Source organism: Anolis sagrei, chromosome 2 (assembly GCF_037176765.1).
Source record: "Anolis sagrei isolate rAnoSag1 chromosome 2, rAnoSag1.mat, whole genome shotgun sequence".
NCBI lineage: Eukaryota > Metazoa > Chordata > Lepidosauria > Squamata > Dactyloidae > Anolis > Anolis sagrei.
Genome location: NC_090022.1, coordinates 250,872,360 through 251,160,717, shown reverse-complemented (window position 1 = coordinate 251,160,717; position 288,358 = coordinate 250,872,360). Strand labels below are relative to the sequence as shown.

General features: G+C 39.1%; 2 protein-coding genes across 3 annotated transcripts; one reads left to right on the top strand and one right to left on the bottom strand.

Moving 5' to 3' along the window:
* The first annotated feature begins 22,018 nt into the window (after positions 1 to 22,018).
* On the top strand, positions 22,019 to 42,355 carry LOC137096214 (uncharacterized). The gene is made up of 2 exons (XM_067464857.1): positions 22,019 to 22,237; positions 41,779 to 42,355. Exons 1-2 carry the CDS (start codon positions 22,019 to 22,021, stop codon positions 42,277 to 42,279), a joined length of 720 nt encoding a protein of 239 aa, XP_067320958.1. The 3' UTR covers positions 42,280 to 42,355.
* Positions 42,356 to 80,325: 37,970 nt separating this feature from the next.
* ST8SIA4 (ST8 alpha-N-acetyl-neuraminide alpha-2,8-sialyltransferase 4) lies at positions 80,326 to 212,377 on the bottom strand. 2 transcript variants are annotated; one of them, XM_060761836.2, is made up of 6 exons: positions 211,920 to 212,377; positions 185,593 to 185,724; positions 166,741 to 166,998; positions 143,511 to 143,804; positions 142,012 to 142,040; positions 89,821 to 89,913 (listed from the first exon to the last, which is right to left on the bottom strand). In XM_060761836.2, the coding sequence occupies exons 1-6, from the start codon at positions 212,030 to 212,032 to the stop codon at positions 89,903 to 89,905; spliced, it is 837 nt and encodes a 278-aa protein (XP_060617819.1). In that variant the 5' UTR covers positions 212,033 to 212,377; the 3' UTR covers positions 89,821 to 89,902. The 2 variants fall into 2 exon arrangements, with proteins under 2 accessions (XP_060617817.1, XP_060617819.1); XM_060761834.2 differs by lacking the exon at positions 142,012 to 142,040 and having other exon boundaries at positions 80,326 to 89,913.
* Positions 212,378 to 288,358: the final 75,981 nt, after the last annotated feature.

The following is a 288,358-nucleotide window of genomic DNA, read 5'->3' as shown; positions in this document are numbered from 1 at the left end:
CACTGAAGGATTTTCCAGGAGCTCAAGGAATAGGCCTTGTCACTGTGCATTCAGTTTTTGGATCTTTCCACTAGCTAGTAAATGATCATGTGGAAGCAGGGGGGCTTCAGCAGCTAAAAAGTATGGTTTTAGATTGATGAGGATATGTTTTGAGGTTCTGCTTTATGCACCATCTCCTTGTTCCAGCCATAATTGGTTGCCAGGATTGGGAGCCATCTAAAGAGCAGTAACATTTAAACAAAGGTTTGCTCACTGCAGTGGTAGCTGAGTGAATTTAGTGTTCTCCCTATAATGGGAAATAATAATTCTGCATGACATGTTGCAAGGCAGAGTTCAGATATTTCCCCAAGACTTTCTTTGGGATTTTGTGGCAGTTGGGAGATATACAGTTTGAGAGAAGAAAAATATTATGGGGGAAAAATAAGTCTAAAATTGAAAAAAGAAAACCAGCTTAACGAGGACTGAGCCCACTTTGCAGCCATACATTATTGGAGACAGAAGTCGTAACAATTACACTGAAAGAAAGCATGGGCCGCTACGCTAAGCACTGCAACATGTGATGACAGGTATACTAATATTTAGTACACATACTGTTATCTCCCTTTCCATCCTCAGCCTAGAAGGTCCCAAACATTAAAGAAAAGTAAATATTGGCCAGTCATGGAATGCGAGTTGAGCATGTTTATGCAAAATACCTCTGTATGCATTTCTCTTGATTTATATAACTTATTTGGAATGTATGATTAGTTTTTGACTAATTCCCATACAAGCTCTATACTACATTGCAATTAACTGGGCTGTATCTAACAGATGACTGTAAAGAACAGGGTGAATGCTGGGAGTGCACACTCATTTTTCTCAATTAGTTTGAGTTGTTGCCCACTGTGGGACTATTGCCCTCACAGGTTATATATTTTTAATATTACTCTACTGTTTCTGTTGTAATATATTGCAATATTTATTAGTTTCTGGTTGTATTGTTACAATACTATCGAGCCAACATTTAATTGGTTTGGGGGGAGGGGGGCTATTCCTCAGTTCCATAACACTGAGTTGCTTTCCTAATTCAAGCGAAGTGTCTAAGGATATAGCCCAAAGCTATGTTTTTAATGGATGACTGCTGTTGGTCCTTGGGTCGTCTGGTGGCAGCTGTTTGGGAAGAAACGGTTTCTGATGGAAACGACAAAACAGGTGACCTATATTGCTGTAAAGACATGCAGGTGTATGAGATAAAAATGAAGGAGAAGTGGGACAGTGATGTAAGTTCCATAAGATGTGTAGCTACATAAATACTTATGCATAATAATTTCTGTTCAAACAATGCCATTCCCTTCAGGAAAATCAATGAAACAGAAAAATCAGTGCACACAGTCTTTTACTACCAGGGATTCCTTAAAAGATCAGAGTCATGAATAAGGAAGGGAAGTTCAAAGATGACAGGGAATCAACCATAACATTCATTACAGGGTGGCCTTTACATGTACTGTATGTATAGCAGACATATAATTGGAAACATAAAGGTGCTGGACTGGTTCTACCATTAATTTGTGTGTGTCAGGAGAGACTTGCGAAACTGCAAGTCACTTCTGGTGTGAGAGAATTGGCCATCTGCAAGGATGTTGCCCAGGGGATGCTCAAATGTTTGATGTTTTACCATCCTTGTGGGAGGCTTCTCTCTTGTTCCCACATGGGGAACTGTAGCTGACAGAGGGAGCTCAACCCACTCTCCCCGGCAAAGTGTTGTGCCGGCCACATTTGCCGGCACAATTCTTTAACCCACTGCACCACCAGGGGCTCCTACCATTAGATAAAGAGGATTTGAATATCATGAAAGTATCATAAACACACACACACACACACCTTGTTTTAATTGTATCAATTCTGCCAAGGATTGAGAGAGGTGCCTGTGAGTTTTCTGTTTTACTTGGTTGACTTTGAGTACAGTATTACCCTCATACTCATGGGGCCAATACTTGTGATTTCACCTAACAAACAAAATATATCCTCTCTAGGAATTTTCTAGGACCTCCAGTGATTCTATGGTATGCTTCCACCAGAGGTTATCAAGAGGTACCATTTTCTAGATCCTTCAAAATGACTCTATGATATCTTCTGCAAAAATCAATTTATTTCAATTGGGTTCACTCTTTTCCATGGTTTCTTGTTTCCATGATAAGTTCAGGAAAGCATCCCCTGGAGTCATACTGCTCTATGCACTTTAATTTGGAGAAAGATAATAGGAGATTTGAGACACTGACACCAACTAATTTGTTCAACTATACATCATCTCACAATAGAGGTGGTGTGCACTGCATACTGCCACATGTCATTCTAGATTCCACTTGCAATGTCTCTGCTCATCCATTGCTGAAGAATATGAGATAGAGGGCACAGGTACAGGGAGACCGCTCAGTGACAACTAGATAACCATGAAAAATGTACAGGACTACCTTTACAGCAAAATTTAGAGTTTGTACAAAGCCTTATTGGCAATATAAAAAAAATGTCCCAAGCACCACTTCAGAGATGTTTAATTCTGTCCATTGGAAATGCTCTTGCCCTGTAAATAAAAATAATGAGAAGGATATTTGGCTATTTACTGGAGATAAACTATTTATTGGTAAAGTTCAAAATCCTCTGACATATCTCTTTAGATCTACTCAACATTTAACAGACTTTTGCCATTTCATAGAATCATAGAATCGTAGAGTTGGAAGAGACCTCGTGGGCCATCCAGTCCAACCTCCTGTCAAGAAGCAGGAAAATTGCATTCAAAGCACCCCAACATATTGCCAACATATTGCCATGACTTTACCCCAACTTATCACCATGAATATTTCCTGGAAGTAGATTTACCCATTTCTTGAAGATTAATCTTTAGGATGACTGTACCCCTCTCAGGAGATTGCAATTTGACCAAGATATTATATTGAAAGTTCATTTATTCAGTCTTGACAAACATATTTCTTAGATATTTAAAAGGGTATAAATATCAATCATATAAAAAGTACTCTACAAAGCAATTATACTAAATTATATTTAAAAGTAATTTTAAAAGCTTGATCTTACTGGCTAAGGCTAAGAGGCAAGTCAGATGAGGAGCAGAGTTCTCTTGTTTTACTGGTCCTTTTTTCTGTACAGACATAGGGGTGGTGCAATCATTTTATGCAGGTAGGTAGCCTATAGAATTTCAAACTTATCTTGTACTTTAATTCCAAGCACTTATGTGAAGCATTGTCCTATGAATCCTATATCCCATACATTCAAGCCCAAGATATGGGGTTTATAAGCAATGAGTATAATTGTAAAGTGAAATGCTGGACCTGTCAGAGGAGGCAGGCTGGTAAGTACCTCTCCGAATGTATTCTCCCCTACAAACCATCAAGATTATTAAGATCATCTGGAGAGGCCCTGCTCTCAGTCCCACCGGCCTCGCAAGTGCGCCTGGTGGGGACGAGGGACAGGGCCTTCTTGGTGGTGGCCCCGCGACTCTGGAACTCTCTCCCTCTGGAGGCCAGAACTGCCCCATCCATCCTAACATTTAGGAAACGGGTGAAGACGTGGCTGTGGAGTCAGGCCTTCGATGAATGAGACACCATAGGACCCTGGATGGAAATTGATGTAGATCCATCTTAATAGGACGACTGACCACTGTAGTTTTATATATAGTGTTTTTAAAGTTGTTTTTGTAATTGTGATATATGATATTTTAATGAGTGTATATGTTTTTTATGGCTGGAAACCGGGCTGAGTCCTTCAATGAGGTTGAGAAACTCGGTATAGAAAACTGTGAAATAAATAATAATAAATAAATAAGTAGGATCTTGCAGATCTGACTTGCTGGGTTTGGGGCAGAGGACTGTTTGGGGTGGGAATATAGCTAGCAAGCTATGGAAATTGGGAAAATAATATCCAAGTTTGGGGTTGGAAAATTTCAACAGAGGAAGGTTATATACTGTATAGGTAGGTATAGAAGCTAACAGAATTATCAAAAAGTTTAACTTTTAAGAAACACAGAGAAACAAAATAGACCCCCCAACACACATCTTTATCTCTCTTCTGCAAGCACCTCAATGACACAGAGATGCTGAGGGAAGAGAGACCAGCTTTACAGAAAGCCACGTGATTGGCTTTCTTGTTCTGATGGGCTGTCAAGGAAAAAAGCAACATGCAGCTGCCCTTGTCAATCACATCAGCCTCCACCCCCTCCCACCCCAGAGAATTATGGACAGAGTATGTTTAAAAAACCTGAAACACCAAATCTTTACGAATCTCTCTGAAAGTGTTGGAGGTTTGTGTTTCGATTCATAATGCTTCAGAAGGATCCCTTTCTGATTAGTAAATTGGAGATTCATATCAACGAATCCTATGAATCTTCAAATCACTAAGCGGACGTCTGAAGCATTGTACACCTTATACGACACTTATTTGTTCAGATCATTTAAAGTTTTCATTGCTACAGTGATGTTGGCTTCTTATGAGAAATTTCCTCATTGTCAGCAAAGTTATGCTTTATGGAAGTTCATTTTACTGTATGCTTTGTATCTCTTCTCTCCAACTCTTCAACCTACATGAGTTGACAAATTCCTTATTTGAAGCACTACTGTAATATCTACTATTCCCCAATGCAATTACTTTTTTTAATTTATTATTTTTTCATCGGCTTACTGGGACCAAACTGCTTGGATGCACTGCTGCCAACTCCGACAGATACTTTTTTGCAGTATATTCTCAGACTATGTGGAAGTTTAGACATGTGTCAGGAGAGTACACCTGGAAACACTGTACACTTAAATACAAATGTTATTAATTGTTTAACTATCTTGGCTTGATATAAGACCAGCAAAACAAAAGAGATGTGTGAACTTGAAGCTGTTGTACCTGTTTACTATGGTTATTTATTCTTGTTTGATTCCTGTTCCAAAAAAATAAACAAATCACTCTTGTGAATTTCTAAGCTGTGTAATTCTAATCAAGCATTTTAACAAGCCTCGGGCATTTAATTCTGATGACATACTTTGCCTCTGTTCTCTTTGAAGGCTTCTTTTTCCACACTGGCTATTCAACAGAGGCTTTAAGTACTTGTTGAGATTCTCCTTTTAAGCAGCAATACATTTGGTATCTTGTCCTTTAGGCACTTTTATTAATTTGCATTTCTTAATTAAAATTAAAACATTTGTCCCACCAGACTAGTTTCATCGTTTCCCAGCAATATGATTTCATTTAAATGTATTGGGGTATATTTTCAACTGGTCTGTAAAAAACTAGTTCCATTGTCATTTCTTTTTCATATTTAAGGCTTCATTTCCTACTTCTTATTCACATTTCCAATTTAAAGATGTTATTCTATACTTCCATTGAAATGAAATAAAACAATCCCATGCTTTTTCAAATAAGGATAATTTAAATAACATACATGAGGATTTGGGTTTTCTGGCTTGTACATGAAGTATTCTTTCCCATCCTAAATGAAATAAGAGGATTAACATGACATTAAGCAATACTTTGAGATGGATAAATTTGTTAGTATTATCTTCTGCCTGTTTTTTTAAAATAAGAATTCTTTCTAATATATGTATTGAAAATATAAAATTTGGAGAGAGCAAAATGCAATTCTGAACCACATTAGTTGCTGCTGCTGTGTGCCTTCAAGTCACTTTTGTCTTATGGTGACATAAGGTGACCCCATCACAGGGTTTTCATGGCAAGATTTATTTAGAGGGGCTTTGCCATTACCTTCCTCTGAGGCTGAGAGTGTGACTCTCAAGGTCACGTAGTAGATTTCCATGGCTACATGGGCATTTGAACGCTTCCCTCCAAAAGCTCTAGTTCAGTAGACTGACCACCATACTATACTGGTTCTCCCCAAACCACAGGCACTAGTCAAATTAACTCTGTGGAGCTATTCTCAATATAGAAAGAAACATGTAAATGACCACCATATACTGGTTAAAGATTGTCACCTCCAACTCTATGATACTATGAAAGATAAGAGCATATCAGAAAAAAATGTTGCCTCTCTTGATTTAGTATCACAAACTTGGCTAATCATTCAGAGATCCAGAAATAAAATTTAAGAGCAGCCTATTCAATCTCTTTGGGAGAATCTGCAAATTTCCATTTCCCCAAAGTAATGTTTAACAACCCTTGTTTTTTCATGCTATTTATGATGAAAATTGTTATTTGATAACATCTTATTAAAAGGGAATCAGGTTAAATTTTGACTCATCCCTTACCTTCTCTATAAGTCCCTTGTGATACAAAAGGAAAAAGGAAAGGAAATGATGCAGAAATGTTTGGCTGGGATGAAAGCCCTCTTAAGACCTCTGTTAGGCCCAAAGTCTTCCCTGTTCCTATGATGGCTGTTTGCCTCTGTGTCAGTGGAATGGCAAGTCCATTTCAGGTTTCAATTTAGACTTTTAAGAAGCATCTAAAGTGCTGACTCCATCTTTCAAAAACTCAAAACTTCTTTTAAAGTAGTTCCTTGTTTTATCCATGTATTTTAACTATGTTGTACCTTTTCCTCAAGCCACAAGGAGGAGCAGGTAGCAAATAATAACAATAGTAGTAATAATAATGGTAATAATGACAATAATATACACTTCAGACCTATACCTGGAGTGGATTTATTACCAAAATCAGCTATCTGCCACCAGGAGGTGGTGTAGGTTTGCTGCCTGGCACATCATGCTACTTTGAAAGCCACAAAAAATATGGGCAGAGTTTGAAGACAGAAGCAGAGGTTTTATTCAACTGGCCAAATGGATGTCGGAACAGCGTAATCACCAAAAGAACTGATATAACTCATACAGAAAGGTGCATCACATTTTACACAGTTTAGCAGCTCTTCAAACCTCCCGCTCCCTCCCCTGGTGAGCTAGGAGATGTTCTTCCTAGAATCCACTTTTGCATTGGTTGAGACTGCCTCCTAAAGCAGGGTATTATTATTGTTATTGTTATTACAATAATAGCATGAAGAGCAGTAATGGAAAAAATGCAAATTAGCTTTAAAAACAGGCATTAACCAGAACTCTTTTATAACATAAAAGTCATGGAAGATTTCATCAATAAAGTGGAGAATATAAGAATTACTTAATAGGCTGATAACTGCATGGCAATTTGTTACATACCATTGCTCCCAAGTATGATTCTGAGTTGCTGATTCTTTCATAATTCAGCGAATTTTGCACAAAATTCACTCATGATTTTTTTATACAGAAAACAGCATTTGCTGCACAGAAAATTTACACCAAAATATTTTATGACAAAAATGCTATTTCCTGTGCAACAAATACTTTTTTCTGTGCAAAAAAAAACATGTGCAAATTTTGTGCAGAATAAATCCCCAATGAAAGCATTTTCTGTGCAGAAAACAACATTTGCTGCACATGAATTGAATTTTCTGCCTTGAAATATTATTTTACATGTGGAAAATACTTTTCATTGTTGAAATCAACCAAATTTTAATATTTTGCAGAATAAGTCCCAAACTGTGAAAGATCTCATTAATCCAGAATTTGTCTCATTGAAATTTCTTTATACTCAGAAACATTTTTGAACATTGCTTGAATATTTTTTAGTATTCTTTCATCCTTATTGCTGAAACATGTTTGAGTACTATGTGCCTAAATATCATCTGAATATAAAGTCATATACAACGGAAGCAATCACAATACAGTATTGTATTAATTTGCATTTCTGTGCTTTTTAAGAGCTTCTTACTATTGTTGCTGATGCGGGGATGGGTGAGGGTGGAACAACAACTTTTCCTGGAGGAATTTGTTCACAGTTAATGACCAAATAAGGGTGCCCCATGCTCAAAAGAATGTGAATTTAATTAAAATTCAATTTCTTTATTCCCCCTGATAGGCATTTGCTTATTGTAGTTATTTCACTAAAGAAACTTTTAATAAGACACGCTTAATGTCAGTGACCATTCTATCTTATTTGTTCCCTCTTGTCCTATCTTGCCAGGCATCTGTCAACTAGAAGCCTTGTTAGAAACACTGCACTAGCTCATGTAACAGCATAGCCTTTCAACAAATCTGTTGATAATATGTTCATGAAATTGCCTAAGAATATATCTAATATGTTGCTATGACTTTCAATTTAAACAAAGACTTTGTGTATTTTGAAGACTGTTCCAGCAGAAACAGGTTGACTCAAGTAGAGTCAGACAATTACAGACTCTACAATTATCCATGACATTTACTTATAGTCCAGAATAATTTTCATTCTTTTATGTGCCTAATCATCATCTTGTAGGTAGGTATATGAGACGCTAGTGAGTTGTTTATTGATGTTTATTGATGTTATTTGCTTAGTGTATTATTGTGTTAATTGTCTTTTAAATGGTTGTGTGCTGTTTGCATTGATTTTTTGCCGCTGCTTGTTGTTAACCGCTCTGAGTTGCCTAATGGCTGAGAAGAGCGGTATACAAATAAAGTAAATAAATAAATAAATAAATAAATAAACAAACAAACATCACAGGAAGAATCCTCTTTGTTGATTCCACTTCACTTTAACTTTGAATTTGCTAAAAAGATATCCTGCATTTCCTTAGAAGTATAGCAAAAACATATCATATATCAAACGTATCTACAACTAGGTAATGAAAACATTTTGCATGCATTTCCAAGTCCAGTAAGAATAGACTCATAACGTTTAGATGAAATTTACCAATAATTTCCATAAACAATAAATAATTTCTATTGCTGTGTTAGCTGTAAAAATATCAATGTAATCTATAATCTATTTTGGGGGTACTAGTTCTTTGCATTATATACATGGCCCTGTAAGAATCCTATACAGCAAAGTCCTATTTGTGTGTTCAGAAGTACTACAGATGCTGTCAGCATGAATTTAATCTTATACATTTGTTTAATATTTCAGTTATTTATTTCAGTTATTTTGTTTCATGGGCTTCACTCTATAGGTCGCACAATAAAAGGATTTAGTTCGAACTATAACACTTTCTAATTTGAGAATCATGTGTGACACAAATATTGACTCATCATATGCATACAAAAATTCTGACAGAAGCCTACACTTCAGGCAGTCCCCGAGTTACAAACGTCTGACTTACAAATGACACATAGTTGAAAGTAGGGGTGAGATAACAGAAAGTGAGAGAAATCTACTCCTAGGAAGGGGAATTCAATCCTGAAAGAGTTATCATGGGGAAGAAGTGTCTCATCTGAAGCTTTCCCACCAATCCTTATTTCCACAACAAGCCACAGAGACAGAATGTGAAGTGTAATCTTCTGAACAGGGATGCAAAACAAACACAACAGCGCTGTTAACACTTCCCTATGTTATCTAAGGCTAAATAATATATTGTTTTGGCTATTGTTACACTTTAAAAATGTACCTGTTCTGACAGGTTAAAAAAGGTTTAACTTAAGAATAGACCTATAGAACCTATCATAACTTGTTCATAACTTGGGGACTGCCTGTAATTGCATAGATTAAACTGTTTGTCTCTCAGGAACAAAGTTATTGTACAATATTAAAGGGAAAGATATAGCATGTCAAGAGGGAATTGGGCATTGAAAGCTAACTACTATACAAAGTAAGACAGAGGTGTGCAAAGGGACTATAAGGCAGTCAGTGTACTCAAGAGAATATAGCAATCATGATTTAGAAGAGCTGCTAATTAGTTAATGTATTGGAAATGTGAAGCACACAAGGAGCTAATTAAGTTGAATTGATGTGTATAATATTGGACTACACTGACCTTCATTTTGAATAGAACTGTCTCTTTGTTGTTTGAGCCCTCTGCAAAAAGTGACAAACACAATTCTATTAGGGTCTGATATGGATGAGAGTCAATTTTGTTGACTATACTTGAAATATTTTCTTTTCCACTTTTCCCCTAAGCCTTTTCTTTCAACTTGGCAAGCCTCATTTGCTACCAGTTTATCAGAAATTTTGCCATGGGATTCTGTATTTACATAGTAACCAATATGAATGCATAATATCAGCTTAAATTAGAATATTATAAATTCTCTCTCAATGCCAGTACATTTAGCCGAATTCCTGCTAGTCATAGGAATACCTAAGAGCTAGGATAGCACATGTGACTTATTAGTTCACCAAAATAGTACTAAATGCAAAGAAGAAACAGGACAATGCCTGCCAGTCTAGCCACATCTTTTCAATGTCCAGACATTCAAAGAACCATCAAAATGGAAAACTTGTGCATATACAACTGTATGTTTTAGTCTATTCTTCCCTTCAGGAACTGCAACCATCACCTGTGCTCACTTATACAGCATATTGAATGAACACATAAAAGCCAAGACCCTGCAATTAGAACTCTACTATGGTTTTGCTGTAACCATATTTTTCCAACAGCTTCCTCTCACTTGTCATTCTGCCAGATGCTAAGGGAACATAGTCAGATGCTTCTCTGATCCTATGCAGAAGATCCACTAAGATATTTTAAGGTCCTCTGGTGGTCCCAGCAAATTATGTCCTCAGTCAAATGCTTCTCTTATCTCCTCTGATCTCCCTCAGCTATGGAAAAGTGATCAGAGCAACATGGTGCATTTAGGAGGCTTTGTTACTTGTGCCAGGAAAGAGGTAATACCAATTTCCAAAATGAGCAAAAGTACATATGCAGTCATAAAGTAGCATTGCATTTGCACATGTAACTAACACAAAGCCAATTATATGTAATCAACAGAATGCAGTGTGCTAACCTCACAACTTCTTTCCCCCAATTTATAATTCTATCCCCCTTCTCAGATAAAAAGAATCTGAACAGAGGATTTTCCAAAGTAGATAGAATCGTGGGATTTGTAGTTTCATGATGTACTTAACATCTCTGCTTTTTTTTTTTTGGTCGTGTCAGGAGCGGCCTGAGAAACTGCAAGTCACTTCTGGTGTGAGAGAATTGGCCGTCTGCAAGGACATTGCCCAGGGGACGCCCGGATGATTTGATGTTTTATCATCCTTGTGGGAGGCTTCTCTCATGTCCTCGCATGAGGAGCTGGAGCTGATAGAGGGAGCTCATCCGCCTCTCCCCGGATTTGAACCTGCGACCTGTCGGTCTTCAGTCCTGCCGGCACAGGGGTTTAACCCACTGCACCACCGGGGGCTTCAACATCTCTGTTAAAATACTCCGACATTAAATTACCAATTCTAGGACTCTGTGGGGTGCATCTGCAATCAAAGTACTATAGATTTGACATCAAAATGCTATAAGTATGTATTATGAAAACCAGTTTTATAATGTTATTTCTTAGTTACCATTACATTTACTCTATGTCCTGCCTCTCTCCAATAAGCTCAAAGTCTCTCCTTCCCCACACTCTCACAAAGGATTGAAGCTTCCTATGTCAGGTCTGGAGTGTGATTTTTTTCATGAAACAATGGAGCTAGAAATGACAATCAGAGTCTTATAAAATTTAGGAAATGTCACACTATTTAAAATGATCGTTGTCGGTGACATAATACAGAGAGTCCCTGAGTTACAAATGTCCCACTTAAAAAAAGAAATTTACTCCTGGAGGATTTATCATGGGGAAGAGGTGTCTCCATTGAAGTTTTATCACCAACCTTTGTTTCTGCAATAAGTCATATTTTCCAAAATCTTGTTCATAACTTGGGGGCTGCCTGTACATGCTTATTATATATGTAAACAAATGCCTAGATATTTGCAAGCTGTGGGCCATTTAACTAATAATCCACTTTAGAATTATTAATTTACAAACTTTAATTGTTGCCTTTACTAATTTAAGATTAGCAATAGGATTTAAGATTATGAACCCTATTCTAGGGTTAACTAAATGTGGAAAAAGAAGCACAATTCTTCTCTTTTATCACTCTGATTATCTGGAAAGCAATACATCTGACGCATGGAGTTTCTTTTATGAGGGAAGACTCTCCACATATTTCAGAAACTGAATTTTTCAGGATTGCAGCTTACAAGGAGAGCATCTATGAGTAGAACAGGCTCTGTTCTTGAAACTAGCTGCTATCCATATGAGCAATCTAAGAGATAATGGAATGGCATAATTCTGTTGTGTAAGTTAATTGCCATCAAGTCAACTTTGATTTATGCTGGTCCTAAGATTGAGAGGACCAATGTACCACAGTAAGCTGAGTACTGGATTTTGATTCCAGGAGATGAAGGCTTGAATTCCCTCTCAAACTTCAACAATAACAACCAAAAACAAATGAACAGGTGTGTCACTACCAGAGTGCAGAGTGTGTGCCCCACAATAGGTGACATCATCAAAGGGGGTACACCAACTGTGAGGGTTGTGAAAGTGGTGGGCAAGTAAGGAATACGACAGCCAATAAAACCTGAACAACAATCTCTGTTCCCTTGTTTCACTGCTGGCTGGTGAGGGAGAGCTTTGTTTTTCTTTCACAGCTGGATTTATTTACAGCAATCCAACTCACTTCCACTCCTTCACTTCCACATGCTCAGATGGACCCCTCCTCAGTCTCTCTTCCTTTCCCATACATTTACAGAAAGTGTTTCACTACTTTATGTCCATTCTTTCAACAGTCCCCCCTTTCCTAAAAACGAAATAATTTAAATGAAACCTTCTTCTGCAACAGCTGTTTATGTATTTCTTACTGTATTTCAAAGATATGATTTAGGGTGTTCTTTGATCTGAGAAGGAAAACATGGTCTAAATTTGAAATGCTGATTGCTGAGAGACACAGTTGCTAAATGGACTTACCAGACAGCTTGAATTCCTGGATCTTTTCCTGCTTTCTTGGTAGTTGGTTTCACTTCTCTGCTGGTGGCCCTGTTGCAGTCCCCGGGCAGAATCAGGAGTAAAGGACCAGGCACACTATATGAGTGCACATGCCATGTGCACATTTTTCTTTCCTTCTGCCTTCTACTTTCCACAGCAATTTGTGTTTTCCAATAAGTCATGTCACCTCATGATATGTTCAAAGTACATTAGCCTCAGGTTAGTCATTTTTGCTTCTACTATGAGGTTTGGCTTGATTTGTTCTAGGACTCTTCATTTGTCTTTTTGACAATCCATGAGGTATAAGTAGTGGCTCTAAAGCAGTATCTCTCAGTAGCCAATGAGGTTAATACTATAACAGAAACGGAAAAAAGGGTGTTTTGGTTTTTAGATCTGTTCCTGGGGTTATTTGGGATGATGATTTAGAAAAGTGCATTGGATAGACCACCGCAACACATTTTTCTTACATATGGTTATCATGATTTCTTATGGACAAGTGGATGAAGACTGGATATATGGCATATGTCCTGTATCTCAAAAACTAGAGGTGATAGGGGGATACTGGTGCCATTTTTGGAATCTGAATGCATCTCCCTTTACGAAACTAAGATCTTCTGGGGAGACCCTGCTCTCGGTCCCACCACCATCACAGGTGTGTTTGGCGGGGACAAGGGACAGGGCCTTCTCAATGATGCCCCCTCCCCCGGTTATGGAACTCCCATCCTGGCAACATTAGATCAGCCCCCTTCCTCCTGTCCTTCCGAAGGATGGTGAAAACCTGGCTGTGGGACCAAGACTTTGGGGCAGTGCAATGAGGCAAAATGGTGTCCTGAGATGGTTTTAAAGCAACTTTTAATATGAATATAAGTGATTTTAATGTTTGTATACATTTATGGTTTTATGTCCTGGCATTGAATGTTTGCTGTATATATGTTGTGCTCCGCCCTGAGTCCCCTGCAGTGTGAGAAGAGTGGAATATAAATATTTTAAATAAATAAATAAATAAATAAATAAATAAATCAACAGGTCAGATATACCCAAAATCTGATCTGACATTTGAGGTACCAAAATGTGCGAAATGGCAATGCACTACTGTGCACAACGTATTGTAGGATTCTTCTATATGAAGAAACAACAGAGGGCTTTATATAAAGATCTGGTGTTTGGCCTTTAAAGGGTAGTGGATTCTGTTATAATTCAGTAGTTTAAATGACACAATCCTACAAGCTTCCTGAAGTAGGCCTGTGTTTCTAACTTTTTAAGAATTAAACATCTTACTTGTGATACTTGATACATTTAGCTACCCACGGTGCTGCATTCAATGTCATGGCACTCCTTTCTACCACCCTTCTAATACAAACTTCACTCGTTCTTGGTTCCCAGCCAACCAATTCATCAATGCCTTTTAAAAAGGAGATAACAAGGTGCTTTTAATAGTCCAAGAATTGTCTACTTAAAAAGATTTACAAGAGCTTCTAAAAGAGAATGGAGAGCAGGACATGAAATGAAATGAGCTGTTCTGTCAGGTTTCATCATGTACTGCCTTTAAACCTTCAGTCAAGCCACAGCATACTAGACGTGGTGCTAAAAGGCAGAGGAAGACATTCACCTTTTACATCCCAAGGCTGCCATCAGTAACAAGACCTTTCTAAGTTTCTATATATCTTCCTGTGCAAATAAGAGTTATAATTGTGTGTCAGATTCACTGTCTCAGATTATAAGTACTTTATATTCTTCAGGCTAGTGGTTTATAAAGTTCCTTAAAATCTTGCAGTTTGGTATCCACAAGCCTGGGGAAATGTCTTCTGAAGGCCACTTTCATTCTAACTTGCATCCAAAGAAGTTAAACACTTTTATTTAGATTGAATGATCTTCTTGCGTTACCTTCAGATTAAGAAATGAAGTCTTGGATTCTCCACATAATGACAGGATTCTTATATATGCCATTTCCAGTTAGGAAAACAGATGCTTAGTATTAAAAGTCTCATTTTGTATTCAAAGTTAAGACTTCTTTTCCTATCCTGTGATGGACAGATCTGTGCTTGATGGGGTTATAAGCAAGTTGACTGTTGATTATCTCTCTTTATGGATAGTTTAGTTTTGAAATTGAATTCAGCTAAGATTCAGTAATACTTAATGTTAGAAATTGGGAAATTAATTTGTTGATACTAATCCAAAAACCGAAAGTGTTGGGAAATGAAGAATTTCCTCTCATTCTCCCTTCAAGTTTCCAGTCCCAATTCAAGGTGCAGGTTATCATGTATAAACTCTAAATGGTTCGGGACCTACCCACTTTTGTGACCACATCTTCCCCCACGAACCTTCATGACCCCTAAGATCCTGAGAGGCTCTTCTCTCTCTTAAGCTGCTGTCTCAGATATGGCTGGTGGGAACTAGAAAAAGGGCCTTCCTGGTTGTCACCCCTTCACTTTGGAACTCCCACCCCAGGGAGATCAGGCTAGCTCCCTCTCTGTCCACCTTCTGCAAAGAGTTAAAGACGTGGATGTCCCATTCTGCTTTTGAGTAGATATGCCTTAGATAGCTGGCCCCAGCTAGGACCCTAATTCTGTCCTCTCACTTTACCATTGCTCCTATCTTTACTGTTGCCTTATGAACCATGCACTTTACCATTAGCCGTATCCTTTAAGTTATTGTTGCACCAGTCCGCACACCCATGACGATAAACTGGATTTTGTTAATGCTTTGTTGATTTTGATGCCTGTTTAATTCTGTTATAATGATGTTATTTCACTTGTTTTATATTGTTGTTATGTATTTTAATGTGTTACATTCTAACTGTCTTGATTGGGCTTGGCACTGCCCTGAGACCCTTCAGGGAGATGGCAGAGTATAAAAATATTATTATTATTATTATTATTATTATTATTATTATCATCATCATCATCATCATCATTAATTGCTGTTAGAGGAACAGAGGAATTTAGATAACCTTTGTGAGCTTTAAAAGCTATTTTAAGTTTATGTATCATATTTTAATTTGTTTTAACCTTAATCCACTTCTGGTTGCTTCTGAAGTGCTGAACCTGACTCATCACATAGAAGATGGCTTTGAAAGGCAGCAGATCACAGGAGCTGTCTTCATACACCTGTTAGTGGCTTATGATACTGTGAACCACTGCCTCCTCCTGAGAAAAATGTACAATATCACAAAGTACTACCTCATAGGAAACCTGCTACAAAACAGGAGCTTTTTTGTTGAGTTCCAGGGCCAGAGAAGCAGATGGCAGAAATAGAAGAACGGCCTGCCTCAGGGGAGCATGCTTTTTTTTTTATATGATCTTTATTCACGTTTTCCATATACATATGATTAAAAAGCAAAAAATATTAAAATAGCTTAGTCTAGATAGTCAGAAGGGGGAGAGAAAGAGTAAAAGGGAAAGGAGAGGAAGAGTAGCTAGGAAAGGTAAGCTTGGGGAGGTAGGAAGTGAAGACATGTGGGGATAGAAGAAAATGAAAGAAAGGGGTGCAGAGGTGCATTAAAAGAAAGGTAGAGACAGAATTTGGGGTTTCCCCCTTCCTTCGGACTGTCTTCCGGGTGTCTTCGGCATGGAGTGTTCCTTTTCTTTCTTCTTTCCTTACTTCCCCTTCTTCGTTTGGTTTTATTTCTCATTCGGGTCATGGAAATTGCGTTCCTCCCATCTTTAATTTCTGAATCAGTTCTGTTCACAGTATTCATCTATTCTTGTCCAATCGGTTTCTTTTTCTATCCTTCCTTTATATTTCTGCATCAAGTAACTTAGTTTGTCCATATTTTTTATTTCCATTAATTTCACCTCCCATTCCTCCATCTTTGGTATCTCTTCTTTTCTCCAGTGTCTGGCGTAGCATATTCTCGCCGCTGTTGTCGCTAAAAAAATTAATTTGTCCGCACTTTGATCTGTTTCTTCATCCGTTATTCCCAATAAGAATATTTGTGGGGAGAGTGGGATTTGAATCTTCAATATGTGTTGTAGTCTTTTCTGGATCTCTTTCCAATATAGTTTGGCTTTTTTGCATCGCCACCACATATGATAGTACGTGCCTGTTGTTTCGCCGCACTTCCAACATTTTGTGTTTAGATTCTTGTAAAATTTCCCCAGTTTCTGTGGTGTTAAATGCCACCTATAGAAAAGTTTAAGCCAATTTTCTTTTAGGTCATACGCTTTTGTATATTTTAATTTCTTTTTCCAAATAGTTTCCCATTCTGCCAGATTTATTGATCTCCCTATATCCCTAGCCCATTTTACCATACACTCTTTTATTCTTTCTTCTTCCGTGCTCCATTCTAATAGTTTTTTGTATATAAGTGATATTGTTCTTTTCCTAATTCTTATAATTTTATCCCAGATGTTTTCTTCTTGCATAAAGCCCAATTTTTTGTCCATCATGAAATATTCTTTTAGTTGTCTGTATTGCAGCCACGTTACATTTGGGTATAATTTCTTTATTTCCTCTAGAGGCTTTAGCTGTGTCTCCTGGTCCTTTTTTCTGTGATTACTCTGTAGCAAGGCCACTCTATCCAACCCAGTTCTCTTCGTTGACATGCTTCTAATGGTGAAACCCATAGTGGAGTTTTATTATACATTCTTTCTTTGTATTTTTCCCAGACTTTTATTATCGCCGTTCTAGTGAAATGATTTCCGAAACCCTTTTCTATTTTCCTTTTCCCATACCAAATGTATGCATGCCACCCTTTCCTAAGGTCGTGGCCTTCCAGATTAAGTTGTTTTTCATTCTCTAATCTGATCCAATCAAGTGCCCATGTTAGTGCGCACGCTTCTGCGTATATCCCTAGGTCCGGCATTGCCAAGCCTCCTCTATTTTTCTCGTCAGTTATATTTTTAAAACTAATTCTGTTTTTCTTATTTTGCCAAATAAATCTTCTTATATCTTTGTTCCACTGATCTATTCCTTTCTTATTCCTTATAATTGGTAAATTTTGGAATAAAAATAACATTTTTGGTAGTACATTCATTTTTATACATGCTATCCTGCCTAGTATTGATAATTTTAAATTTTTCCATTTTTCCAAATCTCGTTTAATTTCATTCCACTTTGCTGTATAATTATTTTGAAGCAATTGTGCATTTTTTGGCGATAGTACGATTCCCAAGTATTTTATTTTTGATGTTATTTTTATATTCCACTTTTTTCCAATTATTGCCAGATTCTTCTTCGGGATGTTCTTTGTTATGGCTTCTGTCTTGTCCATATTTAATTTGAAGCCCGCTACCTTCCCAAACTTCTCAATTGTTTCGAACCATTTCTCCAATCTTGTGGTTGGGTCCTCAACTACGCATATGACATCGTCGGCGAATGCCCTACATTTGTATGTTTGTCCTCTGATTGTGGCTCCTTTCAATTCTTTGTTTCCCCTAATATCATTCAGTAGAATTTCCATTGTTAAAATAAAAATCAATGGTGAGAGCGGGCAGCCCTGTCTGGTCCCTTTCTTTATTCCAATTTGTTTTGTCTCCTGGCCGTTTACTATGATTTTTGCCTGTTGGTTGTTGTATATTGCTTCAATTGAATTTAAAAAGTAGTAGCCAATGTCCATCTCTTTCAATAATAACTTGAAAAAATTCCAATTGATCTGATCGAATGCCTTTTCGGCATCTAAAGCCAAGAACATAACTTCCTTTTGGATATTTTTGTCATAATAGTCGATCAGATTTATTATTGTTCTCACATTTTCCCGTTGATGGCGATTTGGTAGAAATCCCGCTTGTTCTTCCTTTATCCAATTTGTTAAAAATTTCTTAAGTCTCTCTGCCAATATGCTAGTAAATATTTTGTAATCCAGGTTAAGTAAAGAGATTGGTCTATAATTTTTAAGTTGTTCAGGGTCTTTTTTCTCCTTGGGGATAATATAGATGCTAGCTTGTTTCCAGGTTTCTGGTATTTCCTTCCTCTCCCTTATTTCATTTAGAGTTTTTTTTCAAGAATGGTGTAATTTCATCCATCATTGTTTTATAATAGATCGCGCTTAGCTCATCTGGGCCTGGAGCCTTGTTTGTCTTCAGGTTTTTAATTGCAAATCTAATTTCTTCCTCTGAAATTTTCTTATTTAACGCCTCTCTTTCCTCTTCTGATATTTTATTAATTTTCTTTTCGCCTAGGTATTGGGAGATTTTTTCTTTCTTTATTTGATCGTCTTGGTATAATTTCTTGTAGTAGTTTGCAAATTGATCTCTTATTTCTTCCTCAGTTGTGTACGTCTTGCCATTTTCTTTAATTTTTACTATGTATTTTGACTCTCTCTTTTCAGTTATTCTTCTCGCCAACCACCTCCCCGGCTTATTTGCATTTTGGAAATGATCCGCTTTTATAAGTTTTAATTCCTTTGCTCTTTCCTCCAGTTCTATGTATTCTTTCTTTTTCTGTAACAGAGTCAATTTATTTACTATTTCCTTGTTTCTCGGGTTTCTTTTCAATTCGTCTTCTTTTTCATGTATTTCCTTCATAATTTCCTTTAATTTCCTTTTCTTTTCTTTGTTCCTTCTCGCCTTCTGTTGAATAAAGTGGCCCCGTATAACGGCTTTGCTCGCTTCCCATAGTATAAATGTGTCTATCTCTTGCGTGTCATTGTTTTTAAAGTATTCCTTTATAGTTGTTTTAGTCATTTCTATGTCTTCTTCCTTCCTTAGTAAATTGTCGTCTAATCTCCATCTCCATTTTTGTTCTTCTTCCTTCATCTCTATTTCAATAGGGCAATGGTCTGAGTCTGTCCTGGGTACTATTTTTATTTTCTTTATTTTCAATGTGAGTGAGGTTGACGCCCACACCATATCGATTCTCGACCAGCTGCTGTGCCTGGCCGAGAAGAAGGTGTAGTCCTTTTTATTTCCATTCTTTATTCTCCATACGTCCTCCATCTTTAAATCTTTCATCATATTTTTAAAGTATTTTGGTAGGGTACCTTCATTTTCTTTCGATTTACCTTTTTGCTTTGTGGTTTTATCTAAATTTTTGTCAATTACACCATTAAAATCACCCAGTATCATTATTTTGTCAAATACTTGATTAGTTATGTTAGTTTCTAATTGTTTCACAAATTTAGATTTTGCGTTATTCGGTGCGTATATATTACAGATTAAGATTTTAGTGTTTTTCCAATTTATAAGTACCCCTACCATTCTGCCATCCTGATCTCTAAAAGCTAATTCGGCTTCTATATTGTTTGAGATGTAGGTGGCTACCCCTCTTTTTTTTTCCAGAGCAGATGAGTAGAAAACTTTTCCCAGTCTCTTATCCTCGAGGTGTGCGACATGTTTACTGGCTATGTGGGTTTCTTGTAGAGCAATAATTTGAAACTTTCTCTTCTTTAAATTGTTAAAAATTTTATTTCTTTTATTGGGGCCATTCAAACCATTCACATTATTACAGAAAATTTTAATATTTGAATACATTATACAAAGTGTGTCTTTCTTCTTTCTCTTGTCCTTCCTCTTCTTGTCCTTCTCCTAGTCCCTTTACTCTCTCTTCCTGTGTCTCTTCTTCCTGTTGTTTCTCTAGATTTCTGATCCTTTCCTCGTTGATGTATTTTTCTATTTGTTGGTTCAAGTAATCTCTTCTTGCCTCGAGGTCTTTTTTATTGGGTGAGATGAGTCGTTGTCTTTTGCTTTGTTTCCTTTTTGGTTCTGTCATTTCCTCCTCCTCTTCTTCCTCTTCTTCCGTATCTTCCTTCTTTATTCCTTTATAGAATTGTCTCGCTCTCTCGACTGTTTTAATCCAATATCTTTGACCTTTATATGTCGTCATGAGGCCTTCATCTTTCTCCCAACGAAATCTTGCATTTTGTTTCTTCAGTTCTTCTGTCAAGAAGTGGTATTTTCTTCTGTTGTTGATTATTGTTGTCGGGAATTCTTTCAGGATTACTATTCTTTTCCCTTTGTAGTATATTGACTTTCCCGTGTTTGCTTTTAAAATCGCGTCCCTGGTTGTTCTTCTTGTCAGTTGGATTATGACATCTCTGTCTGTTTTATTTTTTCTTGCGTAATTCGTGTTGATTCTATAGATTCTGTCTAGTTGTTCATCCATATATTGTTTTGTACTTTGAAGTAGCTCTGCAAGGACCTCTGTGATTATTTCTCGTAGGTTTTCTTCTTTTTCTTCGTGTACATTCCTCATCCGTATTTGAAATTCCATCTCTTTCCGTTCTAGAGCTTCCTGTCTTGTTTGGATTTTTTGTTGTAGTAATTCCAGTGATCCTATCTTCTCCTCGGACGTCTCTTGTCTTTTTTCTTGTTCGGTTTTCTGTTTCTTCAGTTCGTTTATCTCTTCTTTCATCGTTTCCGAGTCCTTCTTCATCGCACCTAATTCTGCCTTTATTTCGTTTCTTAATTCGGCCATCTGTTCTTGTGCGACCTTTTGGTACGCGTCTTGTTTTTCGTTCATTGCTTTCAGTTCCTTTCCGATGGTTCTAATCTCTTTCAGTAACTCCTTCAGTCTTCCATCTTCTCCTATGGACAGTCTTCTTGGCGTGTTTACTGTGTTTATTGCCTCTTTGGTATTTTCTTTGTTTATTTCGTTATTGGATTCTTTGTTCGTTTCTTTATTCATCTCTTTACTTGTTTCTTTGAGCTCTTTCTTGGCTTTGCCTGCCATTATTTCTTCCTTTAATTTGGGTAGCCCTGTTTGAAACAAATTTAAATTTTTAAGGTCTGCCCACATTTGAGACCCTCCAGTCGGATGGTTACTATATCTCTTGTTTTTATGGTCGCTATTGTTTGTTCCTTTGTTTGTGGTTAGTCACTTTTTCCTATCTTGTTTTTAATATCTTGATTATTTCCCCTTTGTTTCGCTGCTTACTTTGTTTATTTGGTTCTTCGTTCTTTGTTGGTTCTACTTTTGTTTTGTCTTGTTTTTTAATAAATTTATATATATATTTTTTGTTAATTGTTTTCTATTTATTTTTTATTATTATTTTTATTTATTATTATTATTATTATTTATTATTATTATTATTCTTATTTTTTTTATGTTTATCTTCTTGTTTTTCCTTCTTATTTTCCCTTTACTTTACTTCCCCTTCTCTTATATGTATTTATTATTTGCCCTTATTTGTCTTTATTCCTTTTTATTATTATTATTATTTATTATTATTTATGTATATGTATATTCCTTGTTTATATTTGTAGTCCACTTTATCTCTGTCGCACTTACTCCTTTCTCTGTGAGTGAGACTCCTCCTTCGTTCCTTTCTGCCGCTCCTCGTTCTTCTCTATCCTTTCCTTGTCTTGCTCTGCTGTTGTTTTTGCGCCGTTCGCCTCTCTCTCTTTGTTTTGCTTAACACTTCCTGGATGGCTTCCGAACTCTCGTCTCTGGTCTCGTCTGTGTTCTCGCGTTCTTTTAAATCTCGCGTTTCTTCCGCTCTCGTCCAAGCTCTCGTCCAAGATCTCGCCTGTTTCTCTCGCGACGCTTCACCTCTTCTTTCCTCGTGGGGCCTGCGACTGCGCGGCTGCGCAGAAGCCCTCCTGGACAAAGACTCAACACAGCCTCCCCCGCCGGCTCTCCTCAAGGTCAGCTATTGGGGTTTTTAATTATTTAATTTGGTTGGTTTGTTTCTTGCGTTTTCCAGCCTTTTTGGTTTTGTTTCTTGCGTTTTCCCAAGGCTTATTTTTGCTATTAATTACCAAGAATAGAGAGGGAAGTTCCAAACTCGCAAATTCGCGGTTTCTAAAACACTCGTGTTGCTAGTTGCAGTCTTTCATAGTCTTTTCAATCCTTCATTTCTCAGCTTCTCTTTGTGGGGTATTATCCTCTTTCTGTTTGCATTTGTGGGGTTTTCCACAGCCCCGTCTCTTCTCTTTGACCTCCCGCTCTGGGGGCTTTTCTCCCTCCTCGCCCGTCACCTCTCTTTTTTACTTACTTAGATTCTTCTTTTCGGTCTCGTGCTTAAAAAACGCGTGGCTGGAGATGGGTCAAGATAAATCCCTAGACACCTCGCCGCGACTCGCCGTACCTTGGGGCCCTTGCCGGATCTATTTGGAGCCCCCTCTTGAGGAGAGGGTCCCCTTGTAGACCGTCGGCGGGTCCCCCCGGTTTCGCAGTTCCCCCTCTTCGATCCGAGGTCGGGAAGGGAGCTTGAGCTCTACCCAGTCGCCTGGTCGAGGCTGGCACACTAGCGGAGCTCTAAGGTGCCCAGCTCTCCGCCATGCTCGCGCACCGGAAGTCCCCCCTCAGGGGAGCATGCTTGTTCAACATTTACACAAATGACCAGCCACTGCCAGAAGGGACAGAGAGTTTAATCTATGCTGATGATTGTGCCATTACTGCTCAAGCAGGGAGCTTTGAGATGGTTGAACAGAAGCTCTCCGAAGCTCTAGGTGCCCTTACTGCCTATTACAGGGAAAACCAACTGATCCCCAACCCATCTAAAACACAGACATGTGCTTTTCATCACAAGAACAGACAAGCATCCCAAGCTCTGAGGATCACCTGGGAAGGAATCCCACTGAAGCATTGCAGCGCACCCAAATACCTGGGAGTCACTCTGGACCGTGCTCTGACCTACAAGAAGCACTGCCTGAACATCAAGCAAAAAGTGGATGCTAGAAGCAATATCATACAAAAGCTGACTGGCACAACCTGGGGATCACATCCAGATACAGTGAAGACATTTGCCCTTGCACTATGTTACTCTGCTGAGTATGCATGCCCAATGTGAAACACATCTCACCATGCTAAAACAGTGGATGTGGCTCTTAATGAGACATGCCACATTATCACAGGGTGTCTGCGCCCTACACCACTGGAGAAATTACACTGTTTAGCCGGTATTGCACCACCTGGCATCTTCTGGGAAGTGGCAGCCAACAGTGAAAGGACCAAGGCAGAGACATCTCCAGCTCATCCCTTGTTGGGGTATCAGCCAGCACATCAACGACTTAAATAAAGAAATAGTTTTCTAAGATCTACAGAGACACTCGCTGGAACACCTCAGCAAGCGAGAGTCCAAAAGTGGCGGGCTCAAACCCAGAACCTCAATCAATGGCTGATACCAAATGAGAGACTCCCCCCCTGGGCACACAGGAAACTGGGCAACTTGGAAGGCGCTGAACAGACTGCGCTCTGGCACCATGAGATGCAGAGCCAACCTCAAGAAATGGGGCTACAAAGTGGAATCCATGACATATGAGTGTGGAGAAAGCAAACCACAGACCACCTGCTGCAATGCAACCTGAGCCCCGCTACATGCACAATGGAGGACCTCCTTGCAGCAACACCAGAGGCACTCCAAGTGGCCAGATACGGGTCAAAGGACATTTAATCAACTACCAAGCTTGCAAACTCTGTTTTGTCTATTTGTTAAAAATTTGTTAAAAATGTAATACAATTGTCTGGTCGATACTGACACGATAAATAAGTAACCTTAATCCACACTGTATTATTTAATTTTTTAAAATTTTTGTAGAGCACTTTTTAAACAAGGACTAAAGTTTGGGATTGTTAACTGACTTGAGTCCCCATGGGGAGAAAGGCAGGGTATTAAATAAATAAATAAATAAATATAAAATATAAGCTACAAAACAACACGATCTGGTAAACACCTAGGGTCAAAGGTCTTGTAACCCCCCCCCCCCCCCACTCTATCAATTTCTTCTTTGCGTTTTCTCTCCTCCATTTTTCTCAGCTTCAAGATGGTGAGCTAAAGTTTTAAGCTCACTGAAACTTTTCCTTTTACCTCATCTTTTCATTAGTTACGGTACACCTTCATTGCAGAATGATTGTAGCTTGACCCTGCTTTAAATGCCATGGCTCTTATGAAGTCATGGGAGTTGTAATTTTACATGGTCTTTAGCCCTCTTTGTCTAATAATGCAAGTTCCTCACCAAACTACAACTCCCCTAAATCCCTAGCATTGAGTCATGGTTATTTTATTTATTGTATCAAGATTCAGCCAAGGGTACAATTAGGATGTATTCAAGGAAACACAAAGTTTTAAAACTTGGCATTCTATTAAATGTACTTTGACCAGTAGCTGGCCACTTGGAGTGCCTCTGGTGTTGCTATAAGAAGGTCCTCCATTGTGCATGTGGCAGGGCTCAGACTACATTGTAATAGGTGGTCTGTGGTTTGCTCTTCTCCAAACTTGCATGCCATGGATTCCACTTTGTAGCCCCATTTTTTGAGTCATGGTGGCTACTGTGGAATCAAGCTGCATTAATTCTATAGGTGCACACTTAAGGCCCTTCCACACTGCCATTTATCCCAGGATTTGATCCCAGATTATCTGCTTTAAACTGGAATATATGAGTCCCCACTGCCAGATAACCTGGGATAAACACATAATCTGGAATCAGATCCTGGGATATAGGGGCAGTGTGGAAGGGCTCTTAGTTAGGAATTGGACCTTATGAGTATGCCCATTTTAAAAGCAACTAGTAAAGATCTTTATTTTGTAACTGCTCATTATATACTTAAGTGAGTCCCAGCCAGGGAAATGCTGAAGACTGAGGCAACTTACTTCTCCTAAACTCTGCTGATAGAGGCTGTTCTCCTAAGATACATTTGCCCACAAAAGGTTAACATTCACCAATTTAATCCTTTTCCCCACATAAATATTTTAATCAATTTAATTATCTTTAATCAACTTGGGATTTCTAGAAAATACTTTAGGATTATAGAATAACATAGAGATGTTCACTGTTGACATGGGGGGGGGGATATACATTTTAATTGACATATATGATAATACTCTCCCCCCTACCTGATTCCCCCTCACCCCCAAATGTGCTACAAAGCCAACTGTTGTATGGAAATGATGGGAATTCCACATACCTGGAAATTGTTGGGTTTGGAAACGGAGTCCTAAAGTGTGGGATCTTGTATTACACTTTGATCAGCAAAGGCTTCTCACCATTACAGGTCTCTCTTTTTTCTACACCTCTCAACGTCACTAACATTGACATTATTTGCTTGTCCAACAAAACCCTTGTTTCTTAAAGGTTAATAAAGAGTGGTTTTAAAGGCTAATATGACATGATGTGTTCATGTACCACAAAAAGCTTAACTGCAGTTAACTTCAAATAAAAATGTGCAACACTATATGAATGTTCTTCAATAACTTTCTGCACATTTCAAAAATTTATAAAGAATTTCAAAAACAAATTACATCAAAACTTTAAAAATACAGAAACCTATTGAAGACCCCTAATATATTATACAAAGCTATACAGCAGAAACCAGAATAAAATCAATAGAAAAAGAGAACTGAAGAGAATCACAACTTTTCCAACCTCAGAAAGACATACAGGTCAGTATGTATGTGTAAGAGTAGGAACCGGCATTCTGTAAGACTGCTTGATCATTAAGCAAATAAACCATTCCTACCCCATCCAGAAAAGACTCAATTTTTCCTGCCTTTCCATTTCCAGTTCTTTTCAAATCCCAACATTTCTGGTATTCCTGCCCCCCAGGCAGGCTCGTAGCCAGGATTTTGTTTCCGGGGGGGGGGGGGCTGAGTATGAGTGAAAGAGAGTCTGCCCTAGAAAACCTTTTGTATCATTACCCCAATACCCCCATGCATATATTGAGCATGGTGATCATATCATGATATGAATAAACATAACAGTTTAAATAATATACCAGTAAGGCCTTCTCGCGAACAACCATCAGAATTTCGGGGGGGGGGGGGGGCTGAAGTCCCCCAAGCCCCCCCCCCCCCCGGCTACATGCCTGCCCCCAGGTATGTTTCTATCACCTCTCCAAAGACAGCCATAATACAACTGGTAGAGTAACCTGTGTAGCAATAGAGTCATATGATACGTTTCCTTCCATTTCTAATCCTGCTTCTCCTAAGGTTTTCTTGTTTCACCACTTTAGCAAATATGTACAGAAACAACTATCCATCCTAATGAATTCTAAAAACTTAAAAAATAATTGAGTAAATCAAATAAAATTAGTTTCAGCATTAACCAGGAAGTATTATAAATCAACCCAGAGTAATAACATAATATCAAATGAACTAACTAGCAAATTCTGGGCTCTGGAAGATTTATTTTTAGACTGTAATTCCTAGGATCCTACTGTCAAAATATAGAGTGGCTAGACTAGCCAGGGGATTCTAGCACTTGTCACCCCAAGCTAACCTTTCCAAGCTCTGTTAAGAATCCTTCAAATAGCAAACTGCCCTCTTTAAAGTAAGATATAGGGCTGCTCTAATTGATTCCTGCTAATATGTACAGCTAGAAACTCATAGAAGACATATTAAAATTATTATTGTAATTATTGTAAGACAGAAACAGAATCCATTTTTTAAAAAGCTGGCCATATCTACAAAATCCAGTGTTCTCCTCTAAAGCATACACCAAATTGATCTCTTAGTAAATTGTTGCCAAGGATGTTCCTCACTGCATTATTTATCTCTTTCTTTCTCTAAAGGAAGTAAACATTGCTCAGCTAATAATTCTGGATAACATTTCTTTCATTTTTCCTTTTTTTTTTTTTGTAGCAGTATCTAACATCTTGGCTGATGGCTCAAACAATTTCCTTGGCAGCTGTGCAGTTGTCCCACGGTGAGCCTGCTGCTAATGGGCTGCTTGAGTGAACTGGACTTCTTTGCCATCATTGTTCTGTGATGTGTGTATTCATTTTGATGATGTGCAATGTTCACATAAAATGTGAACCTTCACAAAATATTTTTTGTTTACCAAAGAGTCAGAAAAATATTAGAATGTTGTGACCAGCTGGCATCACAACATTTATAAAGCAACTGGTAAAAAAGATTTCTCTTTGTAGTTTCATTGTGAGCTTCCTATTCTGCTTGGCTCCAAGCAGCTTTCCAGTTCTTTTCTGAGTATAACACACAGAGAAAGAGAAAATTGTTCATTGAACTCTACTTTATTTTTGTTGCTTTTTAGCCACTGTAGGCATGTTGTATTTTTATTAACTCCAATACTGAATTCATGAGACACTAATGTGTGACTAATATAGTGATCAAAAGATAAAACTACCATGATCTCAAAGAATGAATAGCAGTATGTGTCAGCTGACAATTCTACTGGACTTACTCATGTGCAAATATCTGTTGTGAAAACATATAAAATCAGTATTGTCAGACTGAATCATCACCTTTTGAGAATGTAGATGATTCTCTCATAAGTCTACTAGGAACAGTGCATACCTTGTGGAATAACACTTAAGGCACTTCCAGACAGCACCAAAATCCAGTCCAAAGTGGGTTTTAAAAAACCAGATTTGGCCCGGATTCCCATCTTCACTTTCCCAAAAAAAACAGGCTTTCTTAGGGGCTGGTGGCTACATGCCATCCCAGTTAAAATCGGGATGGCATGCAGCAACCCAAGGCACCCCATTTACCCCCTCCCCCAAACAAAATAAAACTTACCTGGCTGCCATAACTTTCCTCCTTGTACCCTCCTGGCATGAGGAAATGATGCACCAGGAGACAGGGGTGGGGGTGGGGAGGAAAATCCCTGCTCAGCCCCACATCTCCTGGTGCAACATTTCCTTGTGCTGGGGGCATGAGGAATAAAGTTATGTTGGCCAGGTAAGTTTTACCATATTTTTGAGGTAATTTTGGGGCTTGGGGGTGGGTGCCATCCTGCACCTTTGGGCTCCAGGAGGCCAAAAGGTATGAGATGGAAATTTGGACTCACCTCCAGACTACCTAGTAGTGAGTCCCCTTTGCATCTCAGATGGGAAGCAAGAAGAAGTGGCTTCCCGCCAAGCCAAGCAGAGTCTGGGTTTGCTGAGGGGCATGGCTTTCCAGCTGGCCTTATTCAGAGCCTGAATGAGGTCTTCTGGGAAGCCACTGCTCCTCTATCAGGCGGAGGCTGGCAAATCCACTAGCCTCAGCCTGATGGAAGGGCACAGACACCTTTTGGCACACAATTCTAACATGCCATTGAATGTAACACACATCTCCATTCTGTCTAAGCAATTAAGCCAAAAAAGATGTGCATTACATTCAAGTAAATCTGGTAATATGGCCCAGAATCCTGCATCTAATGCCTTTGTAAGTTCTCCTATGGAAGCATTTGGACATTTTTGTTTGATATGGAATAGATGCATTCAGTTCAAAATCACAGAAGCAACATTGCTCATATGGTACAATTGTGCACAATGTACACAGATATTAATGTTAAGTAAAATAGAATGCAGTTGGAAAAGAAGAACAGCATATTGCTGATGGAGTTTCTCAACAAAATATAAGCCAAAGTCCTGTGTTTGCAAGACCTGAGTAGGGATGTTCATGATGGTAGTATCTCATTATTAGGTTTGCCATATTGAAGCCAATTTGATGGGTGGATGGGGGCGGGGGGAATCAAGAGACAGAACTTTTTGGACAGCTAAGTCTTTAAAAACATGCTCAAATCACTAACCTGAGCCCCTCCTCCAGTTTCACAGCATGCATATAACAGGCATGAATTCAACTGTAAGGTTTTCCACTAATCCTCCCAGCCACCAATGTGAGAACCTCTGCCTTTCCTGGTGTTATACTATCAAATGTGAGAACATTTTAGATGCACTTGGGGTTCCTGAGTAAGACTTCATTAATCTCATCTCCTCATCGGACACAACCACCCTGTATTCACTGGTGACACCATAGACACAGAATTCAGGCTGTCTAATACATAGCTTTCATGGATGCTCAAATGTATAATATAAAGAAAAAAGTTTTATTAAACAACTTGATACAGATTACTTATTCAATCATATGTCTCATTTTCTCCCACACACATCTCCCAGCTAACTGTGGTGCTGCGTTTAACTCACCTCTGTATCTGACCCTGACTAATTGTCCTATTGGAATATAAACAAGAGAGAAGACAGTCCAAGGTTGAGACTATAATTACCAGGAGAGCAAATAATACAGCAAATCCTCAATTTCTAGGTCCCCACAAATGGATAAATGGAGGGTCACAGGGATTTGATAATATCTGCCAGCAATCATTGCTGTAGGAATGATTAGAAGATGCAGCGTTTTGGAAACATGAGCTTTGATAGGTAAACAACAACCCTTTAATCTTCAAATTTATACAGTTTGAGAAATTAGAGTTGCTAATAGCTTTTCTGGACAGTTGTTCAGCATTTTCACAAATGTATTCCTGGAGCTTCATTTTTGAATGAAGCAACTTTTGATATCTTGAATTACAAAATTTGCAGTTTGATAGCTGTTCAAACAATGTCTTGGAGAAATTCCTAACTGAGGAATCTTTTTAGATTCTCCAATAGTTAAATAAAATAAATTAAAAGGAATGGGAGATCTAATAGAAGGAAAATTGACCTCTGCCTGAACCAGAAACAGCAGGAGTGCCAGGTGGAAGTATTAACAACTTCTTGAAAAATATATTCTGAAGAGTCTTTAGCCAACTGAGAATCATTTCATCCCTAGACAGTGGCACCATGCAGACTCCGGGCAATGATTTTGCCCTGGTATATTTTCAGGGCTAGAACAACTAGGTGACCCCTGCAGTACTGTAAAATCTATGGGTTGTTCCAATAGATGTCAAAGCCACTGCTGAGATAGCTTTTACATAGTGCTTCCAGAAGAGGTTTTCTAAAAATGAAATGTGTGAGGGGCATTCATTAAAGATTTAAAGATCCACTTCCCATGGACCGAGAGCAATGAAACTTGGTACAGTTATTAGTCCTTTTCTACATAGGTGCCACCTAGGGGCATACACTTCTCCCACCCTTTTAAGCAACTGTAAATACTTCGCTTGTAGAAGTAGACAAGTTTCTCCAAAAGCCACATTGTGATTTCAGAAAACAGAGTCTCATCATCTGAAAAGTGCGTACCCTTCAAAAATAACTTTATTGTTGGAAGTCCAATGGTGTGAGGTTGGGTGAATAAGGGGGATGCAGTAGAAGTTCAAAGCCACAGGAACATGCTTCTATTTGGGCAATATGTCCGTTGTGAGCTGGAGCATTGTCTTGCAGAAGGAGGACAACTTTGGTGAGCATGCCACATCTCTTGGTTTTGATGGCCTCCCACAATTTCTGTAGCAGTGATGGATCATGGTACCCTTTGCTAGGAAATCCATCAATACTACTCCGTGCTGGTCCCAAAATACTGTGAGCATGACCTTGCCTGCTGGGAGTTGGGCACGTGCCTTCTTTGGAGCCAGAGAGTCATGATGCTTCCATTGCATCGACTGCACTTTAGTCTCAGGATCATAGCGATGGACCCAGCTTTCATCCTGTTGATCAGTTTGTTGAAAAAGTCCTCCTGATTTCTATGACACATCATCAATAGAGCCTGAGAGTATTCAACTCATTCTTGCTTCTGAAAAGGTGTGAGTGAGTGGATACCTTATATATGTGAAGATGGTCTTGGATTATTTTTTCCATGAACCCCATACTAATCTTGACCTTTTGGGCTAGGTGATGAATGGTTATGCTGTGATTTTCCAAAATGGTAACCTCTACTTGCTGGATGATGTGTTCATCAATAGCAGAATGAGGTCACCCTGAAATTGGAGCTGTTTCCACTGAAGTCCGGCCACATGTGAATTGACGATGCCAGTTCTTGACTACATCACTTGATGGGGAATCATCACCATAAACCTCTTTCATCTCATCAGATGTCTCCCTTGCTGTGCGGTCTTTCAGGTAAAGGAACTTGATGACTGCTCTGTATTCTACTGGGCCCATTATCAAACCTCACACTACTTCAGCACCTGTAAAATCAAGACCATTATCAGTTCTGAGTTGTAAATTGGCATGTAACCTATACAGACTTATATTATTACACATGTGTAGTTTCAGCATTCTGTGATAAATAGAAGTGGGTCGGGGAAGTCTTTAAGGAATGACCCTCTTACTTAAATTCCTAGCATTGCTCAATATTATGACCATTGGTATCTTTTTTCAAAACGCCATCACCTTTGTTTAGTATAGTTAACATTCAGCTTTTCTTTAGAACAAAATACGCTGAGCTTATATTAAAAATGTAAGCAAAATCATCATCAGGTAACAATGGGCAAATTTTATTCTCTGTTTTAAATTCTAATTTTTGTAAGTTTATTTTTTTTAAAAAAGAAAACCCCTATGTGGTACCTTTTAGGATAATGATTATGTTTAATAGTGAGCTGCAACAAGCGACCAATGAAACCAAGAGATGGTTTCTAGAGACAAAAGAACAAAACAGGGAGATATGGCACCTTGCTAAAAGGGATGTTTTCCTTCTAAAATGCTACCATTAGCAATAAATGTTTTATTCAGGAGTAATCACACATCCTTCTTGCTGTGATGCAAAGATGTCATGGGATCAAAATATAAGTGTTTATGGTTTCTCTTGGCCAATCTAAAAGAGATGCTAAGCACCTGTAACTCTCATTAAACCCAATCTGAACTAAAAGCCTTCACCAGGTGTTCATTTTGTCCTCTCTGTATGTGCATGTGTTTTCAGCCTTCAGAGAAGCCTATTAGGATCTTCCAGTGCAGCAGCCCCCCCTCCCCTTACCCAGCCCATTTCATCCTTTGATTATTATTCTAATTGCTGGCATTTAAGTACTTCAACCCCCGTTGCATTCTTACTTCGAAAATCTTGTACTCATTTGGTGTTGCCAACCCCCTTGCTTGCAATTTAGCCACTTATCCATTGAAATAAATGACAGAGAATGAGGGCTCTCTGGGTCTGTCTGATGAGCTTTAATGATGAGGTAAGTGTACTTATGCAGAGAGAATGTGAAAAAAACAAAATCAGAGATGTGATGGACATAAGAAGGAAAGAGATGCTGCACAGTAGTTGTAGCTCCTTAAAACTGAAGTGTATTGAGATAAAATAAAGCCGTGGTAAGATGTATCTGTTCCTAATGATTAAAATGTCCCTGGACTGAGGCCTAAATCAATGTATAAATGGTAAATTAAAACTTCCATTGATTCCATGAGTCTGCTCTGGTTGGGTTTAGCAACTGGATTTAGGCTTGAATGTGTGCAGTGATGCCCAAGTGCATCATTTGAAAACATTGAAGGAAGGGATAGCTCACTGGAGCCTGTAGCCTTGGAACATCATTTGTGGTCTATGCTCCTATTTTTTGGAATTGGGCCATAGAGATGACATGGAAAACCAAAGTCCCCTTCTTCAAAACTCATACCTGATAAAATTCCTTTTTCTACACAGGTGTTATAGATACATGAGTTCTCTTTCTTATGTCACTTGGCAACTTTAACTGGGAAAGTATGACCCCTATGTGCCTAAAATGTAAGTAAAATTGAATAGAAGACATTGAATATGAACACAAATTACACAATAATTCTTAATGTTGTTACCAATCATTAGGCTTTCTGGGGAAATAAAAAAATGAACATTTATTTCGCCATACACCATGATAAGAGAAAGGAATTTTGCATACATCGAGAGGCCAGGATTTAGTTCCTAATGAAAATATAATGACTCAAAAGTTTAAAGCTGCTTGAATATCATGCTAACCACCTTGGAAACGTTACTGCTTAATTTGATCTAACAGACTGGCTGTGTTGGACAGCAGAGCAGAGGGCTAGTCTAATCTGTACAGCCAACCAATGGCAGCACTTAGTTGATGGGGGCTGATCTGAAATGTTAAAGTAGTGGAATGGCTATATAATTAATAGTTTTGGAGTTTGGTTTGGTATAGGAGGAGATCGAAATGGTGTTTGAGAAAAGGAGGGATAAGCTAAGTAGATGGGAGTTCATTAAGGACTGTAGTTTGATGCAAACATGCAGGTGCTGATGGAGATGAGGAGGTGGCATTTGGGTCATTGAACTGGATATACACTATTCAGTTCTTTCTTGGGCATTTGTGCTTACCTTTGAGGTCTATTTGATAGGAGCTTGTTTTAGCTGGTAGCTTCCATGACATTGGAGGGGTAGATCTGATGTATGTTTTAGTTAGAACTTTAAAGTCTTCTAGTCTTTCCCTGTTCTCTTCCGTATAGGTAAAGGTTTTCCCCTGAAATTAAGTCCAGTTGTGTCCGAATATGGGGGTTGGTGCTCATCTCCATTTCTAAGCTGAAGAGTTGGCATTGTCTGTAGACAACTCCAAGGCCATGTGGCCGGCATGACTGAACTGAGTGCCTATTGGTCTACTCAAACTGCTAGGCTGGCAGAAGCTGGGCTATCAGTGGAGCTCATGCTGCTCCCTGGATTTGAACCTATGACTTTTCAGTCAGCAAGTTCAGCAGCTCAGAAGTTTAATCCACTGGGCCACTGGGGGCTTCTTCTCTACAGTATAACTGTACTTGAACTTTGAACTTTGAGATGCTCTTAGGGGCTTTTGTACAGTGTGTCAAAAGTAGGGGGGGGGGGGCTCTGTCCACATGGAAAGTTTGCATACTTTCTGCCTTCTCTTTTTTCCTTGTGTCTGTATTATTTGTGTGTGCACACATATCTAGGAACTACATACATTTGCAGTTTGACATTGTATATTTCCTCTGGCAAAGCTATCATGCCTCCAAATTTCAAACTTTTGTTATAAATAAATAAATGCAGACACACCTCAGTTAATTAAGAACATTCATAACAATAGCAAAAGCAGCAGCAGCAGCAACAACAACAGATCAGTCATAACATAGGACAAAGAAATGTTGGCATAGGATGAGGGTTCAGAAAGAGCAAGTTAAAAAAAAGGAAACAAATGCAATTGAGTAAGCAGAAGAAGACGACATTGTGAAAACGAGTTTGTTTTTCAGAGGCTTTGTTATCTGAGGTATACCTGTAAAGCGAATTTGGTTTCTCAGTGAACTTGTGAAAAATTCTAATTCACCAATTTGGGATCTGGTGATCTGGAAAACTGGGGGGGGGGGGGGGGGGGCAAGGATTTTTGACCTGTATAAGAGCCAAAATAAACATATTCCAAGGGAATAATCAAGAATGTCGTGTGTCCATATCATATCAGATATTACTTACTTAGGCGATACCTCGTTGTCTGAGTATGATGGTCTTCCAAGATCTCTGTGTGAGTTTTTTTTAATGTGTAGAGGTTGGTGCATAGCCAATCAACATGCAGTCTTCACAGAGTGAGGATCCTAGCCAGTGGCATGGTTAATACAATGACAATGGCTTCTCAATCTATTGCAGCCTTTGTCTGCCTACACAGCCATTGAGGTCTTTAGATTGTGTTCAGTCTGGAACCTCCCTTGCCCCCCCCCCCCCCCCAAGTGCATGACTCTGGTGTTTGTGCCACTGGGAAACACAAACCCTCTCACCACAACAAAATGACAATCCATTGAGGGGGGACGGCAGATATAAGGTCAATATGATTTTTCAGTCGTGTAGACAAGTCCCATTACACCCTTTGAGCCTCCAGACCATTAAAAATGCTTTGAGATTTCATTTGTACTCGACAGTTTCATGATAGTGCAGAACTGCTTTCTGCACATCCCATACTTCTCAAATCTTACCAAACATAGCCAAAATAAGAACTAGAAGTGACATAACCCCAATTCTAGTTCTGGGGTGAAAAAAACAGTGATGCCGGTCACCAGAAGTATGCAGAGGTGAAAAATGGCTCCTGCAGTAGCATAGCTGCCCATGCCTGTTCTAATAACAATTTAGACCCCTTATTTCCATCATCATGCTGTGTTTCCCACTCTTCGCTCTCCTGACATGCCTATTACAATTAACCTAAAAATGTCCTTGGCAGCAATAAACAGGCATGACTCTTTCATTTGAGACACCACTAAAGGAAAACATGATTATTTCTCTGACAATAGCAACAATCAGCAGCATTATTGGAGGCTGTATTTTGTTTCACTACTTCGCCACACTGTCACAGAATCATAGCATTATAAAGTTGGAAGTCACCACAATGTCCATCCAGTCCAACCCCCTGCCATACAGGAACATACAATCAAAGCACCCCCAACAAATGGCCAGCCAGCCTCTGCTTAAAACCCTCCAGAGAAGGAGAGTCCACCACACAGTGAGGCAGTAGCATATCCCAATGCTCCACAGTTCTTACTGTCAGGATGTTTTTTTTTTAATGTTTAGGTGGAATTTCATTCCCTGTGGTTTGAATCTGTTCTGCTGATCTGCTGTTCTGTGTATTACAGTCCATCTGCACACTGTAGAATGAATGCAGTTTGACACCACCTTCACTGTCACGGCTCAATGCTGTGGAGCCCAGGGAGTTGTGTTTTATAAGGGTTTTTTTTCCTTCTTTGATGAAGAGTGCTGGTACTTCATTAAACCACAAATCCCATAATCCCACAGCATTGAACTACATTGCTTTCTTTTTAAAAAAATATTATTATTATTGTATAATACATAGAAACATACTATCTTTGAAAATAACATTCAAAATGCATTGAACTATGGCAGTTAAAGTGGTGACAAATTGCATTTATTCCACAGTGTAGATGCATCCTTAATGTTTGGAGCAGCAGAAAAGAAACCCGCTCCTTCCTCAACATGGCATTCTTTCAAAAATTTAAACATGACTATTGTGCCCCCTTACTTAGTCTTCTCATCTCCAAACTCAGTATTCCCAATCTTTGATGCCACTCCCCAAAGAGCTTGGCATTAAGACCTTTTACCATTTTGGTCACTCTTCTTTGGATATATTTATACAATCAGCCCTTTGTATCCATGGATTTAACCACCAATGACTTGAAAATATTTTAAAACTCCAGAAAAAAATTGCCCTTTTATATAAGAGACATAGTTTTACTATGCCATTATATTTAATGATACTTGAACATTGACAGGTTTTGATTTCTGCCAGGGGGTGGCAGTTGAACCAAACCCCAGTGGATACCAAGTCCTCTGGTAAGGAGCCCCCGGTGGCACAGTGGATTAAACCCTTGTGCTGGCAGAACTGAAGTCCAACAGGTTGGAGCTTTGAATCCGGGGAGTGTGCAGATGAACTCCCTCTGTCAGCTCCAGCTCCTAATGTGGGAACGTGAGAGAAGCCTCCCACAGGATGAGAAAACATCAAACTTCCAGGAATCTCCTGGGCATCATCCTTGCATATGGCCAATTTTCTCACACCAGAAGTAACTTGCAGTTTCTCATGTTGCTCCTGACACACACAAACCAAGTCTTCAATATACTTCTCTCTCTTTTTTTTGCAAAGGAAAATATCATAGCTTCGCATCTAGTTTTACCCAAAGACACATCACTATTAGAGTGGAATATTGTATTTTGAAAATGACACTTTAACAGTCCTACATTAATAAAAGTGTATGAAAGCATGAAATGCATTTTAAACCCCCTGTGTCTAAATATTCTGATAAGGGGGGCAGTCTGAATTTGCCCGCTTTTCAGAGAGAGGATTACATTTTTCTTTGGCATAACTAGCCAGCAGCTACATTGATTTTATCTCACAGACTCTGGAATCTTATCTGTATGCTGAAGATTTATAAGGAATGAAGAAACACAGCACTCATTTATGATCAGGTTTTGGCGTGAATGGAATCCACATGATCTCCAGTAGGAGCATTAATTGAACAAAAGCCTGGCAGCATCTGAAGACAACCTGGATGACTGATTGAATCAAAGGAAAATGGTGGCACTGTGAAATATTGATTAGGTCTATAAAATAATATTGCTTTTTGTTGAAAAGCCAGAGAGGCCATACTGAAGGCAACATGAAACCTAAAAACTACTGTTTCTTTCACATTCCGCAAAGTTAAGATTCTAAAGATAAAGTACACCCATGGAAGACATTGAAACACCATTTTTCAAAGAAACGGCTCTATAATTTACTTTCATTTATAACATTCCCTTTATTCCACTCCCACATCTTATTCCAAATATACCTTCTTCCCTCCCCCTGCCTTTATGCCATGCGTCTTTGAGACATGGCCAAAAATAAGAATAGTACTTTTAAAAATTGTTTTCTTTATTAATATTGGAGGAACATGTGCAACATCTGTCAGCATAATTGCCAGTTTAAAAACCTTAATTCAAAGAGACTTGGAAGATATTGTCAATTATATGGCAAAGAGAAGAAGCAGTCTTTAAACAGGAATAAGGATGGCTAAGTATTTGAGTTGCATGGAAACAGTCACACAATATAATCCCTGGCATCTCCAAACAAGGCTGGAAAGTATTTACCTGGATTACTCACTATGTTAGCTGACAGATTTTGGAAATTTTAATTCAGTGAGATAAATAGTCTCACTATGATTCTTTCTAGCTCTACTGCCCTAATTTTCCATCAGATAACTCCATACAGTTTTCTCATCATCCCATCGTTTTAGCTTCAGAAATCTTAGCAGCAGTGCTTTAGCCCTCTACTGTTTTCCCACCTGTTTATTCTGACTCATGAATTTCAACCACTATCTCAGATAGCCCACTACTGTTTTCTAACCTGTGCTTTCTAGTTAAGGCAAGCCAATCTTTCTTTATGCCTAGGACCCCGCTCCTTCAGAAATGTTAACTTGAAAGCCAGCATCTTGGCTGGGATAACAACCAAAAACATTATCTCTAGTTTGAAGGTGTCCAGAATGGTGTCCTGAAGAGATTTACCTGCCACAGACAGACAGGCATGCCAACCATCTCTTTTATAATTGCAGAGAGGCTTATTTATTTGATGGTTTTCAGTGATCATTTTGTGAATTGCCCAGAGAGCTTTGACCATTGGGCAGCATAGATATGCAGTTAATAAACTAATAAGTGAGGCATAAGTAGCTGAATTCCCTCTGGCAGAATCTGGATGTGCATCCAGATGCACTTTGCATCAAAAGCAGTGTTGACAGATAGTTTCATTGAATTCATATACTCTTCACAAATCCTCAACAGTACATGGGACTGTTGGGGAAAATGAATAGTTGCTATATGGGAAATGGATGTCTGTAGTACATCATCTTTAGGTGGAATGTAAGGTTCTGCCAAATGGAAGTATGCTCACATTCTCTCTCTCCCTATAGAGACCTCAACTGTTTTCTTTGAACCTTTCTCTTATGACTATTTTGTGGGCAGGAAAGTGTAGCTTATAGCCTCACAGTATCCTACAGTTGGATGAATGATACTGACATCATCCTTCAGATGTTTCGGGGGTGATATCATCTTCATCATCACGAGTTCAGCTGTAGGAATAAAGCTGGATACTGCAAGGTGAGTCTTTTTCTTCCTTCGGACACTGTGTGTAGGAGGTGAAGGATACAGTTGAGTTCACTGTTCAGTGAATGGTTGCACAAGACAAGCCATGAGTATCTCCCTCTGGTAGGCTCATAAAAACATGCAAGTGAAAGCTGGACTTACATTTTTGTATATCACCAACAGGTTACTAGGCCTCTAATACCCAGACCCCGCGAGCGAGCTGCTGCACCGCAAGGACTACTGGCACGGGGCCCGGGGGCCATCTGAGCCGGACCCTAGCCATCTTGCCCTCTTCCATCTTCCACCACCTGGACCTTCCCTAGCCGGGCAAGCAAGGCGTAGAGCTCTTGTGCTGTCCTTCTGTATTGACCGACATTGTGCAGACCCTCTTGTGTTGTTCTTTCTCTGTGTTGACCGATATTGTGATAGACCAATTGATTGATATTGTGATAGACCAATTGTGCCGACCATTGCCGTGTTGACCATCTCCGGAAGACTGAAGATCCATCCGCTTTTCTACATCAACCGTCCAGAGATTACACCTTGAATCATAATAACCTTATCTGATTGTTACTACTGTTACCCTCTTAATAGTGTGTCTACGGATTGCTAACATAGTACGTTCCTTGGTTACTTTTGCTGTTAATTTGGGCATAAGAACGCAATATAGCACTTTAAGGCGCCTGCCTAGTTGCTGCTAAACCACACTAGCACTTACGCCCTCTCCCCTATCCCTCCATGCCGCACTTTAGTTAGTGTTAAGAGCCAGTTCCGGGTATTTGCTGCACCTTAGATCTTTGCACTTTATGAATTTACCCCAATGGCACACAATTGTGTCATTAACTGAGTTGTGTTGTTGACTGTGTTGCACTTTAAGACTCTTGCACTTTATGAATTATCTAACTGTTGTAGCTGGATCACTCATCTCCATCTGACTCTATTATCATCCATGTGGTTCCACATCCCCCTATTGTTACTGTCCCTGTTATTATTGACCAGTGGAAGGGACAAGGGAGGAAGTGGGCTGGAGCCTGTGAACAACAATGAGATGGGGAGGGGGGAGAAAGGGAATCAAGGGAGCTGGCAAGCCCCAACAAACCAATCAACCAGAGAAACTGAAACTAAGACATTGGACTTAGACTGCGGCATGGAGGAGGGGAGGTGTTCCACTAGCCGAGGGGCCCCCATAGAGGTCGTGGTGGGGAGGGGGAGATGCAGAAAAAGGAGACCTCGAATTCGGCCTAATTCGGACCACTTATCTACATTAACAATCCCCAATCGGTCTCCTAAGGTAAATTGGTGTAACCAGGTGAGCGGGCCCTCTGGATTGAAGGTGGTGCTGTTGAACGCCAGATCTGTCAACGGAAAAACGACCTGGATCCAGGACCTAATCCTGGATGAGCGGGCAGATCTGGCGTGCATCACGGAGACCTGGTTGGATGAAGCTGGGGGTGTAAATCTCACCCAGCTTTGTCCTCCAGGCTTCTCCGTACAGCACCAACCGAGATCCGGAGGATGGGGAGGCGGGGTCGCAGTGGTCTATAGAGATTCCATCCATCTGACCAGGAGCCCCATCCCGCAGACCACAAATTTTGAATGCGTCCACCTGAGGGTGGGTGACCGGGACAGAATAGGGATTCTGTTAGTGTACCGTCCACCTCGCTGCACTACAGTCTCCCTACCTGAGCTAGCGTGTGGCGTTCGGACCCAAGCGAGCCAAATCGAGCACGGTTTGTGTCCTTTCTTAGGGCATATGCCGCGGCAATAAAGGCTGCAAAGAAAACTTTCTTTGCGGCCACTATTGCGTCTGCAAAAAACCGTCCGGCGGAGCTGTTTCGGATTGTCAGAGGTCTTTTAACTCCCGCCACCTCAGGCGGGAGCCCTGACAATTCGGTCACGCGCTGTGAAGCATTTGCTCGGTTCTTTGCAGACAAAGTCACTTTGATCCGTTCTGGGCTGGACACCATGTTAAATGCAGTCTCTGAGGATGTGTCACGAGCACCTGCTTGTCCTATTTTGATGGATTCTTTTCAGTTTGTGAAGCCCGAGGATGTGGACAAGATACTTGGAGGAATGAGGCCTACCATGTCCATCCTAGACCCCTGCCCATCCTGGCTTCTGAAGGAGGCCAGAGGGGGATTGGCTGAGTGGGTAACGGTGGTGGTTAATGCCTCCCTTCGGGAAGGCAAGATTCCAGCGAGCCTAAAACAGGCTATTATAAAACCGCTGTTGAAGAAACCATCACTGGACCCCACTAAATTTGACAACCTTCAGCCTGTTTCCAATCTTCCCTTCTTGGGCAAAGTCATGGAAAGCGTGGTGGCCTCACAACTCCAGGTATTCTTGAGAGACATGGTTTCAGACCAGGACATGGTACCGAGATGGTCTTGGTCGCCTTAGTGGATGATCTGCGCCGGGAGCTAGACAGGGGGAGTGTGTCCCTGTTGGTGCTCCTGGACCTCTCAGCGGCCTTCGATACCGTCGACCACGGTATCCTTCTAGGGCGCCTTGCGGAAATGGGTCTTGGGGGCACTGCTTTGCAGTGGCTCCGGTCATTTCTGGAGGGTCGTACCCAGAAGGTGTTATTGGGGGACTCCTGTTCAACACCACAGCCTTTGACCTGTGGGGTTCCTCAGGGCTCTATATTGTCCCCCATGCTGTTTAACATCTACATGAAGCCGCTGGATGAGATCATCCGGAGTTTCGGGGTGCGGTGTCATCTGTACGCAGATGATGTCCAACTCTGTCACTCCTTCCCACCTGCTACTAAGGAGGCTGTCGAGGTCCTGAACCGGTGCCTGGCCGCTGTAATGGTCTGGATGAGGGCGAACAATCTGAAATTAAATCCAGACAAGACAGAGGTACTCCTGGTCAGTCGCAAGGCCGAGCAGGGTATAGGGTTACAGCCTGTGCTGGATGGGGTCGCACTCCCCCTTGAAGGCGCAGGTTCGCAGCTTGGGTGTGATCCTGGATTCATCGTTGAGCCTGGATCCCCAGGTTTCAGCGGTGACCAGGGGAGCATTTGCACAGCTTAGGCTCGTGCGCCAGCTGCGCCCGTACCTTGGGAAGTCTGACTTGGCTACGGTGGTACACGCTCTGGTCACATCCCGCCTTGACTACTGCAACGCTCTCTACGTGGGGCTGCCCTTGAAGACGGCCCGGAAGCTTCAGCTAGTCCAGCGTGCGGCAGCCATGTTACTAACAGGAGCAGGACGCAGGGAGCATACATCGCCCTTGTTGTTCCAGCTCCACTGGCTGCCGATCTGCTACCGGGCCCAATTTAAGGTGCTGGTGTTATCCTATAAAGCCCTAAACAGTTCCGGCCCAAAATACCTTTCGGACCGCATCTCGGCCTATGATCCCACGAGGACCTTGAGATCGTCTGGGGAGGCCCTTCTCTCGATCCCGCCTGCTTCACAGGCACGTCTGGCGGGGACGAGAGAAAGGGCCTTCTCGGTGGTGGCCCCCCGGCTGTGGAACACCCTCCCTGTTGACATCAGACAGGCACCCTCCCTTATGTCCTTCCGTAAAAGCCTGAAGACATGGCTATTCGAGAAGGCATTTAACTGAACGCTACAGTAACTGGAAACGACAACTGGAACGGAATATGGACTACGAGCTTGGTTATGATTCTATGATAAGACGGAGCGGATTATTTTAGTATAATTAGATGATTGTATATTAGTGATATGTTGGTTTTTGTTGTTGTAGCTTATTGTAAAATGTGGTTTTATATGTTGTACACCGCCGCGAGTCGCTCTAGGGCTGAGAGCGGCGGTTAACAAATGCATCAAATAAATAAATAAATGTGTTTCCTCTTCCTGCTGCTAGCTGCCTCCTTGTTTTTACACCCTTTGGGTGTCCATATTATTCAATAGGCTGTAAGACATGATTGACAAGCATGTTTCTTTTTAAAACAACACAAAATACAGCCTTATGAACAAAGAAAAAGTATTTCCAGAATAACATAGACAAAATTGACCAGGAGTGAGAGATCTATCTTCAGAAGATGAGAAAATCAATTCATTAGCTCACCCGATATTACCAAGACATGAATGTATTACTGTAGCAGAATTGTAGAAATGTATTGGTATAGCAAACAGTACCAAATGGCTCAAGTGACTGATCTAAAACACATTTTAAAAGGATGAAACCATCTCTTTCTGCCTCTTTAGCCACTTCATCACATTATTTTAAAACTGTTTATATATCACTATTGATTGTTATTTTATTATGTAATTTATATAATTTATATTTTATTGATTGTTTTATTAATGTTGTGTTATTGATGTTGTTTGATATATTTTAGGCTTGGCCTCATGTAAGCTCCACCGAGTCCCATGGGGAGATGGTAGCGGGGTACAAATAAAGTAGTTATTATTATTATTATTATTTACAAAATTCCACTGAATGCTACACTTAAAATGTGGTAAGCCACTGTGTTCATCACATTAGCTTGGGTTTAAGTGCAGGGTAGAGCATTCTTTGCATATTTTAAGCATGATTGGGGGGGGGGGGAGCAGCATCCTTTTCAACACTTCAGGAGGTGGTGTGGGGGGTGGATTTTTGGTAATGAACCGGATGTTTGGACAATTCTGTAATGTGATGGCATTCGTTGCTCTCAGATTTAAAATGAAATATTTCCCCAATTTGTGGGAGGTGTTAGGGAAAGTTCTGCCATTACCTTTTGCTCATGGAGTTTATAACTTTAAATTCCATTATTATTATTATTATTATTATTATTATTATTATTATTATTATTATTATGCCATGTCTCCATGCTGTGCAGTCCTGGGAGTCATAGTTCTGTAATATCCATAACCTTCTCTCAATGCATTTACAGTATGGAATGAATGCCCTTGCACCCCACTTTAAATACCATAGTTACATGCGATGGAGTCCTCCTGGGAGTTATAGTTTCCTAAGGTCCATACCCTTCTCTGGGTGCATCTACACTGTGGAACGAATGCAGTTGGACCTTACTTTGAATGCCATGTCTCCATGAGATGGTCTCAGGAATTGCAGTTTCCCAAGGTCTATGAACCTGCTCTGGGTGCATCTTCACCAGTGGTGCTCAACCTGTGGGTCACCAGATGTTTTGGCCTTCAACTCCCAGAAATCCTAACAGCTGGTAAACTAGCTGGGATTTCTGGGAGTTGTAGGCCAAAACACCAGGGGACCCACAGGTTGAGAACCACTGACCTACACTGTGAAATGAATGCAGCTGGACCTTACTTCAAATATTATAGCTCCATACTATGCAGTCCCGAGAGTTATAGTTTTCCAAGATCCACACCCTTCTCTGTGGGGCAGCCGAGGGGGGGGGGAAGGGAGAGGGCATTGCCGCTTTCACTCTCCCCCTTCCTGCTTCCTTGCTTCCATTTCAAAGATAGGAGGTTTTCCCCCACAAAGAGCATGGGGGAGGGATGGTGGGCAGTGCCTAACAATTACAGCGTGGTGGTAAATGAACTGAAAGAATGCTGAATAACACTGTTACATTTAACAGTGTGATGAAGGTAGGGAAATCATCTGTTTCATTTCAAAACTGAATAAGACTGAGCTCTACTCTGCCAAACACTTGCCTGCTTCAGTGTGATCTCTGCCTCTCTCTCTCTCTGCCTCTCTGTCTCTCTGTGTGTATCTCTCTCTCGCCTTTTCCCTCCAACCCTTCTTTTCCCAAACAGATACATAGATTTTATCCAAAGTGCTTAGCAAATAAGGTTCTTAATCCACCGCTGTCTACCTAGTATTGTGATTTTTGTATCTGCAAACAGAAAATTGCTAGGAAGCAGAACACAGCAGCGATATAAGGAATATTTTGCCTTGCTGGCTATTTTAGAATCTAACGTTAGCAAAGAAAATGAATGCAGGAAAGCAGATAGGATTTAATCCCCCATATTAAATATTTCAACTATTTGCTGTTGGTTACTTTCTTTTTCAGAAAGAAGTGGGTAATTTTAATTTGGAGATAATATAAAACTATTATAGGAGTTTATTAAACACAAACACAAAAGAATTAGTGGAGCTTTCTAAGTGGTAATTAGAAATAGCTGATGTGTGTCTAATGCCTTTCTTCAGAATCTTTTGAGCAGCAAATCACAATAATGTATGTTTAACTTTTTGGCCAAAAGTAGAGAAATGCATATTGTAATAGTTTGCTACTGGTAGCAACTTTATAATCATAGATATCACAGTATCTTTTTTAAAGGAAAAAAAGCTGCAGTGATATCTGTTTTATTATCCCAGTCAATGTATTCAGAAATACACAAGGCGCAATTCACAACAATCTTAGCTGGAACATATATATTCAGGATGTGCAAAATAAAACAGAATTGCTTAAGTGTGAAAGATTGGTTTTTTGTTTTATGTTTTGTCTGTGTGTTATATACTGATAATACTGCTATATTCCATATCAAATTCATGCTTTGAAGCCTTTATGGATCAACAGTCTGATGAATAAGGTATAAGGCTGAGATAAAATTTATCCCTCAAGTAAGTTCTCATTTACATCTCAGGACCTTCACAGGGATAGCAATGAACAAAATTAAAAATTAATTTTACTGGTGATAAAACTACAGATTGCGCATATAATTGATGACTAATAAGTTGCATGGAACTCATTCATGAAAGAGATATAATTAAAATGATAGATGTACTAAATGAAGTATCACAATAGTATAGTTCCAAAATATCTAATAATATAAGAAATACATTATTCAAAAAAAATAATAGAACCAAAACCAGGATAAGTCAACAAATTTCTCTTTGAACAACTGGCCAAGGCTGTGCTGTAACAGTACTAAAGAATTTGCAAAGCCCCTAGCCTGTAGTTTCAAAACCACATATTCATTTTGTGGAAATAAATTACCTAAGGGACATAGTAAACATGATGTTAAATATGTTTTTTCATTTAATGTGTACTTAAAAGAGAAGTGTGCTGTTTCCCTGGGGCAAAAATCTGTAATGTAACAGAGAGACTGACAAGACTAATCACACCCACTGACTATTACCTCTTTCTTTTGGTTTACATAGGAACCAATGATAGTGCAAGCACAAAAGATTACAAAGTTTTGGGTAGACAACTGAAGGAACTTGATACAGATGTTGTCATTTGTCATCCCAAAGCCAGGACCCCGGAAGGGGCAGAAGAATGGAAGTGAACAACTATCTTCACAAATGGTGTTGCAGGGAATGATTTGATTTATAGTAAGTGATTACATGAAGATGGACAGCTCACAAGTGATGTAACACATCACAGTGTCTCACAAACCTACTCAGTAGGGCTTTAAACTGCATTATGAGGTGGAGGAAGACAGTGTTTTTGAGGGCAGGAATTCATCAACTGTTGGGTTTAATAGTCCAAATGTTACAGATAGTCTTGGGAAAATAGTACAAAAATCCTACAAGGGTTCTTGTAGTATTCATTTACAAGGGTGTGTGTGTGTAAATAAATAGAATGAGAATACCTGAATACTCTAAAATTTAAAATCTAAATGAACTGTAGTCCCCAGGACCAGATGTACTACATCCAAGGATATTAAGAGAACTGGTAGAAGTAATTACAGAACCACTAGCAAAAATCTTTAAAAATTCTTGCAGAACAGAAGAAGTCTCAGCAGGCTGGAGGAGGGCAATAGTTGTTTTCAACTTCAAAAAGACAAAAAAAGAGGATCCAAACAATTACTGTGTAGTCCCTCTGACATCAATGCCAGGAAAGATTACAGAGCACATCATTAAAGATACAGTCTGTAAGCACTTAGAAAGAAAGTCAACATGGGTTACTCAAGGCATACCAGATTAATCTTTTTTTCAAAAAAAGAGTTGAAAGCTTGGTAGATGAAAGGAATGTTTTGGATGTAGCCTATCTTAGTTTCAATACAGCCTTAGATAAGATCCACCATCATATTCTTGCTACGAAGAAGTAGGCTAGATAATGCTACTGCTGGGTAAATTTGTAATTAGTTGACCAAGTGAACCCAAAGGGTCCTCACCAATGGCTCTTCCTCATCCCGGAGAAAAGTGGCTATATGTGGATGACGTTCAACTTTATCACTCCTCTTCACCAACTGCAAGGAAGCTGTTGAGAATGTAAAACAGTGTCTATTCGCTCTCATGGACTGGATGAGGGCTAACAAGTTGAAGCTTAATCTAGACAAAACGGTAATACTCCTGGTCTCCTGTATGATGGACCCAGAAATAGTGACACCACTATTATTATTATTATTATTATTATTATTATTATTATTATTATTTTGTCGTGTCAGGAGTGACTTGAGAAACTGCAAATCTGGTGTGAGAGAACTGGCCGTGTGCAAGGACGTTGCCCAGGGAACGCCTGGATGTTTTGATGTTTTATCATCCTTGTTGGAGGCTTCTCTCATGTCCCCACATGAGGAGCCGAGCTGACAGAGGGAGCTCATCCACGCTCTCCCTGGATTCGAACCTGCAACCTGCTGGTCTTCAGTCCTGCCGGCACAGAGGTTTAACCCACTGCACCACCGGGGGCTCTCTGCCATATTATTAATCTCACTGTTGAGATTAATTTCACAATTCAGCAGCAGATCGCTCGCACAACTTCAGCGCTTTCCAGTAGCTTCTTCCTCCACAGTATTTTCACTCAACTGCTCCCACAAACTGCAGTCACTCTGGAACTCTTTTACAGACATTTGAGCACATGCCCGGCCATTGTCAGTTTTACTATTGTTTTCCCCTCCAATCTAGATGATACTACAAACTTACCACAGCTCATGGTTATATCTTGTCTTAGCAGACAGGTTCTTTTAATCAATTACATAGAGCCTTCAACGAACAGCATCACAGCACAAGGAGAGAAATATATACTGTACATGACTTCCTTATATACAATTCTATACAATTACACATAGCAATCTCTGATTGGTTCCCAACTCATTAACTTAACTCAGACCCAGGATTACATCATTCACAATCACCTGGACTAGGCCAGAACACATTCCCCAAATGATTCCCTATATACAGTTAATGCATGACTCAGCATTTCCAATAGAAGCCTATAAGCAGTGCATGACTCAGCTATATTTATTTATTTATTTATTTATTTCTTGCATTTGTTAGCCGCCGCTCTCAGCCCTACAATACATTGTAAAACCTGACATACACAAATATAGTTCATCTCATTTCCTATTTCAATCAATGTCATTCTGTACTAGGCTGCATGCCCAAATGAATGTCCCCCTTCAGTGACTTAGCATGTCAGAACAACAACACTCCTATGCCATATTTTCCTGATTTAGTTGACATGTGGAGCCAGAATACAGTACAGAAAAGCATAGACAAAGATAATTGTGATCTAGTTGCTAGCAATGCACTATTATATCATTCTGCCTCAAGGATTGGGTTGCTGACTTTGTACATGCAAAGCATGTTCTGCCACCAATCTACAGCTTCTCTCCTGGAAAAGTGCAGTTTCTCTCATTTATTAGGTCATAGAACAGTATTACAGACCAATAATGCCTGCTCACAGGAGTGGAAGAGAAATTAACAAAGTATTGTGCCCATACTACTTTTGCTTTTTCCCCTTCTTGCAGTACTTTTGATAGTTATCCTTTTATGTGATACCTACATGCAGGTTCCAAGAGAGAAGCAATTTTTCAGTGATTCTGTAGGAACCAGAATATGAAGATAATTGGTAATGCCTTTGTGTTTGAATCCACTTTTACAGATCTTGTAATAAAGTCAGAAGATGGTGAGCAGGTGGCTTTGTAGTTGATGAAGATGCTATCTAGCAATGATAAATGGGCAAGATGAAACCTCCAAAGCTCAGAAGAGTGACAATACTTGCAACTTTCTAGCAACTCCTGGCAGTATTTAGTGTCCATTCAGTAGAATTTATTTCTAAAAATGTTTGAATCAGAAAGTAAATCCAACAAAAAACATCTTGAAATATCTTTTGAATGTTCTCAAATAAGCACTTAAACTTATCTGCAACATATATTAAAATATATTGTAACTCTTCTAAGATCATCTTGGTTGTAATAATAAAAAATAATATCTTGGCCTTGACCTTGTAATGATTAGATGCTATGATCTACACAACCTCCTGAAAATCTATCTGAAACATTTTTAAAACATTTTTCACTCCTTTTGTTTTTACTTTTAAATATTTTCTATTCACAAAGGCCAAATTTTCACTACATTTTCTATATTACTCAGGCTTTTTATTCTGCCAGCCATGATATCATTTTCCTCATCTTCTTGTTAGTGCTATCAAATGGCTTAGTCATTTCTTATATCACAACCCTCAAATTGCTTTTTAAATGTAGCGTAATGCCAAATTGTAATCTCTTTGTGTGTTTCTGTTCAGAAGTTATTATTTACTGCAACACCCTTATGATTGGTTTATATGAGAGGGGATGAGACATCACCAACTACACTGATTTCCTACAATGCTCTTTCAGCTGCTTTGGTGCCTCTTGACTTCCTCATTTGGATCCTATTCACAAGAATGTGATTAATAATGTTCCTTCCCCTAAATAAAATTCAGCTTCTATCTGCATTCTTCATAAAATATTTAACAGAAATTCATCCTGGGAACAGTAAACATCAGCTCTCTAATATCAAGATCAATTACTTGGATTTTTTTCCTTCCATATGTTTCTGTTTTATTGTTGTTGCAATTTTAACTTCCTCCCCATTTGCCTTGCATCAAATATGACTTTAATACCTAGCATGAAAACAATGTAGAATATATGATAAAATGAGTGTACCCCACAGGAAATCAACATTCATTTCTTAGTTCCTTGGAAGATCTCTAAATGATACTCAGCTTCTACTCTGAAGGTAGCTGACTGTACGTGTGGGGGAAGGAGAAATGCAGTTTGGGTTAAAGTTAGAAAACCTGGCATATTCATCAGAAATCACTGGGCATCTTATAGACAGTTGGCATTGGATTCAAGATGAGTCCAGGTTTTTAATTTGTGTAGAAAAAACCATTATTAATTTGAATAAAATATTGCATACACCAATGCATTCTTTTGTTATGTGGGAAAAATATTGGGCATACACGTACATTCATTTCACAGCAATAATAAGACCAAGTTATGCATATTTGTTTAAAGCTGTATCAGGGGTTAATTTTTATAATGCAGATTAAGCGTGCAATTTTAGATGTTTATTTCCAGAAGTCAGACACATTAAGTGTGGTGGAATGTGCTACCAGATATATTACGTAGGACTGAATGCTTGAAAAATTACTGTTTGTATTACATTTCACAGAATCATCCAGCCAACATGACCAGAGCCATGGTCAGCGCCATGCAGCATTAATAATGTCCTAGTGAGAAGAGGTGTTTCAAAGTGGAGCAGACTATATCAGAAGGTGGCAGAACCTAATTCATTGGTTTTTAAACAGAGGCTGGATGGCCTTCTGTAAGAGATGCTTTGAATGCGATTTTCCCTGCTTCTTGGCAGGGGGTTGGACTGGATGGCCCACGAGGTCTCTTCCAACTCTATGATTCTAAGTTTTTAAAGAGAGATTAGATGGCCTGCTGTCCATGGTAGATTCTCCACGAGGTAGGGGCTGGACCAGATTACCCTTGAAATTCCCTAAAACACTATGAATTTAGTAATTATATCAACAACAACAACTTTCCTGAGTTCTTAAGAATCAATAGATTCAGATGTGAGAAAAGAATAAATTGTGCTCATTGTACATATCAGTGGGAAATTACATTTTCTCTAAGCCAGGGGTCCTAAAACGTTTTAAACAGAGGGCCAGGTCACAGTCCCTCAAACTGTTGGAGGGCTGGATTATAATTTGAAAAAAAAAACATGAATGAATTCCTATGCACACTGCACATATCTTATTTGTTGTGAAAAAACACTTTAAAACAATACAAAAATTAAAATGAAGAACAATTTTAACAAATATACACTTATTAGTATTTCAATGGGAAGTGTGGGCCTGCTTTTGGCTGACGAGATAGGATTGTTGTTGTTGTTGTGTACTTTCAAGTCATTTCAGACTACGGTTGACCCTGAGCAAGGGCTGGGTAAATGACCTTAGAGGGCCATATCTGGCCCTCAGGCCTTAGTTTGAGGATCCCTGCTCTAAGCATTTCCTAGATCCTCTAACATAATTCTATTTTATGCTTCTGCCAGAAGTTGATCATATAATCTCAATGGAAGACCTAGAAATGCTAGAAAGATAGTCTTTGTAGGCATTTTCTAGGTCCTCCAGCATAATTATATGGCATGCTTCAATTATATGGTATGTTTGGACCGCCAGAAGATCCAACCAGTCCATACTTCAGGAAATAAAGCCTGACTGCTCATTGGAGGGAAGGATAGTAGAGGCAAAGATGAAGTACTTTGGCCACATCATGAGAAGAAAGGAAAGTTTAGAGAAAACAATTATGCTGGGGAAAATGGAAGGAAAAAGGAAGAGGGGCCGACCAAGGGCAAGATGGATGGATGGCATCCTTGAAGTGTCTGGATTGACCTTGAAGGAGCTGGGGGTGGTGACGGCTGTCAGGGAGCTCTGGTGTGGTTGGTCCATGAGGTCACAAAGCGTTGGAAACGACTGGACGAATGAACAACAACAACAATGCTTCATTTCTATAGGATTCATTATTAATTGCAGTTTGACCGTAACACAGTAGGTCCAGGAGCTACTAATATGAGACCATACAGTATACTTTTGAACATCAGATGCTGGGCTTATATGAACATAGAAAGGTCATTCTCACAAGTCCTATTCATAAGTATCCTGGAAGCATTTGACCAGCTACAACTGCAAACAAAACACCAGGCGAGACTGTCAGACTAAGCAAGGTGCTGCTTATGTGCTTATAATTTTATGTCTATTTAACAGACTACAGTATTTCCTACTGCAGTATGAGATTTATACTGCTTAAGATGATTTAGTATTCTGATAATGGGATTTTAAAAATAGTACAAGCATGCAGATACTGCAAAAATATTGGATAACAGCAGAAGGGTGAGAAAAAGGTAGAAACATATTGATATGAACAGCGGGGTTGAGAAAAACAGCAGATTTCAACAGAAACCTGTTACAGCATTCTAAATGTTAGACAAGTAAAGGCACTATTGAATGGAGCTGGATGGTAGGTGTGCAAGTCCCATTTCCAACCACTTAAATTTCTATCACACATAGTGGGTGACTTTCTGAAGACAGGGGACTTTTCCATCATTGGAGGCTTCTCTGTGATGTATAATTCTGATATGGGACACAGTGAAAGCTTACTTTTGCATATGAAGGGCAAAAAAAAAAAAAAAAGGTGGGTCTATGATACACATAGACCAGTTAATACGTTACATGCAAATACGTAATGTCTGAATAGGACTTATGTTTTATGCATTTTTTAGAATATTTTTTGTCAATGTGAAGATCAAATTAGATCTGAGCTAAGATTTAAAAGAAACACGCACAAAAAATTGAAAAGGAGGAAATCACCAAAGAGGAACTCAAACAAATAACCAACATATGTAGGGAAAAGGTTCATAAGATGCAAAATGAGCTCAGGTTTGCCAGAGAGATTAAAAACAGTAAGAAGGCGTTCAGTAGGGAAAAAAATGGTAGAGACTCTGCGTGGAGAATGTTGTGAAATACTAACAGGGGATAGGGAAAAGACAGAGTTGCTCAACACCTCCTTTGCCTCAGTCTTTTCCCAAAAGGAGATTGGTGTTCAACCTGAGCAATATTTAGCAGATGAGATAATAGGGGAAATGCAACCCAAAATAGGTAAAGAAATAGTTCAGGAATACCTGGCTACTCTAAATGAATTAAAGTCTCCAAGGCCAGATGAACTACAGTGTGTAATGCACAGATATCTATGGCAGCAACCAACAAAATAACAATGTATGTGTGTGACTTGCAAACTCTGTCTCAGAGTAAGTTACTTCATGCTGCATTACTATGTCAACAAGACTTCAAAATTCATAGTACTACTATGAATTTTAAAGTCTTCTCAACATAAGAATACAGCATGAAGTAACTTACTCTGAGACAGGGTTTGTGGGTCACACACATACATTGTTGTTTTGTTGATTGCTGCCAGATGAACTACAACCACGGGTATTGAAGGAACTAGCAGAAGTCATTTCAGAACCACTGGCAATAATCTTTGAGAATTCTTGGAAAACAGGAGAAGTCCCAGCAGACTGGAGAAGGGCAAATGTTGTCCCTATCTTCAAGAAAGGAATAAAGATGACCAAAACAATTACCATCCAGTCTATCTGATATCAATACCAAGAAAAATTCTGGAACAAATCATTAAGGAGGCAGTCTGCAATCACTTAGAAAGGAATGCTGTGATTACTAAAAGTGAACATGAATTTCACAAAAACAAGTCATGCGAGACTAATATTATTTTTTTTTCAATAAGAGTTACAAGCTTGGTAAATGAAGGGAATGCTGTGGATGTAGCATATCTTGATTTCAGTAAGGCATTTGGCAAGGTCCTCCATGACCTTCGAGCAAACAGTCAAATGTGGGCTAAGCAATGTTACTTTTAAGTGGATCTGTAAATGATTAAGTGACCAAACCAAAAGGGTGCTTCCCAATGGTTCCACTTCAGTCTGGAAAGAAGTGGAGTGCCACTGGATTTATTTCACAATTAACACATTTCCCCTACCACAACATAATATTCCTCAGCAATCAGCAATCAGACTTACAAATTAAGTCAGTGTTTATTTTCCAATGACCAATCTCAAAACAAAGCATGCTAAATGAAAAATATGGGTGAAAAAATATGTGTTATGTCAAGCAGATAGCTTTCATCACTTGAGGCTACAGCTTGTCTAAAAATCTGCTAAGTGTATTTTAACTTACTAGAGCTTATTTTTCATGGTTACACCCATGTTGTCATCTCTATCCACATACATGGCCATATATTGGAAGAATATAAAACCTGCTTTGCCAAACACAAGACCTCTCTCCATTCTTTGTGATGCTAGCTCACTCACACTATGGCATTCAGTGAAAATAAGTAATGAACTTCAGGGCCAAGTAGATTTTTTTTTTTAAAAAAACCCTATTATCTTGATTGACCACGTGTTAAAATGTGAATGTTTTATTTGTCATTTTACATGGCCCACACTGATCCAGCAAGAAAGTTATGGAAGATTAGAATGTGTAGTGCTTTTAGTTATAACAGGAGATCAATATGTGAAGACAGATAATCAGCAGCAATAGTCAAAGACCTTCTGTGCGTCTTGTCTCAGTCATAAATCAAAATGTATTAAGACTTTAGTCAATTAATCAGAAGATAATGGGAAATAGAAGGGTGGAATGAGATAAGATTCCCCCAATGTAACCATAGTATCTATCAAAGGCAGAATCATCTATGCCAAAATATTTCTGATTTCTATGTTTGGCAATAAAAGCTGGACAGTAAAGAAAATTTTAAAACAGCTGACACGAATAGCTGCACTTGAAATGTGGTGCTGGAAATGTGGTTCTATAGATTCCAGGAACCACTAAAAAGGACAAATGAATGGGTTCTCATTCAAATCAGGTCTGAACTCTCATTAGAAGCCAAGATGACCAAAAGGAGGCTGTTGAAGTTTGGACATATTATGAGATGATAAGGCCCAATGAAAAAAAATGATAATGCTAGATAAAGTGGAATGGAGTATTAAAAAAGAAAGAAAAGGATCACACTACAGATGGATTGATTCTTTCAGTAAAGAAAGTCAAGAAAGTCAAACTCTGAGTTGTTAATAAGATGACGCCAATCCATATGAGGAGAGGCTTAGGGAGCAAGGTATGTTTAGCTTGGAAATGAGAAGGCAAAGAGGGGACATGATAGTCATATTTAAATATTTGAAAAAATATCATATTGAGGAGGGGACAAACTTGCTTTCTGCTGCTGTAGAGTCTAGGGGCCCATTCAGAGAGGCCCTATATTCCAGGATCTGATCCCAGGTTTTCTGCTTTAACTTGCATTATATGAGTCTGCACTGCCAGATAATATGGGATAAACAGAAAACCTGGGATTACATCCTGGGATATAGGGCCAGTCTGGAAAGCCCTTAGGACATAGAGCAATGGATTCAAATGGCAGGAAAAGAGATTCCACCTAAACATTAGGAGGAACATCCTGATTGTAAGAGCTGTTTGACAGTGGAATATGCTACCTCAGAGTGTGGTGGAGTCTCCTTTTCTGGACGTTTTTAAGCAGAGGCTAGATGGGAGTGCTTTGATTGTGTGTTATATTGGACTAAATAGACAGCCCTTGTGTTCTCTTTCAACTCTGTGATTCTATGGATTGTTGCTTTGGGTTGCTGTTAAGAATTGAACACTATGTTGTATAGTCTACTGCTGTTATACACTCAGATATATTATGAAATAATTCTTTAGTTCCTTATCCTAAGGGGAAAAAAGATGAAGTATTTAGTGAAATAAGATCGATTTCTGATTGTAATGATTCAAACGATAGACAGATTGCCCATTATTTTGTTTCACAAATAAACATTAGCATTCTGCTTAGTGGGATTCAAACAAAAATAAAGTCAGATAGTGGGAAGCAACCGAGCTCTCATTTTCTGCTGGTGTATAAAACAAAAGCTGCTGTTCAAATCCCCCTGGCCAACCCTCCAGATAAAATCGTTTAATTGATTCTAAATATTTCACATTTGGAGTTTCTATAAAACAAACACCCTTCTACTCATCATCCACTTTTTCCCTTGGTTTGAAGCAATCAAGCCTTGCTGTAGACTAGTTAATATGTTATTCTAAGCCATCTGCTCATCACTTCCAGAATGAATTTGTCCCCCAGAAGCCTGCAAAAGCTAAAGCAAAAATAATTTAGTAAAGCTTAGCTGACAAGGGACATTAAAAAGGTGTAGTCAAGGGAACCGTGCTTTTTCAAAACTGAATTTAAACTTGCAAATCCAATCTGATGGAACAGTTTGAAACACTTCACTCTCAAACTAATGTTTTTCTCACATTCAGCATTTTAAGCCAATCTAAGAAGAGGGCAGCTGTCCAGAAGAGTCAATTCAATAACTCAGTTGTAGAGAAGGATTTATTTAGGTTTATTCCCTGCTTTGCTCTACTTTTTCTCTGGCCATCTTGAAGAATCCCTTTTTAAATGAAAAAAAATTGTAAAAGATACATGTTTGTTTAAAAATATATCATTGCCTTTTGAACTAATCAAGTATATGTGTAGTAGACAATGTCACAAAATATATTGACTCTCCTTACTTATTCCTCACTCATTCATGTATTTTGCATTCAAGATGTATCTTTAAAAATTCCCTTATTATTAACCATCCTGGCTATTATTATCTTAAGAAGTAGCTATCTTGAAGGTAGGTTTTCCTGAAGATTTCTGCTTGGTAGATATTATAAGAGAAGTTTTTCCTCTATGTTGCTTTCACTACAATGTATTTTCTTTGGCGTTGCAATCATTTCCCACTCTCATTGCCTTTAGAAAGGACATGTAGGTGTGAAGTCACATCTTTTTGATATAACTTAAGTGTTTGGATATTGTGCTTGGTAGCCACCTTCTTTATTTTTTAAGAAAGTACAAAAGCAGAACAAACTTAAAAAAAATTAATTATAAGCTGAGGGAGGAACTTAAGAAGGAAAAATGATCTTTCAGGAAAAGACTATGACTACTGGATTGTAAATGCATGAGGAACCCCTGTTCCTTAGCAAATAAATGTTATCTGTGATTCAGGAATAAAAGTTGTCTATTGTTCTGGAATAATAGAAAAGGTAATATTAGATGGTTTTATATACCTAGTGCCAGGCATGTAGCCGGGAGGGAGGGGTGTCTTTGGGGGCTTAACCCCCCCCCCCCCGAAAGTCTCATGGTGGTCTGTGAAAAGGCCTTACTGGTACATTATTTAATCTGTTATGTTTATTCATATCATGATCTGATCACCATGCTCAATATATTTCATATATATGGGGGTATTGGGGTAACGATACAAAAGCTTTGCTAGGGTAGACCCTCTTTCACTCAGACTCAGCCCCCCCCCCCCCCCGAATCAAACTCAGCCCCCCCTCCCCCCCCCCCCCCGAATCAAAATCCTTGCTACGGGCCTGCCTGGTGCAGCAGTCAACAGACAACATCGGAAAGGCCAGTGTGCAGGGAACATCATGGTAACATAATATCCATTGAAATTAAATTTGTTGTTAACTGTCATCAAGTTGATTTGGACTTTCTTCTTCTTTTATCTTTATGATTGAAGCATAAACATGGATTATGGTAAAGGGTTTTCACTGGAGTCTTGATATTTTTCAGTCAATTTCCATCATATCGTTTTACTGCTTCTACTAAATCTCTCATTATTTCTTCTTAGATTTTCATTTCCTGATTTAAACATCATGTAATGATTTGACTCTAAATGTCCCATTCCCGTCCCCTTTAGTTCACTCACCCAAACATTACAAAGTTTAAATATTCAGTTTCTTGTTTTGCAGTGTTTAGCTTCCTTTGATTCTTTTGAGGAGGAGGACTAGTACATCTTTATACATACCCTCGCCTAGATACTGGACACCCATCTCAGCTTGTTATGGAGCCCCCGGTGGCGCAGTAGGTTAAAGCCCTGTGCCGGCAGGATTGAAGACTGACAGGTTGCAGGTTCGAGGGATGAGCTCCCTCTATCAGCTCCAACTCTTCATTCGGGGACATGAGAGAAGCCTCCCACAAGGATGATAAAACATCAGATCATCCGGGCGTCCCCTGGGCAACGTCCTTGCAGATGGCCAATTCTCTCACAACAGGAGCGACTCCTGACACGACAAAAAAATTAAATAAATCTCAGCTTGTTGAAAGTTGTAAACTACCTCATGCTTTTAATGCCTCTTAGTTTACTTTGTAATCTGTGGGATTTTATCCTGGTAAACGTGTGTGATATGTTATATTGAGATTGGTTTTTTTTACTGTTTTTATCTGACTTGTTTGTCTGTTTGGCACTAAACATTTGCCATTTTGTTAACTGAGTCCCCTCAGAAAGATAGGGTGGGTTATTGTGCTGCAAAACTCTGTAAGTCTGAATCCAGAAGTCCCAGAGTCGTTTGACATGTTCATTTTCTGTAACCTTTTCAGGCTTGTGATCCCATCAGTTTTTTGTTGCAGGCAGATGGTATTTGTGGCACAAGTTCAAATGGATCACCCGGGTAACAGTATTATGCCTCTGCTTATTGTCTGCTAATAATAATAATAATAATAATAATAATAATAATAATAATAATAATTCAAAAATATATCACACAATCCTAAACCTTTGGGTAGTGTTCAACTTGTGATTCTGTGATACGAAATCCAGCATATATATCTCATTTGCTGTGACATACTGTGTTTTCGTATTAGTAAAATAATAATAATAATAATAATAATAATAATAATAATAATATATTATTGCTACTACTGTTATTACTATTATCATTATTTCTTCCCATATTCTACCTTCCTAAATGTATTGTTCAGCTTTTGATGCTCATTTCACCTTTGAGCATACCAACAGCTGAATATTCAATTGTGCCATTAGACACAGTGCTACTCATAATTGTCTTCTGATGTACTCTAGGAGTGTTGAGTGCCAATATTTTCAAGATAAAAGACACACAAAACATGTTTACTATGCCCCCTTACAAGTGTCAGGTATGGTTCCACTTCTGTTTCTCTGAGAGATCCTCTATTAGTGTCAATGCCATTTTTCATCCTTGGTTTTTAGAATCCAAAAACAGCCTTGTAGAAAGTGTGAAGTATGCACTAGACCATGATCTTGGTACAGAATTACCTAAAAATGAATAGGAAAATGTGGTCCTTCCTTCTATTTAAATCTGTCTCCACTTCTATAGAAGGATGGATGTCTGACTGGCTGATGGCAACTCCCAGAATCCTTCACCATTGGTTAATTTGGTTTAGGGTTCCTGTGGGTTGCTGATGGGAATTGCAGCCCAGCAACTCTTAGAGAACAATTTCCATACCTGTCCTAAATCATACACTATACATTCCTTACTTTGCCTACCAGGGTTGGTTGTTATGCACTCCAACTTCAATTTGAGCAGCAATTGAAGAAATCTATCCTACACAGTGGCTTTGTCCTGACCCAAATTCCCAGTTAGGTTTATTCCTTGTGTTCTGTCCAGATACTTTCAACTATTTAGTCCTATCTAAAGATTTACTTACTATGCTGAAAAGGAAAGCAAGGTTATTAGGAGGAGGTGTAAAAACTTGGTGGAACATCAACAGTTATATAAATACCAGGAATGACATATTACTTGGAACTTCTATTGATGAAAGATGAAAGAACTGTTGATGAAAGATAAGGAAGAAAGTGCAAAAGCAAGGCTACAGATTAATATTAATAAAAATAATGGCTACATTTGATTTACATAACTTTAATGTGGATAATGAAGACATCAAAATATTTAAATATGTTATATACCTTGAATCAGCTAAAAATCAAAATGGAAATAGGTATTCAAACAAGCAGAAGAAAGCTAAGACTTGGACGCGCAATTATGAAGGACCTAGAGAAGATCCTCAAACATAGAATCATCCAAACCAAAGTTCTTTGGATTTCTGTATATAGTTATGAAATCTAGATAGTAGATGGAAAAAAGCTGACAGGAAGAAAACAAACTCCTATAAAAAGTGGTGCTGGAAGGGATTTCTATAGATACCACATGTTTCTGAAAATATTAATGAATGTGTCTTAGAAGAAATTAGGTCTGAACTCTCACTAAAGGCCAAGTTGAGTAAACTGAGGCTGTCATAGTTTGTATATATAAAGAGATGACATGATTCATGAATGAAAAAGAATACTTAGTAAAGTGGGAAATAGGAAATAGTAAAAGAGGAAGAGAATTCAACAGATTGATTGATTAAGTCAGGGAAGCTGTATAAATATGTGAGAGGAAGCCACAGGGAGGAGGGAGCAAGCTTGTTTTCTGCTTCCTTGGAGACTAGGACGCGGAACAATGGCTTCAAACTACAAGAGAGGAGATTCCATCTGAACATTAGGAAGAACTTCCTGACTGTGAGAGCCGTTCAACAGTGGAACTCTCTGCCCCGGAGTGTGGTGGAGGCTCCTTCTTTGGAAGCTTTTAAGCAGAGGCTGGATGGCCATCTGTCAGGGGTGATTTGAATGCAATATTCCTGCTCCTTGGCAGGGGGTTGGACTGGATGGCCCATGAGGTCTCTTCCAACTCTTTGATTCTATGATTCTATGATTCTATGATTCTATGATTCTATAAGCTGATCTTGTAATACTGAACAGATCAGTTACATAATAGGGTCTTGATGATCTCTCCTTCACATGGTTGCCATAAAGTGAAATCAAACTGACAGCTATTAATAACGACAAATGCTAAAAAAAATCCAGTGCCTACAAAACATTATTTATCTGGCAGTATGAAAAACAAAAGATGCCACTGATTAGCATTGCCTCTCCACCAGAACTGTAAAAACTTCAGCTTCATCAAGACGTATTCATATCAAAAACCATGTAATATTGGGCTGAGTTTCCTGTAGCCAACAGATACAAATATGCAATCAGGCAAAATTACAAATTTTAATCAGACATATTAGTTTTTCAGTTTTCAAACCATCCCATCTGTACTCCATGATTTGTACTTAAGAGACAGTGTAGAAATCATTTTTAGAATTACACAGAGATGGAATGAAGAGCTGAATATCAGAACCTGGAGCTGATGTCCACATACATATGTGTGTGTGTATAGACAGCCCCCAAGTTACAAACAAGATAGGCTATATAGGTTTGTTCTTAAGTTGAATTTTTATGTAACTCAGAACAGGCAATTTTTTAAACTTCAGCCTCTCTCTCTCTCCCCCCCCCCCCCCCTTCCCAATAAGCTTTGGATAGAATGTTGTTGTTGTTCATTCGTTTAGTCGTCTCCAACTCTTCGTGACCTCATGGACCAGCCCACGCCAGAGCTCCCTGTCGGCCGTCACCACCCCCAGCTCCTTCAAGGTCAGTCCAGTCATTTCAAGGATGCCATCCATCCATCTTGCCCTTGGTCGGCCCCTCTTCCTTTTGCCTTCCACTTTCCCCAGCATAATTGTCTTCTCTAGGCTTTCCTGTCTCCTCATGATGTGGCCAAAGTACTTCAACTTTGTCTCTAGTATCCTTCCCTCCAGTGAGCAGCCGGGCTTTATTTCCTGGATAGAACAGGGATGGGTTAATACCCCTGTGGTGTTTATTTTGCTGTTTGTGCCCCTATTAAGAAGATTTTACCTTGCTTTCTATCCCTGTCATAATTGGATTTTGAAAAATTGGACTTGTTTTGAAAAGTCAAATTTGAATATCCAATTGATGTGAATATCCAATTGATGTCAACTAGAGTATCCCCATTAACAAAATGGAAATATAGTAAGTGGTGGAGATGAGGGACAGGACTTTCTCATCAGTGGTCTCCTGCTTGTGGAAGGTTCCACCCAGAGACATCAGAATGGCCACCTCCCTCCTGTCTTTTAGAAGGAAAATCAAGACCTGGCTGTGGGACCAAGCATTTTATCAGTGAGCAGCAATTCAAAGAAGATTTTAACACTTCTGGCAATGATTTGACCCAGACAGGATTTTAGATTCCTATTTTTAATAGGCCTGTATTAATCAATTGTTTTAACTACTCTTTTAATATTTTAAATATATTTTTATTGAACTGTTGATTGTTTTATGATGATGAGACTGTATGGTGCTTTTGTGAGGCCGCCCTGAGCCCCCTCTTGGGGGTGAGAAGGGTGGGGTATAAATATAGGAAATAAATATGTAAATAAATAAATAATTCACACTTCTCAGAAGTTCAATTGGATGAATAGGTCTCCTCTAGAGTGAAATAACTGATAACCCAACACCTGTGTAAGTTCCACTGAATCACTGTGACTCCACTGTGACTGGATTTAGGTCATGCTATCCAAGGGCATTCAAAAGCAGCCAGGTTTGTTCCATCAGAAAGATTTCCCTGCAGCTGTGTGTCCTTTATAAATCAGGGCTCAGAAGAAAGGTAATGAACAACTAGTATCCTCATAAAAGCAAATGTACCCTTTAAAGGTACCTTTTAAAGTTTGGTTTGATAGAGCAATCGTGGCCAATGATTTTCTACAAGCATAAAATTAAATTAATTAATGTCATCGTTATAGCCTTTATCGTTAAATAGCATCACCTGTATGCCTAGCAAAACAAGTACCGTTGATGGATTATTTGGTCATCACTGAAACAAAGACAATGCCACTTTTGGTGTCTTTTGGAACAATGTATGTTTTAAATTTATGGTACAGTCTGGGTAATACAATAGAAGCAATTTGGGCTTTCATTATATAAAAGCAAGATTTTAAGAACTGTCATTTTAGATTCGGTCTCCACTCCCACCATTCTTTATTATTAAAAAACAGTTCAGCCTCCATTTATTCTTCTGCAAGCAAAATCCATTATTTCCAACAATAGAATGCTTTACACCCAATTACTTGATATGCACAGTTTACCTTAAATTTGAGAAGAACAAAAGCAATTTTGAGTAAATTATATTTCTTAGTCCCTTTTTTGTAATGCTATTTCAAACGCTTTCATTTTGACAAGGGAATGAGCTTGTGCTAAGTCTAAGCATATTTTCATCGAACTGTTTGCAATAATTATAAAGCCATCTATCAAATGACAATATTTTATAGTTAAATAATAAATATATGAACAAATCAGGATTTCGGAGATCAAACAAGGCTTAATCAATGCCGTTAGAACAAGAAATGCCTGAACCTAGAAAACAACTAAGGCTTTCTGGTATTTTTATATATCTCATTTCAGAGAAATGTCCAGCCACTGTAAATCTAAAAATAACACTCAGCCAAGGGCTGTATCTCAGCAGAACAGCTCATGCTTTGTAGGCAGAAGAGAAAAAAAAGCCTCAGTGTTAGTTTGAACCAGAGTAGATCCAATGATTCAACTGAAGTTACACAAATGTTGATTTCCAACTTCCAATTGATTCGATCACCTACCCTCAAGAAGATCAGGTAGCAGGTGATGAGATAGATATCTCTTGATACCCTGAAGAATTGTTGTGGATGTTATCGAGTAAGATAAACAGATGTGGACAATATTAAGGTATATGGACAGTTTGAGCATCTGTGCTAACTTGTAAACAGATTCAGCCAATTTTTAGCTTTTGAAGTATAGAGGTTTTGGGGAAATCAGGACAGCAGAAGGCAAAACTGGTTTGCAATGGTTTATGACACTTCGGAGGAGTTAAAAATATATATGGGATATTCCTGGGGGTCTAGGAGATGCCATGTCTTACATTCTGGTAATAATGTCTCAATAATGCTGAGGTCATTTCAGGATGTGTGTATGTGTGTGTGTGTGTGTGGGGGGGGGGGGGATATTTATTTTGTTGTATAAATTGTAATACTTAATCCTAAAACATTACATAACTTTCAGGAATATATCATGAAGATGTGTATTGATATTTAAATGTCTGGATATTTTTGAAATGGCACCAGTCCTGTAACAGTGGACTGTATCTCACGGGCAGGAGGAAAGGGGGAGGGGGCTAAGGAAATCAGGGGAAAGCATCCTTAAGAATGGGAACTTGACTTATTCCAGCAAGATCAGTTTTCGGGTATGGCCAGCCATCCCAAGACGTTTTCCCATTTTCTTCCAGTTTTCCTCCACTTCCCATTGCTTTCTTCAATCAGGAGTCATGGAACACCCAACTCCTGATAATGGACTCCTCCAACTTTGCATGTTGGTCAGATGGATTTCCACGCACAGCCACCAGAAGTGGTTGTGCAACATGAGATGCACTCTATTTTGCCAATGTATGAAGACAGTAAGTAAATGGAAAAATTGGAGTGGGATAAGGTCATTTGTCAGTGAGGAGTGAAAATATTACATTTTCGAAATAAAAAAGTTGTAGATGGACATTCTTTACATTCAACATTGTATAATTATTTAGAAACAACTCATTTGAACTTCCATTTCATAGAAGAAGAAAAGATGGAAGCAACAGGAGGACAACCTATCAATACTTCAGATTAAAGTTGTTTATAAATGTTTTGTACCATACATGGCACTGTTCCAGCAAGTACCAATTACATCAGTTTAAGCTTTCCATTTGATTTGGCTCATAAGTAGTGGGCCCCAATCTAGATTGGGACTAGAACAAGGGTGGCTGTCAAGGGGACCTTCTATTCTACACGTCAGCCCACTTTTCTTGTTATTTGTTCTTTAAACCACATATTAAAATGAACCACAAGGTAATCAAGTGAATGTCTCCATGTTTCGCTTGGCACTTGAAAAACATGTTCTTAGAATGTTGTTTCTGAATGTTGTTCTGTGAGATCTATATTGGAACATAATAATGTTGCTGAAGGTAAACAAATAAAGGGCTTTCTATATTAAGTCACAACAAAAAGACAGAACAGATTGTGTTAAAACCTATGTAAGTTGACTCATGTTAACATTACCTGCAGGAATCCCTGAAACAAACAAAATAAATGGAGACTAAATTATTTACAGAAAGCAGCAGATCAAAAGCTTACATACAGGAGCTGTCATTCATCTAGTCAGTGTGTGTTACCAGTATAAGACATCCTTTTGTGTTGACAGACTTTCCAAAAAGGCACAAAGGAGTGTCTACAAAGGAAGTCCCCGCAATATGTTGATACTCTTGCTCATTAAATCCTTGTAATTTTTTTCTTGAACAATACCAGAAAGAAAAGATCTAACTGAGCCCTTGTGGGACCAAGCGCCAAATCTTGTTTTATGCATTACACCAGTTTACTATACTGGTGCAGCCCAAAGTGGCATGTCATGAGTGTAGTGGCAGCCTTTGTTAGCCTGTGCCATCCAACCCTTTTAAAAACCTAAAATTGTTCTTGTTGTGCTCTAACATGATTCATAACACAAGTTTCATTGTCTCTTTACTTGGTAAGAGTGGTCTGGATGTCACTTTTTGTGACCCTTGCAGCCATTACCAGTTCTTCAAAAGAGAAAATCCCCCCCCCCCCCAAAAAAACCCCCCAAGATCTGCATTTTTTAAAAGTCAGTACAATTTTCATGTCATGAGAGGGAGGTGGGTGGCCTCTGGCCACATACTGTTGCTATCCCTTAAAATAACTATGTGTTTTTCCATCACTAAATGAGATAGTGGGTTCCTAACTTTCTTTTTTTTTTAAAAAAATTGAAAACCAAACACATTTTGAATAATAATTGAAAGATTTGTGTAAGGGGGGGAAGTAGTCCAATAGGAGAAAAGTGTAGAGAGGAAAAAGAAGATAAGGAAAAAAAAATAAGAATATAAAATAAGGAATAAAGTGTTGTTGAAACTTTCATCTACTTTGTGGAGATCTATTCACTGTCCATTTCAAGAAGAAAGAGAAATATAAGTTCTTCATTTCCTGCATCCACTTTTTTTCATATGTCATGTGAAAACAGCTGTTCTATTGGTCTTTTCTATAATTATATCATTATCTTTAACCTCACTTGCTTTAAATATTCTTTGATAGTTCCATTCTGTTTGGGTCTTTAATTTTCCTTGATGTTGTGTCATCAATTGAGTTAATTTGTCCATATTCATAATTTCAGTTATTTTAACCAGTCATTTAACTAGTTAGGTTCCTAACTTTTGTTGCCAATGGAAATGATATCTTAGTTCTTAGTTCATTGCTGGCTTTCACTGAAGTTCAGGGTACAAATGTATTAGATAAATATCAAAGTACATGTCATGAATGGCAAACATTTCCTGTTAAATGCTAGGAAAATCCTCACAGCAATTGCAAAACTGCCATTTGAGACAGTAGCATTCACTCATGGCCATAGTTCCAATACAACGTAATGGCTGGACCGGTATGATATAGTGTATGTGATGTCTTGAACATTTTATAAGATTTTCATCGAAATTATATCCATTTTCATTGTTATCAGCATAATCTCTATTTATATGTACCTTGTCTCTGCCTCCCAAATCTGGAGTCAATGTACTTAGGATAAAAACGACAGAATACTATTTATAGGCCACTCATTGTAAAACTATCATTCTAGCAAGGTAGGTATGTTCTTTTCCTGGATATTTGACATTTGTGTATCATCTGTTTCCTTTCTGAAATACTGTTGGCATGACCCAAATGCAAGAGCTTCTCTGTTTATTCTATAGAGGAAACACTTTTCATACATGTTGAAAATGTATGTTATTTGTAGGAATTAACCCTGTAAGCCTCTAGCCAAACATCAGTGCTGAGAACTTATCATTATTTCATTTCTAATTTGACCCAGAAAGCCTTCATAGCCATTTCAACACAAAATACTTTCAAATACCATTAAACACATGTGCAATCTTGTCAAAACTGAGGTTAACACAAATAAAGTTACTTGCTTAGGAACTGATTTTTGCATTGGAAAGCTGCAATGTATTTCCCCCAAGTGCATTCCTGACAGTAAGCAGGTCATTGAATAAAAATCTGACATCTTCAGAATTCTGTAGTCTTGCCACACACTGCGTTGGGAATTGCCTCTGACAGAATGGCAACCCATGAGCTTGCGATCCAACCACTTGTCGAAGCTCTGCAATTCTGGCATATCATTACAGCAACAGCCTCGAAAAAGAGCCCATTTTTGATATCAAATGACATTTTGGGATCACCCCTTCCTTTGCTAAGATTGTAATCAGCAGACTTATTGTTGCTTCAGCTGGAGTACACATATGTCTCCCCAAGATGCTGTGCCTTTCACGCAATCCCCTATGATCCAACCTGCAGCCGACAGTGCAATTATATACTGAAAGCAAGAAATGCAATCATATGTTTGAGCCACTGATTAAAAAGTGGGTATTGTTTTGCCAGAAAGGCATCAGCTGCAGAGCTTCAGAGTGGATATGGTCGCTTGCCTTTGAAAGGGTCTGATTCAGTTAAATGCAGAAATCTTTCTGGAATACTAACTAAGGAAATGAAGCAGAACGGATTTATAGCTCATGTTGCCTTACAGCCAGCAACACAGATATGTACAAACTGGGGGACAGTAAAATTGAATGAAATGGAATTAAAGGACTTTGATTTTAAGAACACATAGAAACTGATGTCCTATTAATGTGTTTTGATTTTACATGCAACATTCCTTGAGGATATAGTTGAACTTCTGCAGGTAGAGGAATCATACAGTAGTAATTTCACTCCCGCCCCTTCCTGGTTTTGGCTTTTGGCTTGTTGGTGAGCTTATTCTGTGCCTGCATTTTTCTCACAGCAGTGCTTGCTCAAGACCTTTCATTGCAAATGTCTCTCTCTGCTTAGTCAGCCTAGGGCTAGTCCCAATTTTCAGGGGGGAAAATATGATTTCTACCTTCCCTTTTGTAACATTTTCATTTGTGGTGTTGTTTAAAACACATGGATTCACCTGACTGAATGGCAGAATAGTTTCAGGTTGTGTTGCCAGGTTTTCAAAATTGCAATAGAGGACAGTTGACTTTCATGATTTCATGAATTTCATGGTTTGACCATCAAAAAGTAACTATTAACAAGTTTGAGTTCTATCTGAATATCAATTAATCTGATCATGTATTTATTTTTAAAAATACTATTCACAGTCATGCAAACATTTCTGACTCTATGAAGGAGCCATAACTCCAGATACAGAATTTTGGGGAGAAAGGGGCATCTCTTTCAGTCTATATCACAAAAAAGAGAAAGAAAAGAAGCTTTCTCACCCTCAAATATAATAGGGGACACATACCAATTCTATAAGGGACAGGTTTTCTTGAATGAAAATACAGAACATTCCTTATAATAATGAATACCTAGCAACTCCACACACAGAATGATTGTACCTTGCAAACAGATTGTACCTTGCAAACATATTGTGGGAATGGTTAATAAATACAAGGAGATTGCGAATATTGAGCCATCAATCCTTAACCTATGTTCTGGAAAAAAGCTCCATTGGATTTAGAGATTTTTCCATAAATCCAATCAAGATGCTGCTGGATGTGTTTGCCTGTTGTAAGCATGCTATGAATACTTAAACATGAAGGCAATTTTCAAGATTTTCTGCTTACATTTATTCCGCAAGTTTGAAAAATTCTGTTGAATACCACCAAAATCATGACTGCAGTTCTGTTTAATGTCATTCCAGGTCTTTTGATGATTATGATAAAACTTATGTAAGCATACAATGTATGTGAGTGTATGTGTTTGTGTAGGATTCCTCATGGAGCCCAAGTTGAAGTAAGAAACAACCTTAATATTGGGTTGCTGTAGATTTTTTGGGGCTATATGGCCATTTCTATAAACATTCTCTCCTGACATTTTGCCTGCATCTATGGCAAGCATCCTCAGAGGTTGTGAGGTCTGTTGGAACTAGGAAAATTGGGTTTATATATCTGTAGAATGCCCAGGGTGGGAGAAAGAACTCATGTCTGATGGAGCTAGGTGTGAATGTTTCAATTGGCCACTTTGATTGGCAGTTTTTTTGATGTGGCTTGTTAGTGCCTGGGGGAATATTTTGTTGAGAGGTGATTAGGTGTCCCTGATTACTTCCTCTCTGTTGTTTTGCTGCTGTAATTTTAGAGTTTTTTTAAATACTGGTAGCCAGATTTTGTTCATTTTCATTGTTTCCTCCTTTCTGTTGAAATTGTCCACATGCTTATGGATTGCAATGGCTTCTCTGTGTAGTCTGACATGGTGGTTGTTAGAGTGGTCCAGCATTTCTGTGTTCTCAAATGATATGCTGTGTCCAGGTTGGTTCATCAGGTGGTCTGCTTTGACTGACTTCTCTGGTTGAAGTAGTCTGCAGTGCCTTTCATGCTCCTTGATTCGTGTTTGGGCAATACTGCATTTGGTGGTCCCTATGTAGACTTGTCCACAGCTGCATGGTATACGGTAGACTCCTGCAGAAGTGAGAGGATCCCTCTTGTCCTTTGCTGAACGTAGCATTTGTTGGATTTTCTTGGTGGGTCTGTAGATAGTTTGTATGTTGTGTTTCCCCATCAGCTTCCCTATGCGGTCAGTGGTTCCCTTGATGTATGGCAAGAACACTTTTCCTCTGGGTGGATCTTTGTATTGACTCTCGTGGCTTGTTCTCGGTCTTGCAGCTCTTCTGATGTCTGAGGTGGAGTATCCATTGTCCTGAAAAGTCCAGTTTAGGTGGTTCAATTCATCTTCGAGGAGGTGGGGTTCAATTCAAAACAGTGGCTATTGTGTTAGCTAATTAGTTGTAGGTTAATTAAAAATTGTCTAATATCTTGGATTCTATGAGATCATTTTGCATTTTCTTTATGCCAATTAGCAAAGATGCTTTATGCATCTGCTATCATTACTTCTGAGGAATCTGTACAAGGACCAAGTAGCAACAGTCAGGACTGACCACGGAACAACAGACTGGTTCAAGATTGGGAAAGGCGTACGGCAAGGCTGCATCCTCTCACCCAACCTTTTTAACTTGTATGCAGAACACATCATGCGATGTGCGAGGCTGGATGAATGCAAAGCTGGGGTGAAAATTGCTGGAAGAAACATTAACAACCTCAGATATGCAGATGACACCACTCTGATGGCCGAAAGCGAGGAGGAGCTGAGGAGCCTTCTAATCAAGGTGAAAGAAGAAAGCGCAAAAGCCGGGTTGCAGCTAAACGTCAAAAAAACCAAGATTATGGCAACAAGAATGATTGACAACTGGAAAATAGAGGGAGAAACCGTGGAGGCCGTGACAGACTTTGTATTTCTAGGTGCAAAGATTACTGCAGATGCAGACTGTAGCCAGGAAATCAGAAGACGCTTACTTCTTGGGAGGAGAGCAATGTCCAGTCTCGATAAAATAGTGAAGAGTAGAGACATCAGACTGGCAACAAAGATCCGCCTAGTCAAAGCCATGGTATTCCCTGTAGTCACCTACGGATGTGAGAGCTGGACCTTAGGGAAGGCTGAGCGAAGGAAGATCGATGCTTTTGAGCTGTGGTGTTGGAGGAAAGTGCTGAGAGTGCCTTGGACTGCGAGAAGATCCAACCAGTCCATCCTCCAGGAAATAAAGCCCGACTGCTCACTGGAGGGAAAGATACTAGAGACAAAGTTGAAGTACTTTGGCCACATCATGAGGAGACAGGAAAGCCTAGAGAAGACAATTATGCTGGGGAAAGTGGAAGGCAAAAGGAAGAGGGGCCGACCAAGGGCAAGATGGATGGATGGCATCCTTGAAGTGACTGGACTGACCTTGAGGGAGCTGGGGGTGGTAACGGCCAACAGGGAGCTCTGGCGTAGGCTGGTCCATGAGGTCACGAAGAGTCGGAGACGACTGAACGAATGAACAACAACAACATCATTACTTCTTTAGAATACCAGGCAGCTGAAATATTTTAAACAGTAAGGAGTTATAAAAGAAAAAAGCTTATATACATTTTTTAATAGAATTCCACTATCAAATGACCAGTTTGCTTTATATTTTACCAGTAAAATTGTTCTTTTTCATCCCAGTTTGGATGACATAGTTGGTAGAATCAGTAATGGATATAGTCAGGAAACCATCTGGTCATACTGTTCTTGATCATTTTTCTGTTTGTATAAATCTAATGACGAAGTCCCAATTGATCTGAATGGGTCCAAATTGCTTCAAACTGGGCCAATAACTCTAGAGCCAAATCAGAATAACTCAGCCTGGTTTGGACTTTGTGTGAATTTGTCTCAGTTAGCCAATTCAGTTCAAATTTTAAAATTGTTTGAAGTGATTAGTTATGTGGTCTTTCATGCTTATACCAAAAGTGTCCTGCTCAGAGCAGTGTCTTTTGTATTAAGTTTTTCTAGGACAATGTAACAGGATGTGACACTGTTTTCACTCTTCCAAGCAAACTACCTCAGGGATTTTTTTTCAAACAGATGACTAAAATTACCTGCTGTGGAATATATATCCAAGTTCTTATCAAGAAGAAAGAAGAATACACAGGGCTGGCAAACTCCTGAAGAGAGATAACAATAAGCATGAGAAAAAATGTTGCTTTGACTCCAGACATTTCTAGCTGAGAGATAATATCTGAAAGGTTGAAGCCTTTCAGGGATTCAAAGATTCTTTGCTACTTCTGGCTAACTATGTGGCTTATGAATTCTAACATGAAAGAGTTGAAAGCATGTGTGTATGCATGTGAGCACACACACGCACAACTTTAATATTCGATAGTTTGACATCCATATTTTTGCCACATAACAAAGTTACAGCCACAGTTGTATTCAGACACTGTTGAAAAAAAATATTACTTTAAAAAATTCTTCTCCATAGAATCAGATTCTCCTCCTTTGCTATCTCTCCAATTGCTCTCCATTCCTTTTCCTGATTTTTGGGTTTTTTTTTTCTATACCAGCCCCCATTAGAGTCTTTCTGCATTTAGTCTCCTGCCTTATCCAGTTTCACCCTCTCTCTTTTTCTGTGATCTTGTTTCTTCTTCTATGACCTCTAGGTTCATGAATTTCAGACCTAGATTTCCATTTCTGTTGCATCTCTTCATTATCATTTTTCTATTTCACCAACATTTTCTCATGGATATGCTGCCAATGTCACAAAAATAACTACAGATTGGGGCATATAATCTTTCCATATGGACCTTTATCTTAACATACATGTCTTCACTTGCTACTGGTATCTTTTAACTTTTAACCCTGCCTTCACACAGACACAAAAGTCCTGGCTTCATATCACACTCTCAGATTCAGTCTAACAAAACTCTTTCTTCTCATCTGGTCAAAAGTGCCTTCTCTCCCAGCCAGGGAGCAAGATAAAATGTTCCTAGGTGCCAGAGGATAAATAATTTTTACACTGATGACCTTTCTATAGGTTTCCAAGAAATATTTGAAAGGCAAATCATGAAACTAGACCAATAGGTTAAATGGAGAGAGGCAAATAATGTTAGTTCATGAATATTTGGGGCTTTTGAGCAAGATGCACCATTATGTGAGTGTCTGCCTCCTCCTTGCCACTGTCACTATTTCTCATTAGCATGGTCTATCTTGTACTATCTGTAGTATTCTCAGTACTATTGCTCAGTAGTAATACTATCTATAGTATTGCTCACAAGAGAGAAAGTTAGAAGCAACTGCAAAAAGTACCTTCACTTGCAGAGAATATAATCTAGTATCTGTGGTGGAACAAGGCACAATGATATTTATTTGAATGATGGGTTTATATTCATTGATTCCTTTCAGTCTTATTGGCTACCTTGTATTATCTCTTGGGTTTTGTGTTTTTCCCATTATTTCCTTTAGGTGTAGGTCATAGCTGAAACAAATAAAGTGAACTAAAATTAAGATGACAGTTTTGTGAATGCAGCCCCTGACTAGAATGCTATATCATACAAATGGAGCATATCAACATACTGGTACACATCTGCCAGCATCCCACCCTGAGTACTGCCACAGTCATCATCATCATCATCATTGACTTGTGTTTTAAAGAGATGAAAAGGTTCTGTGAAGAGAAGTTCTGTGTCTACATCTATTGACTTTACCGGATCTTCTTGTCCCCTTCTGGTCAACAGATATACATAAAGTCTATGTATGTATGTATGTATGTATGTATGTATATTGGTTTGTTTGTTTGTATGTTTGATCCATAAGGGCTCCAACATAGTTTGATGGATCAGGATCAAACTTGGTACCCTCTCCCCCATCATGCTCCAACTTAAAATACTGATAGGGTTTTGGAGGGACCAATAAGTAATTATGAGAGATGTAGTCAAGCCACATCCAGAGAGCGGCGTAATTCCCACCAATAACTGAAGGCACAGCTCTCCTTCTAACTCATCAGATGACTCAGGATACTTGCCAGCCTACCTCTCCCAACATCTATTCCATACCCCTTTACTAGGCAGGCTGGGGTTGATGGGAATTACAGCTTAACAACACGGCCGAGCCATGAGTTGCAACCCAGCCAGATCTCAGAGTGATGGCAGTAGAATCATAGAATCATAGAATCAAAGAGTTGGAAGAGACCTCATGGGCCATCCAGTCCAACCCCCTGCCAAGAAGCAGGAATATTGCATTCAAATCACCCCTGACAAATGGCCATCCAGCCTCTGCTTAAAAGCTTCCAAAGAAGGAGCCTCCACCACACTCCGGGACAGAGAGTTCCACTGCTGAACGGCTCTCACAGTCAGGAAGTTCTTCCTAATGTTCAGATGGAATTTCCTCTCTTGTAGTTTGAAGCCATTGTTCCGCATCCTAGTCTCCAAGGAAGCAGAAAACAAGCTTGCTCCCTCCTCCCTGTGGCTTCCTCTCACATATTTATACATGGCTATCATATCTCCTCTCAGCCTTCTTCAGGCTAAACGTGCCCAGTTCCCTAAGCCGCTCCTCATAGGGCTTGTTCTCCAGACCCTTGATCATTTTAGTCGCCCTCCTCTGGACACATTCCAGCTTGTCAATATCTCTCTTGAATTGTGGTGCCCAGAATTGGACACAATATTCCAGGTGTGGTCTAACCAAAGCAGAATAGAGGGGTAGCATTACTTCCTTAGATCTAGACACTATGCTCCTATTGATGCAGGCCAAAATCCCATTGGCTTTTTTTGCCGCCACATCACATTGTTGGCTCATGTTTAACTTGTTGTCCACAAGGACTCCAAGATCTTTTTCACTCGTACTGCTCTCGAGCCAGGCGTCACCCATTCTGTATCTTTGCATTTCATTTTTTCTGCCAAAGTGGAGTATCTTGCATTTGTCACTGTTGAACTTCATTTTGTTAGTTTTGGCCCATCTCTCTAGTCTGTCAAGATCGTTTTGAATTCTGCTCCTGTCCTCTGGACTATTGGCTATCCCTCCCAATTTGGTGTCGTCTGCAAACTTGATGATCATGCCTTCTAGCCCTTCATCTAAGTCATTAATAAAGATGTTGAACAGGACCGGGCCCAGGACGGAACCCTGCGGCACTCCACTTGTCACTTCTTTCCAAGATGAAGAGGAAGCATTAGTGAGCACTCTCTGTGTTCGTCCACTTAACCAATTACAGATCCACCTCACCGTAGTTTTGCCTAGCCCACATTGGACTAGTTTTCTTGCCAGAGGGTCATGGGGGACCTTGTCGAAGGCCTTACTGAAATCCAGGTACGCCACATCCACGGCATTCCCCGCATCTACCCAGCTTGTAGCTCTATCAAAGAAAGAGATCAGATTAGTCTGGCGTGACTTGTTTTTGATAAATCCATGTTGACTATTAGCGATGACTGCATTTGTTTCTAAGTGTTTGCAGACCGCTTCCTTAACAATCTTTTCCAGAATCTTGCCCGGTATCGACGTGAGGCTGACCGGACGGTAGTTGTTTGGGTCATCCTTTTTTCCCTTCTTGAAGATTGGGACCACATTGGCACTCCTCCAATCTGCTGGAACTTCTCCCGTTCTCCAAGAACTCTCAAAGATGGTTGCCAATGGTTCTGAAATGACTTCCGCTAGTTCCTTCAATACTCTGGGGTGTAGTTGATCTGGCCCTGGGGACTTGAACTCATTAAGAGCGGCCAGGTATTCCTGGATGACTTCTTTCCCAATTAACCACTTTGAGTCGCCTGAGGGCTGAGAAAAGCGGTATATAAATGAAGTAAATAAATTAAAGCCAGGTTAGATCTGAAGCTGAAGGGAGTTGCATTCTGACCAGATCTTGGGCTGATAGGTTTTGCACCCCACCAGCTGTACAATTTTATAAAATGTATCATTATAAAATAATGCATTTTCTATTCATAAAACTGACAAATGACATAAAAAATGCCTAACCTGGGCAATATGCTATTCCTGTGATATAATTAATGTATGAAAACAAGATTACATGCAATGCGATGAAAGCAAAGTGCCCAGACATTGACTGGTTTATATTTCTTCCTAAGGAGAATGTATATATTTGTGTATCTATGACTGTATATAATAAACACTCTATTACCAAAGGGCCTGCTAATTTTCTAATATAAATACCCTGAGATTCCATGACTTAGGAATCCTTTAATGAATGGGTTAATGTTAAATCTGCCTGTCTGGATTTCACTACCATCATATGTTGGACTCTAGATGGCCAGAAGGTGATTCTGTGACCCCAGGCAGAATCCAAAGTAGCTGAAAAATGGCAAAAGAGCCTCTATCCAAAAAGAGACAAGGTGTGGAAACAAACTTGTTTCAATACCAGCTCTGAGCAGTTGCTAAGAGACACTGGCATGAACATATAGGTCCCAAAAGAGACTACAATGGGATACTTTAATGATGAAAAAGATTTTCCATTAGCAATGCATTAGCAACAAATTTTGAACATCCCCTCTCTCCTTGGAAAATACGATTAAAAGAATAGATGTTAAAATAATTGTAATTTTATACCTGAATTGAGACAAACAGGTTCCATATTAGATACTTTTATCTCATTCTTTGAAAATGATAGATATCTTTGTAATTTCTCTTTCCAAACTGGCCAGCTAAAAAGATATAATTTCTTTGAAAAGCATAATGCACTGGGATTTTTTTTCTAAAAAAACAACCACTTATTGAGTCATGTATTTTAGAGGAAAGGGCTACATTAATCTCTAATTTAGTTAAATTAAGAGGTAGCTAAGGCAGGCTTTTTAATGGTTTGCATACATTTGTCAGCCTAATGGATAGTTAAATATTTTCCTCTATTGCGGTATAAATCTTTGGCACAAACAAAGATTTTGAAAGGTATGAAAAGGGAACTGGAACTAAGAGAACTGTTTATTTATTCTTGTCAAACATTAGGGAATATTAAAGAAATTATAATACTTTAGGATGTTTCACTGACACTTGCTCGATATAAGATGCGCCCCCCTCCTCTAAATAAGGAGTCAAGATGTTGTTGAACTGCATCTCCCAGAATTCCTCACTCATGAATCTAATGGCAGTTGACCAGCAACTCCTTCATAGACAACATGGATATTGTGCTTTTGGACAAGAGATACACACAATCATGGATGGGCAATGATGAAGAATATGGTGTGGTGTGGAGTGTGACCACATCCATTCTGTTGTTTTTCCCCCCTCATTCTAAGTAGTGCCAGTCAGAAATGGACTTTTAGCAAGAAATATAGAATAGTGAAAACTCAGTCTTACTGTTCTCTGAGTCATGATGGAGGACCTAGTAATTCCTAGAAAAAATGTTCTCTCTGGTTAAAAAAATAGTGCTTTTTTACATGGAAATTTCCCACTTTCATGAGAGCTCTGGGCCCCAAACTCCAGCAAATGTGGAGGGCTAACTGTATTTGTGTCAAATTGTGGCATTTGTTTGATGGACACTCTCACACAGCTGCACAGCTACACTCATAGCTACCGTATATATAAATTATGCTTATGGCATGTTAGCCATTTTACCGCATGGCTTTCTAGAAAATAAAACTAAACAACCTCAATTTTACAAAGAAAGGTCATGTCAACAACCAGGGCCAGATTCCTGTTTGACTTTTTATCCAGTGTAATTTTGCATGCACTTAACTAAGTATTGAATTGCAGAGATGTACAATGGGATACCAGTAAGAGTATCCATTGCACTTCAGGGATCCTGATGGGCCTGATGAACATATGGGGTCTCTACTGCATTGGTCCCAATTTGTTTTGGTCCCATTGATGCTACTGTTTGCTCTGCTGAATAGTTATGTAACAGTAACTCTCTACCGGATATGGATGTTACACATATTTTCAATTCCATTAAGTTCACTTATGAGCATTCAAAGTCCCAACATAAAGATATAAATACATGCCTCAACTAGAAAGGAAGCACAGAAAGCCAGAGAACACAAATTCTCTGAAATCACTGTTGGGTAATTTTTTGTCTTTTGGCCTCACCCTCAATATGACTACATTCTGTTAGGTGTGCTTCTTACTTTTACATAGTCCTAATCAGCATTCCAATAGGGAAGGGATGTCCATGCACATATGGCTGTAAGCTAGCTTTCATGACTTTGGATTGATGTGTGGAGGTTGAGGGGCCATTTTAGTAGTGACATAATGGTTGGCTCCAGTTTTCCATGATGTAAATTAAACTATCACAATTCCATTGAGTACATAGATGTTGACTTCCTTTCATTTCATGATTCAATTGACACATTCTAGTGGAACTAGCAACTGAATTTAAGCCCACAGGTTCATCTGTGATGGAAATGACTGAAAGGAGTTAATAGAAACTACAAAGACAGCAGCTCCTGCTGAATATTTTAATGTCATCTCTCTTACATCTTAAAACTCTAGTTAATTACCATCTAACATATGACCAGTCCAAGTAAATTTTCTTTTGATTTCTCCTATCTCTTGATTGTTTCTTGAAAACATTTTGTATAGTTGCTCCTCAGCATTTAGATCCAAAACTGTCTCATGTTTCTGAGTGCCATTTCCTTTTGTAGCTGAATTTCAAAGACATGAAGAGTGACATGAACTAAAATTCCCTGCAGGGAGGCAAACCTGCATTGTTATGGCTTATAATGTTCACACATTATAGTGTAGCCATGCAATAGCACAATGGCACTAAAGCTGTTCTATGTGAAAACATTTTAAAGCAGGATAAAAATATATAGAAAAGACCTACAGTGGGCCATCTATGGTTTCTACATCCACAGATTAAATCAACCGTGACTTGAACATATTTTTTTGGGGGGGGACCCCAAAAGCAACCCTTGATTACTTTCTGTCATTTCACAAGGCCCTTTCCAGCACTTGCTTCAGTTATTCACCATTTTATATATGTGATGACATTTTATTATGCCATTGTGTATGATGAAACCTGAGCAACATGGATTTTTTTTATTCATAAGGGATCTTCGAACCAAACCTCAGAGGATACTGAAGGTCCATTGTATTTTTTTCTTCTATGAATATCAAGAAAATGTTACATTTTGTATTTTAATAAATGAGATATACTTCACAAAAATCATTTGGATCCAGGTGCAGCCATACTAGGAATATACCTTTCTATTCAGATGACTTAAGACTGGTTCTGTTTAATTAAATCCCACAGAGTTTAATAGGTCTAAACATGTGTGTGTGGGGAAGGGGTTGAATGTACTGCCAGTCTTCAATAGATGGGCCTTTTTTTTTCTCAAAAGAGGAAGGGTGATGCTGGATCTCAGTGAGAAGCTATCGCAATTCTACAAGACAGAGGGAGCTCTTGACAGAGGATAGGAATTAAACTTTAGTAGAAGAAATAGCAACAGGATGATAATCCTCTCAAACTGTTCTCCAATTAGACTTGATAGCTTGGACAATAGCCTCCCTCCCCTCCAATGAAATCTATTGGTTAATGTTGGTTCAGAGAATCATAAAACAACTTGAGTTGGACCAGGATGAACATTCCAATGTGGATGGATGAGACTGTAGGGATATTATGGCCCACCTTTTTCCACAAAGTTTCTCTGCAACATCGGGAAAGACCTGGGTGGGTTTTTAATTATTGTGATTTCATGTGCACTATCTCAGTTTTCAGAATTTAGGGGTGTTTGGAGTGGCTCAGGACTGGGCCATGACTATCATGGGCATGTCCCAAGTGGTATCAGATCCCACTTGTACTTATGAGCCAACCCTAGAACTCCTTTTCTGTTCTGTATGTGTTCATAGCAATGTGGGAATGGAAAAAAATGTCTGTACTTCAATTGTTGCCAATACATTAATATCTAGTGGAGTTTAGACTGGTTCTCAGAACCTCCGAGAGTGCAATAGTTCACCCCATGAAATTTATGGATCTGGAAGGCTTCCTGATGGCTCCTGTGGAAAATCCTGTTGCCTTGGCAGGCAATTTTGGTGAAGCTCTGGTCATGCTCTAGAATGGGAAAATGGACGCATTCATGCCTGAGTATGCTGTCACACAAGAAATCAGCCAGACTCCTGGTTTTCTAGGGAACTAGTAGTAGTGAACCAGTAAGACAGCAACTAGAGTGGTGTTGGCAGAAAACTTAGAATGGAGCTGATTGAATGCAGTTAAGAATCTTAAGGCCTAATCTGTGGCAATGTGTGTAACAGAAAATAATTTATTTTCTGTCACCAATGCATCATCAAAGACTAGGGCAACAGAACTATTTCAAGTGGTCACAAGTCTTTTACATGCTGGTATGTGAAATGATAATCCACATCACTCAACAGCCTGCAGTGAACAATGTGACCACTACTTTGCAGATAAAATAATTCAGAATCACTCTGACTTGGATACTGTAATTATTAATAGAATTCTGGTGGATGCAACTTTGGCAACTACTTGTCCAGTGATAATGGATACTTTTCAATTTGTATAGCCTGGGATTGTGGGGAAGATTATTCCTCATTGTTATTTGACCTTGTTGTTCTTGGCTTAAGAAAGCCAGTTGGGAGCTGGCTAAATGGATAGGAGTAATCAATAACTTCCTAAAATAAGCCAGAGTTCCATTATGCCCAAAGGAGACAGTTATAAGTCATAGAAAAAATCCTCTCTGGATACCACTGTATTGGATAATTGTTGGCCAGCCTACAGCATTCCATTATTTTCAGGCAGAATGTAGTGGTCACCCAGCTCTGGAGGTTTCTGAACACCCCCAGGTTTCTGAACAAACCACTCCCAAATGTTTGCTCAAATAGAACATAGTTCACTTGTCAGCACAGTAAGGAACAAGGCCCCCTAGTCTCCTAATGAAGGCTGTTTTAAATTGTAACAAATACCAAGAGGCCTTCTGCTGCATTCCACCACTAAGTACTAAGACTGAAAGAAGGTACTAAGACAGTACTAAGATTGAAAGAAGTGTTTACTGCAAGGATCTCAACATTTGGAAATGCTCATTTGGGAAAAGATCACAGATACCCAGAATCCAAACGGTATAGTCATGCAGAAAACACCAACCCTACAACACAGTGTTGTCCAATTAGAGTTGCACTAGAAGCAACATTGTGTCACTTTCAGTCACTATTTTGGCCAATCTTCTGTTGATATTTTAAAACGTTTTGTGTTTTGAGTGAGTTTGATGAGACTCCAGGATTGGGAACTGTAATGTCACATTTCTACCTGGTTTGGGTAATTCTGAGGTGTTTTCAGGGGAAAAAAAAATAAAATTAGTCTATATTGGTGGCATTTTTTAAAAAAAAAATAATAATGCATGGGTTCAGACAGTTGTAGGGTTGTTGGTAGGCTGCCTTTTCCTCACTCCTGATTTAGATTAAATATAACTAAGTTGACGTGCATTCCTAAATCTGTGTTATCTTCAAAATAAGAATGAAATTCTGTGACTTGTTTTCTGTCACATATTGGGTGGGTCACTGCTAAAGTGGAAAGATGTTGCAGAATTCATTAAAATATAACATCCTTTATGAATATTTGAAAACAACACTCTGTATTTAATTAAACTGAAGCACATACTTTGAATTTGCAGGGTCTTTTGCAATTGCTGGACAAATATATTAATTTTATTGCATAGGACATCTTAAAAGGTCTACAGTTCTTTATGAAGACTTTAATGGATAGAGCATTATTTAGTAAAAAATGTAGGTTTTCCATGCTTCTTGGACAAATATTTTCATGTTCTATATTGTACCATAAAATTTTATGGAAGTAGTAAGACATTTTGTTAAGATTCCTCCATTATTATATGTTATTTTTTAAAAAGTTTTATTCCTTTGCTTTAAAGAAATCAGCTTATTGCTCACTGCTGAAACAAATGAATAGCATCCAAAATTTGAATAAACAAAGACAGTATTGGAAAAAGTTTAATTTATTTTACAGCTTGTACAAATAACAAAGAATTTAACATCAAGTTCTGTACACAAAATAATCTTAAACAGCATCAGACAAGATGATCCAGACAGAATACATCTCTACAGTGCACACAAATGGGACCTGGTTATGCTCAATACCAGTAGTAGTCTTCAGGAAGGCTGTTTGCTACAAACTTGCTTCCTCCTATATATACAGTTAAAATAATTGTGCTTTTTGCCTATCTAGGATAACAGTGCCATATTGTAAAGGAAAAGGAGAGAAGAATGCAGAAATGCCCATTCTCATAGTATCATCTAGAGATATGTGTGCACCACCTCAGACTAACAGGAGAAAAAGATTGTTCTTGGTATTCTGTTAGTAACATATGCCTTTGCAAAAGCCTTTTTGGATGGGACACAGAGTGCTATTCACTTATCCCTTGCATTGTCTCCAAAATACTCCTATTGCCCATCAGCTATCAAGCCCCAGGAGGAGTTCCTACTGCTGTCAGTTATTGGTGGGGAGGGGAGAGGGAGATAATTCAAACGATGGAGAAACAATGTTCTCATTTACTTAGGGAAGTAAATAATGGACCAGCTGCCCCATCATGTTCTCAATCATCACCCTCTCCACCAGCAAGCTTAAGCAGCAGAAGCACTTTCTTGGGTTTGACAGCTGTTGGGCAGTGGAGGTACACAAAATTGTGCATGGAAAGCTATGCAGAGATGTGATCCGGATAAGAAACCTTTAAATTTCAGGATACATAACTGTCTTTGCCTGTCTCCAACCCATCCTGTCCCATCCCCAAACAATTCTACTTTCAATGGGCTTTAGGGACCATTGTTGATTTCTGTAACCCCACTTGTTTCCTCAAACTCATCTCATTTACAAAGGGACGCATGAAAGATTAAGAACACAATAGGTGATACTTAAGCACCTACTGAATAAAAAAATCTGCTCTATATATGCTACTCCCAGTCTGCATGAATATTGCCTTTAAGTACTGCCATGTATGGTGAAGTCACTGGACATTGTAATAAATGTCTAAGGCCCCACAAGGGCAGACTAACTGGAATCCTTAATTTAGTGGATTTTCAACAGGATATTGGAGATGTGTGTACCTCTTAGTTTTCAATTTGAAAATAAGCTAGACAATATTTTCAGAAATAGCTCCATTGGATCCAGATTTAGCTTTGGGCATTTCAAAATCAATGGTACAAGTTGGTCATGATTAAATCAAACTCCATAGATTTTAGTTGTAAACTCATCACTCAGTTTGGATTCAACCTCTTATCCCTATGTTTTGTTGGTTTCATGTGTGTATGTGTGTGTGTCTGCATGGGGGATAACGTTGTGGAAAATAAACTCTCTAAAGACACCCCAAACTAGAGTAGATATCACAGGAATAAGGGGGGGGGGGGGAGGGAGAAGTATTCCTAAGGAGAAAAACAAATATATTATACATTTATTTTCATTAATCATAGAAACTCTGTGAAGTTTCTACAAAAATAAAATCATTAATTATAAAACACTGGTTTATTATTTACAAACAGGTATAAGAAAGATTATCCCTTCTTACTTTGCATTATACTGCACAAAAAGACTTTCCAAATTGTTGGGAAAAATGGGTTGAGACTGGAAATTTGTTGGAGATAGTGCTGGGCAATCATGATTTGGAAAGCTATGTATGGTATCATCCAGGCAACAATTGTAAGTTATGGCATGGAACTATAATATGGAACAGAATGGTGGACACACACATGTGATTCTTTAGTGACAGCTGAGTAGATAGAAAACATTATTACAACTTTCATAAGAATATATGCATATATGATTACATATCCAAATCCCATTGATTTTACTCTTGCCATAGTTTCTACAGACAACTGACAGACTTCTCTTGGGGCTTTACATCTTTGTAAGTGGATGTATATCTGGAGGAAATAGAATTCTGCAACTGAATAATGTCCCTATCCAGTAGAAGACAGCTATTATGGTACTAAGTAGCAAAGCTGGCTAAGCGTCTAATGCACATCAATTTCCAATGTATATTACTGCACAATAAGCATAGATCCCAATGATTATTGGGTGCTCTTGTCAGTGACTCCTGCAATTCAGCATTGGGGTTTCTTAGAACATTTGATGTGTAGGAAGGTCTATGTAAAGTTATGCTAGGTATAATATAGGATTCTGTCATATTCTATTTTTAAGTCTCCAAATGGTTGATTTCAAATCATACCTTTCTTTTCCTTGCATATAAAGAATACACTAAAAGCTCAAGTTGTTGGGCCAGAACTGTAGTGGAGTCATGACTTATAGGATTGGAAGAATGGGATTTTTTTATGAGGAGGGATGATTATCCAATCTGATGCTCCTACAGTCTTTTGGGCATCTTTTCCCCCTCCAAGTTCAGTTGGGAAAAAAAATGAATATTCTAAGCAGTAGTATATTGTTTTGAGATGATCATGCTTTTGTTTACATGGATTGGTCTTGGTTGAAACTCCCTGCAAGACAACTGCTAACAGTGAAGATAAAAAAAATAGGTTTGTTGACATAGATCAACCCAACTGCCTAAATGAACCAAACATCTGCCTGTAGGTTTGTATTCTGCTTTGAGGTGGGCTAGGGAGATTGTTAGGACGAAACTAATTTAATATAAAGTCACTGCAAAAGGTTGAATTTGAGTGATGTTTTTAAATTAGAGTCCTGTTGATGAAATACAAGAGTTCTGCCATTCGTGGGAAATTCAGAATTTGAATATATGTCACTGATAATCTACAAGATCAAGAGATTTGACAAACAAGAGAAGACACGGATGCTCCAATTTTGGGCTCCACTTATTATACACAAAAGAGAAAACAACTCAGTAAGATGGCAGTTTCTATAAAAAGACAGTTCTGACATCTTGATTCTAGATACTGTCATCTTAGATTTTCAGTAAGTTAAACACAAGACTGAAAGACAGGCTTGGTCGGCCATTGTAATATTACATTATAAATAGCTAATCCTATCCTCTAAATCTTTTTCAATGGACTTTTAAGTCTGATTCCAATATTCCTAACCAGTTTCTTTTTTTTACAGCACAAGTCTATATACATTTGTTCACTGCTGAGTTTCTTTGTGTTCAACAGGGTTTGCTCCCAGTTAAATCTGTTTTTGAATTGCAGCCAGTTTAAATTATATCAGGAGTGGGGAGATGTATCTTTGCAGCAGCAATATATTATTTGGAGGTATTTGTGCTATTATGCAAAGTGTTTGGGTAGCTTGGTCTTGAATAAGTCATTAAGACTTGTTAGCTAACTTTACAAAGGATCACCACAACTGCCAATATGTCACTTGGGTATGCTGCTAGTGCTTATAACAGATGATTGATACTGTCTATCAATATCTGGAGGAATATTGTTATTAAAGTAAAACCTTCTGGGAGGAACACCTCAGCCTCCCAGAGGAAAATGCCACTAACGTCAGAGTGATTGCTCTTGAACTTCAAAGAGGGATTTGAACATGAAACAGCTTCAGTTTGATTTCCTGTGGCTTTAATAAGAATTCCCCCCCCCCCCCCAATCTCACATGTGTTAATTAGCTGTTCAAGGTAGGGATGTCAGTTAACTACTGTTTGGTTAATAATGACTCTGTATTTCCTACCCTTTGGTTTCCCCTGAGTCACTGTTTATAATTCTCCTCCTTTATCTACCTTGTATAATACTTCATCCATCTGATGATCTGATGATGTGAAGTGAGTCCATGAAATTTTATGCCAGTCAATCACAGACTTAAGCAAATATCTCTCTTGATTCTTTTAGGTGCCAGAGGAATGTTTTCGATGTGGAACATCAGATGAGATGCTTCCATCAGTTTTGAAATCTGACTTTTCCTATTGTACACATATAGAAAAATCGAAATTTCCCTGAGATGGAAAAATGAAATATACCGAATCCTATTAATCTTGTCTAGAGTTGGATCTACTGACTCAATTAAATTTATATAGGTATCCACTTACTATTGAAGACCTAAGTCGATGGGCTTATTGTACTTGGAATTAGGTATCAGAATTCAATCCACATTTAAAACCAGTATTTTAGCCCTTTCTTGGATCAGGCACAAGGCAATAACATCAATAAGGGAGGGGGAACACGTACCATCAGAATTCAGTACAAGATCATGTAAGATAATAACAAAGGCACTGCTCTGAGGATGTAAATCTTTGACTATTTCACCCTTGCATGCAAGGATAAATAATTACAGTAGTTTTCTCCTTGCTGTATGAGAAAATGAATCTTCCTCCAAAAATTCTTCACAAGAACTGAGTGATTCCGGCCATGAAAGCCTTCGACAATTCTTCTTATATTTGAATGTCCCCAAAAGTTGTTGCCATTGTTGTCATCGTTATTATTGTATACAGAAATACATGTTGGGGTATTGTGCAACCTCTTTACATTTTTTTTTTCAGAAAACCCATTTTTGTACCCAAAATAAGGTATGCATGGGAGCGGAGGGGGCATTCCCCATTTATTTCTCCTCACAGTAATTTCTCTGCAACATTAAGTAAAATTCTTGCTGGTTTGCTGTTCTTCTTAATGGGGTTTCCTGACTTTTAGAAAAAAATGTTTTTTAAACCTGGGAAGAAATGAGTTCAACTGTTCTTGCCACCCTACACTCATCTCATCTACTGCTAAGGTGGCTGAATGTAAATCTAGATTTCTATGGAGTGTCTGCCCATTTTGGCTCTGAAACTACTATAGCCAGAATCTACATATGAAAACCACATTAATTACAATATTGCACTGTGACTCCTGCCTCTCCTCCATCTCCACTTACCAAGAGGCAGCCACTGTGATTCAAGGGGGCACTGACACTCAGGAAGCAGCTAATGGATATTCCCATCCCTTCTTATGAACACTTGCAAATATGACAGGTACAAGCAGGACCCCTGTAACGATCCTTTCTCATGCCAAAGGACACTCATGTGAGTGGGTGGGAGGGAACATGGGTCAACAGCTGTGATAGCAACTGAGGAACAGATACTCATCAATTGCAAGAACTGGAGCCCAGGAAATAGGGCAGCACAACCTTAAGTTAGGGGCTGTGCAGGCTACATTTGTAACGGCCATAGAAAATTCTGGTCCATGTCTCAAGCAAACATATATGTCTCTATAATATTAGTTAAAATCAGTATCAGGATATCTTCAAACATTACTCTTTTCAATCCTTTTTTTAAAAAAGTCACAACCACTCCTCCTGTTCCAGTATGTTTAATGACCTTGTTGTGTTGAAATACAAAGGGTAACCCTTGATCATAAAAACAAACTGAAGGCTTTTCTGGGGTGTCTTCTCAGTGAGAGCATTAGCCTGGGGCCTCATCCCATGTGCAACACTTTAAAAATGCAAGTTTATACCAGACTGTGTCATTGAAAGATGATAAATAGCAATATATTGAAATATAGTCAGTACCAAATGTTCTGGTTTCAAACAGTACTTAAGACTACAACCCTAAACATACTTGCTAGTTCTTAGAAGCCTAAGCTAATGAGTGGTATTTCTTTACAAGAGCACATCTGGCATGATGATATGGTAACCGAGGGATTTATTATTTTCTATTGGCTTGCTATCCTCAGCAAAGTTCAGTGCCCTCACAAGGTGTACTGATTTAGATCAGGACAGTAAAATAACAAAATATACGGCAAAAAGAAGCCACATAAGGAACCATTAAAAGGGGCAAAAACTAGATATCTATGCATGTGCTATCTTGGTGCTTTCAAGACTGCTGCCGGAAACAGGATACTAGAGTAGATAGTTCTTGTGGGGAAGAGGTATTCATATCTATATCTAACATGCAGCTGGACTGAACAAACCAGTAGTCTTCACTTGGTAGGTGCTGCACCAAACCGATGGAGCAGTACCATGGACATATTTTGGAAATGGACACAAAGTGAAAGATATGCAGCAAAGATATAGTATAGCTGTTGTGTTTCAAAAAGAAATCAGAAGTCAAAGTCTCACTGCAAGTTGAATTTAATGTAAATGACACTGGGACCCCTTCTATGCTGCCATATAAATTCCAGATTATCAGCTTTTAACTGGATTATATGGCAGTGTAGACTCATATAATCCAGTTCAAAGCAGATAATGTGGATTATATGGCAGTGTAGAAGGGGCCTGGGTTGAAGGATACTTAAAGGAACTATCCTGTTTGGATGGCCAACTTGACTAAGCATTGTTTCCTTACTAAAAATAGTAACATTCTAAGATGGAAATATAAAACAAGCTTAAGAGTTGCTCCAGTAAGCATCATAACTAAAAACCAGAAACAGTTTTATAGGAATTCAAGATTGTTCTGCATGAGAGAAAATAATTCCGTTTACCTACTCTACCTAATATAGTCCACTCATAAAATGTATGAAAAACCCATTGTTTTTTTTGCTTTTCATCAGTTTTTCTTTTTCTTACTTAGAAAACAGAAAAAATTGCAATTCTGAGCAAAGAAATCATACTTTAATTCCTCCCCTCTCTTGCAATTCTGAAGTTTCTTAATTGTGCTTTCAAAAGTTCCAGATAAGCTTGAAGTTTCCAGCCATTCTGTTTACAACCGTCCTTAAATGAACTGGATTTTTTCATAATCCTCAATGTGTAGCCTTCCCAAAGCAACACTTCAGCTATAGAACTTGCTCACATATTAATAATAGAAAATGGAGTGTTCAGCAACAGAATTGAGCAATGGTATTGTCATCTATCAGAACATCAAAAAAAGGGGGGGGGGCGGGGGGCGGGGAGGACACACATTGTCCAGCACTATGTAGAGTGTATTTCTTAAAGAAATTCTGGAAGTCAGGGGAAAATCAATTGTGGCCACTAAATTAATTTTCAGTGTTTATCTCTTCTGTCTGATTAATTATCTTATCTAGACTGAAGATTATGGCCACTTTCCAATTTTGAAAAGGGAAACATCTGTTTTGCCCTGTTTGAAATATTCAAGGTGAACATTAAAAAACAAAGTCAAGGGATTTTCCATTCAAACAAAATCAAGACATCAAGTCCTAGAAAACAAAATAGTCTGAAACAGTTCCTTCAGCAGCATAGCAATAAAGTACTAAATGTACATGTTTACATTATTAAAAGAAAAATAAACACACATCAAATACAAAATCAGCATAATCTTTGGTACCAAATGTAAGGGCACCTGCTTATTCATGGTTTCATCTTCATTTGCCATGTGAATTAACAACCATATCTAAAAAAAGATTTTCCCGGAGAATTTAAACTGTAGTGAAAGGGCAAATGATATGGTCCAACTTCAACGGCTAGTAGTCTCAACTAAAGACACTCAATGAATCAAAGAGTGTCAATGAATCACATGAGCGATTGATGCAATAAATCTGTTCTAGCTGGAACTAGCAATTCAGTTTAGATGTATGTTATTAACTCCTGTTGCAATTAACTTTCATCCAAACTACAAATTACCCCCATCATTTATTAAAACATGCTCTAATTGTTTATTTTTATTTTGAAGAAAATGCAGTTGCAAGAATGATATTTCCAACCTGGTTTGGAGGACTACATCAATATCTTGGGGAAAATTTATTTCCTCGCTTATGGACACAATGTACAACTACTTAAGTAGCCAGATTTAGAATTGGTTCACAATCTCTCCTGGAGTCCCATGCCTAGTTTTCTTTAAACCAAAGAAAGGGGGCACTGTTACATACGTTTAAAAAAAATGTCTGGGATCCTATAACAGGCAACGTATGTCCAGCACACAACCATGATACATTTCCTGATGCAATCGCCAACTCATCTGTTCTCTACTGTATTACCTTGATGAAATATATTATCCTGCATTTCTTTTGTTCTGGTCTATTGCTCAGAAAGATGAAGGGCCATCTGGAACTAAAAGAGCAATGCAATATATAGCAATGCAATAGCCACTTGAAGCTTTGTCGGAGTTTCAGCTCAAAGGATGTGAGGATACTTTTTGCTTACTGATGCATGCTTTCCCCTTCTTTTGTCATTGAAAAATGTCATGATATTTATACTCTCAATGGTTAAGTGTGTCCTTTAAACCTAAACTGAACAGGAGCTGAGTAGGTCAGGCCATCTGGATTAATCCCCCTAATACACACGTAGAGCAACTTCTGTATTGGTGGAGAGCATTGACACAGAAATGGTCATGGGTGGGAGGTTGGGCTTAAGCAGAGAAGAGACAGGTTTTGCAAGATAGGGGGGGGGGTACCCTCCAGACATGTTGGATTATAACATCCATCTCCTCAGCTTGTAGGGTTATGGTTCAGTGAGGATGATGGAAATTGCAGCCCAGCTCTGCTACAAGGTGTTAGGTAGGGCAAGGCATATGGGAAGTTCTAAGCCCTGATCTGCTTGGGTTATATTGTTCAAAAACTAATGTCCCCACACAGCATCTGTTAGATTATGCTTTCCCACCACAACATTTAGGTGTAAAGTGAATATCCGCACATCATCTTTGCCAGCACTACATTTTTCTGGCAATGGCTATTGCATCTCCAAGGGCTGCAGAAGCAAACCTGGCGACTGGCCCCATTTAGTGCAGCAGCTGCAAGTCATGGCATAGAGGCAGTTTTAGCTGTAAAGCATATGCCAAGCATAAGCTGAACAATAGCATACAACAAAGAATTTAAAATGCACTGGGGTTTCTCTTCAAAAAATAACATCTTCTAAGACCACTTCTTGAAGATTGCTTAAAAGGTTCATATTGTTCTTTTTTTCAAAATCCCTTAAAAGGTTTCCAGTACTCAAACAACATAAAATGAATGACAATTTCAAAATCAGGAGGGAGAGAGAGGGAAAGAGATTATAATACAAAGTCAGGCATTCTCCTGACTGAAGGTATTTTGCTTGATCTTTGCAATGTTTTTCACTGCTCTGCCAATCACACCTTGGTTTTTTCATGGCCAGAGGCATGCATTTTCATAAGGGCAGATCCCACCAGTTAGGTGTTTCTTTTTATGTTGTCCGATGCTTGCTGTGGCAAATGAGCAGCTCATTTTAACAGGTGATGAATGCATCATTGGATCTTGTAAACACTACTGATTTTATACATTCAAGTTTTGTTTTCAGTGAAAGTGGCACTTACTCGAACCATTGCACTCAAAGATTTAGCACTTCAACAGGTGAAACGTTAGCTGGTAATGGGAGCTCTTCTGATGTATTTCCTTTTTCACCAATGGCTTGCTACAATGCACTGGGATATATCCAGTTTGAATACCCCTGTTTTTCCATGTAATCAAAATCACAAAGCCCATTTCCTTTACTTCTCTTTGTTCTTGACTTGTAAATTATTGCTGTGCACATTTTCCCGTGGTCAATTTAAGAGCTCCCCTGTTATGTAACATGTTCAAAGTTTTAAACTCTAATGGCATCCTATGAGGGCTGGCATTAGAAAAGTATCGATACTTTAAGTCATCGTAATAATGATATTTGACCGTTTTTCCATTTATATCCCTTGGGAAGGGCCAAAATCCATAGAGGTGAATTTCATCGCAGAATCGTGTAGCAAGCGTGTACATGAGGAGTCCTGTGCTGGGTCGTTTGATGAAAACTTTGTTGGTTAGCCAATAACTGCAAGACAAGAGATAAAACAAACAAACAAATAGATTAGCATTTCATAATCTGGGAATATATCCTGAAATGTCAGTTTTTCCTGAATGGGATCAACTAAGAATATGCCACTTTAGATTGGCTACCTTATGGTTACTTGAAAAAGCATGTGCATTATCTCAATACATTGCATGCAATGGAGACAAAAAGGCAACACAATGGCAAAAAATAGTTGATTTCTTCAGGTGTTCTTGTTTGAAAAACAAAACTGAAATTTACACAGTCCAGGAATGATGTTTATAACTGTTCAAGTAACAACACCACACAATTTCTACATTATTGGTCATTGCAGAGAAGACTAAAGGCCTTGGAAAATTATTATTGGCCCTCCACATTTGCAGATTTGATTACGCTGGCCAACACACATTTTGGATCATCAAATGTTAGCCCTGTTTTGGGGTATACTTGCCTTGCTGATTCTGTAAATAGCATCAGTTTTCCCCTATTGGCTCTAGTTTTTGAGATGCAGAAAATATGCCATCTAAAAGTCACCATCTGTTTACCCATAGAAAAATCATGGTAACCATATCTAACAAACTAGAGCTGATGCGGTCTATACAATGCCATTTTATGAATCACTATCCTAAATAACCTCAAAAACAGGCCTAAAAGCTAAGACACCAAGATTTTTTTTTGTTGGGCTTTTTTATCAACTGATTTGATTTAAATGTTCTTTCTAAAAATCTCTAGGTCTTCCAGTGACAGTCTATGGTTGGATCCAATGGAAGCTGACCCAGAGTCATGCTGGAAGACCTAGAGATTCCCCGAAAAATGTTCACACAGGTAAAAAGGGATTTAAAAAATGAGTTTTTTTCACTTTCACGGGGAATGTGGAGAACGGACTGGACAACTCTCATCATTCCACAGCACTGAGCCATGGCAGTTAAAGTGGTGTCAAATGGCATTAATTCTATAGCGTAGCTACACCAAAGCAATTTCAATCTGCCTCACTTGCATTTTATTTGAAAAGGCATCAGGATGGCAGAAGTGGGAGCCAGTCGTTCCATACCTCTTCCAAGGGCCACGGACAGAAGTACTGCTTGAATAAACACCCAGTCCTATGAGTGTTTTATCTTTTTATTAGCTACTATGCATGTGGTTCCCAACCCAGGTTCAGCCAAGCTAAATAGCAAGAATGAATTTGGTTTTGGTGCTTCCTTAAAAGCAGTCAACCAAACCCTGAACTCAAACAGGTTTGAAGCCTTGGGTGGAAAGTAATGTTCTTCATTGCAGAAACTTTCCCCCTTCAAACTGCAATTTCTCTTGACTGGAAAAAGGTATGTCTTTCCAAATTTATTTACTAATTGTATTGATATCACACCTTTCCCTTTAAAAGCTCATAGTCACCTTGTACCCATGCAATTTCCAGCCCAGGGTGCAGAAACATATTAGTGGAGCATGAAGACCTTATCAAATAGGAGTATCGATTTTACTAATATCATGCCACATGCCTTCACTGCTTTTCAGCAAAACCACCCTGAATATAGCAACATCATAAATCTCTATTGCTGGGTTTAGCTTTGGATGTCACTAACAACATTAGCCAGGATTTCCCCTTCTTTTTGCCTTTCAAAATTTACATTAGTTGTGAGTAGACCTTCTAAGAAGCCACTATAGAAGCAAGAGCAACAGAAGCAGTGGAGTGTTCAAACGAGTATGCAAAACATTTGCTAATTTTAGATATATTTTCTCCTGCCTTAGGGAGGAAGAAAGAGAATTCTAACTGGCAGTAATTCCTTCAGGAGATAATTAAGGACCACTTTCTGGGTGTACACTGAATAATCCTAAACTGAATGTATTCTGCAAACACACTGAGCTGAAAGACTTGTCTCAAAGAACTTTGATTCCCTGCTTTTTTCCTCGAGCTTTCTGCTGTTTCCTAATTTCAGTCAGAAACTGTGTTGGTGTTGCTGCTAAAAACCACAGTATATAAAACACATTACATATCTCAGTTCCAAAGTTTATACTGCCTTGAATCAGCTGGTAATTATTCTAGGCCTTATTAGTTTGATTTGAAATAGATTAATCTAATTGCAGGAATACCAAGAATTAATAATTCACAGATGCATATGTTGTTGTTGTTCATTCGTTCAGTCGTCTCCGACTCTTCGTGACCTCATGGACCAGCCCACGCCAGAGCTTCCTGTCGGCCGTCACCACCCCCAGCTCCTTCAAGGTCATTCCAGTCACTTCAAGGATGCCATCCATCCACTTGCCCTTGGTCGGCCCCTCTTCCTTTTACCTTACAGATGCATATATTTGATACATTTCTGATTGCTGTTGAAACACCGCAGGTACTAAAAGGATAAATCACTGGAATTCACAGATCAAACAGTTTGGAGGGAATGCCTGCTGATCATCATATATATCTGTGCTTCAAGCATGATTATGTTCCTTCTTAGGCTGACATGAACAAAACAGTGATTGTTGAAACAAGAACTGTGTGATGCACAGTAGCATCAAGCCATTATTAATTGCTAATGGGACAGCACTTGTATTTGACCCCAAGCAGTAAATGAAGCTCCTATTTTAAGGTTATGATGCAAAGAGACCAGCCACGTGTGAATCTGGACTGTGCCTCAAATTCCCAAGGTAAGGTGGTATGGGAAAAGGTCACAGTCACCAACAAGAATACAGACTATTTGTTTTCATCTTGATATAAAATTTGCTGCATGAAATGTCTCAGGATGAATGGGAAGTTTTTTCATGGATCCAAGAAACGAACAAGCAAGCATACAAACAAACAACCTTGTGCCATTTGTTTGTTTTTCAGGGAAAGGAAAGGGAAAAAAATCTGCTATTTTCATTATTGTGTCCATGTGTTTATTGATGTGGAATTGGACATACATCTGTAGGCTCTGCCAAAACAATATGAAAGCCACTGTTAATAATGGCTACTCCTGCCACCCCTAAAACAATGTTGGAGTGAAGGGACTTATTAACCAGAAGTGGGGTGAGATTTTTCTTTCTATGGGGTATCTCCTAGAATTGAAGGTTAATCCATGTAGTAAGCAGGGCTGGCCAAACATATAGTTAGTAGTTTTGGCTAGATAAGTCACAGCAGACAGACAATGAAAGCTGGCTACGGTGGGATTTTTTTCCCTTGGATTTCTGCCTAGAATTAACATCTGTTGTTATTTTACTTTGGACAGTATTTCCTGGATGTGTTGCAGATTCAGATTAACTGTGCTTCCATACGTTCAGAGTGCCAGATTTTTGGTAGGTCCTTGGGAAATTACAGTCGTATCTATGAGCTCTCCTGGTGATAATTGGCCCATATGGAAAGCCAAGAACAAAGACCTTTGTCTGTAAGTGTGTATAGAATGTTTCACTCTTTTTAACAGTATTGAGTTAAAAATACTTAAAGAAAAGGAATTTCTGGAATGAAGGCTGTTGTTTCCATGAATAATCTCTCCATACATTTAAGACTTTATGCTCAGAAGTTAAACTAAAAATAATTAAGAGCTTGGATATGTGACTTTTTGGAATTATAATTCCTAGAAACTCTGAATGAGAAGGGGATGTGGCCATATTGGTTGGGGGATTCTGGGAGTTGTGGCCCAACACCACTCCACCCATCCTACAGAAGTGTATGACTTCAGTGGGACCATGAAGCTTGAGGTTTAAGGATTAACAGATGCTACTAAATTCCTTCCCACAATAGGAAACCATCAGCTGCCAGTGGTAAAAAAGTAACCTTCCCAAGTTCTTCATCTTATTGAAGATGTTCTTCATCTTATTGCCTCACACACACACATGCACAGAGAAAGAAGGGGGGGAGAGAGAGATGAACAAGAAAAAATGGTATGAGAGATTGTTTAGAGGTCTCTCAACAGCTCCTTGTGGGACAGAAGGTGCCTCAGTTCACTGTTTGCCAAGGTTGATCACAAAGTGGTCAAAGTGATATATGAGCAAAAGAGCAAACACAGATGAACACTTATAAGGCCCATCAAGCCAAAGGTCAACAGCATGGTGGATAGAAGTTTGAATACAAAGAATTGTGAATGGAATAAAAACAACTTCCACTGTTAGTAGGCAACACAGTGTGCATAGGAGACATACTAATGACGTTTGCAGCGTTATTTTGCTTCTGCTAGCACAAGTGTTTGGATGTAAGTCTTCAAATTTCATTATCACAGACATGAATGAATAATTTTACAATTTTTCCCCTCACTGAGAGAAAGTACGGTACAGTTATCAAATGGTACAGTTATCAAAGACAACCTACAGGTTAGGACATACTGTGGTGAAAAATGAATGTTTTGGAAGCAGAAAATTCATCTCTGCATAGGAAACAGCATTTTCTGTGTACTTTCCCATTTCTACAAAAGGGCATGTGTGCCTTAACACATTTCAGCATTTTGCTTCTCATCTCCAGGACAATAATATATCTCAAAATAAAAACAGTCTTTCTGTAGCAGATACCTGGATTCTGATATTGTACTATGGTCAACACTATCTCATAATGCAGGGAGGGAGGAAGATGGGCGATGTGTGCTCCTCCAGAAGAAGTTGGGAGTGCAACCTCTCTCACTTTAGATATGCTGACTATTACCACAATCCTGCATGGCTCAGCATAGTATTTTAGATCTACATGAAGAACTCCAGTATACTGAGCTATTTATAATACCTTGGATATTACATCATCTGCTGAAGTTTACCAGGATTCTCCTGAGATCTTAATAGCTGCTATAATCATTTTGTGACAGGCTATTGGAACATAGCCAGGCATTTCTTGTGATCCCCACCCCACTCTTCACCAGACAATGGAAGGGCCATGGGGAGGTTCCACTGTACATTGAGGGTGGAGCTAACTTGAACTTGTTTATGCCACTAAAGGGATGCCAGCCTTTGACAGGTGGGAACAATTGTCCCACAACATCTGGAAGGTCATAGTCTCCATCTTTGCTTTTATGTATAATAGAAATGGTGAGTCAAAGAGGTGACACTGTTGCGTCAGCACTAGCATTCCAAGCATAACCTGGAGCAGAAGCTGCAGTTGGCAGAGTTTAGTAATACTTCTTGAGTACATAAGGCGTACTCAGTGCTAACAATGCAAATCTGACTAGTAGTAAAACCTAGGTTTAAAAACTGAAAGTACAGACTGAGAGAACTACATAGAGGAAATTGGTGTTTCCATGCCCTGCAAATTTGTCTTCTTCAAGAACCGCAATAAAAATGGATACTTGCTCACAATGTCGATTGGCTGGTTCATGCTACCATCTCTCTGCTTGGTTGTGTTCTTACATTCATAACAATATGAACAATTCCATTTATCTAAGCTGGCCTTTGATGAAGAAAGGAAAACATAAATCAAGCATTTCTAATATATGCAAAAATTGTGATAATGTGATGAGGGAACATTGTTAACTACAGAAGAATCCATACTGAACCTCATTCTCTATAACTAAGGAAATATTTAAAATATCTAGTTGAGTTTTATAGCTTTCCAGCATGTTGATGAGAACCCAAGTACATTCAAGTAACAAAATGACTTGAGGCATTTAACCTGCAGTTTAGAGGCTGGATTTGTAATTAATCAGCCAATAAAACACCTCAGCCCAGTAAATCCTTGGCTTTCAGTTTCTGCTTTAAATTATTTAAAAACCGATCCACAGGTTTATTTGGCATCTATGATTTGCTTCTAGATTATATGGCTGAATTAATTAGTAAACATTACTGGTACTTTGCTAAGAAATCAATCAATACTGATTGCTGGAAGATTGCCTAAGCAAAAAAGTAATTATTTGATTAATAGACTGTATGCAGAAGATACTATTAAGACAGGATTTCCTGGAAAATACAGTTAGTGGATGGAATCTTTGTTTCCCAAATATAGATGGGAAAAATATTTGCAAAGGAGGTTGATCATGCCATAGGTAGAATCATTCAGTCAAGGAAGTCAAGACCTTCAGTTTGCAAGACCAGAGCGTAATTCATAGGGTTGCCATAAGTCAAAGTTGACTCCAAGGCAACCAAGTATTTGCAAAATTTCTCATTCTCTACCAGATAGGGTGACACTGACAGTTCTCACAAGGGCTCTTGCCTCCTAAGACAATGTTCCTTTTATTTTTCATAAAGCAGTTTCTACAATTTGTGCTCAAGATCCCTGCAAAATAATTCTCTCTTCTCTTTGTGAAGGAAATCACATACATATACAGAGAAAGCAAGTACAGATGGATTGATTTAGTGAGTAAAAAGATGAAAACAGACATCACGTCCTTAAAGAGTTTTTAAAAGTACATGAAACAAATCAGCAGCAATTATAGTTTGGACAAAAGCCATTCACAGTTTTTATCAGCTTCCTGCAAAACTCTCACGGATTAGAACATTTTGTGAGGTTTTAAAAAACAAAAAGTTTACACTACTCTTCCTGCAATAATCAAACAATGGAAATGACAAATGTATAGAGGAGATGTTCTAAATTAGTACATAATTAAAGTAAACCAGTGAGATGACACATGATAATATCTCCTTTTGTAAAAGAAAATCATTGTCATCGGAGTTTGTTGGGGCTGTGTAGGTGCTCAACGAGTTTCTGGATGTTGAAATGGGTTAGATAAGGGATAATTCATATCCCCCTTATGAACGGCCCATGTTTTGAGGTATGCTGGTGAAGCCCTTTTTTTGTGACCCACAAGAAAATTTATAGTGTTCCCTTGCTACTTCTGAATTTGCTTCTCATGTACTTGCTGTTTCATGGGTTTTTGCTTCCTGGCAACAATGGAGTGTGGAAGGGGATTTCACCCTCCTCCTCAGGAGAGAGGCAGCCAATCATTAAAAAAAGAGAGAGAGAGGAGATACAAAGCTGTATGTAATTCACGACCTTATAGCCCCTTCCTTATAGTTAGCAAAAAAAAAAGTGCATGGTGCCTTTAAATCTTTCCTCACCTCACCCTTGGAATGCAATATATAAATATAGCATCCCAACTTCGCGGATTTTCACTTTTCACGAGTGGTCCTGGAACGTAACACTTGCAATAAGTGAGGGAACACAGTACATCTGCTGGGAACATGGTGAGGATTTTTTCTTCGGCTGCCCTCTAGCTCTGGAGCGCCTTTCCCAGAGAGGTTAAACTGGCATTTTTTTCTACATTCTTTCTGAAAATGGATGAATATTTTTCTGTTTCAGAAGACTTTGAGGTTGGACTGTTCAGGTTTTTCTACTTGTTATTTTTTACTGTGCTACAGTGCTTATTTTTTTTGCTTGTGAGTTACATGATACATGGGTGTAGACATACAGTGAACCCTTGATATCTACTGTTTTTTGTTCCAGGACACCTGCCTGATGCCAAAATCAATGGCTGCTCAAGTCCTAATATATACAGTGTCACAGTAAAATAACATGCCTTAAATAAAATGGCAAAATCAAGACCTGCTTTTTGGATTTAAAAAAATATTTTCAAGCTATGAATGGCTGACTATGTGAATGGACAGTCTGTGGACACAGTTAGCCAACTGTACTACTGTGACAAAAGATGTTTTTCATTGTGGTAAGTTACATGGGTCCATCTTGCCAGCAAAATGTTACAAGTCCTTTCCTCAGTTTTAGCAGTGGATGAAATTATTGGAGACTATGTTGACTGGGCTGAAGCAATCACCAGATTTGTAAACACCTACCTACTGGTATCCAAGATAAGATTTCTTCTTGTTTATTTCTTTAGTTTATATTTTGCCTGTCCATCAAAATGATACTTAAGGCATCTAGCAAAACTAAACTGCAGAATGAATACAATTCTAATAAATAATAAACAAATAAATTGAAGACACAATTAAAAATAAAACAAAAACACAGCCAGCAAGAAATCAATTAAATTATCTCAAAGAGCTGTTCAGCCTGCAATCTTAAACTATCTAAATAAAAATGTTTTTCTCTGCCAATAGAAGAAGCAACAAAAATCAGTCAAACAGGCACCCATGGTGGGAGGGTGCAAAGTCTAGGGACTGTCACTGAAAAGGCCTTAAATGAGAACACAATACAGCTGTACCTTGATGAACAAAGTAATTGTTAACAGGCAATACTTCTAGTACACATTTTTGGCAAAAACAACATAGGCAGGAGGACACGGTTATTTCATAGCAAAAAAGAGCAATTCAACATATTTCAGGAGATTTTTTAAAAATCTAAAATGAATAACATGTACATCTTTCTCCATCCCTCCTCACCATCTTCCCAAAAAGCTAAACAGGTATTCTATGATGCCCCTAATTAGCTGACTGAGAAGATGCTTCACTTTGCCTAATGATGTGTGGGTCAGCCCTGGTTTCCTTAAAGATGGGGGAATCTCAGGGCAAGGTATACATTCACATCCTAGCATCATGTCCCAAATGCACTTTACTAGAGATTTAAGATTGTCTGCACACCGCACCTATCTCCAAAAACCTATCCATTTCACCTGTCATGTCCAGCATTTTTAAAAATTTTATCCATTACGTTTGGCCCGGCCTCAGTTTTAAATGCGTCGTGGTGTTATTGTCTAATTTTATTGCTATTGTTTTAATGTTATTGTTTTGCTTTATGAGTTTATTTATTTTGTATTTGTTATACTGTTGTTTTATTGATATGTTGGCCTTGGCCTCTTGTAAGCCGCACTGAGTCCTTTGGGAAATGTTAGCGGGGTATAAATAAAGTTAATAATAATAATAATAATCCTGTCATAGTCTTCCTAAAGATGAAGCAGAAAGTGAGAGCAACAGGAAATCTAATGCCCAATGACCATTTTCATCATGGAAATAATGGGGGACATAACTATTGAAAAAGAAAACCAGCAAGAAAATCCTCTACAGAAAGCTAGTAGAGAGGAAGAAATGGCTCTGTGTATTAGCAGCCATCAGAATTTAATGTCCCTCAATCAACAAGTATTCATCAATCATCAGAGGATACACTTGTCATTTTGTCACTATTTGTTTATCTATTTAATGGTCCTCAAGGAGTGCATTATATAATGTAATTGACATCTGTCACTGTAAACGACTCATTTTGTTGAAAAACTCATTTTTCCTGGGGTGAAAAATGCACTCACTCTGGTATTTTGTTTGGCAATTCAATTGCCTTAAGTGTGTTTAGATTGTGTTATTTCTCCTTCTTTTTCTTTCTTTTTTTTGGCATATTTAATATCTTTTAAAATGCTCTGTTTGGATAAAGTTTTATTTCAGAATATGTTATCCACAATGTAATGCTAAGAAGTAAGTCTTTTGGCTAAATCTCAGCTGAAGAAAGCAGCAGCAAAATGAAGACCACGGAAGCCTGCAAGAGTCTGCTCTGCCTGATTGCAGAAACAGCCCAGCATGTTAGATAGAGCTTTTACGCCTAGCATTTCTGCTTTGCCTACCTTCTGGGCTCTAGTATAAGAACTTCTGCCAATGAGACATGGATCTTCACAATCTCTGTCATGACATTTGCCTCTGGACATTCCCTGGAGACTAGGACGCGGAACAATGGCTTCAAACTACAAGAGAGGAGATTCCATCTGAACATGAGGAAGAACTTCCTGACTGTGGGAGCCGTTCAGCAGTGGAACTCTCTGCCCCGGAGTGTGGTGGAGGCTCCTTATTTGGAAGCTTTTAAACAGAGGCTGGATGGCCATCTGTCAGGGGTGATTTGAATGCAATATTCCTGCTTCTTGGCAGGGGGTTGGACTGGATGGCCCATGAGGTCTCTTCCAACTCTTTGATTCTATGATTCTATGACATTCCATCTCCCAGCTGATCACAGACAGGAAGAAAAAGGCCCATAAAGCACCCTCTACCTGTGAAGAAAACTTCCTGCTGTAGAAAAAACAGAGGCTGGGAGGAGAGGGATCAGTGTCAGTGGGTTGTTACCCCAAGGAAGGGATATACAGAGAAGACTGAGATAGGAAAATGGGGGATAGGCATATCACCCAGCGGGCAGAGTTAACAACAGGGTGTTGGTCACCCCAAACCTGTCCCCCATTCCAAATAATCAGGATAGCATTGATAGCAATTCTCCCTGTGCTGAAAATGCTGCTGCTTAATTCCATATCAGTAAATGCTAAAACAGCTGCGATTCAGGACGTAATCCTGGATAAGCATGCCGACCTGAATGAAACCAGCATTGTCTGTGCAGCAGCAGCACACAAGGCTGGGGGGGGGGGGGTTGCAGTATTTGGTGTACTGCTCAACCCACTGCTCAACAGTCTCCCTTCCTCAGCTAGCCAGGGTGGTTGGGGTTGATGTTGCAGTCTCCATAGCTCATTGTATTGAGGGACTTCAACATCTATGCTGAGGCCTCTTTGTTGGGAATGGCACAGGACTTCATGTTGACCATGACAACCATGGGTCTGGATCCACATTGGTATCTGGCCCCATACATGTTGCTAGACAAGCTCTAAGACCAGTGGTTCTCAACCTGTGGGTCCCCAGATGTTTTGGCCTTCAACTCCCAGAAATCCAAACAGCTCGTAAACTGGCTGGGATTTCTGGGGGTTGTAGAACAAAACACCTGGGGACCCACAGGTTGAGAACCACTGCTCTAGACCTTGTATTTTGTATGGAGGTGGGGGGATGATGATGATCTAGGAATGGAGGTTCTGTTGCCACGATTTGGTCAGGTTTAGACTGGCTAGGACTCAGAATCTTTTCAGGGGTGAGGGACCCATTAAATGGTCTACCCCAGGAGGCTTATGGATCCAGATGGATTCTTGATGACTCTTGGGAAATTTTCCACTACACGAGCAGGTAATCCTGTTGAAGCCCTGGTTGATCTCTGGAATGGGATGTTAGACATGGTTGCCCTGAAGCATGAAGTGGAGCTAAACCATCTCCTTGGTTTACTAAGGAACTCACAGTAATGAGACATGTAATGTGTTTTGATATTTTGTAGCACATATTGCTTTTGATATTTTGCTTTAACTTATATTGTAAGCTACTTTCAGTCTTATATTGGAAGAAAGGCAGGCTACAACTCAAATAAAATAAGTACATGCCATGGCAGTAAGGTTTTTCTTTGCAACTCATGTGCAAACTAAGGTAGCAAAGAACATTGTCTGCATTCCTAATACTCATTGATCCTCATTCTAATTGATGTAAGCTACTTCAGCTCCACAAGATACCAGCAAGGATTTTTAAGCCTCACAGGATTCTCAACTGCATTTGAAAACATGGGTTTGAATCCTGTCAGCAGTTCTAAATGCAGTAAACCCATTGACACAATTGTTGAATGGCAAGTCAACACTTAGAGATATCCCATTTGGGTCTTTTCCATATCAACAGAGTTCAGACCAAAAACCTTAGCATTTTCCTTATGTCTGCATGGGCATATCTCAGTTAGTAAATATGAGATGTTCATGGGCATTACTTCTTTTTTAAAAAACTTTAGTACCAGCAGAAGAAATAGCATGGAACAAACAGGAATGGGTTCATACACCATTAAAAAAGGAGATTAGTTAAATATGTTTCAGCAAACCTTTTATTTAAAAGTAACAATATGCTCAAGTGAAACAAAACAACTAGGTCAGACAAGCCTTGCATAGGTAAACAGAAACAAATAGGGATTTCCATTTTGTGGCCTAATGTGTACATCTATGATGCTTTAATTTTCTTGGGAGTAATTGATGAAGCAGGATTGTCTGATTTCCCATTTTCTCATTTCCATATTTATTATGGGATTCTGGAGTCAGCTGCTGATTTCTTTGCCTCTTCTAGGCAAGCACATACAGCTAGATAAGATTGGTTAATTAGGCAAATTCAGCTTAAACTTTAGTGCATTTTAAAAGTGAAAATGTGCTGCAAACTTGATACTACAATTCTGGTTTGTTTCTTTCACCATCTTCCCATTGTCAATATGGCTAAAAAATGTCAAGATAGACAGAAAAGAAGAAAAGGATTGGTGAGGCTTAAAAAATATTAAAATAAGTTTCCTCTTAGAGGCTTTGTTAAGTGAGGTATGTCTGTCCTTTGCAGAAAGTATCTTTGCTAAAAACCAACATAGACCTCTTTTGGAAAATACACACTCACACAAATACAAACTAAACAACTGGCTCACTGCTGAGAAACGTGTAAACAATCCATCCCATTTCTCAGTCCATGAAACACATTGGCGGAGATTGTTGTTTTCACAGTTTTATGTTTCTCTTTCACATCCCTGTAAAGGTCAGGATCAGATTTCTCACCTCCTCTGACTGTAACAAAACAATGATCAAGAGTCCCAATTAATGAACCTCCCTTAACTGCTCTTTATCTGGCCTGCTCTGACTTTAAACCAAGTATAGTCTTGCATATAAATGCCAGCTCAACAGAAGCAGAAAGGAAAGAAAGCAGACAGGCAGGTTCTCTTTTGAAATTTATGGGAAAAAATGCTCAGTATAGGATGAGGTGAATGAAAAATGTGGGATCTACCATGAATATATCTTCCACTTGGATAGGAGGGAAAGGCAAAGCCTCAATTTATCAAGTTATAATCCTATGCGTTAAATCCCACTGAACCCAGTGGAATTTATTTTCCAGTAAATATGCAAAGGGTTGGGCTGGAGGAAAGGCAAGGTTAAATATGCTGCCTGGACTGTTTATCACATCTACTTTTATTCTTGGGAGTTGATTTATTGTGAACATAAAGATTGTACCTATCAGGTTCTTAACACCACATTTAAACTGAATGTGTATGAATTTTGATGTTATGTCTGGGAAGATGGAAAGACAGTATGATGAACAACTTGATATATGTTCTTAAAAGGAAGACGACAAGGAAAAAACAGCCCCTTCCTACTTTAAAAATGGTGTATTTCTGCTTTATTTCAAAAGCAGAAACACACCATGTGTGCCAATCACATAGGTGGAGCTTATTTTGAAGATCCAAAAGAATACCTATCTGGGTAGCCAACAAAATAAGTCAGTATATTTTTGACGGTTTAATTTCTAACTGATGGACACAGATGACCTTTATATATGCTGTCAGGTGATTTGGTACAAAAAGTTAAGCACACTGTTTCAATCTTGACAATGGTCAAGGCAAAGTTAATCTCAAAATTAAAATCCTAAAATGGCACTTCATTATCCAATATAGTAAACTATCCCTCCAAATGTCATGGAATCCCATCATCTTCAGCTAGTAAATCCAATGCCAAGCTGATTGGGGATGATGAGAATCATGGAATGAAACATAACAATCAGGTAAAAAACAAAAATAAGCAAGATGTTTCCCTTTCCTCTCCCTTGATATGAAATCCTTTTTTTCCTTTTGGTCTTAAAAAAAGAGAAGACAATTATGCTGGGGAAAGTGGAAGGTAAAAGGAAGAGGGGCCGACCAAGGGCAAGATGGACTGACCTTGAAGGAGCTGGGGGTGGTGACAGCCGACAGGGAGCTCTGGCGTGGGCTGGTCCATGAGGTCATGAAGAGTCGGAGACGACTGAACAAATGAACAACAACAACCTAAAAAAAAGTTGGGGAAAATGGATTGTAGATTCTTTTTCTTTTAGAATGATGAAAAGTTTATTTTGCCAAGTGTTCACATACTTAATACCCATTTTTTTTTCCTAATAACTAATATGGTAGACTGCAAGTAGTATCGGAGCATCATAATTCATGGTCTTGGTTTCTTTTTCTCCTTTCTTTTTTATGGGAATAAGTATGTTACATCGACTTAATAGTATGGAGAACTGGTGTCAGTTTTTCTTTTTACTAATGTTGATGGTTTCTTCTCTTTTTATTGTTTGTTTTGTTCTGCCTGTTCTTATTAATTCGGATGTTCTTTACAGTTTGGGATCCTAAATCTCTATTTTAATTTCTTTTTTTTTAAAAAAAAAGAAAGTTCACTTTTAAATTGTGTTTGAGAAAGGTGACGTGTAAATTAAAGGCATAATGTGAGAAAAATTCCCACCACTTGGAAAGCTGAATTTTATTTTCCAAGTTTTAGGAAACTTTTTTTATCTAGTAAATGTAGGATAAAAATAGTCTTTATATCCCTAACCAAATGATTGACAGAAGACTTTAAACAACCCAACTTGATACATACATCTTGTACTAAAATGTGGATCAGACTGCTGTCATTTCGGGGGTGGAGGGTGAATAAATTTCCTGTAAGACAAAACAACCTGTTATATGCAGAAAATGACATTTCTGCACAGAAAACATTTCTATCACAGAATATCAGTTTCTGAATGAAGATATGTTTCTAGTCCTTGAAAGCAAATCAAATAGGGAAATCAAGGAAAATATTTATATGGATCCTCTCCTTTACCCTCCTCTTTTTCATCTATTATGAGTCCAAATTACGAGTTAGTGGGATTTCATATGTAAACTACAAAATGACTGATGGGAATTTGAATTCTATCAGAAGGGTGACGGCAAAGTAAAGTAGATATTGCTTTCTGCCATTATTGACTAGATTTGTTCTGACTAATCTAGAGCAATACTTTGCAATAACACAAGGTCTCTTCTGATACATTAAGATTAGACATGGCATATGATATAAGGAAAGAGTTATGTACATCATGTGCATGTCAGGTCTAACAGAAATCTAGTGTATCAGAGATGAATAAAGTAGGGACATTTCTAAGTCAGTGTGGGAAATAGGCAGGCATGTCCAGTTTTCCTGATGGACTTTCGCTCTACAGACTTAGTTTAAATTCACCACCTCCTGAAATCAGTGGGAACATTTTTACTATGTCAGATCAGGCTTTTTTAGCTGAGAATGTCAGTCACAAAATGATAGATTTTAAGTGACATTTAGTAAGACAATTTCAAGCAATTTACTCCATAGCATGGTAAGATAACATCCTTTCTTTACTTTCTTTTGATTGTGGAGATAAGTGAGACCATATAGTCTGTCAAGAAACATGCAACCCTCAGATGTTGTGGAATTGCAAGTGCTGTCATTCTTTGTCAGTTGCTAGGGTTATTGAAAATTGGCAACAGGATCATTTTTTCATATGTGATGGTCTTGCAAGATTGAGTTGAGATCCATAAAACGATTGAAAAAGTACTAAAGCTAAAATACCCATGCACCCAGAGGCATTCCTACTAGGAATAACAGACGGATCACTTCTGAAGTCACATCACAAACTCTTCAACCTGATGACAACTGCTGCGAGAATCGTTTATGCATGAGCTTGGAAATTGGAGGGAACACCAAAAGTGGAGGAATGGATTGTGAAAGTGGTGGAGGTGGCTGAAATGGACATTCTGATGGGATACCTTCAGCCAAAAGACCCTTAGAAGGTTGGGAAAGACTGGGAACACTTCAAAAGTTTTCTAGAAGGAAAGGAAAGACTATTTCAACTTGCAGATTTCATGTTTAAAATTGAAAGTTTGACCATTACGAAATCTATATTTCCAACATATTGAAGAAGGACACTGGAACTATTTTATGTGACTTTATTTTCCATACGATATGTATTATGGCAGAATTTTTGAGGTAAGAATGTTAAGCTTGTGTTCTGAAAAGGTGTTATGCATAGTTGTCAAAAAACTATTTTGAATGTTGATTTAATACTAATCAACACCGTTCTCTAAAAAGCTGACAAAAGTAATTGATTGATTTGTAGAAGGATGAAACCTGGGGACTGGTGATTTCAATGGCATAATGAATTCAAAGTTAAATAGAGTGAAAATACACATCTATGAAAATGCAGATATTGTCTAAGAAATTGACCAATGTTTTTATAAAGATGTGTTGAAAAAGCTATCACCATAATGAAAGAGACAGCAATTCCCCCTCATGCCTTCATAGCCTTTCTTTATATGAATGTATTTATTTTTACTCTTCCAGAAGTATCATATAAAATGGAAGAACATAGACATATAGGTTTATCTCTTTGTGTAGAACATTTCCTTTCATTTAGATTTGGAACACTTTTGGAACACTACTTGGGGAAAATGATAAATAAGTGTTAGATAAGCAATTACTTAAATGAGTATCCTGTTTCTGAAATTATGCAGGAGACATTGAACATTATTTCAAAGTAATTGCACAACTTACTCAACTTAGGCAAATATTGAGATTATCTCTATACACTGCTACCTGTGAGTATGTAGAGTCCCTCTCTATGATTCCTTCTCAGCTGCAGAGAAAACCCTGAATTCATCTGTCATAAGCAATAAAAGCAGGTGTTCTATTTTATTTTTTTTAAAAAACTGCAAGTCCCTCTAGGTCAGTATCCCACTTCTTGTTCATTCATTTAATTTTCTTCCTTCATATCTGAGTATGTGACCACACATGAGAGAACACCCAACGATGGCTATACTATGAAGCTTAAGGATGTGGTTGGATTATTGTTTGTTATTGTTATTACCTATAAAGGCCTAAACAGCTTGGGACCCGCCTACCTTCGTGACCGCATCTCCTTCCACAAACCTGCCCGATCTCTTCCATCTTCGGGGGAGGCCCTCCTTTCACCCCTTCCCTTATCACAGGCCCATGTTGTGGTAACTAGGGAGCCTTCTCTTCTGTGGCCCCTCCAACTTTGGAACTCATTGCCTGGTGTGATTAGGCAATCCCTCATCTTAGCAGCCTTCAAGAAGAATCTCAAAACTTGGCTTTTCCACTGTGCCTTTGGAGAGTGATCAGATAAGTCCTTTTGTTGCTCCTCCCAAAATGTTTGTCCCCATATTGTAATTCCCCCTGCCTGTTTGAAGACCTGTCTCCACTACTCCATCTCCCATGAGCTTTTCCCATACAAATATTTTCCCTTCATCTCTATCTCATCCTGAATTTTATAATTTTATCTCGCACATGTGTCCCACGCTTTGGGATTGACTCTGCATTGCATTATTTTGCATTGTTTTATTGCATTCTGTTGATTTTATTTATTTAATTGTGATATTTGTTTTGATTTTATTTTGTTGTAATGTACTGTTGGGCTTGGCCTCATGTAAGCTGCCCCGAGTCCCCTCTGGGGAGATGGTGGCAGGGTATAAATAAAGATGATGATGGTGATTAATAATAATAATAATAATAATAATAATAATAATAGATTATCTTATTGTCAGCTTTTTAATTTCATGTCATTTTTACTGGCTGAAAGGATGATGGATAATTTTTGGATATTTTGATCCATGTCACAAAATAATTTGACTGACAAAATGCCTTGGGCAGTCATCTGTACTAACTAATATAGATGCTCTAATTGTAGTGAAACATAGTCCTATACCATGGAAATTAATACAATATTTCTTATAATTTTCCATCTTTCACCTAGTATTAGTCTCTTCTGAATTTACACAACTATATCGAATAGGTGATGATATGTCCAAGTGGAAACTGTAACTTACTGTAGTTTTGTTTTGCTTTATAAAGGGAAGGACAATATTGATATAAAATGTCTTTTAATTCAAATATTAATATATTTTCTATTAAACATTTTTCATTCAATAAAGTTTGAAAGGGTAAAAAAGAAACATCTGGAGAAAAACATGATTTCCACAACTGGCCTTGAAAGAAGCAAGAGAAACCTTCCTTATCTATTGGTGAGATGGAAAGGATTAATAACCGCCAAACCACTCTAAGCATATGTGATCTTATCTTATGTCAAATGCTAAGCAAGTTAGAGTCTGGCTAGTATTAGGATGCACGACCATGAGAAATACCAGGGCTCTCTAGGCATGGTTAAGCAAGTAATTTCAAAGTTAGTGTTGCTACCAGACATGTTGACAGTACTATGTAAAGTGAATTACAGATCTGACTCAGTAGAAGGCATGTTCTACATCTACATGTTACAATATATGGCCTTCTTTTTATTGATTAAAATATTCTGCAAATGTAATGCCAATTAGGCTTAAATCTCTTTAGTTCAATTACTGTTTTGAGAAGTTTTACCACAGAATGTGGACCAACATTTCATTGTAGATCCTGCTTGTGCAGAAACATGAAAACCATGTAAAATAAGTGACTGCTCTTTAACAATTGGGTGCTGTAAGACATCATAGTTATTGAAATATATGCTTGTGGCTTTAAATCTGGTTGTAACCAGATAACCAAACAATGTATTACACCACACTGTGGTTCAGATTTGGATGTATAGAAATGTACAGCTGAGCCACAAAAGCTCAGACAGCACCCTAAATCAATGCACATTTGTCTCCCTATGCAATTCCTGATGTAAAGAGTTACAAATTACCAGATTGTAACATTTCATCCTAAATGTCAGCTGCAAATACTGCAGCTGCAGCTAAGCACGGAATAATTCTGAAGGCCCCAGAGTATGCTGGCTAAAGCCTTAAGATTGAACTGAAGCTGAAACCAAATAGATATACCTATATACTGGCAAGAGCTTGAAGTCTGACATGAGGCCAAAGCTTAGCTCCTAACATGAGGCATGCAATAAAATGTTGGCCTCAAGTACTATAGAAGGGGAATGGTGGAATGTGATGACACAATTAATAAGTGGGATTGCCTATGCCTTCCTCTGAGGCTGAGAGAGTGTGGCTCCCTCCAGACAGCAATTCATTAAGCATTGTTTTAATTTAAAGGAAGGAGTTGTCTGCAACCTTCCTCTGTGGCCCAGCAGTCATGACTTGAGGCTGAGAGAGTGTGACTCACTCAGGCAACAATTTATTAAGAGTTTATTCTAAAAGGAGGGAAGAGGACAAACCTCCTCTCCTACAGAATTTGCCTTCCTCGAGGAAACCCGTGAGGCCTAGAAGCCACCAGCTGTGGAGGGGAACTCTGCTTAGTTCAGCCTCCTCTGCTAGGAAATCCCTGCCTATAAATGCCAAGGGCAGAAATGCCCAAATTGTAGGGTGAATCCCTGGGGCAAAGGCATAGCAATGGGAACCTTGTTTTTAATATGAAATATTTCAGGGGTGCTTTGAACCCCTAACCCTACCTGGCTATGGGTTTGCGAGGTACTGATCTCTTTCCTCAAATATCTATCTCCTTTAGATATATTTATTTATTTATTTATTTCACGCATTTTCTACCCCGCCCTTCTCAGCCCCCGAGGGGGGACTCAGGACAGCTTACAAAGGCACAATTCGATGCCAGCATAAACATAACAATAGATAAAACATGTAAACAGCAATTATAACAATTAAGACAGTCAGTTTATACATCAAAATCAATAAAAATAATAAAAACAATCTAATGCTCAGCATTCACCATCTCAGAGTCCGTAAATTCATTCCACATTGTCAAGTCCTATTGATTCTGGTTGTCAATGTCCTTATCTAACCGCCAGATTGCCCGAAAGCCTGGTCCCACAACCATGTTTTTAATTTCCTTCTGAAAGAGAGGAGGGATGTCGATGATCTAATTTCCCTGGGGAGTGAATTCCACAGATGAGGGGCCACCACTGAGAAGGCCCTGCTCCTCATCCCCACCAATCTAACTTGTGATAGAGGTGGGGTCGAGAGCAGGGCCTCCTCAGAAGATCTCAAACTCCGAGGTGGGACGTAGAGGGAGATGCGTTCGGACAGGTACGCTGGGCCGGAGCTGTATAGGGTTTTGTAGGTCAAGACCAGCACTTTGAATTGTGCTTGGAACTGGATCGGCAGCCAGTGGAGCTGACATAACAGAGGGGTGGTATGCTCCCTGTATGATGCTCCGGTGACTAATCTGGCTGCCGCCCGCTGGACTAATTGAAGTTTCCGAACAGTCTTCAAAGGCAACCCCACGAAGAGTGCATTGCAGTAATCTATTCGGGATATAACAAGAGCGTGGACCGCTGTGGCCAGATCCGACTTCCCAAGGTACGGACGTGACTGGTGCACAAGTTTTAATTGTGCAAAAGCTCTCCTGGCCACTGCTGAGACCTGGGGTTCCAAGCTCAGCTATGAATCCAGGATATACATAAATACATGCCACCACTACCGCCATCCTCATCTAAAACCCATTCAATGGCTAGAAAATATAAGGCAGTGACAGGGAACATGCTGACTCCCATGTGTTTTGAATTATAAACTCCATTATAGCCTCAAGCAGTAAGGTCAATAGCCATGGAATACAAGAGCTGTATCCTAAACACTGGAGCCCCTGGTGGCGCAGTGGGTTAATCTTGCTCCAATACAGGGTTTACTCCACCTGGGTGTACTGCATAGGGAAGTATTTCACATAGTCTGAATTCCTGCACAAAGGCTTTTAATATGCAAAAGTCCTAACGGTTCCAGCCTAGCTTACCTGTTCAAACATATCTCCCTCTATGATCCATCTTGGAGATTAAGATAATCTGTGGAGGCCCTGTTCCCGGTTCCACCTCCCCCACAAGTACAATTGGTGGGGAAGAGAGATAGGGCTTTCTCAGTGGTGACTCCTTGGCTATGGAACCCCCTCCCCAATGAAATTCGATCAGCACTGTCTGAAGCTTTGTTGACAGAAATATACCTGGACGGCAAGACCTTCACAACAGGAATAGGTATTCCCATTTCAGTTATCATGTATTTTATTTTGCAGAAGATAGGGTTGCCAGAGATACCCTTTTCCATTCTCACTTACAAAAACTAAGCATGTCGAATGTTTTTTCCTACTTATTGAGATTACGTAACATTTCCACATGAATATTCATATCTCACATTTTGTTCTTCAGGGACATGTATACTTGCTTTCCAGGAATGGGTCTCATTCTGCATTTATGCTGCTCATACAGTCCAGACCTTTGGTTCAGGACCTTTCAGCTGAATGATACATTATTACTATAGTTCTTTCAACATCTATTGAGCTACTAAGGATTCCCTACTCTCTCTGTGTGCCTTTAAGTCACCTGTTGGCTAATATGATTGCATGGATTTCCATAGGGTTTTCTTTGGCAAGGAATATTTAGAGGTAGTGGTTTTGCCAGTTCCTTCCTTTGAAATATAGCTTACAGAACCTGGTATTTGTATGCCTCCTGCCATCCAAGTTCTAACCAGAGATTGATCTTACATAGTTTCCATGAAAATATGGGATCTGATGCCTTTAGTATTGTATATAAATAGATAAATAAATTCCTAAAGTCAACATGTGGGTGTTTGTTGGAGGATTCTCAAGCAGAGATCACAAAATAAGACAAACAGCTGTTTTATCTAAGGTGAAAAATGCACTATAATAAAGGCAGATAAGAGTCAAAACATTCAATCTCCTTTTAATGACAAGTTCCTCTCAGTGAATCAATACTACCCTCTCCTCCTTCCCACTTTGACCTCAGTCAGAGCTAAGTGTTTCTTGCTAAATATTTCAGGCACAGCTAGATTCCTGTTTGTAAAGCAGATATTGAATGAAAAGACCATTAGTTTGGCCTTTACACTTAATGTCTTTGTTCTCATTCAGAACAAGAAACCTCTATTCCTGCAGCTTTAAAGTGAACCAGAATATGATGTTTAAAACAATCGTTTTCATGGATATTTAGAAGTAAACCTCACTGTTTTCAACAAGGCTTGCTGTCTAATAAACAGATTGCTTGCTGGAAAATACATCTCCTCAAAATGAATGTTGTTGATTTTTTTTGAGCAGGGCTTTGGATTATGGTACAAGCAAGACATATTGCAGATAATTCGAATGTGCAATTGGATGTCAGTATTTTTATTACCAGTATTTCTAAAATAAATATGTGAACCATCATGTAAGCATTTCATTCTGTTCAGAAAAATAACCTATTACCAAATCCACATAGGAAAGTATTCAGACAGTCTTAGATGACTATAAAGTATTTCAATTTTGTTTCAGATGTTCCTTTTAAAAAACATGCATCTAGAATGCCTTCCATTTTATGTATGGATGCATCATTTCAAAACGTTTAGATCAAAGAGGACAACTGACATTCTCCACATATTATTGGGCTGCAATTCCTACCAGCCTTAACCAGTGTAGCTGGATTTTCATTCCTTAGCACTTTATAGGCCATGCTCCATTCACAAAGAGCATTGACCCTTCGTTACCTTGCATGAATTGAATGCCCTAAAAGAACACAACTGACACTTCTCTGTAGGAAAATACCAACACAGGCAGATAAGCTACCAGGAGAGGCAGGCAAGCTTGTCTTCTTTTATTGATCTTCTCCACAAGAAGGCCCCTGAAAAACTTCAAAGGATCCTGAGAATTTTCCCTGAACACAGCATGAAAGCCATTGGGGTACATTATATAACCTGTAAACAAGTCCAGAATGTTCAAACTGCAGCATCAAAGTAGTTATTACAGAAGAAGACAAAGCAGATAAAATAATCTGCCCTCTGTCCAGTGTGTTATATGTAAGAGCGGAAACACTATTGCTTATAAGAAATTCTGGTGAGGTGGTTCATAAATGGCAATGAGCAAATGACAGTTTGGAAAAGCACTAGGTCACCAAATTATAACCTTCATATGCTATAATGAAGTATAGTTGACTTTCCGTGTCCATGGATTCTCTATTCACAGATTCAAACATCCAAAGCTTGAAAATATTCCACAAAACAAAAATAATAAAAATAAACTGCAATGTTTCCATTTTATATAAGAGACATAATTTAATGTGGGTATAATGGGACCTAAGTATCCATGAATTTTGGTATCCGTGGGGGTTCCTGGAACCAAATCCCAGCAACTACCAAGGGTGCACTGTACTATTGTTATTCTTATTATGCTCAGTATATCCTGAATCCACATATGCAATGACCTAAATATTGGTATGCACCTGGGAAGAAAAGAACAAATGGAAATAGATGCAGGCGTGTTCCTGTTTACTACTGCAAAATTAGCCATCAGTATGTTTTGTACAATTGATAATGCTATTATGTTTATGATATGAATAAACAATGACCTAAACAGTGAGATGCAACTGAGAACAAAAACAAACAAACTGGGGGATATGATGCAGGTGTGTGTTCTTGATCACTACTGCAAAATTATCCACCAGAAGGCTTCATATATCTTTTCAACAGTGCACTAATACAGTTTTGTTTCATCAAAACTGTATTATGTAGCAAATTGAGAGATTACTGGTAAACAATTTCTTAAAATTAAACCATCTAGAGAAATATTATAATGAACCATCCTTGGTGGACAATCCCACTAAGGTGAATGATTCTTCTACTGTTGGAGGCATAGACCTATTTCTACTTATGTCAGTAAAACTACTGAAGCTTGTTATAAACATCTGACTGAATTGGCAGCAATAAACAGACCTTAAAGACATAATGAATCACTCAAACGTGTAACCCTGAAACAAAAAGAGTGTTTTTTTTTTCAGAAGAGAGGCATAGAAATTGGCATACATATGACCTCTACAAAAAGCCTAAGTGAAATATTTCATATTCTCCAGTTATTTAGTTATGTGGAGCTATATTTGAAAACATACTTTCAAGAAACTGTCATCAAATGTGAAAATATGTGCCACTCTTTAGCTATGGATTCAATATCTATGGTTTCACTTATCTACACTCAAAAACAATATTGCCCCCAGGAAGTGTTTGTGGGTCTCTCTGGGTACTCCATTGTGATTCCATGGTAGATTTCTGCCCAAGTATAATCAAAATGTAGTGACCACTATTATAAATGGTTTAGGTTATCCAAAGTTATCCAAAGGAAGGTATCTTGGAACACATTTCCTGTAGACAGGAAGTTGTACTGTTAATAGAAATGGGGGATGTGCTCTCAAAATAGTCCTTGGGCATCCCAAATGACTAGAAATGTAACGGATGTATTGCCAAACAGAAGGTACATACCTTTTGACTCTAAACCCCTTATCCGATACTTGCAAACAATGCATCAAAAAAGGCAGTGAAACTGGCTGCATGAAACTATAAAAGTTCAAAGTTATAAGTAATTGTCAAGTACTCTTTCAGGATGATAACTGAAATAGGTCCCCATATGTTCTGGATTTTGCCAACTACACTTGTCCAACTCTTTGAAACATAGCTCAAAATGCCCCAGAAGCATTGTAGTTTCTTTATTTCAACTGGGAAGATTCTGCATACCTTTTTAGAGCTATTCCTGATTCTTAGTATCAAAGACAATGCCATAGACCTCATGACCTCACCCGACTAAATGTCCACAGTTCTTCTTGATTTTTCTCTGATATTGACTAGACTATCTAAGCCACTGATGAAAATGCTCCATCTGATTGCCAACAATTGCTTTTCCCAGCTGTATGTTTCTCAGAGACCAAGATATTTTATACTGGAGATATTTAAACATGACAGCTTGGACCAGGTACGTGACATAAGATAATCAGGATCAGCAAATTAATGAAACTGATCAGGGTTATATTATAAGTTCAGGGTTATATTGTAACCAAGAATTGATTGACAAATCATGAATTCAACAACCCACAACCAATTGGAAGAATGCCATGCCCGACACAAAACAAACAAACAAATCCTGACACAATTTCTTTGTAAACTGACATATCAAGGTCTACTGAAGTTCCATTAAAATGGAGTACACTCACTCCAAACCTCTTGACTCAGCTATAGCCCTAGGTTGATGGTGAAATTTGTGCAACAAAGCCTTGCCTCATATGAAAAGGCCCTCTCTGGGTATGCAATATTAAGATGGCCACCTAGCTCCTGCAATTCTTGTAGACTAACTTTCTTTAGTTCCAACAATTTGCTATATGTGAGATAGGACAACTGTAGAATTAATGTGGATTGAAACCACTTTAAGGGCCATGGCTCAACACTATGGAATCCTGGTAGTTATAACTTTAACAAGGTCTTTAGCTTTCTCTGCCAAAAAGTGCTGGTATCTTACCAATGTCAAACTGTATTAACTCTACTGTGTTGATGCACCCTAAATAATATCAATTTGTATATCTAAGCAAGCAAGGTAGGTTAACAGTGCACTGAACCTCCCAGATCCAGAATATCACCACCACCACCCACTCTCCATATGAGTTCTTTATCAAAGTAGAAACCACCATCCAGTGAAAACTCCAGTAATTCAAAGTGTTTGGTGTAAACTGGAAGAAAGCGACCGAATCTGTGGAGATTCTTATCAGTTCTGGTTTCAAAAGATTTTCATTTTTTTCCATTTCTAGACAGTGCAAATCTAAAGCATTATATCTGATGCAACACTTTGTATGTCTAAAACCCAATTTTAAGTGTGCTTTTCCCCTTGCCCACTGATGCTACTATTTTCAAATATGAAGAAGAAAGGCAGAAGAGCATATCTTGAAACAAGCTTTGGGCTAAATGACACCCACCCACAGTTATAACTTTATTTCATATCATTTTTTTTACAAATCACCTTTAAGTATATTCATAACACAATTATTGTCAATAATGAATAAGGGGTATACATGAAAAAGCCTAGGTTTCTTCTGACCATGTTGGATTCATTCAGAAATTTATTTCAAAATGTGCAAACAAGTTGGTTAGTGTTCAATTCAGTTCAATGTGAGTTGCGGAGGAGGAAGAATGTATTACTTTATATGTATATTGCAATAATTGGGAAAGGAACAGAATATCTTAAAATAATACAATGTTATAAAAAGGAATGATTTGGACCAAATACAGAACTTCTCTTAGCATGCACACATTCTTTGTTCCTCACTTTGTTCTATTCATTATATAAACATTCCTATAAAATGGCAGCCAAATCAAATCAGCTCACTTCATTCATTCAAAAACATTTTAAGGTGCTCCATTTTCCCCAATCTTAAATCATTCACATTTTCCAATGATATCCATGTTTCAAGATGCTGGCTAAGTCAAGTGGTATGAAATGAGTCAACTCAGCTTTCTCTTTTAAAATAATGTCACTTGTTTCATTACAAAACACTTGATGGCTACTAATTAATTCCAAGTGCTCACCTTCCAAATTTTCCTGAAATCTGATTACTCCATTGAAATGATATGAGCAATATGAAGTTCTAAAAAGTACACAAACTAACTAAATGGAAGAATCAACTAGCAAATTATTTCTCCGAGTACAACTACTGAAGAATATGGCAAATAGGATTAAATGCTCATTAAAAGTAAAAAAAAAAGAGTGCAAGAGCATGTAATCCTTAAAATGCTGTAACTTTTTATAATAGATGTTCACCTGCAATTATTGTTCCATTGTTACAGAGATTTTGGTTTGGTTTTCTCTAAAATACAATGCTACAATATAATTATCATTTGCCATGCATTTTAGAAAGAAGCAAGTTTTGGAGGATTAGCTAAGGTGGAGCTTCTCAACACTTTCTGAAAATAGTTCACATTTTAATACAAAGTTAACCTGTGACTTCCCAAACTAATATGGGAACCAAAAAATACATACACTCTAGAAACTTACAAAATTCCACACCAACGTTTTTGTAAGTATTTTTCCTATTGTGCAGATTTTTGTAAGCCAGAACTAGCAAACTGTAACAGCACTACAGAATTCTGCTTTGGTAAATTCATGGAGTGGTTGAATCTGAAACAGACAGATCTCGCTGGAACTTTTATAAGAAGCTTGGGAAATCCATCATGTTGATTGGGGATTTTTAAAAAAAAGTTTACCAAGAACTGACCTTTTAGGATCACAATGAAGATGTATCTTTTTTTACTCCCCTTTTCAAAAATATTCACCCAGGGTTGTTGTAGGTCTTTCAGGCTGTATGACCATGTTCTAGAAGTATTCTCCCCTGATGTCTCCCCTGCATCTGTGGCAAGCATCCTCACAACCTCTGCAGGCAAAACGTCAGGAGAGAATACTTCTAGGACATGGCCATAAAACCTGAAAGACCTACAGCAACCCAGTGATTCCAGCCATGAAAGCCTTCGACAATACAATAATCTTGGAAATATGAGAAAAGAGCAAAAAGGTAACACTCTGTATGCTCTTAAAACCTCTGAATCTGGATGTCACACTGTCTATATGTTTTGGAATGCGACTTAGGGTGAATATGATTGGATCTTGTTAATGTGGCTGGATCTTGTGCCCTCTTACTGTAACTAAATGCTCACAGTCCAAAATGAGAAAGACAAACATTCACTTCCCACTGTGTTGTGGTCAAAAGCTTATGTCATTTTAACTACGTGTATAGGAGTTTGTATTCCATGGGCACTAACTCCAATGATTTTTTTGCAATAAGGTCATCTTATATTAGCATATACATGCGTGCCTTCAATATCTATCCCATATAACTATAAATGACAATAATTTCACAGCACAGTTGTCTTCCTCCTCCACCTTGAACATAAACCCCCAATTATGTTTAATCTTTCTTAGATCCTTGGTTTATTCTGGTTTTTAATTTGAACCTTATATTATCCCCCTCCAAATAGATGTAACATCTTGGATCATTCCTTTAAAGTCCAGATTAAAACCTGGAGTGGATCCACCACGACACTGACAACAGAGCCAGAAGTCAACACTATATGGGCCTGAAAATAGTGCCCCAATTCCTTTATTTTGTTTCTTGTCTTTGCAACAGATTCTAATCCATACAAGTCAATTTCTTTTATGCCATTTCTGCTTTGTTTATTTCTTCATTTGTTTGCTTTGAGGTGGGAGTGAGTGGTTTGTTATTTAGAAGCACTCCTGAGAGATTTGAATAGGAACATGTTGAAAATCTAAGAACATGTTGGATCATCCTTTGTTTGGACTTATTGACATATTCAGATACATGATATTGCAGGAGTACCTTTATAACAGCTATATTTCTCAATATGGCATATTCATTAACAGATTTAATACCTTATGGTTATGTCTTATTTCATGAGCATCAAAAAAGCAGATCTTTGCAAATTTATTTATAAACTCTGCATTTGTAAAATATAGTCTCTGCTTCAGAAAAAACACCAGAAAGTCAAATGTCAGCTTTTTTACCTTGCAAGATGCTGAGTTTAATTTAATTCCATATGCTGCTTGCCTTCATTTTGAAGAAATGATTTTGGAATGTGTATTGTCTTGAATACATGTTATTGTCTTGATACTATTTGCATACTGACTTGGTGAGTTTTTATGCCACCCCTTCTTCCATAACTGTATTCATTCTGTTTATTTCTAAAAGTGTTTCTTTTAAAAAAACAAAACACACACACACACACCATACTGTTATATCATTATAGCAACACATTAGTCCCACTTTTGCCTCAGTATTTTCACATGACATCATTGCTCTCCAGGGATTGTTGTATTGCTGAGGGGTTGAATGTCTTTTTCACACTTGAAATAAAACTGAAATAACCATTTTCCAGCAACAGTCCAGTAACCCATTTGGATGTGGATATCTCATACTGCTTTCATCTGTGACCAATGCATTTGTGGGTGCGGTGTGGGTTTAAACAGGTTACCCCTCCCATATGGATTACCACGGAAATCTCTCACAGAAAAGCACCATACTACCTCATCTGCTCAGGTGGGAAATACTACATTTCTAATATGTTTAAATGCCTCCTAACCCCCTCTTCTGATTTTTTGGGCTGTTATATTATTATAATATTATAGTACATCCTACAATGTCAGCACTATTACTGCTATATAAAAAAGCAGATGAGTTAATGGGCTGACTGCAGGGAGTATATAACTCTCTTGTTCCAAAAGCTCCATTGGCTACCAGCTGGTTTCAATCTAAACAGTCCTATATGGCATGGGCCCATGTTGTGGGAAAGCCCATATTTCTCTTTATGAGCCCAATAGAGCTCTATCTGTCAGGGCAGATTGAAACTGGGTGTCAAAGGAGTTTGGAGTGGAGAAGGAGTTTGAAGTGGAGAAGAGATTAGTGAGAGAGGCCTAAAGGGGTCAGTTAGCTAGCAGAGTTAGCTAGTGAGAAGATTACAGCTATTTGGGAAGGATAGTTGGGGAATGGAGAGACATATCCCAAAGGAAAAGGACTGCCTGTGTGGAGTTTGGAGTTACTTTCAGAGAAGAAATCCTGTCAGTAATCTCTGGAAGGGGGAAGGACTTTTATTTGTAACTAAGTTTTTGATCTGCTTTTAAGACAATATTTCAAACCAACTAAGCTTAATGCCTATTTTGTTCTCTTAAATAAACATCATTGTCTTATTGTTCACAACAACTACCTCACGTGTGCCTCTGTGTAAGAAGTTCTAAAAGCAATTTACTGAAGAAGGTTTAATGGCGCCAGCATATATTTTAAAGAAATAATCTCTTCAGTGTTACCTCAGTGCACAGGCCTGAGTGTGAATCCAGCACATTCTTGCCTAAAAGATACCTTAAGTAAGCCAAGGGCTTAACATTGCGTTTAAGTTTTGTGGGTGCCAGAGATCTTTCAAAAGGTTTTTCTGCCAGAAAAAGGTTCCAGCTTTATTACAGCTTTTGATTTTGGTTTTACATTACCTAAGGCCACATTCCATTATAACTGGTGTTCAGTGTTTTGGGGATTTATACCCCCCATTAAGCCTCAATCTATTATATCTTGTCTAAGGAAATCCTATGAAATTCACAGGGTCACCATAAATCAACAGGTGTCTTGAAGGCACATACATACAACCACACAACTATACACACACAGCACTCCACAATGAAGCACCACACAGAGTCCATATCAATATTATCTAAAGCTGAGCTCTTTCCCCTTTCCCAGAATCATATAGAATATGTGATTTCAGGTGGGCCTTTGGATCTTCAGACATGATTCAGTGTACTAAACTATACCAGAAATGTCTCTGTGCCTAGAATTTTGCTGTACTTCATTATCTGCTTATCCTCTCAAGCCTCCATTCTGAACTTTTCTCACTTTGCTAAATGTATTTTGATGGCTCCTCTGGGGATAGTAGGGGTTACTGGTAAGTTACTGAAGAGACTCTGATGGTAGCAGACTTCGCTCCTGCTATAAACTCAAGAGTAAGTCAGAAAATGGTTTGTACTAAAATTATTTTAGGGTTCCAGAAGCTGTGTGTGAAAGAGAGGATACCTACATTAATTTATTGTAACTTTATGTATACCAACTCACTATTCTTCTTTGAGGCTGAGTCCTGTGCCTTCTGGATAGTATGAGAGCCAAGCCCACTTATCTTTCCTTTGCAGTTCCTATAAAAATAATGAGATGAAGGTTCTGAAATCCGTATGCCAATGTGCTGTTTCTTATAACAATGGACCCTTTCTCTCAGTACCAAAATGCACTGTGGTGTTGCCAGGAATGTGTTAAAACAACAGCAGCAAGAATCTACATAAAACTTAAGTTTTATAAAGAACTCTATTAACATGTGAAAACAAAAGCAAAGTAGCTTGGGTTTTATGGAGGCTTTTTGAAGGACTTCAGAACGAGTTGCCTTCAATATATTTGGGAAAGGGGTTCTTTTTAAAAGCATTATCAGCTCCCTTAAGAACATCTGCAGAATACTGATATTTTAATCACCTCCTCCCACATGACTTGTTATCTGTGCCAAAACAGTGTGTATATTTTCTATATTTTTCTAATAGACCCTGTGGCAAAACCAAATAAAATGGCCAAAAAATTTTCACTTACACTAGACAGGAAAGGAGATTGAGGATTTTAGACTACAATTCAAGAACCTAATTCTGAAAAGGTCTTAGGGAAATTCTATGCATACATACATGAGAGGAAAAAGCAAGAGAATGAAAGGGAAATTATCTTTTTTGCAAAACATGTTGGTGAATTTAATGCAAAGTCACAAAATAATTCTGATTTCAAGTCATTATTTTATTCTGATTTCAAGTCATTATTTTGATTATTTCTCCACAACTAAGATGTCAATGCAATATAAAATGTTTATAAATGGAAGTTTAAGATTATTTTTTCTTGAGCAAAACTACTTGCCAAAGAAACAAGAATCCAACCTTTCTTTCATTATGATGTGCTGGATTGTAAGGCAGTTTTTATTTAAACTCTTATCAGTGGTAATCCAGCTTGATTTGCAGTCATAGTGCTGGTTAAAATCCCCTCAGAAATGCCTGAGGCTTGAATCACCAAGTAGATTCAGGATCACCATCTGACAACCCCGCACACAAATGAAACTGAACCTGCAATAGTTCATCAGCATTTGCTCACACAAACACCCACTCCTGTTTCATTCCTTCAATCAACTTTCAAGTCAAATATATATATGCACACACACACACTCCAAAATGTGGCCGATCATTACTTCTGGGTGGTTCCAAAATTGATGTGTCTGCTTTCAGGATTAGGGACTGCTGAGTTGTGCATCCTACATGTTTTGGGACCCCCGGTTAAGTGTAACTACTGAACATGACAAAATAGCTTTGACATGGAATACTGCATACAGTATTTCACGTCAAAACTGCTTTGCGGCCTAAGCTTGTGTTTCTGTGTCTTGATAGAACATCACCCCCTTTGAGCAATGTTCAACCCTCTCCACAGCCGACAAGACTTGGGAGGAGCTACTGCTCTGCTTACCTGTGTGGAGAGGAGGGAGGTGATTCTGATGATGCTGTACCAATGAGAAGGTCCCACGCTTCCATTTCCTCCCCTCCCTAGCCAACACTAACCACTGTAAAGATCTGAAAGACTTGTCTCAACTTTCCCAGACCTTTAAAATTGGAAGTCAAAGGATATTATTAGCCTCTTTCTGGGTCTTATTCTCCCACTCCTGCAACTATATAAATTTATTTATTTTATTTATCGTGTCAGGAGCAACTAGACATTTGTATTACATTTTTAACAAAACAAACAAACAAACAAACAGACAGACAGACAGACAGACAAAACACAAAGTTTACAAGCTTGGTAGTTGATTAAATGTCCTTTGACCAGTATCTGGCCACCCTGGTGTTGCCGCAAGGAGGTCCTCCATTGTGCATGTAGCAGGGCTCAGGTTGCATTGCAGCAGGTGGTCTGTAGTTTGCTCTTCTCCGCACTCGCATGTCGTGGATTCCACTTTGTAGCCCCATTTCTTAAGATTGGCTCTGCATCTCATGGTGCCAGAGCGCAGTCTGTTCAGCCCCTTCCAAGTCGCCCAGTTTTCTGTGTGCCTAGGGGAGAGTCTCTCATTTGGTATCAGCCATTGATTGAGGTTCTGGGTTTGAGCCTGCCACTTTTGGACTCTCGCTTGCTGGGGTATTTCAGCGAGTGTCTCTGTAGATCTTAGAAAACGATTTCTTGATTTAAGTCATTGACGTGCTGGCTGGTACCCAAACAAGGGATGAGCTGGAGATGTCACTGCCATGGTCCTTTCACTTGCTACTTCCTGGTGGATGTCAGGTGGTGCAATACTAATATGCTTTATCCCCGACGCCTTAATGCAGAGATTTCCAAACATTTCATGCTGGTGACACATTTTTAGACATGCATAATTTTGTGACACAGTAATTCAGTTTTACTAACAAACCGGAGGTTAAACTTAACCTTTATATATGGACACATATATAAATTGTATTAATAAATATATGGAGACACAATGTATCTCAGGAATACCTTTTATTTATATACCATATTATTTACTGCTTATTTCACATAGACTCTGAGGTTTTATGTTACATTTGCATCCCTATACTAATGTGTCATGACAGACAATTTGGAAAGCTCTGCCTTAATATAACTCAGTATTGCATATGAAGGAGTGTGATTAAAATCATAAAAGCTCACACTGAAATAAAAACCAGCTAGTCTTAAAGGTGCCAACATTTTTTTCCTCTCTACCTCCCTGCCTCCTTTTTATGGGTAGAGCATTATGCTTCACTTGCTTGATGTATGATCTCAGTCAAAGTCTTTGTAAAAGAAGCCAAAAGACTGAATGCACAGTACATTACATAACATTCTCCCTGTATGGTATCAGTCTGTGCTCTAATGTAAGTGCATTGAAACTCTGTGTAGCACCACATGCAGATTATGTCACTGCAGGCATAAAAAAAACCATGCAAGTGTCCTCTGGACACGAGATGGGCTTGTGGAGGGCTCTAATTACTCCTCTTTCAAAGCAGCACTTGATACTAATCTAGGTTTGATAGCCAAGGTGATTCAGATTAGAAACAGAACTGATGTGAGGAAATGTATCTTTTGAGGCAGTGAAAAGTTGTTGAGCGGAAAACAACACCACAGGTGTGGTGTAGCCTAAAGCTTTGTTGTTGCTGATAGAACATATAATTGTGAAATTAAACTGAAACAAAATGTACACTTTGGCTCTATTGTCACAACCCATACATATTGCTACAATGGCAGATCTGAGGTCAGAACCCGTAAATGGCACAGAATTATGATCCTGAAGCAAATAAAAACACATCAGGGGCCTCTAGGCTTGTTTGTGCTTCTAGCCTAAATCACATTGCCAGATGTGAAAGGCTAAAGCTCTTTTATGATTCAGGGTGTCAATGCTGTAATTCAGATGGCTTAAAGTGGAGTTAGAGGTGTGAAAGTAACAGTACAAGCAGGAGAGCAGTCTCTCTGGAAGCATAAACTGTGTGAATTACAAGTACATTGGGTATCATTACACAAATAGTGCCAGGACCTATTTCAAAGGAGAAATTCCTCGCCAAACACTAGGCACCAATAAGTACCTTGTGTACATGCAACATGCACATAGAGACCAGAAACAGTTCTTCTTTGAACTAAAGTTCCTAGAATGGCCATGCCGGTTAGGAGATCTGGAGAACTGTAACGTAAAATGGCCACTGGTCATGCTAGTAGGGGAGATTTTGATAGCCACATTCCATGCTATGAACCTAAAAACCCTAAAGCACCAGATTCATGGGGCTGCAGTTTCAGAAGAAAACTCACACGACATCCCATATTTGGTTGTGATTACCAGCTACCATAATTCCATTGAAACAGTGGGAATTGGTAAATCAAAACATGTGCAAGATCCACTGATTAAAAGGTTCTAGCTCTACTTGGAATCAGCAATTGCATTGAGTAATTACAAGAATAATTGCTCCCAAGCCAACACTCTCTCAATATATAGTAAACTTGCATGTTAGGGAAGCTCATAGTCTTTCTCTGACATGGTAATTTCTCTGACATGGTAATTTTATATAGACAAAATAGCTTTGTCATAGGAGAAATCTTATCATGTGAGCTGTTGCTTGTCATAAAGTAAGAAAGCCCCCTTTTCTGTATATATAAGTTGGCTCAATTTAATACTATAAATCACTGTCTATTAGCATTGCAAGGATTCCTAACAGGGTGATCTTCCTTTTTATTATGTACAGCTGAAGCACCTTCTGCAGAGTCCACTATAGACACTGCACTATAGATGCATGTAAATATCTAAAACAACCACTAAGAGAAGTTCAGAAAACTTTTTCTGTTACTAATTTTTCAGGACCCCAACACTGAACCATGGGGGCCCTTGATGTAGTCTACTTACTTTCAAAAAGTTCTTCCTAAGTTTTGGTGAAATATGTTTGTGGACAGAAACTGACTTGAAAGCACTCAGTAACAAGATGCAAAAATCTCTCTCTCTCCCTCTCCTCCCCCCCCCCCCCCCCCGCCACCACCTTGTCCTATTGAGTTTTCTGGAACAGCACTTGCATTTTCTTCCCATCCATATTTTGCATCAATTTGAAAAACCTATGTTTTATTCCTGCTGTGAAATTTACTCATTTTCCTAATGCATGATTTACAGCCAGCCCTCTATATCCATGGATTCAAAAAGCAAACCTCGATTTTGCTATTTTCTAAATAAGGGGTGTAATTTTGTTATGGCATTGTATATAATGGGACTTGAGCACCTGCCAATTTTAGTATCCAGGGGGGGGGGGCAGGAGGTCCTGGAGTGAAACCCCAGTGAATAACAAGAGCCTGCTTTATATAGTTTGCCTAATTTATGTTACTTTTTACATTGATAAAATCATATTTCTATAGTTTTTTTTCAATTGTGCATTTTTGAGACATAAAAAACTACCTTCTTTGTTTTGAAAGTTAGTTCTTAGAAAGTTCTTGTAAAGTTCTCATAAATGTGTAAATGACCCAGATGAGGTACAAATTTTCTCAGAAAAAAAATCTTTTTCAGATCATTTGTGAAATCTTTTAACAAAAGAGTTCTAATCATTGTGGGGTTTTCTTCGGTGCCAGACAAATACTTTCTAGTCACTTGGGAAACTGGGGGAGTTGCAGGGTGTAATGGGTTAAACCTTTGTATCCGCTGAACTGCTGACCTGAAGGTTGGTGGTTAGAATCCACAAGATGGCATGAGCTTCTGTCTGTCAGATCCAGCTTCCCATGTGTGGACATGAGAGAAGTCTCCCACAGGATGGTAAAACATCTGGGTATCCACTAGGCAACGTCCTTGTAGATGGCCAATTCTCTCACAATATAAGTGACTTGCGGTTTTTCAAGTCACTTCTGACATGGAAAAGAACTTGAGAAATTTGCAAATGAATATAGTACTTTTAGTCTCTGTGCTCTTTCCCCCTTTAATTTTGAGATTTTATTGTCTGACACAACATTTTTACCCTCATTGCTGATTTTATCTTGTTCCATTTCATTATATTATTATACCTCATATTTTTCATATGCCTTCATTATTGGAAAGTCTAAAATCTTTAAATGACTACATAAACACATATATATCAACCTGACCACCTTTCCTTTAATCAATGTAATGCAAAGTATCCTTTAAAGGACCTATCATATCACATGTCCATTATAAATGCTTTAGGTTTTAAACTGACTCAATTAATCAAATATAAAAGCTATTGATTTTACCATTCCATATCCCATTGGTGCCTGGGCACATTTGCCAACCAGTAGAACCACAGTGCATTAAAATAAAAGGTAACCTTTTAAACAAACAAAGGAAGTATAAATTGCTATAAAGGCAAAGCACTCTAGCATGAGAATCAATAGCACACTGAGTCACTAAAGTAGAATATGCATAGACTTATATAATGTTAGAATCATAAGTATGGGAAAGGCAATGTAGGTATGGGGGTTATGATTAAATCTGTTATTTTGCCTCAATTATCATATCACAGTGCTTTCAACTGCTTGTACGGGAACTCACCCTTAGCTGCTGGGTCAGGACAAACTGTTCACATGGCACATAATGTCCTGTTCAGCTCTCGGTATGCATGCAGAAATATCTGTCAACGTTTAAGGAACCTACCTCTACCTTTTTCATATTTACACAACTATAGCACTATGATTTCTTTTTTAAATGCTATGGCTGTGTCCTATTGAATCTGGAGGTTTAAAGTTGTATGAGACACAAGAAATATCTGGCTGAAATTTATAAATACTTCCCTCTAAACTGCAAATCCCAGGATTCCAAAGAATGAAATCATGGCAGTTAAAGTGCAATGAGAGTGAATGGCATCTAGATGCCATTACATAAGGTATAGTTATTTAGCTATACCATTATACTTTTAGCACATCATGCTTTCCCATTGTTATTTTCAATTATTCCAAACCTTAAACTCTATAAGACAGCATAGTAATTTGAAGTGTACCTTGTGGACCACACAAAATCAACACTGCTCAATATTTACACAGCCCAGATATAATTACCCACTGTCCCATCTCAGTAATTTCTGCTCCATGTGATGAAAAATGGAAGGAAGACCATGATGGGAAGGGAGAGCAAGATGGAAGCTCACTGTGAAGATCCTCTTGCTCTTATGCTCTGACATGTTGGAAGGCTTTGATATTTTAATAGCCAATGAAATGAGTAACAGTTTTGAAATTATCAAGCAGGGCAGTAATTATATTTTTGCTTAACAGATGTCAATTGTCATTTACAGAAGGAAAAAACTATACTTCTATATTGTCCATTGTCCAAATGAATTTAATAAGCACAACACTAGTATTTAACCCAAAATTATTGAGGAAGATTTGTTTTAAAATTCTGTATAATGAAATTGGTAAAGTAACATTTTCAACTGGTACATGCATGTTAAAGAATCTTCTCTCTTGATCACAGTAATGCAGTCATATATGAAATCATCTCTGGAGTTTCATAAACATCACAGAGATTCTAGGTTACTTCCAAGGCTGCTCAATATGGGATGCTGTCAACTCTACTGCCATATTTGTTCAATTGTAAGACACCAATTTTACAATGCACCCTCATTTAGTACAAATACCAACAACAAAAATGTATAAAATACACCTGCAATTCTAAGACACATTTCATTTTTAGAGATGTTTATATAGAGAAAAAACTGCACCTTAGAAGTGAATAAAAAGGGTAGGTCATTGTCCATTTCCAGGTACAATGTGTTGCTGATGAGCAGCAGAGAACTAGCTGTGGCTTGCCAATGGTTATTGGGACTGCAATGCCAATTATGTTTGCTGCATGACGAGTGGTGAGGGGCAATAAACACTGTAGTCCCACATCTAGAGAACCGCACATTGTCTATCGTGATAACAAAAAAATTGTCTTCTCATATGTATTTCTCCCAAGTTTAGATTTCAACACTCTTATCTTTTTGTTCTGCCAAATTAGGTAAGGTGATGGTTGCAGGAGAGGCATTCACAGATAAACACTTGTATTTGCCCTTCATAAGGAGGTTTGTCAGGCAGTCATGATTTTATATTTTTGGGGGAACAGGAGACTAAACTTATTTTCTACCAGGAGTTTTTAAATTATTGCAGAGATACAGTCCAGAAGACATATAATTATGATTCACCTGTCCAATCCTTCCAAATCCCCTTTCCCCCCTGCTATTACCACTCTGGAATTGTCATTTCCTGCCTGAGAGAGAGGGAGAACAATAGGGAAGCATCCAACTATTTTTCTATAACTAGACTGAGATAGGCATTCCCCATGACACAACATGTTCCGATGAATGATGACAATGCTGTGCATTCAACAAGGGAAAACAGCTGGATGTTTCTCTATCACGTCTGTTGCTTTCAATCACCCAGGAAGTGGGTGTGTTGGAGGGAGATGCAGTGGGGGCTGGAGGGGGGGGGGTTAGGTTGTTGCCCAGTTTGCCCAGAATATCATTCTTAACATCAGCCAAAAATGAGTTACAATGGCATAAGATAAATGTATGCCACTGTAGTTCATAAACAGGATGCAAGCCATTTTTTAAAAGTTTTCAAACTTTGTATTGTATCAGCTACTCTTAAATGTTTTGGTCACAGGGCGGCATAACAAACAGAATCTATCAATCAAGGCTAGATCAAGGTTGGAGACTTCTTTTCAGTTTGGTGGGAACAAATTATATTAGGAACTGCACTCCAGCAAGAAGCTATAATAGGGACTGAAAGAATGCCCCAACCAGTGGCAAGTGTAAATCTCACCAGTGTGTCCCAGGAGACACACCTGTGGACATGCACAACCTTCCCAAACAACAGCTTCAGTTCCATTCAAAGCCTTCCTAGTAATCAAACTAGAGTTTCTATTCCATGCACAGCCTTGCTATCTGCAAACCACAGATCTTGTCTTCCTTGTTTGAAAACCAAGTTCAAAAAATGTTCTTCAGCCAGACAGAACATCTCTATAGTTCTGATTAGGGTCATGGGGTGGTGCTTCCCTTCCTTTCCCTGCTTTAGGTTAATGGATAGTCTGTCTTGAAGAGGTTAAAATGGTGAAGGAGTCCTTCTCTAGTGGAAACATCAGCTCTACAGATATACCTATGGGAAGATTTTCTATTGTTCTACCACCCTGAGACTTTGTACTCAGAAGGGGTGGGGTTCTAAAATTCAATCCAAAGCCCCCATGTTGGGGTCTATATTGATGCAACTCTTGGGATTAACTAGAAATTTTTTACAACCCTTTAATTTAGCAGAATGATAGTAGGGTAATGGTATATAACCATTGAGAGAAAAAATGGTAGACAACCACATGTATCACTTTATGTTATATTTATTTTTGTTTCAACAAGTATCTGGATGTAATGGTAGACTTCCAAATGAAGACAGTATAGCAGTGGTTCTCAACCTGTGAGTCCCCAGGGGTTTTGGCCTTCAACTCCCAGAAATCCTAGATGTCAGGATTTCTGGGAGTTGAAAGCCAAAACACCTGGGGACCCACAGGTTGAGAACCACTGCAGTATAGAATTGCTTCATTTCTACATTTAAGGCCAGTATGCTACTTATTACCTAACATCCAAGATCATCAAAGAAAGTGATCTTTAAAACTAGATAACTGGTGGTAGTCTCTATTCATTTTCAATATAGTTGTAATAGAAGAGAAATAATAACAGTAGTATCATGGTACATCCCACTATCCACTACATCCTACAGGTTTTTATTTGATTGGAAAGATGTGACTTTTATCTCACTGATAATGTCTTTAGCATTTTGAAAACAAACTTTAAGGTCATTTATTTTTAAAATATCTCTAAAAGTAAATTGTGAACTTCACCGCAGGATGCCAAGTACTCTAGTTCTATTTCATCAAGATTCACGGTCTGATCCCCAACAAAATCAATGTCAAAGCACTTCATAAAAGGAAAAGACAGTGGAAATATTGAAGTATATTTATTTAGTGATCTTGTATTCCACTGTGGCACTTTAAGGAAAGTATTTTGTGATACAGCTATATATTGTTATTTTACAAAACAAAGAAGAAATCTCCCTGTGAACCTAACCATAAAAAACCACAATTTACTGACTTCCCTCAATTAAACTAGTCACAGCTTTGGATAAGAAGTTTGGAGAGATGATGTTATTGTCTTGACAAATAAGAGCCGGAAATATATTGTCTTGGACAAGAAGAAAAACAGGATGGCATTTGTGAGATGTTTGTACTTAAGGAAGCAGGAAGACTTCAAGGCATCTTTCTAAGCTTAAAACTTTGAAAACAAGCCCTCCATTTGAAATATCCTGTATAAAGGAGCATTACTGTTTTTCCATTAGTGACCAGAATGGGGGAGGAACCCAAAAATTCTTGTTTAGCAAAATAAGAGTAATTGTTGAGCAGATCTGGCTAATCCAGCAGGTATTGAAAGAATATTGTAAAATATTCAAACAATGGTTTAAAAGTTTATCAAGTGTTGAGAAACTTAGTTGAGAATAATCCTTGACTATGGACCCCCCCCCCCATTGTTGTTCCATTGGAAGCTGTCATGTTGTCAGTTCAGCGTTGTAGGACACTGCTGCCCCAGTAGAGCCATGGAGTCCAACCAGAAGTGAGGCTATAGTATCTGATCAGTGGCATGGGGCTCTGTGTCTCAATTGGGGCAGAGGTGTCCTACAATGCTGAAAACTAATTGTGTGATGAAGTGACGTTTTACACTTCATGACTTATTCTGTGCAAAACTTACATGTGGTTGTTTTTCACAAAAATAGCTCAAGTACCATGCAGAAAATAGATTTTTCAATATAAAATATACCACTTAATAGCATTTTCTTTGCAGAAAAATATTTGTAGTTAGATTTTTTTTTTCCTACCAGAAAATGTAATTGAGGACTAATCTGAATATGATTCATTTCATGGAAAACAACATTTTCTGCAGAGCATCCAGCATTCTGTGTAGGAAACTACTTTTCTATGAAGAAAATGCTGTTTCTTGCATGGAAAATGGTATTACCCATGTGAAGTAACTACATACAATTTTTGTACAGAAGTTTCCAGGGCCATGGATCCGGGGAGTGGCAAAAAGAGCAGAACAGGGATAGTCAATGGGGCTTCTTATTAGGCAGCATGACAAGTGGTCCTGATTAAGAATAGCTAGTTACAATAGTCTTGAAAGAGTCAACTCTAGATGTGCCAGTTACTGATACCAATTTCTGCTTTCTGGCAGGCATTCTTGTTTCATGACTTCTAAGCTGACTGCCAATCTTGCTGCTGCGTGTTTTCCCAAACTCAGACTAGACATGACTACACTTTTGCTAAATGGACTCCTACAGACAAGGAGGCTTTCCAAGCCCTGTTGATATCTTGCCCTTTCCTCATCTCTTTTTGAACTCTGAGCTAATTGCTTCCTCCCTTGCTCAATCTGCAAATGTGTTCTAGCTGAGCCAGGATAATCAGTAACTCTAATTTACAGGTGCATAACTGCAATGCTGGATACCAGACATTACTTGTAACTATTCTGGATTCAAGAGCATCACCCCATCACTGATCAAATATGGAAGGTTTCAACAGGTAAATGTTTTCATTGTTCTTAAAAGTAACTTTCCACACTCTACCACATGGCACACATACTTACTCTGTTTAGCATTAGTATCTCTGATAATTGGAAGAGAACAAAAGAGATACAAAGGAAGCAATATATATTATATCATATGGGCTCTCTGTAGATGTATGCATATCACTTTACATTAACTTCACAAAGGAATGTAACTCTGTGTGAACTTTCCTTGACATCTGTAGCACTCTCTCCATATTTCACTTCACTTCTTCACTTCGCTTTATTTCTTAATTAGTCGCTCTCCACCAAGGTGCTCCGAGCGACTTACAATTTAAAATAGCATTTACACAATATAAAAACATTCAACATAAAAACATACAACAGTGACTATTTGGCAAATTAGATCTGATCACTTGGCTTGACATAGAAGGTATTGGGCTCACAACAACAAATACACCCCTTTATGAAAAACTGTAACATTTTACTATATGGAAATATGCTGCTCCCATGACGTTTCACTAGAAAACATAATTTTAAAAAGTATTATTATTATTATTATTATTATTATTAACTTTATTTGTACCCCGCTAGCATCTCCCGTAGGACTCGATGCGGCTCACACAGGCCGAAGCCTCAAACACAATGCAACAGAACATAATACAACAACAATACCAGAAGCAAATCAAACAGTTAAGCAAAATAAACAACAATAATAACAATACATCAGGACACTTTAAAACTGGGCCGGCCAGAGCAGTGGGTACAGGATTAAAAGTGCTGAAGTGGCAGGAGGAATGTAGGATTATAAAATAAGTGCGGTGTGCAGCGATCTTAATTCTACTAAAGTGTTTCTAGGACTTGGTGATGGGGATTCCTAATCTGAGAAGGCACATCGGAACAGCCAAGTTTTTAAATTCTTTCTGAAGACTGCCAATGTAGGGGCCTGTCTAAGATCTTTTGGGAGGGTGTTCCAAAGTCGGGGGGCCGCCACAGAAAAGGCCCTGTCTCGTGTCCCCACCAAGCGCGCTTGCGACGCGGGTGGGATCACGAGCAGGGCCTCTCCAGATGACTGAAGTGAGCGTGTGGGTTCGTAGATAGAGATGTGGTCAAGTAGGATGGAAAGAGGTTTTACATCTTTAAATAAATTGCTATTTAATATTCCCAAAACTTTAACTGTCATCAAATTCAATATTTGTATCAAAGGTACATTTGTATCCTGGAAATTGGAATTATGTTACAATTAACCTACATGGCACTGAAATCTGGCTATAAAAAAGTAATTATCTTAATCTCACCTTTCAGTTATTGTTCCAAGTGCTCAGCATTAATCTTAAATTCTGCAGTGCACTACCACCTCAATTTTTTTGTCTGTAAAGGACCCAGAACTGTGCAACAACATTCAGTAATCACTATTAGAAACAAAATTCACAGATATGACAGTCAATTGCCCAAAGAAGAGTTCTAATAGAAAGGAGGAGGAAAGAGTTCCATCCCACAAAAGCTGTAAAATACAGCAACCTATTACAAAGCTATAGTTATCATGAACATGAATTTCTCCACAGAATAGCTTATTGAATAAAAAGTATTGATCCTTCCGACACAGAGAGGTTCATAAGTTAAAGCTAAATAAAGCGGTCACTTAAGATATAGTATTGCTATAAAATGCAGCCAGTGTATTGTATCCATTTTCTAAATAACATGGCCATATAAAAGATAAAGGTGCCAGTGGGTCTTTGACCATGGTTTTTCACTTGTATATTTAACAAAGGAGAACAACTGTGTATGGAATACCTTTTTTAAAACTACTAGTTTGCCATTTATTAATAACACTACCAATTATGCAAATATCAAGTAGTTTGAAATAAACTACTTTGGAACTATCTGCATAACAATATGGGAGGCTGGTAAAGGTTGAACAGATCAGTTGCACAGATTCCTGCAAACCTAGTAAGTTTACTGAAACGATAAAAAGATAATAATCTATTTTATTTTCTGAGTGAACGACAAATGGAGGTAGGGGCAAATGAAACCTGCTTATCTCCTGCAACCTTACCAGTCCTTTAAGGGGAAGGTATGAGTGACCATATAATTCTAATTGGCCAGAATAAATTTACCATTTATTCTCTTATTCCCTATACTCTCCCTTGTTTCCAAGTTATATTGGGAAGACTGATGATTTCAAAAGCCAAAGTGTTTTTGTTCTTCTCCCAACCACTGTGTTTAGATATCCATCTCCAGACAGTCAACTGCCATCAAACTGCTCTTTTAACTGATTGTGCATTTTTAATCAATGTTCATGTTTTTAACACTTTTGCATTTATTTGTTGCTCTACTTTAATCTGTTGTTCCTTGTCTCAATCCACCAGAAAGAGGTGGGTAAGTAATAAACATTATATTGTTGTTGTTGTCATCTTTACCACACTTCTACATTGCTTCCTTCACTCATTTCCTCCCCTCCATGTTTATTCAGAACATTGGAGGAGATGAATAATGGAAAAGTGTCCCTCCTATACTGGAGGTGCATCTACAATGTAGAATTAATGCAATTTGAAATCACTTTAAATATCATGTCCAATCCTCTGAAATCACGAGTTATAGCTCTCCGAAGTCTTTAAACTTCTCTGCCAAAGAGTATTAGTGCTCCACCAAATTACAACTCACATGATTTCATGGCATTGGGCTATACCAGTTAAAGTTGGATAAAACTGCATTAAATCTACAGTGCAGATGCACTCCTGAATGCTTGAACTAGGCTTGTGAAAATACTGAAATCTACAGAAATGATGGATATATTTTAATCATACATGGCCACTTGCTACCTATCATGTCAAGCCTCATTATACCAGTTTAAACAATGGTTTTTTTTATTAAGAACTGGGAGCAAGTTAATTTGTTTAGATAAACAAAAAAGGACATTAAAAAAAGAAACAATTTGGCTACAAATCCCTAAAGTAATCCACTGAAATTCAATCTACAGTCTCTAGATTTACCCTTCAATAAACTGAAAAAGTTGGTGCAACAATATTTAAAGGCTTATTCCTAAGATTTCCAATTTAATTGCAAGGATATTGTATACCAAATATTCTGAGATGAGACAAATCTGGATAAAAGATTTGGGCATAGATATAGCTGAAATCACCTGGAATACTATGTTGACATGCTTACCAATCCTACCATGTCAAGAAGTATGCCCTAAAGTGTTTCAGTGTTAGGACCTGATCGTTTTTCACCAATTAAGCAGAAAGTATTGGAGAATTTTTGACAATGAATAATTATATGCAGATATAGTGGTTGAGCCCATAGTTTTTGCCTCTGATTATTCATAGACATAATGCTACCAATTAGGGTATAACAGCTTCTCCAGCTTTGAGTTTATTTCCTCTATTTCTATCTACTGACAAATATTTATAAAACAACAATAATATATTTATATTCTCTCGCCTTTGTACAAGAGAATATAAATTGTGTAAACCTGTGGATAAGTCAAGGGTTGCTTCATGGAGAGGGAAAAGCAGCAGTGCCACCTCAGGGAGCTGTCTTCTCTCTCCAGTTACTGTTACTGCCACTTCTCCATCTAGGCATTCAAAAAGACCAGGCATGGTGCTGTGGTGGAGACGGTTTTGAGGTTAGGGTTAAGGTACAATACAACTGTTCCCAGAGGGTGGGGGCAAAGAAGGAGGGAGAACAGAAAAGGTTTTTGCCTAAGTTTGTGCCTTTCTCCACTCTAGTTAGATAAGGGGATGGTTCCTTTTTTATATGAGCTAAGGGACAGTTCTCATATAGACCTGTGGATAAGATGACCCATCTTTTTTGAATACTTTTCCAAATTAAATTTCTAGACTTACCCATGAGTATATGCAGTATATACATATCCGCTTCCATCCTAAGAAAATAAACACTGAATATTGTTTCATCATGAGGAGACAGCAAAGCCTAGAGAAGACAATGATGCTGGGGAAAGTGGAAGGCAAAAGGAAGAGGGGCCGACCAAGGGCAAGATGGATGGATGGCATCCTTGAAGTGACTGGACTGTCCTTGAAGGAGCTGGGGGTGGTGACGGCTGACAGGGAGCTCTGGCGTGGGCTGGTCCATGAGGTCACGAAGAGTCGGAGACGACTATACGAATGAACAACAATTGTTTCAGTTCATCTTTAAGTTCTTGTAAATTGGTTTAAGATTATGTTAGTATCCAACAAGAAGGAAGCACATCAAGTAAATGCTTGTTGCAACCACATTCTATCTGGAAATGTGTCCTCGATGTGAAAGACTGTGTGGATCCAGAATAGGGCTTCACAGTCGCTTACGGACCTACTACCAAGACTCTACCTTTGGAAGACAAATAATCTTAGCCACAAGTGATTGTGAATGCCAAGCAGCATTCGTTTTACTAATAACATGCTTTAGACATCAAATTGCCACACTCAGTGCTTTGTTTTGGGGAAACGGGAGGCTAGCAGGGATGAGCAAACTTAGGGTGCATGGAGGGCTAAAGCAGTCTGACTTCACTCTAAGTGACATGGCTCAATGCTATGGAATCACTACTATTGAGTAGTAGTTTTACAAAGTCTTTAACCCTTTTTGCCAGCGTGCTGATGCCTCACCAAACTACTCCCAAGATTCCATAGCATTGAGTCATGGCACTAAAAGTAGTATGAAATTGCATTCATTATTCAGTGTAGATGCACCATTAGATTGGGAGTTGATTTCAGGCCTGAGGTGCTGGGGATTGAGGTAGTGGTGAGGAGGGGAAAGAATGTTAGGCCTGTCTCACAGATGGAAACAATTTTGGAGGGAAGTAGTTCATATTTCCAGTAATCTATTTTTCTCAAATAATTATTTAATCCATATTACCAAGTCAGTATGTACAAAATCCTTTAACTATTTTAGGAGAAAGAAGTAGTAATTGAAATACTGTTAAAAGTGCAATATATTCCACAGGAAAATCTTTGCCAGTTTGCTCAGTGTATGTATTTGTCTATGTATGTGTGTATGTATTAAAAGGAGGGAGTATTTTGACTCTATATGGCTGATATGCTCAACTATATATTCTCCAAAAAGTAGAATAATGGAACCATATACCCAGTTAGAAGTTTTACTATCACTATGATATAAGCAAGAAACAATTCAATTGTGCATCTGCATGCAGTTTTGAAACTCAGGGCTCTTATAATAAAATATTACATAAAGGCTGGCTGAAAAATCATTTCATTCTGTTCTCTAGAGCAATTGAATTCTTCATAAGGTAAAGCAGAGTGTTTTGGAAAGACACAAAGGGACCCTTAGCTATCAAAGATAAATATTCTCTTTCCTCCAAAACAGTTTAATAGACTCACTTAGGCTGTTAACTATAAAATTGTGCTGTTTATTTGTTCCCTATTCAGATTATATCCATTTGAGTCCAGGTTGCTACTTGAAAAGACGTTGCTAATGATGTGCTTCTGTTGAAGCTTTTTTTAAAAAAAAGTTTATTGTAATCCTTTTTCTAAAAAACGAGAGTGGGTGCATTTCTGTGCATTAAAAACATTGTAAGAGCCTCTGTGTGACTGAGTAGTGCATCATTAAAGTCTGTTGTTTAAAAGAATCCTCTGAAAATGGGTATCATATGCAAATGTTCCTATTTTAAATAGAAAACAAGATAATGTGGGGTTTCAGAATGGGTCATAGTGAAACTGTTTGCAAATGTTTAAGTAAAGGGAATTTCCAATATTTTATAGATACAGTGTTTTAATGCAGGTGGATACATCTTGAATTTGAGTGCTAAATAATTATTATATACTTGTAGCAACAAAGAAGAGGAAGATTACATTACATATTAATGATTCTCTCAAAAAAATCACAGACCTGCACTTATTAGATCTGAGGGAGACTGTGGGCTACTGGGATTAAAGATGACCCTTGAGGTTATTATAATATCATGAGGTTATTATAAGTTCATACAAACTAGACAGCAAATGACAACAAAATAGTAATCATAGTATTGTCAAAAATTACCCTATAGTCTCATGTATATGTCTAGAAACTTTAGACAAAAAAAAATCAGCCAAAAAACAACAGCTAGGTCAGCTTTTCCGTGAGTCAATGTGAGTACTGTATCTGAACACACACAAAAAGGAAGTAGATTGATGAAAGGCAAGAGCTTAGTCTCTCCTGAAAGGACCTTTAAAAAATCACCTTCTGCTTTCTCTGCTGTGCCATCATTTCTGGCCTTTTTGAATGCCTGGGCAGGGAAATGCACCTGGCCATCTGAGGTAGCATTTGTGCATTCCCCTGTCCACAGAATGTCTCTTGGCTTAGTCACAAGTCAAAGCAAAATCTTCATTTTTGCTGCCCTTGACTTATACACATGATCAACTTACACATGAGTATACTATGGTACTTGCTTGCTATTTTGCTGAGAATTAAAGAACCTTCTATGGAATCAAGTCTTTGTCCTTTGTAAGCTTTAGGAGCCATTCTGCCTCTTAGCCCTCATCTACATCACATACCAATCCACTCCAGTATGATATATGAAATGTTGGATCTTGTTTGTAAAGATAAAGTGACCAATCAGCACTGGGCGGCTATTTCATGGAAATTAGATAGAAGACATACTCAGCAGGTATTGCTGCCACCATCATTTCTATCACATCTTATCCAGAGCAGGAATTCCCAAGTGTTCTCTCTCCGATCCTCTTCTGCAAAGCTTGAGAGCGCCTTGCCTAATAAAGGCTAGTGACGGCAACTTTCATTTCCATCTGTGTAACCAGAATATAGGTACAACAGATAGGTGCTGTTGTTGATCTTATGTTCCTTCAAGTTGTCTCTGACATACAGCTATCTAAGGATTTTCTCTGGAAATTGTATTCTTGTGCTGAAGAAGTATGACTTCCCAAAGGTCATTTGGGGGGGAGGGGGGTGTTTCACTGTTGAAAAAGCATTTGAACCCTGGTCTCCCAGAGCTTTAGTAAAAAAAAAAAACCTCAAAACCAGTACACTGTGCAGCTTTGCATCTTAGGAGGTATGCTTCCCCAAAGCCTGAGCTTCAGCTATTCAATAACTGATGACTTTCACAGTCTGCTTTTGATCTGGCAGGGAAAGGTGGCAGCAGGATCCTAGAATAGCCCATTCATTCTTCACTCTAGACTAGTCTATCCTATTACCTAAAGCAGCTATGCTAGGGTTTTGTCTTAGAGATTGTTCCTGTAGTTTGAGGACAGATCACTTACACTAAAGTAATGTACAAATTAGGAGTAGTGGCAGGTGGCCTAAGAACATATATGCGTAAGATACCATTTGTGTCTTCAAGTTCCTCAGAAATCACTCTCATCTCCTTTCCATTGACAACACAAACTAACTTTTCTTAGCAGAAAATGCAGTCACTGGTAAATGGTGCATCTAACAGATAACATCATTAGTGCCCTTTTCACAGCTACCTAACTTTTTTTGTTTGAAATATAGTGTCTCAGTGGGTGCATTACATTTTCTAACCATTTCCCCTTTGTGTAGCTTGCAGCAATCTCTCTCATCCTATTTAGATACTTCTAAAACTGAAGCACCCCCAAATTTGCCACAACGTACTTATTAGACAGTAACGCATGGGCTCCCATTTTCAAGATCTTGCTGTGCTCAATAGCAGCTAAAGCTGGAAACAGCATCACTTTCTTTGTCAGAAAAAGACTATTCCTTCAGCATGTTGCGATGAAGTGCCCTGATTATCTTCCATTCACACTGGGTTTGATTCATAATAGAAGATAACACAACATTGGGCTTGTTCAGGCATTATGTCCCAAGGGAAACTCTCAGGTCAGAAAGAAACATACACAAGCACACTGCTCATTCTGTGACCAAAAGTGTAAGAAAGTAATCTTGGTTGAAAATTATTTTCATGAACATGGATTATCTATCCCTCGGATGCAACCATTTGTATTATGTTACAGAGGAGAGTCCTCAATTGGACAGCCTTAGTCCACTTTAAAGAATTATAACTATTTGAAAGATAAAGGATTAGGTGCCCATCAACACCTAGTTCCTGGACAATAGACCAATAATGGGACACCTGGACACAGTCTTGCCAACTATGGGGAGATGAATCATATTTCTACTAAAATGATACTCATCACTTCAAAACTTCCATCCATTCTAGGAAAGCGCCTCCAGTAGCCATGCAAAGCTTACACCTTTGCATGGGAAGTTTCCACTTCTGTTTAGATCTAAGTCAATGAAAACAATTCCAGAACTTGTAAAGCCTGCTTCATCCACTTTTGAAGTATTTTCCTCAACCTTACTAATGAAACTTCTAAGTATCTCTAATTAGGTGAGATTTGAGGAGGGCTGTTGATGACTGAGTGACCTGGAGGTTTCTCCTTCATAGGGTGACCATAAGTCAAAGCCAGCTGGGCAGCAGTTAAAAACAAGAAGACAGTGGCACTCAGGATGTCTTTGATTGTGTCACCCTAGTTCCTGAACGATGTCTCAAGAACCCCTTTCTTTCCTTCTGCTAATTTGTTTTCAGCATCAAATTGATATCTTTGCTTGTGATTTTAAATCCTGATTTTAATCAGAAACATTGTCTGCTCTCTTGCTTGGTGTAGTGAAACTTGGTTTTAGTGTAGCTTTAAAGATTTCTGGTAAGCTGATCTGAAAGTATTAAATTCTGAAGCCACAAAGAAAACAGTTGCACGGCTTAAACTCTAGTACAATTTTACTCCATCTCTGCAATTATATTAGGCAAGGGAAAACCCTTAAACTGTTCTGTTTCTACTTTCCACATAATTGCCAATGGTCCTTGGCGAAAAAGGTACCAACTTTTAACCTCTGTATTAGTTGTGGCCTCCTTTAAGGGAGCAACTTCCAAGCTAGGCAAGACAACTGAATCTACTCAGAGATGCCATATGCCATCGATAAATGTGCAGGTGTTATAGGGCAGAATAACCCATATGGTGTGACATCCATTTTCTATGCAGAAATAAGATGGCGAATGAGGAATGAAAGAACCAGGAAAACATTAAGAAGAAACTGCTGTGGAAAATTCCAAACCCTTTAAAATTGGATACCTGAATAACCTCTAACTCTTTATATTACTATGTGAGGATAGCATGACATGGCATGGCCATTTAATTCAAGGAGAAAATAATTGGAAGGAGTTTTGGAATGGCTAGCCTGATTCACTGTTTTGTAACATAGTGTTCACTTTGATATGAATGTTAATGCAAATGTAGCTGGCATCTGTTCTGACACAGAGATTGAGCTGAATATTTTGAAAGAGAAAATAAAAGTTCCATGATAATCAGAAGAGGCCAATATAATGGAAAATATGAGAAGTAAAGTTTGGTTTGTGTGCCTGGAAGCTAGTGTTGAAATCATATATACAGATTGGGTCAATTTTGGATGAGGTTGCTCATTTGATTTCCAACTGTAGATGGAAAACATTTCAAAACAGCTGATGGTGTGGAACATTTTGGTCTTAAATCAATTCCCAGTTTCAGCTAGACTCACTGAAACAACTACTGGATGCAACATCAATGCTAGTTTAAATCACTTTAAATCAGGGGTCCTCAAACTTTTAAAACAGATGGCTGATTCATGGTCTCTTAGACTGTTTCAGGGGCTGGACTATAGTTTGAAAAAGACATGAATGAATTCTTCTGCATACTGCACATATCTTATTTGTAGTACAAAAGAAACACAAAAGAACAATACAATATTTAAAATGAAGAACAATTTTAACCAACATCAACTTACCAGTATTTCAATTGGAAGTGTGGCCCTGCTTCTGGCTGATAGTCATTTAATTAGGATTGTTGTTGTGTGCCTTCAAGTCATTTCAGACTTAAGGCGATCCTAACTGTAAAGGTTAGAGCAAGGCCTGGGTAAATGACCCATAGGTCTTAGTTTGGGGATCCCTGTTGTAAATCAAAGAATCCCTATTTGTGATTTTATTATTAATATTATGGATCTCAAACTGATTCTGACTTCTGGGACATTATCTAAAATGTACTTTTCAAGATTTATACAAAGGAGGTTTCCAATTGCCTCTAAGGCTGACTTGCACAGGATTACCTGGTTGGTTTCCATAGCCAAACAAGAATTTTAACCCTTATCATTTTAAGTCCTAACCCAATACTCAGAATTATTACACTATGCCAGTTCCCTACTTGAGACTAAGCAGTTGGATTCAGCACACATGTATACAATGAGATCTTTAATGATCCCTTTTTGTTTCCTGCCACTTCATTTTAACTCTTATTTGAACTGTCATCCTGTATTTGAAGTGACATGATTGCATTCCCTAGGACCTCAACCTTGATGGAAAGACTTGCTTTATGAAAGCAAATGAAGAGACCTGTCATGGACATACAAATAGTGCCTAATCCAAATCCCCCTCTAGCATTCATCCTAGGGGCATCATATTAAATCACAACAGGAATAATCCAGGGAAGTAGGACTCAAATGTGCTCCTTAGGGATATGCTACAGACTGTGCCTTTTATTAAAATGCAGTATTTTTTTGTGCTCTGAACCAAAAGCAACCAGAAGTTAATTTCTAAGTTACTGAAGGTGGGAGAGGCACACCCAACCCCATGCTTTAGAGTTAAATGGCTTTTCCTCAATATTTCTAGAAACAGCTTAGATTATTTTAACCCTCACTACCTGGTTTACTCACTACCTCTGAGGATGCTTGCCATAGATGCAGGTGAAACGTCAGGAGAGAATGCCTCTAGAACATGGCCATATACCCCGAAAAAATCTACAATCCAGCTTATATTATTCTTTTTTTCAGGCAGAATAACCCAATAACTACCAACATGGCATTTGGACAAAATCAAGCATTTCTGTGCACAAAAGTCTCACAAATTTGACCAAAATTTATTCCAACGGAAAATTAAAATGCATTAGAGCTCTTGTATAGTAAAAAAAAACCCCTTTCAACAACTTTTGCTCCAGTGCACAAGAGTGAAATATATGAAATAGGAGAACTGTACTGATCTTAACTCAATTAGCGTAATAATGGTGTCATAAAGCTGATCTATTTAAGATCCACACAATTTAAACTTTTCATGTATGAATAAATATTAGAATATAAATAGTTTAATTTGAAGAAGGAACAAATAGAAAGCTAAATCCAAATATTAGTCCTACCTAGAGTAAACCAATGCAATAAAATAAGCTTATTAGTCACAATTAATGTAAATCCCTTTTATTTCAATGGATTTACCCGAAGTAGGACTAAAACTGTAGTCCATAGTCTACTGTAGTCCATTGTCTATGCAATAAATACATAAATATGGGAAGAGTAAAAGGCATATTTTAGTTCATTCATAAACATCCAATTTAATGAAAAACAAATCTTTAGGTTGTGTACTTACCATTAAGTACATTATAACAGAATATATTTCTAAAAATGCAAAAGAAAACAATGCGATGTTCAACGATATATTGAAAAGGATAATTTCTACTAGGGTGTCTGAATACATCAAAACAATCAAATGTGTTAACTAGAGTGATCCTTGGTGCAAAAACGAAGGGCAAGAGGAGACAGACATTATTTGACACCTCAAAAAGTGGCTAGAGCAACACAATTATAACACATTTCTGCACCAGCATCTATATTTTCTAAGCATTTAGAAGGCTAAAAAAGGTATAAGACCACCAGGAGAAAATCACACATAGAAGGTAATTATGTTCATCTTGTTAAACCAAAATGATCACATTTGCTGGGGAAAACACAAGCATCAAAGTGCTTCTTTCATCAGAAAAGGGAAGAATTTAAACTTCATTATCTAGACCAGTGTTTTCCAACCTGGGGGTCAGGTTCCCTTAGGGGATCATGACGGGGTTGCCAAAGACCAAAAGAAAACACAGTATTTTCTGTTGGTCACGGGGGGTTCTATCTGGGAAATTTTGTCCAATTCTATCATTGTTGGGGTTCAGAATGCTCTTTGATTGTAGGTGAACTATAAATCCCAGCAACTACAACTCCCAAATGTCAAGTCTATTTTCCCCAAACATTTGGGCATATGGAGTATTCATGCCAAGTTTGGTCCAGATCTATCATTGTTTGAGTCCACAATGCTCTCTGGTTGTAGGTGAACTACCACTCCAAAACTCAAGGTCAATGCCCACCAAATCCTTCCTGTATTTTCTGTTGGCCATGAGAGTTCTGTGTGCCAAGTTTGGTTCAATTCCATGGTTGGTAGAATTCAGAGTGCTCTTTGTAGGTTAACTATAAATCCCAGCAACTACAACTTCAAAATGATAAAATCAACCCCCCCCCCCCCCCAACCCTACCAGTATTCAAATTTGGGCGTAGTGGGTATTTGCCAAATTTGGTCCAGTGAATGAAAATACATCCAGCATATCAGATGTTTACTTTACGATTCATAACTGTAGCAAAATTACGGTTATGAAGAAGCAACGAAAATAATGTTATGGTTGGGGTCACCACAATATGAGGAACTGTATTAAGGGGTCACCGCACTTGGAAGGTTGAGAACCACTGATGTAGACAGAACTAAAAGTTACAGTTCAGAACTGAGCAAAGTACATTTCAAATTAGTACTATGTAGTTCTCACCTAATTTAAAAGATTTCAAATAATTTCTCATAAAAAATTGATTCCTTTTTGTTCATAAAGAGAGAGGAGAAAGGGTCAAAAATTAAATCATTCCCAGTGTTTTGCCCCTGAGTGGTCTAAAAGAGTGGGAAACATTTTCTACCAAACAAATGTGACTTTATCAAAAGTAGAATCCATTATGACTAGAATGGAATTATCATAAACCTTTTAGAGCTATTCTTTCTGTCAAGTGGAAATTTTAGTTATGAGTTCTATTGTGCCAAGGACAGACCAGTCTTTTCCAGACACTTACCCTCTGACAGCATGAATAAGTCTCAGTGATGGATAGGCAGTTCGCACTTTCAATTTATTCTTAAGGATTAATGCATTAACCCACTCCACATGCTTCTCTCCGCCTTTGACCATGAAAGCAGGGATCCAAAGGACACTGTCATTCAGCATGGATAGTCTATGCACAAATTTTTCTCTGTCACTCTCATTCCGAAAGCCTCCAAATGCTCTTTGTACAACTGATGGGTTCATGGTAATAAAATCTGATTTAGTTCCCACATCGGCAGCAAACTCCACCACGGGAGCTAGATTGCACCTGAAGAGGAAGAGATTAATGGAAAAAATAAAAATAAATATGAAACATTAACTCAGATAAAAAGGTGTGCATGAAATAAAGGCTGGAAATGAACTAGCAAGGCTGTTTCGAAGCAGATGAGCAAAAATAGCCCTGCCATCCTATTTGGTTTTAGTTTGGCATCATGTTGGATACAAATATTCGGAGCAATCTAAAATATATCGGGTGGAATCCAAAAGCATCTTGTGCCCATTCCACACAGCTGAATAAAATCTCACATTATCTGCTTTGTACTGGGATATATGGCAGTGTGGACTCAGATAACCCAGTTCAAAGCAGATATTGTGGGATTTTCTGCCTTGATATTCTGGGTTATATGGCTGTGTGGAATAAAATCTCACATTATCTGCTTTGTATCTGCCTTAAATCCCACTAAAATAAACAAGCACATCCTACTTAAGTGTGCACTCTAAAATTGGCTTACTCATTCATTGAATGGACTGCTGACATAAAGCAAATTGCTTAGCCACTCCAGTGAAAGAAACTGATTTCCATAGAATGTTTTATTATCAGGAGGTTCCCTGTTATGAAACAATGCTCTGGCGTTCAGTTGAACACACACATGCATACATCTTGGCTGTTATTATGAAGATAGACATGTAAATATGATTCCATCAGTAAAGTAACCATTCTGTGATTAACATTTCAAACCCTAATGCAACACTGATAAACTTTCTCATATTTTATCATGGCCAAATTGTCCCACGTTCCATGGTGCCTAGATTACTGCTGCATACCTACCAGTTCATATATTGTTTTCAAGGACAAGAAATTGCCATGTGGGCCTGAAGTAGATAAAAACGAACCCCAGAGCATAACTTCTCCTGTTAGAGAACATGCTGCAGTTCTAAGCTATACTTCTCTGCAACAGAGAACTTTTGTCGGAATGAATGTTTGTTAGAGGAGAGAAGCAGTGATGAGCAGCAGTGGCAAAAAGGATAGCTGATGCCAGTAGATTGAGTTACCCCACAGTATATATTACTTCCTTCATATATTAATTTAATATGTTTACAGAAGCAGTTCATTCATTTGTTTCTTAATACCTAGATGATAGGTCATTTGCATTCATACAAATCAATAGAATATGTAAAAGCAACAATATAAAACAGTATAGAAGAGGAACAATATAAAACATGATATAACAGAGGGTGAGTAGTACCCCAACTGTTTCTGATATACATTTCTAAGAAAATATGTTGAGGCATTTTCTAGGTCCTCCAAGTGATTCCATTGTGTGTTTCTGCTAGATAATGACCACAGAATCACTTTGGAGGGGCTAGTGATGGTTAGAAAGGTGTTCTATCATTGGAGTATACGTCCCCCCTCATGGGAAAGCTTGATTCCACAACTCCCGCTAAAATGAGCCCTCCTCCGTAAATTACCTGCTTCCCTCTTTTATCTCACCCAAGTTTTTAATTAGTTTTAATCAGTTTGTCCTTTTAATCACTACATGTAGCCCGCCCATTATTATTATTATGTCTGTGCATATTTTTTTTATTTTTTATTGTTATATATTCATATGTTTTATGTAACTACGATTTTATTGTTTATTGTTCGCATTTTCAGTTTGTGTTTTTGGTTTTATAAATTGTAATTGTCATTTGGGCTTGGCCTCATGTAAGCCACTTCGAGTCCCCATTGGGGAGATGGTGGTGGGGTAATAAATAAAGTTTATTATTATTATCAAAACCTGGCTATTTGAGCAGGCATTTGAAAAGGCAGTGTAATTAGACATAGGATTATGGAACAATTGGACTATGAGATTGGATTATGTTTTTATCTAGGAGACGAAATGATTGTTTTTACTACTGTCATGGTTTTAATTGATGTGTTAATGCTTTTTAATGTTTTAATGTTTTTATGGTGTTGTTGGCATTGAATTGTTGCCTTGTGAACCACCTCGAGTCGCCTACGGGCTGAGAGGGGGTATACAAATGTAGCAAATAAATAAATAAATGATTGAGGATGGCGTGATTTTAATAGTGAATGCAATGTTTTATATGTTTTAATGTGCATTTAATTTTAATTTTTCAACTTAAGTTTATTTCAATTGTTTGTTGTCCAAAGGCATTGAATAGTTGCCATATGTAAAGCTGCCTTGAGTTCCCTTCGGGGTAGAGAAAGGCGAGATTCAGAGTAAATAAATAATAATAAATGCAGACTGAGTGCAAGTTTATGCCAATACTCTGACATCTGATAGCAGCCACAGCATGAATAAACTGCATAAAGACTGCACTATTATTGCGCACTGGCATTTATTTATTTATTTATTTACAGTATTTATATTCTGCCCTTCTCACCCCCTTGTTTGTTAATGTGCCGTCACACCCAGACACTATAAAGTTAAAACTAAGATGTGCTTCTCTCTTTATCTGGGTGAACCGCGGGTGCCTTTCTTAGAAGCTCAAGATTCTAGCAACTGAGGCCAGTCCAGATTTGAACATCAACAGAACATTTATTTTTCAAAGTCCTTGACAGACTTGGCACAGCTTGATGGGAGTCACAAAAACAGTCAATTTGGGAAACCATATAGAAGTTCTTTCTTTTCTTTTTCCTTCAGTTACCGAGTTAACTTTTCTCCAACGGTAGAAAAATCCTGGGATCTTTTAACCCTGAGCTGTGATCTTTCAGAAAGAGCAGGTCTCCCCTATCTAAGCTCAAGATTAGTTTTGGAGATGAAGTAATGGAGCCTCTCTCAATGGCAGAGAAATCCTGAGATATTCCCTGTCCCAGCACTGAGCTACTGTCCTTTAGAAAGAGCAGGTCTTTCTCTATCTCAGCTCAGCACCAGTTTCAAAGGCGAGAGGGTAACTGTACTCACAATGGTTTGTCCAAGCTGCCTATCTTGGCCACCAGCACATCTGAGGCCTTTTCTATACTAAAGAAAACAGGAGAGCTTTTCCAAAATGGAGATCTCATCCCCAGGAAAAAGGGCGGTCTCTAGACCAAAAGGATAACTTTTTAAACCAATAGCTGCAAAAGGCTTGCAGGCTGGCTTCTAGCCTCTGTTAATGTTTAACTTTCAGGGTGCTGCTGAGACTGTAGCAACCCTGGGGGAAAATGCAAAGGGATGCTATTTTATGCAACTAAGGGATAATGCAAACCAAACTCCTGGAAGACGGAACAGTTAAAGTCCCTTGTATCTAAAAGTACCCCATGTGTCTTTCACAGAATGGGAAAATTTACTTATTATGAACACTTTGTATGCTATAAACTGGACTAACAACATAGTGACTAAATACACAATTGTTTCCTACACTCCAGAGTATAGCTGTCCATTCATTAGTAATCCTTTTGATAACTGCCTGGTAAATGGCATGTCCTCAGTTTGGTGCTTCAAGAAACCACTGAGTGTGCAGTAAGTTCTCAAGCAGCAACAGCAGTTTTAGTAAAAGGGTGCAATTATTCTTCTGGAATAGTTTCCAGAGTCCTCCCAGAAAGCATGGTCATGATACAAGAAGATAATTTTACTAAGTCTGACTCCTGAGGCACCTATGTTTATGACTTGTTTGCTACCTTGTGAATAAGTGAGTGGAGGAATTTTTCTCTGTGTTGGTCCTCCATTCAACAATCCATCAATCAAATCTACTCTGTTTATGACTAAGATGATGCCGGATGATACTAAATAATACCAAAGTTGTTAATCTTCCCAGCTTATCTCATGCAGTCTCACTCCGAATAGTAATTAAACAGAGGATACAGGTTTGTTTTCAGGTAACAATTTTCATCAACTCAAAATTATTGTCAGCTAAGGCATTGTTTTTAAAACCTTAACAATACACAAAATAATGTAACAACTGCTTCTTAGATTTTTTTTTGTTTTAAAAAACATTCCATATGTTCCTTTAAAATTTTCAGCCATCTGCAACAGTCTATTTTCCTTAATGAACTGAGTCATATCAGCACTTATCCAAAACTATCATTACTTTCCAAATTTGTGTATTGACTCCAGGAACCAGGCATGTGCCTAGAAATACACACAATAACAATATTAGAGACTCATCATATCCCATGAAAAACTGTGGACAACTGATCCCGTCCACAAAAAACTTAAAATATATTTATGGAAGGACCTAAGATATAATCAGTGGGTGACCAGGAAACAATGTCAGATGAATGTTTGCAATTTAAGCCATTGTATTTTGGAATGGAACTTGTAAAGCATCCTGGAAACCTGGGTTCAAATCTTCTCAGCCACCAATACCAACTGGTTGACTTTGGCAAGTTTTCCACTCCTAAGACAATAGCAATGGCAAACCTCATCTGAATAAATCTTACTAATAATATGATTTCTATATATTGGAAATTGGAAGGCAAATAACAACAAATTTCAAAACAGAAACTAAATGAATGCAGATTTTAACATCCAAATTCCTGAAAGTAATACTCAAGTATTACTATCTGGGTCTCTCAGACTGCAGGCAAGAACATATGATGGAATATTCCTCCATGAAATAAAAAAAAATAATCGAAGGGTTAAGTGTGAACCATTCCCCTTGACATTTAAGGTACATACAGCCCTATGCTCCAAATGTGTTGGTTAGAGATATAACTGTCTCTTTGGATAGGCTCTCTGTCAATGGCTTGTGGAACATTAGACAATGTTATATATTATTCTCCCTACAATAGACAGTATCTTTTACATTGGTGCAACTCTTACAGGATGTGCTTATAGAAGGAATACAATATCTATCTACAGTATATATTTATTTATCCATTCATCTATCTATTTATCAATCTATAGGCAGAGGAGATGTAAGCCAAGACCTACGTTTTCTCAGTTGTTACAAGTTCTCAATGGAGAACACACAAAATGAAGTAAAATCCACTGTCTTCTGCCATAATTCAACTGCTAAGAAGCAGAGGAATTTGACAAATGTAAAATGTTTTAATCCTCAAGGCAGTTCGTAATTGTGATGGATATGCTGACTACTTTCATTTCCTCTATTGCATCTCCGTAATAGTATTATTGCCTTCCTTGTGTTGGATACCAAAGATCTGCAACAGGGAGAGTCCAAAACTGACTTAGGTACTCTCCAGTACTTAGAACCACAAGAGTTCTGAATCACTGGATGACAACACACTCCTGCTATGATGTACAGCATAGAAGGAATGTGGTCCAGGAAGGGGACATGATAGATAATTAGCCAGTGTATCACAGCTATTTTATAACTAATTCTGATTGCCTGGAATGGAACATTGAAATAGAGTTTTGAAGAATTCCCAAAATGAGACTTCACTTTGCTCGTATACTCAGGCCATCATCAGAAATGCCTTGTATTGTTGGGATATGTAGCCTAATTCTGGCCCCAAATCATCATTTTTCTGTACACTTTTCATAGGAACATTGACTGAAGTTGGTCCAGAGAAGAAATGGTCCAGACTTGGAGGTGTCTTTCTACTCTCTGCCTGACCTATAGTAGTGGTGGAATAGAATCTGCATGCTCTAGCAGGGTCAAAGCCAACTCAGCCTGGCTGGACTGTCACTTTACCTTCCTTGTCATTGTCTCTGCCAGCCAGCCTAGAGTTCTGGCAGTATTCCTGGTTGTCATGGCTTCCCCATGCTGTCATTAGTCCACATGAAGAGAGATCATAGGGATTAGCACTGAGGGAAAGAGAAGGTGACAGGGGTCTGTATAAACAGTGAACTGATCCACATTGGACCTGTACATGATAGCAACACTCTACTGAAAGTGCAGGGCCGCTCCAGTGTATATCATACTGTATATCTTTTTTTTTTACAACAAAATACTAATTTGTCATCTTCTAAAGATGATAGAGAACAAATGAGTCTACTAAATCTATCAACTTTTTGTATGGTTTCAAGATTTATATGTTGGATGAGGAAAAACAGATAATTACAAGAGACATAGTGAGGTTTCAGATTTGTAAAATTACAGAACGCATGTAGATGCCATATTTTTAGTAAGCTTAATACATATCAAATATTGCCACTACTTGATTGTAGGTGAGATTAATGGAATATGAAAGTCAGGACAATAAAGACATCTGGGCTAGATAACCTGTACAGTCCAAACTTATGTTATTTCTCATTGTGCAATCACAGTACAACCGACACCATCTATATATATAAATTTGTTAGGGGCATCCAAAGAGGAAACAAAACTCAAAAACCCCCCAACGAAACTGTGCCAAAATTGCCATGCCCATAACACAACCCACAAGGTACAAACATATCTACTCAAAATGAAAAACAACACAACAACACACTCACAAAACGGCAAAACAACAAAACTAAAAAAAAACCAACGAAACTTAACCAAAATTGCCATGCCCATAACACAACCCACAAGGTACAAACATATCTACTCAAAATGAAAAACAACACAACAACACACTCACAAAACGGCAAAACAACAAAACTAAAAAAACCCAACGAAACTTAACCAAAATTGCCATGCCCATAACACAACCCACAAGGTACAAACATATCTACTCAAAATGAAAAACAACACAACAACACACTCACAAAACGGCAAAACAACAAAACTAAAAAAAACCAACGAAACTTAACCAAAATTGCCATGCCCATAACACAACCCACAAGGTACAAACATATCTACTCAAAATGAAAAACAACACAACAACACACTCACAAAACGGCAAATCAACAAAACTCACAAACCCCCCAACGAAACTTAACCAAAATTCCCATGCCCATAACACAACCCATAAGGTACAAACATATCTACTCAAAATGAAAAACAACACAACAACACACTCACAAAACAGCAAAACAACTGAGCATGCGCATTGGTGCCCAGCCGCAAGTTCCCTGGCGCGTGCACACAGTTCCCTCTGCGGAAGCCATGCCCACTCCAAGCCCCGCCGCGCCGCTTCCCGCACACACACCCCCCCCCGCCGCACGCACACACACAACCCCACGCTCCATCACTCCCCCCGCCGCACACACACATGCGCAACCCCACTCCCCCCCGCTGCCGCACACACACACGCAACCCCACGCTCCATCACTCCCCCCGCTGCCGCACACACACACACAACCTCACGCTCCATCACTCGCCTGCCCCAATCTTACCTCCTTTTACTTCACGCCACCTCCAAACCCCACCGCACCCCTTCCCGCCCTGTCAAAATCCAGGAAAGACAGGAAGGAAGGAAAGAAGGAAGAAAGAGAAAGGGAGATAAAGAAAAGGGGGAAGGAAAGTTAGAGAAAGAAGGAAGAAGAAAAGGAAAGGAAAGATGGAAGGAAAGAAAAGAGAGACAGCAGAAGAGAAAGAAAAAGGGGGAAGGAAGGAAAGAGGTAGAGAAGGAAGAAATGAGAGACAGAGGGAGGGAAAGAAAAAGGGGGAAGGAAGGAAGGAGAGAAGGAAAGAAAAAAGGGAATGAAAGAAGGAAAGAGGGAGTGAAGGAAGGGGGAAGATGTAGAGAAAGAGGGAGGGAAGGAAAGAAAGAAAGAGAGAAGGAAGAAAAGAGACCAGAAGAGAAAGAAAAAGGGGGAAGGAAGGAAGGAGAGAAGGAAAGAAAAAAGGGAAGGAAGGAAGGAAAGAGGGAGTGAAGGAAGGGGGAAGATGTAGAGAAAGAGGGAGGGAAGGAAAGAAGGAAAGAGAGAAGGAAGGAAAGAGGCCAGAAGAGAAAGAAAAAGGGGGAAGGAAGGAGATAGAGAAGGAAGAGGAGAAGGAAAGATGGGAGGGAAGGAAGGAAGGAGGGAAAGAAGGAGAGAAAGAGGGAAGGTTGGTCACAGCAATGCGTGGCGGGTAAAGGTTGTTATTTCTATGATTATTATGATGCTATTATTCCTATGAGACCCTTTTAGGGGGAATGGGAGAGGTGTCAGGTCCCAGAGGCAATGCATTGCATTATTGTTATTGTTATGATGGTGGTGAAATAAAAGGAAATAAAAAGCGAAAGAAGGAAGCAAACAGGGAGGGAAGAAAGGCAAAGGAAGAAAGGGGGAGAGAATGAAGGAAAGAGAGAAGGATGAAACCAAGTAGTCAAAGAAGGAAAGAAAGAAAGAGGTAGAGAAGGAAGAAAGGAGAGAAAGGGGGAAGGAATAGGTAGGGACCTCTCTTTCATAATAGTCCAGATATCTACCTCAACTTTGATAAGTTTTCTATAGGCCACAGCAATGCGTGGCAGGGCACAGCTAGTGCTTTCTATCTGTCCTCTACACTCCAGGAAGGTATTACATTATCCTTCAAATATTGTTGGAATATAACTCTAGCACCTCAAGCTTTATAGTTAAAGTTGAAGAACTCTTGGAGTTGCTGCCCAACAATATCTGGAGGGCTGCATGTTTCCCACTCCATAAGAAACAGAGAAAAAAGACTGGTGGAGGATTCTCTGAAAGCATAACTTTAAGGTAAAGGTAAAGGTTTTCTCCTGACATTAAGTCCAGTCGTGTCCAACTCTGGGGGTTAGTGCTCATCTCCATTTCTAAGCCTAAGAGCCGGCGTTGTCCCTAGACACCTTCAAGGTCATGGGGCCGGCATGACTGCATGGAACATCGTTACCTTCCTGCCAAAGTGGTACGTATTGATCTACTCACATTTACATGTCTTCGAACTGCTTGGTTGGCAGAAGCCAGGAATAACAGTGGGAGCTCACTCCATTCCCTAGATTTGAACTTGTGACCTTTTGGTTAGCAAGTTCAGCAGATCACCAGTTTAACCCACTGCACCACCGGGGGCTCCAAAAGCATACCTTTAATGATATAATATGGATAATATATGACTAAAAATTGCTGACTATTGTTCATCAGCCTTAAACAGAAAACCATCTTCTTTAGCTTTCACCTACTGATTGATTACATGTAGGCAAAGAAGGACTGGAAGTGTTCCAAAGAAGAAGTAAAACATTTTTGTAATCTACAAAAAAATGTGCATGTGATGTGCAAAAAAAAAAAAAAAAACCCACTTCCTTTTTCACGTCAAAAAATGAAGAACTAGGTTGGAAAGACACAACAAATTTTACAGAAGTGATAACTTTAGAGCAGAGATGTCCAAACCATTGTTTTACGGAAGTTTTGATTTTCACCAAATGGAGAATTTACGGTGGCTCTCATCAAGAGAGCTCTGTGGGTTTTACAATCCTGTTGACATCTACTTCATTCCACTTTTGCTGACAGATTTAAGAATAAAAGGGTTAAGCCTCAAATGTAAATTGAACATTGTCAAGCATCTATCAGCAGGTGAAAATGCAGCAAATTGCATGACCTAAGTTTGAAACAGACAGTTTAAAATGTGGTCACAGAACACAAATTGCTCTGAAAAAGAAAGTAAAAAAAATAGATCTAAATGTTCTATTTCGCCAGTTCTGCCTGTGATGCATGAATTTGCTGCTTGTAATTCTGTTTATCTAATAGGCATGTGCATTTCAGCTGAACCTCAAGCTGTTTCTGCTATCTGAATCTTGGGGGGGGGGGGTATCCATTTTTGTAGATCTCCTGAAAACAGGTGGGTGTCCGAAATAACGTTTTTGGTCCATAGCCAGAAAATGTGGCTAGATCGGGCCCATTGGCAGCAATTGAGGGGCTTCATGGGCTCTCCTTCTTGTCATGTTTAGGGCTACCAGGATGAAAATGTCCACACTTGGAGGACACATCTGCCACTGTTGGCTCATCAAGTTTCATAACATTTGGGTCATTCCCTGATTTTTAGGAATTTATTTTCTTTCTAGAAATCTCCTTAAAAATATTCTCAAGAACCTCGCTGCCTTGCCCTGTAACTTCTCCAGGAGCAGCAGCAGGTCACCATTCCTTCCTGCCAAATGACAAAGATGTACTTCCACATCACACAACCCACTATTACACTTTCTTTACTAATAAAAAACAACAGCAACTTCTTCCAAGGCCTTTGAATTTCTTGTTCTCAAAGCATACTGGAAGAGGCTAGCAACCTACCATCCACAAGCAAGCTTACAACATCTTGCCTTATTAGAAAAACAGTCCTATATGATCCACTGGGGGGGGGGGGCATTTAAGAAGGCAGGCAGAATGCAATGGATAAGACTGTTGTTAGAGGAAGGCTGGTGGAACTTGGGTTGGTGGTGTTTTGCTGGTACAATTGTTATGAATACTGGTACAAATAATAATAACAACAATAATCTTTTATGTGCTGATCGAGATTGGAGTTAGAGAGAGATGATGGGTTCTGTTGGCTTCTTGGCAAAACTTCCACAGAAGCCCAATTCTATTATTATTATTATTATTATTATTATTATTATTATTATTATTATTATTATTATTAGGTAGCAACAGCCAAAGAACCAAAGTATTATTATTAAATGAAATTAACACAAAGGTAGAGAGCATAAAGATAAATATAAACAGAGAGAACTTGTGATGTGATTGCAAAGATAATAAATTATTAGATGGTAAGCTTAGATAAGTAAGCAGCTTGGTAGTTTTTCTGAGCATAAGGCTTTGCTGTTTGCTTGAATTCCTATCATTATTAATAACAATAATCTTTTAATAGTACTACATTTGGAAAGAGAGGAGGGAGGAGATATAACAGAAGCTAAAGGCTTTAGCAGAGGCTAAAAGGTGACTCAAAGCTCAGAGTCAGCCCAAAAGAAAAGCACACCTACCCACAAGTCCCCAAACACCACACAGCCACTCATCCACATTTTCCAACTCCCAGTCCCGCTAATTAAAGAATCAAGAAAATAAAGGAAAATAAAGGAAAATCAAAAAGATTAAATGCTAGAGAGAGCATGGCAAAAGCTAAAGCTGAAAGCGAGCAGCAAGGCAATCAGACTGAAGCACCTCTCTCTCGAGCAGTGGCTATCAACATGTGGGTCCCCCAGATGTTTTGGCCTTCAACTCCCAGAAATCCTAACAGCTGGTAAACTGGCTGGGATTTCTGGGAGTTATAGGCCAAAACACCTCGGGACTCACAGGTTGAGAACCACTGCTCTAGAACCAGGACCTAACTGAGCAATGGAGGCCTATTAAATAGACACAGCTTGTGTAAGACATGCCATGGGTTTCTTCTGTTCTGATTGGCCCAACAGATAGGGCTCATACAAGGGAACTATGTGCGAACACGGCAGCCTCTTTGTGTGCCATGCGCTCCCAAATAGAGCAAAAGGAACCGTGACTGGCAGCCACATGGTCTGTTTCGGTCGGAAAAACATGGTGGCAGAGCCCTTGCTGTTACAGGCATCTGAACAAGCTGAAGGCAAATGGCCAAAATGAATGTGTGCAAAAGTCTATTATTATCTAATAATCTCATTTCCAAACAAGACTGTGAAATTAAGAAAAAATGTCTTTCCTTCCCACTGACAACCAACCAGTCAGCTTGTGTGGCTTCTGGGAGCACTGGAGCAGGTTTTTATGTTCAAATAAAAATCAGTGATCAGTGACAAAAATCAATATAAAATGTAGCTAAATCAATGTACGTTAATTTTAGAGGTTTTTATTTTTGTATAATTAAAATTATATTTGAAAAGCCATACTTCTCCAAGCAGATTATATGTAAGCTAGGAACACAATGCTGCTCATTCTGCATAGAAACAAATGTGAGTTACCATAGAAGAGCGATTTTACTCTTTCTAACATTCTTATTTATGCCCCCTAGAGACCAGGTTTCTTTGCTAATACAGCAGCAGTGGCATGCTAAAATTAATTGGCCTAATGGAAAAAAAGGAAAAGGGAGAAATTAAGAAAGAACTCACATTCTCAGTTCCTAGTTGCATGAATGCTGTTTAAACATAGCTCTCAGACTGCTTCCTTTGAAGAAAGTCCACATCGAGCCAGGAGTTGGTAAGGTCATGAAAAAATAAGCAAAAGGAATATATATGTAAATTTCAGGGGGAAAGAGAAAGCAGGGTAGCTATTTTCACCCAAGTGTAAAAAGCTCACCATCAAGCTCTCTAGGCTCCTGGGAATGAAAGCCTCACCTATCATGGCCTCCAGGCAAGATTTTGAAAACCGCCTGGAGCAGTAAAAATTGTTCATGCTATGTGAAGAGCAAATTGAACCAGGTCAAAGTTAAGTTTACGGTGGCTGTCATTCATCTCAAAGAGTCTGTACTGTCAGGGCAAAACTTTGGAAGAGATGGCCAGGGATTCCCTGAGGCATGAGCAGGACGGGACCCAAATGTAGCAAAGCAGGCTTGCCACACAGAGAAATAAGTGAGGAAATATACATGACCATCCAAAGACTGGGGATAGGGAAGGATAATTCTAGTACAACCAGACAATAAGTTGTTTAACTGCACTACTCTTTTCAGATAGTCTAATGCTGCTTTCTGAATCTTGGGTATATATAATGGGTACTCTAGTCTGTCATGTCTGTACGGCACTAGATTGGGGTAAACTAGTCTTTTGTAGGAAATGTCAGTCCCACAAGATCCCATTCCATATATAGTGCCAACAATTTGATCATACATTTGATTCTTTTCATTGTAAATGCCTTTTTCACTTTTTGTAAAGAGCCTTTAGAGACCTCAATGACCTTTTCCATGACAGATTCAAAAGGTTAGTTTTCCATTTTAATAGCAAGGAGTCAAAATAACACTGCACAAAATAATAGCATTCATACTTACAGATATTTAACAATAACATTGTACTAAATTCTAAAGGAGAACTTGGAATAATTATTTTATTTTTGATACTAAAGGTCTCCTGGAGGGGTTTCTGACTACTATTGATGTACATACAGCCAAGTTCTTCAAATTCACATGTAAGCTAATTTTCTGATACACCGTGGAAAGTTTAACCCTACAAATAATGTTAGTGTTCTGATGTCTATTTTTTGTGAGTGGTTCCACTGAATCAATGGGATTCACTATTCAACAATTAGTTTTTGGTTGTGTTTTGGCTGTAAATTGAGGCCAGCGTGTTCATGAGATCTCTCGCAAATTATGATAGAAGCCTGGAAAGTAAATTATGTGTTTACATAAAAATTAGACACACGAATAATAAAGAAATTTGACAGAGGCATTTGTGTTTGACTAGCAATCTGCATTGCTATAGAACACTAGGAAAACTAAAAGACCAAATACAAACTTCAAGATTTTTATATGATGTTGTCATGGCAGTTATAGTGAAATCATAGTGTTACACCTCTGTAGTGTGGAAATGTCCCTGACTCCAAGGTCTGCCTTTCAAACTTAAAAGAGCTGAAGAGTTAGAAAGGAGAAGGAAGAATGATGTTAATGAGGATAGCTAGAAGTAGTGGTTGAAGGAGAAAAAGGGTGAGAGAAAGGAATATGTGAAAGCAGAAGGAAAGCTAGTGTAGCCAAGCAAATAAGAGAGGAAGAAAGACAAAAAGGATGAATGAGAGAAAGGGGGAATTAGGGAAGGAAGAAGCTGGTAAGTACAACAGGGTTATGAAAGGAGAAAGTTAACAAAAGCAGGGAGTAAGAATATGTTTATCTTGGAGTTGTAAGATAGAGAGAAAGAAATCAAAAAAGAGAAGACAGAAAAGGGAGAAGATGAACATAAGTAGAGATTGCAGGACAATGAAGAGGAGGAGGACAAAGTTCAGAAAGAGGGAAGATTGAATTCAAGAAATCAAAGAGTGACTAAGCAGATCTGAAGAAAACATTCATTTCTACCATGCTTCTGTCCTAACAACAGTGCCATTTACATTCACTCTAGAAACTGTGCTACAGCTTCAGGTGATAGGGTAGAACGGAAAAGCACTAGGAGAGCTAACAAGACAAAGTTACAAAAAGACAAGAATTGGCATCATATTTTAGGACTCCTGAGGCAATGAAGACGCAAGTGACTCAGTATTTCCATTTGCTGACTCCTCCTTTCTACTGAGTTCTAGTTCTAGCCATGATTTCACAGAGCCTGAAAAAAAAAAGAGAGAGAGACGGGAAGAAGGTAGACCCCTGAACAATTTTCAGGAGCTGGAATAGCACACATTAAGAAATATTTTCCAGGATGTTCTCTTGTCCTGAGATGTCTTTCCTCAGGGATTAACTATTTGCTTAAAACTATATTAACTTTATTTATTTATTTATTTATTTATTTATTTATACCCCCACTTTCTCCCTGAAGGGATCCAAGGCACCTGATGGTAAGATCCATATACATATATTTTATCATACATATATTTTATCATACATTTGGAGACCATGATCTATAAGGAGGGTCTTAAAGAACTGGGTATGATTAGCCAACAGAAGAGAAGGTTGAGAGAAGACATGATAAGCCATGTATAAATATATAAAAGGGTTTCATAAAGAAGAGGGAAAAGGTTTGTTTTCTGCTGCCCTTGAAACTAGGACTAGGAGCAAAGGATTCAAATTACAGAAAAATAAATTCCACCTGAACATTAGGAAGAACTTCCTGACCATATAAGCTGTTCAGCAGTGGAACTCCCTGCCTCAGAATGTGGTGGAAATGCCTTCCTTGGAAACTTTTAAACAGGGTGGATGGCTATCTGTCAGGAATACTTTGATTGTTCTTTTCCTAAATAGCAGGAGGTTGGACTAGACGACCCATGTGGTCTCTTACAACTCTGTTATTCTATGATTCTACCATGTGATTCCTAGCTAACACAATAATGCAAATGTCAGCAAAGACAAAAGCACTGCCCCCCAATTATATAAATGGGTGATGTAAATAAGGAAAAAAACATGGGGCACACTAAACACTCAAGAATGAACTTCGTTAAAATTTCTATACATATTCATGGAAGACATACTACAAGAGCTGCTAGTTTGCCAATTCAAATCTGCCAATTCACTTCTAGTCTGATTTAAGGCTACTCATGCAGACATGTAAAGCCCTAAATGGCTTGAAGAAGTGCCTCTCTTAACATCTAGGAAGAGCCGTACTCTGCACCCCCCAAATGGAAGCACTGTGAAGTAGGACATGGGAGATGGCCCTCTCTACCTGATTGTGCAATGTACTCCCCTTGGATGTTTGACTGCTGCTCAAGATTTCTTTTCAGTGTCAAGACAAAACATGGTCTTCTATTTAACCTTTTGGAGATTAATTTAATTCACATGTGCATATGCATGGGCTTCAATTGTAGTTTTTGAAGTGGTTCTAACTGTGTTTTTTTATTCAGTTGTATTCAGTTGTGTTTAATATACTTTTTATATTGTTCAAATAACTTATGCTTTTAACTTGGATATATTTTAAATTGTTTGTATTGTATACTGCCCTGAAATCCTGTGATAAAAGAGAGGGTACAAGTGTGTTGCTGTAGTTTGAGACTCGGTCTACAACGTTTTGACTGTATTTAAGGTTTCTAACTACTTTGTTTCCCACAATAAAAAGTGGAGTACAAATAAATGTAATCACAACAACTCTGGGGAGCAGGTTTGAACCCCTGTTCAGCCTTGGAAACCCACTAAGTGATCTTGGCAAGTCACATTCTCTCAGCCTTGGAGGAAGGCAAAGGCAAATATCATCTGAACCAATCTTGCCAAGGATATCCCATTATAGTTTTTGCCTTAAGGCCAGCATAAGTTGGAAATGACTTAAAGGCACACAACAACAAAGAAGTGTTTTAATAAATATTACAAGCAGAAACATTCAGTACACCAAAACTTGCAAAAATTTCTTCTGGTGTCATCTATGCCATACTTTGTATTTTTAAGCATTCATTCCTTTCTCCTTTATAAAAATTTCAAATGTAATTGTTCAGTTTTACTCATTTTCACATACTCCAGAATCCATTCTACCTAGCCAGAACAGCAATAGAAAGTAAAAAGCTTATTTGGGGCTTAGCTGAGCAAGATGGCTTTAATCAAATGAATAAAACTTCAATTGCTATCACTCATTTCATGTCCAGTTCCTGAAACTCTCTAGCTTTTGACGAGGAATGCAAAATTCCTAGCTTTTCTCTTGTATTTAATCAAGAGGGCTGGGTAAGCTTCTGACACATCTGATCTACATACAAAATATTTGAGAATAACTATCCTGTCATTTCTTGACATTATGTCCACTGGAAAGCATATCGAGGATTGACTTAAGTGAGACCATGTCAATGTTAAAAGAAGAGACATTCATTCATTTTCTTCTTATTTATTATGGAAAGCTCCTTTCAAAAAAGTCTCTAGGAACGAGAAAGCCTGAGGATATTTTGTGCTATATTTATCTTGTCTAGACTAAAACAAACAACCTCCCTCCCAAACTTAAAATCCAGTTTATTTCATAGCATTTAATAAATACTTAAACAGGTAATTTCAAATACCTGACATGGTAAATGTATGGATATTTCATAATATACATTATCTTTCCTCTGGTGATTCACTACTGTATTGAGTGGAATTTGACTACTAACATTTGACACTTGTCAATTTTAGCAAATTTAATGAAGACACTGAGAAAAGACACTAAGTGACAGCATTTACAAAGCTGATTACCCCATGACCTTCTTGCAAACAAACTAGTCAAAGGGTTGCTTTGAATCAAATGTAAGCTAGGCAATACTACTATTAGGTGGATCTGTAATTGGTTAAGCGACCAAAACCAAAGGGTGCTCACCAATGGTTCCAATTCATCCTGGAAATAAGTGATTAGTGGAGTGTGGTGGGGTTTGCTCCTGGCCCCAGTACCGTTCAACATCTTCATTAATGGTTTGGATGAAGGATTAGAAGGGATATTTGGAGATGACACCAATTTAGGACGGATAGCTAATACTCCAGAGGACAAGATCACAATTCATAATGACCGTAATGAGCTGGGCCAAAATTAAGAAAATGAATTTCATCAAGGAGAAATGTAAGATGCTACACTTAAGCAGAAAAAATGAAATTCAAAGATACAAAATGGGCAATGCCTGGCTCAGCAAAAGTCCATGTGAGAAAGCTCTCGGAGACTTTGTGGACAAGAAGTTGAACATGAGCCCACAGTGTGATGCAGTAGCTTAAAAGGCCAATGGGATTTTGGGCTGCATCAAAAGGAGTATAGTGTCTAGATTGGGGAAAGTCATGATGCCTCTCTATTCTGCTTTGATTAAACCTCAACTGAAATACTGTCTCCAATTCTGGACACTACAGTCTAAAAGAGAAACTGACAAGCTGGAAGGTGTCCAGAGGATGGCAACTAAAATGATCAAGGTCTGGAGACCATGACCTATGAGGAGGGTTTTAAACAACTAGGTATGTTTAGACTGCAGAAGAAAAAAATGAGTGTGGTGGAAGCTTCTTCCTTGGAGGCTTTTAAACAGAGACTGGATGTCCATCTGTCAGGGTGCTTTGATTATGCTATTCCTGCATGGCAGGTGATTGGACTAGATGGCCTATGTGATCTCTGCCTACTCTACTATTCTATGATTCTATCAAATACCATGTTTTGGAATGACTCTTGTATGCAACTCCTCATCATAATGAACAATCAGAATAGATGGAATCCTAGAATCTAGTGGGTTCAGGGATAAAACAGGAATATCTCCTGGAACATTCCATGGCAAAACAGAGTAACGTGAGAGTAAAGCCTAAGTTATGAGAACAGATAGTAGAGAAGCAGATGGTGGAGCTAATAAAAGACCAGCCTTCAAAAGGCTTATGCTGAAATAAACCTAGGAATCTCTTATGCTTATGATACATTCTAAAAGGAGTCAAATGGATTAATAGTGCATGTGTCATGGTAATTCTATCTTTTAATTAAAAGTACTTTATATAGATAATTTTAAACTTTTTTTGGTTCTCTTCCTGTAAAGTCAGCCATCCATGGATTCAATCACTTGCAACAATTTTTTAAAAATTGCAAAAGCAAATCTTGATTTGCTGTTATATAACATATACCAATTTACTATGTAATGGGACAAGCATCCATGGATTTTAGTATCCAATGGGGAATACTGGAACCAAATCCAAGCAGATACCAAGGGCTCACTCTAAATGTTTTAAAGCCCTTAAAAACTTGGGACTAATATTTCAGAAACATGACCTCTTTTCATATGAATCTGCCCAGAATTTGAGAACAGCAGAGGCCCTGCTATGTAACTCACAAACCCTGTAAATAAACTAGATCGGCTTTTCTTTGGAGCAGTACCTCAGTTGTGGAAGGGTCCTGCCAGACAGGCCCAACATGCGGAACTTGTCTTGCTTTTATCTGGAGCCCGAAGGAGTGGGAGGGCAACCTCTTCTCTCCCCAGTCCTCAATTCCTCCCTCAAAACTTACCGGAGAGGCTTGCAGGAAGCACAGGCCCCTCTGCACAGTCCTGTTGCTTGAAAATGATATGTCAAGAGGTGGGGGGGGGGGAGAGGCGGGAATTTCCCCTCCCACCTCCTGACACGTCATTTGCAAGCATCAGAAGGACTCTGCTGGCAGGCCCTCTCGGGTACATTTCTTTTGCGGGGAATGGAGATTGGACACCATCCCAGGTCCACCTTTGGTTAACCTGGTATTATTTATTTATTATTATTTGCACTTGTTAACCGCCACTCTCAGCCCGAGGGCGACTCGTGGCGGTGTACAGAACATAGAAAAGACAACAATTTACAATAGATAAAGACCACAACACAACATCTTACTAATACAACAACTAATTAAACTAAAAATCCGCTTCGTCTAGTTTGGGGTCATAGTCAATCTCGTAGTCATAGTCCATTCCGGTGGTCATTCCAAAAACATAGCACTTAGTTGAAGGCCTTTTCGAAGAGCCAGGTTTTCAGGCCCCTGCGGAAGGCCATGAGGGAAGGCGCCTGTCTGATTTCAGCAGGGAGGGAGTTCCATAGCCGGGGGGCCACCACCGAGAAGGCCCGCTCTCTCGTCCCCGCCAGGCGTGCCTGTGAGGCAGGCGGGACCGAGAGAAGGGCCTCCCCAGATGATCTCAAGGTCCTCGTGGGCTCGTAGGCCGAGATGCGGTTCGCAAGGTATTTTGGGCCAGAACCGTTTAGGGCTTTGTAGGATAACACCAGCACCTTAAATTGGGCCCGGTAGCAAATCGGCAGCCAGTGGAGCTGGGACAGCAAGGGCGTTGTGTGCTCCCTGCGTCCCGCTCCGGTTAACAACATGGCTGCCGCGCGCTGGACTAGCTGGAGCTTCCGGGCCGTCTTCAAGGGCAGCCCCACGTAGAGAGCGTTGCAGTAGTCGAGGCGGGATGTGACCAAAGCGTGTACCACCGTGGCCAAGTCAGACTTCCCAAGATACGGGCGCAGCTGGCGCACCAGCCGAAGCTGTGCAAATGCTCCCCTGGTCACCGCTGAAACCTGGGGATCCAGGCTCAACGACGAGTCCAGGGTCACACCCAAGCTGCGAACCTGCGCCTTCAAGGGGAGTGCGACCCCGTCCAGCACAGGCTGTAACCCTATACCCTGCTCGGCCTTGCGACTGAGTGGTGGCCAGTATGGCAGCTGGCCACCCCCCCCCCCCAGGGAAAGCTCAGGATTGTGGGAGTGAGTGGGGATTTAAAATCAGGAGGGAGCAGATTATTTTAACCCTCCTGAGTTTTAGGTAAGTGTAGAAAAAGCCAAACTCCCTCCCAAAGTAAGTCAGGATGGCTCCCAGTTAAACCACCATCAGGTGACAGCCAAAACTTCATGATTCCATAGAGCCTTTGGTGTGTGTTTAATGGGTTTAACCGGCGTTTAAAGAAATTTTATTAAATTAATTTCATCATGTAGCAACTTGGGAGACCTGATGAACTGAAATGTACTTAACCAAAATGTCTAAATAACAGAATTTTAACTCTGTTGTTCCAAAGGAGAGACAGAGAAGGCAAAACTATTTTTTATCATATTGCATAATGAATGAATCATGCATTTAGAGAGGAAGGGATTTTCATTCTTCTGATTTGAAAACTCTGTAACTTTCTTCAGATAAAGAAAGAAATGCAATTGAGGAAACAAATGTCAAACATTAGCCTTGAATGCTAATATTAACAGCATTCATGAGAAGGGAGGCAATCGAGCCAAACCTTTTATAGTACTGTGAGGCTGAGCCAAGATAGTTTCCAAAGCATTTCAAAAAAATGCTTGCTTAACTCATAAACAATTCTTTGCACTTTGGCCAAAAGTGTTATTATTGCTTCCAGTCTGGCTTTGGGGTGATAAAGCAACATGGGGGTACCACCATCAAAGCAATCTGTTCCCTCACCCACACAAAGTTACATGTGACTGACAGAATATAAACAAACATGTCACTGAAAGCAGCATGGTATAGATGATGATATCCAAATACACATCGGAATATGCTTTTCAATCATCCCAAGATGTTCATAGGGTTTTAAAAGGTAAGGAATACTCAGAGATGATGTTGCCAGTTTATTTCCCTGAAATACAGCCTACAGCATCTGTTATTCATGGCAGCCTCACATCCAAAGCTGACCCTGTCCACCTTCCAAGACCAGATGTCAAAATGTAAAACGTTAGACCTGTTAAAATATATTTTGTAGTTTGGGACCAGTCTTCCAACTGGCAGAGATTCTGACTGCTATGTTATTGGTTTCCCTCCCAATTTGGTGTCATCTGCAAAGCCCAAGTCATCTCTTCCAATCATCTATAAAGAGGTTGGACACTATTGGGTTCAGGACTGAAACTTATGACATAATAACAGATCACTGGTGACTATCATTTGGATTTGGTCTGCCAATCTGCTACAAATTCAGCTAACAACCAGAGTAAGTCTAGCCACATTTTCTACAAAATCTCATGGGGAAATTTCAATGAAAGTCTTACAGATATCAAAATAAAATACCTCTGATCTATCAACTTTCTATCTCACTCTCACTCACCTCCACCACCTCAAAAACGTACAGTAAGTTTGGCATTACTTGTTTTGAGAAGTAAATTCTAGCTTCTAGTAACCATATCATTCTTTTCTGGGTAGTCATAGACCAACTGTTTAAATATTTGCTTGGGACCTGTTCTAGATAACATTAAATTGCCAATTAGTTGTTGATTGGTTGTGCTTACATATGTTTGTGCATGCCACACTGCATTACAGATAGCTCAGGTTCTGCTTCTATGGATTACAACATCCATGGCTTGAAAATATTATTTTTTTAAAAAAATCCAAAAGCAAACTTTGATTTTTCCATTTCACATAAGAGGCACAATTTATTCTGCCATTGTATATAATTGTGTATGGAATATCAGCATCCACTGATGCTTGGTATCTACTGGGGGTACTGGAACCAAATTCTAACAGATACAAAGGACCCTTTTTCAACCTTTTTACCCCGGATGAACCTGAAAAATACTCAGGTTTCAGAGAAAATTGTAAAATTGATCTATCCCTCTATCTATCTCTCTATCTAAAAAGGTGTAGATTTTTCCAATCATAATCAGAACCCCTAGTGATCTATTATGAAACCAGGGGGTTGCACAGAACATATTCAGGAAACCTTGCTGCAGAATAATCATGGGTGCTACGTCACCACTAGAAATCACAAGAGTGCAGATGTATTTTCAAATGTAAAAAAAAAGTGTTGAAGCAGCAGCAATAGTTGTGAGCTGGTTCTGTAAATACTGCCTTCTAGGTAAGTGTGAGTATGACTGAAGCTATATAGCAAAATCTCTGAAAGCCTTATTTGGGCAAGTTCGCACTTCATATAGCACTCCACATAGCTTTAATTGAAATAGGTGCATCCAATGGAATCCTGGATTTTATAGCTAGGTGCAAGACCTAGAGCCCTTGGCTAATGAGCTCTAGAACCTCACCAGCCTGTGAGCTCCAGAATCCTATACAATGGAGCCATAGAAGTTATTGTAATAAAAAAAATATTTTAACTATGTAAGGGCTCCTAGACCTAAACATTATATCCTGCCTTTCCTCCAACAAGCTAAAGGCAGTTTAAATGGCTGCCCTCATCCCCATATTAACTCCACGATAACCCTGTGAAGTAAGTCTGAGTGACAAAGAGTGAGTGATCCAAGCTTACGCAGTGAATTTCACAGATCAATGATAACTAGAATATGGGATTCTCGGCACTACAGGCACAGGTGCTCTAAGACTGAATTTACACTGCCTTATATCTCAGGATCTGATCCCTGATTATCTGACAATATGTACCAATATAATCCAGTTCAAAGCAGATAATCTAGGATCAGAACCTGGGAGGCAGTGTAGATCCAGCCCAAATTAGATTTAGAGTTGTGCTGGGTCAAATGGCCGTTCCTATGAACATTTGAAAGTCCTTGATTTTGTCCCCCTGACTTCAGTGGGAAAATCAAGAAGACCTTATTGAAATAAATAAGAATGCTGAGGAGCTTTGGCAGGATCACATTCATTCCATTCTTTAATGTGCATAGACTTGAAGAAGGACTACTTACAAAAGCATGGCCATGCTCTACTACAGTCAAGTGCAAGACTGTTTATTTGCAATGGTTCTGGATGACACCCAATGTTCTGTATTTTCAACTAAAACTTGCTTTGCATTCAGACAATGGCAGCCTATTGAAAAGTGCCTGCAAACTTCTTTTAATTTCCTTCTGATCTTTGACAATGAATAATGGTTTGTGTTTTGGACAAGCAAACTAATTATTAAAACTAAAATATGAGAATACATTTGCACATGCAGTAAGACTACATTTTCAGTGCAGCATGCAAGGTTTTAGATATGTGACTTCCAATTCCTGTAATGGGCGCTATCTAGTTAATTCCCAATTCATTTCATGTAAACTTTACCCCATACAGTGCATATATAATAAGTAAAAGTGGTAATTTTCCGCTATGACTACAGGCGAGGAGAAAATGAAAACATTCTCATTTTGTGGAGGCGACTCACTACTGGAAGAGCGATTTTGCCGGCATAAAGCACAAATGTGGATCCTACAAACTAATATTACAAATCTCTCAGCATATTCCAGCAATGCAATTTCACATTCTCCATATGTAGATAGCGCTGTTCCTTCCAGACTGAAATATACTTAACTTGGGGGATCCTATAGTGAACGATATCACTTAGCAATTCCAAGCCATCATTCTGAGTGAAAGCATTTGTGTTCATTATTACTGAAGTAAAAGACAACCTGCCAAGTAGAAGATGGATTCTCACCTTATAACAAACTCATGGCTGTCAATCTCTTTTCCACATCCACTATCCAAGAGAATGCCAGAATTGCCTACAACGGCACATGTCTTAAAGCGACGGTTCTTCATTGGTGAAACTTCAGGAAGGAGGCTGTGTAGATCCTGGGAAATGTTTAGGGTACGGCGTCTGTCTAGCACATAATGGATTACATCTCCTGGCTTGAAGCTGCTTTTGACCACAGAGATGTCTCTTTCTGCATCCAAGAATCGAAGAATGTTTTTCCTGTATATCAAACAAGAAGAAACGCTTAGCAAACCTCTCTAAGGACATAACAAGAAACTTGCTGATTCATGCCGGAAGCTATCTAGTCCAACATTTATTCCCACAGTGGCCAACCAGATGGCTATGGGAAACAAGAGAGGATGAGCAGCACCTACTTGCAAATATTTTTTTCCACTCCTATCAATCAGCATCTGGAATTCAGAAGTATCTGGCCTTTTAAAAGACCTTCTGTAATAGCCAGTTAGTAGGCAAATGGCTATATACAGTAATAAAAAGGACGTTGTCTTATTACTGAAGGACAGAAAGATAAGCTTATATAGAGAGGAGTTCCAAAGCATGAGAGCACTCACCAAGAAGCCCTTCTCATACATCCTCACCAAAATTACTGCATGGGTGACAGACAGAACTGAGAATAGGTCTTGGCTTGAATGTCTCAAAACTTAGGCAGGTTCATATGGGAAATTATGAGACTAGGTAGATGGATCCAAGACATATAGAACTCCATATATAATGTATGGGAACCAGTGTGGTGTAGTAAAATGTATACTTTTCAAACTGATGCTATGCTATTTTAACATATTGTGTATTTTGAATTGGCATGGGTGCTTTTAACTCTGTTGCGGCTCTATTTGTCTCACTCAATACATAGGGAGAGGAGTGTAAAAAAAGGAGAAAGGGGAGCTGGCTGTTGGACTAGGACTCTAGGAGATCAGAGTTTGAATCTCCATTTGACCATGGAAACTCACTGGGCAAGTCATATTCTCTGAGTCTCAGCATAAAGCAAAGGCAAACCCTCAGTTATTGCCAAGAAAAACCCATGTTCCTCTTAAAATTGCTGTAAGTCAGAAGGAACTTGAATGCACAATATAACAACAATAGTATGTAATAACTCTTCTTAAACCAGGAAGTAATTACCATATGTGAAAGAGAAAAAATATTTTGTTATTCAGATAAATTATATTTATATTATACAATGCTTTAATATGGAGTATTCATGCATCTCTGATCAGACAGAAAGTGGTGTCTTAAATGTTCTTGATGTACAAAAGTGCTTTTTATTTTACCAGTGAGATGTGTATTTTTAAAACTGTTGTTGGGTTACATAAAATTATGACATTAAATTTATAAATGTAAAGTTTGAAAGCTATAGCTTAATTTTAACATTTTGAAGTTCAGTTGCTATTGATCTATTTTTATGGATTGTATCCAAAATTCAATGCAGTAATCAATACCTTTAGAAGAATCAGTTTCAGATATATATCTTTGGAGTAATAAATGTCATCCATGCTTCCAAAAGACTGTGTGAGATACAACAAATATTCATAGAATCATAGACTCCTAGAAGTGTAAGGGACCTCGTGGGTCATCAAGTTCAACCCCACCGCTCAGTGCAGGACCTCCAGCTAAAGTATTCCCAGCAGGTCTCTGTCCAGCTTATTTCTGTGAACTACTATTCTGTAACAAAATCTACTATCCTGTAATTTCAAACCATTATACCTGGTCATATACTCCTTTCTCTGATAGCCCTTGAAGTATCTAAATCGTGCAGTCATGTCACCGCCTAGTATTCTCTTCACTGTCCTCCTATAGTTCACTCTCCACACCTCTTATCATCCCGGTTGTCCTTCTCACAAAGTAATATTATCTTGACTATACCCTTGTTAAAATGAGGGACCCAGAACTAAACATAGGACTCCAGATAAGGCCCGACCATTGTGGAATATAGTGGGATTATTACTACTCTCAACTTGGAAAGCATGATTTCAGTAATGCAAATTAAAATAGCATGTGTTTTTTTTTTTTTTTGCTGCAGCACCACACTGCTGGCTCATATTCAACATATGATCAGTAACAATCCCAAAGTTGTTTTTGGATGTAGTACTGCTGAGCCATGTATACCCCCTCGTATACCTGGACATTTGATTTTGCTGACCTAAATGCACAATTTTGTGTTTGTCTACTAAATTTCATTTGTATTAATTTCTGCCCCATTTTCTACTTTATCTAGATTCTTTTGAATTCTATCCCTAGATTTCAATATTTTAGCCACGCCATCCAGTTTTGTATCAACTGCAATTTGATAAGTATCCCCTCTGCTCCATCAGATAAGTCATTTATAAAATGTTTGAAGGAGAATGGCATTAGGATAGAATGCTAAGGCATTCCACACAAGACCCCCATAGTGTGCCATTGACCCCTTGAATTAAAATTTACAGAAAGACAGAATGAAGAGTAAATAGTAGAGGTGTGCAAATATTCATTTTAAAACCATAGATCATATGTAATACATAATTTTTGCATATACAAAGAGATACTAAGATACTCAGGGGAAGGGGGGCGCCTATACAAAAGCTTAAGTATTAAAACTTAATACTTAAGTATTAAGATCATCCGGAGTTTCGGGGTACGGTGTCATCTGTACACGGATGATGTCCAACTCTGTCACTCCTTTCCACCTGCTACTAAGGAAGCTGTCCAGGTCCTGAACCGGTGCTTGGCCACTGTGACGGTCTGGATGAGGGCAAACAAATTGAAATTGAATCCAGACAAGACAGAGGTACTCCTGGTCAGTCGCAAGGCCGAACAGGGCATAGGGTTACAGCCTGTGTTGGATGGGGCCGCACTCCCCTGAAGACGCAGGTTCGCAGCTTGGGTGTGACCCTGGACTCATCGCTGAGCCTGGAACCCCAGGTTTCGGCGGTGACCAGGGGAGCATTTGCACAGCTAAAGCTTGTGCGCCAGCTGCGCCCGTACCTTGGGAAGTCTGACTTGGCCACGGTAGTCCACGCTCTGGTTACATCCCGTTTAGACTACTGCAACGCTCTCTACGTGGGGTTGCCTTTGAAGACAGCTCGGAAGCTCCAACTAGTCCAACGCTCGGCAGCCATGATTTTAACAGGAGCGGAGCGCAGGGAGCATACAACCCCCCTGTTGCACCAACTCCACTGGCTACCGATCTGCTACTGGGCTGAATTCAAAGTGCTGGCGTTGGCCTTTAAAGCCCTAAACGGTTCCGGCCCAAGCTACCTATCTGACCGCATCTCTGCCTATGAACCCACCAGGACTTTGAGATCTTCCGGGGAGACCCTGCTCTTGATCCCGCCTGCTTCTCAAGCTCGGCTGGCGGGGACGAGAGAGAGGGCCTTCTCGGTGGTGGCTCCTCGGCTGTGGAACGCCCTTCCTGCGGACATTAGACTGGCACCATCTCTAATGGTATTCCGCAAAAAGGTGAAGACCTGGATGTTTGTGCAGGCGTTTGAGTAATTTAGTGCAATCTGGTAATGGAACATAGGAATGGAACAATGGACGACGAACCTGGACTACGCTTGGATGATGAGAAGATTGGGTACGGTTGTTTTTTGTAATAATTGTGCATTGTCATTGCTATCGGTAATTTATGGATAATGTGTTAAGTCAATTGTTATATGTTGTATGGAACCACTGCTGTTTCTACTGTTTTTACTGTTTGTGAACCGCTGTGAGTCGCCTTCGGGCTTGAGATACAGCGGTATATAAGCAAAGTAAATAAATAAATAAATAAATAAATAAATCTCACCCAATGCATTTTCATTTGAATTCTGTAATGCTAAGAATCATTTTCCATTTTCAATGCAAGTGAGGCAAAGCTAAAAAGGCTGCCATCCCTCTTTAAATTAAGGAGATAGGCTGCCTCTCACCAGGAGGAGAGAAAAGCAGATGAGTCAGCTGGAAAAGAGACTGAGAGAGCACAGAATTCTGGGAAATGTAGTTTGGGAAGGCAAGGAGCCCTATGGCAGAGAATTTGGAAGGCACTGCCCTAAACAACATTCCCAGAATTCTGCTAAGCATCAGAAAGCCAAAATGAAGACAGGAAAGAGCTGTTTTCCCTCAGTAGCAACAAGCAGCCAGCCATGCAGTTTACAATTCTGCAAAGAGCACTGACTGATACTTCAATACTGGTAAGTAAATCTGTCTTGGGCTGGAAAGAAATCCCTAGATTGAAGTTCTATCGGTTAACATTAAATGAGATAGCTGTTGCAGATTTTTTTTTTTTTTTAGAAAATAGTTTTTGTCAAAACTTAAAAAAAAAAAACTTCCCCCGAATCAGTAGATATATGAATATTTCTGAAATTTGGTGGGAATGATCCCCTGTTATCTTGTGTCACTGTATAGAAAACTTATGGAGATAGCTCTTGTACTGTTGTTGTTTTTTTTAAAAAAATGTTGATTATATAAAATTTTCCAAAATATCTGTGGATGAACCCCTGACAGATGGTCATCTAGCTTATGTTTAACAGTGCAAAATCCTCAGGCAGTTATTTTTTGAGAAAAAGTGAAGAAAATAATGCTGCTTTGCTTTGGGGCTTACTATTTTGCATGCAATTGTTTTCTATGCAAATAGCAATGTCTTCTATGTTGCAAATGATATTGTGAATTTTGTCCAGACCAAATTCCTATGAGAACAATTGGGGGGAGGGGGGGATCTACCTATGCAAAAACATTCCCATTTTGTGTAAAAAGTTGTGATACAGAAACAATGTTGCCATTATTGGATCTAGTCTCTACAAAAGTATTTCACACCTTTTAAAGACATCAAGATTGGCAGCTATAAACTCCATCCTGTGACAAGCTATTTATTTGTTTGCAGTATTTATATCTCACTCTTCTCAACCCCAAAAGTGACTCAGAGTGGTTTTACAAAGGCAACAATTTGATGCCATATACACAACATATATAAAATAAATATATACATTAAAGCATGAATGTAAAATCATATGAAGATTAAAACACATTAAAACGATGCAATCCGAAATTATAGGCAAAAAACAATTCTGACATTGCACATTTTCCATAATCCATTATTGCACTGCACTATTGTGGCAATTCAATAGTTTAGCTATCTACTGTGTGAATAAGTTCTTTTTGTCTGTCCTGAACCTTGTGCTCCTTCTCTTATCATTCTTTTCAAGTGATTTCTGTTCTCACTACCCAGCATGTAGGGGTTCAACCCCCCCCCCCCCCAATTTTTCAGGTTAAAAAAAACTAGTTTACTCATGAATTTTAACTGGTTAACCAAATCCCCATGCTAAGTCTATGAGACGCAAAAATTAAGAGTCCCTCCAGAACTGCAAGCACTATCTCAAGCAAATATTGACAATTTATTCACACTGTCATTACTTGCAGCAATAGCCGATGTAGCGAAGCAACCAAGTTGGGGGGGGGGGTTGAGTGCTCTCATTAAAGAGGCCAGATTTGGTGGAGGTGGTTGACAAGGACGGAGCTGCAGGCGATTCAAGGCTGTTCTGCCCCCTACTGTGCTCTTTGCTTTAGCATGAGCAAGGAGGCAGGTTTCAACCCCCCCCCCGAAAATTTCAAGCCCCCCCCCAAAAAAATTTCAATCCCCCCCCCCCATTTTTTTCTGGCTACGGCCCTGTCACCACCCTAAATAATTTAGTATCATAAGCCTAACTATTAATCCAAACTTCAGTCTGTTTATGAACAAGTTAAAAGGCACAAGGCCTAATGCAGGCATCTGGAGGATTCCAGTGTTCACACCCTCTTTTGCAAGAACTAATAATTTGTTCCCATTTTCTGTTTCCTATTTTTAAAATAGTTTTTGATCCACAAAGAACTTCCTTTCTTAATCCATGATTGCAAAATTTCCTCTGAAGTCTTTGTTGTGGAACTTTTTCAAAAGCCCATTGAAGGTCTAAGTAAGCAATGCCCACAAGATGGAGCCTACCTAAATGCTTATTGATCCTAAGCTGAATATTAGAAGCCTGGTGGATACATCTCAATCTAATGATTTATTTGTTTGCAAATTGTCAATGAGGTCTTGAACATCCTCTCTTGTAGCTACTATTTACTACACCTGCAGTAAATAAATGAATAAATAGGCCTGTGTGATCAATGAAAAAAATGTTTCAATACTCATTACAAAATTAGGGGGTGGGGAAAATCATTTCTAAAGTGTTTTTGAAATTAGATGGGGTTTGTATCATAACTATAATGAGTTAACTACTTTTTCTTTACTTTTCATTGAGTAATTGTGCCAATGGGGAAATTCCAGGGACTGCTTTCTCTCTCACTGGCATGAAACTTGTTAGGATTATAGAACACATTTACCACTGTTAGCCCACAAAGTTTCAGAATGTTTCATTCATCCACACCCCAATATTTGCCATTTGTTCTAAGATTTTCATGGTCAACAGTAAGGAAAATCTGAAGCTTGAGCATGTGAATATCAAGTGCAGAGCAGAGATAAGAAATATTAAAACTCAAAAATGCCTCAAGCTCCAGGTAAATGATAATATAACATGGCAAAATTCTTTTCCTCTATCACCTTTTCAACATAAATAAAAAACAAAATTTATTATCCTTTACATCTTCTTGTACACAAATGGGTTTAAAACCCTTTCAAGTGTCATATACCTAAATTGGCAAATTGTTAAAATATTAAAAAAATGCATTCCAGAGAAAAACTAATCTAATGGTCCTAAGCCTGAAGGAGGGCAAGCTATGAAATAACAAAGGAGTGAAATAATGCTAAGTCCTGATTTATAGCAGCAAGACAGGAGTAGGTCCATTTGGTGCATTTAGATCAATATTGCCTCCACAAATAGATCATACTTGAAAAAAATCCCTCAGTTTTGCCTCCTTCTTTTCTTCATGATGGCAGCATAATTCTCCTTGTATGCAAAGGTAGATATCACCCAGCAGTGGTAAAATGTTGTTGATAGATGCAGCCTCAGGCAAAGTAGGTAAGAGCACACTTTTTCCCTTTCTTTTTCTTGTTCCTTCTTTTTTCCCCCTGTTCTCTTCTCTTCCTCTTCATTCTCACATAACAGGATGTTACAGGAAGGACATGTAACAAATACTAAACTCTTAATTGATACTTTCTCCAGCATTACATACAAGTCTTTCTTGATTCCTATCTGGAGACATTAGGAGCTGGCCATGGGACTTTTCTATAAGCAAGATATATATTCTTCTACTTAGCTAGTTTTCCCCATCCTTCCTTGGAAAAGCAAAAAAAAATGGGTTTCTTTCACATCATTTTGATTCTAACAACTCTGTGAGAGAGGGAAGGGTGTGCTTGACCCAAGGCAACCCCTCAAGTTTCACAATCCCACAACGATGATTTAAATTCACATATTTAGTTTTAGTCCAGCACTCTTGCATAACTACAAAGCCAAAGAAGCTTATAATACATAATAATCAACATGTGAAGTCAGAACATTTGTACGTTTATCTTAGTACCTTCAATAGATCTCCTCTTTGATTGTTTTGATACACACACACACATATACATACACACACACTCCAGTATGGCCCACTTATTCATGGACTCAATATCCAAAGTTTCACTTGACCACATTCCAAAAAATATTCCACCTCAGAAGTGTTTGTGGGTCTCCTTGGGTCCACCAATGCCATTCTGTGGAATGCTTCCAGCCCAAGTATCGTCAAAATATCCCCCTTGATGGATTATCACCTTGTCACGGTGAGGGGGCTTGCATGTTACAATGAACCTGCAGGCAAAACCATTGGAATCATGTGCTCACAGGAGGGGTCACAGGGGAGGATCCAGACCAAGCACAATCTGAAGACCTCAGTGGTGGAACAGGTGGAAGATAGCATGGCACATGTTATTACGGCTGTGAACGTGGAAGAAGGCTGCAACAAATGTTAACATGCCACTAGATGGGACCCTCATTCTGTAAAGACTGTGTATGGGCTGTGCACTGACCACACATAAATCAAATTCACTCACAGGCATGTTCCAAGAAAAATAAAATAAAACCAACAAAAGTCTCATGGAGATCAGCAAGTGCCGATGGGGGGAGGACTGTGAAATCCAGAAGTCCCTAGTCACAGACTGGCATATGGACGAAGGATATAGATTCAGTCGTTCGACCTCAAGGTCTGAGGGAGTTTAGTAGTTGGGAAGCTGTATCCATGATTGAACAGCCCTACCTTGGAAAGAGCACTACAACCTCCTTAACCACACACCAACATGGCCGAAGACGTTCTCTTGCAAATCCCGCAACAACAAACTAGGAATGAGCTTGCAACAGACAGGATAACAAATGTCAGTGTGCTGAAAGAAAGAAAGACCTCCACTACTGAAGCGCTGCTCTGCCATCAACTTTGTTGGACAGACCACATTGTCTGAATGCCTGATCACCGTTTCCTAAAGCAGTTGTTATACTCCCAACTCAAGAATGGAAAACAGAATGTTGGTGGACAAGAAAAGAGATTTAAAGATGAGCTTAAAGCTAACCTTAAAAACTGTGGCATAGACACTGAGAAGTGGGAAGCCGCTTGAGCGGTCTAACTGTAGGCTAGTTATTACCAACAGCACTGGAATTTGAAGATGCACGATTGGAAGGCAAATGGGAGAAACATGACAAAAGGAAGGCACATCAAGCCAACCTCGAGCAGGGCCGTCCTCACTGCAAAAGAACATGAAGGTCAAGAAGAGGTCTCTACAATCACCTATGGACTACTGACAAGACCCTACACTTGGAGGACAATCATACTCGGACATGAATGATAGCTGATGATGATGAGTCAAAATATAGAGTTTGCTCTTATCTGTGGTTCTAGATATCCCTATGTGATTTGTACCCATCTTGGAACATTATAATTGACTTGTTTCAATAACTGTATGGTTAATTTTATTTTAATATATACGTTTTGTAGGTTTTAAATTATATTATTTTTAAGAGGAAAGTGGGATACCACCACTATGACGACTTCTTCTTCTTCTTCTTCTTCTTCTTCTTCTTCTTCTTCTTCTTCCTACTACTACCATCATCATCATCATCATCATTTCCCCCACAGATAAAGAGACCATATCGTTTTTCCAATTCTCTGTTCAATTTTTATCCGCTCACCTCTAATTCTAATGTTGCTTTATTGGGCTATTCCTTTTCATAGTGTGTGGATTGATTTTTTTTATTCTGGATTTTATTGATAGTAAGCACCTTCAGCAATTTTATAGTAAAGAAGATTACAGATATAAGAACCAACCAAACATATCTCAAGAGTTCTCCAAACATCTCTTTAGTCTTTTACAGTCTGACCTGCAGAGGCAAGGGGATCAAACATAGGACCTTTCTTATGCCAAGCATATGCTCTGTCAATGAACTACAGCATTTCTGTCATTTCTAACAGTCTCTTGTGTCTCTCCAGCAGTCATACAAAGCTGTAGCCATGCTGAACAAGTCTCTGATTCATAGCTGTTAAGGACACAGAAATCTTAGCTTTGTGGCTTTCTGGGGGAGGAAATGTGGCACACTGATATTGTAGAACATCATTGCAGAATCAACGTATTAGAAATATATCTTCATTTCACCCTGCACAGTCCTTTTTGCTCTGCCAATGGAATCTTAGTAGCAATGGGAATAAAACTGATTTAAAAACTATGTAACAGAATGGGAGTTTCATAAATTCAGAAACAAGTAATTTCTTTTGCTTTCAAATGTCTACAAACGGTGGAACCAACAGAAACTGTTACCCTCACTGTGAGATACGGAACCTCCAATATAAAAGTCAAAAGTTAGGCATACGAACTCCAGTGCTGGTTCTGTTGAAATATTTGTTCTCAATTAAATATTTATTGAAACTGAAGTGATCTTCAATCACCAGAGCTACACAGCACTGTGGTGGATGGGAATACTTTTGCGCTGAAGTACACAAATACCTATTCCAGGAGCTATCACAGAATCAACAGAAGATGTCCAGAAGATGGTTTGCAGTGTAGTATCTGAGCTTCCAGTTTACACTGACGGCCAATGGAAAAAGTACTTCATTGATAATATCACTGGGAGGCAATACATTTCAGCTTCCTTAGTTTTTGTTATCCAAGTCAAACAAATACTTGATTGTTCCCAAACGGTTTCATGGATTCTGCAAAAGCATTATAGGCTTTCCCCCAAAAAAATCTTTTATTTTTTTTAAAAAAAGATGCCAGAGTATAAAAATGGTATTGAAATTCAATATATCTCTGTTTACATACTGTAAATATTGTGTTGGTATTTGTACTATTTGTACCATTACTGCAACTTAAGAAAGAAAAGCCTTCCTGTTAGAACAAACAGCTTCGTGCCCTTGTGTTGTTTTTGTTCCGGAGGAGACCACTACACTACAATAAAATATTTGGCTCCCTAACAGGAGTGAAGAGTCCCTTCCACTATGCAACAGGAAATTTCATGCTGATTTGAACCCCTGATATTCCTTTTCCTCACTCTCTCCCTCCTCACGCAAGCTCCTCTCCAGCTCAGACAGCCCTCACAGTGAAGATGTTGCCATTGTGATGTCTGTCCTGGTAGCACCCACATCCGGCATCCAGAGAAGGGCAAGAAGGGGAAGGCAGGTCAGACGGGACTGCAGGAGATGGACCCCCCCCCTTTGCCCACCCAGTGTGGAGCCCATTTCCCTTGGGTGCTCAGAGGGAAAGACGACGACAACGGTAGAGGGGAAGGGGGAGAGGTTGGCCAGGCCTGAACTCACTTTCTGCTGGAAGGAAGTGTATGCTCATATTGGCGCATGCATTCGGTAGAAATTCATGTCCCACAGGATGGAAAACAACACTGCCACAATGCTTAGGGACAAAGTCAGGAGGGGGGGCAGAGGCTTCTGAGGGGTTCGTGACCAAAAAAAATTTGGGAACCATTACTTTAGTGATCCAAGGTAATGCCTTTGGCTAAGTGAATTGCATGCAGCCAAATCTGATGGAGTTAGGCTTTGTTACTTCTTTAAATCTGCATGCTATGTAGACCAGTAGTTAAGTAGAGATTCCTAACACTGTCAAAAAGACAAACGGCCCCAACAACCGCTTTAGGAACTACGCTTTTAGCAGAGATCCCATATTCTGCAGTTGCAGTTAATTTATTGTGAGGAATGAAAACAGAAGATTTATGTTTAGGTTCTCCTAGAAGTTATTGATTACCAAAAGACAAATGGCCACTATTATAACTAACTCCACGTTATTTTATTTATCCTATGAGGCATCTTTGTAAACAAAGCCTTCCCCTTTTAAATACCTCATTGATCATTTTTCCAACAAGTGAAATCACTTTCTCACAATAGAATAAATCACAAACAGACAAAAGGCCTTTCTTTTATTTGAACTGAACTCTTTGCAGTTTGGTTTCCTAGTCTAAACTGAGTCTTAACATAAATATTTTTCTATACTGTGTACACACTAAATGCTCTTAATAGTTAAATGAAGACTTTCTGCTCTATCAAATTGCTGCAAGCAACTGATCCAAACCCATGGCTATAGAGTTCTTCTCCCCTTATCTCCAATCAATGATCATAGAGAAGAGGTTTTATTAAAGGGTTTAATGTGTTTTTAGATAGTTTAAATTATTCTCACACTATTTTAAATTCACATTTTTCTATATGACTTTAAATTGACTTTACCTGTACATTATCTACTAGAATGCAGGCCATGATATTAATGTTTTAACATACAAAATATTGGAACAGCATCGTACTTGAGAAAGTCATCACCATAAAGTCTCAACCCAAAGACTGATATCACCTCCCTCTCCACGTCAAGTATCATATGATTCAGAGGAGGCAGGACACCCTTCATGCTACACAACAGATTTGCAGAACTCTGATGCCAAAGTACCTGTCATGATCCCATACTTTCACATTCTATGATCTACTATTTAGGGAGGAACATTGAAAATTCTAATCTGAAAATTTAAAGCCCAGGATTCAACAGGGTGTTGCCTTAGTAGTTAAAATGGAATTACACTGCAACTGTTTTTTGTATAAAATGACCTCAGGTCAAGTCATGACAGAAGCAAAATAGTCCAAGGATTTCATCAGATGAGCAGGAGGGAAGTGGGAAAAAGAGGAGAAAGTGCTGGGAAGAGTGGGGAAACCATCTTACGCTGTTCTCTCCCAGCAGGGTGCTGACAACCTTCCTCCATCTTCTTTTAGCTTTCCCTTGCTTCTCCCCACTTTATGGAAGTAGGAGCCAGGAGTCTTCTCTTTCTTGTAGCACACTAACAAAATGGAGTGCCACAGGCAGCCATCAGAAGTGGCCATGCGTCATAGGATGGCCTCCGTGGGACGCCGTTTCGCCAGTGTGTGAAAACAGAGAGAATGCAGGGTGGACCGGGGAAGCATCCATGTGATGAGGTCCTGTAAGTCACAAATGAGCTGCAACACAAAGTTACATGTCATCCAGTCCAACGAGCCCTGGTGACTTATTACTTGTTAAGCCTAAGAAGCTGCAGCAGCTGCAACAACATCAGGCAGCATTCCTTCAGTCACAACCACTGCTGATCAGGAAGCGAGGCTGACTTGCTTTCTGACACACCATCTGTTCAAACCATCTAACAGGGAGATTGTTTCATATTACAATGTTCTTAAAAGATATTTCTCAATCATCAAAGCCTTGCGATGACAGAAGACAATGTTTTCAAGAAGAATCCATTATGTAAAATGAATAGATCAGCATGATTTTGTATTATTTTGCAATTATCACTTGCTGCTACTGCTGTTTGCTTACTAAAGTAGAGGAAGCTTTACAATTTGAAGTCAGGAAATACCTGTTTCCTGCTTTTCTAAAATGACAAAGAGTCATCAGCAGTTAGAATACAAAGTACCAGGCTAGATGAGGCAATGACATAAGTATATGAGAAGAATCATGCTAGATGAGACCAAAATCCTATATGGGCCAATATTCTGTTCACACAGGAACAAATTAGCTGCCTATAAGAAGCATATCAGCAAGACATAAATACAACTGTACTCTCATGATGATAAATATAAGAAAGCTTCCAATGGTTTTTACAGTTTACAACATCAGCAAATAACACAGATTGAGTTACAAGGGAATTTCAATCCACTTTGGGTTGTATCCTGCTCTAAGATACGTATTGCAGAAGATGGACCTTTAGTATGATCTGGCAAATGCCTTGTTTTGGAATATAAGTATTCTCAGAAAGGAGAATGAGGAATACAGAGAGAAAAAGAGAGAGAAATTTAATATTGTTTAAGAGAGCAGGTCTATAGACAGCACTGAGTATTTTAAGCATTTTTCTGAACGATGCTACTTCTTGCCGCTATATACTTGGTCAAACTTTTGTGATGGTGAGCAAGAAGAGCTGGAGGCATCAATGCATAAATTCCTGCTTTCCTAGTTCCATGATTAGAAATAAATAAGGAGATTATTTGTGTTGGTATTTAATATGACTTATTTGCTTATTTGCCTATACTATTTGGGGTGCACCTACAGTGTACTATTAATACAGTTTGGCTTACTGTACTTTAACTGCTATGTTGCAATGCTGTGGAATCATGGGATTTGTAATTTGACAAGATCTTTGGCCTTCTCTACCAAAAAGTGCTGGTATCACACCAAACTACATCTTTTCTGAGTCTATAGCTCTGAGCAATGACAATTAAATTTGAGTCAATTAATTTACAATTCAGGGATGCACCCTTGAATCTCTTTTCAACTAAGTATTTCCAAAGTGGATTGGTATTATAAAATATAAAAGAGTAAAATTCAATACCAACAAATTATAAAAACTGCATCAGATAGCAAAAACTGTATCACTGCATATGCAACCATATCTATAAGTAGCTCACATATCTACAGTGTTCCCTCACTACTTTGCAGTTCACTTTTTGTGGACTAGCTCTTTTGTGGGTTTTTGCCTCCAAGTTTATGAATGGTTGCTGTTGCCCAGAGTGGCATTCTAATCCCGCCTCCTGGCAACGATGGAGTATGGAAGGGGGGTTACCCTCCCCCTCGGGAGAGAGGCAGCCAGTCAAGAGAGATTGCAAAACAAAGCAGAAATAGCTGGCAAAAAAAATGTGTGCAGTGCCTTTAAATCACTCCTCGCTTCTGCCTCACCCTCGGATTGTGATATACATATATAGCACCCCTACTTCACTTTTCACGGGTGGTCCTGGAATGTAACACCTGTGATAAGTGAGGGAACACTGTACTAGGCTAGGATTAGGGCTTGTGATAGAATAAGAACTTTAAACTAGATGTGAAACAAAATACTTCTCATTTTATAAATTAACCTGTTTCTTTCTTTGTCAGAGAAATAATGAAAAACGCCTGCACTACAACAGTTAAGTTTTATGGCCAGTGTGGTTTTTTAGACTTGTGCAACTGAAGGTAAAATATGACTCAGAAAACCAAACGCTTGAAAAAGAAGAACTTTCAAAAAAGGTTCTGAGTATATATATTTTTAAAGTCAGTATCAATGAGCCATTGTTTGGTTCAAAACAAAACCATCTCCAGTATATTATAATTCAAGTCACTGGCATGATAGTTGACTGTTTGCTCTTAAAGTGATGAAGAACCGGGATAATTTACAAGGTAAGATGTCCAAGAGCAACCCCAGGTCGTCTGAAGATTTCTTTCAACATCACCCTATGCATGTCAATTAATGAACACTGTAAACAATTTCTCTGCTGTTGTTTTAGACAGAGGGCATTAAAATATGCAGCTGAAATTATTCTGCTATTATACAGTAGCATTACACAGTGAAAAATCAATTTTTCACAAAGAATACCAAAATGAAAACATAAAAGGTATAGAGGACAAAAGGGAACATTAAAGGAGCAAGACATGTTCAGTTTGTGAAGAGAAGACCAAGGGGTGACCTGATCACACTCTTTAGACACCTCAAGAGATGCTGCAGAGAGGAGGGCCAGATATAAAGATTTGGATTTACAGGGGGATAGATTTTAATTGAAGTTGAGAAATAACTAATTGATAATGAGGGTGAATCTGTATTATAGAATGAATACAGTTTGCTGCCACTTTAACTGTCATGACACAAAGCTTTCTCTGCCAAAGAGTACTGGTGCCTCACTAATCTCCAAGTTCCATGATTTCACAGCATTGAGTAATGGCAATTAAAGGAACATCAAACTGCTCATAAAACTACTGTGACGCTCCTAAGTAAGAAATGCAACCAATAGCCATCCCATGGTGTACCCGGAATCTGATCATCAAGCTTCACTAATACCTCAAAACCACAACTAAAATCAGTCATGCAAATTCAAGAGTTTTCTCTTAAAAGAATAAGATAGAATAACCATCTCTAGGCCATGAGGGTTCACACCAAGTCGCTGCAAAATAGTTTTTAGAGAAGAATAAATGGAAAGGCTAAACTGCCTCTGTTTGATTCCACCCCCCCCCCCCCCAGCTTACAGTAATAATGGGAGTATTCTTTGCAAGAACAGGTTGAGCATCCCTTATCCAAAATGTTTAGGAGCAAAAGTGTTCCATATTTCAGATTTCTTCTTCTGATTTTGAAATACAGTACAGGTACTGATTTTGAAATATAGTACTGGTTCTCTTGGATATCTCAGTGGCTTTCGATACCATTGACCATGGTATCCTTCTGGGTCGGCTCTCTGGAATAGGACTTGGGGGCATGGTTTTACTGTGGCTTCAGTCCTTTCTGGAGGGTTGCTCCCAGATGGTCAAGCCGGGTGGCACCTGCTCGGACCCCTGGCTATTGACCTGTGGGGTCCCGCAGGGTTCCATTCTGTCCCCCATTCTTTTCAATATCTATATGAAATCGCTGGGAGAGGTCATCCGGAGTTTTGGAGTTGGGTGCCATTTCTACGCGGATGACACCCAACTTCACTACTCTTTTCCACCGGAATCCAAGGAAGCCCCTCGGATACTGGACCAGTGCCTGGCTGCTGTGTTGACCTGGATGAGGGCAAACAAGCTGAAGATCAATCCCAACAAGACAGATGTCCTCCAGGTCAGTTGTACGCCTGACCGGGGTATTGGGTGTCAACCTGTGCTGGACGGGGTCGCACTTTCCCTGAAGGCAGAGGTCTGCAGCTTGGGGGTCCTCCTGGACTCAACGCTGACGCTTGATACGCAGGTGTCAGAGGTGGTCGGGAGGGCCTTTGCACAATTAAAACTCGTGCGCCAGCTGTGACCATACCTCGCAAAGCCTGACTTGACCATGGTGGTCCATGCCTTAGTTACCTCTAGACTGGAATATTGCAATGCACTCTACGTGGGGCTGCCCTTGAAGATGGCCCGGAAACTTCAATTGGTCCACCACTTGGCAGCCAGACTTCTAACTGGGGTGAATTACAGAGATCGGTCAACTCTCCTGTTTAAGGAGCTCCATTGGCTGCCGTTCATCTTCTGGTCCCAATTCAAGGTGCAGGTTATTAACTACAAAGCCCTGAACGGTTTGGGACCCACCTACTTTTGTGACCTTATCTCCTGCCACAAACCTGCATGATCTCTTCGATCTGCTGAAGTGGCCCTTCTCTCGTCCCTTCCATCACAGACTCTTATGGGAACAAGGGAGAAGGCCTTTTCCGCTGTGGTCCCCCGTGTTTGGAATTCACTGCCTAGTGAGATAAGGCAAGCCCCCACCCTAGCTGGTTTTAAGAAAGACCCAAAAACCTGGCTCTTCTGTTGTGCCTTTGGACAATGACCACTCAATCCATCTGGTTGTCTTAGCCTACAGCTGCCCTCAGAATAAAGCATCTTCCCACCCCTAAAATGGCTAAATCCCATGGTTCCTCTCTGTTGGGCACCTCTCCTACAAATGCACTTTTATCCCTATCTCACCCAGGGTTTTAACTTTTTAACATTTTATCTCCTACATTTGGCCCACCCTCTGTGTCTGGTTTTACTATGCTGTTTTGTATTGTTGATTTTGTTATTTCATATTTTGTTATGATGTATTTTGTTATTGTGTATTTATTATGTTGTATTAATTTGGGCTTGGCCTCATGTTAGCCACCCCGAGTCCCCTTTGGGGAGATGGTGCTGGGTTATAAATAAAGTGTGTGTGTGTGTGTGTATACACACACACACTTTTATATAAAATGGTTTAGGGCAGCAGCAAGATGGCAGTAAGTCCCTGCAAGGCAGTGGTAAGCTCCAGCTGCCAAGCATGCATTCTTTGGGCTGTCCCACTTCTAGGGAGAGAGGAAAATGGAACAGCCAAGTTCACAGCCAAACTTTGCACAAGTCAATACCATTTCTATCCATGCCTTCTGCAGACAGGAACCTAGTAAAAACAAAGAACTCCAACAACAACAGTAGCAGTAGGCCTGCCAACTACCAACTCCACCTTCAAAGTGACAGCTATAGCATTCCCATGGCATTCAGATGGAGTTGCAAGGATCTGTGAAATTCTAAGCATTCAACATGGATTTCCACCATTTCATAATTTCCCATTTCTCTCTTCAGCTCTGTCTCCTCACAAATACACTTTGTGAGGAGACTTGTAGGAACACTTGTACCATAACGCCAAATGTTTCAGATTTTGGAGCATTTTTGAATTCTGAATAAATGATACTCAACCTTACTAGTACTTCCTATAACATCCAAAATATAGATTGTCCAACCATGATACTCATGTTCTCTGCCCACTAATGCTCTTGTTTGGTGAAAACACCCATGAAGTTTCAAAAACGAGCTTAACACATTTTACATCTTATACTGTCCAATAAAAATATTGCCACAGAATGTGTTTTATTTTTTTTAAATGAAGGGAAAACATTTTGGTACCATTAACTTTGAAATATTACTGATCTTACGGAACTTCTCTGAACTGGATTGTCCTCCTTTACAAATTTCAGAAAGCAAACCTTGAATTTGCAATGTACTGACTGCTACGCTGACTATTGGTTTATCCTGCTATAGGTTGCCACCATTTCACCAGTCCTCAGGCTCTCTCTTTGAATTGTTCTCCATTTTAAAGGCCATTTTATGATGCAATTGTATAAATTATTATTATTATTATTATTATTATTATTATTATTATTATTATTACCTGCCTCTCCTTATGACTCAAAGCAGGTTATAAAACAATTAAAATACTACAAATAGCAAAAACACTACAAATACACACACTAAAATGTACCTCCATAAAAGTTACACACCAAAATGTACCTCTGCAAAATACATACTAAAACACACAAAAGAGATCAAACAAAGGACACTTAAAATTCATGTTTAAAGACTGTCTGGGTAGGCCTGTTGGAAGAGATGGCTTTTAAATACCGACAGCTCATTTAGCTGTCGGAGTTCTTCTGGCACATTGTTTCACAATTGTCAGGTGGCCGATGAAAAGGTCCTATGGAGGGTAGTTGCCAGTCAAGTTCTGGCTGGTTGTAGAAGATGCCCCCAGAAGACCAAAGTGTGTGGAGCAGATTGTATGGGAGAAAGTGATCCTTTACGTAACCTGGACCCAAACCATATAGAGCTTTAAAGGTCAAAACCAACATCTTGTACTTTGCCCGGAAACTAATTGGAAACCAGTGGAGTGACTATAGGATAGGTATGTTATGCTCATTTCTAGAGGTTACTGTAACCAATCTGGCTGCTGTATTTTGAACCTGCTGGAGTTTCTGAACTTGGTACAAAGGTAGCCCAATGCAAAGCGCACTACAGAAGTCCAACTTTGAGGTTACCAAAGATGTGCACTAGCATCTTCAGGTTCTCCAAATCTAAGAAGGGGACATGAGCACTCACTGATTTTGGAATCCATGGGGGCTCTGGAGCCAAACCTCAGCTAATACCAATGATACATTGTATATAAAGGATGTGTATTTATTTAAGGTACCTACCTTATTTCTAGTACCAAGGAGGAATTGATTTTCCATCTCTCCACAGAATGCTGGAACACTGAAGAGCCACTCTTTTGGTTTATTTTGTCAGAATTATTGACCATTGATCTACTCAAACTTGAATCACCATCTCTGAAACACAATAAAAAAATAACCCAGTAGATGTTAATATTGCGACTGTGTTGTACAAAACTACTTTTATATTGCATCACAACCAACAGTAGGGTTTCTTTATTTATATACATGGCTGATTCAATAATAATATGAATTAAGGGTTGAAGTGTTGGACTAAGACTCTGGGAGACTAGGAAGCAAATCCCCACTCAAACAGGAAGACCTAAGGGGTGGTCTCAGGCAAGTCACACTCTCAACTCTAAATAATAATAAACCTCCTTGGAATATATCTTGGCAATAAAATTTCCTGACAAGGTCACTATAAGTGAGAGATGACCTGAAGACACATAAAAATAACAAGAAATGGATGGCTATAGGGGTTTGAAGGAGCCCTGGGTTAATGTTCTCTGGTACTCTCCCTTCTATTCCAAAGGTAGCCAGTTTCTTCTCAATTTCTGAAGACATTAAGTGGAATTAAAATGGCAATGTATGGGCTCGGTTTCCTGGCATAGGGAATTCAAGACAAGTATAAGCACTGGCAGACTTTGCTAAGGCTCTTAGCAACATGATACCAGACCTACTTATACCAATACAGTTATGAATATAATCAGTTATTAAACCAAGAGGGATTCCCCCTCTTCCTTCTTTCTCTTTCAGGTTTTTTTTAAAGAAGCTACTAGTGTGCATGAATTCAAAGTTCACCAAGCTCATTTCATGCAGAACTCTTTAGAAAAAAAAAGGTCTATGCCCTTACTGTGAAAAGTTGGTTGTGAATAGATAGAACAGAATCTTTTTTTATTGCAACAATAAACCTTTGCTTATGAGTAGAAGTCAGGTTCACCAACAAGGAGATCCAAAACATACATCATACCTTCAACATTATGGCAGGAATCTCATATTAAAGTATCTTGGGAATATGCCTCACTGAATTCAGTGGCAATATACATAAGGTAAAAAAATTCCAAATACTTCAATTACAGCATTTCCTGTCTTCTAGTAGTATGGAGTCATTCTGCATTGCTGCACACATGTACATATGCACTCGTAAACATACACATATGCTGTGCAAATGGAAATATGTGCTATATTTCAAAACAGGTGGTATGTGTTCCCCTCCAAATCTGTTTGTGTTACTAAAAGCAGAAAATGACAATAAATTGCAGTCACTTTGAGGATTTTTTTTAGTGCACCAATTGTCTGTATACTCTCTCACACAAAGATTTACCTTAAATCCCTGAAATTTAAACTTAGATTGACTGTAAGCAGACACTTACAGAGACCAGGAAGCTAATAAATCAAATCCTGTTAGCTTGCTCCAATGCATGTCTGAATGAAACAACCTCACATTGTAATTCAGGTGGTGCTAGAACATCCTTTTTGATAAAAAAAAGTTTTCATACAAATTAAAAATAAATAACAAGCAGAGGATAGCAAGAAGACATGTTATAAGAAGAGAAAATTGCAGAAGAGGTAGGTCAGGACACTGAATCAATGCATTAAGCTGTCCTGAGACTGCTTAGCTGAAAGAAATCATGTTCTAGCCCTCTTTGTTAGCAGTGAGGACACCAACGGAAAGGTACACCTCAGCTTCCTCCTACTTATCTTAGGAAGCAAAAGACCAGTATGTCAGTTATCCACTGGCAAGAGAAAGACCAGTTCTGCAGGTGGATGGTCTTTATGAAAACTCTTCTCTCAACTGTCACCACTGCCAACCATTTCAGTGGGCTGAAGTAAGAAGACATTATGCAAGAAGATAGGCCATTCCACTTGCAGAGAGTACTGCACTTGGGGCAGTTCTGCACAGAGAAATAATGCAGGTCAGAATTGGCATGCAAAACATTGGTTCTGCCCCAACAGGGACACCCAGACCCACCTTGGCAGTGGAAGAGCATACACACTACCCTTCCACACCATTGCCAGTCTGGCACTGCTGGGCATAGGCCCAATTTCCACCACCCACCACCCCTTGGTTGCCAGCTGCAAGGATGATAGGGGACCTACCACATGGTGGGCAGCCTCTTTTCCTGGTTTCATGTGAGAGAGGGCATGAGGAGACAGCCATCCCATGTCCCCTGGCTACCTGAGCCCAGTGAGCATGGGTTGGTTGTTGAGATGCCTACAGTTAATTCTTGAACTGTCTAAACACAGGGGAGGATCTGAATCCTGATGCAGGACTTACCCTCTTGCCTATGTGTTTTTAACCTAGGATACAGTCACCTTAAGCAGTTTTTTCTCCATGTTAAATCAGATCAGCCTGCATTTTGTAATTTCCTGCATGTTAATGCACACCTTAATGGTCAGTGTAGAAGAGGCCTTGCTCTTAGGTCCTCCCCTCCCCTTCCTCTTTGCCCCTTTACCTGTATTGTGAGTATTATACTATAAGCATGAAGCAGAGGCTTCCTTTTTTAAATCGATTCTACAAAAACCTTTGGCCCTAGGGCAGTGGTTCTAAATCTGTGAGCCGCGGACCACCAGTGGGCTGAGAGGACAAAAATCTGGTCCACGAGTCTCCTTCCTCTTTATTTTATTTTATTTTATTTTATTTCTGCTCCTTTCACGTCACCTGCCACTCCTTCCCTATCACTGACCATAGCGTATGGTCTGTATCAGAAGCTAGAGTTGATATCGTCTACCCAATGCTATTTTCTGAATCAGCACCCCAAACCGAATCTAAAGTTGACCAAAAACTGATTCATCACTCTTTCGGTACTAATGTTGGAGAGTGGTCTCTGGGCAAAGTGGTTCCTGGCCAAGTATATCAACAAGCTGGAATGTGTCCAGAGGAGGGCGACTAAAATGATCAAGGGTCTGGAGAACAAGCCCTATGAGGAGCGGCTTAGGGAACTGGGCATGTTTAGCCTGAAGAAGAGAGGCTGAGAGGAGATATGATAGCCATGTATAAATATGTGAGAGGAAGCCACAGGGAGGAGGGAGCAAGCTTGTTTTCTGCTTCCTTGGAGACTAGGACGCGGAACAATGGCTTCAAACTACAAGAGAGGAGATTCCATCTGAACATTAGGAAGAACTTCCTGACTGTGAGAGCCGTTCAGCAGTGGAACTCTCTGCCCCGGAGGGTGGTGGAGGCTCCTTCTTTGGAAGCTTTTAAGCAGAGGCTGGATGGCCATTTGTCAGGGGTGATTTGAATGCAATATTCCTGCTTCTTGGCAGGGGGTTGGACTGGATGGCCCATGAGGTCTCTTCCAACTCTTTGATTCTATGATTCTATGATTCTATGATTCTAAGTAGTTCCTGGTCAAGTGGACCCTGTTCAATGTGATCCCTGTCAAGTGATCCCGGGTCAAAGTGGTCCCTGGTCAAAGTGATCCCTGGTCAAAAAAAGGTTGGGAACCACTGCCCTAGGGGGTAATATAAAATTATATACATACACATACACGTTTAAAAGATGAATGAATGGAGAACAGATGCAAGGAACTTGTCTTTTCCCTTTGTCACAGAACGAATTCCAGGTTTTTGTAACTCTAACCTCTAACCTCTGGCCCTTTTGGGGGTGGGTGGGGCAAGGGACACAAGATTCTTGGAGATACAGTCCAAACAAACATTTTTAATGCTTTGTGGAGGAAGGACATCACCATATGTTGCAAAGCAACACTGGTCCACTGACCAGTCAAATAGCAGTCCCATAAACAATGCTTTGTCCTTCTCCAAAGGTCAACTCTATTTGCCAGTAGCCTCAGGACTCTAGGAGCAAGGGATAAGAATCATGGGCTCCACCAAAAGAACAAGGAACCATTTATTCAAATAAAAATATTAGCAAGGGAAGAACCCCCCCTCCCCCGGCCAATTTAAAAGCTTTCTTAATTTTGTCTCCTGTCTATTTAGGCTGCTTCTACACAGAGGGTCCTTCTACATAGAATTTTAATGCCTATGTAGAAGAGCCATCAATCTCCCTCCTTGGCCTTTTCCAATCATTTCACTTCCCTTGTCTCTTGCTTTTTTCAGTTTGCAAGGATGGTGGCAGGACCTCTCTCTCTCTTTAATTAAATTTAACAGCTTTATTCAACAGCCTTTGTCTGGAAAATAGGATTAAAATAATAAGTTGAGAGCAAAGTAAAAAAGCTTCATGAGGCTACATTTTTAATAAACATTGTATCTTATCATATCCTCTGATTCTAATGCATACCACAGCTCTACTTAATAGAGCAGCACAAAGGTTTGATAACAAATTGTATCTTTTGACTCCTCCAAAAAGTATCCTCACCTGATCACTGCTAGATATCACAAGTTATTAAGGAGAAAAATAGAAAATGTCCCACTGGATTCAATCAAAGGGCTGTCTTGTCCATTATCCTGTTTTTTACTGTGACCACACAAAAGCTCATAAGCCAGATATAGGACAATAACTCTTGCTACTTGTCATTCTCTCCAACTAGAGAGGTAAGATACCTCAGATTCTGGAGTATGATATATTCACCATGACTACAAGTCACTGATAGAACTATCATTCAAAGATTTGTCTAATCCTCTTCTAAAGGTTAGGTTGACCTGGTGATTTTGCTTCATTTCAGATTATGAATATGCCCTAGAACATCATCTCCTCACTATTTGATTCAATTTTCCATATTCCATTCCTGAGACAGTCAGTGCAGGTTTAATTGTCCTACATTATTCTAGAGTGAAGGCAGATGAAAGAAATTCATCTCATTTTTCATCAATTCCTGTATCAAAGACAGATTAATACCCCAGGATTCAAATCAAAATGAAAACATGAACTCGTTCTCTTTGTTGAATAGTGGTTTGGAAATAGTGCTTTTCAAGGAAGATACAGGTATGGCTACAGCCCATATTCACTTATTTTATGAGACAGTGTGCATAGATATCAATCTCTCTCTCTGAAGCAGCAGCGCAACATGGCTGTATTTTGAGAACATGCTACTGCGAAATCACTGAGTTGAGTCATCTGGATTTTAGGGCCAGTCTCTCCATTAGATATAGTGAGGCTGAAGATGCTAGATAGGTACAGGAATCAAATAGTCCTATGTGCTGTGATCTGACCTGTGCCATTCAAGCTAAACTCAAGTGTGATGATCAATTTCTGTAAGTGGATTTGGATGGAAGGGACCATCACTTTAAAAAGCAAGATCTGTTGAGCAGCCACTTTGGCTTAGTCCTTAGCATTCTAGGAACACCTTGTTCTTTCATCTATCTATCTATCTAAATCTCAAAGAGTTGGAAAAGCCCATACAACTCATCCAGTCTTACACCCTGCCATGCTGGAAAATGAGGTACTGTATAGTATTAGGCAACATGGATCTCTATGCTTTCTAACTGAAGCAGTTCATAGACTCATAGATTGGAAGAGATCACATGGGCCATCTAGTCCAACCCCGGCCATGCAGGAAAGGCACAAAGTACTCCAACAGATTGCCACCCAGCCTCTAGTTAATAATTCTATGTTTAAAACTGCATTTGATCAAATACAGTTAAACCACATCTCAAAGGGTTTTGCATGCCTGTATTGGACAACAGCACACATATATATTAAGATTGGAAATATATTTACCATCCATCATGCAATCAGTAGATATGTAGATCATACCATTTCATGTCTGCAATTTATAGAGGTCAACTTCAAGCTGATTTTGTTGAACACATGGTCATCTTATATTAACAGGTATGCCTAGCTTATGTGTATCCTAAGATTTCTACAGCTTTCCCCCTTCAATCTTCTTTTTGTGTCTACAATACGAACTCAATGGAATTTTTCAAAATCTGAAAAATCTCCCACCTCTTATCCACATATGTGCATTTCCCTTTGCTCATCAAGTCCAGTCACTTCTAGGATCAAGGGATGCTGCCCTCTCTCCCAGTTCTGGCATGAGTAACTGCACATCTTCATATTAGTTCTGGACTATAACTCCCATCATTCTTTACCAGCAGTTATGCTTGATGTGAAGATGTGAGCTAAAATATCTGGAGATTTGCAGTTGCTTATCTAGTTGCTTACCCCTATCCAGTCAATTATTGTTTACTTTAACAAGAACAGGTTTCAAGAACATCGCTCAGGGATTGTCCTCATCATGTACAACCTGATCCCTTTTAAGTGGACTGAACTTGCAACTTTCCGTATCCAAAATAATGAGCTCAGCCACAAAATATAAATCAGCATACTTAGCATCAACAAAGGGATTGCAAGGCTCTAAGAATAAATGAAATCCCATTGCTCTATGCAGAAATCTCATCCAACATATTGGTATGTGAAAATACTTTCAATTTGCTTCAAAGCATCTTGTCACCCTGGAACATGGCTATGTGAAAAATTCATAGGATCAATAATCCTACATAAGTAGTTGCTGGATTTGCACCATATCCAATATACAGTATTGATTTGCAGTGAAGGGTGCCATCTATTGAAATAAACAGAACAAGCTTGACTTCATACATAAACATCTTTGTGGGTTAGGAGAAAATTCAAATTAAGAGCTACAAGTTCTCTTACATGAAAAATCAGGCAATCTTTACTGCATATTACTTATATAAATCCAGGAGGAAAGATCAACACCAGTATTCATTGCACAAGGTTTTCCGCCTTCTAATTCAATGCACAAATAATTGTTCTCAAATAACAAAACAAAGATCATAAAACCAGCCATTGCTGCTTCCCCCATCCTCAAATTTCTTTGCTACATCACAGTCAAGACTTCAAAAGAAAAAATGAAGGAAATGCATCATGCTACAGATGAAAATTGCAGTAGAAATAATCTTTGCTTATGTGGGACTAAGTGTAGTTCCATTAGGAACTTTCAGAAAGTGGAATGGGGCACAGGAGTTAGCTTTTCACAGTGCTTTTTCATCCTTAAAAGTGCTAATGCTTGAAATACAGAAGACCTGAAAGTGCACAGTCTTGACATCTACTGTATATTGAAAGAGACATATGTCACAGTACACAAAAGCAGCCTTAAATCCTTTGAGGGAACTATAAGTCCCTGCTGTTCAGCATTATGATACTTCTCTTAAGCCAAGCAAACAAGATGTTCTCGATAATTCAGTTGCTATCCTGCCCCTGATACACTTACTTTCACCTTCAGTTGTCATTTAAAAAGGCATTCCAATCCAGGGTTGTCATGAAACTGTGCCCAGAATCCCAGTGTCTTTGGTCTGAGACATTACTTCTTAAACCACATGGAAATAAATGGGACTTTAAGTGCTTAACTTCACCAAGGCTATACAGTACCACAGATCTTCACTTGCAACATTAAATATTATTTGTACGGTTTTTAAATTCAAAATATTTGTAGCTTTATAGATTGTTTATTATTAGGTTGCTAGGAGGGCCCATCCAAATAACCCCTTTCATGCTGGAGTTCCTGCAATTAAAAGGGGGCTGTCCAGATGATGTCCTGGGCAAACCTGAATTAATTCACAACAAACCAGGAAAATCCTGGTTTCTGGCGAATTAATTTGTTAGTGAGTTTATTCCACACCTTCTTGGAACTGCTCCCTCAAAAGTTCAGGACTTTTTAGAGGGGGCAGTCCAGACAGTAGTGTCATGGTTTTCAGGCTGAATTAGCCTGGAAAACCGCGGGGGCCCAATCCTCTCCCTTTAAAAACCAAAAGAACTTAACTGGCCTCCATTAGAGAGTTGCCAGAGCTCTCCTGGCATGTAGAAATAACATGCCAGGAAAAAAGGGGAGGAGAAGGAAAATCGCTCCTCCCCCACTTTTTCTCCTGGCATGTCATTTCTATGTGCCAGGAGAGCTCCAGCAGCTCTCTAATGGAGGCCGGGTAAGTTCTTTTGTTTCTTAAAGGGCTTTTGGGAGCTTTTGGGGAGGGGGTTAGCATGTCCAGGAGTTCTCCCAGAAAGTTCAGGGAGGACATCTGGACACCCACCCCAGAAAGCACACATTTTCTAGTGTATATGTGGATAGGGGCCCAGGAACATTCACATTTTTTTAAAAAAAATGAATGCTCCTGGGATAAAGGGCTGTGTGGAAGCCCCCTGAGTTTTCCAGGCTGTATTGCCATGTTCCAGAAGCATTCTCTCCTGACGTTTCACCCACCTCTCTGGCAGGCAACCTGAGAGGTTGTGAGGTCTGTTGGAAAATAGGTTCTCACAACCTCTGAGGATGCCTGCCATAGATATGGGTGAAACATCTGGAGAGAATGCTTCTGGAACATGGCCATACAGCCTGGAAAACTCACAGCAACCCTGTGATTCTGGTCATGAAAGCCTTTGACAACACATTTTTTATTATTAGTTCCCACTGATAGCAAATACCTCACTTAAAATAGTTTCACATTAAAATCTGTGAAGCAATAGGTTATGAAGGGACAAGGGAGGCTTAGCTTTAAAGTCAAGGACAGATTCAGTTCATCTGAAGACTTAACATTCCTCTTATCAGTTGTCTGTACTGCAGAAAGCTCTTGCAACCAAAAGCAAAGAGGGGTCTTTTTAAGGAAGCGGGGGTTCATGTTTTCTTTTTCTTGAGTAAATATAATCAGAACACATACAAAAGATGATAGTCTGTTTTTGAGAAAATCAGGAGAAAAGTGAATATGTAATGTGCCACTATGCTTAAAATTCTTTGCAAGTGGTCTGATTCTGCTCATGCTTTTTTTTCCCCAGAGATTAAGCACCAGTGAACTCAGCAGAGCCTGCTTCCAACTAGGGATGGAAAGGATATTCAAAAATAATTTTTAAATAGTAAAAAATAAACCTTTCTCTTATATCAGAAAACCCTGACAAGGAGGTTTTTTAGTTCTTTGGAAAATCCCATTTTGAGAAAGTTAAAAATAAATGAGCAGGAAGCAATATTTTCTGAAGAAAAGTGCTGATTTTGCATAGAATTAATATGAAACTCCAACTAGTCAGACAGCAGGAAGAAAATTCTTAACATTAATCATTCCTTCCCTCAGGAACAAAATTAGTGAATGTACAAGTGTAATGAGTGGCAAGTGATAGCATTAGAACCAAAACAATAGCAGTCCTTGGTACAGTCTATAAAATGAATTATTCACAACATTGTTGAAATGACAATGTCATCCTGCACCGTGAGGTCTGCAACTATGGCCCTGCAGATGTTTCACAACTTCCAACAATTCCAACCTGCATAGCAAATGGTGAGGGATGATGGGAGCTGGAGTTCAAAGTTACCAATCCCTGCTGTATCTTAATTGTTAAAATCTATCCCCCATTAGTACCCAATATTAATTGCATTGGATAAGGACTCTGAGAGTTGCTGGAAAACAGCAAGTTGATTGTCCCTCCTACTGTAGCAAGACATAGCCCCAACACATAGCTCATGGCTATGTATGTTTGTTTTCCTTCAACAGCTCAAAATGAGCATTTTCTCCCTATTACCTTAGTCCAGAATGAGTCATACCATAACTTTATGCCCAAAGTGTTGCATGTCTTCTCTGAACACCATATGCCAATTAAAATTAGCCTTTAATGTTAAGCAAACTCTGCTTTTTTCTGAGTTTAGGAAGTGCAAAAAAAAGCTCAAGAATTGATTTCTTATACTGGATCCTTATACCCAGGCCTCTTCCACACACCTGAATAAAATCCCACATTATCTGCTTTGAACTGGAATATATAACAGTGTGGACTCAGATAACCCACTCCAAAGAAGATATTGTGGGATTCTCTGCCTTGATATTCTGGGTTATATGTCTGTGTGAAAGGGCCCCCAGTAGCAAGAATGTCAAAACTCAACAAATTGACAAGCAGAAATTATTTCATTCAGAGGATGCTTAAAGATATCAAATGATATGTAGTTTTCCCTATAACCTCATCTGCATATTTTAAAGTCAACAATATTAAATGAGCAGTTTGAGAATTAACTAATGTGCAGGTGATACAAAATAGGGATGGAAAACTTTGAGCAGAAATGAACAACCTATCGTTCTCCAAATGCTGATGGGAACGGGAGGATAATCATTTCTAGAGTACCACGGCTTCCCCATTTTTCATTTAGACAAGCATATGTTAGAAGAACCTTTTTATCTTTTTTGTCATGTTCCCACTGCTGTAGTTCTCTGACAAGTTTTTGTTGTCATCTGCCTTTCAATTACTTCCAACTTATGACAACCCTATCACAGAAGTTTCTGATGCTGAGAGCACACAGGATAACCCAGTAAGTGGGTTTTCAAAGCTAAGCAGGGATTTGAACCCTAGTCTCCAGAGTCATAGTCCAATATTCAAACCACTATCCTGCACTATCTCAGTCTGACAAGCCATTTTTTTTAAAAAAAGGAAAATATCAAAGTGCTATGCTTTAGTGTAGCATATAAATATTTCTACTGTATGAGAAAATAAAGAAATAACCCAAACAGGTATTATTTGTTCTTTTCTTGTAACATTTCACAGATATATAAACCCCACTTTCCTAGTTTCCAACAAACCTCACCCCTGAGGATTTGTGTGTGTGTGTGTGTCATGAGCAACTTGAGAAACCGCAAGTCGCTTCTGGTGTGAGAGAATTGGCCGTCTGCAAGGATGCTGCCCAGGGGATGCCTGGCTGTTTTGATGTTTTACCATCCTTGTAATAGGCTTTTCTCATGTCCTTACATGGGGAGCTGAAGTTGACAGAGGGAGCTCATCCGCGCTCTCCCCAAATTCAAGCCTCCGACCTGTCAGTCTTCAGTCCTGCCAGCACAAGGGTTTAACCCATTGAACCACCGTGGACTCCTACTTAATTTTAGGATTAAAATTAATCTGAGGATGCCTGCCATTGATGTGGGTGAAACATCAGGAGAGAATGCTTCTGGAACATGGCCATACAGCCCTGAAAACTCACAGCAACCTAGTGACTCCAGCCATGAAAGCCTTTGACAACACAATTTTCTTTTTGTCTTATATCCCACTTTTTCTCCAAAAACATTTAAGCAGGTACAGAGAAAATTAAAAACAGGTACATTCAAAAATGAACAGAAAGTTCAAAAATGCTTAAAACACAATATAACTAATATAGTACATATTAAGATACTACTGGGTGAAAATCGACTTGAAAGCATTCAATAAAAAGCTCTTTCTCAACAGCTGGCCAATTATCAAAAACCTGCCTAACTAAACATATGTCTGTTGAGGCAAAGAAGAAAAGGGAAGGGACTAAACTAGCTTCCCCTGCCAGGAGTTATACAACTTGAGATTAGGCACAAGAAAGCCCTCCCCTTGAGAAAAAATAAGCCAAGGACCACTTCTGCTTAATTTGACAGATGCATTGGATTAATTAAAGCTCTAATTTATTAAGCAGATACATCTGCAACTCGGTGAGAATACATCAATCTACCCTAGAATTAAATATGTTTGATACCACTTTAACTGGCAAGGTTAAATGCTATGGAATCATAGGAATCATAGTTTGACAAGGTTTTCAGCTTCTCTACCAAAGAGTATTGGTGAGTTCATCAAAGTACACCCTCCTGGGATTCCATAGCATTGAGCCATGGCAGTTAAAGTGGTAACAAGCTGCATTAATTCTACAGTGTAGATGCACTCTTAGTCTGTTTGATTTTGACAGGTTAGGCCATTCTCTCAGCATACACTGATATATTGCTCAGCTGTCACATGATCATAACCCAGACTTACAAGTTGTAACTTGTCAGTCTAACCTGTCTAACCTGTCAAAATCATACAGACTAAGAGTGACTCTACACTGTAAAGCTTGATACCACTTTAACTGCCATGGCTCAATGATACGGAATCCCAAGAAGTATGGTCATTAGCCCCTTTTCAGCAACAACATCTCAACAGCACAGTTCCTGTGACAGTGCAAATCAGGCAGCTTTGAAATAACATCTGAAATGCTCTTCTGGTTGAAGGATGCATTGAAACAAACATGCACGTCTGCATTCAGGCTTCTAACTGGAGCTAACCATAGATAACATACAACGCCCCTACTAAAGCAGCTCCACTGGCTGCTGGTCCCGATTCAAAGTGCAGCTGACCTACACTTTGGTGTAGGTCACTAACCTAAACGGTTTCGGATCCCACCTATCTCCATGATTGCATCTCCCCCTATGAACTGGTGTGGGCTCTAAGATCTGGTGAGGCCCTCCTATCCTTCCCACCACCGTCACAAGCATGGTTGGTGGGGACGAGGGAGAGGGCCTTCTTGGTGGTGGCCTCCTAACTTTGGAACACCCTCCCCAGAGAGATTAGACAGGCCCCTACACTGACCTTCTTGCACAGGCTCCTGAAAACCTGGTGGTTACAGCAGGCCTTCGAAAATGATTAGCCCAAGGCCCTTCCCTTCGCCATCAGCTAGGACCCTGTCCTGTACTTTATCTACTTCCCCAGCCCTATGATACTTCGTTGCATTAGCCTTGCCCAGACCGTTCATAGCTGACCATGTACTCTTTGTAATTTTTGCCATTAGTATTTTGAATACCGTCTGATGGAGTAAAATTGAAACTGGCTTTTACTTTATTTTATTTTTTTACCATTTAATAGGGTTTATGTTTATTTTCTAAAATGTTTAATTTTGTTGTATTTTTTTTTCATTTGGCAATTGAATGTTTTGCCCTATGTTGGAAACTGCCCTGGTTCCTCTTGGGGGATAGGGCTGCATATAAATAAAGTTTTATTATGTATATTTCAAGGGATTTCTCTAGCTACCTGTTCTCAGCTTACCACATGAATGTGAGCTAAGAACAGACTCACAGAAACCCTTTTGCTAGGGCACTCCGTGGTTAAAAAGGTAAATGGGCAACATCATATATAGCTAAAATAATGAAGCTCTGTTGTTGTTGTAGTTACATCTGGCAATGCTGGATCTTGGCCAAAGTTTACAAAGTTTCAAAAACAAGTTGTCAGTAATCAACAAAACTGTGCACTTTTCAAGCTGTTTTTCAGTTACACCCAAACCATGAAACTGCTTAATTATCTATTTCTAGGAAAGCAGATGTAGCAGGAAGTACTAGCAACAAAAACATGTCAGGTTCCAAGGTTCTTGACACTTTAGTATTTTTTTTTAACAGCAATTTCTTGCTTGAGATATTCATCGCTCCAGGAACTGGTGTGTGACATTCTTTACTGGGGCAAGTTTAAATGTTGTTAGATTGCAAGTCCTATAATTATTAAATCACTCCTTCAGTTGATGGATTTGGTTATCTTTACTATGGCAGGAATAAGAATAGCTTAAAAAAAACCTAGCAAAATGGGAGAAGAGGGATTTCACAGTTGGCCACCCTTGCCCTAAATTATCCAAGTCTTCAAGAAAGACAGAAAAAGCAAAGAGCTTCCCAAAACGTTTTTTTAAAATCTCGATGATATTTCTCCATGGGAAACTATCAAGGAGATGTGGCATATACACTCCTATTTTGTTGTTATTGAAGACTGGCACATATTGCACTGTATTTTGGCACAAAAGGGAACAGGTTTGGCTGCAGCTCCATTGGAAGAAGTTTCAATCAGGTTTTGTAATTCCTTGTTGTGAGGTAAACTAGCACCACATGGAGTCATTAATTAACAGATTAACAACCAATTCTTGCTTCTGTTTACCCAGCCACTAAAGTAAATGACAGCACACTGCCTTCTGTTGCAAACATGAATTCAAAGAATGGGGAAGACCTTCCCACTTCCACCTTTGATGGTGCTGGGGACTTTGATGGTGCTGGGGACTGTAAGAAAATTTGACAATTTGCACCGGGGAAACCATGAATAATTTTAGTACACACCTTGGACCAATCATCATTTAACCTATACAATTTGATAGGTTAAACAAAATGAACTAACAAAATGAAGTTCAACAGCGACAAATGCAAGATACTCCATGTAGGCAGAAAACATGAAATGCAAAGATACAGAATGAGGGACGATGACTTGCTTGAGAGCAGTACGTGTGAAAAAGATCTTGTAGTCCTTGTGGACAACAAGTTAAAAATGAGCTACAATGTCATGTGGTGGCAAAAAAGCCAATGGGATTATGGCCTGCATCAATAGGAGTATAATGTCTAGATCCAGGAAAGTCATGCTACTCCTCTATTCTGCCTTGGTCAGATCACACCTGGAATACTTTGTCCAATGTTGGGCACCACAATTTAAGAAAGATGAGCTGGGATGTCTCCAGAGGAGGGCAACTAAAATGATCATGGGTCTGGGAAACAAGCTCTATGAAGAGTGGCTTAAAGAGCTGGGCATGTTTAGCCTGAAGAAAAGAAGGCTGAGAGGAGATATGATGGTCATGTATAAATATGTGAGGGGAAGTCATAGGGAGGACGGAGCAAGCTTGTTTTCTGCTGCCCTGGAAATTAGGATGTAGAACAATGGCTTCAAACTACAGGAAAGGAGATTCCACCTGAACATGAGAAAGAACTTCCTGACTTTGAGAGCTGTTCAGCAGCGGGATTCTCTGCCCTGGAGTGTGGTGGTGGCTCCTTCTTTGGACGCTTTTAAGCAGAGGCTGGATGGCCATCTGTTGAGGGTGCTTTGAATGCAATTTTCCTGCTTCTTGGCAGGGAGTTGGATTGGATGGCCCATGAGGTCTCTTCCAACTCTATGGTTCCATCAATCATGAAATCAAGCTCCTGCATGGCAGAGGGTTGGACTGGTCATTGTAATCTCTTCTAACTTGATGACTCAACAAAATAAAGAATCTCCAGAAATAGAATTAGGAAGCCCCTCATTTCAAAAACACATTAGAAAAGGGTGCAGAATGGAATGAAGAATGTGGCATGCATCCAGACTGAGGAATACAATAGTATCTCCTGGGGTTTGTTTCCAAGGACCCTGGTGGACATCAACATGGATGCTCAAATCCTATTATATACAAGGGCACAATAAAATAGTCCCTCTTATATAAAATAGTAAAATCAAAGTATGCTTTTTGAATTTTTGCAATGTTTCTAAACGTTTTAAATGCTTAATTTGTATTAATTTTAATTTAATTTTAATGTTACTGGAATTGTATGTATTTTAAGGCATTGAATAATTGCCTATATTATAATGGTTCCAGTCCTGCTTATCTTAATAACCGTTTTCTCCCTCTATGAACCGGTGCAAGCGCGAAGATCTGCTGGGGAGGCCCTTCTCAAGAGAAATGGCCTTCTTGGTGGTGGCCCCCTGGCTGTGGTACTCTCTCCCCAGGGAGATTAGATTAGCCTCCACCTTTTGGAAAGACCTGAAGACTTGGATGTTCCAATGTGCCTTCGAATGATGGTTCAACTACTGTTCAAGTCTGTCTAGCCCTCATATTTTGGTAGGATCTCCAGCACTTTATTCCCCAGCCTACAGCCTTACAGTTTATGTTGCACTAACCCTGTCCTACCCTATTAGTCCCAAATCTCCACATGCCCACTTTTCTTGGTGATTGGTTGCTTGCTGTTTGGTAATGTTTTTCAATGTATTAGATTTTATTGGCTTTACTGTTTGAATATATGTTATCATTATATGTTTTAATTGTGTTACTCTGTTACCTTTGTTTATATTGGGCTTGGTACCCCTGCAAGCCACCCCAAATCCCTTTGGGGAGATGGAGGCAGGATATAAGAATAAAGCTATTATTATTATTTGCAACACAACAAGATTAGTACACAGCAAACAAGGTCATTCTGCTGGCTGTTGTATTGGATTACATGTCGGACACTTCCCAAGTGTCTAGGACTGTGTGATGTATCGGCAAATAATGTGTGCAGATCCCAGTAAGGGGGCCTTCTGCAGCTGGCAGATGATAATTTTGTCAGCGCCAATTGTGTTTAAGTGCAGGCCAAGGTCTTTAGGCACTGCACCCAATGTGCCAATCACCACTGGGACCACCATTACTGGCTTGTGCCAAAGTCTTTGCAGTTCGATCTTTAAATCCTTATTTTACTGACACAAAAGCACAGTTATGTCACAAGTGTGCTTTTGTGTTCAATCTTTAAATAATGATTTAAAGATTGAACTGCAAAGACTGTGGTACAAGCCAGTAATGGTGGTCCCAGTGGTGATTGGCACAATGGGTGCAGTGTCTAAAGACCTTGACCTGCACTTAAACACAATCAGTGTTGTTGTTGTTATTATTATTATTATTATTAATATATGTAAATCACCTTGAGTCCCCTTCAGGGTAGAGAAACGAAGGGTATAAATAGAATCATAGAGTTGGAAGAGACCTCATGTGCCATTCAGTCCAACCCAGGGTAAATAAATAAGAGTAAATAAATAAATAAATAAATTGTTGAAGGCTTTCATGGCCAGAATCACTGGGTTGTTGTAGGTTTTTTGGGTTGTATGGCCATGTTCTAGAAGCATTTTCTCCTGACATTTCTCCCACCCTGGACCTTCCACATATATATATAAACCCAATTTTCCTAGTGTCCAACTGACCTCACAACCTCTGAGGATGCCTGCCAGAAATGCAGGCGAAATGTCAGGAGAGAATGCTTCTAGAACATGGCCATACAGCTCAAAAAACCCACAACAACCCAATAAATAATGGTTCCAAAAATAAATACCTTCAAGCCAATGCTAGCTGAATTCCTGGGTAGGAAGGACTGGTTTTATTTACACTAGGATAGGATTCAAACCTACTAGAAGACCCGCTAAAGCCATTTGTCTAACTGAAGTCCAATTGGTTTGCAGCCAACCGTTTGTTTCAACACCAGGGAGCTGTAATGAATGAGAAGCGATTAGCAACCCGGTTGTCAATGAAGGCAGCATCCTAGTTATCCAGGTTGCGCAATTTTGGGGGTGGGGGGGGGAGGCGACCCGAAGAAACCTAGGTGGCGGCTCATAACAAAGAAGCTCCGCTGTTGTCTCGCCATGGAAAGCCCCACCGAAGTCAGGCAGCGCGCTCTTTCCTGTTTTGAGCAAGCCTTGCAAAACCGGCACGCGGAGCTCCAAGCAACAACACAACACAGGAAACGCAACGGGGTGGTGTGGCTCGTGTGTTGAGGAGGGGGAGCAATACCGGCCCAAGATGCCTGGCCCAGGAGGCCTGGATCTGGCTTCCACCTGGCTTCAACCCATTACACCGACCCTTTAATATAGTTTCAAACCAGTCTTGAAGAATGCAGTTTCTCCGTGCGATTGATTACATAGGAAATCCCGGAATCAAATCCTGGATGGCGATTACACGAACCACAGAGCACTGACTCATTAAGGGATTTCTTTCGCGAGTCTTTGTGGGAGTTTGTTGTCCTGCCGCCGCTGTTTGAAGATAGATTCAACCCGCATTGAATGGGCAGTGTCGATGGGGCCTTAGAACTTCTCTCAAGTCGGCGGTCTCTCAAGATCCAGTCCAACCAATCCAGTCCAACCCTATTCTGCCAAGAAGCAGGGAAATTGCATTCAAAGCACCCCTGACAGATGGCCATCCAGCCTCTGTTTAACAGCTTCCAAAGAAGGAGCCTCCCCCACACTCCGGGGCAGAGAGTTCCACTGCTGAATCATAGAATCAAAGAGTTGGAAGAGACCTCATGGGCCATCCAGTCCAACCCCCTGCCAAGAAGCAGGGAAATTGCATTCAAAGCACCCCTGACAGATGGCCATCCAGCCTCTGTTTAAAAGCTTCCAAAGAAGGAGCCTCCACCACACTCCGGGGCAGAGAGTTCCACTGCTGAACGGCTCTCACAGTCAGGAAGTTCTTCCTCATGTTCAGATGGAATCTCCTTTTGTAGTTTGAAGCCATTGTTCCATGTCCTAGTCTCCAGGGAAGCAGAAAACAAGCTTGCTCCCTCCTCCCTGTGGCTTCCTCTCACATATTTATACAAGGCTATCATATCTCCTCCCAGCCTTCTCTTCTTCAGGCTAAACATGCCCAGCTCCTTAAGCCGCTCCTCATAGGGCTTGTTCTCCAGACCCTTGATCATTTTAGTCACCCTCCTCTGGACACATTCCAGCCTGTCAATATCTCTCTTCAATTGTGGTGCCCAGAATTGGACACAGCATTCTAAGTGTGGTCTGACCAAGGCAGAATAGAGGAGTAGCATGATTTCCCTGGATCTAGATACTATACTCCTATTGATGCAGGCCAAATCCCATTGGCTTTTTTGCTGCCACATGACATTTTTGGCTCATGTTTAACTTGTTGTCCACAAAGACTCCAGATACTGCTCTCAAGCAAGGCATCGTCCCTCATTCTGTATCTTTGTATTTCATGTTTTCTGCCTAAGTGGAGTATTTTGCATTTGTCACTGTTGAACTTCATTTTGCTAGAATGAATCCACTTTAAATCCGGTTTCTGCCTCCTGCAGAATTCTGGGGTTTGTAGTTTAGTGAGGTTGTTAAAATCTCCTCCCTAAACTACAAACCCCAGAATTCTGAAGGAGGCAGCAAGAGAATTTAAAGTGGATTCATTCTCTAGTGTGATAAAATAACAGGGTCAAAGCAAAGAGGAGATGCCTTGGGTTGCTGTGAGTTTTCTGGGCTGTATGGCCATGTTCCAAAAGCATTCCATCCTGACGTTTCACCTACATCTATGGCAGGCATCCTCAGAGGTTATGAGGTCTGTTGGAAACTAGAAAAATGGGGTTTATATATCTGTGGAATGTCCTGGGTGGGAGAAAGAACTCTTTGTCTGTTTGAGATAAGCATGAATGTTTCAATTGGCCACCTTGATTAGCATTTAATGGCCTTGCAGTTTCAAGGTCTGGCTTCTTACTGTCTGTAAGTAACACTCACACCTACTTCAAACAGACAACGAGTCTTCCATCCTGGCCATTCCACAGATATAAATACCCACATTCTCCCAGGGCCCTATCACACAGCCCTATATCCCAGAATATCAAGGCAGAAAATCCCACAATATCTGCTTTGAAATGGGTTATCTGAGTCCACACTCAGATACTGTGGGATTTCCTGTCTTGATATTCTGGGATATAGGGCTGTGTGGAAGAGCCCCAAGTTTCCAAGCGTCCTCACAACCTCTGAAGATGCCTGCCATAGATGCAGGCAAAACATCAGGAGGGAATGCTTCTTGAACATGGCCACACAGTCCGGGAGACTCACAACAACCCAGTGATTCCGGCCATGAAAGCCTTCGACAATACAGGAGATGCCTTCTTTGGAAAGGAGGCCAAGACAATAGGATGGGGTACAGCTGACAGACGGCCATCCAATCTCTGCTTTTTAAAACAATTGGGTTGTTGTAGGTTTTTCGGTCTATATGGCCATGTTCTAGAAGCATTCTCTCCTGACGTTTCGCCTGCATCTGTGGCAAGCATCCTCAGAGGTTGTGAGGTCTGAGGATGCTTGCCATAGATGCAGGCGAAACGTCAAGAGGGAATGCTTCTGGAACATAGCCACACAGCCCGGAAAATTCACAACAACTCAGTGATTCCGGCCATGAAAGCCTTCGACAATACAGGAGATGCCTTTTTTGGAGAGGAGGCCGGGAGAACGGGATGGGGTGCAGCTAGAATCCTAGAATCATAACTGGAGGAGACCTCAGTGGCCGTTCGAATCCCCTGCCATGCAGGAACTCCCCAACCAAAGCCCTCCCGACAGACGCCCATCCAATCTCTGCTTTTTAAAACAAACCGGCAGTGCCTCCTTCTTTGTGGTTGCTGTGTCGCTTGGAGGGGGGAGAAGGAAGCCAAGGAACAGCGCTTCGGCTACAACAACCTTTAGGGTTTGTGTGTGTGTTCCGTGATACGACAAAGCTTGGAATTTGGGTATGTTTTGGGAAAAGAAAGGTGGGGAATGGAATGGTTCGTCTCCGGAATCCAGAAGACAAAGGGCGGCGAGGCTCTCCCCTTCCAGAGGCCCCCAAGTCCCCTTTCTCTCTCTTTCCTCTGACTGCTTTCTTGCCTACTCTCCGTCCGTCCCCACAAGACCCCTCGGCTTGCCCTCGACGCTTCCAGACAGGCGAGGCAGCAGGGTTGGAGGTAGCGACGTGCCAAGCGCAGCCAAGTGGCCAAGGAGAGTCTTGACGCGCAGAGTGGATGCAGAGGAAGGCAGCGGTTCTCCCATTGTCTCTCCCCTTCCCCGCCCACGAGCCAGCCTGGTTTTCCTCGGCGTGGCACACCTTCGCCCCTTCTGCCTTGGCACCCACGAGGGCGCGTGGAGGCATCTTTTCCTCCCGCGTGGCGGCTTCGGGGCGGGAGGAAAAGATGCCGCGCCAGCCTCCCGGGACTCAGCTTGAGGAGTCTCTGAATAAATCAAATCCATTCACACGCCCCTCTAGGAAGGATTCCCTCTCTTAGAATCAGAGTTGGAAGAGACCTCATGGGCCATCCAGTCCAACCCACGGCCAAGAAGCAGGAAAATTGCATTCAAAGCACCCCCGATAGATGCCCATCCAGCCTCTGTTTAAAAGCTTCCAAAGAAGGAGCCTCTACCACACTCCGGGGCAGGGAGTTCCACTGCTGAACAGTTCTCACAGTTAGGAAGTTCTTCCTCATGTTCAGGTGGAATCTCCTTTCTTGTAGTTAAACATTTAATTTTTTTTTAAAAAAAATCCAAAATCCAAAAAGCATGCCTTCTATTTACTATTTTATATAAGAGGGACTATTTTATTGTGCCCTTGAATATAATGGGATTTGAGCATCCATGTTGAGGTCCACCAGGTCCTTGGAACCAAACCCCAGGAGATACTATTGTATTCCTCCATCTGGATGCATGGCACATTCTTCTTTCCATTCTGCACCTTTGACTATTGTGTTTTTAAAATGAGGGGCTTCCTAATTCTCTTTCTGGAGATACTTTATTTTGTTGAGTCATCAAGTTAGAAGAGATTGAAGGGCCAGTCCAACCCTCTGCCATGCAGGAACATGATTCATAGAACCATAGAGTTGGAAGAGACCTCATGGGCTATCCAGTCCAACCCCCTGCCAAGAAGCAGGAAAATTGCATTCAAAGCATGCCCAACAGATGGCCATCCAGCCTTTGTCCAAAGAAGGAGCCTCAACCACCCTCCAGGGCATAGAGTTCCACTGCTGAACAGCTCTCACAGTCAGGAAGTTCTTCCTAATGTTCATGTGGAATCTCCTTTCTTGTAGTTTGAAGCCATTGTTCTGCATCCTAGTCTCCTGGGCAGCAGAAAACAAACTTTCTCCTTCCTCCCTATAAATGCCTCTCACATATTTATACATGGTTATCATGTCTCCTCTCAGCCTTCTCTTCTTCAGGCTAAACATGCCCAGCTCTTTAAACCACTCCTCATAGGGCTTGTTCTCCAGACCCTTGATCATTTTAGTTGTCCTCTTCTGGGCACATTCCAGTTTGCTCTGCTTTCAGGAAAGCTGCCAGGGTTGGACGCACTTCTCTCCATGGCCCTATCTAGAACTTCATCACACTAGAGAATGAATCCGGTGTCTGCCTCCTGCAGAATTCTGGGGTTTGTAGTTTAGAGAGGAGTCTTTCACAGCCTCACAAAACTACAAACACCAGAATTCTACAGCAGGCAGGAACCCGAATTAAAGTGGATTCATTCTTTAGTGCAAGGGTCCTCAAAATAAGGCCCGAGGGCCCTCGCTCAGAGTCAACCTAAGTCTGAAAAGACTTGAAAGCACACCACAACAACAGTCTCCTGTGCTATGCTAATAATTATATATATAATTATAATAATATAATATATTGTATACATATAATATTTATAATATTATAATGTAATACAATCTAATAATATGATATTATAATTACATATTTTATATTACATGTAATATTACTAAGAATATTACAATATAATGATATAGTACAATATAGTAATATATAATAATGATATTGTACTATGCTAATAATATAATATATTGTATTTAACTTTTTAAATATATCTTGTAAGCTGCTCTGAGTCCCCTTCAGGGTGAGAAGGGAGGTAGGTATATAAATGTCGTAAATAAATAAATATATAAACAACAATCCTATCTCATCAGCCAAAAGCAGGCCCACACTTTCCTTTGAAATATATTTGTTTATATTTGTTAAAATTGCTCTTCATTTTTAATTATTGTATTGTTTTATAGTTTTTTAAACTACAAATAAGATATGTGCAATGTGCATAGGAGTTCATTCATGTTTTTGTTTTTTCAAATTATAATCTAGCCCTCCAACAGTTTGAGGAACTGTGACCTTGGCCCTCTGTTTAAAAAGTTTGAGGCTTTCATGGCCAGAATCACTGGGTTGCTGTGAGTTTTTCCAGGCTGTATGGCCATGTTCCAGAAGCATTCTCTTCTGACATTGCACCCACATCTATGCCAGGCATCCTCAGTGGTTGTGCAGTCTGTTGGAAACTAGGCAAGTGGGGTTTATCTATGAACAAGAGCTTTAAGGTCAGCAGGGGAGGCCCTGCTCTTGGTCCCACCCCCTTCGCAAGTGTGATTGGTGGGGACAAGCAACAGGGCCTTCTCAGTGGTGGCCCCTTGGCTTTGGAACTCCCTCCCCAGTGATATCAGGCCCCATCTCTTCTGGTTTTCAGAAAAAAGTTAAACACCTGGCTCCATATACAAGTGTTTGAAGAAAAACATATCACAGATTTTGACACAGTCTGAATAAGGATTATGAGCAAGGATGATGGATGAATGGAATCATGCACTTTTATGTTTATAATCTGTTTATTGTTCTCTGTGTTTTATTTGTTCAGTTATTTTTATTGTTTTTAGTTGATGGAATACATTTTATTGTTATGACAAGTGGCATTGAATCCTGCTGGAGTTTTAAGCTGCCTTGAGTCCCTTATGGGATGAGAAAGGTAGGGTATAAATGATGCAAATCAATCAATCAATTTATATATTTGTGAAAAAATGTCCAGGGTGGGAGAAAGAACTCTTGTCTGCTTCAGGCAGGTGTGAATTTTGCAATTGGCCGCCTTGTTTGGCATCTAATGGCCTTGCAGCTTCGAGGTCTAGCTGCTTCCTGCCTGGGGGAATCCTTTGTTAGGCAATGATTAGGTGGTCCTGATTGTTTCTTGTCTGGAATTCCCATTTCTGAGTGTTGTTCTTTCAACAGAAAGGAGGAAACCATGAAAATGAAGAAAAATCTGGCTACCTGTATTTAAAAAAACTCTAAAATCAAAACAGTAAATTTATTTATTTATTTACCTTATTTATGGCCTGCCTTTCTCTACCGCAAGGAGGACTCAAGGCGGCTTACATATGACACCTACACAGTTGCCTTAAGACATACAAACAATAACTTAAAATAAATTGGATTAAAATTAATACATATTAAACATTATTAAAATATTTATTTATTTAATTACTATATTGATAGCCCGCCTTTTTCAGCCATACAGCAACTCAAGGCGGGTTACAAATTGGCATTCCAATGTTAAAAACACATCATCCAGGAATCAAAGTCTAAATAAAGAACAACACTCAAAAACAGGGGAATTCCAGACAAGAAACAATCTGGGCCAGCTAATCACCTCCTAACAATGGATTCTCCCAGGCAGTAAGCAGCCAGACCTTGAAGCTGCAAGCCCATTAGATGCTAATCATTTGTACCTGCCTCAAGCAGACAAGAGTTCTTTCTCCAACCCTGGACATTTCACAGATACATAAACCTCACTTACTTAGTTTCCCACCGATCTCACAACCTCAGAGGATGCCTGCCATAGATGCGGGCGAAATGTCAGGAGAGAATGCTTCTGGAACATGGCCATACAGCCTAGATAATTCACAGCAACCAAGCTTGAAATTGCATTCTATAATCAGTGTAGACTCCTATAATGCAGTTTAACTTCTATCTACAGTCAGTATAGACTTGTATCATGCAGTTTAACTGCATGGTGCAAGCCTACACTGACTGTATCATGCAGTTTCAAACTGTATCACAGTTTGATAGGTATGGCTGTATAGATGGGGCTCTCATGCCTGCCTCCACCCCCTTTCTTTTTTTCTTTCCACAGAAAATAAAAATAACCTGAGATTCCATTGTTACTCGACTCTGGAGAGGTATGCGCTCCAGTCCCATTTGCACAGGATGTTTGGAAAGTTCAGGGAAAGCAAACCTCTTATGCTTGACAAGATGAGAAGAGGTCACTCACCAAGCCCCAAGTTAGAAGCACAAGGAGGGTTGGGCTTTGGTTGTAACAAAAAGGGAGGCAGGAGGAAGGTGGTCATTTGTAAGAAGTGAGAAATAAGGTTTTTGTTTCTTGTGTTGTGGAAGGCTTTCATGGCCAGAATTACTGGGTTGCTGTGAGTTTCCCAAGCTATATGGCCATGTTTTTGTTTCTTGCAAGACAACAGATCAGTTTGCTTCAGTGAGCCCCTTTCCACCCCCACCCCCCCCGAAATATATGGGACACAGCATCTAAGTAAGTGGCACTGTTGAAATTCCCAGTGAAACCTCCAAAAAGCCAAGAAAGGCAAAAGAGGAGTATCCCAATGACAAGTCCTATCAAAGAGCTTTGAGGTCAATGAGACTTTCCTGCAAAGTTGTGATTGGTTTGCAGGGGATCTGTAGATTCAACCGGAGCTCTAACAATGACAAAGGGCTACAGGAGGATTGGAAGCATGAAGAAACTCCCTGACTTAGGGGGCATCTACACCAGGTCTGGGCAAACTTCAGCCCTCCAGGTGTTTTGGACTTCAACTCCCACAATTCCTCACAGCCTCAGAGCCTCCCCCCCTCCCCAGCTGCTTAAGCTGCCAGTGGTGCAATGGGTTAAACCCTTGTGCCAACAGGACTGCTGACCTAAAGGTCAAAGGTTCAAATTTGGGGAGTGGGGTGAGCTCCGATCTGTCAGCTCCAACTTCTCATGCAGAGACATGAGAGAAGCCTCCCACAGGATGGTAAAATATCCAGAACAGGCCAGTTCTCACAACAGAAGTGACTTGCAGTTTCTCAAGTCACTCCTGACACACACACACACACACACACAAATAACATGGATGCTCAAATCCCATTATATACAAAGGCACGATAAAGTAGTCCCTCTTATAGTAAAATCACAGTGTTGGTCTTATTTACTGTTTTGATTTTAGAGTTTTTTAAATACTGGTAGCTAGATTTGTTTCATTTTCATGGTTTCTTCCTTTCTGTTGAAAGAACAACACTCAAAAACAGGGTGAATTCCAGACAAGAAATGTCTAGGGTAGGAGAAAGAACTTTCGTCTATTTGAGGCAGGTGTGAATGTTGCAATTGGCCACCTTGATTAGTATTTAATGGCCTTGCAGCTTCACGGTCTAGCTGCTTCCTGCCTGGGGGAATCCTTTGTTGAGAGGTGATTAGCTGGCCCTAATTGTTTTTTGTCTGGAATCCCTCTGTTTTTTAGTGTTATTCATTATTTACTGTTTTGATTTAGAGGTTTTTTTCAAAATACCGGTAGCTAGATTTTGTTCATTTTCATGGTTTCCTCCTTTCTGCTGAAAGAACATCACTCAAAAAACAGGTGAATTCCAACAGAAATAAATCAGAGCCAGCTAATCACCTTCTAACAAAGGATGCTCCCAGGCAATAAGCAGCCAGACCTTGAAGCTGCAAGGCCATTAAGTACTAATTAAGGTGGGCATTACAACATTCACGCCTGGGTTGTTGTGAGTTTTCCAGGCTGTATGGCCATGTTCCAGAAGCATTCACGCCTGTCTCAAACAGACGAGTTTTGTGGGAGTTGAAGTCCAAAACCCTTGGAGGGCTGAAGTTTGCCCACACTGTAAAATTTGGCTCAATGCAGTGGAAGTATGACAAGGTCTTTCGCCTTTTTCTGCCAATGAGTGCTGGTGCCTCACCTAACCACAATCTCCAGGATTTCCTAGCACTGAGGCAGTGAAAGTGGCGTCAAGGTACACTATCCCTACTATCTGGATGCTCTCCTGGCTGCTCTTCTAGTTGTCAGTTCAAGGACCAGGTTCCTAGGCGTCCCTCCTTCAGGCGAGTTCACACTGAACTGCCGGTAGGGTTGCTCAATGCCGGTCAGAAGCTAAACTTCTGGGAGGAATGCCACTCCCCCTTCCATCAGCAGGAAAACGGCGGCGATCCGGCGTGACGCCGCTTTCTGCAGCTCTTTCCAAACCCAGGCGCACACACACACACACACACACACACACACACACGAGGCGCATTGAACAGACCATCACTGCCTTCCTTGGCTGACCTGGGGTCAATCAAGGAAGGTGCCATCCAAGGTAGGTTGGTACATGATCACCCTCCTCTTTCTTCTCCTCTTCCCCTTCCCAACTTCCCACTGCAAAGGCTCAGATGCCCCCTTCAGCATCATCCCCGGGGTTCCAAACTGGAGGCGGGATCCCCCTTCCCAAAAGGAGAAATAATTAGTAAGGGAGAGGGCAAGGGCGCCGAAGCCCCTGCTGCACCCACTGCCAACCCACCCCAGCGTTTCCCTTCCTTTGTCAGAAGCGCCTCTCTCTCTCTCTCTCTCCAAGGCTTGGCATTTACCCGCTGGGTTGCGCCTCCTGGTGCTCCTCCGTCCTGGCGATCTCTTTCGTCTTGTAGAAGATCAGGAGGATGCTGATGGTGCAGATAGTCCACCTCTTCCGGACCGAACGCATGTCTCCAGCACAACAAGATGCTGTTTCTCTCCAGATGGATGATCGATGGGATAGATAGATACCTCTCTCTTTCTCTCTCTCTCTCTCTCTTTCTGCTTCCTTTGTTTGGCAGGATGGAAGGGGGGAAAGACGGGTTGAAGCCAAAACAAAAGCCAGGCGTGCTGCTGTCTAAAGCCACGCGGTTGCGGCGGCGGCGGACTCCCTGCCTCCTGCTCCTCCTCTCCGTCCTCCTCCTCCTCCGCGGGGCAAAGTCCCGGCGGCCCCGAGCCTCTCCCGGCGCCGCTCTCCCATCGCCTCCCGATCCAGGCACAGCCCAGGCGAGTGCCGCCAGTCGCCGGGGCGTCGCTTGGCCCCGCCCAGCCCGTGGCGGGGAAAGGACGAGCCGCGGCCGGCCAATAAGGGGCGAGGGGAGGCGGAGCCTAAGGACGCCCCAACTTCAGAGCAAGCAAGACCTGGACGCGTCGGAGAAGGGAGGCAGCCGGGCCGGGCGCCACCTTCACTGCTCTTGCTCGGGGCGCCCTCATTGGCTTAGGGAGGCACCGGCCCAATTGGTGGCGAGACAGAAAGAGAGACCAGGAAGGCAGACGCATCTCCAAGGGGAGCAGGAGGAGGGCGTCTTCCTATAGGTCAGGTATGGGCAAACCCATGCCTCTCACCATCCTATCCTTCCTTCTCTCTTTCCTTCCTCCTTTCTCCTTCCCTTCCATCCTTCCCTCCTTCCATCTCTCTTTCCTTCCTCCTTACCTCCCTCCCTCCCTCCCTTCCATCCTTCCCTTTCACCCTTTCCTTCTTCCTACTCTCTTTCCTCCCTCTTTCTTCTTCCTTCCTCCTTCTCCTTTGTCTTTCTTTTCTGCTCTCTTTCCTTCCTCCTTCCTTCCTTCTTTCTCCTTCCTTTCCATCCCTTCCTCCTTCCTTCCTTCCTTCTCTTCTCCTCCCTTCCCTTCCATCCTTCCCTCCCTTTTCTTTCGTTCCTTCTCTCTTTCCTTCTTTCTAATTCCCTTTCATCCCTTAGTCCTTACTTCCTTCTCTCTTTCCTTCCCTTCCTTCCTTCCATCCTTCCCTCCCTTTTCTTTCCTTCCTTCTTCCCTATTTATTTCTCCTTCCCTTCCATTCTTCTATCCTTCCTTCCTTCTCTCTTTCCTTCCCTTCCGCCCTTTCCTCCTTCCCTCCCTCCCTCCCCCCTCTTTCTTCTTTCTTCCCTGTTGTCTTTCTTTCCTTCTCTCTTTCCTTCCTCCTTCCCTCCTTCTTTCTCCTTCCCTTCCATCCTTTCATTCTTCCATCCACCCTTTTCCTCCCTTTTTACTTCCATCCTTCCCTTCCACCGTTTAGTCCTTCACTCCTTCCCTCCCTTTTTGTTCTTTCTTTCCTTCTCTCTTTCCTCCCTCCCTTTTATCCTTTCCTTCCACCCTTTTGTCCTTCCCTCCTTCCCCTTTTCCTCCCTCTCTCCCTCTTTCTTCTTCCCCCTTCCCTTCCCTTTTGTCTTTCTTTCCTTCTCTCTTTCCTTTATCCTTCCCTCCCTTCCTTCCATCATTCTCTTCATCCCTTCCTTCCTTCTCTTTTTCCTCCCTTCCTCCCTTCCTTCCATGCTTCCCTTCCACCATTTCTTTCTTCCTTCCTTCCCTCCTTCCTTCTCTTTTGCCTGTCCTTCCTTCTCTCTCTCCTCCCTCTCCCCCTCTTTCCCCTTCCATCTTTTCCCTCCTCCCTTTTTATCCCCCCATGCTTCCTTCTCTCTTTCCTTCCTCCTTTGCTTCCTTCCTTCTTTCCTTCCTTCCTTCCGTCCTTCCCTTCTGTCCTTCCTTCCCTTTTGTCTTTCCTTCCTCCCTCCCTCCTTTCCCCTCACCCTCTTTCTCCTTCCATCTTTCAATTCCTCCCTTTCATCCTCCCATCTTTCCTTCTCTCTTTCATTCCTCCTTCACTTCCATCCTTTCCTTCCACCATGTCTTCCTTCCTTCCCTTTAATCTTTCCTTCCCTCTTTCCTCCCTCCTCCCCTCTCTCCCTCTTTCTCCTTCCATCTTTCCCTTCCTCCCTTTCATCCTCCCATCCTTCCTTCTCTCTTTCCTTCCTCTTTCCCTTCCTTCTGTCCATCACCAGGCAGCCAATCCTCCTACCAGGGAGTGCTAGCATATGGCCCCCAAGTTAGAAAGTTTGTCCATGCCTGCCATATGTTTGCCCATGCCTGCTACACACACAGAGAGAGAGAGAGAGAGAGCAGAGTTTCAGAAGTGTTCATTTTAGTTGCCCCCCCCCCCCACTCTTTAAAAATTGCCTTTTAATCATGGTCTCAAGAGACAAAAATAATCAGACTTCTTTAAGATTAACATAGTTGGTTTACTCAAAACTTCATGTATTCAGCATACAGATACTTTGCTTATCAATCCAGTTACAAGTCAATTTGAAGTGGTCTCTCTGTGTAGGTAACACAGAGCATCTTTCTCATTATCAGCAGTCCATAATCTAAAGCATCTCTCTGGTTTAAGAGTCAAATAGAGTCTCTGTCTAGTCTCTAAACATACAGTTCCTATTAAAGTCTAAAGCATACTGTTCCTGCAGTCTTCTAAAGGCATATGTCTGTTTCTACTAAAGTCTCCAAGCTGAACTGTTCTAAAAATTGAGTCTGAGCCCTGAACAAGCCCAGACCTGATCACATGGGGCTGTAGCCCTTCCCCCACAACAAAGAGATTAAAGAAAATTGCAAACCAAAACACACATATACAATATAGTAAGCAATCCAAATTATGTATATAACAAATAACTAGTGGAGGCTTTTTTCATGTAAGGAGTGACTGCAAGTCACTTCTGTTCTGAGAAACTTCTGTCTGCAAGGACGTTGCCCAGAGGACGCCTGAATGTTTGATGTTTTACTATCCTTGTGGGAGGTTTCTCTCATGTCCCCGTATGGCTTGAGAAGGTTGCTATTTCTAACAGTTTGACTTTAGATACAAGGCTTGCAGAAACGATACCTGAGTTTAAAATGTCCTTTAATCTTTCATCAACTGCTGGGTTGCAATTCCCATTATCCCCATTCTGCATAGCTGAAAAGTGACAGGAGGTTTCATTCAATAACATTTGGAAACCCAAACTGGAAAAAACTAAAGAGCATCACCACTATGTAAAAGAATGGCCCTCTGAATCCATGGATTCTGCATCCATTGATTCAACCGCCCTTTGAAGGTTGATGTAGCCCTTGATGAAAATGAGCTTGCCTTAGTGAATGGGCTGCAGTGTGTAGGCATGACACTTCTGTGAAATCAGAGGTGCCAACTTGCATTCATTTTTACATAGCAAAGGTGCCAATTAGTATTGGTAACAATTTTAGCAACATATTGTTACTCATAAATGACCAAAATCTTGGAAATATATATTATTATCTTAGAAATCATATATTTAAAAATATAAATCAATAGTGTCCAACCTTGGGTCCTTTTAAGTGTTCTGGACTTCAGTTCCCAGCATTCCTGAGCATTGGAAAAGCTGGCCAGTGTTTCTGGGAGTTGGAATTCCAAACATCTGAAGGACCAAAGGTTGGCCACCACTGATATAAATGAAAGGTTTTCATGAGATACATTGTGTCCCCATACATTTTGTTATCATATTCTACGGATGTGTCGACACTCTAGTTTAACCACTGGTTTGCTAATAAAATAATTACTGTGTTACAAAATGATGCATGTCTAAAAAGTGTGTTGTCAACATGAAATCTTTGGAAAGCTCTGGTCAAGATATACCCCCCGGATTCAGGGTTCTAGGTTGCATCAACACTAGAATTCATGCAGCATTGCAGCATTTAAACTCTGGTGTTGGTGGCCCAAGGAAGTCTGTCTACACGATGTTGCAGCCCCTAGGACAGTCCTGAAGGGCAACAAATGAATGCAGTTGGACACCACTTTAATTGCCGTGGCTTAATGCTATGGGGTCTCAGGAATTGTAGTTTAGTGAGGTGCCAGCAGTCTTTGGCAGAGAAGGCTAAAGATGTTGTAAAACTGCAAATCCCAGAGGTTCACAGCATTGAGCCATGGCAATGAAAAGTGGTGTCAAACAACATGAATCCTACAGTGTGGCTGCACACATACTCACCACCACTGGTAAGGTGAACAGTCTTCCAGGACAGAGTTTACATGGAAAAGCCTGCAGCAGTTCAGTCAGCAGAATTGTAACTGGGTGCCTTATCATCATTTCCAAACCATGGGTTAGATCTATACTGTAGAATGCATGTTTTTTGAAACCTCTTTTAACTGCCATGACTCAATGCTGTGGAATCATGGGTGTTATCTGCACCAGCATTTTTTGGCAGATTAAGGTAAAGACTTCGTAAAACCCTAGCTCCCAAGATTTTATAGCAGTAATACTAGTGTCAAAGTGCATTAATTTTACAGTGTAGATGCACCCATGGAAAACCTAAAGCAACTCTATGTGGGGGTATTCTTGACTGGTTTTATTCAGGGAGGTTTTGCATTCCTCTGAGGCTGAGAGAATGTGACTTATGCAAAGCCATCCAGTGGGTTTACATGTCTAAGTAACCCTGGGCTCTAGAGTTCTGGTACAATGCTCAAACCACTATACTACACTGACTACCAACAGAATTTTAGTGCTAAAATTATATTCTATTTCAGCCACCATGGGCCTGTCTTACAGAATTTTTGGAAGCCAGGATGACTAAACCGAGGCCTAATCTACACTGCTATATAATGCAGTTTCATAATGCAGTGTAATTGCATTGAATGAATTGGGCATCAGCCAGCACGTCAACGACTTAAGTCAAGAAATAGTTTTCTAAGAACCTCAATCAATGGCTGATACCAAATGAGAGACTCCCCACTGGGCACACAGAAAACTGGGTGACTTGGAAGACGCTGAACAGACTGCGCTCTGGCACCATGAGATGCAGAGCCAACCTTCAGAAATGGGGCTACAAAGTGGAATCCACAACATGCGAGTGTGGAGAAGAGCAGACTACAGACCACCTGCTGCAATGCAACCTGAGCCCTGCTACATGCACAATGGAGGACCTTCTTGTGGCAACACCAGAAGCACTCCAAGTGGCCAGATACTGGTCAAAGGTCATTTAATCAACTACCAAGTTTGCAAACTCTGTGTCTTTTGTATGTTTGTTTGTTTGTTCTGTCAAAAATCTAATACAACTGTTTGGTTGCCTGACACACGATTGAATGGGATTATACGCACTGTCATATAATGCAGTTACACTGCATTATGAGACTACATTATATGGCAATGTAGATTGTATGGCATTATATGGCAGTGTAGATTGGGCCGGAGACTGTCCTACTTTGGCCAGATCATAAGAAGATATGACTCACTAGAAGGCAGTAGGAAAAGATGAAGACTGCACGCCAGATGGATAATGTCAGTCATGGAAGCCAAGCTCTCTCATTCATGTGACAGTTAACAGCAACAACAAATTTAGAATAAATTCTACCAAGGAAACCGCCATAATCAGGAATAATTTCAAGTAACACAACAACAGTTTATAATTCTCAGCCAGAGAGCTCCGCTGCCTGAGTGTCTCACCAAACTACTACCCAGAACCCTGTAAGATAGAATCCAGCAAATTAAATTAAAATAATAGCACTGTTTTATGTGACTGGGTCCTTAAGACACCACAGGACACTCTTTGCTGCTTCTACAAATGTTTACTCAGTAAAAATCTTGTCTACATCTCATTTATAAGTGTGGCAGGCTGACCTGACAGGGTGAGAAAGTCTGATATGGTCACCCTGTAGCTCTGTTGTTGGACTGCCCCAGAAATGACCTGGCAGTAGTTTTTATGCTGGTATTATTAGTCAACACATTAAAAGGGCAAGAACTAAAATATTAAGACAGGGACTGTGGGTGAACCCTGATAGGAATAATAAAAATTGCATGTGATCGATCCTTACAGAGCTGCCTCAGTGTAAGGTATAGTGAACATACAAACAACACATCTAAGTGTTTGTAAGAGTCTCTATATTTAAGGATGTTTCAGTGACAATAGATGAGAAAAGTAATATAGTCCCCCTGTGAGTTTCTTCAGGTAACCAAAATTAATAACAACCTGCCTGCCAATGTTGAAACCACAATTTAGACATGTTTAAGATCAGCAGCTTTAGCAGTAGAACCATCTGGCAGGTACAGCCCAACAACATCTGGAGAGCCACTTGATTCCCATGATTCTCCAGGCTCAACCAGAGACCCTGCCAGCAAAGCGAGTCCCTTAGAACCTGAATGTTTTCTTTTTTCTGTTGATTTTCTGCAATTTGCACAAAATATGTCTGCAGAGAATGAATGTCTTTTCCCTCTGTGAATACACACAGAAGGCATAAAAGGGCACACACACATGTTTAAGAAGACAGTAACAGCCCAAGAAGTGGATTGCTGTGAGTTTTTCAGGCTGTATGGCCATGTTCTAGTAACATTTTCTCCTGACATTTCTCCTGCAACTGTGGCTGGCATCTTCAGAGGTTCTGTTAAAGCAAGTATGAATATTGCAATTAGCAAGCTTGAATAGCATTGAGTATCCTTGAAGCTGCAAAGTCATTCAGTGAGGGTATTTGCACAGAGGTAGCCTGGGCTTTCTTGCCTAGAGGCATCCTCTATTTGGGTGGAAAGGCCCAAGAAGTGCCTTTCCTTTGTAACAGACTCTGACACAAGGCAATAGAATTTTCATTGTTGTTGTTTGGCTTGAAGTCATGTCTACTTTTTACAACTTGAAAACTAACTTAAGTGCTCTTTTATTTTGGTCAGAATTTGTCAGAGAGGGTTTGTTGTTCTGGATGGAAGAGAGTGACTTGTCCAAGATCACCCAGTTGGTTTCCATAGCCACATGAGGATTTGAACCTTGGTCTTCTGGTGTCCTAGACCAAAACTCAAACCACTACACTTTAATGGCTTTCATATTTAAACTTTTTTGCATTTATAAAACTGTAAAGAAATTGTCATGTCAAAATCGTCTCTGAGACAGACCAAAACGAAGTTCTTGCTATCTCATGGGAAAGGGACTCTCTCTCTCTCTCTCTCTCTCTCTCTCTCTGTGTGTGTGTGTGTGTGTGTGAGTGTGTATTATATATATATTCCCATTTACTATATGAGGGCAAATGAGGTCGCAGTCTACATCCCTTGGTCCAAAATGCTTCCTAACTTTAGCAGAAGAACTGAAAGATGAGAATCTGAAAATAGATGTCTATCATACATGATTTATGCTAACTGATTTCCTTAATGCCAGAATGTCTGCATTATCATTGCCAAGAGTTTTTTTTAAATGTTCTGAATCTCATTCCATTCTGAACCTCATGGTCAACAACTTGGCCATATGCTCCACTGCCTCTATTTCTATTACTGCTGTGCTTTCTTTTCCCCCATAAAGCAAATATAGCAACACTTCATATCATAGGAAAAGGTTAAAATATAATAAATTGCTACTATAACTAAACCAGTATAAACATAACCATGATAATCAAAAGAACCAATAAACAATGCAAGATATTATGCAAGGCTCTTCCCTCTTGAGCCATCAGTCTAATGAAATATGGAATTCCACATTGAAATGACTGAGTTTTAAATGTAATTGTTTGTTTATATTATGCCTTTTCCCACCTCGGGACGGAAGGTGAATTGCAAAAATTAAATCAGATGCAACTAAAAGTACAAAGGATAAAATATAATGAAACTTTCAATAGTATTAAAAGGAATTAAAAGCATGCCCATTAGATAGGGGAACAATACATATAAATGATACAGCATTTATTAAGGGTCATTTTTACATGAGTAATTCAAATGGCCACCAATGTTTAAAAAATCTTCAATGACTATGGAAGGATAACGGGAAAAGTACCAGTCTGATTTCTCTAGAACCTGGTGGGAACAGTCAATGAAAAGTCCCTCTCCTGTTGTTCCCATTGTCAAAATATCTAAAGTATTAACATTACAGTCCTGTATCTGAGGAACTAGGCTGTAATTCATGAAATCTCCTGCTATAATAAAACTCAGAAACAACCCACAATATAATGGCTTCAGTGGTTGAAAAGCATAACTCAGTTGTATACTGCAGCTTCCTAAGCTTGAAACCAGAGTTTACTTGCCTACCTTGGTGGGATTTTAAACAAAGCCATGTTTCTCTTAAAGTACATGATGCTCCAGAGTGCTGGTATCGTTGACATTAGAGCTTCTTTATTGTATTCACAAGGGTTTGGATAATGTGGGGAAGCAGTCAATCAGGCCTCAGTATCTGTCTAGAAATATCTACTTTGAATATTCCAGGAGGAAAACTCTTAATTGAATATCTCTGAAGACTATTCCTGGATCCTTCAAGTATTTGCAGAGATATTTGCAGAGTAAAAGAAGACAACACACATGGTAGAAGTACATTTTCTCTTACTAGGTGGTGCTGTATCTGTGCTGGAATGGCTGGTTGGGGGCCAGCCATTCCAGAAATGCCCAAAACACAGGACCTATTTGGATTTTTACTGGGGGATTTTCAAATGAATTTAAAATTAATTGATTTGGAATCACCTCAGTTATTCCAAATTAATTTTTTTAAAAAAACCCTTTAGATCCAGGCCTTCCTGAAAGGCACAGTTCTAATGGGGTACTGAGCCTGTGGGACTACCCCAGGACTACTCGGAGGTGAGTCCTTATTTGCAATACCAAACCTTTTGGGATCCTGGAGCCCAAAGGTGTGGTATTATGCCCACCCCCAGCCCCCAAAATAACCCTTAAAAGTAAAAAAAAAAAGAGTACTTGGCCACCATTAAGATCCCCCTTACATCCTCCTGGCATGAAGAAATGATATTCCAGGAGATGGTGGGGGTGAAGGAGAAGGGATTTTCCTCCTTGTCTCTCTCTCTCTCTCCCCCCACCCCATCTCCTGCCCTGCTATTTCCTCATGCTAGGAAAATGCAAGGAGGACCTTAATGGCAGCTGGATACGTTTTTTTTTTTTTTTTCACTTTTAAGGATTGTTATTGAGGTGGCATGTAGTTACCCTCCCTGGGTTTTGTGTGGCTTGTGAGAACTAAAATCCATGCCAAAGTGAGTTTTTTAAATCCCTTTTGGTGCAGGCTTTACCCCTGTATAGAAGCGCCCAGGTGGGAAAGCACCCTGTGTTAAGTGATCTTCAGATTGATTTTCAAGTTGAGATGGCTAAGCATGGTGGAAGTTAATGAGGGAAGTTAAATCATGTCTCTGAGTATGGGTTAGATGGAAGAAATCTTGCTGGGCAATTTTGTGTAATGATCATTGTCTTGTCTTCACATTTTTTGGCACTGCCTATGCCTAAATCAACCACATAATCACTGTTGACATTGTGGACTCATCATAGCATACATCTGATGAATTGGTCTGCTTTCCAACAAAGCTTATGCCAAACCATATTTGTTAGTCTTAATGGTGCTACAAGACTTTTTGCTGGTATATCCAAGCCATGATATTCAGATAGAGTAGTGGGATCACATGTGTTTGTTGAAATGTTTCCAAGTCCTATTAAAACCCTGCTTTTTCTAGCACCCTTGTTCCTATGGGTAGACTATGGCTGAGATCCAATAGTGGTTCAGCACAATGTAAATATAAACTGGCAGATATTTTAATAGCTATTATACTGAATACTAATGTAGTACAATGCCTGAATGAAAACTCATTGTACTGTGCAGTTGTAATGCATAGAATCAATGCACATAGACATGCTCCGTTGTATACTTGAATGTGCTATTGCACATACAGTGGTCCCACATGTGCAACTCTGCTTATGCCACCGTCAGCTGGGTATGATGTTTGCATATTGTTCAAAATCAGTACTCTGCATGTATAGCACAATTTACACCTCTATATTCAGACCACATTAGGTGTTGTGTGATATTTTTATGTATTTTAAATTGTTTTCATGGTTTTAACTTTATATTTTAATGCTTACAATGTTTAATCTTTTTAAAATATTTGTATGTGTTAGATATTAATTCACACATTTTATGGTTTTTACTGTTAGCCATTTTGAGTCTCCATTGGGATAGAAAAACAGGGTATAAAGACTAATGTTAATCATAATATATGTTATTAACAAGATGCACACAAGAACCTGTACATGCACAAATTGTTGGTTTATTTTTCATTATTCTTTGTCATCTTTATTATTATTGCAACTGTCTGAATTTTATGGCAGGGGAAGAATATGAAGTTCCATCTTTCCAGTGTTATTTCAAGACTCTTTCAAGACTGTTGTAACATAATGGCTATATTTATGTAACATTTTTAACAGGTTGCACATGGGTATATCATAAAATGAAATTGCTTTTGATTATCTGTCCAAACACAGAGAAAATTTAACTGTAACAGCCCAAGGTTAACACTTTAGAGCCACCACCATTTCTGAAAGGAGGAACTCATTATCTAGCATCATTAAGCAATCGAATATTGAATTCCTTCAAGACAAGGCTCTATCTCTCTCAGCACATGGCTCTGCAGTTGGAAAACAATGTATTACAGACAGGAAATGGCATTGATAGGAAATCTCAGCTTTGAAGCAAAGGATATTGACTTAATGCTTCTGTGTTGCTTTTCTTTGGTAGATGTTTGACCGAACCATTACCACTTTGAACTAAGCCAAATCTTGGATACGGTCTTGCAAGAAGCCCTTTGTTTGAAGAAGGTCCCGTGTCTTACAGAAATTATGATGCCATGCTTAGGCTTAAGGTGCATTAAAAACAGTTCCAAATTTAGGACAAATCACTCCCAAGTTGGGGTCTACTGAAACCCAAGAACTTGAGTTGCCTGCTTCTTTCTGGTGACCTCTTGCTAAAAATTGCTGATTGAATTTAGGCCCATACCTGGTGAAATGGAGCTTAACAATTAGACACATATTTTTATACATGTAATCTCTTTACGTTCACTCACCACCCATGGGACATATATTCATCCTTAATATTCATTATTCTTATGTTGACCTGTTCTCCAAAATGCGAGTATATGTTGATTTGGTTTTATTCCTTTTTCTTTGACAAATATATATTCTAAGAAGTCACTTCATATTACCTTAAAATATTTTTTTCATTAATCCCCTTTTACATTTTATTTCACAAGGCAGTTTAATGTTTATTGCAATGTTCCATACATCTTTGTACCAATCATCAATTTCATAATCATAATTTTATTTCCATTTTTGGCTATAACTAATCTTAAAGCAGTAACAAAAATTACCATTCTTTCTTTTGCCATTTCAATCTTATGTCTCCAAAATTTAACAGAAATCCTATATTTGGATTTTTTTGTAAATTAATTGATAGTATGTCATTAATTTCAACAAATACTTTATCCCATTTTTAATGTTTTCACACTCCCACCATAAATGTATATAAGTCCCTGTTTCCTTTTTGCACCTTCAACAATTTTGTAAGTTGTTTCTATTGTAATAACTATCTCAAAATTGTTTTATAATAATTCTCTTTAATTCAAATGGACATATGTCCCCAAGTTTCAATTGACCCAATATGAGTTACATTTTGACATTGCTTACATATGTCCTTGGGAGAATATTTCCTTTCTCATTACAGATTCATAAAACTGCCCTCCCCTTCTCTGGTGTGTCTAGTTTGTATGTCTAGTTGCTTTACATGGCCACTCCAATGATTTCATAGGATTTTCTTAAGCAAGGAATACCCAAAGATGGTTTTTACAGTACTAACCAAAATGTGACCCTGTTTCCAAGATCAGACAGGATCTGACACCTTTAAGATAGTTAGGCCCTCTATGTGTATTAGGAAATGAAATGTAAAACATTGCCCTTACTTTCGAACGTATTTTTTTCATTTCATATCTCCTTCGTCTTAGCAATTTCTACAATTTCAAATTTCTAAATTAGTTAGTATCTCTCCATTCTAAACCAACTGTATTCTGGTATATACTGGTTAATATTTATTCTTCCCCACTGCAACTGTTGTGTGTATCCTGAATGCTGTATGTTTAGTAGTATTTGAAACTTAGGAGTTATTTTTAGTTCAATTTTCCAGGTGGGTTGTTCCCAAAGTTAAATGATCCCTGATAGGCATTTATACACAGAACATGTATGAATGTATTCATGTGGTTTGAGGGGATTGTTGTTGTGTGTCTTAAAGTCATTTCTGATTTGTGACAACCCTAAGGTGAACCTATCATAGGGTTTTCTTGGCAACATTTGTTTAATGGGCGGTTGTCATTGCCTTCTTCCGATGTTGGGTTTCTGTGGGCAAGCAGGGATGAGAACCCTGCTTTCCAGAGGCCTAGTTTAACACACAAACCACTACACCACAATGGCTCTCTGTTCTGAGGGCATACCTAGTAGCAAAGTTTAGATTATGAGGACAGAACCAGTACATTTTTCTTAAGAGTTGAATAAATACTCTGTATAACTGGAATGTGTGGTCTTCCACATTTTGGTAGACTAGAACTTCCCCTATGCCTAATTGATAGGAATTGCAGTCTAATAGCATCTTGAGAGCCACATGTTTCCCAGCCCTGTGTGTCACTAAGATCATGTTTATCAGAAATGAATGTTTTAGTTTTCATTGGCTTTTCCTTAAAAACAACAGTCATAGGTCAACATTGCTTTAACGTTCTAGTGATGCAGGCAAAAAGAGTTCAATAGATGAGGAAAATACATACGAGTCAATTATTTTTGACCTTTTTGTATTGAAATGTTGGAGAATTATGGCAAAATTAGAAGTTCCCAGTGACATGTTTTATTTATTATTCAGCACTGAGCACCATCTATTATTCATGTTCTCAGAATATGGTGTATTGCATTTGACTCTGGAAGACCCCAGATTCAAGTCATTGCTCAGTCATAAAACCTACTAATCCTTATGAAATGAAGCACCCTATTCCATCTTGAAAGAACTCTGGAATGTTAACACTTCTAAACAAGAAAAGACTCCCAGAATACGTATATTTAAAGTTTAGGGCTGATTGATCTCAGCAGTGTTCCCATGCATTTACATAAACAAGAAGTACCTTTTCCAGACACCTGGCATGCACTCAGTAGATTTATGCACTATATTTCAACCAATTGAAGAACAGCTACTTCAGAAGTAAACAACGATTAAATCCAAACAGCTGTTCAGTTGAAAGCATATACGTTTTATTTCTTCAATGCAGACTTTACAAAAGGGTAAAAGTACTTTCTTAATACAGTCAGACTTTTCTATCCATGGGGTCTGAAGTCATGGATTCAACCACTCACATGTCAAAAATATGAGGGGGAAAATGCCATAAAGCAAACCTTGATTTCATCCCCTGCTGAGCACCATGATGTGTGTAGGCATACCCTGAAGTAGCTTTCCACTATTTCTCAGATCCTTAGACTCTCCCCAGCAATTGTTTGAGAGATTCTGATCCAACCTCTGCTTGAAAATCTTTGAAGAAGTCAAACTCACTAGCAGCCACTGTTAAATGCTATTACTGTCACTATGTTCTTCCTAAAGGTTTGGTGGAATCTCTTTTCTTGGAATTTGAATCCATTCGCTCATGTCCTGATCTTTTCAACAACAGAAAACAAGCTTACTCCACCTTCTTCATCCAGTGGTAATATCCATGCATTTAGATATGACTATCATATCTCTTCTCAGTCTTTTCTTCTCCAGGCAGTCATGCCCAGCTCCCTAAGCAATTTCTTGTAGATCTTGATTTTTAGATCTTTTGACATTTTGGTCACAATTCTTTGCTTGTCGATATCCTTTTGGAACTGGACCAAGGAAGTGACATCTTGGACCCATCCCTGTTCAGATATCAGCCAGCACGCCAACTCCTTAAATCAAGGAATAGTTTTCTAAGATCTACAGAGATACATGCAGGAACACCTCAGCAAGTGAGATTCCAAAAGTGGCAGGCTAAAACCCAGAACCTCATGCCATGGCTGATTCCAAATGAGAGACTCCCCCTTGGGCACACAAAAGACAGGGGGTCTTGGAAGGCGCTAAACAGACTGCACTCTGACACCATGAGATACAGAGCCAACCTTAAAAATGGGGCCACAAAGTGGAGTCCATGACATGCGAGTGTGGAGAAGAGCAAACCAGAGACCACCTATTGGTTGCCTGGTTGTAAAGCTGCCTTGAGTCGTCCCCGAGTTGGAGAAAGGTGGGGTACAAATGTCATAAATAAATAAATAATATTACAATGTAACCTGAGAGCCCTGTCACATGCACAATGGATGACCTTCTTATAACAACACCAGAGGCACTCCAAGTGGCCAGCTACTGGTCAAAGGACATTTAGGATAATGCCAAGTTTTTTTTAACTTTTGTGTTTTTTTAAATACATCATAACTGTACCCTCAGTTGACTTCTGATACGATAAAAAAAAACAAGGTATTTATCAAATACTTTAGTTTAGTATTAGCTATGGTTTGTTTCAAAAAAGAAAGCGAAGCTTTGGCTTGTATCAATAGTCAACACAAACCACAGTTCCATGTTTGAGACGTTGCATTTTGCTAGGAAGGAAAGCAAATGCTTCTGATCTTTTTGTGATCACAAATGAGAAGTAAAGCAAAAGAAGAACACAGGGCCCCAAAGCTTATGCATGTAGTATGAATTAGTAATTAAGCATTACCTGGGAGCCAGACCTCAGTTCAATAACAAGAAGAATACAGAAAACAGAAAATAAAACTTTTGATATTTTCATGTGTGTTGCCTATCCTTTCAATGTGCTTGCTTTTAAAAACAGATATCAAAGAAAAAGAAAGTATTCAAATTAATAGTCGTTTATAAGTGCAATTTATGTGCATACTAATGCCCCTTCCACACACCTGAATAAAATCCCACATTTTCTGCTTTGAACTGGAATATATGTCAGTATGGATTCAGATAACCCAGTTCAAAGCAGATATTGCCTTAATATTCTGGGTTATATGGCTGTGTGGAAGGGCCCTAAGAATGTATTAGAAGCTAAGAAGGGTCAGCACTGGCTAGTACTTGGATCAGTACACTAAATTTCAAAGGAAGCAACTGGCCAAACCACCTCTCAGTATTTCTTCCTTAAGAAAACCTTATGAAATTCACTGAGTCGCCATATACTTTGCCAAAATATATCTTGGAAAAAACTCAAACAATTGCAGTCATTTAACAGACAAGTCATCTCTGCCCAGAATACAATGAATCATACTTATCTAAAAGCCATCACTTGAGGTTTTACTTGTGAAGATACATTCCCAGTAGGTTATGCTATATAATATTGATTTTTATGTTATATTTTGTTAATGTCCCTGGAGGCATAACAGCAAAGAACCAGCAAGCAGTTGAAATCCTGCTTTCAAACAATACCAGGTCTTTGATAATAAAGCTGAATGTGCAGTATAAACATTGTTGCGTGTATCAAATGAATAATTTCTATAAATGAGTGCTAAGCAGTTCAATTAATAGAATGGAAGCACCAGCTGAGGAAAAAAATCAGTTTCATGGTTCTTAAAGATGACACAGTTTGTGCCACAAAACGATCCTTAAAATGCAAAATGCGAATAACAGTAATAATTGTACATTTAAGCTATTCAAATTACATTGTGCCAATTAGCACAAAATGGTGCATTTTAGGGAAAAACACAGGGTGTGTTGGGAAAAATATAGTCATTTAGAAGTTTTAATGACTGTTATATTATAAGAAGCTGTAGGGATTTTCCCTTCATGCAATCCTGCAGATGAAACCACATTTGAGGTTTTCTCCCTTTCTATGCGAGTTCCACCATCCCCCCCTGCTATGGTCACTAAAAGTGGGGTTTCTCAACCTTTATTTCACCATGTGTGGTGTTTACATTGGGGCAATCACACCAATGCAAACAGATTTCCTCTCTCATGGAATGATCTTTGCCTTTCCATGGGTCATATCAAAATCCATAATTTTCATCCCAAAACCTGCCCTTGACTTATACATGTGGTCAGCTTATACATACTGGTAAATATTAATGGTGTAACATTAGAAAATGTTGACCATTTCCCCTACCTTGGTATCCACCTCTCCACAAAAGTCAAAATTGAAACTGAAATACAATACCACCAGAGCTCTGAGAGTACAGCATTTTTCCAAATGAAGCAGAGAGTGTTTGAGAACCAGAGCATCCATAGGGAGACTAAGGTGCTTGTCTATAAAGCTGTTGTCCTTCCAGCCCTGCTAAACACCTGCAAAATGTGGACCGTCTATAGACATTGCACTCAACTCCTGGAACGATTCCATCAGTGTTGCCTCTGAAAAAACCTGCAAATCTCTTGGAAAGACAAGCAGACAAATGTCAGCATGCTGGAAGAAGCAAAAATCACCAGCACTGAAGCGATGGCCCTAAGCCATCAACTCCAAATTGTCTGAATGCTCGATCACTATTTCCCAAAGCAGTTACTGTTCTCCCCACACAAGAATGGGAAACGTAATGTTGGTGGACAGAAAAAGAGATTTAAAGATGGGTTTAAAGCCAACCTTAAAAACTGTGGCATAGACACCAATAACTGGGAAGCCTTGGCCCTTGAGCAATCTAACTGGAGGTCAGCAGTGACCAGCAGTGCTGCAGAATTTGAAGAGGCATAAATGGCCGGTGAATAGAAAAAATGTGCCAAGAGGAAGGTCGTCAAGCCAACCCCGACTGAGAATACCTTCCACCTGGAAATGGATGTCCTCGCTGTGGCAGAACATGCGGATAAAGAATAGGGTTCTACAGCCACCTATGGACCCACTGCCATGACACTACACTTGGAGGACCATCAGGCTACAAGGGATCGCTTAATCACAAACAACCGGTAAGTATATACAATAATTCTTGCACAGAGCTGGAGCTGCCAATGAACAGCTGCATAATCACCACTATATCACTTTGGTGGGGAGTACTGAAATAGGACATGAAGTTCCAACACATCTGAGGGCCTCGCTTGCCCAGCTCCAGCCTTATGTATCTTTCAAAAATGCTATGTGTCCCAATGAGTTCATAGAGTAGAAGGAGCTTCCAAGTAAATATTTATAGGTGTGCAACATACAGATATTTCTCGGTTTCATTTATCTTACTCTGTGCCTGTGAATATAAGACTCTGTATCCATGAGGAAAGCATTCTGAGGAATACTGTGGATATGTGAAAATACAATTAACAATAATTTAAAAAGGGATGAACACTTGAGGGGAGGAAGCGACTTTCAGATAAAGTTCTAAAACATGAAAGAATGTAAGAATTTAAGTAAAATTAATGGCTAAAAGATTTATTTGGAGATGTTTTAGACTTTGTGTACAGCCCAAAACCTGTTCAGAACAGATAAAATCAGCCTTAACAACAGTATGTGGTCAAATATGTGCAGAGGACCGAAACAAAAACACTTGGGAAAATTTTTTTCTGGACAAACATAAAATCCAGTAAATATTGCATTCCAGGATGTCATAGCAGTTACATTATTACAGCCAACAAGGGTATACTGTAAATGTAAAATTAAATCTCACTCCTTTGAATCATTTCTCTGCACAATACAGTACAAGAATCACACAGAAAAGGGCTAAAGGGGTATTAACATAGGAATAGTATGCACTGAATGAGTCTATATCCATGGATATGGGTGTCTTATTGCACTTACTTATTTGCCTGTTGTACATGCTCAAACAATATTTTTATTAACACCTTCAATGTATATTCAGAAAAAATGGGAGAAACTATGTCTCCCCCTACAGTCCTTCATTACCAACATCAGCCTCCTATGCTGATTTTTTAAAGTCTAAAGGATGAAGGGCAGTGTTTATTTTCAAATCTTATTTCTAATATTTCTAAACAGGGAATTTGCACAAGACGTGCTATCAGAGACAGATGCTGAATCACATTTCCCCTTTCTCCCTGATCTAATACCTCCAACCAATCCGTACTGTGAGATAAAAATACAATGTGTTTATCTTTATCAGTATGGATGGGATGGCCAATTGTGATAAGTAAAGTAAAAAGAGAAAACAGTTCCTCATAATTAGACTTCTCTTAGCTCCAGACTTCTATATTTTGCCCTTTATGAGAGAAGCAGACCAAGAGACAGGGAAGAAAAAAATGAATTGCCTGTCATGCGTTGTTTAGTCCACAGTGACTGCTGAGCAACCAAAAGTACCAAGATACGAGGAAGTAGGATTGATCTTCATCTGAAAGTTCCACTTTCTGAAAATTCTACTATGGCACAGATCTTAGTTATATCCATTTGCATTACTATCGTATACCTTTGAAGATCTTGGAAACTTGGGTTTGAAGTGCTTGGTTTGGAAGAAACTATTCAGCTATGAGAATAGTGTTTCAAGCTGGGTTTTATTTGTTGAATCAAAGAATACCTATAGCAGAGATAAGGAAGCTGTGGGTATCCAAATGTTATCGGAATTCAGTAGCCATCAGCTGCAGAGGTAAAAAGGATAAGACTTGTGTCTTCTCCTTAGATTCCAGGTGTAGGTGTCAGGCAAGGTCCAATTAGAAAAATGATCAAGTAGGAAGAAGAACAAATTAAGGACTGCCAGGTAAAATGGGCAATAGACTTGGGCCACAACATACTTACAAAACAGTGGGAGGAAATTTGGAACACCAAATTAAAATACACGGTAGCTACGGACTTAAAAGAAAATTGGCACAAAATGTTTTTTAGGTGGCACTACTCACCAGAGAAAATTGCAAAATTTAGTAAATCAATATCAAACAAATGCTGGAAGTGCCAAAAAGAAATAGGGACATACTACCACCAATGGTGGGGATGTAAAAGAATTAAGAAATATTGGAGAGAAATACATTTAGCAACACAAAAAAATTTAAAAACAAATTTCCCACAACTCCCAGAAATGTACCTATTAGGCATTTCCTACCCCAAAGTCAACAAAAATCAAGATAAAGTCTTCTTCCTGATGAGCACAGCAGCCAGAATTCTTCTAGCCAAAATGTGGAAACAGAAGGAAACCCCGACAATAGAAGATTGGTTTATAAAAATACTGGACATAATACAAATGGACTGTCTATCTCAGTGCCTAAACAACATGACAAAAAGGACAAATTGGGGAGGTTTTAAAGACTTTATTAAGGAGAAAAAATGACTATGATAATAGACATTACCAGCCTCTGAAGGAAATTAACAGATGGAGACAACGCCGGAAAAATGAAAGAAACATGGATGAGAACCATATCAGAAGGGAAAGGTTCTCTTTGAAGACTTTGGGAAGTCCTGCACATGGGGTGGAGCGGGGAGGGGGGAGGGGGCGGGTGGGAGCGGCACGGGGATTCATTATGTTTCTATATTTTGTTTTCTTTTTTAAAACTTATGTTTCACGGGAAAAACTGCACAATAAAAATTAATTAAAAAAAGACATTGCTGAAGGTTGCGCAATGAAACAGGATGCAAAACTTCTGATGGTTCCCCTCTCACTTGTAAACATGTGAGTAAAGTACGATAAGAGGTAGGAGCTCTTAACATGATTGCTGGCATGTATTCAGAGTTCCTGCCTTTCCAGACATTTCTGCCTCTTTTCAACCCTGGAACATGTGATGAGCTCTGTGCTTCTCCATGCTTGAAAAGCAGCTGAAGTGTCCTATGGGGGGGAGGGGGGGTTCAATGTGATGAGGTCGATTGCCAGAGTTCCCTCCTGTCAGGACACTTCTGCCTTTTTTCAACTACAAAGGGCTATGTATGACAGCTAGAAGTACTTTAACTCATGTGATGAGCACAGTGTCTCCCCATGTTTGAAAACAGACTGAAGTGTCCTACAACTGGGACAATTCTCAATGTGATAATCTTAAAAAGTATGCAAGATAGAAGAGGCTGCAATGCTTAGCTTTTGCCTCCGCCTACTGGGAAGGGCAAGATATCTCCTTTTCTCTTTTCTTCCTTTCTTTGACTTAAGTGCAAAGTACTTCTGAACTCGGTTTGCAGCAATTGAAATAAGCTCAGGATGGGGGGGGGGGGGGGAGCTTGGACATTATAAAGCATCTGAAAAATAGAAAGACAGATGAATAGAAATTGTCCCTGCCAAATCAAGACATTTAAAGGTATACCGAAGATAGGCTGCCACTGCAGATGCATACATCAACCAAACTGTATACCAGCATTCCTGAGTCTAAGCAGAATAAGCATGCAAGGTGGGCAAATATTCTTGTGATGACTTTTTAAAAGCTTATATCTTGGTTGCTTCTCCCATTATAAGCCAACTGCAAGATGGAGGATTCCCTCTAATCTTTGAGCCTCATGCATTTTTCTCAAAACACTAATGCACATAGTTTAAAAATTATTTTAATCATTCAAACCTGTTTTTACTTTTTAATTATATTTATTATTGTCTATTTAAATTATTTTATTGTTTTATAGCTATTATAACTATGGGTTGCTGTGAGTTTTCCAAACTGTATGTCCATCTTCCAGAAGCATTCTCTCCTGACATTTCACCCACATCTACAGCAGGCGTCCTCAGAGATTGAGAGGTCTCTCTGAGGATGCCTGCCATAGGTGTGGGTGAAATGTCAGGGGAGGATGCTCCTGGAACATGGCCATATAGCTCAGAAAACTCACAGCAACCCAGTGATTCTGACCATAAAAGTCCTCAACAACATATTATAACTATTTGACTTGTTTGGATTTATATTGCATATAATACACTGAGACTTTTTTTTTTGTTAATGGACAGAATAGATACATTTCTTTTTTTAAAAATGTTGTTCTTACCTCTACCTAACATGTTTTCATTGTCTTCCTTCTCAGAAAATTAATTATTTTAAGAGAAAACATCTTATATGAGGAGAGTCTCCATGCAATTCTGAAAACTGTTTCTCAAGCACCCAGAGTCAAATGAAGAGCTCAAGGAAGTTCTTTTTTTGGCATTTAGCTCACTCTCAGATGGCAACAACCAAGGAAGGGGGACCTGGTGCTTCCGCCATGTATTTATTGCTTGAACAGGGTTTAAGTGTACCATTTATTTCTGTTCATTTCAGTACTTGGCCTTGAAATCCCAATTCTAGCTCTCAAGCTCATAAGGCTGCATTAAAAGCTCTAATGTGCACAGACAGGGTAAATTGCATTGAATATTATCTTATGGCTACCAGAAGTTCCCGACAAAAGTGAATTAGACATAAATATATCCCATGACTGGAGAAGTTTCAATCAAAATCTTAATCCTATTATTTTCAATCCACCCAGTGAAATGGAGATTGTATTTTAAAATATCCTGTTAACTTAAAGCATGAAAATATTTAAACTAGCCACAGAGATAAAAGAGTTATAGAAGTCTTTTAAAGCTATTCTCTCATTCTCTCTCTCTGTTTATTCATTGCTATCTGGAAAAATGGGTAGTGTATCATCTTCAGAGCACTTTAAGTGTTTCAAATACAGTGTGCCTTTACAAAATAACAAAAGGAGTGATCTTCCCTCCTTTATGAAAAATATGCCTTTTTAACAGAATATTTCTTAAAGTGTAAATATGTCTGCTGCATATGAATGCATGCTTTGATGGAAGATAGTAGAATACTGGAAGGAATGTCTGAGCAATTCCTTTGAAAAGGAAATATGATTTAACAAACTAGCAATATAAAATGAACTTTGAAATGACAGATTTAAGAAATGTAGTAACCAATGTCAATGTTGGATTTCTCGCTCTCTCTCTCTCTTGTGAACATTGGTAGTTAAAAGAATGCTGAACTATATCAGCTCATCTTTGTAGCTTTACACTGTCCCAAATATGTATACACATCTAAATTTTAATTTTAATTTTGGGATACTTGTTGCTTTCACGCATACTCTGTAGATTTTATTTATTAAAATGTTTATATACCTCCCAATATTTGAGACCTCAAAGTGCTATACATTTTCAACTATGTAAATAGCAATAAAAGGGATTTGAAGAGATTCAAAACATATCAAACAAATTAACAGGTTAAAATGGGAAATATACATACTCCAAAAATGTATATTAGGCCTTGAAAAACTTCTAAAAGCCATGTTTAGACTAGTGCCAGAAGAAAACAAAAGTTGCTGGTGCCATTCAAACCTCCAAGGCAAGACTATTCTACAAATGGGGCACCATGATATAGAACGGCCTTTCCCCCACCCTCTCACTGATGAAAGACAGAGCAGAGCCTCTCTGTCTAGCAGATGTCAGGGAGCCACATACGGAATCTATCACAAAAGTAATGAGAATTATTTAACCATTTTATTGAATGTTAAGCCTGTACATTTCAGCTGAGCCTCGATCCGTTTCTGCTGGCTGGATACTGGTAGACACCCATATCCATTTTTGCATGCCTCTTGAAAACAGGTGCACAGCCAGATTGAGTTTTTGGACCGAAGCTGAAAAATACGGCTAGATCCAGCCCATTGGTGGCAATGGGGTTGGGGGGGGGGGGCTCCCTGAACTCCCCTTTCCCTTGTCCTTATATCGTTCATTAAGACCTGGATTAGAAAGCATCAGAGTTAAGATGCCACCTTTTCTGCAATCCTTTCCCTTTGGTCAATAGAGGAGACCTGGGTGTAATGCTTCCTTAAAGCTGTTTCTACTTTTTATTCTAGAGGAGACAAGCGGTAGCGTGCGCACTCTCTCCCTGTATGCAGCATTCCATTAAGGCATTTTAAGGAGGCTTCCCACTTCCCATTGAGAAGGAAGAGCAATGACCTGGAGCTATCCTCTGGGCTTTCTTTAAAAAGCCCTCTCTTTTGTCTTGATTGGCACAGCAGGCCGTGCCTTCCTCCCACCCCATGCTTCAGGTTTAATGCTTCCTTAAGCTGTTTCTACTTTACCTTAGAGGAAAGTGTAGTTTTCTGAGAATGAGGATTTTCTTTTTGTTTTCTGGGACTACTATTATTATTAATAATTATTATCTTTTAGAAGTATTTTTTGAAGGAGAGAAGGGGAGGAGAAAAAGAAGCTAAAGGGTGACTCTCCAAGCACACAAATGCATGTGTGCACCCCACCCACCCATTCCCAGCACATTCTCAACTTGCAGTCAGTCCTAATAAATAAAAAGAATGAAGAAAATAAAGGAAAATCAAAAAGATTCAAGACAGAGGCCAAGCCAGAAGCCAAGTCAAAAATATATTGAATCCAGGATGCAACTGTGATGCCAAATAGGGGAGGAGGAGCCATGAACAGCTGCCATGTAGTCCCGTTATGGACAGGAAAATGTGATGTCTGGGCCCTTACTGTTACAGCCACCTGGTAGAACCGAAGAAGCCAGTTTGGCAGAAGTAAAACAGCTAGAACGGATCCATGCACAAGTCTATTGAACATACATGCAATCACAGTTTATCCCTTTAAAAATAGGTTTCTTGTGATCAAATACAGAAATTCTACTCTTTATAGCAGTGGAGGAAGTCTTCACTTGAGATATTGTACAAAGCCCTCCTTGCAGCTGCCTAGACATTTTCAACTGCCCCAAAATGATGTCCTTTGACATGGGTTTTGAGGTTGAGGAAAGAAATCACATGGAGCCAAATCTGGACTGTACACAGTGAGTGGGGAAGCATTCACATCATGAGTCATATTGTTCTCAGTTCTTGAAATTAAAGGATGCTGTTCTAGACTCCTCTGCATTTTGGCCCATGACAAGACACAAAAACGATTGCTGCAAAGACATGGACTCAAATGAGGAACTGTATGCCTGGGCTCGCCCTCAACCCCCACCTTCCTTTCTTGCTTTCCTTCCTTCAGTGCTGTGCAAAAAAAGTCATTCTCATTACTTTAGAGACAGACCACATATATGGAAAAACACACTGGCTGAGTTAATTGAGTGCAAACTACTTTGAACTCAGTTTGCCACTGTACATGAAGGGAAAGTGGAAGAAGAGAGAAACTGAGATATTTCAAAGGCAGCTTAAAATTGGGAAAACAGGATTAATAAAAACTGACCCTGCTGAATTGAAACAGGTGTGGAAAGGGTATGCGTTAGTTTCATATATCTGTTACTGCAAATAATGACACAAATTTGCCTAAGGAACAAATCACAAGTGAGCAAAGCCTCAAATGATATTGAAAAAATGTCCACTGCAGTAGTGGACTAAGCAGGGACTAAAGTAATCCCTTACAGGTATTCATAGATGCCTACTAAACATAAACCTATGCTTGACAGGAGGATTATTGCATGTATATAATGGGAATTACTAATTTCCCTCTCATTCCTTTGTAACCATAACAAGAAATGTGGCAGAGCAGTTTTATATGGGAGATGATGATTCAAGGAGAAGAGTGCAGTAAAGTCTCTAACACATCTATCCTTCTGAAGATTCATCACTGAGTATACTGTACAATCTGGGATGTATAGCTGAAATTCTGCTGGCCATATAAGTGGGTTTTTCTGTGATCTTTGTCACCTGGAGTGAGTTTACAGTAGCCACAAAAACTGTGACCAGTCTGAAGGCAGCCAAGCACATCCCACCAAATTTACTGTGGCAGCAGATTGGTGCCTATGTGGCTCAGCCAAAGTGAAACCCATTGTCTATTGCAGTAGGTAACAGCTATCTGGTCCATCAACACAGTAATGCAAATGCAGCTGATAAGGGGAGGAAGGCAAGGATAGATTAAAAACCTCAGAAATGACAAGAGAAGGATAATGTCTTACTTTGGTCTGTGCAGTCCAAAGACAGATCTCTACAGGAAGCTGGCTGAAATGTCTTGGAAACTAACCACAAGGCTAAGGCCAGACCCCAGATGCTCAACCTGTGCCAGAAGGGGGGCTGAGTATGGAGTCATCCAGCTGTTTAATTGAGGACTTGACAGTGGATGAATTGGCAAGGCTTTTATAAATAGCCCACCTTACCTTCTGGAGTCAAAACTTATGCCTGCAAGAGGACCTTGACTTGCTCTCTTAGAAACAGGAAATTATAATGGGATTCTCAATTAGAGATAGCCCTACCAAATCTGAAACTGATGCTGCACCATCTCTTAACCTCTACTGACTCTCCTTGCAGTTGAGACCTCAAAGTATTTAGCAGTCACATGTTGACTTGGTTGGTCAGAAGAAGGTGTAATGTGCCTCTTATTTTTTGGAAATGTTAAAGAAAAACCAGAATGAGGATTCTGCCAGGGTAATACTTCAAACATCAGATTAATAATTAGAACAGAGCTCAAGGAAAAAAGTTGTGAGAACTTACAAGTAACAAGTTACAAATAGTTCATTTACCTGTAATTATTGGTATAATGTAGGCATTGAAACTGACAGCATTCTTCACTCCTGGCTATTCTGACCAGCACAGCTGACCTGTGGAGCCCAACTACTAGTATCACGAGTTATGAGTTCTAGTTACTTTAAAATGACAGTTTATTGTTATTTTGAGAAGGATTTATCAAGTTTCGTGCTATTATCAGACTTAAGAGATTCTTATTAAAAAAGGAAAGTAATTAAAAGTGACATAACAATAGCAAGTTTAAAAGTTTTAAAAGTTGTAACGTACAAGGGGTTTCACAGTTTAATGAGTGAAGAGGAGTCAATTACCTTTCAAAAAAATAACTTTCAAAGTTCTGGCATAAGCTGACAGATCTGTGTACTGAAATCTAAGCTCTTCAAACATCATGGTTGATTTCTGTGTTTGAGTGTTGCTTTGTCCTACACAAAGACTGCAAATACAACATTATATTTTCTGTAGCTTTCCTTGTGAACAAGAAAAAGCTGATTTTCTTTGACGATAAGAAAACCGAAAAGACATTTGAAGGGTACACTTTCAGCAGTGCTATTTGTGCAAGTAGCAGAAATTCCAGAGTAATTTGAAAATGTAAAAGATATTATAAATGGATCAAGGCACTCTGAATTTTCAAAATACTACGATCTGTGACATAGATGGTAAAGTTAAGCCATATGAACAGTCCATCAGCTAATTATAGACCTGCTGGTGTGCAGCTTAAGAACTGAAAGCAAAATTATTGTGAAAAATGAACTTGACTTTTCAAAGAACACTGAATATTTCTAGCTCAATGAAAATTGTACTTTCCAAGTAAAAGTGTTAATAAGCAAAATAAAGATTGATGTTCCTCTCAATTAAAAATGGGGAATGCTGCTGTCATAGACATTAATGGTACTGAACAGATCTTCATCTAGACATCATACAAGAAGAGCGGTGGATTCTCCAAATGACATTAAGCTTCTACACTCATTAGCCCCTACCAGCATAGCCAATGGTGAAGAATGCTGATAGTTGCAGTCCAATAACATATAAAGGTTACATTTTGCCCAATAAAGCAAACTAGTAAAGAACACATTTCTCTTTTGAAAGCTTTTATACCACATTGCTCAGTTGAGTGAAACAAATTTTAGAATAAAGACTATAGGCACAAAAGCTACAAAAATCAAGGCTTCATGTATTTGGGATAGAATGAAGCCAACATCATTATAATGATTAGTTTTTAAAAATAAAAATGTAGGCTACTTTCCTGAAAACGTTATGGGAGCAAAGAGTTTGAATAAGTTTAAAGCAAAGGTGAAAAGGTTTTTGAAAGGTACATTACATTTGCTTTCTAATATCTTGGTTATGCCATGAAAGTTTCAGCCAAACTACTAAATATGATCATAAGAATTGTATCTACTCAAGGAGATCAGGACCTATTGTGTATACAAACAGCAGTGGAAATTTACTCAATCAAGATGTCTTATTTTAGAATACTTTTGGAAAGGAGATGTACTCCCAGTGTTTTCTAATTATTTGCAGTCCTTGCAAAGAGTCTGTCTTCCAGAAACAAGAGTCTGCGAAAAAGAGATGTAGTGTATAATAGGAACAAGGAACTTCTAGTTCACTCACGTGCAGCAGTCAATGAGTACCTTAGCCAGTCTACCATCTCCTTTCCCTATTGCCTCCTCTCAGTGATTGTAAATAAAAGTTTTTTAAAGTAGTCAAACATTAAATATGCTGAATAGAGGTGAACTGTGATTTACAAACAAGAAAGCTGTTGCATAGAATTGAGCAAACAAGTAAGCTGTTTTGTTGGCTCTTATTCCTGAGTAGATCCCTCCTTTGAATACTTGGTGGGAAAATGTCCAAATGAGAAAGTATTACTTTGAATCTTGTCTCAGGAGAGCAACATATAAATTCAGTGAAGGAAGGAATGAGATTTGATATGACCCATTTTACATTGCACTGACTACTTTCCCTCCAGCCAGGGCCAAGGCTCTGTATTCTTAGGTCACCACCTACGGGAACATATTCCTCAGAGATTCCTCCTAAATAGGAAGATTTTCTCTTCTGCTGTACGAAGACAACATTCTACAGTTACTAAGAATCCCTTATTAAATTAAATGCATCTTATTTAAATTTTGGAAAGCCTGTCTCTTATAGGTGTGGCCAGGCCCATAGCCAGGATTTCGTTTTGGGGGGGGGGGGGCTGAATTTTTTTCCGGGGGGGGGGTTTCGGGGGGGCTGAGTCTGAGTGAAAGAGGGTCTAGCCTAGCAAACCTTTTGTATCATTACCCCAATACTCCCATGCATATGGGATATATTGAATATGGTGATTAGATCATGATATGAATAAACATAACAGTTTAAATAATGCACCAGTAAGCCGTTTTCGCGAACCACCATGAGAATTTCAGGGGTGCTGAAGCCCCTCAAGCCCCCCCCCCCCCCCGGCTACATGCCTGGGTGTGGCAAATCACCCTTATTCTAAGTGATTCCCCTATTTGTGGGCTACCAAACAAGATACCCCCAAATCCTGTATTTTTACACCCAAAATATTAATTTTACAAAGAAACACATAGCTTAACAAATCAATATGTTCATTTGAAATTTAGGCAGAACGCAGGCTTGTTAATACATGTTAAGTATTCCTTAAATATCTGAAATTCTTGGAACCAGAAGTGTTTTGGATTTGTGTGTGTGTGGAATATCATTATTAGTACATAGATACATTACATACATACATCTTGGAGTTGGGTCCAAAATCTAAACCTGAAATCCATACCTTCTACACTTGGCATGAAATGAATTTTAAATAGTGTGTTTAATAAATTTGTGCATGGAATAAGTTTGTGTACATTGAACCACCAGAGAGCAAATATGTCTTTATCTCAGTTAGCCATGTGAACAATTTCAGATTCTTGAGTATTTTGAATTTCAGAATTCCAGAAAAAGGATGCTTAACCTGTACCCACTTTCTGATTATCAATCCTGCATGTCATGAATGTCAACTATACTTTATTCTTATTTTGACACCCTGGCAATGCTATTCCATCCAGGTATTTTGACATACAACTGTCATCAGCTTCAGAGAACATGTCCAGCAGTCAGGGCTGATGGGAGTTGTAGAACAACATTTCTGAAAGGAGCCAGCTTGACAAAGGCTTCTGTAAAGGAAAAGGTTATGTGGAGACCTTAGCACAGATGTTACTATGTTGGGCTGCCACTCACTTAAATAGATAATTTAGAGTTGCCTGTAGTTTTACTAATACAGAACCATATCACCCCACTATCAGATGTGCGCAATCATTTTATCCTCAAGGATGGCATGCAGTATCAGCTAGATGACTAAATGTACTCACATTCACAATCCTTAGTTAGCAGAGATGGAAAGGCCTAGAACAAGATGCTTTACACTTTTCTGTGAAGTGGATACCATGTGTACACATCTGATTGTTCAGTGGGCACAATGACCTTGAAGATATCCATTGAGCAAGCTTTCTCTGTACCTGTGATCTCTTCCAAGTCTATATAATTCTGTGACTGCAGTTAAGCATTATCTGAGCAAACACAACTAGTCCTGCAATGAGTTTTATACTAGAGTATTGTTTTAAAAATATCATAATCTCCCCTCTTCCATTGCCCCCTCAGATCTAGATATCATGGAATCTTAAAATCATGGAACGAGAAGGAACTGCAAGGATCATCTAATCCAACAGCCTGCCATTCAAAAATGCACAAATGAAACACTGGAAGGGCAGTCCATCACTCTTTGAAACAGTCTATTCCATTATCCAGCAGCTCTTGCCATCAAGAGGTTCTTCCTAATGTTCTTAGAATCTCTTTCTCACCCCATCTCTCTCTCACACACACTCACTTTCTCTGTGATTTCAATCAAATCATTTGTGTTCTAGTCTCTGGAACAAATTTACCAGATTTTCTACAGGACGTCACTTATTTTATTTTTGTGTTTGGAAAGGCAAATGTCTCTCCCATCACACTGAAATCTCTACTGTGATAGTTGTCATCTCTTTGTTAGTTGAACTAAAAAAAGAGCTATTTTTGTAGTGGAGAAAAAAAAATCCCACATGTACAAGATAACCAGAAAGTGTGAGAGCTTTCTCTAGCTTAAAGTGTTGCACAGCGATCAGCCAATGGGAGAATGTATGACATCCAAGAAGCTGTTGGACTACATCTTCCATAAAACTAAAGCATTGCTGAGGGATAATGGAATCTGCAATCTAACAACACCTGGAAAGCCACGTATTCCCAACCTTTATGAAATGCTTCTGGTAAAGCATATTGCTTTTTTCTAGAATAATAATAATAATAATAATAATAATAATAATAACACTTTATTTATATTCCCCCCTATCTCCCCAAGGGGACTCAGGGCAGATCACAGTACAACATACACAACAAACATTCAATGCCATTTGGGATAGACAGGACAGAGACAGACAGAACAGAAAGGAGGTATGTTGTGTTAATGTCCAGCTTTTTTGGTGCCTTGGAAGTTGTGCTTGAATCCGGCCACAGGAGGGTGCTGTTGCACCATCCTCTATGACGAAGAGCTATCCTTCCTTTTGGTCACCAGGCATTTTCTGATCTTTTTCTTTATGGTGTTGTAATATATATATATATATACACACACACATCCCCGCTTGTTTTAGCGGTGTCACAAGAAATTGAATATGCACATTTGATATTAATTTAATATGTGTGGGTATGAATGAAATTGAATGGAAGAATGAATGAATGAGAGTGAATAATTTTGGAAAGACCAGTAAAATATTAAGGCCACCAATGACTAACTATCTGCTTGCTGAACTGTAATTAAAATTTGCTAATGAGAACTGAAAAGTAAACTGTGATAAGAACTGTGACAATGATAAGATAATGTTATTGTCATGGTATTGTTGTTTCTGAGTCATTTAGTGGTGTTAAACGAAAATCAGATCTCATGGTTCCCTTCTAGGAAGAATAGGGAGAAAAGTAATAGCAAACATTTCTCTCTAACATATAGTATAGACATTGGCTGGAATACTGCTGGCCTACAGAAATAAACTATACATTTTGAATTTAGGATCTTGAAAATTGTTTTCAGAATTTGTGGGACATCACAGTAGCCCAATCAAAATACAGACATGAGAGAGTAGATACTAAATAATTCAACAGTATACATATTTTAAATATCATCCTTATTTTAAGTAATTTATTCAAATATTTTTTGCAGTCTGAATTGTGCAAAACAGCTATAAATTAGACAAACTTTTTTTCAAACATGTCCCCAAATCTCTTGCTTATCTACTCCAAAGTTCCTTTTAAAACCTTAGAAGCTGTTGAACTTCTCAGAGCAGTAAAGAGAACACATTTCGTCTGGAACTTCAATGAACATGGAGATTGCGAAGCACTTTGTATGAAGCAGTGAGTTTATCAGTGTCGTCCACAATCCAGCCTCATATACATGTGGAGTTTGAAGTGTTAACCTTGCATCATCTCTGAGTTATCTGTGCAGAAAAGCACCTGGAAAAGTCTTTCTAGTTAAATGGCTTGTTTCTGTTTTTAAAGAAATATTTGTTGGTGTGTATAGAGTAGGATATTTTTCCCTGCATTCTTATCTCCAAAACAATTCAACAAATTCTTTTTTAAATTGAACTTTTTTTTATAATAACTTATTTCACTGTTGAGGAGAAATGTTCATTGCAAGTGTTATTTCTACAATTTGCACTACATACAAGGAACAAAAGTCTCCAAGGTCTCTTTTAAACCTTATAGAGGCATTAAATAAACATAAAATAGCCAAGATACTACATAATTTTGCATGATATAAATATACTGAACATAATTACAATTAGCTTTATTTATAACCTGTTTCCCCCCTCAAACCTCAGTTGCAAGGCTGCTTACAAACTAAAAAATAAAATTAGGATTTTTTTGTTTTTATGTATTATATAATTAATCAGTCAATTAGTAATGCCACCTTAGATGCCGTACTGGAATGAAAACAGGATACAATTTAACTAAATAAGCTAAAATTGTAATATAGTTTAAAAGATACCTTGAAGTTTACATAATTTATTGAAACATAATATTAAAAAGGAGAGAAAGCCACTTTATAAGATTACAGGCTGTCCCTGAGTTACAAACATCCAACTCATAGTTCCAAACAGGGCTGAGACAGCAGGAAGTGTTAGAAATCTACCCCTAGGAAGGGAAATTCACTTCTGGAAGAGTTACTATGGGGGAAAAGGGTCCCAGCTGAAGCTTGATCACCAATCCTTGTTCCCACAACAACATTTTTTTTAAATCTAAGTATTTATTTACATTATTTCTATCCCACCCATTTCAGCCCGAAGGCGACTCAGGGCGGTATCACAAGGAAAGAAAGTAAGGTGAAATCTTCTGAACAGGGGCACAGACAGGAAAGCAAACACCACAGGATGTTAAGCCTTCCCTATGTTATCCAAAGCTAAAATGTACAGTGATGCCTTGACTTAAGAGTTTAAATCATTTCATGATTAAGCTCTTAACTCAAAATGTTCTTATCACAAAGTGAAGTTTTGCATTGAAATGATATTAATCCTTTCTGCCACCCCCCCCCAAATGACAATTTTTATTTCTAACTGTGTTTTAAATAAAAACATACTCCATAAATAAACAAATAATGTATAAATGCTGTTTTCTGCCTTCCACTATGCCAATGGTTCTCAACCTTTCTAACACCATGACCCCTAAATATGATTCCTCATGTTGTGGTGACCCCCTATTGCACTCCAGGTCAGGAAAAAGCCCTCTGACTTTAAGACTCACCACACGATGAATAAAGAAACAAATCTTTTATTGAAGCTTAGTGAAATAGCCAGTAGAAATAAATGCTTCTAAGAAAAATAAGAAGGTTCCAAAGAGTAGTAAGTCAATAAAATGCAGCAACACAAAGCAATGTCAACACAAAATATAAAAGCTATCCAAGACAGTGTTTATTCAGACAGAAATCAACGGGATGCAAAGACAATCCAAAAGGCTAAAAATCTTCACAGGAACAAGACCCCTTGAATAGGATTTCCATGGTACAAGAACTTGATTTCCAAACAATGCCTGATCTAGCAGGTTTTCCCTTGAAGCAAACCTTATATCCCAAATCCCAGAAACTGGTTTCACTTTCCCCCACACTTGCCCCTTATCAGATGAAGCCTTTCAGAGCAACATAAACACTGAGTTTGCTGTCTATCCTGGCTGATCTCCAGCCGCCTATTCTTCAACTCCCTGTCTGGCTGCTCATTAAAATTTCCAGGTATCAGATTGTTTTCCAAACCCAAATGTTGAGAGTTCACAGAAAGAGAGAGTAAACCATCATCACTAGGCCCAGCAGGAATATTCTCATGAGAATCTGCCCTTTGCACTGGGGCCTCTCTGTCATTGTGTGTATGAAAACCAAACTGTCTCCATCTTGCAACTCAGCCTTGGCCTCGGTCCCATCATTTCCCTCATCATTTTCCTCATCAGAAGCAGCATGATCTTGGAACACAAACACAGGCTGATTCCCAACACTCCCAACCATAAAATTATTTTTGTTGCTCCTTTATAACTGTAATTTTGCTACTGTTACGAATTGTAATGTAAATATCTGATATGAAGGATGTGCTTTCATTGTTACAAATTCAACATAATTAAAACATCATGATTAATCAGAAAAAATATGTTTAGGGGAGTATGGAAAACAGATGATGGGATTTGCAGTACTATCAACCGATTCAGCACTGACTTCCGCAGACCACTGAGACCTCCACACAAAACTCACATGTCAAGCAAAAAATACTGGAGGGGTTTGGGAGGAATTGACAGTGATTTAGGGAAGATGGAGTTCACTTACATCTGGTGAACATTGTTAACCCAAACAACTATGGATCTGGACCAAATGTGGTACGAATACTCAATATGCCCAAATTTGAACACTGGTGGAGTTTGGGGAAAATAGACCCTGACATTTGGGAGTTGTAGTTGCTTGGATGTATAGTTCACCTGCCATCAAAGACCATTTTGAACTTCACCAACAATTGAATTGAACTAAACTTGGCATACAGGACTCCCATGACCAACAGAAAATACTGGAGACATTTGGGGAAAATAGACCCTGACAACTGGGAGTTGTAGTTGCCTGGATGTATAGTTCCCATGCCATTAAAGAGCATTCTGAACTCCAACAGCCATGGAATAGAACCAAACTTGGCACACTGAATTCCCATGACCAAAATAAAATACTGCAGAGGTTTAGGGAAAATATACCCTGACATTTGGGAGTTGTAGTTGCTTGGAGATATAATTCCCCTGTCATTAAAGAGCATTCTGAACTCCAACAATCATGGAATCGATTCAAACCTGGCATACAAAACTCCCATGACCAAGATAAAATACTGGAGAAGTTTTGGGAAAATATACATACCTTGACATTATTGAGTTGCTGTTGCTTGGTGCATTCTGGAGGAGTATGGGCCCACATCCGACAGGGAGGCTCGTGCCTCCGGCAGCCCTGCAGGCGTTGAGAGCCAGATGTGGGAGGATCCACCATGTGGCCTGGCCTTACATGGAGCCTCTTGCCTGGCTCACATACCTGCCGGCTGGCAAGTGGTGAGAGCCAGGCAAGGTAGGCTTTGCGTGAGGCCAGACCTCGCATGGAGTACCCCTCACCTGACTTGCATCCTTGCTGGATGGCGAGTGTGCGAGGCAGGTGAGGCAGGCCTTGCGTGAAGGAGCCCTCGCCTGGCCCATGCCCTTGGAGAGGGGCCAATGGAGGTGGCCTCATGACCCCTCCGAAATGGCCAGGCGACCCCCCTGGCCATTTCGACTCCCAGGTTGAGAACCACTGCACTATGCCACTATGCCTTCCTAAGACACAAGTTAAACTGCAAGACAATGATGTAACCCAATTAATCCAAAAATTTAATTACTGATTGTAGATTTGAATGGCAGTCAATATTCTGCTCTCAACAGAAAACAAGAATTCAGAATGCCTGTTAGAAGCCATGAAAACAGGAAGTATTTAGTGTCATATCAGTCCAGAAAAGCACAAAAACAGATCAGTCCCGCCAAATTGCATAGCCCTACCATTTACTTTATATAATTTATGCTTTACTCTACATAAACTTTACATAAACTATGCTATCTTCATAACTAACCTCTATTGTTAAAATACAGGGTATCATCCAAGGTAACCCCGTCAGCTTTTTGCAACAGCAGAGATTTAATTTTGCATCCTTGATTGAAACCTCTGTCTCATCATCATAATCATCATTGTCTTCACAAATGTTTATTTATACCTGCCTATCATTTCAGCTCATACAGAGATTCCTTTTATGCAAGGAGGGCAATACTGTTTTTTCTGTACAAATTTTTCTTGATTTGGACAATTATGTTTTACATTGTGTTTACCATATCAAGAGTTGACTTCTACTACCCAAATGAATCATAGAATCATAGAATCATAGAATCATAGAATCAAAGAGTTGGAAGAGACCTCATGGGCCATCCAGTCCAACCCCCTGCCAAGAAGCAGGAATATTGCATTCAAATCACCCCTGACAGATGGCCATCCAGCCTCTGCTTAAAAGCTTCCAAAGAGGGAGCCTGCACCACACTCCGGGGCAGAGAGTTCCACTGCTGAACGGCTCTCACAGTCAGGAAGTTCTTCCTAATGTTCAGATGGAATCTCCTCTCTTGTAGTTTGAAGCCATCGTTCCGCGTCCTAGTCTCCAAGGAAGCAGAAAACAAGCTTGCTCCCTCCTCCCTGTGGCTTCCTCTCACATATTTATACATGGCTATCATATCTCCTCTCAGCCTTCTCTTCTTCAGGCTAAACATGCCCAGTTCCCTAAGCCGCTCCTCATAGGGCTTGTTCTCCCTATAGTATAGCAAGCTATACTATAATAGAGATAATTTACTATAAATAAATGAAAATTAAGCATATGTAAGAATGGCTGTCTTGTCTACCTTTTTTATAACATTAAATTTAGTAGGAAAAAAACTTATCCTGTGGGCATATGTTGTAAAACAGCATTTGTATACACAAACTACCAGGATTTTTTTGCTACATTTATTCAATACTATGTATAAAGAACTACAAATAATTCATAAAATGTTGGGAAACATTATTAACACTTGATAGGTATAAATTACCCATTAAAAACTACAAGACTCCCTTTATCATAGTTTGTTTTAAAAAATTAAAGGGCGTACTGTGAGGAAGGCATAATAAATCTACACAACCACATTTTGTAGTTATCTCTGTTTCTTCCTCTGTTTTTCTAAGTGTTAACATTTCAGCCTAGTAGATAGTAGTAGTTACATATGCATTAGATTAAAATGCAGATAGCTAATCAAAATAAAAAAGGGTTAGGTTCGATTATTGCTTTATTGGCTTGGTCTAATATAGGGTAACAGAACAGACAATCTACTTGGTATCCTTCCTACTGGATTACAACTATGGGGTTCTATGTAAATATCAGCCACTGTGTGGCTGCCTAGCAACTGAGAGTAAACTGAAACCAGCCAACATTTATTTATTTATTTAAAGCATGTAAATTCCGTCCTTCTCGCCCCAAAGGGGACTCAGGGCGGAGCACAACATATACGGTAAACATTCAATGCCAGAATATAAGCAACAATAAATATACACAAACATTAAAATAAGTTGTATCCACTTTAAAATCAACTGTTAAATCCATCTCGCATCCGCTATACCGAATCCGGTCCTCAGGATGGGGTTCCTATTTTTACCTTATTGGACTGTCCCAAAGGCTTGGTCCCACAGCTAAGTTTTTACTATATTTCTGAACATTGATGTGACTTTGTTAGTGATCCTCTGGTTGCTGGAATACTGCTAAAGCAAGTCTTGGGCTTCATTTATACTGACTATTTAATGCAATTTCAAACTAGAATTGATTCAAACTAGAAAGTGATTTTGCTGTGCAGATGATTACACAGGAAATCCTGGGACCAGTTTGAGATCTGTATGGTGACTGCACAAACCACAGAACACTAATATGCTGTAAGAGTTTTCTTTTGCACACTTTCATGGGAGTTTGTTGTCTGGATGCTGCAGTTTGAAGCTGGTCAGTGTAGATGGAGCCATAGTGATAAAGGATTCAAAATTATTACTATGAATTTATGTAATAGAAACTCTGGTCTAAATCCAGTTGTTAGTCTCAACTAGCACAGACCCACTGAATCAATATTTCAGTGTTAATTTACCATTCAGCAATATATTCAATGAATGTAACCTAGCTTGAATTAGCAATTGGATTTAGGTAAAAAAATACAATGGTCAAACAGCATTCAAGGAATACTAAATATGTCTGTGCTTACAAGACTACATTTTATCATATAAATGGATCTTTTGTTAGTGGTGAAAGTAATCATGATGATGATTTTATACAATGAAACAAAGATGGCTGCGCTGTAAACCCAAAAGAAAGTACAAAATCATTCAATAATTTCACCTTTCTGTTGAGAAGCCTGGGACAGTAATGATTTATGACATTTTATGACATTTAACATGACATTTAACAAAAAATGGAGTATCATTTTTGCACTACACAGTTTCCTATATGTAAATGTAAGTTTCTTAGTTATATATCAGACTGCATATTTTTTAAAAGATGTAATTCGTTTCTAAAGCTTTCTTTCTTTGAAGCTTCACAATGTATATCTGATTTGTCTTCAGATGAAAGGGCAATCTTTGTCTCACTGTAGCAGTTCAGTCTGCAGATGAGGTTTATATATGGTTCCTTTTCATTTAACAAAATGCAATGGGCCCTTGGTATTCACTTGGTATTCCTTGGGTTTTGATTCCAGGACCTCCTTGTCAATTCTAAAATCTGTGGGTTCTCAAGTACCATTATATACATATGTGTATTTGTAGTATTTTTTTTTACAATGTTTATGTGTTTTAATTAATCTGTTACCCACCTCGAACCATGGAGAGAGGCAGGTAAGAAATAATAATAATAATAATAATAATAATAATAATAATAATAATGTCAGTGATGACATTATCTTTTATGAATTTGACAGACTTCCATTAAAAACCATTCTTATTGCAGCCATCACCAGAAGTTGTGGCAATAAACTGTACTGTACATATTTTTATCTGTCCTGAGCTTTCCACTACTCTGGTTCATTGGATGACCCTGATTTTAATACACTTTCTCTCTACTGTGTGTAATTCTATACACTTCTATCATATTTCTTCCCTCCCTCCCTCCTTCCCTCCCTCCCTCCTTCCCTCTCTCCCTCCCTTACTTCGCTAAGAAGCCAAAATAATGTGTGGCACACCGATCTCTTCATAATTTTGGTTGCTATTTTCTCCATGTTTTCCTGTACTACAGTGTCATTTTTAAGATGCAGTGATCTGAACTGTACACAATGTTACAAGTCCAACTTTTCTAAAAAAGCTTTAGTTGGCAGCACTGTGGATATTAACCAAGATTCCAATATCACTGGTGGGTCTTATGTTTTTGCTACCTTATATTCAGTGGTGCTTGCAGGAGAGTAGCTGCTTATGAATAATGCCAAGTGAGAGACACTACACTATAGCACCATCCTGACCATCAACTTGCCATGAGGATGCACTAAGGATGTAAATCTTGACTGTTTTCTCCACATATTCAAGGATGAATAATTACTCTAGTTCAGTGGTTCAGAGTTGTAGGTGAAAACACCTGGGGACGCACAGGTTGAGAGCCACTGTTTTAGGTACTAGTTCTAGGTAGTATAGATGATAGATACTAGTCTCCATCAACCTATGGAGAGCTAATGTTTTATAGCCTCATGTTTAAATGATTTAAACATCAAGATTTATTGTAGTGGTAGTCTCACCTGGAGTAGACTAATCAAATTATTTGGGTGAATAATCAGAATGGAAAACATATCCAAAGGCTTCCCCCTTTCCATTCACACTTTATGTTTTTTTTGTCAGTGTTTTGAAGCAATGCAGAAGGCATGTATGAAAATTTCCTCCAGACAGCAATGGAGCAAACCTCCTTTTGCTAGTCATACTGAAAGGGGAGAGGTAATTGAGTACAACATTGTACATTTATGGAAATTAAAAATTCAATAGTATGCTTTGTTTTGTAATTTTCACTGAGTTATTCCCATTATTTGTTCTTATATTACAATATCTAATCAAACTGTTACAGAGAAGGTCAATATAAATGTGTTTATTTTGTTGTGTCAATTCATACTAGTTCTTCCTGTTTGATTCCTGGATATTAAACGTGCATATTGCAAAGATTTTACTTCACTTGCTCAGAAACATGTAGCTGGAAATCTAGTAGTATATGATTATGTTGTCTGAGGAGGTCAAGAAAGCCAAATAATATTATGCCCTTCCTTTTGCAGATTGACCTTCTTCCTTGGAAAGGGGAACTGCAAAAGCCTTGGCTTGTATGGTATTTTCTTTCTAAATAAAAGTCCAAAAAAGAAAATACAGCTTTGGCCAATTAGAAAAACTCTAATTCCTCTAAATACATTTGTTTATTCATTGATATGTATATGTATATGTGGCAGGCCTGTAGCGAGGGGGTGGTTTTAGGGGTTCAACCCCCCCCCCCTGAAATGTTTCAGATTTTTTTTAAAAAAACCTGTTTTACTCATGAATTTTAATTGGTTAACCAAATCCCCATGCTAAGTCTATGAGATGCAAAAAATTCAGAGTCCTTCCAGAACTGCAAGCACTATCTCAGGCAAATATTGACAATTTATTCACACTGTCATTACTTGCAGCAATAGCTGATGTAGTGAAGCAACCAAGTTGGGGATGTGTGTGTTGAATGCTCTCATTAAGGAGGCCAGACTTGGTGGAGGTGGTTGACAGGGGCGGAGCTGCAGGCTACTGAAGGCTGCTCTGCCCCCTGCTGTGCACTTTGATTCAGTGTGAGCTAGGAGGCAGGTTTCAAACCTCCCCTGTGAAATTTTCACCCCCCCCCCGAAATTTTCAACCCCTCCCGAATTTTTTTTCTGGCTACGGCCCTGATATGTGGCATTGAATTGTTGCGTTATAAGGCTGCTCTGAGTCCCCTTCGGGATGAGAAGGGCAGGGTACAAATGTGGTAAAAAATGTCGTACATAAACACTAAGTGAAGGTAGTGTTAGTAGTTCTCTTGCAGATAGTCAGCAAACAAAATTCACCAGTCTTGCAAATGCTCACAAATATATATATTGGATAGAGACGCGCCAGATTACTTGTTACTCATAATAATTGTTAAAGTTACCTTTTTGAAGCAATTTTGAAACATGTTAAAAACCCGGAAGTCCCTTTGCCCTTCCAAAGCTTTCACCTCCATTTTTGTTGCAACTCAGGAAGTGAGTTGGAAGTGATTCAGCGTATTTTCAGCCATCTAGCCTGCTGGGAGGCTGGAAGGCTCCTTGCCTCTCCTCCCAGCCGATCAGGGGAGAAGTTTTGGGGAGCGGTTTTGGCATTGGACGCCATTGCTGTATATAAAGGGATGCACATGGCTCAGAGGCTCATTTGGAGCCAGGAAGGGAAGGGAGAAGGGAGAAGGGGGAGGGGGGAAAGACAAAGACTAAGACTAAGGGAAGGGAGGTTGGAAGAAGAGCATGACGGGCAAGCAAGCTAGCAGAAAGTAGGGCTGGGCAACCACGGAAAAATTTGTTTCTAAACTCGATTCGTTTTTAGGGGTTTTTTGCGTTTCGATTTTTAAAAGAATTCCGAAATTTTTCTTTTAAAAAGTTCGAAATTTACAAAATTTTGGAAATTACAAAACAATTACAAAACAATTACGAATCGATTCGTTAATGGCGGACGAGACCGCGCAATACGCTAAAAAAACCTCCAAATGGGATGGGGGAACTTCTGAAGCTTCCCTCTCCCTCTGTTGTTGACTGTTGATGTGATAATTATATTTTTTTTCACTGATAAAACAAACAACAACTATAAAACTTGCACCAGACATGCAGAAATAATAACGAAACGATTTCGAAACAATTTCGAAACAATTACGAAACAATTACGAAACGAATTGAAAAATTCGTTTCGATTTTTAGTTGCTCCTGAATGGTTCAATATCGCTTCGTTATCAAAAAAATAACGAATTAATAACGAATTATGAAATTAACGAACGAACCCGCCCAGCCCTAGCAGAAAGGAAGGAGGGCTGGGAGAAGGGCTGTTGCCAGCCATGCTTGGCTGCCTGCCTGTTTCTTTTTTTCTTTGTTTGTTTACTGTTGTCTAAGAAGACACTAGAAATCCCATAGTTTCTTTTTGCCTATACTTCCCTAGCTGGTGAAATCTGCTCAAAAGGCCCATAAAGCTCTCAGGGCTGTTTGTTTTTTCTTTGTTTGCTCTGCGTTGCCTAAAAAGACACTATTGCGCAATCGCGTCCACCATTAATGAAGCGATTCAGAAATTTCAGAAATGTCAGAATTTTTTTCGGAAAAAAATGAAATTCAGCACACCCTACATCTGAAATGAGTTTTGAACCATTTTTTTTAATCAACTGAGCCATATATATATAGCTTCTTCTTGGCAGATAAGTCTAAGGGCAAAACACAGATCTCTCAGTGCCCTTTTACACAGGCCCTAAAATACAGAAAAAAAGCAGAATAAAATGTGTAGGAGGGTTGCTATATGATATTTGCCAAACACTGGATCGCATCAATGGCTGAAAAATACATGTTAAAAAGTGCTCTTAAATGGAGCCACGGGCACATAGGTGGCTAAATGGAAGCACAGTTTGAAAGCAATTTCCATGAGAACTCTGCAAACATTCCTTTGTTCTGAAGCTTATGAAATAGAGCTTGAATTTACACAGTGGGCACCAGCATAGCAGGCAAGTGATCCCAAGGGAAAACAGGGTTCAAGAGGGAAAAAGGAAAGCAGTAGGAGGGTGTGGAGAGATAATGACAAAAAATCTGCTTGTGTGTACATCCATCAGTACATACGAAAGCTGACTGGCACAACCTGGGGATCACAACCAGATACAGTGAAGACATCTGCCCTTGCGCTGTGCTACTCTGCTGCTGAGTATGCATACCCAGTGTGGAACACATCTCATCACACTAAAACAGTGGATGTGGTTCTTAATGAGACATGCCGCATTATCACAGGGTGTCTGCGCCCTACACCACTGGAGAAATTACACTGCTTAGCCGGTATTGCACCACCTGACATCCGCCGGGAAGTAGCGGCCAATAGTGAAAGGACCAAGGCAGAGACATCTCGAGCTCATCCCCTGTTTGGGTATCAGCCAGCACGTCAACGACTTAAATCTAGAAATAGTTTCCTAAGATCTACAGAGACACTCGCTGGAACACCTCAGCAAGCGAGAGTCCAAAAGTGGCAGGCTCAAACCCAGAACCTCAACCAATGGCTAATACCAAATGAGAGACTCCCCCCTGGGCACACAGAGGACTGGGCGACTTGGAAGGCGCTGAACAGACTGCGACATGCAGAGACAACCTTCAGAAATGGGGCTACAAAGTGGAATCCTCGACATGTGAGTGTGGAGAGGAGCAAACCACTGACCACCTGCTGCAATGCAACCTAAGCCCTGCCACATACACAATGGAGGACCTTCTTGCAGCAACACCAGAAGCACTCCAAGTGGCCAGACACTGGTCAAATGACATTTAATCAACTACCAAACTCACAAATTTTGTATTTTGTCTGTTTGTTTGCTTTGTTCTGTTAGAAATGTAATATAATTTGACTGGCTGTCCTGACACGACAAATAAACAAAGTACATACTTTATGATAATCTGTCAAGGCTCTTCTCTCGCTTCCGCTGCCATCTCAAGCGTGGTTGGTGGGGACGAGGGAGAGGGCCTTCTCAGTGGTGGCCCCCTGGCTCTGGAATGCCCTCTCTAAGGAGATCAGATAAGCACCCAACTTGTCCATCTTCTGTAAGGACTTAAAAACTTGGATGTTCCATTGCACCTTTGTCTAGTTCACCAGAGAATTGGCTTGACCCTATCTAAGCTCCTGCACTTTAGTCCAGCCTGTCCCCCACTAATCTTGACATCTTATTGCCATAGGTACTCTCTCTAGATTGGCACATTTGAATTTTTGCATTTACCCCTAGCTCTACATAGGAATTGCGCTGCACTTACTTGAACCTGGACACAGTTCCAATTCTGTTTTTTCAGCCATGATATTGCTTTTATGTTGTTGCTGTTGTGACTGTGTTATGTTTTTATTTGATTGATTTTAATGCTGTTGTTTTTATCTGTAATTTTGGACTTGTCCCCATGTAAGCTGCCCTGGGTCCCCATGGGGAGATGGTGGCGGGGTATAAAATTAAAGTTGTTGTTGTTGTTGTTGTTGTTATTATTATTATTATATTAAATTCTCCTGAGCCTCAACATTTTTGGAGACTCCCATAGTCCTCCTTCAATGTAAGAGTGGATGGTTTAGTTTCTTTAAGATCAGTGCCCTCTTTACTCCCCACTCCCCATTCTAGGACCGGCCAACACACATTTTGATCCCTTAAATGTTAAACCTTTTCCTGGGTGCATTTGATCTGTTGATTCCAAAAATGACACCAGTTTTCCCTTATTAGCTCTAGTTTTTGTGATACAGTACATCTGCCATCTATCACTCTTCATCTGCTCTCCCATAGAAAATCATAATAACCATATCTAAGAAACTGGAGCAGATGTGGTGTATCTAATGCAATTTTCTGAATCAGAGACCCAAATAACCACAGGAATAGGCCTAAAAACCAAGACACTAAGCTTTTTCTCCCATTGGGCTGCATAATCTTGCATTAGGTAATTAAAGCAGTGTGCTATGATTTCCATTTATTTGCCTCAGTTCGCTATGATGGAATCCTGGGATTTGTAGTTTAGGAAGGGGTGTTTTGAATTTTCAGCCAGAGAGTAATAGTCTCCTCAAACTGCCATTCCCAGGAATCCATAAGATGTGAATATGCCAGTTAAATTGAAATCAAAGGGCCATAATTGTGTAGTGTGAAAGGAATTCAGGATGCCATCATATAGACAATTACAATCACAATATATATAATTCATATAGGGATTTCTTCAAATTCCAGCTGATTATAAATCCTGACAATGATATTCAGGCATTTTATCATAACAACAGATTTTGGTAATTCAATAAAATGCAAAGACACTAAAATATTGAGGAGAAAGTACAATAAAAATCAAATAAGTAAATATATGAAAAATGAGCTACACGGGGGAAACTATCTTTATTTTAAAGAAGAGTACCTCTATTTACTCATGAAGTTACTCCAGATAAATTTTTCAATTAAGCTGAAAAATAGTTAATGAGTAATCTGTTTCTGAAATAAATATTTTATGTCTTAGATCAGGAGATGTGCTTATTTAATCAATAGTTCTTCTTGAGCAAAGAATGAGAATTGATTTAAGAATGAATTGAAAAGTAAGCAGTTTGCCTTTTAAAATATATTCCTGCCCAAACGAATCCTCATATTTGACTGCTAAATTTCTGCTCTTTGCTGACTGTTCACTGAACTTTGAATTGTGCCTGCTAGCAAACTGGCAGCCAGTGGAGCTGGCATAACAGGGGGGTTGTATGCTCCCTGAGAGCTGCTCCTGTTAGCAACCTGGCTGCCATCCGTTGGACCAGTTGAAGCTTCCGGACAGTCTTCAAAGGCAACCTCATGTAGAGTGCATTGCAGTAGTCTATACAGGATGTAACCAGAGCATGGACTACCATGGCCAAGTCAGACTTCCCAAGGTACGGGTGAAGCTGGTGGACAAGCCCTAACTGTGCACATGCTCTCCTGGTCACCACCGAAACCTGAGGCTCCAGGCTCATCGATGAGTCCAGGATCACACCCAAGCTGCGAACCTTGCTCCCTGAACCCCACCCACTTTTCCACAAAACAAAGGGAAAACCTCCAAGTTGCTCCATCACACTCAGTGATGACATGACAGACCTTTGGAGGAGAAAGGCCCCTTTCTCTTTCCAAAGCTTCATTGTATCATCATGAAGCAAAACAGAGCAACAGGGAAGCCTCCTGCGATGTTAAGGAAGCATTTCCATTGTTTTGGGGGCAAAATAGAAGGAAGGGTGACACTGGCCATGTCCAGCTGTGCTGATCCAGTGTTGGAATGAATGTCTGTCATGAGGCAGGAGTTTGCACATGCATTTTGGTTAGAGTAGAAGCACCCTCTGTGGTCTCCTTCATCCCTGGAGGATAAAGAGATGCCTACAGATATCATATGAATCTGTAAATAAAATAAATAAATCATCAAATCTGTAAATATTAAACCTTCAAATGTAGAGGGTCAACTGTATTTTAACCAGATAAAGTTTGGGAATGAACCATGAACCAAATTTAGGAAAGTCAAGGCTTTGTCTACTCCTCTCCTCTTTGTCTTGCTGAATGCAAAATACTTCTGATTGTCCAACTTGGTTTGCAGCAGTTGATGTAGGCCAAGAATGCAGAGGAAACATGGGGGGAAGGAGAGAGTGAGGAATTGAGATATTTTAAAAGCAGCTGAGGCATTGAATGACAGAGGATATTCCTGGACTTTTCTTTGCCAAACAAGGACAGTTTGGCCATTTCCACACAGCTGTATAAAATCCACATTGAATTGGATTATATGGCAGTGTGGATTCAGATAATCCAGTTCAAAGCAGACATTGTTGATTATCTGCTTTGATATTCTGGGTTATATGGCTGTGTGGAAGAGCCCTAGATGTGCAGTGTGGCCTACAGAAGAATGATCTCAATACACTAAGAGCTGTGGGTGCTAATGTGAAAAGAGAAGTAAACAATTTATTCTTGTTCACAGACCTTATTGCATATGATCACTGCATAACTTACTGTATTTGCATGCCACTACTCTGAGACTGCAACTAAAGCAGCTCACAGATTAAACAAACAGCAACAAATGACAAAGAAAAAATGGAAACAATTACAAATCACCCTCATATCAGTTTGTCAATATTTAATAAAAATATCAATCAAGCTATCCAAATTTGCATAAAAAATTTCTCATCTAATAGCTAGAACTAGTTAGAACTAAACAGATTTCAGATGAAACCTAACACTGCAATTTGATTAAAGAAAATTGATTCTATAATTATTATACTCTGGTGTTCTGGCTCTCTTTATCTCCTATGGAGAAACACTTCAAACTTCTGAGTACATTCTAATCAAATTTAGATGCATTTCTTTAGTCTATGATTAGACGAGATAACTGACACATAGAGATTCTCCCAATAGATCCATAGGGTATTTTACTGTAATCACCACCTACTCTTATCTAGTGTAGTCTCAGTAACATAAGATTCCTTTTTTCCCCTGAATGAGTGCCCTTGTTGAATTGTTATGTGTGCCTCCCTTTTTCTGTCCATACTTTTAATTTATTTCAAAGTACAATTGAGGGTTAAAAACATGAGACAATGCATACCAATGAACACAGCTGCTTTATTGCATACCACTGAATTACCGTATTCATTTAATAGGCTTGTATTGTATTTTTATATTGTATTGATGAATGCAAGGCTGGAGTTAAAATTGCTGGAAGAAACATTAACAACCTTAGATATGCAGATGACACCACTTTGATGGCCAAAAGTGAGGAGGAGTTGAGGAGCCTTCTAATCAAGGTGAAAGAAGAAAGTGCAAAAACTGGGTTGCAGCTAAACATTAAAAAAAACCAAGATTGTGGCAACAAGAATGATTGACAACTGGGAAATAGAAGGAGAAAACGTGGAGGCAATGACAGACTTTGTATTTTTAGGTGCAAAGATCACTGCAAAGATCATGCTCAGCTTGTGATCTCCTAAGATTCCTAGATCACATGGATCACATGGATTGCTTTCAAGCCAGGTGTCACTCATCCTATATCTGTGCATTTGATTTTTATTGAAATGTACATATATAGAATGTGGGATATTTGTTCGCCAGCCGCACAAGATTCACCTCTGTGTTATCTGTGTCTTTGAGGAGTACCAGATGTTAATTCTTGACATGACCGTTCTTGAAACCATGCAAAATGAAGTCAGTTTTACTCTGATGTTTATAACTGTACTCACTACAAAAAGTTTGAAGTTTACAAAAAATACACAGTAATAGTTCCAAGTTCTACTAATCGCTGTATCCTACTTAAAGCCTTAGATCAATGTTGGTAGATATGAATTAATAAGGAAAGAACATCCTTGAATTGCAGGACTACATAATGAATATATCATAGATAGTATACTATATATACAGTATATACAGCCTGAGCATCCGTTATCAGAAGATCCAATAGCCCAAAATCTGAAATTGTCCACATGGGTGTCTGAGGGCCCTTCCACGCAGCCATATAACCCAGAAAACCAAGGCAGATAGTCCACAGTATCTGAACTGGATTATCCGAGTCCACACTGCCATATAATCCAGTTCAGTGTAGGTTTTTGCAGCTGTGTGGAAGGGGCCTGAGATAGTGACATCTTAGCTTACTAATGGTTCATTGTTTCAAGCACAAAAATATTTTTAAAATTGGTATGTGTATAAGTTATGTGTATAAGGCAAGTTATGTGTATAAGGCAACTATGAACCATAAATGAATGGCATGTTTAGCCTTAGGCCCAATTTTCACAATATTTCATTTTGTACATATATGAAAATAGAGATATTCCAAAATCATTTTTTTTTAAAAAAAACAATCAATCCCCCCCCCCCCCCCCCGCCCATCCAAAACACCTCTGGTCCCATGCAATTCAGGTAATGGATACTCAATCTGTTTGTGTATTTATGTCTTGCTGTTAACTTCATCTCCAGATCATCAAATTAACCAGAGATGATGCAAATTTGCTCCATCTTCATTTCTCTTTTATTTCAGCTACAAAGACTGCTTTTGTGCCATGATGAATTCCATCTCTCATAGTTAAAACAGGCTGCCCGTTGTTGTGTCAGGGTCCTAGGTTATAGCTTTCAAATTGCCTTCTGATTGTTAGCACAGAATTAGGGCTATTCAAAAGCAATTTGTAATGAATCACATTTATTGGATTTATTTGGCGCAGAATAATTGCACCTGTTGAGGGAGGCATCATGACAGGGAAATGTTAGAGTTCTTGTCCAAACAGAATGGAAATTGTAATCATAACCTGTCAATGAGAACAGAACAACCTGTCCAAGTGAAATTCCATCACTGAATTTGTCACTGCAATATTATAGCCATTGTGGCATCAAGAGCAGAAACAGGTGGCAGAATATTTTAAACATGTAACTTTTTAGATGTCAAGATGAAAATCATAAAACTATATTCAAATGCATAGAGCATTGAACCATGGAATACAATAAAAGAGGTCTGCAATGTGTTAAGTTAGACTTTATCAAAAGATCTGGTCAGGATACAAGATCCTATCTTATATCATGTCAGATCAAGTGTCCATCTACCACAGTGATTGGTACCACATATCAAAGCATTAGACAAACATCTTTGTCCAGCCTGACCAGAGACCTATTTGGATATTCTGTTTTGGATGAACTAAATGCTGCCCTCTCCAACACTGGCTTTGTTTCAGCAACAAGACTGGGGGGGGGGGGGCTGCTCCTATATCCATGCTTTTTTGCCCACATGTACCAAAATCCTGGGAAATCAGGGTTCATAACCAGTTGAACATCCTTCACACATTCAGGATGTTCTTTCCTTCAAAACATTGTTCATATGAGCAAAGTAACAATGGTGAAGATGGGGCTAGCATGCTCTACTCTCATGTTTAATTACATCTAAAGGGAACATCAGAAAAGAAAATTCTGCCAATACAATACTCAGTTGTTCTGTATACAAATAAGGAGATTTCTTCACTGAAAATGAAGTTAACATTTTTTTAAAATTAACACTCTTCTTACATTCATATTATCAAAACATGCAGGACACCACTTCAATCTATCAGGGTAAGTACCATTTCCATAGGATGCAAATGTTATGTCACTTTCATTAACCTTTAATAGTTTTGGATGCTTAAAGTCTGTACTCTCTCAGGGACTTCTAGAATTTGGCCTACCATGGCCTTTCTTTCTGTAATTAAACAGTAATTAGCACAGTGGAGATATAGAGAAGGGTAAATACTTATTATATCACATAACAGAGAAATGCTATGTGATATGAGATGGCTATTTCCCCTGCTTCATAACTCCAGTGTGCTAATCTCATGATACCTTGAAATCTTTCAGTGTGTATGTGCGTGTTTGTGCATGAGAGAATTTGAATACTGCAATGTTTCCAAGGTACTTTTAAAAACAAAAGAACTTAATGGAAATGTTTGGTTCTAAGGTTGAAGTAATTGCCCATCAGTTTTTATGGAAGGCAGCATATTGGATACAAATGCTTGAAAAACAATTGTATTGTCTGGAGACTCATAATGCACAAGCTATTCTGCTCCTTCATTTGTTTGTTTTAATTGTCCCAACACTTGTTTAATTTTCTATTGCCTGTTGCAATCTTGGTTCGTTGCCAGCTATGGTTCATCTGAGACTACTGATGTCATTCCAGATGACTCTGGGCCTAAATGAATTACAGATGTTTCCATTAATTGGTTTTATATTATTTCTTATTTGAGATTATCTGTCCACTGTTAGCAAGCTGTACACCAGAGATCAACAAACAGAATGTCCAGCCCACTGAATGGTCTAGAGGACAGCAGCCACTGTTCTCTCCTTCTCACTTGACACCAACTGCATATTCATAGTAAGAAACATACTCTATTGATTAATATACAGACGGACACAGTGAATGCCATGACCCTTTTGTGGCAGAACAATGGCTTCAATACAGCAGCAACTCCAGTTCTAATATTTGCTGGATTGATTGAGTCACCAAGCAGAATGTATTGTTCTTAATAGGTTGCTTATCTTGAAAAAACCCAGTCTTATAACAGTAGCATATCCTTTTGTCTGGAGCATGGAAATAATTTGTTTCCAATTAATTTGTTACTGCTAATTTAACTTTGGAAATTTTAAATTAGCAGTAACAATTTTAAAAGCTGTTATTTTAACTTCTTCATGCCAATGACAACAATAAATGTTTCTGTTTCATTAGTTACTGGATGTTTTTAATAATCTTAATTCTGTTAATGATCTAACCATTTAATTATTGAATTAACATTTGAATTGCAGCAAGAACCCCCCCCCCCCCCGATATGTTCCTGTTACAATTACATGTAACCAAGGATGTGATGGAAAACCATTGAATTCTATTATTTTGGTCCCAGCATAGCACAGAGTTGCATTCGAAGACCTAAACATTCTCTGGGGAAATCTACCTAGCAAGTTCTTTGAGAGACCAAATTCCCCGGAAGCAGATAAATGGCTTTGCAGCCTCAAGTTACAGAAAATACTTTCTTAGCTCTCTTTTTTCCTCTTGAATTGGAGGTCCATAATGGGGTGTTTTGGGGGCCCATACCTCCAACTTAAAAGGTCCCAGGTTGCAGAGGGGGTCATCTGCCTGAAAAGGAGCCATAACCACCCCATTCTTGCAGGAATACCCAATTAAAGCTCTGGCATTCCAGTCTCTAAATTATAAAATCCTAGAGTTGGAGATACCCCAAAGGCTATCCAGTTCATCCTCATTTCTGTCATGTAGTAACATCCAGTCAAAGCCCTCCTGACAGATGGCCATCCAGCCTCTGCCTTAAAAGCTCCAGAAAAGGAGAAGGACACATATTCCACTGTTGTACAGCTCTTACTATGAGAAAGTTCTTCCATGCCTTGATGCTTTTTCATTTGGAAGGTTTGATCAAAAGGCAGACTGATTCCCCTCCCGCAAAGAAGCCTGTAGGTAAGGCTCATCCTCACTGCCCTCTCACTCCCTCTCCTTTCCATTTCTCTTGCTTTGCTTGCGTATTTCTGAGTCTTCTTTATAGAAGGAAAAGTGGCAGTCAGGGTGGCAGTGCGGGACAGTGGCAGGGAGGCACTGTTAATGATTCCCAGATTTAGTTTCAGGTACCCACATGGGGTCAGGATCCCAGGTTTAGGAATCTTTTATCTAGAATGGTGTTTCTCAAACCTCTGCTCCTCCAGGTGTTTTGAACTTCAGTCCCCACAACTCCTAGCAGCTGGTAGGCTGTCTGGGATTTCTGGGAGCTGAAGTCCAAAACACCTTGAGGAGCAGCATCTGAGAAACACTGATTTACAGTTCTTCCAGACAGATCCAAAATGTGGGGCCTATCTCAATTTTACCTGAGGCGTCCAAATGACACCTCAGGTAAAAGTAAATTAATACAGAAAAAATAGGATTTCCCCAGGTTACTCTGCATTAATTAAACACCTGGAAAGATCTGGATTTTAAGCTAAGGTCCGGATCTTTCCAGATATGGACCCTGTGGGAATCCCCACAGCCATCCTGATTCTTCATGTTTCTGGAACGTGAAGGAGTGGGAGGGCATCCTTCCCCTCCTCCCAACCACCATTCCTCCTCCAAAACTTGCTGGAGGGGCCTGCAGGCAACACAAACCCCTCTGTACAATGTGGAGCAGGGATTTCCCTCCTCCCCTCCTACCTCCTGACTCTTATTTTTAAGCATCAGAAGGACTCCATGAAGGGACTTTCACTGATGGCAGGCCTCCTTGGGTAAGTTTGGGATGGGGAAATGGGTTTCTGGGGGTTGGATGACCCAGCAGGAATGACTGACTCACCAGTCTGACACTCCTCCTCCTCTGAGTGCCATGGAGCCATGAGAGTGCGGCCACTACCAGAAACAGCCTTGTTGCAACCCTGTCCCCGGTCCAGTCTCCAAGGTTCTGTGTTCCTCCATACCTTTTCATGCAGGTGAGTTTATGTGAGAATTTCTAAAGTGCCATTGTATTGAATGCACAACTCAATTTTGGCAATGTAATTTAGCATTAGACTTGAGTAAATATGGAATGCCACTACATATTGTGAAAGTTTAAGTTAGAATCGAGTAATACTTATCATGTACAGTAGCAGGAAAGAATTTGACCCAAATTTTTCCAAGCATTTTAAAATACCAACATGTGTTTAAGTTGAAATGTTGTTTCTAAGAACTTACTGTGATTTTTTATATTTTCTTCTTAAAAATCCATGTGTGAATAACGATAGCATTATCAAAGCCTGTGTCTGACAATGCTAATGTACTTTTCATTTCAAAGAGCACTTTTTAAACATCTCAAATGTAATTTGATTTTTTTCACTCATCTATCCCCTGGGTATGAATGGAAATTGAAGTGTCATTTTATATCTAGGTGAAAATGACAAAGTAACTGAACACAATATCTTAGTATTTTTCTTAGTCTAATTTTTGTGTGAAAGTGAACTGGGTATTTCTGAAAAGTGTCAGGCAACCCCAAAATATGAAAACAGGTGTCACCAGGGAGAGAAAAATAACCAACAATGTTGGGAGAAAGAGAAATACAAATATTAGCTTTTTAATTCACATCAATAATCTCCTCCTGTTTGAACTGACATTTTATTCTCACACAGGCTGAAATAAACCAAACATCTAATTGATTGCAAGTGAAAAAACAGAGTACTGCAGCAGCTAAGCAAGCCTAACTTTTCTTTTCTAATCTCAATGTACATAAGCACATAAAAAACAGAAAAGAAAGAAAGGTCACTTGTAATTGCACACAAAATATTAAATAAAAGAAACTCACCATTGTATATGTGTATTCCACACAGGGTAATGTACAATATGAACATTAGTTTACCAACATCACAAATAGGAAGGCCACATAATTAAATTCATTACAATTATGTAGCAATTAACATTGATTAAGGGCAATAATACTATGGAAAATTGGTTTCATGAAATGTTAATGTAGTGGAAAGTGGCAATATGTGGCAAAGCAAGGTGTATGTGCTGCATCCCCTTCTGGACATGTGCCATCAATTTAAAAAATTCAAAAGTCATTGCAAAACTGGGGGCAGTGGCACTTTGTTTCTAAAGCGTTGTTAAGATATTATTAGTAAAAATGTTGTTACTATAACGAAAGTAATTGTTATAGTAATTGTACAAGTGGGGAACTCCAGGAGCTCCTTTCTCCTTTCTCCTTCCTTTCTCCTTCATTTTTATAGCTATTGGGATGAAAAATGGTAGAACACATTTATCACTATTAGCTCACCAAATTTCAGAACATCTCACTTATTCACAGATTTTCAGGGAATTTTCAAAGTTTTTATAAACAACATTTTCTTTTTAAAAGCTACAGGAGCTTTTAAAAGACCCTCCACACAGGAGGCAGAAATCAGATATAAAGTGAATCCATTCTCTAGCGTGATGAGGTCTTTAGTATTTTACCTTCAAAATTGGTGTGTAAACTCCAGCAGATATCAACATTAGTATGTAAAATGTTGTTTCACTAAACTATTGCTTGAATAGTGACTATGAAGTCTGTGACTACTATCAATTTAGTTTACTTTGGTAATTAATTACCAATACTTATGCTCCTGAAAATGCCAAAGATTGCAGTATGGTTGATCTTCAAATGTACATGATCAAGGTTGAGGTATTCTCAAACAGCTTGACCTAGATAATAGGCCTGGGTAACAACGCAAAAATTTGTTTCTAAAATCGATTTGTATTTGGGTTTTTTTTTTGTTTCGATATTTAAAATAATTACAAAATTTTCCTTTTAAAAAGTTCGATATTTACGAAATTTCGTAAATGGTAAAAAAATTAACGAATCGATTTCCGAAACAATAACGAATCGATTCGTTAATGGCGGACGCGACCGCGAAATACGCTAAAAAACCTCCAAAAACTTCTGAAGCTTCCCTCTCCCTCTGTTCTTGACTGTTGGTGTGATATTATAATTTTTTTTCACTAATTAAACCATAAAACTGGCCCAGACATGTGGAAATAATAACGAAACGACCTCAGAACAATAACGAAACGAATACAATAATGAAATACGAAGCATTTACAAAACGTCTTTAAAAATTCGGTTTTTTTAATGATTGCTCCAGAATGGTTCGTTATCGTTTTGTAATTGGAAAAATTAACAAATTATTAACGAATTACGAATTAACGAAACGAAACCGCCCAGGCCTACTAGATAACCTTAAACTTAATAGTGTGATTAAATGCTTCCTTGTTCTTAGAGAGTAAAACTCTTCACTGCATTTTTTCAACAGGACACTGGGAAATCTGTGGACGCTCTGATTTCATTTCCTACTGTTGAACACAATTTTTTAAATAGTTTCCAACTTTGGTAGTTTAGTAAAAATAATGTAAGAAATAAATGATATCTGACCAAACTGAAAATTATTTAGTTATTTAGTATCCTGTTCTAGCAATGAAGACAATAACATTTGTAGAGTATTTAACTAGAATAACTGATATAAAAAGTTGGAAGAACTAGAATGATACAAGACTGCCTGTTGCAGATGAGACTTAATATATGAATTTTTAACTGAAATTATGCAAGTATGCTTCTTATTTTAAAAAAGGTATTTTACTATACATAAATTTAACTGATCAATTAATCGATTGGCCCTTTCCAAAATTCTGCCAATCAGACTTGGACCCTTTGTGAGTGAGAAAGGGTGAGAAATTCTGGTTTGCACTTGTTGTTTGTCCATTATACCATTAAAATTCACAGCATAGAAACATCAGTGAGATAGAAGCAGCAAGAAAACCTGGAGAAAGAAATAGCATGTTGCAGCTACACACATATATATGGCATAAAATAATAATGTATTTGTCTGAAGTTAATTGACATGTCACAGATATTAGCTTCAAGATTATTGCCATAAATTGGGAGAGAAAGAAAGAGCAAGAGAACAGTACCAAATAGTAAATGCAAATACTCCAGTTCCTTCTCTTTCCGTCTTAACAAATAGTGTCATTTCAAGCTTCTCACCAAACAAATAGAATAGTGTCATTTCAAGCTTCTCACTAAAGACAGATACTGAATTAATACAGCAATGATACCATTCTGCTATTCCTGGAATATGATAAATTGTTGTGTAAAACACATATTTTGTTATGATCTCTGAATTTTTTCCCAATACTGATTGATGTTTTACAATGCTGTGACTTAAAATGCACCAATTGCACACATTATCCCAGAATACTTGCAGGGTGTCAAAATACACAAAATAATCTATGTCAGGAAAAAAATACTCAAGGAGCATAAAGTATATGATATTCAGTATATAGTTCAGTATAATTCAATGTATTAACATAGAGTGAAATGAAAAGGAGCAACTGCTCTCAAACATAATAATTGTAATACAGTCATATAAAGTAAATTATAAAGGAGCAATCACTCTCAGACATTACAGTTGTAAGATCCCAATATATACAGGTTTCAGGGAAGCATATGCAATACAAACTCTTTTCAAATAAGGTGAGAAAACAATGTCATAAAGTCCACAGTCCAGAAGAGAGTTCAAATGGCAGTAGTATCCAAATGATGATGGAGCTTAGCTCTCAAGAGAAATCTTTGTAGGGAAAATCCTACAGGGATGCCCAGGCAATATTATATACCCTGTTTCAAGGACAAATTCCCCTTCTTCAGGAGTTAATAAACACAGTGATATTGGCTTATGTCTATAACAAAACATAGAATAACAAGTAATTACCAGCAAATGTAAAAAAGGGAAGATAACCCATATAAAAGATAGTTATAAATTGCACACACCCCAAGTGTTTGGAAGGAGACTACTGTTTTGGAATTAGGGATGGAAAATATTTCAAAATATTTGAGTGGCAAAAATGTCTTCCTTAAATTTCAGAAACTCTGGTGAGAAAAATGCTGGCCTAATCAGAATCTTCATAGTTTAATACCTTTTCAGCACAAGATTGCTTGTGGTGTATATTTGTGGAGAAAACTGTGCAGAAAATGCTGTTCGCTGTAGAAAAAAACAAAAAACAAGAAGTGGAGTCTTTGGCAGAAAAAATCCCCAACTATAACAGAAAAATGTAACTGCGGAGAATTATTACTCACTGCTTTTTGTTTTCTGTGCAAATTTTTGAAAGCATGTGTAAATGTTGTACAAAATAAGTCTCAAAATGTGAATAGTTTTTGAAAAGAAGTCTAAGTCTAACTGAAAATTATTCTCTGTATTAGCAGACAGTATTTCTTCATACAGTAATTTAGATTTATGTATGAATTATTAAACCCTGTCATTAATTTTAGTGACACTGGGGAACAATGTATCTTTTAATGGTTCTTTTATTTTTTAAATTTTTATATTTTTAAAAATTAGTATTTGATTGCCAAGTTCCACTGTTTTTAACAAAACAGTCAAAAATTCTGAAACCAGAAACTCAAGTAATTTCTTACAGAAACCCATCCAAGGCTGAATGTGAGATACAGCAAAAAAAAGCTATATGAAGAGTTACACACATACAGTGCAAAATAGGAAAAGGGGAAATGATTGAGTTTGTCTTCTCCATCTCTATCCCATTTGTTTTTTATTTTGTTTAAAGTTTCATCCTAAGAGATTTTGCAATGTTTAATTTGTGTCATCTGTCACTTCACTGCTACTGCTGCAATAAAGAATGCTATGCAAAGGGGAAGAAGCATTTGGAGAAAATAAATGGTCATATGTGGAATTCATTTGGCATCTCTTTGTCTTGAAATGCCCTGGCCCAACATCATAAAGCAGTTTTGTTTATTTTTTCACCCTGACCAATCAACCACTAGTAAAAAGTCCCTAGCAGATTATTCTCAAGGAATGGGGCAGAGGAGTTAATTTGATATCTAGGCTTAGAATCCTGTTGGTGACCTGTGCTAATAAGAAATAAAATTATGCTTGTAGATATAGCTTTAACACTGCAGAAGGAGGTATCTCATATCTCCTTTTGCATCAGCTCCCATTGGTACACAGCTTATTTGACAGCTCCTGGAGTCATACTCCTTGGTTATTTGAGGATGAGAGGTGTCCAAGAAAGGTCCAACTACATTTCTTCAACTCTTGGAGAATATGTCCAGATAATGAAGAAATAAAACCAGGTGCTTGCCTGCATTCAAGCCTTCCACATCCACTAAATGATCATGGGTGAAAATAAAGCAACAGATAAGTTGGTTGTACAGAGGGAGAAGGCAGGTGGAGGTATGCATTGCTGACCTTCAAGTTCCACTAAGCTAATGTATGCTCGTACCTTTTATGTCCTTCTGGAATGTGCAACATTAGCATCCTGTTTTGTGGACCAAATTATAATATAAAGGAAAACCTGGGGGGTTGAAGAGTTTGCATTTCTCAGTTCTTCAACTGGGAGACTCTACTCATATACAGAAAATAATGGTTCTAGATTTTTAGAGTCAGTGTAGCATAGGACTTTGGGTGTTGGACAATGTCCAGCCCAGGACAACCTCAGAGGTAAACACTCCTCTCAACAAATCTTGTGAAGAAAACCCCATGATATGTATGCCTGAGTGTTGCCACAAATCAGAGATGACTTGAAGGCATACAACCACAACAACCACAACACCAAAACCAACAAGAAGTTCGTAGTCTTCTGACCTAATACTAGGTTTCATGATGCACCCTTCTATAAATTCTCATATAACTTAATTGTCTGTATAGTTATTATTTTGCAGAATGAAATCTGCATAGAATGAAATCTGCATAGAACTGCTAGGGAATGTGAGCTATTCAAAAACTCCTTTAGAGGTTTGACTGTTTCTGTCCCTGAGTTACAGAGAACAAAGTGGCATCATAAAGTTGGAATATTCAGCATTCTGCTATGCACTGTGAACAATATTTCCATGTTTGTGGAATTGGGGGGTGGGGGGAATTGGAGCTCGAAGCTATTTTCCTGGTGTAAAAATAATGATTATTCTAAAGATTTTAAAAATCATTTCTTTCAGTTCATTCAATATGGATTGAAAGAATGTACATAGAGGCTTAGAAGAATTACAGGTACTGTTTTCAACTTCCATGTATTTTATGTGTACAAAAGTTTACATATATAGGAACAGCTTTCTTTCAGGATTTCTTGTTGCATGAAGAGATCATTATAATTGTCGCACCCCTTCTTTTGGCTCCAGAAATTGGCTTCTAGCCTTTGTTTACATAATCATTGTAGAAACTATGGGCTCAAAGGCAGATTTGACCAAACCAAATTTGAGGTTTAGTGATAATTGCTCTGGCTCATAATATTATCATTTGCTACTCCTATTGCTATGAATTATTTATTAATAATATTAATAACTCCCTTATTTTGTAGTGAAGATTTGTGGTGTCAGTAACCAGGCTATTGTCTCCTTCATTCACACAGCAGGAGTCACTACTTATATAAACAAAGAGATCTGTCATGCTTAATAGATCAAAGAAACCTTTTAAAATAAGAGATTCAGAAGTACTGTTAAATGATGAAAACCCTAGAATCCTTTTTTCTTCTTCCTATGGTGAACTGAAGCTTGTAGAAATAGATTTTACACCATCATTGTCCATCTTGGGGGTTGTTTGCTTTCTTTGGTTTATCAGAGATGACTATTGTGGTGAAAGATTCCCCTGATGGCATTTAATAGCAAAGGCTTGATGCACTCTGGGAATCTAACTCTTTCTCTGATGGGAACAAGCAGGGGGTCTAATACAATCATTTCAGTTGCACAATAATTTAGAAGCCTTGGAACATATTTGTTTCCCCTCTTTCTCCAGTGCTTCATGCAGAGAGAATTTTCCTTCACTAGATAGTGTTAATTTTGTAGTTGATAATCTTAAATAATAAATGTTACTTGTTGCAATTTTTGGTAACAATTTTTCTATGCATGACTTCCACATTGTAACTGCATGAACCCTTGCTGGCTCTTTTACACTAATGTGGATGTTTTGTTTAGATTTTTGTTATTATAGAATTTTGTTTGACTATATGTAGTTTAATTTATTGATGTCAAATCTAATTTACTGATGCTGAATTTTTAATTTGATGTTAGGTTTTAATGCTACTTTTATATGGGGGATTTTTCTGGGATTTTATGTTAGGGACATGTGTTTTATGTAGGCATTGAATGTTTGCCATTGTTATGTTGGATTCTGCCCTGAGTCCCCTCAGGGAGATAGGGCGGAATGCAAATAAAGTTGTTGTTGTTGTTGTTGTTGTTGTTGTTGTTGTTATTATTATTATTATTATTATTATTGGAGATTTTTCAGATTTTTTGTGAATAAAATACAATTTGAGGATGCTTTCACCTAGATCTTCATTGTTCAATTAGTGAAAGATTGAATCGGGCTATAATAAAAGTTTAGAATTGTTTCCTGATGTCCTTCCACACACACACATTTCTTTCATTAAAAATAGTGCAGCTCAATAAGATAGCGTTTTTAGAATCCACAGGCTGTAACAGCACTAATCAAAACTGACAGAATTGGTCAAGCTACTTACCTCTGGAAAATCCCTTTGTATATTGCTTTTCTCCTGAGAAATCCCTAAGCATTACTGGTGTTTTGCAATATCCTGTCAGTGCACTATCAGGGACATAAGAAGCTACCTTATATTGAGTTAGAGCATCAGAGCACATGGCCCATCTACTTCAGAAATGACCCCCAGGCCATTTTGTGTCCTATGTCCTCCTGGAACTACTGTTGAAAAATATTTTTTCTATTACCACAGGATTCCAGCAGCAGTGTGTTCATGTTGGAGCTGGATCCAAGGCTTGTCAGCTTCCTTAAACACATCAGATGTAGGAGATAGAAGTAGAAATAAATAAATAAATAAACAAACAAAACCTTTTCTACAACACCAAGAATGTTCCATCTCTGACATTGTACATATCTATATGGGACTTCTGTTTTACCTGGGCCAGGTTGACTAGCTTTTCAAGATCTCAGGATTTGGATCTTCTTCTCCAGACCTCAGGGTGATGGTGGTGGTGAGGATAAATCCTAAGTCAAAAACACTGCCTTAGAAAGTGTGTGCATTCCTTATTTGTCTGACTTGTTTGTTTGTTTAATTTCTATCTCATAGTTTGTGCAACTGTCATTGATACTTAGTGTATCACATTTAACGACATCTTCAGGCACTGTGCTTTGTGCCATCAGCAGTCCACCAACTATCGCTGCTGTGGCTGCAATAGAAGAGGCCGGAAAGTCTCCAGCAAGCTCTCCTGCTCCTGGCTTTGGGGCTCCTCATGAGGAAGACTGCAACCCCAGGTCATTTTCAGCTGGGAGTGACTAACCAACTCCAGGAAGGGCAGATATAAAAACTGAGGCAGAGCTAGAGGAGTCTGCTGCTGTGGCTGTGATAGAAGAGGCCGGAACATCTCCGGCAAGCTCTTCTGATTGGGTTCTGTTCATTGTATTTTTGCTATTTTGATTTATAACAGAATTAGGTTGTTGAGTGTTAAGTCCCAGTACACAATATTGACATCCCTTAACTGTATGGTTAACTGCTTTAAAAATCTTGGCACCTTGTACTCTTAACCTTATATCTTCACTTAGTAGCAGTTTGTACCACCTTACCTCATGATAATCCATAAGACCATAATTTATCAGGAATTTAGGTTGTGTCAAGGAGGGAGGGAGGGAATCGGGTGACTGCTTGCTAGAGAGGGTGAGGGAGGGAGGGCTTTAGTTACTATATCATTCTAACTTAGGATTCTGTGTAACAACTATGGGAAATCTATGAAGTCTGAAAACCATGATGTGGGACTTGTAAGCTTTTAATATGTATAACCGTTTTAATTGTTTTATAATTTTATATGGTATGTTCATTGTTATGTGCACGATGCAGCATTGAATTTTTGCTGTAGTTTGTAAGCCACCCTGAGTCCCCTTTGGAGTGAAAAGGGCAGGGTATAAATATAGTAAGTAATAAATAAACTGTGATCTCACTAGTAGGCAGAACTTGGGAGACCTGACCTTGGAACTCTAAGGGTTACTCAAGATATTTTGTTATTGTAGGATCTTATCACATTAGGAAATACTCCATTTCAGTCATTATGCATCCCATATTATTTATGAGTGAGTGCATACTGTATTCAGATGGGATACATACTGAATCCATCACTTCCGATTACTACGAATCTTACATTTAGAAAACACTGCACGTTGATGCATTATGCCATGGAAGGCTGGCTCCTCCCAACCTGTTCAAAAGGCCATGTCATTTTTTTTTAAAAAAAATCTAAGATTGCATAGTGACGTAGCTTTGAAGTCCCAAACTACCATTCTTGCAAGTTTTGAAAAAGATATTTTATCTGCCCAGTAATAAGTTTGCCTGATCACGACTTTTTGGCATGAAATAAAAAATTGTGTAGTTTCTTGTTTCTCTTAATCTGCAAATTAACTTTTTGAAGTTAGTTATTAGAGTAGACATGGCTCCATTGCTGCAATTATTGCTGATGTTGCTTTTGGTTAGTAATTCAGTTCTAGGAAGCCAAACTCAATGCAATGCAGAAGCAAAGAAGTCTTCTGTCAGCACTGCTTCTCCTTTTGAGAAGGAATGGCAGATATTACTTTGACATCTTTGTTGATTATGTTGTTAGAGCAGACCTTGCCCTTATGTGGGAAAGGGACACCCCAGAACTAAGGCAATGCTAGCTGAGGAATGAATTTTGGAGGTTTTTGTAGCAGTATAGCTAATTAAGAAAAGGAAGCAATGAAATCTTTATCAAAAATTCCCTATTATGCTGTCAAGTTTTACTGTGATGTTAAAAAAATTGGGAAAGAAATTGTGCAGATTTCAATTTTTAAAAATGAGGTAAAGTGGCTTTCCTCTTTAAACATCCAAAACAGAAATGGTGGTTGCTTCAATCATGAGAAGTCCAGGGTCAGGATCTCTGTCCCCAGACACACACACACACACCCAATAGCAAATTGTAGAATTACTGATGGGTTGCATACTGATTTTTCTAATCACACATAAAAACAGCACTTTAGCAACGGAAGAAACCATAGTATTTTTTAAAAACACACTATTATAATCCTGTGTGCAAAATAAGGGGTTCCTGCGATGTTCTGTAGATGGATTCTGATGGAATATGATGGGATGAGGCAAATGTCATGTTACAGAGCTTGTTTGAAACCATTCTCAACTGTCTCAGAAAGGAAGTATTTCCTAATGTGATAAGATCTAAGAAATAGAAAATCAGTCAATCAGTTAGTTAATCATGTTGTTTATACAGTCTGTTCCAAGACTGGGATTCAAGATAATTTCCAAGTATGGTGGCAGCTTTTCAGATGCCCCTTTCCCACATTCCCACCTCAGCTGTGGCCATGATCATCCTCTTTTCAATTCAATACAATACACAAAAGCCACCAGGGCTTGCAAATCAATTCCCCTTGTGATGAGAAATTGTCCATATCATACATGAATGCAGGAGTTTAGCTTAGGAGACTCAAGGCATGCTGCATGACTTTCTCCTCCAGCATCTTGCTCTGCATCTGCCACCTAAAACAGGTGCCTCATTCTAGGTCATGGCAGAATGGGTTTCAAAAATGGGTAGAAATGATCAGGTCAATCTGTGCACAAGACTGTGCATTTATCAGTGAGTTGTACTGGTTGAGGGATTCTAGGAACTGTAGTGTAAACATAATTTTTCTAAGTGCTCACCTGCTTTGACAGATCTCCAACTAGATTATATGGATTTCAATTGTAAGCTTCTTTGGGAGCCTGCCTTGAACAGCAGGAAACAATATATAAATAAGTAAAATGTCATTTGAAAACACATTTTATACATAAACCCACAATGGAATTGTCATTTTTTGAAGTCTCTCATTAAAGCCACATTGAATTTAGCAATCATTACCTTACATCCATTTCCAGACTAGATTCTAATGAGTGTTATGCCAGGCAAGAATGAATAATTCATTGACAGTTTTAGCAAAGAATAAACAAGCTTTTAAATTTGCTTTTAAAGAACCCCTTTAATATAGCACACATGCTTAATCATCAGTCTTATATGTGCACTTTTGATGCATAGGTGAACTGTGTCCTTCACAGCCCATTAATTATACTCCTGGAAGTCATTTACTGGAACTCTAAAAATTTCATTTTCTGTGCAGGAAAAGTCATTTGCAAGTGTTCAAGGAAAGAGTTTTCCGCTTTACTTCCCATCAGGAAATTATGTCAAAATTTTTCAACTGTGAGCAATGACAAAAACCAGCCATGGAAGAGAGTGAGATGACACCACCAATTCCACGTGTGAGAGTAACACAAGGAAGTAAGGCTGCTGTCAGCAATTCAATTTCAAACCTTCCTTCTACCAAGTATTTTAAAATACCAATAAACAATTCATTCCCAACTAAGCGTATCTACAATGCCTAAAGCTTGAAGTTATTTCCCCCCCAGTTTAATTTCCAGAGAAGCCCATTAGGCTGTCTCTGTATAACAGGATTTTTTTAAAGGCCCTTGAGGTGCTTCTTTGCCTTCATTTTACTGGGAAAACATGTTATTTATTTACAGTGAAAAATTACAGACTGACTATCTTGCTTTTAATAGAAAGTGCACCAGTTTGTCAAGGAAACAAGAGATTATCTATGCCTTTTAGGCATCAAGTTGTCAGAACTAGGGAAGTACTCTGTGATAATGTGCATAAAACCCATAAACCATGGGTGCACATGTCACTGCTGTTCAAGACTTATTCAGCCCCGGGATATAAAACTAAGTCTGTTATTAGAATGTGTAGCTATATGAAAATGAAAGGTTAGGTTTCTTGGACACCTGATACCAACCTTTTGACATGATCATACTGGTTTAAGGAACACTAAAATTAGAATATTTTCCAGGCATGTGGGGAAAAGACCATGTTGTGGCTGTTTTCGATACAGTCTCGGCTCTCTTGGAGATTTGGGACTTTATCACACAAACCTCTATTCCTCTACAGTTGTTATCGCTGATGGTAGATATATACCACATTGAGCATCCTTGATATCGCACCTCTTTTCATTAGTGCAATTGGACCAATTTGAAAAAACCTGCAATCATTCTTACACAGATTTTATAACTTCACCTTTCTCTATAACTATAGTAATTTTTATTTTTAGTGCACAATTTCAACGTTTTTAAAAAGGCGAGTATAAACAGAAAAAAGAAAATAAAAGGAAAACAATCAACTTGGGAATAATGATAGGAAGTGGGGGCGGGGGAGGAAAATCCTGTCTTCTGCATGCTGGTACAGGTGATGAGAATGTTGTGGGATTGGGAGTTATTGGTGGATTTTACTCATTAATATCTGGGGTGGGAGAATCAAGGGCAGTGGAGCGGAAGACCAGCAGATGGATGCACACAGCATGGTGTGATAGGAATAATCACCAAGGCCTGTTTACCTGCCTTGTGTAATAAAGTCCTAAGTCATTATTTGTGTTGAGAAAGAGCTACACCAAGGTACCTTCCAGTTTTTAATTTAAGGTACTGTGAGTTTCCCACAGGGATGTTCTTAAAGAAAAGATCTTGAAGAAGGGCAATGCAGGGGGGGGGGGGGGGGAGATAAGGAGTCAAATTATCTCTCTCTGCCTGACTTTCCAAAAAGACACCAGTAGTCATTGTCAACTATCTTGGACAAACTAACAATCTAACTTAAAACTTGGCATCTTGCTATAAGAATGCAAGTGATGTTTGGAATTTGTTGAAATGTCATCCAGTGATCAAAATGGGCATGAAATGTGTGGTTCTGCAGCAGTGGTTCTCAAACTTTGGGCCTCCAAGGGTTTTGGACTCCAAGAAATCCAAGGTAGCTTACAAGCTGTTAGGAACTGTGGGAACTGAAGTCCAAAACACCTGGAGGCCAAAAGGTTGGGAACCACTGCAGTTGTCGTCTGCCTTACTTGCCATAGCCATTGATGAAGAATAGATGTGTGTGTGGTAATTTAATATCAAACTGGCTGGCTACAGGTGACCATAAGTGTCTCAAAGATTGTCTGCCCTGCACATACATAAAAAATGGATATGACTTAAAATTACACAAATTAAGATGCAGGACCCACCGTGGATACTAACGTCCAATTATATACAATGGCATTGTAAAATAGTGTCCCTTACACAAAATGGCAAAATCATAGTTCACCTTTTGGATTTTTAAAAATGTTTTCAGACTGTGAACAGTAGAATCTGTGGGAGAAGAATCCATTGATATGGAGGGCAGCCTATCATTACATAGCCAATTAGTTCTTAGCTGTTCTTCATTCTTCACCAGCCACTAAATAACCACACTGCAGGAGGGAAACATCATAAACTAGATATGATTTCAAGTGGAATGGGTCATTGCCCAAATGAGAGGGATCATTGTGAGCTGCACAAAGATATATACAGGTATAATTGGATTTAACACCTACACACATCATGAATAGAGTCACAACCTGTATGTTATAATAGTAATAAATAGTAGGCTACTATAATAAAGTAGATGGCTAATCTACCAATTAAAAGAAGCATCTTGTTAGAGTGATTGATAAATATGTGAATACAGATCATAATCTCTTTCCTGCAATAGTGCCCCACACATAACTTGAGCACAACAGCACTATGAAAATGGGAATGGTTAGATAAGTCTTTCTGCTGAAAACTGTATATGGTTTAATCAATCATTTCCCATTTCTCTGATTCCAAATCCATTGCCCTTTATTACATTGGAAATCACTAGGAAAATATAAAGGGACAGAGACTACAGTTACAATGCAGCACATATTTAATCAGTTCTAAATCCAATGGTTCCGTGGGAGTTAGCAACATCAAACTGTCTGCTGGACTATGGCCATTCCAAAAGACTAATCTGATATCCTACAGGGCAGCCCAGCAGTGGGGAGACAATCAGAAGCTGAGCAGAATGGGAAGGAAAAGAAATTGCCTGACCATTAATACTAAACAATGTACTGTGAGAAAGCTTTAATTCAATAGATAAGAAACGATGCTAGAGGTTATGGCTTGAAAAGACTTTGCCAGCTAAAAAAATGCTTAAATAAAACATGCAAATCAGGAAACCAGGGATTTTTATTTTTTTTAAAGGAAATGCAACCTGACAAACAAAGGAAAAATCAGAAAACACATTTTGGTGGTAAAATGTGCTACTCAATGAGAAGACCTACCACTGCTGTCTATTCCCTTCCCTCGTCCATACTGCTGTTATGTCTACTTATCTCATGTATCTGTCTCTAATCCCTCCATCCTTCAGTTGCTCTTACATGCTGCTGAACCTCTTCCTCCATACCTCTCTACCCAATGAAACTGCATCATCTCCTGGCCTTCTATCTTCTGCCCCTGTTAACTCACAATAGTTGAAGCCCCTTCTGCTCCTCCTTGCAGCTCCACCTGCTGCTGCCTTTTCAATCTCCAATTCAAAGACTTGTAGAATCATAGAGACGTGAGGTACTGCAAGATCCATCTAGTCCAGTAGTTCTCAATCTGTGGGTGTTTTGGCCTACAACTCCCAGAAATCCCAGCCAGTTTACCAGCTGATAGGATTTCTGGGAGTTGAAGGGCGAAACATCTGGAGACCCACAGGTTAAGGACCATTGATCTAGTTGAACCATCTATTATGAAGTAATACACAACTAAAGCACTACCGAGAGAGGAACGCTCAAACTTTGTTTAAAGACCTTCAGAGATAAAGAGCACCCCACCCTCTCTGGCAGTCTATTACATTACTGAAAGCTAGGGCTGTCCAACCACGGAAAAATTTGTTTCTAAATTCGATTCATTTTTAGGGGGTTTTTGCGTTTCGTTATTTAAAAGAATTCCAAAATTTTTCTTTTAAAAAGTTCGATATTTACGAAATTTCAGAAATTACGAAACAATTTCGAAACAATAACGAATCGATTCGTTAATGGCGGACGCGATTGCGCAATACGCTAAAAAACCCTCCAAATGGGACGGGGGGGGGGACTTCTGAAGCTTCCCTCTCCCTCTGTTGTTGACTGTTGGTGTGATAATTTTTTTTATCACTGATAAAACAAACAACGACTATAAAACTTGCACCAGACATATGGAAATAATAACGAAATAATAACGAAACAATTTCGAAACAATTACGAAACGAATTGGAAAAATTCGTTTTGTTTTTTAGTTGCTCCTGAATGGTTCAATATCGCTTCATTATAAAAAAAACGAATTAATAATGAATTAGGAAATTAACGAACGAAACCGTCCAGCCCTACTGAAAGCAAATCATTTCTTCTCAATGTTCAGGGGAAAAAAAAAACCTTTCTTGAAATTTTGATTCATTCGATTGTTTTCCATTATCTGGAACAGCAAAAACCAAGCTCACGCAATCTCCTACATGACTTTCTTAAGATATTTGAAGATAGATGTCCTGTCAACTCGCGGTTGTCTCTTTTCCAGTCTGAACATACCAAACTCCCTAAACTGCCACTCATATGGGTTTGGTTACTAGTCCACTTTGGTTTTACACAGCAGTCCGAGCAAATGCCCTTATTTTTGGGTCCATCTCTTACCTGTTTATTTATGTGGCAGCTATTGCTTCTTCCCACTGCTATCTGCACAGAACTAGCAGGATGAGATTGTTATAATGTAAAAATAACAATAAAGTGTATTTACAGTGTCCTTTTTCACCAAAGGACTTTTCACATTTACAATCAATGACAAAGACTAAAACACAACACTATAAATATGCATGAAATGTAATCCCTAACACTCCATCTGCCACTGCCTATCTTAGCAACTCCAGGCAAAACTCAGCAGCTTAAATCTGGCAAAGTGAAAGAATTTTAATATGAAAACAAGTGAGATCCTACCCCCAACCAGTCAGAGGTCTAAGCAGAGCTTCCCAAATGTTTCATGTTGGTGACACTCTTTTTAGACATTCATCATTTCATGACACAGTACTCCAGTTTCACTATTATATCAGTTAAACCAACCCCTTGTAAGAGATAAAGACACATACAAAACTGCAATAACAAAATGTATGAGGATATGGAATATCTCATGAACACCTTTAATAATCATATTATTAAATATATGATATATTGCTTATTTCACAGAGACCCAGAGGTCTCTTATTACAGACCTATGCACTGCAGTGGGCACACTAATGTATCACAGCACACAGTTTGAAAAGATCTAGTCTAAAGGGAAGACCATTCCACAGATGCAGAGTCAGGTTTTGAAAGGCAGGCAGTCTTGTAGCGCTATGCATGTTTTATGGAACAGACAACAATCCATTGCCTGCAGAACTTGGATTCTTATACGATGCATACCATACTAGCCAAGACTACAGGTACTTGGAGAGATTAGAGCACAGAGCCTTAAATACAAAAGGCAAAGGTTTGAGACAGGTCCTGATCTGAACTAATAACCAGTGAAGGGATCTATGGGATGAAGAGATACATGAATATTTAGAGAGATGTTTAAAAGAGCAGGAAGGTTTTGAGGTGAGTAGGGGCAGTAGTAGCATCTCTATTTCAGTATCAAGAAGTGGAAGAACTTGGGCTGGTGCTACTAATACCAAATAACATTTGTTAATATTTAAGATACCACAAAACTGTTGTGCTGTTTTTCTTGTAGCAGATGTGCCTGCCTATCTTATTGTAATAATGTGTATTTGTATACTTTAAAGCAAGTAACAAGACAAAATGGTGGATTTTGTTTTCTCATTAACACTGCCATATTTTATTTCCATGACCCAAGATAAATCCCTCCTACAACACACCCACTTCATAGATGCTGTTTTGTTTCTCTGCTTTGGGGAAAAATAGGTATTGGATAGGCCTGGGCGGTTTCGTTTTGTTAATTCGTAATTCATTAATAATTCGTTAATTTTTCCAATTACAAAACGATAACGAACCATTCTGGAGCAATCATTAAAAAAATGAATTTTTAAACACGTTTTGTAAATGCTTTGTATTTCGTTATTGTATTCGTTTCGTTATTGTTCTGAGGTCGTTTTGTTATTATTTCCACATGTCTGGGCCAGTTTTATGGTTTAATTAGTGAAAAAAAATTATATCACACCAACAGTCAAGAACAGAGGGAGAGGGAAGCTTCAGAAGTTTTTGGAGGTTTTTTAGCGTATTTCGCGGTCGCGTCCGCCATTAACAAATCGATTCGTTATTGTTTCGGAAATCGATTCGTTAATTTTTTACCATTTACGAAATTTCGTAAATATCGAACTTTTTAAAAGGAAAATTTTGTAATTATTTTAAATATCAAAACAAAAAAAACCCCCAAATACAAATCGATTTTAGAAACAAATTTTTGCGTTGTTACCCAGGCCTAGTATTGGAATATAAATATCCTGTACATACTGATTTTGTGCTAAGACCAATTTAATATAAATCATTTGTCTGAATAAAGTGATCAAAGGGTTACAACCATGTACCCAAAACAATGAATGTGGAATTATTTTCCTCTTCTGTAAGAATTCACCTGTGCTCTCTCCCCCCCCCCCCCCCTGGGCTTAAATAAAAACATTTCTCCAGGAGTGGATGAATTTGCTTCTCAATGACAACGTGATGCTTCACTCTTAAGATAATAGTGAAAGGCAATGGGAGGCTCCTTCCTCATAAAACAACGATGTACTTTTTGCTGTTCATCTTCACTTCCTCAAGCTATAGACACTTACATATTTTGAGAGTGAAAGCATTGAAATCTGAGCCATAATTGAAAATATAGCTTCCAGGTAGAATACCAGAATTCAGATAAAATTCACCTATTGTGGTCCTTATAGATCACTGTTAAAGAAATGGGTATGACACAACATTTGATTGTCCTGATGTAACCTGTACTCAGGACACTGCTAGGAGAGAATACAGAGAAGCAGAATGCTTTCCAATTGGCAAGGTCATATAAAACTTTATTTTATCATCAGATCTGATCACATTATATGTAAAGCAGGATTAGATTTGACAGAAGGAAGTGTGAAAATTGGGAGGAACATAAACAATTTAAAATATGCAAATAACATACTACTAGCAGAAAACACCAATTCTGAAATCAAGGAAACAATGAAAAGGGAGAAAAAAGAGGATTTACATAACTTTAAAGTGGACAATTAAAACGTTGAAATAATCCACACTGACTACTTGGATTAATTCTGTGATGGCCAAACACTGTTTGGAGCTGATCCAAAGTAATGCTGGGCAAGGTGTTAACCAAAGTCAGGGTTAGTCTGAATTCTGGCCCAAAATTTGGGCTATTCCCTGACTTTGGGTCCATCTGATCAGTTGGGCTGGTTCTGAAACAGAACTGGCTGCAACTGTTCCCATTGCCATTCTGGGTTTTATGGGCTTGGGTGATCTGGGGACATGAATGGCAGTTACTGTTCCCTCCCATCCTCCATGTTGTAGTGGTTTCCAGCCACGATATAGGCCATACATGTTGGCCAGCACATTCAGTCCCATCAGCCAGGGCAACAAGGTGATCAGAGAAAGGAGGAGAGGAGGGGGATTCTTCCCCTCCCAGTCATCCCAGCAACAGCTCACAGGCAGGGCCCATATCACAGCAGGAAGCTGCCATTGCACATAGGATGGGAGGGAATGGTAAGGGTGGCCATCCAGCAGTGCTGTGTGGTCAAGACTCCCTCCTGCTTTAGGGAATTCCAGTCCCAGGGTCAATCAGGATGGGCCATGGTTTGTTTGGTAAGTGCTTCATCCTAGGGCATGGAAGTTAAACTATGAAAGACAAGATCCCAAAGTGCAAAGATATATAATTGTATACTAAAGCTAGTATAGTCCATATCATTATATTTCCCATGTTTATGGATGGTTGCAAAAGCTGGAAAGTGAAAAAACCTAGGAGTAAGAAAGTCAACTCATTTGAAATGTGGTTATGGAGAAGGGTTCTGCTAATACCAATACAATGGACTGCTAAAGAGACCATTGAATAGACCCTAGAGAAAATCAAGCCTGAACTCTCCCTAAAAGCCACGATGACTGAACTGTGGCTGCCATACTTTGGCCATATTCTGAGATGACATGAAAAGGTAGAAGGCAGCAGGAAAAGAGGAAAGCTGCAATACAAGTAGATAGACTCAACCAAGGAAACCATGGCCTTGAATCTGCAAAACCTGAAGAGGGCCGTTGAAGGTAATGTAACTTGGAGGTCTCTCATTCATGCAATTACCATAAGTCAAAACCAACTTGATGATAATTAACAACAACAACAACAACAACATTGTAGTCATATGGCCTTTCTCTTTCCTTACATGTATCTCTCACACTGAATAGAGTTAAGAAATGGAGATGTGAGTACATATCTGCCAATATTTATAATTTGAAGTCTCAGGAAAGGTGAAATACCCAAAGGTTCTTGATAGAGAAGGCCTAACCCTGCTTCCCTGCCATGCCACCCTTTCCCTAAGTCCACAAATCCTTATTTTAGAATTAGACAGCATAAAACCTTCAGAGTGAAGAAGTTTTATAATTTACAATGCCGTAGAAAGGAGAAGACCCAATTCAAAATGGACCCAAATATTTTGAATAGTATTTTGATGCTCAATGTATTGTCAAAGGCTTTCATGGCCAGAATCACTGGGTTGTTGTAAGTTGTTTGAACTGTACGGCAATGTTCCAGAAGCATTCTCTCCTGACGTATTTTGATGTTATTTCTACATCCTGACTCAATAATGCATTTGTGTCTGCAGTCAAAGGTCGCTTTCACATGATGCAATTATTGCACTATAATCCTATGGTGTTGTCCAAAATCTTGGATCCTTGCAGTGTGCTACAGCTCCCAATTGTAATTCACAGGAATTGAAGTCAGCAACAGTAGTCAATGTAGTCAACTCTGAACAGAGTGGACACTGGGAACTATTCTAGAGCCCAATTAAAAACCCAATTGGGCCCACATTACAGTCCACACACGCCCCAGAAAGCTCATGCTTTTCTGGGGAGGGGGTGTTCAGATGCCCTGCCAGACCTTCCAGCAGGGCATTGGCACACAAAAGAACACCCCCCTCCCAGGAATACCTTAAAAAGAAACAATAACTTACCCGACCAGCTTTTCCCTGCTGCCAGCCCTCTCCTGATGCATAGAAATGATTGCGTTGCGCAACTGCCAGTCCCAATCCACATAGCTGTCTTGGGATTTTTGGTCTCTTGGAACCCAAAAAAAAACCAAGACAGAAGCCCCTCCCAACTCCCCCCTCCAGAAAAACCTTAAAAATCAAAAACAACATATGTGGTCACCATTTCCCTGGTGCTAGCCCTCTCCTGGTGCGTAGAAATGATGCACCAGGAGACAGGGGGAGAAGCCACACAGCACCCACAGCTGGAATGACCCTGGTCTTTCCAGCTGTTGAATTACTTTGGCAGAAATAAGGTTTTTCCTGCTTGTTGCCAAAGGAATTCATTTTTAACTAAGATATTGTTTGGCTACCCCGTGTAAAAATGTGGGTGCTCACATATTTTAGGCGCTGTGTGGATGTGCCCTGGGGGACAGCAGTAACCAAATCAAGCATGGTTTACAAGTACAAAATTATATCAAAAATATATAATGTGAACATGAGGAACAGAGCCAATTGGTGTAATTTCAGGATATGAGGTCTTATTGGGAGAGAGGACTAATCTGTTCCTGGCTGCTAGTTGTCTGAAAGTTTAAAGGTCTGGGAATCCAGGCTGCTGATTAGCTGAGGTTACTGGCAGGAATTTCAATAAATTGCCATTGGTTGAATTGGAAATTGTCTGTTACTTGGTGTGTACGTCTCTTGGGGTGGTGGGGGGAGTGGTGTCTGGGAATGGAATGATGGAAAGGTTGGGAGATAATGGGTGCTTGACAAGATTATCCTGGGGACATGGTTCCCAAGACTGGGATAATGGAGTTCTGAGATATCTTGATGGGTGCAGGGACCAGTCACAATGAGTGTTTGGGTCTCTTGCTGGGTTTTGCAAAGGTGACAAAGGGAAAAAATGTAGGTTGATGGGTTTTTGGTTTTTGCACAGTTGGGGTCCTTTGTGAGGCAGGGCAAACCAAAGGAAGGGGTGGTTCCTGCTTATTGTGATGGTGCAAGTAAGGGAAAATGTGTGGTGCTTTTGTAACTTGGACAGACCACAAAGGGATGGCTCCAGTTGTTTTTGGAACTTGGGAGAGGTGGCCAAAGAGGACCTCATGAGGCAATCCATTCATTCATCATTTCTGGGGTCCCCTGTTTGATAACAATGGTAACATATTATGGAATCTTGATTCCTGTGACGTGAAGTACTATATCTCTCACTGAGTCTTTTAGGTACTCTTCCCTAAGCTGCTAATCTCAGGATTCCATAGTATGGACCCATTATGATGCTATAATTATTATGTAGTGTGAAAGCATCCCTGTAACAATAGAATCTTATCTACCTTTCTTGATCTTCTCATGTTGTATGAAAGGGACAAAGGTTATATGAATGTAACAAAATGTAGATCTTAATGGAAACTTGAAAAAATAAATAAATATTTCTATTGGTAAATGGTTGACAATTATGATAGATGAATGAATGTACATAAGCATTGTAATGAATATCATTCTCAGCTAAGGTTTCGTAGTGCAACACCTTTGTGTTAGACATGCACCACAATCATGGAATTGTCAATGTATCATTATCCTGAATCATCTTTTTGGACAGTTACTATAATATATTAATCATAAATACAAAGACTAAACATAGGGGTTAAAGAACATACCCGGTAGTAAGAGAGACCAACATTATTGTCAAGGAAATAAGTGATGTGTTAAGTTCAGTTACCATTGAATAAACTGCACCAATAAGCTATATAGTAGAATTATTGTAAGTGTTTCCAATAACACCTTGAAAGTGCACCAGGATATATTTATTTTATAGATGGTGCAACACTTATTTTAACATGGTTTGTTGATCAAAGGAGAGGGAGACATTGAGGCACTTGAATTTTATTTTGATCCTTTTACTTTGACTTTCATAACTCCTCATTTTAAATGAAGGTCTTACAGAAAAAAGAAAAATAACCCAGCAGGTACTACCTTCCTTTTAACGATTCACTTGCTGTTAAGGCTGTAGAACTGCTCATAATACTGTCAGCGTCAGTTGCTGTCCCATGGGCAGTGAAACAAAATGTATCCCTGAATCAGAAAATGAGACTCTACAAATCAAATATTACAAGCATTATTCCATTACCAAATGTTGTGCTGTAATTCCCGTTACATTAGGAGGCAACGTCATGACCTGGCAGTAAAATGTAGTAGGGTAATCACTTTTACAGTGCCACAGCTGCCAGATATTTTTGAAAAAGTAAAAGATTACCAGCTCTCCTTGAAATACATTTATAGCTTTAAAATCCTCTTTCACCCTTTCACAATCTCTCTTTTGTGATTTTGGAGAGTTTTTCAGTGACCTAGCCCTGTAATCTTGGTACATGTAACAAAATCACATCCTTTGGCTTTCTCTCCCTCAGGCATTTTTAGTGAAACGTGCAAACAATGGCTGCTTGATAAATATCAGGGCTACTGAAACATGAACAGCTGACAGAAATGCAACACTGTGTTTATTATTTCTTGAAAGGCTACCCAAACCAGATTATGGCCAACCATGTACTTTCTTCTTGTTACCCAAAGACTGGCTGTTCAAATGTGCTGTAAACATGTTCCCAGACATCTATATGTTTTACCATTTATGTAATATAAAAAATATACCTTCGGAAATGCATGAGGGGTATGCACTGTGACTACGCATGGATAATAATTTTAAAAAACAAGACCATGCTGGTTTGCCGTGAGCTGAAAAAAATATTTTCAATATTGAAAAGGACCTACCAAAGAAAGACACAGTCTGTTATCCTATTATACAGCACCAGTTTAGGCACTGTTATCCAGACTCAAATCTGAAGCTTTAAGCTACCATGTCATGTCATGTAGACCATAGTTTGGGTTCTGGATACACAAAATGCTTTTGTCATATAGAAGATTGTGTACAAAGTTAATAGTGGTAGCAGTTACAATTATTTATACTCTACCTCTTTTCTAATCTGAGATTCAATATGGTTTACAGGGAAAAAAATAGCTAATAAATATACTAAAACAAAATGTAATAATAGCATTAAACTATCCATAACATTAAAACTAGTTTTTTCTCAATAAAAATATTCTTTAAAAGAGTAGATCTGCAGGAAGACTGAACTGCCATAATTTGAAGAATAATTGGTGAAACCAACAGTGTTACATTGGTGTTTCATTATCACAATCTTCATAGCTAAAATTACCATGCCATCATTTGGCCCTTGAGAAAGAATTCTGATTTAGCCAGCTCCTGCTAATAGATATTAGTAACTATTAGAGGTGTGCACTTGTTGCGGAAGTATCGGACATTCTTTGGAAGTCTAGCACTTCCAAAGGTGGGTTCTGATTTGCCTCTCTCTCTCTCTCTCTCTCTCTCTCTCTCTCACACACACACACACACACACACACACATTTAAAATTTGAACCGTTGGAAGCCATTGCTTCTAATGGCTTGGATGTGTTCAGAAGTCTGATGCAGCAAAAAAATAAAAAAAAAATAAAAAAAAATCACAGGGCAAACAAGCCCTGCTGAGAGGTGAATCCTAAAAGTGGGCTTATGTATTATGCTATCTCATCATTAGATTCTTTGCCTTTAGCCACTTTCTACATTTCCTTTTGTTCTCCTCTTCTCTGGTTTGAAATGTTGTTTCATCATGTGTTTTTTCTTTCTGTAACAGACATCAAATTAGCATGCAAAAAGCATGCAAAGAAGACAGGCATGCAGCTTGGTCAAAAACATTTAATCTACATTATTCTTGGACTAATAAAGATGCTCTGAGTGCATTAGAAAAACACACCATCTACTTTCATTACAAACATAAATTTACTTTACTCTACAAGAAAAACCCAGACATTTTTTAAAAATAAAATACTACCAGTCATTGAAATCATATTAGCTATATATTTTTTAGCTTTACTGAGAACAAAGATGATAGATGTTTTTATAACTACTGGCTTTTTCTTTTCTTTTTTAAAGAGCAGATCTTTGAATGCCGACTAAAATAATTCTTCTTTGCTCTTTCTTTGATTTAGTGTCTCCCTAGAGGGCTCTTCTCTGGGGTGCATCACTATGATACAAGACCATTTCATTTACTGAAAAATGGCGAATATTTTATCCTAATTGCTTGGTAAAATCTAAAAGTTCAGCTCAAGTCATGGTCCTAACCAACAGGTATTTGAGAAAACATAGTCCTATTTCTCATCTATCCATCCAGAGCAGTTATATTATGAAATCTAATGGCAAATTCATAGAATCATAGAATCATAGAATCAAAGAGTTGGAAGAGACCTCATGGGCCATCCAGTCCAACCCCCTGCCAAGAAGCAGGAATATTGCATTCAAATCACCCCTGACAAATGGCCATCCAGCCTCTGCTTAAAAGCTTCCAAAGAAGGAGCCTCCACCACACTCCGGGGCAGAGAGTTCCACTGCTGAACGGCTCTCACAGTCAGGAAGTTCTTCCTCATGTTCAGATGGAATCTCCTCTCTTGTAGTTTGAAGCCATTGTTCCGCGTCCTAGTCTCCAAGGAAGCAGAAAACAAGCTTGCTCCCTCATCCCTGTGGCTTCCTCTCACATATTTATACATGGCTATCATATCTCCTCTCAGCCTTCTCTTCTTCAGGCTAAACATGCCCAGTTCCCTAAGCCGCTCCTCATAGGGCTTGTTCTCCAGACCCTTGATCATTTTAGTCGCCCTCCTCTGGACACAATCCAGCTTGTCAATATCTCTCTTGAATTGTGTTGCCCAGAATTGGACACAATATTCCAGATGTGGTCTAACCAAAGCAGAATAGAGGGGTAGCATTACTTCCTTAGATCTAGACACTATGCTCCTATTGATGCAGGCCAAAATCCCATTGGCTTTTTTTGCCACCACATCACATTGTTGGCTCATGTTTAACTTGTTGTCCACATTTTTATGACTAAAAAATGAAATACTGATGGTAGGGATGCACATAATCAGAGCAGACTACTAATGACAGTGGGAGCTTTGAAGCAGGTGTGGCCCAGACATGAAATTTAGTGCCTGTTTTGCCTTCTCATGATTTTCCATGCAACCCCAAAATTACAAGAGGAGGCAGTTGTGCCCAAATTAGTGAAAGGAACATTCAGTTTGTCACAATGCCTCTGTTTGTAGTCTGTTTGTGCAATTTTCTTGCAGCAGCTGAGGATATAATCAATGGTTTCATCAGCTTCCTTGCACAGTCTGCATTTTGAGCCCCCCCCCCCCCCGGATGGGTGCTACCTTATTGTGGTGGGGGGCCTAACTGTTCCAAGATGCTGAGAGATGTGCTGGCGGTAGTGTAACTACCAGCAGGTCCAACCAAGCCAGAGAGGTCTCAGCTGAGGAGTGGAACTAAGAGCACCTAACCCATTAGAACTATGGAGAAGCAAACCAAAACGAAGTCTATACTGGCTCGGTCAATGCCCAGGATAAAAAGGACCATGGTGGATGCT

Excerpts from the sequence above, each read along its gene's own strand:
- LOC137096214 (XM_067464857.1), top strand. The coding sequence starts at position 22,019 with ATGGCTTCCGAACTCTCGTCTCTGGTCTCGTCTGTGTTCTCGCGTTCT. Across the intron at positions 22,238-41,778 it reads CCCCGCCGGCTCTCCTCAAG|TCTGACTTGGCTACGGTGGT; the intron begins GTCAGCTATTGG and ends TACCTTGGGAAG.
- ST8SIA4 (XM_060761834.2), bottom strand. The coding sequence starts at position 212,032 with ATGCGTTCGGTCCGGAAGAGGTGGACTATCTGCACCATCAGCATCCTC. Across the intron at positions 166,999-185,592 it reads TCCTTGGTACTAGAAATAAG|GAAAAACATTCTTCGATTCT; the intron begins GTAGGTACCTTA and ends TTTGATATACAG. Across the intron at positions 89,914-143,510 it reads CTTATTCATGCTGTCAGAGG|TTATTGGCTAACCAACAAAG; the intron begins GTAAGTGTCTGG and ends CTTGTCTTGCAG.